General features: G+C 42.0%; 1 protein-coding gene, 1 non-coding gene and 2 pseudogenes across 4 annotated transcripts; 3 read left to right on the top strand and 1 right to left on the bottom strand.

Annotated features, from left to right (window-relative positions):
* The first annotated feature begins 13,410 nt into the window (after positions 1-13,410).
* On the top strand, positions 13,411-20,835 carry LOC103304362 (DNA damage-regulated autophagy modulator protein 2-like; annotated as a pseudogene).
* On the top strand, positions 14,162-14,268 carry LOC114229561 (U6 spliceosomal RNA). Its single transcript, XR_003615578.1, has one exon. It is a non-coding gene; the product is annotated as a U6 spliceosomal RNA (small nuclear RNA).
* Positions 20,836-30,614: 9,779 nt separating the features above from the next.
* Positions 30,615-173,998, top strand: SNX12 (sorting nexin 12). Of its 3 annotated transcripts, XM_054717434.1 has the most exons (6): positions 30,615-30,892; positions 46,844-46,939; positions 47,771-47,895; positions 48,299-48,389; positions 94,115-94,153; positions 173,723-173,998. In XM_054717434.1, the coding sequence occupies exons 1-6, from the start codon at positions 30,728-30,730 to the stop codon at positions 173,759-173,761; spliced, it is 555 nt and encodes a 184-aa protein (XP_054573409.1). In that variant the 5' UTR covers positions 30,615-30,727; the 3' UTR covers positions 173,762-173,998. The 3 variants fall into 3 exon arrangements, with proteins under 3 accessions (XP_054573409.1, XP_054573474.1, XP_054573440.1); XM_054717499.1 differs by lacking the exon at positions 94,115-94,153; XM_054717465.1 differs by lacking the exon at positions 94,115-94,153 and having other exon boundaries at positions 173,720-173,998.
* Positions 86,783-87,281, bottom strand: LOC114227889 (WD repeat-containing protein 53-like; annotated as a pseudogene).
* Positions 173,999-235,741: the final 61,743 nt, after the last annotated feature.

Raw genomic sequence — 235,741 nt, 5'->3', positions numbered from 1 at the left:
GTTGGGAAACCGAGTTCTTCAGTCGTGCCACCCTGCACTGACTTGAGGACTGCATTTCCCGTCCTGCCTCGCGGCCAGGAGCCGATAAGGGTGGCAGTAGAGCGGCGTAGCAGGATAGCTGGAAGTGGGACCTTATGGAAGGTGGTTGCGGACTTTTTCTTTTCTAGAAAAAAAATTCCTTTTTTTACCCCCTTTCCACCCCTTTCCTTGTGATTCGAGGTCACCTAGGTGGCCATGTTGAGAGATGTTAGACTTTTCCTTCTTTCAGTTAAGAAAGGGCAAAAGGAAAAAATGCTAAGAAAGAGGCAGAAAACCGAGAAGCAAGAAGCTAAGAACGGACTAGGAAACAGATGTTAACGCCTGTTGGGGAATTGGGTGACGGGCTTAACCAAAAGGTTAGCTTATGATAATGTCTCCCCTATCCCTCCTAATCCCCCTTACTCACTTCACACTGACAGTATGGTCGCTGACCAGTTTTCTCCATTGGCTCTTCTGGCCTCCCCGTTAAATGTTGATATCCTCCAGGTTCCCATTTTTGGCGGCTTCACTTCTCATCCAACAGGTCCCAAAATGAACTCATTTATCTGTTTCTGCACCTACACTCCTATACCCTGGTACCCTTTATCTGTAAATCTGGTTAATGGGTATCGTCATAGTAGAAAAATATTTGTGTGAAACTTAGTGTGATAAACACCTGTGTGATGTTTTGAACATTTCTGGAAAAACATTGTGAAGTAACTTAGAAGAGTGTACCCCATAGATAAGGACTTGGTTTGAACTTAATTTGGTCGAAAACATGTTTTTAAGTGCATACCTGTGGCACATTGATAGAAACTTGTTTTGCACCCTAATTGATAAGCACCTGGACTGCTGTGGGTAAACAACCTGGCTATATAACAGGGACCCAAACCAGAGACGATGGATCGATGAATCGACTGACGATCTGCACTCGCTCTGCATCCTGTTCCATGCCAAACCACGGCTAATATCCCAGATCGAGCCACGATTTAACTCCCTGACCTGTCGAGTCAGGAAAGAATCAGGGAGATCTCCAGTGGTAAAAGCCGGGGAAACCCGTTCCTGACCTGATTTTTGCCAGCCACCAGATGGCGCTGCAGCTACCTTCAGAGGAAGCCACGCTTTGGGGACCCCCATTAGGCCTGTACCCACGGCACCAGGAATTTGTGTGAGCAATAAAATGCTGTGTGATTTGCAACTGCATATATTTGTTTGTCGTAATTCCTCCGGCAGTCTTAACTATCCTATCTAATAAAGAGAGAATATGCTAATTGACCCTCATGCTGTTACAAAGATGGTGGTGCCCACAGCCAATAAGGAGGGAATATGTTAATTGACTGCCCCACCCTCAAAGGTGGCAGCACCCACAGCCACAAGATGGCGGCACCCAGTCCCCTCAGCCCTGCAGCTGCCCAGGGCTGGCCTGAGGCACAGGCAAGCCTTGGATGGCGGCTGCCCAGCTGCCCAGGGCCGCCCGAAGCTCAGGTAACCAGGGCAGGCCAAGGCTTGTGCTGCTGGCAGTGGCAGCAGCAGAGGTGTGATGGGGGTGTCGCCTTCCCCTGATCGCCGGGTTGCCTCCTGCCCCTGAGGGCTCTCAGACTGTGAAAGGGGGCAGTCCAGGCTGAGGGACCCCCCTCCTCCAGTGCATGAATTTTCATGCACCTGGCCTCTAGTATTAATATAAGGTCAGCCTTAACCAGTTTGGCTCAGTGGATGGAGCGTCAGCCTGGGGACTGGGGGGGTCCCAGGTTCGGTTCCGGTCAGGGGCATGTGCCTTGGTTGTGGGCGCGTCCCCAGTGGGGGGTGTGCGGGAGGCAGCTGGTGGATGTTTCTCTTTCGTTGATGTTTCTGGCTCTCTGTCCCTCTCCCTTCCTCTCTGAGAGAAATCAATAAAATATATTTAAAATATATATATATATGGTCAAATGATAGTGCCTACACTTTGTCCTGCTTGTTTAGAGTAGTCTCTTCACTAGCAACTACTTAATGTCCAAACACCTGCATGGTTAAAGTTTATCTCAAGGGATGCCTTGGATAACGCCCCATATACTCTACTCGGACAGTTATCCTGATCTGCCCAGTCTCCCAAGCTAAACTTACCCCTCACCTTTTCACCTTCCTAGCTTCCCACATCCAAATTGCCTTTCAAGACCTTATCACTGGATTAAATTGCAATGTCATCTTAATAGGACCTTTTGACATCATCATTAGAGTGTATGTTTGGTGCTGCCAATGAAGTTATCTTTCTAAGAAACTTTCCTGGTAATAATAGCTAAAATGTATGGAGCTCTTATTATGTACCAGGTGCTGTGCTGATTGCTTTACATACACATTAGCTCATTTACTCCTCAAATCAACCCTGTGAGATAGGTACCACTATTATCCTCACTTTGTAAATGAAGACACTAATGTTAAGAGATTTAGTGACTTGCCCGAAGACACACAGCTAGGAGGGAGAACTTGGACCATATCACTTAAAATGTTCTTTGATTTTTCCCATTGTGTACGTGATAAAGTTCAAACTCCCTAACAAGGCATACAGTTTTCTTCAAAGCCAGGCCACTTCTCACCTTTTTTGATTCATCTTTCACTGGGCTAAGTCACAACCAGTCAGAATTTTACACTATTTCCTGGGAAACCCCTCTCCCCCTTTCTACCTTTCCTTTCCAGCTTGGGGTCACATAGTAGACATTCAGTAAGTGTTGTTAGAGTGAATGCGATCAGGAGTTGAATGACATTGCACTTGTACATTTGACTACTTTTTATTTTTTTTAATTTTAATTTTTTAAATATTTTTTTATTGATTTCAGAGAGGAAGGAAGAGGGAGAGAGAGAGATAGAAACATCAATGATGAGAATCATTGATCGGCTGCCTCCTGCACGCCCCCACAGGGGATCGAGCCCGCAACCTGGGCATGTGCCCTTGACCGAAATCAAACCTGGGACCTTTCAGTCCGCAGGCCAACGCTCTGTACACTGAGCCAAACCAGCTAGGGCTTGACTACTTTTATTATTTTTTTTTTATTTTTTATTATTTTTTAAAATTTCTTTATTGATTAAGGTGTCACATATTTGTCCTCATCCCCCCCATTCCCATCCCACACCCCTCCCCACGGATGCCCCAACCCCCTGTTGAACTTAACCACTGGATAGGCTCATATGCATGCACACAAGTCCTTTGGTTGATATCTCCCCCCTCCCCCCAACCTCCCCTATCCTCCCTCTGAGGCCCGATAGTCCGATCGATGCCTCCTTGTTTCTGGTTCTGTTCTTGTTCATCAGTCCATGTTGTTCATCATTTCCCCTAGATGAGCGAGATCATGTGTCACTAGAGATATACTTATAAGAACTGAATGTGAGACGAGCAATAATAGTTATGCTGACAGGCAAATGAATCAGTCTGTAGTGAGTTTCTTTCTGGACCAACAGTTCTTTAGAGACCCAATTTCAATGTCCACCAGTTCCTTATGTGTACATGTTAGCACTGACCCCTCAGCTCTGGATGGTGGACAAATGGTGGTAATGGAGGTCCGACTCCTTCTGGTTTGGTCTCGGCCGGACCCAGGGGCACAGCTTCACCCGGACTCAGGGGCACGTGGCCTCACCCAGACCCAGGGGCGCGTGGCCTCTCCCAGACCCAGGGGCGCGTGGCCTCACCCGGACCTAGGTGCGAGAGACCTCACCCGGATCCAGGGACACATGGCCTCACCTGGACCCGGGGGCACGTGGCCTCTCCCAGACCCAGGGGCGCGTGGCCTCACCCGGAGCTAGGTGCGCGCAGCCTCACCCGGACCCGGGACCCAGCCTCACCCGGATCCAGGGACACATGGCCTCACCTGGACCCGGGGGCGCGTGGCCTCTCCCAGACCCAGGGGCGCGTGGCCTCACCCGAACCTAGGTGCGCGAGGCCTCACCCGGATCCAGGGACACATGGCCTCACCCGGACCCAGGGGCGCGTGGCCTCTCCCAGACCCAGGGGCGCGTGGCCTCACCCAGACCCGGGACCCAGCCTCACCCGGATCCAGGGACACATGGCCTCACCCGGACCCGGGGGCGCGTGGCCTCTCCCAGACCCAGGGGCACGTGGCCTCACCCGGAGCTAGGTGCGCGAGGCCTCACCTGGACCCGGGACCCAGCCTCCCACGGATCCAGGGACACATGGCCTCACCTGGACCCGGGGGCGCGTGGCCTCTCCCAGACCCAGGGGCGCGTGGCCTCACCCGGACCTAGGTGCACGAGGCCTCACCCGGATCCAGGGACACATGGCCTCACCCGGACCCAGGGGCGTGTGGCCTCTCCCAGACCCAGGGGCGCGTGGCCTCACCCGGTCCTAGGTGCGCGAGGCCTCACCCGGATCCAGGGACACATGGCCTCACCCCAGAGCCAGGCTGCAGCCTCACCCAGACCCAGGGGTGCATGGCCTCACCCGGACCCAGGGGCACATGGCCTCCCCCGGGCCTGGGACCCAGCCTCACCCGGATCCAGGGGCACACGGCCTCACCCGGACCCGGGATCTAGCTTCACCTAGACCCAGGGGCACGTGGCCTCACCCGGACCCAGGGGCGCGTGACCTCTCCCAGACCCCTGGTCGCGTGGTCTCACCCGGATCCAGGTGCGCACGGCCTCACCCGGACCCGGGACCCAGCCTTACCCGGATCCAGGGGCACACGGCCTCACCTGGACCCAGGATTCAGCTTCACCCGGACCCAGGGGTGCGTGGCCTCACCCAGACCCAGGGGCGTGAGGCCTCACCTAGACCCAAGGGCGTATGACCACACCTGAGCCCAGAGGCTCGCAGCCTCGCCTGGACCCGGGTCTCAGCAGGGTTTCGTGTTCTTGATCCCAATTCCTGTTGGTCAATTCCCTCTCAGCAATTCCTTCAGCCATTTTCTCAGAGCTCCAGGGCGGCTGCCGCAGAACTCGTTGGGCGGCGGGCTCGGCGAAGCTCCGGTGTGCCCGGTGCGCGGTGGTGGGCTGGTCCTGTGTCGCTGCGTCGGCCCTTGGGTCTGCAGCGGTGGCCAGTCGCCGAGCGTGCGCACCTGGCCGCTTCCGGGGCGTTGAGATTCTTGAAGGACTCGGAGGTCAACAAGCGCAGAGTCTCCCACCCCATGTCTCCCAGGGGCTTGTCTGTCCATGCTCGGCAGCGAGTGGAGCCGTCCCCTCAGCCGGAGACTGCCGGGGGAACTGCGCCGAGCACATTCCAGGCCGCCATTGTGTCGCCTGAGCCGTAGTTCTTAAAGTGTGGACTTTGAGTCACCGGCATCAGCATCATCCCACGTACCCCTCTCTTTTATTCTAGTTGTAGAGCATCTGCTCAGCCAGTCCTCCAGTGGTTCTGGATGTTGTCTGCTCTGCTCTCCCGTCGTAGTCTCAAAATTGTTGTGGTAGGCAACGATCAGGCTTCCGCCCTATGCCTCCATCTTGGTCCTCCTTTTTTGACTACTTTTATTATTATTTTTTTTTTGTAATATGAGACTGACTTTTCCTTTCTTTTTTTTTTAAATTTTAATTCTTTATTGTTTAAAGTATTACATAAGTCTCCTTCTCCCCCTCCCCCCCACCATTGATCTCTCCCTGGACACTCCCTCCCCCGCTCCAGCACATGCCTTCACCCCCCTACTGTCTGTATCCATTGTTTATGCTCATATGCATGCATACAAGTCCTTTGGTTGATGTTCCCCCCGCCACCCGCCTTCCCTCTTAGGTTGGACGGTCTGTTCAGTGCTTGGACTAGTATCTCTGGCTCTATTTTTGTTCATCAGTTTATGTTATTCATTATATTCCACAAATGAGTGAGATCATGTGATATTTATCTTTCTCCGATTGGCTTATTTCATTTAGCGTAATGCTCTCCAGGTCCATCCATGCCATTGCAAATGGTAAGAGTTCCTTCTTTTTTACAGCAACGTAGTATTCCATTGTGTAGATGTACCACAGTTTTCTGATCCAGTCATCTGCTGATAAGAACTTAAGCTGTTTCCAAATCTTAGCTATTGTAAATTGTGCTGCTATGAACATAGGAGTGCATATATCCTTTCTGACTGGTGTTTCTGATTTCTTGGAATATATTCCTAGAAGTGGGATTACTGGATCAGATGTGAGTTCCATTTTTAATTTTTTGAGGAAACTCCATACTGTTTTCCACAGTGGCTGCACCAGTCTGCATTCCCACCAGCAGTGCACGAGGGTTCCTTTTCTACACTTGACTGCTTTTTAATAAGTGCATCAAAAATGTATCATACATATGTTCTGCTTGTCCAAGCCCCAATTTTCCTGTTAGCAAGCTCCTAGGGGTAGGGTCTGTAAATTCAACTTGTGTGTACAGTGCCTGGCGTTATACCATTTGCAGTGTTTCTTAGCATATGCTGCTCTGTGGTGACCGGGCTTTCCTCCTGTCAGGAAGGATTTCCATACAACCCAGGATTTTTCAGAGGTGGCAGCACATTGAGCCTTCACGTGATATTAGTCTCCTCATGGTAACATAACCAACTTGGTTCTACATATTCCTGCTTCCCTCTGCTCCATGGTGGGGAACATCCCTATAAGGCCTGCAAAATCATTTGGTCTAGCCCCGCCAAGGCCTTAGGGGTGAGTTAATTAAATGTTTGACCAAACATAGCAGGCTAATTTTCAAGTTGATAATTTCGTATGGTCCACAAGTGATGTTATAAGTATCCAAATGGCCCTTGGCAGAGAAAAGGTTCCCCACCCCTGCTCTACTCCAACATGCATTTGTTTTCCCTCTGCCATGGAGAGGATAAAGAAAAGATCATGTATTACTACCTGAGGTCCAAACTGAAGATATGGGACATAGTTGTTCACAATGCCTGGCAAACATTTCCTGTCTATGCCTCTTCCTTCTGCCTGGAGTCACTTGGTAAGTGCTGCATGAGTGGTGAATTTGATAGAGGGGAGGGCCTGGTGGGCACTAGGTCACAAGGAGCTCTCTGGTAACTGAAACAGGTGTGGTGGCAGATCATGCAGAGCTGCTGAGACAGGGAAATGGCAGGGTGGGTTGAGCACCTGTCCTGGCTTCAGTTATATCTTGCATTGTCTCCCTTTGTGCATTTGTTTGAAAAGGTACACCTTTCCACCAACTCATGTCCATCACCTACTTAAATTTCCAATTCAAAGCTCAAAACTTACGTGCTCTTGGAAACTTTCCCCGACTAGTCCAACCTGACAGATCACTTACCTACTTTGCACCTCCTAAACCTCTATGAACTCAGTTTTTATTCTTTAATTTTGTGCTTTTGGTTACATAGCTTTCCATTTTATGAGGGCATATTGTTTCCTCAACTAGATTATAAACTCTGGAATCAATGAACAAATGGTTATTGAGCTTTTACTGTTAAGATGAGAATATACCTTGAAACTCTGGACAGATAAAAATTACCGTAAACCATAGGACCAGATGATTTAGGAGGGTGAGCTAAAGGACTGGTGGAACACTACGACATGAAAGCATGCATCTAGAGAGGTCAGGGTTATTCATCTTATTACTGTGGGAGTGTTAGAACATACATTAGTTGAAAGAAAGAGTTAGCAAGCTGGCCTTAGAAAATAGAAGAGCCCTAGCCTGTTTGGATAAATGGATAGATCATTGGCCTGTAGACTGAGGGGTCCTGGGTTCAATTCTGGTTGAGGGCACATGCCTGGGTTGTGGGCTTGATCCCCAGTAGGGGGCTGTGCAGGAGGCAGCTGGTCAATGATTCTCTCTCATCATTGATGTTTCTATCTCTCTCTCCCTCTCCCTTCCTCTTTGAAATCAATAAAAATATATTTAAAAAGAAAATAGAAGAGACACTAGTAGTAAAGAGGACTAACAGGAGGCCCCCTCCAAGCCACTGTCATAAATTATGAACAGATATGGCAGAACATGGGCAGAAGGGAGAACACAGGCCTTTTTTCCCAGTTTTAATCCCAGAGTTTATGATCTCAACTGCCTCCTTGTTCACCATGTTTTTTTTCCCCCCTCTTGAAGGGTATAGGACTTTGGCTTTCTTGCCTCTTTTACTGCCACTGCCCACTCTTCTACCTGGTGCCACCCCCCAAGCCTGCTGCCAAACCGGCTTTATTAAATTGAATTGAGATAGATATTTCTCTACTTCTTTCTTACCCTGCCCAACTCTGAAAAAATACACAGCCCCCACCTAGGGTTTGTATAGGATTTTCACTAGTGACTACAGGGAAAGATGCAAAAGTTAACAAAAATAGCAATGAGAAAGTTCAAGGAATCTCAGAAAGAACAACCTCTGTTTGTTCCTGGTCTTCACAGACATGTATGAAACATACGTATTTTTAGTAACCTTCTTTCCTAAGTCCTTTTTTATGTGTCTCTATGAAAGCTTTCTAGTTCTTCTATTAGAAGCCAGTACCACCCTCACAACCCTATTGATGTTTTTTAAAAATACCTTTTCAGTTAGTAAATATTTCTTAGGAGCCTACTATTTTCTAGACACTAGGCTAGGTGCTTTTATTTATACTGCACTGACGTGGACTGAAATCCTCAGGTTTAGCTCACGGTTGATTTTCTTTGGCACCACTGCTATGTTCAAGACAATGTTCAGTCCTTTCTGGACCCTGGAAGTCAGTCTGATGCAGTGAAAAGAGCACTAGATTGAGTCAAGTGATCTGAGTCCTTGTCATAGGTCTGTCACTGATTAGTTGAATAATGATAAAATTACACTACTATTAATAAGTAACATTTATTGAGTTTTTAGTTTGTATTGGGCACTGTGCTAAGTGCTTTACATGAATCATCTGATTTAATCCACACAATAAGCATGTAAATTAAATGCTATCACTATTTTCCTTTCGCACAGGAAAATGAAACTTGAGAGGGTAAATGCATCTACTTAAAGTCCAGAGTTCCTAAAGCAGAGTTACAAATCCAGGCAAGCCAACTCCAGAGCCCCCACAAGTCAATTCACCTCTTCTGGCTTTGCTTGTTTCAGTTGTAAAATGAGAATATTGTATTAGATATCTCTAAAGTCTCTCCTAGTTCTAAAATCCTATCTCCTGTGATCTTCCTTCTGGGTACATGACACTAGATTGCCCTTTTGGCCTTAGGCTGCCCTGAGCTTTCACTTCTCACCCACACAAATTTGGTCCTGACCCCCTGTCTGAATAAGGTCCATAAAGCTTCTTCTCTCAGGTTTTTACCTTCTCTGAATTGACCTTTTATCTTCCCCTTTAACCCTTCCTGTAGTCTTCTATGGTTCTAATGTTTGAAAGTTGTACTGGCATAACATTTACCAGAGTTATTAACAAAAAAGTTTCCAATAGATGAAAGCATGCTTAGATTTTAAAATTACACGAAAAGAGCATATGTTTCCCTGGCAAGATAGCTCAGTTAGAGTATTATCCCCTCGTCAGGACATGAATCAACCAATGAATGCAAAAATAAGTGGAATAACAAATCAATGTTTCTCTCTCTCTTTCTCATCTTCTCTAAAATCCATAAATAAACTTAAAAATTGTAAATAAGAGCATATGCTATTTATCTTGTTTAAGTATGGAACAGACTGATGAATCTGAGAGGGAAGGGGGAGTGGAAAGAGATTACCCAAATAATTTATATGCATATATGCATAGCCCATAGCCACAAACAATAGTGTGGTAAAGGCCTGGGCAGGGGAGCAGGAGCCAGGTGGAGGTGGGCAAGGAGGGACTTAAAGGGGGGACATCTGTAATATTTTCAACAATAAAGATAAATTTAAAAAAATACATTCAGAAAAGATAGGAGAAATGCCAAAAAGTGTTAACAATGGTTATCTTTTTTCTTTTAACTTTCTTATAGTTTTCCAATTTACTGTGGCTGTGTATAACTTTTAAACTGAAAAGAAAAAGCTTTATATTTTGCCTCTTTCTGTAAGGAATTTGAGGCACTTTACAAAAAAAAAGAGTACAAATGTCATGAGATTATAGAAATAGAACATCAGAGGCGTGGAAAAGAAGAGGGAGCTAATGTGTCATGACTGAACATTAAATTCAGCTTTTGAGGCAGCCAGGGGAAAGGGTGAACACAGTAAAATACAGAATTCTTGTTATCAGAAAGAAAAATACATAGCAATTCCTCAAGAGAGACAGATATTCCTGTCACTAAATTATTTTTTCCCCACATTGAAAAGACTGGGTTTCAGCAAACAAAAAATTTTTGAAAGAACAAAACATTTCTAATTCCATTGCCCTCATACAATCTTTATCCCTGCCTATCAGCTTTCAGTTCTTGTCCACAGACACAAATAATTTAACATGGCTACAATTAGAGTCTACATGCCATTTTGTGTTCTGTTGTTTTTTCCAATGAATATAAAACAGATTTTCATATTTAGTATTCCAGAATTATAATTTTTAACAGCTACATAATGGTCCATAGCTGGCACTAAATTCCATAAGAAATTCCTCATGTGGGATTAACATAAGGGACAATGTCCTCAGTAACAGTTTCATAACACACACAGAAGAGATTTTCATATTACTTTCTTGTAACAACCCTGGCTAAAAGCCAAGGGTGTAACATTAAAGCCTTTCTGCAGGGGCGGAGCTAATATGGCTCAGGCATGTAACTTTCTGGTGCTCTAACTTGATCTGAGGACACAACTTAAAATGCCACCTAAAGGAGTGGATGGATTGAATGTCCCTTACAATATATTCCATAAATATTCTCACAGCCAGGCTTTTGATAGTACCTCAGAGGCTGACTACACTTATTCTCTGGTGAAGGCTAGAAATGTTGGTATGCTCTGTTGTTGACTGAGGCAGGATCCATATGTTTTGGAAGCCAGATGAACAGGTGGTTGGGTGACAGGATTTACATTCTGTCTTGAAAGTTGAGAAGCCTGACCAGTGTTGTTGCCTGCATGGAAGTTTACCCCACATTCCCACGAAGGTAAGGTGCAGGTGAAGCCAGGTTTTTCCTAGGAAGCAGCTTTTGGATCTGAGTTCCACACAAAGTGGAGGGATGTTTAATCTGAACAATTTTCAAAACCCATAACCAGTCAGGTGGCCTGAACATAAGAAGGGAAGTCTCATAAATATTCTGATGGAACCTCTGGTTTTAGGAACTATGTGGTCCCAGTGTGCCTGCCAGTATGAAGTAGCTGCAGAATGGGGTCTTATGTTGAAAAACTGGATTTTGGAGACTGTCACCAAGGATAATTAAAAATGTTTATAGAAATGATGTTGAGCTATTACTTCTGGCACTAATGATACCACAGACAATTGCCTCTTTTTTTTAAAAAAATATATATTTTATTGATTTTTTACAGAGAGGAAGAGAGAGGGATAGAGAGTTAGAAACATCGATGAGAGAGAAACATCGATCAGCTGCCTCTTACACACCCCCTACTGGGGATGTGCCCACAACCAAGGTACATGCCCTTGACCGGAATCGAACCTGGGACCCTTGAGTCTGCAGGCCGATGCTCTATCCACTGAGTCAAACCGGTTTCGGCAATTGCCTCTTTTTAAAAAAAATATTTCTATTGATTTCAGAGAGGAAGGGAGAGAGATAGACACATCAATGATGAGAGAGAATCATTGATCACCTACCTCCTGTACGCCCCCTACTGGGAACTGAGCCCGCAACCCAGGCATGTGCCCTTGACCTGAATCGAACCCGGGACCCTTCAGTCCGCAGGCCGACACTCTATCCATTGAGCCAAACCAGCCAGGGCGCCAATTGCCTCTTAATACTATACCTTATACGTGATAATACTATGTCAGCAGCAGAAAGGCAGACAAAAAGTTAAATAAAATTTTATTTAAAAATTTTTATTCTATTAACATTATAGCCACAAAACAAAAACTTTTTTAAAAATAGGAAAATGTAAGAAAATTCTCCACAATCTTAATACAACTATCTTTAAGGTTTTGTGTACTTCCCTTATTTTTCTCACCACCATATATTTACATATTTATATATAAATTTGAGTCCTGTTTTAAAATTGTAATTACACAAGAAGTATGTGAATATATTTTCCTTTAAAACTTTAGACTATTACAGAAAAAGCTAAAAGTCATGTTGGTCCCTTATCCCACTTACTTTTCCCCCTCCTTGAAGTTACCATGGTCATGAGTTTGGTATGTATTCTTCTAGACCGTTTTAAGAAATAGTCTTTCATGGGAAAAATGTGGTATTGTTTTGTGTTCAATAAATTATTATATTCAGCAACTTTTTCTCACAAAAATGTTTTTGAGATCTATCCTTATTGATACATCTAGTTTATTCCCTTTAACTGCTGTACTGTATTACATTTAATGAATATACCATATTTGCCATTCCTTAAAGAACTCTGATATGCATGTGTGGCAAAGGGCTAATAAGTCTGTTAAACTGCTTCAGCTTCCCCGGGGGTCACTCTGAACACATTAATGCTAAGGGACAACACGAAGTAAGAAAAAAAAATCAGTCACTTTAGATGCAAATGCAGGGATGCCTGCTCACAAATAACTATTTCATGAGTCCAGATTTATAGTGCTATCCAAAAGAACTTTCCGTGATGATGGAAATGTTCTACATCTGCACTGTCCAATGTGGCAGCCACTAGCTACACATGCCTAATGAACATTTGAAGTGTGGCCAGACAACTGAGGAGCTAAAGTTTTAATTTAATTCAAATTTGGTCACATGTGGCTGGTGGCTACTGTATTGGGCAGTGCATGCCTCTAGCACAGAGTAGCCACAATCGAAGCCACAATCTTTTATATTACAGACTAGATCATCAGGAACTCTAAGACAATTATGCCCACCCTATAAAGGTCAATGGATGATGCAAAGATCTTGTATTGGTCCTTTTACATGTCCTTCTTTTAAGGTTCAGTCTCTTTGTTCCTGGTTTCCAGATGGGTTAAAGGATGGATTATCATATGGAAAAAACAAAACAAAACAAGGTTGCTAGAAAGCCTGTCTTTCCGGGAAATGATGGTACTCAAACCAAGCCATGTTGAAATTAATTTCTAATCCCAACATCCTCACTTGACATTTAATAAATTAAAATCCCCTATCAGTCACCCCACTAGCCCAGTACAAGCTTCAAGGATGACAGAAGTAGTACACAAAGTCAACAGAATTGTATAAACATCTTATGAAAATGGTCTTGGCTATGAGCCAGCATTGTTCAGTTAGTTGAGTTGTTTGTCATAAATGAGGTTTAGGCCCAAAGAAAACTTATCTACTTTCTTGTTTACCATAAATGCCTCTGGGACACCCTAAATCCCTATCCAGATCCCCTTTATCACTCAGAAGGTTCCTGACTGTGCCACATAGCCTGCTAAATCTATAACTCACATAGATAGGCATGTGGTTATGCAATTTTCTTCAAGAGTAGGCTCCAGAATGTCCAGCTCTAGTGTCCTGTTGATCTTCCCTGGCAGCATCAGGCCGATATGACAGCATATGTGAGTCGAAGAAATAACAGCTGGCCCCTGGGAGAAACAGTGAGACATGAAGCACAAATATACACTTAATACAGATAATAATAAAGTAACATGAAAAATATGCTAGTTATGCCTGTTATAAAAACCCATGACTAGCTCCTCTTTTTCATATGGGCGCCAATGTGTGGAAGTATACATACCTATTCTCTTGTCTTTCCTTCCTCCACCTATTTCCTGTTCTTTCATGTTTACTTTCTCTGGTCTCTGCTTAGTCTTGCCTTCTGCCTCTGGCAGTCTCCACTGATGATCCCCTTCTTTCCCTGAGGTCATTCTTATTAGCATCCTTTCACAAAGCCATGCATTCAGTTAATCGACAAATGGTATCAGGCCATTAGTATATAAATTAAAGTGAAAGGACAATGGTAAGATATGTACACATATAATACCTTAATAAAAAAATTGGGAAAAAAATAAAAATAAAGTGAAAGGAGGTTTAAACACAGTCCTATTTACTTGTAATTGTGGTCTGATATACCAGGTGACTTTCACCTATCTTTTCATTCATTACTGGGGTATTTTTCTCTCCTCATTGAGCATCATCATCTCAGGGTTGGCCTCCATTAATTGACTTTTCTCTTGAGAATGGGTCATCTTTTCTCAATTCTTTATCTATTGAGTGATTTTAGAGGGTTTCCTGGACATTGCGAATGCTGTTATAGAAACTCTTGATTCTGTTATATTCCTCAAGAGTGTGGATATAGTGCTGTCTTTGGCAGCATATATACTAAAATTGGAACGATACAGAGAAGATTAGCGTGGCCCCTGTGCAAGGATGACATGCAAATTCGTGAAGTGTTCCATATTTTTGAAAAAGATAACAACAACAAAAAAAGACACACACACAAGAAAAGAGTGTGGACATAGGCACCCTGGCCAGGCCTGGCTGCTCAGGTGTGCACCCCCAGGCCCACCCCATCTCCGTGCTGCCTGCAGGCTCTGGACCCTGTGGCCAGCCCTGGTCAGCTCACCCTAGCAAGGATCTACAAAAGGGGGGGGGGCAATCTGTTTGGGCAGATTTGAAGAGTGGTACTAAAACAGGAGCTGAAAATATTTTTTTTTTTTTTTATTTTTTATTTTTTATTTTTTTTTTTTTAAATTTCTTTATTGATTAAGGTGTCACATATTTGTCCTCATCCCCCCCTTCCCATCCCCCCCCTCTCCCCACGCATGCCCCAATCCCCTGTTGAACTTAACCGTTGGATAGGCTTATATGCATGCATACAGGTCCTTTGGTTGAACTCTCCCCCTCCCCCCACCCTCCCCCTACCCTCCCCTATCCTCCCTCTGAGGCCCGATAGTCCGATCGATGCCTCCTTGCTTCTGGTTCTGTTCTTGTTCCTCAGTATATGTTGTTCATCATTTCCCCTAGATGAGCGAAGGAGCTGAAAATATAATGGTGAACAAAACAGTTGGTTCCTGCTCTCACAGAACTTAAAGTTTAATGAGCAAGTAACAGATAAGTGTTAAAACCAGTTTGAGATATGGTGCTTTTAGCAAGGCCTCAGTTTCCTTCCCTCAGCCCTTGTCTTTTGGAATGCTGCTGCTTTCATATTTTCATACATTTAGCATTTGGGGCAATGCTAAATTTCACCACAGTTTTATGTGTTGCTGCCATTTATGTTTGTTATAAGCAAGTTCATGCTCTGAATCTGAAGCGAAATATATTACCAGGTTAAACAAGGCTGGCCTCATACTCTGATTGCTGAGTTGTTTAGGACTTTCTTTTTGTGGAAAACTTCCAGAAAACAACCTTTTTGCTATACATATATGTGGAGCTGTGCTAACTTTTGGTATAGGCTCATTGTATATGTTTGTTCAGATAGTCCTTACCTACTAAATGTAGCCCCAAATTCATGGCAAACAAATCTTCTGGATCAGACTACTGCTGGTCATTTGATGTGCAGTAAGCACATTTGGCATGCTTACTTGCTCCTCATCCCTGTAGAGTGGCAGTATTGACTCAGATGTAGTACAGAAACTCCACTGGAACCCCTAGGACAAAGGCCATGTGCTTCCTAAGATCACTACTGCAGAAGAATGGCCTATGTCATATTTTTTCCTTTGTTTTTTTTCCCCCTGACTTTTTCCATGATTTTCAGAAAATTTCTTTGCAGGTGGAAGCCAATTTACATGGATTAACCCTCTATGACAGTGATGGGCAACCTTTTGAGCTTGGTGTGTCAAACTTTGCCAAAAAACTGAGCATAACTCGGGTAGTTTGTCACTTTGAGGAAAAAACATTATTTCACGATATTTATAGTTTAAATAACATAAATGTATAATTGTTATATATAATTGTATTTAATAAACCAAAAACTAAATATTTAACTTACCTGCTTAGTGACTTCTTTGTTCATCCATCAGTCGGTTTCTTTTGTTGGTCTTGATATTATTTAGCTTGTGTGGGGTGCCGTGAACTAAGATAAGTGAGGGGGAGGGGGAATTCTTTAACTAACCTGCCTATTAGTGACTTTTTTGTTGCTGAATTTCATTGGCTAAATCTTCAATTGAAAGTTGGTATTTTGTACACTTCAGGCCCAAGCAAGCGCTACTAACTTCATCTGTCAATCTGTTTCTTTTGTTGGTTTTGATATTATTTAACGCTGAGAATAAGGCCTCACAAAAGTATGTAGAGGAAAAATTGTGAGTAAAGCCATTGCTATATTTTTCAGGGTGCTAAAAGTGTCTGGTAGTCGGTTCCAGGCACTCCAAATTTCCTGTTCGTAGTGGCACTCCTCTTGATTCTCCAAGTGGCACCTTTCCAGATTCTCAAGCTTTGACCTCAAGTCGACAAACACCTGAGCCCAGATACTGTCTTGAAATTCTGCAAGTTGCATCTCCAAATCATCAATTTGCATCCATTGGAAACCATTTAATTCCAAACTACTATAGACTACTACATCAGGATACTTAATTATTTTCATGGTCTGTTCTAGACTTCTAAATTGACTAAATCTATCACTAAACTGGTCAAGTAACGAGTCTAAAACATGCTGGTACTTCATATGCAAGAGTTCCATTTCATTTTGTACAGCTGTACTGGCCTTCTCAAAATACTTTGTTACTCGAGAAAATTCTTATAAGTTTTAGTTTCTACATCTCGCTTGAAAATTTTAACTTTACTTTCAAAAGCTTTTATGTATCAAAACATAACGTCAATACTTTTGCCCAAACCTTGTAACTTTAAGTTCAGTTCATTAATATGAACAGAGAGATCTGTAAAAAACATCAGGGTGTTGACCCACTTATCATCATTAAGCTGAGGAAAGTTTCCCAGATCCTTATCATCAAGAAATACCTTAATTTCTTCAAAGCACTCCACAAAGCGCTCAAGAACTTTGCCTCGGCTCAGCCATCTTACATTATTGTACATCAGCAGTCCACTGTAGGTGGAATCAACCTCCAGTAAAAGTGCCGAAAATTCTCGCTTGTGAAGGGGACGAGCAGCTATTAAATTAACTATTTTTGTAACAACTGACATTAAGTCGTTTAAGTCGGTGAATCCTGCCTTGGCACATAAAGCCTCCTGATGGATAATACAATGAAAAGGCACAATCGGATGTCCAATAGCTTCTGTAAACAATTTGACAAATCTGACTTTTCCCCCCACCATATTTGGTGCCCCATCTGTCGTCACTGACACAACTTTAGAGATATCAATGCTTAGGTCACGAAATGTTTGTATAACAACCTTACATATTTCGCTTCCTGATTTACTTGTTGACACTGATACTAACTTTATCAACTCTTCTCTCATTGTGAGACCATCAGAATATCGACCAATAATGGCCAACTGAGCATGTGATGTGACATCAGTAGTTTCATCAAGAGAGATCGAAAAATATTTACACTTCCTTATGTCTCTCTTTAATTGATGTTGTACGTTTGTGTTCAGTCTCATTATTCGCTCTTTTATGATATTTCTACTGAGTGGTAACTCAGATATTCTCTTAATAATTGCATCTTTATTCTGCATATAGTGAAATAGAACTGGTGCACATCTTAGGAGAGTTTCTTTAATAAATTCTCCCTCACTGAGTGCTTTTCCATGCTGAGCTATAGAGTGAGCAATGCTCAAACTTGCAGGTGTTAAATTTGTAGAGCCTTTCATAAATTTAAGGATGGAATTAGATTGGCTCTTATAAAGGTGTAGCTGCCTGGAAATGTATTCCTTTCTTTCATCCTCACTTTTTTCCAAGAGCTGGGAATGATTAGTTTCAAAATGTCTATTTATTTTTTAAAAATATATTTTATTGATTTTTTACAGAGAGGAAGAGAGAGGGATAGAGAGTTAGTTAGAAACATCGATCAGCTGCCTCTTGCACATCCCCTACTGGGGATGTGCCTGCAACCAAGGTACATGCCCTTGACCGGAATCGAACCCGGGACCCTTGAGTCCGCAGGCCGACGCTCTACCCACTGAGCCAAACCGGCTTCGGCTCAAAATGTCTATTTATATTCCACGTTCTGCTTACTACCATTTCAGTACATAGAACACAAAATGATCTGCCATTTTATTCTATAAAGCCGTACATCTCGGTCCATGTCTCTTGAAAGGGTCGGCCACTGCTACTTCCACTTCCTTTACTTAACCTTAGTTTTTTATTTTTTGGGTTCTCCATCAGGGGGGCAGTGACAGAAGATAGAATTATAGATAGCTTGTTAGGACTGCAGGCAATTAGGGGTTAACTAGCCTAACCACAAAATGGTGCATATAACTGTCTTTCAGGAAAGGGCAGGGTTAATAAGCAGAAATAGGGGTTAATAAGGATGCACAACAGTAATAGTGGTGAAATGGAGTCTGCACTATGGAGCAAGATGGTGTTCCTTATGTGAATTAAAATGGCTGCCGCTATTTCTAATGGCGGGAAACGGCACCCATAGCACGCCACAAACCCTCGCCTCTCCCAGCCTCCCCCTCACTTATCTCAGTAATGATGGATTAGAAATCCATGACACCCCAGAACAGTAGATAATAGTTGCTGTGGTTAACTGTTATTTGGTTACTGGTAATGGCAGGGCCCCCAGAGATGCGTCCCCCGCTGCGTTCTGCTGCTCCCTGCTCTGCCGGCAGAAGTGAGGGCAAAGATCCCGGCTTAACTGGAAGTCCCAGAACTAGACGCTCTGTGCTGGACTTCTGTTGTTTTGGCCTACAGACCTCCGGCACAGAGTGTCTAATAGGGGAGGATGAAACATTTGCGACTAGAGTCTTGGAGTTAGAGTGTAACTCCAAGACTCTAGTCGCAAATGTTTCATCCTCAGCATGTGGCCGCCTCAGCAGCCGCGTGTCATCAGAAATGGCTACGCATGTCAGTGCTGACACGCGTGTCATAGGTTCGCCATCACTGCTCTATGACATTGCTCCTTGTCCTATTAACAGTAAGTGAACACACCTACTTTCCAGAGATTTATGATTAAAAGATAAAATATTTCTGTGATGATTATGATTCTCAGGGATTGGGAAAACATTCATAAGTTACTTCTTCTGCTCTGAAATTTCCCATCACTTAATCAAGGCTGACAGTGACATTGATGGGTCCTGATAACCAAGAGACATGAAGTAAGCCATTTTATAAATTATTTTAAAGGATAGCTTAAAGAGGATCATGTAAAACCATTTATGCCTATACTTTTTTATTAATCCCAGAAAATAAAAACAAAGGACTATATCTACACTAATAAAAGAAAAAGATGCAAATTGACTGTACCTTTGTGACGCCCACCAGCCAATCAGGAGTGAGTATGCAAATTAACCCAACAAAGATGGTGGGTTAATTTGCATACGCAGGCACAGAGCAGCTGGGGGTGGGACACTTGATGTCGTCGCCATGGCAATGACGCAGGTGTTCTGCACTGCCCCAGCCTCTCTGGGCCTCTGGGCAGCATGGGAAGGTCGGAAAGGTGGCTCCGGTCCGGAGCAAGCAAAGGCAGAAAGGTGGCTACGGCTGGAGCAAAGGCAATGCCTGCAGCCAGGGGAAGGAAGGCCCATTCTTACACAAATCTTCGTGCATCGGGCCTCTAGTATATTAATAAAAGAATGTGGCCTTAGCTGGTTTGGCTCAGTGGATAGAGAGTCGGCCTGTATATTGGAGGGTCCTGGGTTCGATTCCAGTCAAGGGCACATGCTTGGGTTGTGGGTTTGATCCCCAGTAGGGGGCATGCAGGAGGCAGCCCATCAATGATTCTCTCTCATCATTGATGTTTCTATCTCTATCTTCCTCTCCCTTTCTCTCTGAAATCAATAAAAATATTTTTAAAAATGTGGATGTATTTGTTTCAGCTGGCAATTCACTTGGTTAGGTTAAAACAGAAAACTTTGCCTTTCCTATGTTGGTGACAGCTAGCTCAAATCTCAGTTCCATTCTTTTAGTCTTAGATGGAAACTGCTTTGAGTCTGCCCTATGCATGTGTGATTCATAGATTTTTGGGGAGAATCTATGGAAATAATTTAGGGCTCCTTCCTCAGGATCTCTTTCTGAGCTACCCCTCACTTTCTAGAGATCATGGTTGTCCCAGGCCCTGTCCTCTGGCTCTTCAGGCTAAAAAGATGAGGATTTCATAATATAGTTTTAGTGACTGCAGCATACCTTTAGGCTAAAGCCATAAAAATGGGAAACTGCTCCATACTGTTCGCTTATTCTAAGTTCCAACTTCCCTCCAATATTTGCCTGCTTTCGATTACTCTCTATCACTCTCTGGAGATTTCAGGGTGTGTGTGTGCGCGCGCGCACACATGCGAGTTGTTACCTATTGAGAGTTTACTCCATTAAACTGAGAATAGAGCCTGTGATACATTCTCAGATGAACTTCATGTTTTTTGGGGAAAATCATAACCCTTACCTTTTCTCTTTTTCACCTTAACATTTCTCTATTATCATTGATATTTCCCTCTTGCTTTAGAGGGGATAAAAAGGCTACTTTGTTTACTCTTTCCCTCTTTTCCCATCACCTCCTTTTTGGGGGCAGAAACTATTATTCATCCACCCATTCACTCAATTATTCAACAAAGATGTATGAGCTAGTCATTGGGGGTAAGTAAAGATGAGACACTACTTCACTGAGACTGTCCTCTCCATGGTTATCAAAGGACTGGCTTCTTATTCACCAGATCAAATAACTTTTTCTCATTCTATGCTCTCTAACTTCATCACTCCATCATCCATTGACTCTGACCAGCCTCTCCTTAAAACTCTCTTCTTTGTCTTCCAGTTCTCTGACCTCATTGATTTCTCCTCTCATTTTCCAAGTGGAAAAATTCTCAGAGACTCTGCCCTTGAATTCTGTCTTCTCTTGTCCTTGGCAGTATTACTCAATCTTAGTGTTTCAACTACCACTTCCACGCCAAGACTCCCAAGTCTTTATCTTCAGCCTTGACCTCTCTCCTGAGATTGGGACTTGAATTTCAGTTGTTTGTCTACACCTGGTTGTGTAACAATCACGTTAAACTGCATGTAGTCAAAATTCAACTCATTATCTAGCCCCTGAACCTACTCTTCCTCCTGTGTTTCCTATTTGGGTTAATTCCTGATACTGGAAGCATATCCTTCCTATATAATAAAGAGGTAATATGCAAATTAACCCTCACACCATCACAAGATGGCTGTGCCCACAGTGGAGGCAGGGTTCCCATAACACAAGATGGCTGTGGGGGGCCTGAGGCTGCACCCTCTGCCCGGTGGGGCTTGACAGGGGACCTCAGGCTATGCCCCCCACCTGGTGTGCACTGGAGGATCTGAGGCTGCACCCCCTGCCCAGCGGGGCTTGATGGGGGACCAGAGGCTGCGTCCCCCACCTGGCAGGGCTTGATGGGGGACCTGAGGCTGCGCCCCCCCGACTGGCACTGGGCCGGGGGACCTGAGGTTGCACCCCCCTCCCTGGTGGGGCTTGACAGGGTTGGGGCCAGCTGGGTCTGGGTCTCGCAAGATTTCAAGGCGAGCACGGGTGGGTGGGGACTTGACTCTGGGTCCCGTGGCACACCCCAGACTCTGACAGGAGGAAGATTTTCATGTACATTTTATTAATTTTCTTTCATCTCTGACACTTCTATTATAGAGAAAGGGCAAATAGCAATATTAAATTATTTCCTCTAATTAATTCCCTTTTAATGTGCATGAATTTTGTGCAACGGGCCATTAGTAATTAAATAAAAGGGAAATTTGTTTGGGTGGGAAGTCTAACAATAGAGAAAGCTCTACAGACCATTCCAATTCTGTGATTAAATTATGTTCCCAGCCCTAACTGGTTTGGCTCAGTGGAGAGAGCATTGGCCTGCAGACTGAAAGGTCCCAGGTTTGATTCTGGTCAAGGGCATGCACCTTGGTTGCGGGCACATCCCCAGTAGGAGGTGTGCAGGAGGCAGCTGATCCATGTTTCTCTCTCATCAATGTTTCTACGTCTCTATCACTCTCCCTTCCTCTCTGTAAAAAATCAATAAAATATGTTTTTAAAAAATTATGTTCCCAGCACAGTGCTAGCATTTTCTTTCAGGGAGATCACAATCACATTGGGGGAGAAAACAATGGAGTGATAACTAGTCCTGACTTTAAATACAGCAGTAACTCAGAGAAAAGAGTGTACATTGATGTAGTAAGAGGCTAAGTTAAGCTCTTCAAAAGGTAAAAGTGGTGTCTTCTGTTTCATGTCTATCCCAACAGCACCATTGTCTACACACTGTAGAAACTCCATAGACTTTTTAAATGATTTTGTAATAATTATTAATGTTTATTGAGTACATAATGTGGGGGTTAACCAAAATTTGATGCAGTTTTTGACCTTTTTCAATCAATCAGCCAACCAACAAATATTTACTGAGTGCCTATTATTTGCAATACACTGTGCTAGGCATTATGGGGGATGTAAGATACAAGAGAAATAGGTCTTAATCTCTTTCCTTAGGGAATTTATAGTGTTGTTGGTAAGATGAGACATAAATGCACACAAAGCTAATTATGAATGTGCATCAGAGCCAAATGAACATTACAGACAATAAATCTGTAAAAAAATTTTAGAGTACAGATAACTGTAAACTGGATGGATGTGGAAGCTTTGTGATGGAGGTAGGACCTGTGCTGGACTTTGAAGGATGGGCAGAAATTAAATAGGCTTGAAGTTCTCATAGTTATTAAGAAGATATACTTCAACAATACCATTTGAGGCTAAAGACCAAACAGATGAAGAACATATAGGCAGGAGTAGGAGTCTTACACTAGAATGTTACTGAGTAGTTGTTAGTGACATTCTACCCATTCCTACCTTATGCACTTTTTTTTGGAGGGGGGGCTTCCTTACTCTCCTTTTTCCTTTTCTGATATTGTTTCCATCTTACTTCCTTTGTGGTGGCATACAGGGCTAAAAGAATCTTCTGTGAGAGACAAATTAAAAACTTGGCCTCCAAAACCAAACTGTCTGGGTTCAAATCCTGACTTTGCCACTTACTACCTGTGTGATTTTTGGGCAAGTTGCTTAATGTGCCTATGCCTTATCAATAAAATGTAGATATAAAAATAGCACCAATGTCATAGGATCATTTTGAGGATTAACTGAGTTAAAATATATAGAGTGCTTGCTTAAAAGAATGTCTGGTACAGCCCTGGCCAGTGTGGCTCAGTTGGTTGGGCATCACCCTGGGCACAAAAAGGTTGCCACTTCCATTCTTGGTCAGGGCACATGCTGGTGTTGTAGGTTTGATCCCTGGTGGGGGACATACAGGAGGTAGCCGATCTATCAATATTTCTCTCTCTCTCCCTCTCCCTTCCTTTCTCTGAAACCAGTAAAAACATATTTTTTTTAAAAGAGTTAGGTCTTTAGCAACCCCTGGTAAGTGTGCATAGACACTGACACACTTAGGTCACACCACTTTTTCCAAGATTGCCCTCAACCCTAGGCAATCCAGAGATACTTTAGTAAAATAAATACAATCACTAACCTAAGTAGATAAGTTGAGTATTTAAAGGACATTTCATCAACAAAGAGAGGGAACTGACAATTTTCAGAAGGGATTTAGTTTAGAGCAGAGACTATCCCAAGGGAGGTGCCAAGTGAAATTAGGGTTTAAATGAACTTCAAGAAGGGTAGAAGTCACGAATGGTAGTAGGCAGCTGAATGGGTGTGTATGGAAAGAGAGTGTCCTCCACAGAAAGGCTGCTCAACTCTGGGTCCACATTCCCTAGAGTACAGACTGTGTATTATGGGTGCTGCTCTCTGGTTTTTCTAACGTTTTTCACACTCGGTCCCACCTCCTGCTGCTTCCCTGCAGTTCCAGGCCTCTGTTCCCAAGAACACAAAACACCCCAGATTATAGGGGCTTTATGATTTACTATTTCCTCAGGATGCCTGAATACAGATTAAAAGTTATTTTCAGTATAGTTGCATAACATTGAGTCTGAGGTTGTGCAACCTCCTTTGGAAAAAATGTAAGGGCAGGAAGATGGATAGGTGTCTGTTTGATTAAGGCACAGTATTGCCTCTGGGCAGGAGGATGAACTAATGAGATTCTTTCCATTTTAAAGATACTAAATCTCTATCTCATTTTTTTCACTCTGGACTCATTTTGGCAAAGAATGAACCTGGAAAAGGAAACCCAGAGAGGAAAATGGGCATTGCTCACATCAAGTTCTTTTTTTAAAATATATTTTTATTGATTTCAGAGAGGAAGGGAGAGGGAGAGATAGAAACATCAATGATGAGAAAGAATCATTGACCGGCTGCCTTCTGCACTCCCCCTACTGGGGATCAAGCCTGCAATCTAGGCATGTGCCCTTGACTGGAATTGAACCCGGGACCTTTCAGTCCCCCTTTCAGTCCGAAGGCCTGTGCTCTATCCACTGAGCCAAATCAGCTAGGGCACTCACATCAAGTTCTGATATTACCTGTTTGCCAAGAAATTTGACTCAGCTACCTTTTTTTTTTTTTTGTTAATCCTCATCCGAGGATATTTTTCCTTTGATTTTTAGAGAGAGTGGAAGGTAGGGGGATAGACAGAAAGAGAGAGAGACACATGTATTGGTTGCCTCCCTCATGGCCCCTACCAGGGCCAGGGATCGAGTCTGCAACAGAGGTACATGCCCCTGACTGGAATCAAACCCATGACTCTAGTTCATGGGTCAATGCTAATCCACTGGGCCAAACCAGCTAGGGCTCAGCTATGTGTGTGTGTGTGTGTGTGTGTGTGTGTGTGTGTGTGTGTGTGTGTGTGATAATTGCGGTACAGAGGATAACTGTGCCTTGTCCACTTGTCCAACATCACTTGGTAACTCTGAAGCCCTGTGCTTCTTGTGAAAAGCAAAAAGTGGCGCATAACAGCTGGTAACAACTGATTTGGATTTAATTAGCCCAGTACCTTTTACTCTCCTCTCTCCACCCTATGAAATTTTTCTCTTAAAAAAAAAAAAGCCAGATATTTACACCTTATTGTGAATTTAACTTGCACAATTCTAGGGCTATTTGATTTTAAGCCTTACTCCTTTACTTACTTTTATATTCAACTTCTCACTTTCTATGAAACTCCCCCGCCCCCAGCTATTAAACACAGTTAAATCTCTTCCCTCATTAACAAACCTTTGACAATGCATTGCCACCTAGCATTCCTCTTTTAGGCAAGTTTCTCAAACGAATGGTCATGGTCAAATGGTCGCTACTAGTTGTTTTCACTTCTCACCCCTGATTTAGTTCTTTTTTTCCCCAATTTTTTTATTGGTTAAGGTATTACATGTGTCCATATCTCCCCATTGCCCCCCCACCCCACTCCCATACATGCCCTCACCTCCCAGTGTCTTTCGTCCATTGGTCATGTTTATATGCATGCATACAAGTCCTTCAGTTGATCTCTTACCTCCCCGCGCCCCCCAGCCTTTCCACTGTAACTTGACAGTATGTTCGATGCTTCTTTGCCTCTGTATCTATCTTTTTGTTCATCAGGTTATAATGTTCTTTATACATACCAGAGAAAGAATTCAGAGTAATGGTTATAAGGATGCTCAAACGGCTGGATGACAAATACACACAACTCAATGACAAATACACACACTCAATGAGAATTATAAGGAGCTGAATGAGAATGTCACCAACATGAAAAGGAACTAAGAGGAGATGAAGAATGACATACCTGCAATAAAGAACACAATGGAAGGCTTAAACAGTAGACTATTTTAGTTCTTAATTCACCACCATCTGGGTTCTACCGCCAGTGCTCTACTGAAATTGCTCTCATTTAGGTAATTGTTAAATCTAATGGAGTCACGCAGACCTTATCTTATTTGACCGTTCTACTATATTAAACACTGTTAACCACTGACTTGCTGCTCTTGGAAAAATTTAAACAATTTTTAATTTATTGATTGCTGAGAAAGAGAGATCAATTTGTTGTTCTACTCATTTATGCATTTATTGGTTGATTCTTATATGTGCCCAGACTGAGGTTTGAACCTGCAACTTAGGCGTATAGGAAAACACTCTAACCAACTGAGCTCCATGGCCACAGCAGAAACATTTTTTTTATCCCTTCCCTTCAGCTCATTAACTCTTGTCTCCTTGCCTTCTCTTTCTAACTCTGACCACTCCTTCCTGGTTTTCACAAGCATCTCTTCCCGGGGCCTGCCTGCCCTTTAATTTTTTTCTCAAAGGAAAATAGTAATATATATATTTTTCTGATTAAAAAAATAACATATGCTTACAGTTTTAAAAATTATAAATAAAAACATAAAATCCAACTGAGATCCCACTACACAGAGGTAACCACTGACAACATTTTGATTTATATCTTTCTAATCTTTAAAAATTATAATATTCAGTAATACAAATACTATCATATTACAATACTTTTACCAGCTTTTTTCACTTTTTCATGAGCATCACTTCATACCAACGAGCATAGAACATTATTTGAAATGGATACATAGGAGAATCCCGAATTTGGCCACTTACACAAGAGACTGAGTTTTATTTATTTATTTTTAAAATTTTATTTTATTGCCCAGCTGGAGTGGCTCAGTGGTTGAGCATCGACCTATGAACCAGGAGGTCACAGGTTCTATTCCGGGTCGGGGCACATGCCCGGATTGCAGGCTCCATCCCACTGTAGGAGGCGTGTAGGAGGCAGCCAATCAATGATTCTCTCTCAGCATTGATGTTTCTATCTCTCCCTTTCCCTTCCTCTCTGAAATCAATTAAAATATAGTTTTTAAAACAAGATTATAAAAACTAAAATTTAATTTTATTGTTGACAGTATTACAGATGTCTCCCATTTTCTCCCTTTTTGCCCCCTCCATCCAACCCCCACCACACCCCAGACCTTCCCATGCTATTGCCTGTGTCCATGGTTTATGCATATATGTATATATGTTCTTTGATTAATCTCTTCCTGTCCTCCCCCCACCCCCACTGAGATCTGTTATTCTTTCATGCCTCCATACCTCTGGACATATTTTTTGGGGGGTTTTCATATATATGTATTTTAAAATTTATCTTTATTGTTGAAAGTATTACATATACTTTTTCCCCCCTTTGAGGCCCTCCACCCTGCTCCCCCGCAGGCCTTCACCTCATTATTGTCTGTGTCCATGAGTTATGCATATAAGTTTTTTGGTTAATCTCTTCCCATTCCCTCCTTCCCCCTTCCCTCTGAGATTCGTCAGTCTGTTATTTTGCTTAGCATAATACTCTCCAGGTCCATCCATGCTGTATCAAAGAGTAAGAGCTCCTTGTTTTTTTTTAAAAAATATATTTTATTGATTTTCTACAGAGAGGAAGGAAGAGGGATAGACAGTTAGAAACATCGATGAGAGAGAAACATCGATCAGCAGCCTCCTGCACACCCCGCACTGGGGATGCACAACCAAGGTACATGCCCTTGACCGGAATCGAACCTGGGACCCTTCAGTCCGCAGGCCGATGCTCCATCCACTGAGCCAAACCGGTCTTGGCTGAGCTCCTTGTTTTTTGTAGCCACATAGTATTTCATGGAGTAAATCTTTTTTATCCACTCATCTACTGATGGGCACTTGAGCTGTTTCCAGATCTTAGCTATTGTAAATAAAGCTGCTATGAACATAGGGGTGCATATATTCTTTCTGATTGGTGTTTTAGGATTCCTAGGGTATATTCTCAGAAGTGGGATCACCAGGTCAAAGGGCAGATACATTTAAATTTTTTGAAGAATCTCCATACTGTTTTCCATAGTGGCTGTACCAGTCTGCATTCCCACCAGCAGTGTACTAGGGTTCCCTTTTCTCCACATCCTCACCAGCACTTGTTGTTCAAGAGACTGAGTTTTATGACAAAGTGACTGAGATACAAAATCTGTAAAATATAGAACCCACTACTCCTTTGTAAGACCTGTCATATAAACAATTCACAAATTAGAAAAAATGGCTTTTAAATATTACATTGTATAAAATGAACAATTATTTATTTGTAAAGACAAGATTGGTATTCTGGTATCTTTGTGTGATTATCTGATTATTTTCTCAGGATAAATTATTATTATTTTTAAAAATTTTATCTTTATTGTTGAAAGTATTACAGATGTCCCCTCTTTACCCCATCAGGATAAATTATTGAAAGTAAAAATTTTGAGTCAAAAGCTTTCATAAATAACATTAAAATATTTTTAAAATACAAAAATACTTAAACATAAGTGAGAAGAAAATGAAAAACAATTCTCCCTGCTATCTGTCTCCTGTTCTCTAGTTGTGCTCTCCAGAGGCAACCAGTATTACAAGTTTCTTGAGGTCAAAGGATTTAAAAAATACATACTGCCAATTTGCCTCCCAGAAAGATTGTACAGATTTACGCTCTTATCAACTCTGCATGCCTTCGCCAATTTTAAATCCTGTCCTTGCCTCTTCACATTTTTCCTTCAATACCCTACCCAGTGGTCGGCAAACTCATTAATCAACAGAGCCAAATATCAACAGTACAACGATTGAAATTTCTTTTGAGAGCCAAATTTTTTAAACTTAAACTTCTTCTAACGCCACTTCTTCAAAACAGATTTGCCCAGGCCGAGGTATTTTGTGGAAGAGCCACACTCAAGGGGCCAAAGAGCAGCATGTGCTTTCGAGCCGCAGTTTGCCGACCACGGCCCTATGCTGACTCCCAAATCTCTATCTAATCCTAATCACACCCAGTATTTCCAGCTGCCTGCTGACAATCTCCACCTGGATATCATATAGACACCTCAGATTTATCTAAACTGAGCTCATTGTCTCCCCTCTCAAACGTACTTTCTCTAATTCCAATGTTCAGTGTTCCTTGGTGGTGCCAGCATCCACCTAGTTACCTAAATCAGAAACCTAGGAGTCATTTTCAATTTCCTTCTCCCCTCAATAATAGCTAATAGTTACTGAACATTTGCACACATTTTATTTTATTGAATTCTCATAAAAGCTCCAGAAGTAGCTTTTATTTTTATAATTTCCATTTTACAGATGAGGAAAACTGCTTGGATAACTTGCTCAATGTTATACAGCTAGGAAACAGGGCTTTAAACCCACATAACCTAAGTCCATAGCTCATATTCTTAAGCGCTATACTACGTCTACTCAGATACAAGTCCTATCTATTTTATTTCTTCCATCTCAGTGCTATCTCTTCCCTTTTCTCCATTCCCGAAGTCACCACCTATTCCAAGTGTTATTGGCGATGCTCTCATAATTAGTCACATTTGATTCAAATGTATCTTCCATGTTGCCTGAAAAATAATCCTTGTAAAACACAAATCTGATCATGTCTTTTTCCTGTGAAGATACTTCAGTGTCTCCCTATCACCTACATCATAAAGCCAGAGATACTTTGCTTAATAAAGAAGGATCACTCTCATCTGCCCATCCCTAGCCAGCCTACTTCTCTAAGAACTTCCATAACATCCTTTGAATTGATAATTGCTTAAAAATAATCATGCTGTAGCTTATCAGATGACTTTGCATGTTACTCCCTCTGCAGAAAATTATCTTTCCCTATTTCCACTCTGATTTATCCTTTATGTGTTTTCATGTGTGTCAAACTCAGATGTTTCCTCCTCCTGGAAGCCTTCCCTAATTCCTCCAATTATTCATGTCCTATGTGCTGCTTTGAACATTCACTTATTTTGTATTTGTCACATTATATTAGTTTTATTTACTTCTCTCCTTTTCTAGAATGCTAACTCTTTGAGGGCAGTGACTCTCTTATTCAACTCTAGGTTTTTAGTGTTTAGCATGGTGCCTGGCACATAGTAGTTGCTTAATAGATATTGGTTAAATTGAATTAAATAACTTGTGACATTATAGGGCCTTGTACTCTGTTGAAAGAATTTCAGCCATCAGTGATACAAGACATTTTTTTTCTGAGCAGAAGAAGGCAGGTGCAGGGAGGGAAAAAGAATGACCTAAAATCACCACCCTTAATGTGGGGCACTACTCCTTCATGTGGATCATATGTAAGTTAGTCATATATTCATGTTTCTATAGACATTCTCACGTAGACATGTATTCTATCTCCATTATGGGCTGCAAGTAACCTCATAGTGCAAAGTATGGGGTTCTGCAGAGTAGAGATAGAAAGTATGAAATAAATGCCCTCAATTTGCTGAGAAACGTATCTGAATACAGCTTGGGTTCACTTTTATGTGGCCACAAGTTGAGAATGAATATATGCCCAAATTTTCCTGAAAAGTGAGAATAAGAAATCATCTTTCTTCACCCCATCCTCGCTGCTTCCCTGGTACCAAAGATAGCGCTCAACTGCCCATGGCAGGAACTGAAACTATCAGTGGCACGAGAAGCAGGGCTGCGTTTTAGGTTCTCACTACTGTTGTTGGGACCCCACCCTCTGGAGACCACCCTTCTACTTTCACACAAAACCCTGACCTATTCAGGTCACGGGGTTTCGGCTTATCACTGTAGGACCCTAGCGTGCAGGGCAGTGCCCACTGCTGATTGATACATGCCCAGTCTAAGACAATCTCTTGGGTTGAGGAGCAGTAGTACCTCCCAGGATACTGAGTGGCGCCTTCTGGGCCACAAACACCGCCTGGAAGACTGAATGAAGTCTCCGCAGTACAGGACTCCCAGCCTTCAGCAAGGCTGCTAGTCAGTGTCGGCCCTGGGGCCGGGCGACGTGCGCGCGCGTACGTGGGTACGTAGTGCGTGGGCGCGCGCGTGCGCGTGCGCGGTGCCGCAGTCTGTGGGTTGGCTGGTTATTTTGCAAGCGGGAGGGGCCTTGCGCGCTCCTGCCTCCGGCCTGTGTCCCCCACCCCCCTTCCGTGGTCCGGGTCTCTTCTTCGGGAAGATGTCGGACACTGCCGTAGCTGACACTCGGCGCCTTAACTCGAAGCCACAGGACCTGACCGACGCTTATGGGCCGCCAAGTAACTTCCTGGAGATCGACATCTTTAATCCACAGACGGTGGGTGTGGGCCGCGCGCGCTTCACCACCTATGAGGTTCGCATGCGGGTGAGTCACGGGGTGAGGGAGACAGCTGAGGGGAGGACCGGCCAGCTGGGCGGGGAGGGCGGGGGGGGGGGGAGACTGCCGCGGGGGCTCCTAACGGTGCAGAAGACGCTTGAAGGGGTCTTTGGGGGCTCGGGGCTGAATAGGTTTGGAGGGAGGTCTGCATATTCGGTTGTGATCCGAGGTTACAGAAAACCTGAGGGGATATCAGACCGGGGTGAGGGAAAACAAGTACCCATGAGCAAGAAGTGAAGCATGGTCAGACACGGTGGGGTGGATGGAGTAGCTTGAGTGAGCAATGTAAGGAAATAGGAATCGTGACTGTAGCAACAGAGGAGGGAAGGAAACGTGGAAGAGGGATGGGGGATAGAAAGCCAAGGTGCGATATCGCTGGGACCCCTAACTAAATTAGGTTGTGGGAAGTTAGTCTGAAGAGGGAGGACAGGAAGGCCCGGCTTCTTCCTAATGAGGTCTTCCTGAGCTGATAAAGTTAAGCAAAGCTTGGATTAAAGGGAAGATAAGATTCCAGGAAAGACAGTGGGCTTTGTGGAGTAGGAATAATAAAGGGAGTCTCCTTGAGACTGAGTGCTTCCCAGACTTGTGTAGAATTAGCATCTGAAGGAGAAGTGTTTTCAGTTTAAGTTTTCTCAGGTACCACATGCTGTTTCTCAGTGTGAAACCTGCCCTTGCACTGGGATTGGTGGATTGTCAGTCGCTGCTCTCATGCTGTGCTTCACCTTTAGATTTGAAGTATACAGAATGTTCATTTCAGTATTTATTGGCTTTCAATTGTTGGTTTTTGTGTGTGTATATGAATGGCCATTTGCCCTTTCTGTCCTAGATTAACCTTTGGATTCAGACCCTGGTCTGTAGTTACTTTATGACATTTCAGGACTGCCCCAGTAGTGGCTTCTTCCAGTGTACTTTATTCTCCAGTTCTTAGTCCACAATGCAAGGATGGAATGTGCAGGTAGTAGAGTACATGGTTTGCAGGTTCTTTGCCAGTTGAAGTGGTTATAGGCAAAAGAGTTTGAGAATCCTTTTCTAATTCTCCTTATGTTTTCTTCTCAGACTAGAGGGCCAGAATATTCTCTGTGGACAGTATGCTGCTCAAACAGCATTTGAAGACCTAAAAGAGTGTATGTGTTTTCATTTTTGAATGAATGAATTGAAAGAGAGCATTTGCTCTCCTACCTGGCCATTGAAATCTAATTGAGAAATGATGATCTCCAAATTCCAAGTTCGGTAAAGTTCAAACTGAAGAAAGAAAAACGAATAGCAAAAAAAAAAGACAACTCATCTATACAAGAACTATTTGAAACCATCTTTTTGGGGAAGAATGGAACTTAGATCCCTCAAAATATGGTAAAAGCTAGTAAGCCTGGGTATAACTTGTTCAGCTATGGAATTTTGGATGAACCAGCTCTCTACCTCAGGCATTATAATAACAACAGGGACTGTTCATCTAATGCAGTGGTTCTCAACCTTTCTAATGCAGCAACCCTTTAATACAGTTCCTCATGTTGTGGTGACCCCCAACCATAAAATTATTTTCGTTGCTACTTCCTAACTGTAATTTTGCTACTGTTATGAATCGTAATTAAATATCTGTGTTTTCGACCCACAGGTTGAGAACCGCTGCTGTAGAGCCTAAGACCATCGGAAAACACAAGATGTAATTTTGCTACTGTTATGAATCGTAATGTAAATATCTGTGTTTTCGACCCACAGGTTGAGAACCGCTGCTGTAGAGCCTAAGACCATCGGAAAACACAAGATATTTACATTACGATTCATAACAGTAGCAAAATTACAGTTAGGAAGTAGCAACGAAAATAATTTTATGGTTGGGGGTCACCACAACATGAGGAACTGTATTAAAGGGTCACGACATTAGAAAGGTTGAGAACCACAGATCTAATGCCTACTATGTGCCCGGCACTGAATTAGGTTTTAGTTTCCAAATCTTTACAAAAAAACATTTTACACATGGGAAACTGAGGAGGAATGCAGCTTAAGTAACTTGCCCAAGTACACATAGCTAATAAGTAGCAGGGCTGGGATATGAACCAAGTTCTGTCTGACTCTAAAGCCCATCATACTCTTTCCACTACTTTGTAGTTTCTTTGGCAATGCTTAGTCGCAAAACTTTAGTGTGCAGAGTTTTTCTACCAACTAAGCTTTTTATCATTCCTTTCCACAATTTCTAATTATATGGCGATAATAGGGTTGGTGGCAGTTCCTAGTTCTGTGGGTTTGAGTTAATTTGTGTTGTTTATGTGAGTATGTATAGCTATAGAGCAAGCATGTCAAACTCAAAGGCTAACACGGGCCAAATAAGGTTCAAGTTTATGTGGGCCACAAAAAAACCCAAAAGCTTCAATTTTCATAGAAACGTAGGTTTATTTCAATAGACATGCTGAATACAAAGGGCTAAAATAAATGAGTAATCATTGACATAAAATAATAGAATATTTTAATAAAAATTATTATTTTTTCTTGAACATTAACTTACCAGACACTGAATAACTGCACAAATTAATAAGCGTAACGCAAATAAACTTATTTTTCTTGTTCTCTGAAAGTGAAATATTTCCTGTTGCGCACACCAAACAATTCAGTACAAGACTAATGATGTGGCAATCGGCTGCTAAAATATTCGCTGCTAGTATTAGTGGAGAGAAATGGTGCACCTATGTATAAGGCACTTAAGGGAAATGAATGCAACATGATTATAGTAATCAGTCATTAGCAAACGATGTAGTTTGTTATTACTAATTATGTATAACAGGATATTGTAAAAATTAAGTTAGAGATTTTTATTAAAATGTTTCTTACATACCGTTATGTTGTTTGGGCCCCAAAAATATTCATTGTGGGCCGTGAGTTTGACATGCTTGCTATAGAGGCTTTTAATGTTTTGAATTTTGTTTTGGGGAGAAGTTGCTAAAATAATTTGGTTTTAAATTGCTATTTTAAATGATTGATCATGGTAGGCATTATAGAGTGCATGAGATTCAGAGAGTAGGACTTTGGGAGTTAGGCATTGTGAATGGATGAAGCAGATGGCACTGACTTTTTTTCTTTGTATAAAAGCTGTTCTCTTTCATTTTGCTCCGTAAAGAATTCTTTCCCTCCCATTCCCCCAAAGAAGTGAAGAGTCTGGAGAGGTGTCCTGGTGACTTGACATGATGTGTATGGAAATTTTCAAATGTTGTTTGTCCTGCAGACTTGAACTTTTCATCTTCTCTCCTATCTGTTGACTGTGTTGATCAGAGCCAAAGGACTCTATAACCTATACTACACAATCCTGTCATGATTTGTAGGTTGGAGCTGGGAAACTGTCCTCCTATATAATAAAAGCCTAATATGCAAATTCTCCCGTTGGGCGGTCATTCGACCAGAAGTTTCATTGGGAGTTCAACCTCTCGCTATGATGTGTGCTGACCACCAGGGGGCAGCGTGGAACATGGCGGGCGTCAGCGATGTGGCGCTGGCAGTGGGCAGCAGTGGAGGCGCTGCTGGCCCCAATGGGCCCTGACGAGAATGGGACCACAGCGGGATGGTAGAGCAGGTGAGCGGGCGGTGCCAGGTCAAGGTGGGTGCGAGCGGTTGGGGGGGGCGGGGCCGCTGCCTGGCTCCCAGGTGCTGAGGGAGCCGGGCGGGGCGGCCCCAGCCCCGATCGCCCAGCAGGTGAGGGGGTGGTGGCAGGCCAAGGCGGGGTGCCAGGCAGGGCTGTGGGGCTGCGAGGCTGGGGTGCAAGCTGGGGCCTGATTTCTGCAGGCCACCCTGAGGGACCCTACCCATGCATGAATTCATGCACCAGGCCTCTAGTCCTAGAACAGCCCCTTCCTTAGACAGCTAGGTGCTGAGATGAAAGGCATTATTGTCACCATCCTGTGGAGGGTAGGGAAAGAACAGCATTTTTGTGAGTCAAAGGAGGACGTTTACAGAATGGTAGTGGGTGGTTTGGTTGTCTGGGAAGAATCTTGGTCCTTTTTAAAAAATATATTTTTATTGATTTTAGAGAAGAAGAGAGAGTAGAAACATCAATGATGAGACTCATTGATCAGCTGCCTCCTGCACGACCCCCACTGGGGATCGAACTGTGACCTCCTGGTTCATAGGTCCATGCTCAACCACTGAGCAACACTGGCCAAGCTAGCTTTCTTTTCTTGTAGGATTATTTCACCCCCCTCCAGTTTTATTGAGATATAATTGACCTTGTATAAACTTAACTTTTATAATGTGATGATTTGATACATATATATTTTTCTTGCAGGATTCTGAGAATGTTTTCTATAATGATTTATCTTGAATAGTTAATACAGGCACATAGTACAAAAATGAAAAGATATAAAAAAGATATGCTATAAAAATTAAGCCTTCTTCTGTCCTCCAAAGGTTCTTCTTTTTGAAGAAACTACTGTTTCCAGTGTCTTATTTATTCTTCTAAAGGACAGTTTAGATAATAAAATACTACTTTATATGTATCCACTCTACTTTAACTCATTGACATTCATTCCTTGGGTAGACTTGTAACTTATGTATATTGGCCAGTTATTTGGCTTTTGATGACTTATACCTAGACCTGGATCCTGAAAAGGTAATTTCCAGGCTTAAGGATTACAAAGCATGATGTAGTGAGGACTGTATGAAGCTCTAGCATAGCTCCAAGATGCTCTATTCCTGATCTGAGGCCATTGTGGAGAAAGATAAATTAGTTCCTTTTATTTCCATCTGCTGATCTGAATTGGCTGGTAGGAAATATAGTGAGCATTAATACATGTGGTTGGCCATTTCCATTTGGAACTTCTAGACAAGAGTTAGAATCAGGGCTTTTTGTTTGTTGAGGATCTGTGTTGCCATTAGAGTCTTAGGAAAATTCTCAATGATTAAGATGTGGGAATAAGCTGATTTATATCAGGGAGTAAGCTATGCTTAGCTAACTTAATGTAATTGCTATTTCTGCTGCACTGTCTAGATGAGGAGAGGATAAACATATATACGGCCTCTATTAATCAATTGAATACTTATTGAATACCTTGTATAGCTGTATTTAAGGGGATGCAGAGTAATCATGGCTTTTGATTTCAATGAAATTATAGTTAGGTAGCAAGGTGAGCATCCTCCTATATAATAAAGAGGTAATATGCAAATTGACCATCACTCCAACACACAATATGGCTGCCCCCATGTGGATACAAGATGGCCGCCACAAGATGGCTGCCACAAGATGACCAGCAGGGGAGGGAAGTTGTGGGCAATCAGGCCAGCAGGGGAGGGCAGTTGGGGGGCGATGAGGCCTGCAGGGGAAGGCAGTTGGGGGCCATCAGGCTGGCAGGGGAGGGTAGTTAGGGGCAACCAGGCCAGCAGGGGAGGGCAGTTGGGAGGGACCAGGCCTGCAGGGGAGGGCAGTTGGGAGGGACCGGGTCGGCAGGGGAGGACAGTTGGGACCCAGGCCTGCAGGGGAGGGTAGCTGTGGGGGGGGGACCAGGCCAGCAGGGGAGGGCAGTTGGGGGCGACCAGGCCAGCAGGGGAGGGCAGTTAGGGGAAATCGGGCCAACAGGGGAGGGCAGTTAGGGGTGACCAGGCTGGCAAGGGAGAGAAGTTAGGGGTGACTGGGCCAGCAGGGGAGGGCAGTTGGGGGTGACAATACCTGCAGGGGAGGGCAATTAGGGGTGACCAGGTCTGCAGGGGAGGGCAGTTAGGAGCAATTGGGCCGGCAGGGGAGCAGTTAGGCATCGATCAGGCTGGCAGGGGAGTGGTTAGGGGGTGATCAGGCTGGCAGGCAGAAGCGAGCGGTTAGGGGCAATCAGGCAGGCAGGTGAGCAGTTGGGAGCCAGCAGTCCTGGATTGTGAGAGGGATGTCCGACTGCCTGTTTAGGTGGGATCAGGCCTAATTGGGCAGTCGGACATCTCTCAAGAGGTCCCAGATTGGAGAGAGTGTAGGCTGGGCTGAGGGACACCGCCCCCCCATGCACGAATTTCGTGCACCGGGCCTCTAGTGATACATAAAACTAGAGTACTTAATACTAAAGTATAATGGTAAAAATGATTAAAAAATAAAGTACTAGTATAATTGTCATAGGAATTCATAGGAAAATGAAGGCCAATAAATTAAGCTGGTATTGACAGGAAAGATTTCCCAGATAAAGTGGACTTGAGCTGGAATTTGTAGAATGGAGAAGATTTGGACAGGAAAATCAGAGGAAGACATACCTTTGAGGTGCTTATCTCATGTTCCTTACAGGGAACTTAAATTCACTTTTCAATTGAAAATGTAATACATGCGATATTTGGATTATGCAAATTAGGGAGGAACCAAGATGGCGGCATAGTTAAACAACTAATCTGCTGCCTCACACAACAATTTCAAAAATACAACTAAAAGACAAAACATCTACCACCCAGAACCACGGGAAAGCTGGCTGAGTGGAAGATTTACAACTGAGAAAGGAGCACAAATGCTGAAAAGCTGAGGTACGGAGGCACGTGAATCGGGCTGGCAGCGGGCGGCTGGGTGCGCGGTTTTTCTTCAACCTGCAGGGAGACAAGCTCCCGATCACTCTGAAATCCAGTTTCTGGGGACACTCGGGGGACCCAGACACCTACGGGGAGAAGCTGGACTCTCGGCCATCGGGTCGGAAAGTGAGAGTGACTTTTTTGCAGTGGTGCGCCCAGCAATCATTGTTTTACTGCGCTGGAGTGCGGGGCGCAGGGACTTGGAAACGGGAAAGGCAGAGACGGCTGACGACAGCCATCGCCGTTGGCCACGCCCCAGCCTAGTGAAGCCCTGAGACCCCGCCCCGCCCTGAGACCCCGCCCCGCACATTCTACAAACCCGCCCAGGCTCCACACAGCGGCTTTTGCATATAAATGGCCTGTTCTGTGGCAGCTCAACCAAATTAACTGCAACTCCAGTCAGACTGCTCCAAATCTGTCCAAGCAAAGGAGGAGAAAACTAGTTCTTGCTGTAGCTCCTGCTGGGGGACACACAGTACACAAGGGTACACCAAGAGTGTCCACCTCAAGTAACTGGGAGGCTGACCCGTTGAACCAATAGGACACCTAGTACACAAAGCTACCCTACCAATTCAGGGAAGCAGTGAAAATGAGGAAGCAAGGAAACAGATCACAAACCAAAGAAATGGAGGAGAACAAGCGACTGGACATAGAGTTCAAAACCACGGTTATAAGGTTTTCAAGAATTTCATGGAAAAGGCCGATAAATTCAATGAGACCCTTGAGGATATGAAAAAGGACCAACTAGAAATTAAACATACACTGACTGAGATAAAAAATATTATACAGAGACCCAAAAGCAGACTAGAGGATTGCAAGAATCAACTCAAAGATTTGGAATACAAAGAGGCCAAAGACACTCCTCCAGAGAAGCATGAAGAGAAGAGAATTCAGAAAGTTGAAGATAGTGTAAGAAGCCTCTGGGACAACTTCAAGCGTACCAACATCAGAATTATGGGGGTACCAGAAGAAGAGAGAGAGCAAGATGCTGAAAACCTATTTGAAGAAATAATGAATGAAAACTTCCCCCACCTGATGAAAGAAATAGACTTACAAGTCCAGGAAGCGCACAGAACCCCAAACAAAAGGAATCCAAAGAGGACCACACCAAGACACATCATAATTAAAATGCCAAGAGCAAAAGACAAAGAGAGAATCTTACAAGCAGCAAGAGAAAAACAGTTAGTTACCTACAAGGGAGCTCCCATACGATTATCAGCTAATTTCTCAACAGAAACCATGCAGGCCAGACGGGAGTGGCAAGAAATATTCAAAGTGATGAATAGCAGGAACCTACAACCAAGACTACTCTACCCAGCAAAGTTATCATTCAGAATTGAAGGGCAGATAAAGAGCTTCACAGATAAGAAAAAGCTAAAGGAGTTCATCACCACCAAACCAGCATTATATGAAATGCTGAAAGGTATTCTTTAAAAAGAGGAAAAAGAAGAAGAAAGATAAAAATTATGAACAACAAATACATATCTATCAACAAGTGAATCTAAAAGTCAAGTGAATTAAAAATCTGAGGAACAGAATAAACTGGTGAACTTAATAGAATCAGAGGCATAGAATGGGAGTGGATTGATAATTCTCAGGGGGAAAGGGGTGTCTGTGTGGGGAGTATGGGAAGAGACTGGACAAAAATCATACACCTATGGATAAGGACAGTGGGGGGGGGAGATAAGGGCAGAGGGGGGTGGGAACTGGGTGGTGGGGAGATATGTGGGGAAAAAGGAGAAACAATTGTAATCTGAACAATAAAGATTCATTAAAAAAAAAAGAAAATGTAATACATGCACATGATAAATTCAAATTGTACAATGAAAAATGTGACCCACCCATTTCAATTGTCTAATCCAGTGGTCGGCAAACTCATTACTCAGCAGAGCCAAATATCAACAGTACAATGATTGAAATTTCTTTTGAGAGCCGAAAACCGACTTCTGCACATGGGCCACGAAGTTTCAGTCGCACTATACGTGCGCACCCGCACGTGGCATTTTGTGGAAGAGCCACACTCAAGGGGCCAAAGAGTCGCATGTGGCTCGCGAGCCGCAGTTTTCCGACCACTGGTCTAATATTATTATTCACAGTCACTCACTATTAGCAGTATCTTTTCATAAATATTTTTATTCATAATTATAAATGTATGCATATATACAAATCCCTTATTTTATTTATTTTTTAAAAATCCTCACAGAAGGATTTTTTTCCATTGCTTTTTACAGAGAAAGTGGAAGGGATGGAGGGAAGGAGAGAGAGAGAAATATCGATATGACTGGGTATCAAACCTGCAACCCAGGTATGTGGGTTGATTGGGAATGGAACCAGAGACCCTTTGGTGCATGGGCCGATGCTCTAACCACTGAACCCACTGGCCAGGTTATTTTAAAAAAAAATTTATTGGGGTGACATTGGTTAATAAGCTCACATGTTTCAGGTGTACATTTCTATGATACAGGATCTGTATATTGCATGTGTGCCCACCACCCAAAGACTTCCATCACCATATATTTGGCTTCTCTAACCCTTTACTAACCTCTCTCCCATCCTTTTCCCTCTGGTAATCACCATACTGTTGTCTGTGCCCATGAGTTTGTTTTACATCCCACATATGAGTGAAATCATATGGTTGTTTCTTAGCTTTTTCTGACTGACTTACTCCGCTTAGCATAATATTCTCAAGGTCTACCCATGTTGTCCCAAATGGCAGTATTTCATGAACACTTTGGTTGTTTCCCTGTCTTGGCCACTGTGAATAGTGCTGCAATGAACATAGGTGTGTGTATATCTTTGTCAATAAATAAAAACTTTGCCAAGTTTTTTTTGGGTAGATAATCAGAAGAGGGATTGCTGGGTCATATGTTAACTGTATTTTTAATTTTTTGAGGAACTGTCATACTGTTTTCCACAATGGTTATACCAGTTTACATTCCAACCAGAAATGAATGAGAGTTCCTTTTTCTTTACAACCTCTCCAACATTGTCATTAGTAGTCTTGTTGACAAGTGAGAGGTGGTATCTCATTGTAATTTTGATTTGCATTTCCCTAGTGGCTAGTGAAGTTGAGCATCTTTTCATAATCTGTTGGCCATTTGTATGTCTTCTTTGAAGAAGTGTCTGTTCAGGTCCTCTGCCCATTATTTTTTAATTGGATTGTTTGGTGTTGAGTTGTTTGAGTTCCTCATATATTTTGGACTAGAGGCCCGGTGCATGAAATTCATGCACTGGGGGGGGAGGGGGGTCCCTCAGCCCAGCCTGCCCCCTCTCACGGTCTGAGAGCCCTCAGGGGATGTCCTACTGATGGCCTAGGGGAGTGGGGAGCGGGCCCAAGCCATAGTCTGGCCTCCCTCTGTGGGAGGTGACCGGCGGGCCGATCGGGATGGCGTGGGCAGCAAGTGGCTGGCCCCCACCCCCAATTGTGCCATGGCCACTGGTGGCCTCCCTCTGCGGGAGGCAACCCCAGCAGGCCTATCTGGGGATGGTGCTGGGGCGGCCCTGCCCCGAATCGCCCCGCTGCTGCTGCCTCCTGTGGCCTCCCTCTGCAGGAGGCAACCAGGTGGGCAATCAGGGGATGGTGCCAGCCCCAATTGCCCTGCGGCCGCTGGTTGCCACCCCCCCCCACCCCATCGCCGTCCCCTCCCTCTGCCTACTGGCATGCGCCTTGACTGGCCTGGTGACACCTGCTTGCTGGCCCTGCCCTCCCCACTGACTGCTTGTTCCGCTGTTCGGTTGATTTGCATATTACACTTTTATTATATAGGATTGCTTTGCTTGGAGGGAGATTTATCCATCATAATGAGCTCTAGAAGGAGTGTTTTTCAAGGTGTGATCCTACATTTTAACAGGCAACCCAGATGAGTGTTATGCATTGTATTATTTGAGAGGATCTCTTTTGAAGTGTGACACTTCAGTAAAGAAACATTGGCTCATTAAAATTATGCCTCTGGCATGACCACATTCAGTATCTGATTTTTATTGTTAAAAATTGAGCACCCAAAATCTCTTTATCAATCTATATCGGCTCATAATGTTTCCACATCTTGAAAGTCCCCATACTCACAGAGCATTGAATGACTTCGATAAGTATTTTTAAGGGATCATGCAGGAAAGCTAATTTAGGTGATAGGAATGTGTATTAGATAGATAATATCCTAGATTAGGAGAAAAGATGGCACATTAGCCTTACATGGTGGTGGCTGAAGGCAGAAAAACAAATGTTGCAGCAAAGAAAGAGCACTAAGTCTGTCTTCTGTCCTAATTGTTTGGCTATTGCTGAACTAAGCAAGCTCCCTTACACTGTTCCTTTTCCTCGATACCTTCTCCCAGCTATTAGAATCACCCATTCAATGAAGTTGCCCCAACTGGAAAACCTGGGCTAATACCATTTGCTTTGTTTGCTTTTATCCCTGTGTAATAAGCCAAATAGCTCATAAATATGTTTTAATGGGAGAGTCTCCTGGTACATGCCCTTGACTGGAATGGAACCTGCAACCCTTCAGTTCGTCTGAAGGCTGACACTGTTATCCCTGTGTAATCAGCCAAATAGCTCATAAATATGTTTCTTTTTTTTTTTTTTTTTTAAAATAGTCCTTGGCACCTCCTGAGTGCTATTTTTATTTTTTTATTTTATTTTATTTTTTTTATTTTTTTATTTTTTTATTTTTTTTAAATTACTTTATTGATTAAGGTATCACATATTTGTCCTCAACCCCCTCCCCCCGTTCCCTTCCCAGTCCCCCCCACACACAAGCCCCCCTCCCCCTGTTGTCCGTGATCATTGGTTAGGCTCATATGCAAGCACACAAGTCCTTTGGTTGATCTATCTCCCTTGTCCCCACCCTCCCCTACTTTCCCTCTGAGGTCTGACAGTCTGATGGATGCTGTTCTTGTTCTTCAGTCTATGTTGTTCATCTTTTCCCCTAGATGAGTGAGCTCATGTGATACTAGGAATACACTTATAGGAACTGAAAATGAGACAAGCAATAATGGTTATGCTGAGAGGCAAATGAATCAGTCTGTAGTGAGTTTCTTTCTGGGCCAACAGTTCTTTTGAGTCCCGGTTTCTATGTCCAACAGTTGTTAATGTGTTCATAACAGCAATGATACTTCAGTTCTGGATGGTGGACAAACGGCGGTATTGCAGGTCCAACCCTCTCCGGTTTGGTCCTGGGCAATCTGCAGTGACGCACATCTGCTGACTGCTAGTATGGCAAGGCATCGTCAGTGTCTTCCATCTCTGGACTGTCTCTCCCCTGACTTCATGGCTGGAGCACTCCTGTCAATTCCCCTCTATCGCAGGAATCCACATGTCTCGGAGCTGTTCTCTGAAAACATACAAACACACTCTCGACCAAAAGTTAATAAAGGAACATTTTCTATGAATTTGATTTGCGATCCTTTTTCATTTTTTTGCCCAAATGATTTTCCTTTGGCTTGTTTTGACACCATGTATGTTTTACCTGGGTGACTTGCTGTTAGCATTATAAATGAAAGTTAATTTTCTAAAGTAAAAATTTTCTAGATGTAATTTATTTGCAGGATATTTTTCCTTACATGATATTCTTCTACTATCCCCCCTTTTTTGGTTTAAATATTGGGAGGCTTTTGGAAATTTTATGCTGTAATCTTGATAGCTTTTAAATTTTACTTTTTTGCACTAAAATGTGACTGCTTTAGGTTCATTATATGTTATGCAATTTTACCATGAGATGAACTACCAATAAAAATTTTAGTTAACACTTTAGTAACAGCTTTTTTGTCCAGTACAATTGATTTTTCTAGAGTATTTGCTTATTTTGGTTGGCCATTTTAAATTAGTCTGAAAACTTGACTACTATTTTACTGTCAAATTTAATATTCTAATAACCATCTTGTTTTACCCTGTAATTATTAGTGGAGAGGATTATTTGCCTTCTTGAGTAGGCCCTGAGCATTCCTGGTGCTAGGCTGGATTTAGATATCCTAGACCCCAGTTCCCCGGATCATGGGTGCAAGACATCTCCATCAAGTCTTGTTGCGGTGAGAGGGCATCTGCTGTCGGCCAAGTCTCTGTTACCTGGGTCCCGATTTGAGCTGGGCATGTGAAGCTGAGCAGCCATGGGGGCAGGAGATCTCCTTCAGCAGGGGTGAGGGTTCAGGCCCCTGCAAACTTGGGGGGGTGAAGGTCTGTGCCCCACCTCTGTTGACCCCCAAGTTCTCTCCTGATGGCCCCTGTGCGACTGTGCCTGTCTTAGGTTGTTCCTTCCCTGAGGAATCTTACCCGTCTCTGGCTAACCAGCCATCCTCCGGGGCCAAGCAGGGTGATGTGAGGTTTAGTTCTGTCTCCTTGGTCGCCTACGCCCCCATGGCCTCCACGCCCAGCACCTGCCTTGGGATCCCCTCGCCTATAAATATGTTTCTGATCCACTGCCTCTATCTAGTCCTAGTTCCCAACACCAGTCTCTCTTTTTCTTGGGCCTAAAAACACTGCAGCTGTCTAAATTGATCCTACCTACAGCCACCAGAATGTTTCACTTAAAATGAAAGCAAGACCAGGATGCTCCCATGCTTGACATTCTTCACTTTTCCTCCTTCTGTTGAATAAAATCTAAGCTCTCTGCTATGGTATATAAGACCCTCAGTGGTCTGTCCTCTGCTTACTTCTCAGGCCACCACGGACCCAGGCCTGACTGCTGCTGCGGGCGGCCGGGACCCGGGCCTGACTTTCGCAGTGCTGGCCGCCATGGACCTAGGCCTGACTTCTGCCCCAGGGCCCCCTGCCCCCTGCCTGTGTCCACTCTGGGGCTGCCCGAGCCGGCGTGGTGGCACGGCAGCTCAGGCAGGCCCCCCTGTCTCTGTCTCCGTCTCCGCTCTGGGCCTCACCTGCACGCACAGCCTCCTCCTGACCAGTTGTAACTGTTTCAGTGTCCCGGCCCAATTTGCATATTACCTCTTTTTATATATATATATATTTACCCTTTGTCAGAGCTCTGTTGTTTGCAAATATTATCTCCCATTTGGTTTACTTTTTTGTTTTGTTGGTGGTTTCTTTTGCAGTGCAGAAGCTTTTTAGTTTGATATTTGCCTTTACTTCTCTTGCCTTTGGGGTCAAACTTGTAAAATCTTCTCTAAGACCAAGATCCATGAATTTAGTACCTATTTTTTCTTTTATGTAATTTATTGTTTCAGATCTTCTATTTAGGTCTTTGATCCATTTTGAATTAATTTTTATACAAATCCCTTTTAAAACACAAATAGAGGAAAGTTATATATACTGTTCTGTACCTTGATTTTTAAAAAATATATTTTTGTTGATTTCAGAGAGGAAGGGAGAGGGAGAGAGATAGAAACATCAATGATGAGAATCATTGATCAGCTGCCTCCTGCATGCCCCCCACTGGGGACCGAGCCTGCAAACTGGGCATGTGCCCTGACCAGGAATCAAACCATGACCTCCTGATTCATAGGTCGATGTTCAACCATGGAGCCACGCCGGCTGGGCTGTACCTTGATTTTAATGTTTAATATCTCTCCATACTGGCACAGTATTTCACATCTTTAAAAAAATATATTTTATTGATTTTTTACAGAGAGGAAGAGAGAGGGATAGAGAGTTAGAAACATCGATGAGAGAGAAACATCGATCAGCTGCCTCTTGCACACCCCCTACTGGGGATGTGCCCGCAACCAAGGTACATGCCCTTGACCAGAATCGAACCTGGGACCCTTGAGTCCGCAGGCCGACGCTCTATCCACTGAGCCAAACCGGTTTCAGCCACATTTTTTAAATTGTTGTTGTTAATCCTCATCTAAGGGTTTTTTTTTCCCTTGATTTTTTTTTTAGAGAGAATGGAAGGGAGGGGGAGAGACACACAAAGAGAAACATCGATGTGAGAGAGACACATCGACTGGTTGCCTCCTGTACACACCCCAGGAGGCTGGGGATCAAGCCTGCAACCAAGGTACATGCCCTTGACTGGAATGGAACCTGCAACCCTTCAGTTCGTCTGAAGGCTGACACTGTAATCCCTGAGTCAAAGTGGCGAGGGCTTTCACATTCTTTTCATTGTTGTATAGTATTCCACTGTATAGGCATACCATATTTATTTAACCATCACGCAATGCCCTTACGTCATCACAAGATGGCTGCCACAATATGGCTGCCCTCATGTCACAAGATGGCCAGCAGGGGAGGGCAGTTGTGGGTGAACAGGCTGGCAGGGGAGGGCAGTTGGGGGCGACCAGGTCTGCAGGGGAGGGCAGTTGGGGGCAACCAGGCCTATAGGGGAGGGCAGTTAAGGGTGACCAGGTCGGCAGGGGAGGGCAGTTGGGGGGCGATGAGGCCTGCAGGGGAAGGCAGTTGGGGGCCATCAGGCTGGCAGGGGAGGGCAGTTAGGGGCAACCAGGCTGGCAGGGGAGGGCAGTTGGGGGCAATCGGGCCAGCAGGGGAGGGCAGTTGGGGATGATCAGGCTGTCAGGGGAGCGGTTAGGGGGTGATCACGTAGGCAGGCAGACAGGCAAGCGGTTAGGAGCCAGCAGTCCCGGATTGTGAGAGGGATGTCCGACTGCCGGTTTAGGTCCGCAGGGATTGTGCCTAAACCAGCAGTTGGAAATCCCCTGAGGGGTCCCAGATTGAAGAGGGTGCAGAACGGGCTGAGGGCCAACCCTCCCCTCCCCTGTGCACAAATTTCATGCACCAGTCCTCTAGTGTATATAATAAAAGCCTGAGCGACTATTACGGGGGAACAACCGGAATGACCATTCACTATGATGTGCACTGACCACCAGGGGCAGACGCTCAATGCAGGAGCTGCCCCCTGGTGGTCATTGCACTCCCACAGGGGGAGCGCCCTCAGCCAGAAGCCAGGCTCATGGCTGGTGAGCGCAGCGGCGGTGGCAGGAGACTCTCCCAAGAGCGCACAGGCCGGGCTGAGGAAACCCCCCCTCTACCCTCCAGTGCATGAATTTCATGCACTGGGCCTCTAGTCTATAATAATAAAAGGGTAATATGATAATTAGACCAGACGCACTTCCGGATGACCTTCCAGACGAAGCCGGGGCTGTGATGGAAGCCCGTGTCCTGAGTGCCTGCCAGCGGCCAGAGGGAAGCCCAGGTCCCAGGTGCCAGAGGGAAGCCAGTGCCGGCAGCCGGGGGAAGGGAGGCCTACTCTTGCACGAATTTCGTGCATTAGGCCTCTGGTTTACATATAACTTCAAGTCTGTTGGAAAAATTCTAAGCAGCAAAGGACTTTTAATCACCAACTGTGACAAGCCTGGATGTGGTAAGGATTGATATTCATCTGGTGCTGTTTTGAAAGGGTTATAGGAGCATGGTCCATAGGAGTTACTTCTTCATTAGGACCTGTACATGTGGCTCTGACATGTGGCCACCACAAGCTGAACATTACTTACCATCTTTCTTGTTTCATTCTTCCTTCCCTGTAGACAAACCTACCTATCTTCAAGCTGAAGGAGTCCTGTGTACGGCGGCGCTACAGTGACTTTGAATGGCTAAAAAATGAGCTGGAACGAGATAGTAAGGTATGGCCCTGTTCCCTGTGTGGCACCCTTGGAGGACAAGATCTCTATAGGCTGATAAGGGCTTAAGATCAGAGTCTATAAAATCTTGAAGGCAATGGAGAGGGTGAACACACTCTGGCTACCAAGTCCCAATAATTTGGATCTGGGTGATAATCTGTGAAACTTGAAAGTGGTAATTTCAGGACAAATCTTAAAAAGAAAGTATTACTTCACTTAGTGGCTAGTAAAGTCATACAAATTAACTCCTATAGATGCAAAAAATTGAAAGTATATTGGCAGGAAAGGCCTAGCTAGATTCTTGGATGATAGTGAATTGTTAAAGAAAGTGAGGAGTATTTGGAGTTTATTTCCTTTCTTTTGAGATGGTAAACCTGTCCTCCCACCCAAACAGTTTAATTTTTTGTTTGTTTGTTAATCCTCACCCAAGGATATTTTTCCATTGATTTTTTTTACAGAGAGTAGAAGGGAGAGAGAGAGACAAAGAGAGAGAAACATCGATGTGAGAGAGACATATTGATTGGTTGCCTCCCGCACATGCCCTGATGAGGGCCAGGGATTGAGCCTATAGCCTAGGTATGTGCCCTTGACCATAATTGAACCCAGGATCCTTCAGTCTGCAGGCTAACTTTCTATCCACTGAGCCAAACCGGCTAGGGATGGATTAATTTTGGACCTGAGCCATCCTGACTGTTCTCATGATTAGTTCTGGCAAGTTGCTGGCTGTGGGATAGGATGGACCCTCTGCCTTAGGAAATGTGGTATACAGTGCATTGCCATTCCATTCCCTCTCTGAGTTCTCCCATGTGGCTGATATTTTGCATCTCCCTGCAGATTGTAGTACCACCACTGCCTGGGAAAGCCTTAAAGCGGCAGCTCCCTTTTCGAGGAGATGAAGGGATCTTTGAGGAGTCCTTCATTGAAGAAAGGAGGCAGGGCCTCGAACAGTTTATTAACAAGTAAGCCAAAGTTCCTGGGGGCTCCTCTAGCTACTTTTTCCATCTTGGTCTTTCTGTGTGTTTAGTCTATCTCCTCTTGTAATGGGTAATATGATGTAGTGCCTATTGTGTGGTGGGGTGACTGGACAGTAAAACTCCATTCATTTGAGCAGAATTCTGATCCTGTATCTCATGGCCTGAGAAAGAACTGCATGTTGATGTGTGTAGGGATTTTCCCCTACCTTACCCCTCTATCTCTCTTCCTCTCTACAGAACTAGGGTTGAAGTGCTGTCCTGTTGCTGTCTGCTGCTTGCTCGAACCTCAGGGCTGACCTTGTCCTTCCTCCCCTGTCCACACCCCCATCCATCTGAAAATTCTCTCCCATCTCAAATACTACTGATAACCACCTTGATCTCTTTATAGAATTGCCGGGCACCCACTGGCTCAGAACGAACGCTGCCTACATATGTTCCTGCAGGAGGAGGCAATTGACAGGAATTACGTCCCCGGGAAGGTGCGCCAGTAGGAGCCCCTTTCACCACTTGCCCTCTATTTTCCTGCTGAAATGACATTGGTTTTTACACTAAGCCTCTCTATCTTTCTTTGATCTGAAGTTGGCTGCCCATCCCCTGGCCTGATAGACTGTCTGGCATTGTGTTCCTTGGTACCTCACTACACCGTGGGCACTCTGCTAGAACCTCTTCTCTGAGGAGAGGTGGGAAACCACAGGCAGATGCCCTTTGCTTGGGGTTGGAGGTGGGTGGGAGGATTGGACTGGAAGGCAATTTCTTGGGCATTTACCCATGCCAGAGGCTAATCTCGGGGGCGGGGGTCTTGTGCTGGAGAGGCATTTGGCTACATACTGATGCTGCAAGTCCAGGGGATTTTTCTTACTTTAGGTTTAACCAGAAATGATGAGCAGGGAAAAACCCTGCTTTTCCTACATGCATGAATTTTTTCCTTTTTGGGAAGGTGGTAGAGATCCAAAAGCTGTTCTTTTTTTCTTTAGGCCTGCTCCCAGTTCCCCCCCCCCACAGTTTCTTTTGTTACTTTCTCTCCCCCTTGTTGCTTTTCATGGCAGTAATCCTCCTAGAATTTAAGCAGTTAGTTGTGTGGAGCAAGGTGTGTGGATTTTCTGGGCTCATTATAATGGCTGCTTCAGAGTTAGAAAAAAGCCACAGAGCAGTAGGGGAGCCCCTGTTGTTTAGCCCCTCTCTTTTGTGGTTCCCTACTCTGGCTACCTGTTATTGCCAATCGGCAGGCGAGTCATTATGGGCCAGAGTCTCCCTTCCCAAGCCCCGCTACTTTATGGGTTAAGCTTTGAAATTTTGGTGGCTTGAGAGGTGGGGGCAACTCACCACTATCAGGTAACTCCCTGAAGGTAGGAATGAATAATTTTCTAGGTATTTCCTGGTGGTAAGGAAGAGCATCACCACTCTCTTCCTTCCATTCTCTCCCCCACCCCCATCTCATTTAATGCTGCCACAGGGCAGAAGCACATGAACAAATCACTCATTCTCTGACTTCTCCTAAGCACTTTGAGCTGTTGAATGAGGCTCAGGGAACGAGTTGTTGCTGCCCTCCGCAGCTTGGTCACAGGGTTATTGAACTGCCTGCACTTACTTCCCATAGAACTCCAAAGTTCTTCCCAGAAGCTGAGCTGGGGATAGCAGTTGGGTATGGATTCCCAAATCTGAGAGTCTGACACACCTTCTCGAGACTGGCAACTTTCCTGGTCTTCTGTCCAGGAGATAGTGGTTTGTTTGCTGAGGCCTGTTATCTATCCCAAGGGGTAAGGATGGGAGCAAGTTAACTCTGGTGTCAGGTCAAAAGTGGAGGCTCATTGCTTAGACTCCCTATCATGGAAGGATTGGAGTTCTCCATACAGTCTTGGGAAAAGGATTACTGAATCTGACAAGATTATAATCAGAGAGATTAGGATTGGATTTTGACATGGGATTTGGAGTCCATCTAAATGTTGAAGTTCCCTGTGATAGATCAGCTCTCAGCTGCTGAGCCTGTGCCAGGGCTGTGCAGCCCCTACCGAGAGGCTCTGCTCCCTTTCCCACCTCTCCATTATTGGTGTTGTTGCTGCCTTTTCATTTATATCCTCTGTTATTGATTTTAAAAAAAGATTTCTTCTTTCATCGTGCACAAGTGCTGAGAGCCTGAGGCCCCATTTCTGCTGTGTATATATCCTGACTCGGGGCTTTTATCCAGCAAACTGTTCATTCTTCTGTCAATGTCATATTCAACTCTGTTCATATTAAACCACTGTGAAGCAAACCTCTGTTGTCCAATTTTTTTAATTGTCTAGGATATTTTTGAGTATTATGCAGAAATCATACAACATGGTGAATTTCCTGAGGTAATAAGTTTTTCATTTACATTAAAAAAAAAAAGCGGAATTCTAGCTGCCCATAGTGATATTTAACGATCCTTGCAACTAGCAGTTGACTTTGTCACAGAGGTAATGAATGCATGTTTGCAGAAAGTAGCTATAGGGTTCAGTACCTATGATTTGCATCAGATTTAAGAGTTGGTTTTAAGCTTGTGGGTTTGTGCTAATTTGGGCAGAATATATTTTGTGTGTGTGTGTGTGTGTGTGTGTGTGTGTGTGTTCATGTGCTATATGTTACATAAACACATGTGTATTTCTTTTTTTAAAATAAATCTTTATTGTTCAGATTACTACAATTGTTCCTCTTTTTTCCCCCCATAGCTCCCCTCCACCTGGTTCCCATCCCACCCTCTGCCCTTACCCCCCACCACTGTCCTCATCCATAGGTGTACTATTTTTGTCCAGTCTCTTCCCGCACCCCCCACACCCCTTTCCCCCCGAGAATTGTCAGTCCACTCCCTTTCTATGCCCCTGATTCTATTATATTCACCAGTTTATTCTGTTCATCAGATTTTTTATTCACTTGATTTTTAGATTTACTTATTGATAGATATGTATTTGTTGTTCATAATTTTTATCTTTACCTTTTTTTTTCTTCTTCCTCTTCTTAAAGAATACCTTTCAGCATTTCATATAATACTGGTTTGGCGGTGATGAACTCCTTTAGCTTTTTCTTATCTGTGAAGCTCTTTAGCTGCCCTTCAATTCTGAATGATAGCTTTGCTCGGTAAAGTAATCTTAGTTGTAGGTACTTGCTATTCATCACTTGGAATATTTCTTGCCACTCCCGTCTGGCCTGCATAGTTTCTGTTCAAAAATCAGCTGACAGCCCTAACCGGTTTGGCTCAGAGGATAAAGCATCGGCCTGTGGACTCAAGGGTCCCAGGTTCGATTCCGGTCAAGGGCATGTACCTTGTTTGTGGGCACATCCCTAGGGGGGGGTGTGCAGGAGGCGGCTGATCGATGTTTCTCTCTCATTGATGTTTCTGACTCTCTATCCCTCTCTCTTCCTCTCTGTATAAAGTCAATAAAATATATTAAAAAAAAATCAGCTGACAATCATATGGGTGCTCCCTTGTAGGTAACTAACTTTTTCTCTTGCTGCTTTTAATATTCTTTGTCTTTTGCTCTTGGCATTTTAATTATGATGAGTCTTGGTGTGGTCCTCTTTGGATTCCTTTTGTTTGGGGTTCTCTGTGCTTCCTGGACTTGTAAGTCTATTTCTTTCACCAGGTGGGGGAAGTTTTCAGTCATTATTTCTTCAAATAGGTTTTCAGTATCTTGCTCTCTCTCTTCTTCTGGCACCCCCATAATTCTGATGTTGGTACGCTTGAAGTTGTCCCAGAGGCTCCTTACACTATTTTCATATTTTTGGATTCTTTATTCTTTTTGCTTTTCCAGTTGGGTGTTTTTGCTTCTCTGTATTTCAAATCTTTGACTTGAATCTTGCGATCCTCTAGTCTGCTGTTGGATCTTTGTATATTATTTTTTATTTCAGTCAGTGTATGCTTAATTTCTAGTTGCTCCTTTTCATATCCTCGAGGGTCTCACTAAATTTATTGGCCTTTTCTAGAAAATTCTTGAAAAACCTTATAACTGTGGTTTTGAACTCTATATCCAGTCATTTGCTTTTCTCCATTTCTTTCATTTGTGACCTGTTTCTTTGTCTCCACATTTTGGCTGCTTTCCTGAGTTGATAGAGTGGCTTTGTGTGCTACATGTCCTATAGGGCCCAGTGGCTCAGCCTCCCCAGTTACCTGAGTGGACACTCTTAGTGCACCCCTTTGTGGGCTGTGTGCACAGTCTTGTTGTAGTTAAACCTTGATTGTTATTGGTATCACTGGGAGGGATTGACTTCCAGGCCAACTGGCTGTGAGGATCAGCTGTGTCTATGCTGGGAGAACTTCTGTGCTGGAGACACCCTTATGAGACACAACTTGCTTCAGTGGGGCTTTGGTGCTTACTGAGTCTGCCCCCTGAGTGTGTCCCTTATGGATTTGAGGGGTTATAATCTGGATGGTCCCACTCTGATCCCTGGGTGCACTGGCTTTTGGATCTCCAAAGAGGTGCTAATTTAGCCTCTGCTTGAGGCCACCCAGCAGGAGCTACAGAGAGATCTGCAGATTCCTCTTATTTGGGTTTTGGAGGTGCCCAGATGAGGCCCAGTTGTGAAGCAATGCAAGCTGCTGTGGGGCCTTGGGCCTTCTTTTGGATGTTCTGGGTCTCACTCAGCTGCAGTTTGTTAAGTTTAGAATTCAAAGGACCATGCCAGTCATATGCAAAAGCATCTGCGCTCAGCTTGGATGGGGTGGAGTCTCAGGGCAGAGCAGACAGCAATGCCTTTGTGGGGCGGGATCTCGGCGGAGCAAACCGTGTTGGCTTCCCGTCAGCCCTGCCCTAAGAGGCCCCTGGGTCTCAGTGTCCCGCGGTAACCTCTGCAAGCACCTCTGAGAGAAAGCCGCCCTTGAGTTTCACCCGCTGCCAGACAGTCCAGTTTCTCCCTGTATGAGTCTGGGTCCCCAGAGTCTTGCCCGGAATCGGAGTTCCGAGCAGTCTGGGGCTTTTGTCTCCCTCCCGATTGAGGAAGCCAGCCGAGTACTCAGTTGGCAGCCCTCTCCGCGCGTGCGCCTCCGTACATCTGCCTTCTGCAGCTCCTATGAGTCTCAGTGTGCCTTTCTCTTTCCTTCTAGTTGTAGAATTTCCATTCAGCCAGCCTTTCTGTGGTTCTGGATGATGTTCGTTTTGTCTTTTAGTTGTAGTTTTAAAATTGTTGTGCGAGGCAGCAGTTTAGGTGTTTACTTATGCTGCCATCTTGGTTTCTCTCCACATGTGTATTTCTTTTATCCTCTAAGACACCCACACGTACCACCTACAAATACTATTTCTTTTTTTTTAAACTTAATAAGTCTTTATTGTTCAGATTATACAGTTGTTCCTCCTTTTTCCCCCCATAGCTCCCCTTTACCTGTTTCCCATCCCACCCTCTTCCCTTACCTTCCCCCCACTGTCCTCATCCATAGGTGTACAATTTTTGTCCAGTCTCTTCCCGCACCCCTCACAACCCTTTACCCCTGAGAGTTGTCAGTCAACTCCCTTTCTATGCCCCTGATTCTATTATATTCACCACTTTATTCTGTACATCATATTTTTAATTCACTTGGTTTTTATTTATTTATTATTATTTATTTTATTTTATTTCTTTAAATATTTCTTTATTGATTACGGTATCACATATTTGTCCTCATCCCCCCATTCCCAGCCCACACCCCTCCCCACACATTCCCCTACTCCCCTGTTGTCCTTAACCGCTGGTTAGGCTCATATGCTTGCACACAAGTCCTTTGGTTGATCTGTCCCCTTTACCCCCACCCTCCCCTACCCTCCCTCTGAGGCCCGACAGTCTGATCCATGCCTCCTTGTTTCTGGGTCTGTTCTTGTTTATCAGTGTATGTTGTTCATTATTTCCCCTAGATGAGTGAGATCATGTGCTATTAGAAATATACTTATAAGAACCGAAAATGAGAGAAGCAATAATGGTTATGCTGACAGGCAAATGAATCAGTCTGTAGTGAGTTTCTTTCTGGGCCAACAGTTCTTTTGAGACCCAATTTCAATGTCACACAGTTCCTTATGTGTACATGTCAGCCATGACATTTCAGTTCTGGATGGTGGACAAATGGTGGTAATGCTGGTCTGACTCTCTCTGGTTTGGTCCTGGGCAACCTGTAGTGACGCACAGCTGTTAACTGCTAGTATGGCAAGGCGACGTCAGCATCTTCCATCTCTGGACTGCTTCTCTTCTATCTTGATGGCTGGAGTAGTCCTGTCGATTCCTCTCTGTTGCTGGAATCCACATGGTCTCGGAGTTGTTTTCTGAAAATATACAAATATATTCTCGACCAAAAGTTAATAAAGGAATATTTTCTATAAATTTGACTTGGTATCCTATTTCATTTTTTGCCCAAATGGTTTTCCTCTGGCTTGTTTTGACACCTTGTGTGTTTTTCATGGGTGTCTTGCTTTTAGCCTTACAATTAATTTTCTAAAGTATTAATTTTCTAGATGTAATTTACTTACAGGATATTTTTTCTTACATGATATTCTTCTACTACACCCCCCCTTTTTGATTTAAATATTAGGATGCTTTTGAAAATTTTATAATGTAGTTTTGATGGCTTTTAAATTTTAATTTTTAGCACTATAATATTACTGTTTTAGGTTCATTATGTGGTACGCATTTTTATCATGCGATGAACTACCAATAAAAATTTTAGTTAACTGTTTAGGAACACCTTTTTGTCCAGTACAATTAATTTTTCTAGAATATTCGCTTGTTTCAACTAGCCAATTTAAATTTGCCTGAAAACTTGACTACTATTTTACTGTCAAATTTATTACTCTGACAACAATCTTATTTTACCCTGTAAATATTAGTGAAAAGGATTATTTGCCTTCTTGAGTAGGTCCTGAGCATTCCTGGTGGTAGGCTGGATTTAGATATCATAAACCCACTTCCCCACACCATGGGTACAAGACAACTCAAACAATTCTTGTTGTAGTGAGAGGGCATCTGCTGTCGGCCAAGTCTCTGTCGGTCACCTGGGTCCTGATCTGAGCTGGGCATGGGAAGCATGAAGCAGCCATGGGGACAGGAGACCTCCCTCAGAAGGGGCTAGGGTTCAGGCCCCTGCAATGTTGGGGGGGTGAGGGTCTGTGCCCCACCTCTGTTGATCCCCAAATTCTCTCCTGATGGCCCCTCTGCGACTTTGCCTGTCTTAGGTTGTTCCTCCCTTGAGGAATCTTACCCATCTCTGGCTAACCAGCCATCCTCTGGGGCCAAGCAGGGTTATAATTCACTTGGTTTTTAGATTCACTTGTTGAAAGATATGTATTTGTTGTTCATAATTTTTATCTTTACCTTTTTCATCTTCTTCCTCTTCTTAGAGAATACCTTTCAGCATTTCATATAATACTGGTTTGGCGGTGATGAACTCCTTTAGCTTTTTCTTATCTGTGAAGCTTTTAAGCTGCCCTTCAATTCTGAATGTCAGCTTGGCTGGGTAGAGTACTCTTGGTTGTAGGTTCTTGGTATTCATCACTTTGACTATTTCTTGCCACTCCCTTCTGGCCTGCATAGTTTCTGTTGAGAAATCAGCTGACAGTTGTATGGATGCTCCCTTGTAGGTAATTAACTGTTTTTATCTTGCTGCTTTTAATATTCTCTCTTTGTCTTTTGCTCTTGGCATTTTTATGTGTCTTGGTGTGGTCCTCTTTGGATTCCTCTTGTTTGGGGTTCTGTGTGCTTCCTGGACTTGTAAGTCTATTTCTTTCACCAGGTGGGGAAGTTTTCAGTCATTATTTCTTCAAATAGGTTTTCAGTATCTTGCTCTCTCTCTTCTTCTGGCACCCCCATAATTCGGATGTTGGTACGCTTGAAGTTGTCCCAGAGGCTCCTTACACTATCTTCAAATTTTTGGATTATTTTTTTTTCTTTTAGCTTTTCCAGTTGAGTGATTTTTGCTTCTTTGTATTTCAAATCTTTGACTTGATTCTTGTGTTCCTCTGGTTTGCTGTTGGGTGTCTGTATAATATTTTTTATTTCAGTCAGTGTATGTTTAATTTCTAGTTGGTCCTTTTCCATATCCTCGAGGGTCTCTCGCATATCCTCGAGTGTCTCGCTAAATTTATCGGCCTTTTCTAGGAAATTCTTGAAAAACCTTATAACCGTGTTTTTGAACTCTATGTCCAGTCGTTTGTTTTCCTCCATTTTTTTCGTTTGTGATCTGTTTCTTTGTCTCCCCATTTTTGCTGCTTCCCTGAGTTGGTAGGGTAGCTTTGTGTGCTAGTTGTCCTATATAGGCCAGTGGCTTGGCCTCCCCGGTTACCTGAGGTGGACACTCTTGGTGCACCCCTTTTTGGACTGTGTGTACAGCCGTGTTGTAGTTAAGTCTTGATTGTTGTTGGTATCAGTGGGAGGAGTTGACCTCCAGGCAATTGGCTGTGAGGATCAGCTGTGTCTACGCCAGGAGACAGCCTTAATGGACTAGACTTGCAAAATTGGAAAAGCCTCCGTGCTCAGTTTAGGTGGGGCGGAGTTTCAGGGTGGAGCTTCAGGGTGGAGCCTACAGCCTTGGCTTCCCGTCGGCCCCACCCTATGAGGTTCCTGGGTCTCAGTGTCCCTCGGTACTCGCTGCAAGCACCTCTGAGAGAAAGGCGCCCTCGAGTTTCGCCCGCTGCCAAACAGTCTAGTCTCTCCCCCAATGAATCTGGATTCCCAGATTCTTGCCCGGAACTGGGGTTCAGTGCAGTCGGAACTGGGGTTTAGCGCAGTCCAGAGCTTTTGTCTCCTTCCTGCTAGAGCAATCCTGCAGCACACTCAACAGTCCGTCCTCTGTGCACTTCAGGTGCGCGCCTCCGGAGCTCTGCCTTTTGCTGCTCCCCTGAGTTTCCGCCTTACAGCCCAGATTCCCCCAGTATGAGCCTGGGTCCCCAGGGTCTCGCCCGGTGCTGGGGTTCAGTGCAGTCTGGAGCTTTTATCTCCTTCCTGCTAGAGAACACCAGCCAGGCACTCAGCCACCCGTCCTCTCTGGCTCCGTCCTTTTCGCACGCGCATGCCCGTGTCTCCGTACCTCAGTCTTTTACAGCTCCTCTGATTTTCCTTATGGTTTTCCTCTTTCCTTCTAGTTGTAGGATTTCCAGTCAGCCACCTGTCCTGTGGTTCTGGATGATGTCCGTTTTGTCTTTTAGTTGTATTTTTGAAATTGTTGTGTTAGGCTGCAGATTAGGTGTTTACCTATGCCGCCATCTTGGTTTCTCCCGATACTATTTCTTTTATAGGCTTTGTTCCTCAATTGAACTCTGTTTTTGAAATAGATTTGATGCAGGCAGAAGGGTGAGAACAGTTGATTGGTAGATATTTTCAATGTGTTTTGAAATGGCTTCCTACACAAAGTGGGTTTTGGGAAAAGGTTTGGAATACTGGGATGTAGGGGTCGTGTAATTTGGGACGTCAAAACTACTTTTTTTTTTTTTTTTAAAGAAGATTCCATTCTCTTTTAAAATTTAATTGATTGCAGAGAGGAAGGGAGTTGGAGATAGAAACATCAAGGATGAGAAAGAATCACTGATAGGCTGCCTCCTGCATGCCCCCCCACTGGGGACCGAATCTGCAACTCAAGCATGTGTCTGTGAACAGAATCAAAGCCGGGACTCCTCAGTCTGCAGGCTGACGCTCTATCCACTGAGCCAAACCAGCTAGGGCTAGTTTTTTGTTTTTTAAATATATTTTTTATTCATTTCAGAGAGAGAGGGAGAGGGAGAGAGAGATAGAAATATCAATGATGAGAGAGAATCATTGATTGGCTGCCTTTATTCAGTAGTTTTTTGGTGGAGTCTTTAGGGTTTTCTATGTACAATACGTCATCTGCAAATAATGAGAGTTTTACTTCCTTCTTTCCAATTTGGATGCCTTTTCATGTTTACTTTTAAAATATAAGCACTTTGTGCCTGGCCAGTGTGACTCAATGGTTGAGTGTCGACCTTTGAACCAGGAGGTCAGGGTTCGATTCCCAGTCAGGGCACATGCCCGGGTTGTGGGCTGGATCCCCAGCGTGGGGCGTGCAGCAGCCAGTCAATGATTCTCATCATTGATGTTTCTATCTCTCCCTTTCCCTAACTCTCTGAAATCAATAAATATATATTTTAAAAGATATTAATAATATACAAACACTGTGACTAATTTAGCTTGTGGTTCTCTGCCACTCCCTTCCCCAACACATACCACCCCTAATTCTTAGATCTGTTTTTGCCTTGCTTATACAAAAAATTATTCCCTATTTTAATTTTATTTTCTTTCCTTGTTCTGTGTATTGTGATCTGTCTCCCCATTTTTGCTGCTTTTATAATAAATAAATATATTTATTATCTATCTATGCTTTTGAGAACAGACAACTCATTCCTTACAAAACACACAAAAGTAATTATTTACAATACAAAATATTTTTTTTTTGTTTAAAAAATATCTTTATCGATTTCAGAGAGGAAGGGAGAGGGGGAGAGAGAAACATCAATGATGAGAGAGAATCATTGATCCGCTGCTTCCTGCACGCCCTCTACTGGGGATCGAGCCTGCAACCCTGGGCATGTGCCCTTGACTAGAATTGAACCCTGGACCCTTCAGTCCACAGGCCGATGCTCTATCCACTGAGTCAAACCAGCTAGGGCATAAAAGGTTTCTTTAAATCACAGCAGGCTTCCTTTAAATGGGTACTTCCTGTGGTGATTTTAAGTGTTTATATATAGGTCATTAACTACTTGATATAGTGAAAATGAAGGTAAAGGATTAAGAGAGGCATTGCCAATTGAAGATCAATCAGAAATTGGATAAAAACAGTTCTTAAGTGAAAAATAAAATATACTTATATTCACAGAAATATGTTTTTTTTAAAAAAATGGTATATTATTATACCAACTAGTGACCCAGTGTGCGAAATCATGCGAGACCCAGACCCGCAGGAAATTGTGCGAGACCCGGGACCCCAGACCCTGCCGTGCTGCGCGACTCCCCCGAGTCCTGCTGCAGGACCCAGAGTCAAGTCCCCGCCCAACCATGTGCACCTCACCGCGCACGCAGCCTCCTGGTGACTGGCATTTGGTTGTTATGGTGTTATGACGACTGGGTTTTTATTGTATAGACTAGAGGCCCAGTGCATGAAATTCATGCATGGGGGAGGGGTTCCCTCAGCCTGGCCTGCACCCTCTCCAATTTGGGACCCGTTGGGGGATGTCAGACTGCTGGCTCCAAACTGTTCGCCTGCCTGCCTGCCTAATTGCCCCAAACCGCTCTGCCTGGCGGCCTGATCGGCCCCTAACCGCTTCCCTGCCGGCCTGATTGATGCCTAACTGCTCCCCTACTGGCCTGATTGACCCCCAACTGCCCACCCCTACCGGCCTGGTCACCCCCAACTGCCCTCCCCAGCGGCCATCTTGTGGTGGCCACCTTGTGGCGGCCATCTTGTGATGATGTCATGCAAGGGCTTGGTGCCACCTAGGTTTTTATTATATAGGATAATGTTTTTTGTCCAATATAGTCAACTTTTGACCATCTGTGCTAATGGGGGATATACATTTTTATTTTATTATGCATTTTTATTTTATTATGCATGATTGGTGTTTCTAGTTTCTTCGGATATATTCCCAGGAGTGGGATTAATGAGTCAAATGGGAGTTCCATTTTCAGTTTTTTGAGGAAACTCCATACTATTCTCCACAGTGGCTGCACCAGTCTGCATTCCCACCAGCAGTGCACGAGGGTTCCTTTTTCTCCGCGTCCTCGCCAGCACTTGTCGTTTGTTGATTTGTTGATGATAGCCATTCTGACAGGTGTGAGATGGTACTGCATGGTTGTATTGATTTGCATCTCTTGGATGATTAGTGACTTTGAGCATGTTTTCATGTGTCTCTTGGCCTTCCTTCTGTCTTCTTTCGAAAAGTATCTATTTAGGTCAGTTGCCCATTTTTTGATTGGGATGTTTAACTTCCCTTTATTAAGTTGTATGAGTTCCCTGTAAATGTTGAAGATTAAACCCTTATCGTTGATATCATTTGCAAATATGTTCTCCCATACAGTGGGGCTTTCTTGTTGTTTTGTTGATGGTTTCTTTTGCTGTGTAAAAGCTGCTTATTTTGATGTAGTCCCATTTGTTTATTTTCTCTTTAGTTTCCATTGCCCTAGGACAGTGATGGCGAACCTATGACACGCGTGTCATCACTGACACGTGTAGCCATTTCTGATGACCCGTGGCCTATGAAGCGGCCGCATGCTGAGGATGAAACATTTGCGAAATAATGTTATTTCCTCAAAGTGACACACTACCCGAGTTATGCTCAGTTTTTTGGCGAAGTTTGACACCAAGCTCAAAAGGTTGCCCAAAAGTGCCCTAGGAGCAGTATCAGTGAAGAAATTGCTTCGGCATATGTCTGAGATTTCGCTGCCTGTGGATACCTCTAATATTTTTATGGTTTCCCGTCATGTTTAAGTCCTTTATCCATTTTGATATTATTTTTGTGTATGGTGTAAGTTGGTGGTCTAGTTTCACTTTTTTGCATGTATATGTCCAATTTTCCCAACACCATTTATTGAAGAGACTGTCTTGACTCCATTGTATGTTCATGTCTCCTTTGTCAAATATTAATTGAGCATAGTGGTTTGGGTCGATTTCTGGGTTCTCTATTCTATTCCATTGATCTATATGTCTGTTCTTGTGCCAGTACCAGGCAGTTTTGAGAACAGTGGCTTTGTAATACTGCTTGATATCTGGTATTGAGATCCCACCTACTTTATTCTTCTTTCTCAGGATTGCTGCAGCTATTCAGGGTCTTTTTTTTATTCCAGATGAATTTTTGGAAAGTTCGTTCCAGATCTGTGAAATATGCCTTTGGTATTTTAATGGGAAGTGCATTGAATTTATAGATTGCTTTGGGTAGTATGGACATTTTGATGATGTTGATTCTACCAGTGCATGAAGATGGTATGTTCTTCCATCTGTTTACGTCTTCCTCTATCTCTTTTTTCAGTGTCCTGTAGTTTTCCGCGTATAGGTCTTTTACCTCCTTAGTTAAGTTTATTCCTAGGTATCTAAATTTTTTTGGTGTGATGGTAAATGGGATAGCTTTTTTAGTCTAAACAGCTCATCAGTTTACTATTGGTGTATAGAAATGCCATAGATTTCTTGGTGTTAATTTTGTATCCTGCTACATTGCTGAATTCATTTATTAAGTCTAATAATTTTTTGATGGAGTCTTTAGGGTTTTCCATGTACAGTATCATGTCATCTGCAGATAAGGACAGCTTTACTTCTTTTCCAATTTGGATGTCTTTTCTTTCTTCTTGTCTGGTAGCAATGGCTAGTACTTCCAGCACTATGTTGAAAGGAGTGGTAAGAGTGGGTATCCCTATCTTGTTCCTGTTCTTAGGGGAAATGGTTTTAGTTTTTGCCCATTGAGTATGATGTTGGCTGTGGGTTTGTAATATATGGCTTTTATTATGTTGAGGTATGATCCTTCTATTCCCACCTTGCTGAGAGTTTTTATCAAAAATGGGTGTTGGATTTAGTCGAGTGCTTTTTCTGAGTCAATTGATATGACTATGTGGTTTTTATCTCTCAATTTGTTTATGTGATGTATCACGTTTATTGATTTGTGAATATTGTACCATCCTTGCATCCCCTGGATAAATCCTACTTGGTCGTGGTGTATGATCTTTCTGTTGTACTGCTGGAGTCGATTTGCTAGAATTTTGTTGAGGATTTTGGCATCTATGTTCATGAGGTATATTGGCCTGTAATTCTCTTTCATTGTGTTGTCTTTATCTGGTTTTGGTATTAGGGTGATGCTGGTTTCATAGAATGAGCTTGGAAGTGTTCCTTCCTCTTAAATTTTTTGGAATAGTCTGAGGAGGATAGGTTTTAGTTCTTCCTTGAATGTTTGGTAAAACTCCCCTGTGAAGCTGTCTGGCCCTGGGCTTTTGTTTGCTGGAAGCTTTTTGATGACTGCTTCAATTTCTTCCATAGTTACTGGCCTGATGAGCTGTTTAGATTCTTCCTGATTGAGTTTTGGAAGTTATATTTTTCTAGGAATGTGTCCATTTCCTCCTGGTTGTGTAGTTTGTTAGAATAGAGTTGTTTATAGTATTTTTAACAATCCTTTGTATTTCTGTGGGGTCTGTTATTATTTTACCTCTTTTGTTTCTGATTTTGCTTATTTGTGTCCTCTCTCTTTGCTTCTTGGTGAGCCTGGCTAGAGGTTCATCAATCTTGTTTATCCTTTCAAAGAACCAGCTCTTGGTTTCACTGATCTTTTGTATTGTTTTTTTGGTCTCTATGTCATTCATTTCTGCTCTGATCTTTATTATTTCCTTCCTTCTGCTCATTGTGGACTTTTCTTGTTGCTCTCTTTCTAATTCTTAGAGTTGTAGAGTTAGATGACTTATTACCATTTTTTTCTTGTTTTTTGAGGTAGACCTGTAGAGCTATAAACTTCCCTCTCAGGACTGTTTTCATTGTGTCCCATAGCATTTGCATTGTTGTGTTTTTATTGTCATTAGTCTCCAGGATGTTTTTAATTTTTTCTTTGATCTCATTGATAACCCAGTCAGTGTTTAATAGCATGCTATTCAGCTTCCAAGTGTTTGAATTTTTGGAATGTTTTTATTGTAGTTTATTTCTAATATTATGCCACTGTGGTCTGAGAAAATGCTTGATATGATTTCAATCTACTTGAATTTGGGGACTTTGCTTGTGACCCAATATGTGGTCTATTTTTGAATATGTACCATGTGCACTTGAGAAGAACATATATTCCGTGGCTTTGGGGTGAAATGCTCTGAAGATGTCACTTAGGTCCATCTGATCTAGTGAGTCATTTAGAATTGTTGTTTCTTTCCTGATTTTTTCTCTAGAGGATTCATCCAGTGATGTCAGTGGTGTATTAAAATCCCCTACTATGATTGTACTATTGTTGATCTCTCCCTTGATATTTTCCAGGAGTTTTTTTTTTTAATGTATTTGGGTGCTCCTGCATCTGGTGCATATATGTTTACCAGGGTTATAACGTCTTGTTGTATCGATCCCTTTATTATTATGATGTGTCCTTCCTTATCTCTTCTTATGGCCTTTACTCTGAGGTCTATTTTGTCAGATATAAGTACTACTACCCCGTTTTTTTTTTTTTTTTTCATTTCCATTTGCCTGAAAGATATGTTTCCATCCCTTCACTTTCAGTCTGTGTGAGTCCCTTTTTCTGAGGTGGGTCTGTTGTAGACAGCATATATTTGGGTCTTGTTTTTTTTTATCCATTCAGCCCCTTGATGTCTTTTGATTGGAGCATTTAGTCCATTTATGTTTAAAGTTATTATTGAAAGGTACTTGTTTATAGCCATTTTTTTTGTGTGTCTGTGTTCCTTCTTACCTTTTTTTTTTTTTTTAATATTTTTATTGAGGTATTATATGTGTACATATCTTACTATTACCCCCCCCACCCCACACCCACACATGCCCTCCCCCCCCAGAGTTTTGCGTCCATTGTTTATGCTTATATGCATGCATACAAGTCCTTCGTTTGATTTCATAACTCCCCCACCTTTCCCAAACTTTCCCCCTGTACTTTGAAAGTCTGTTTGATGCTTTACTGTCTCTGTATCTATCTTTTTGTTCACCACTTTATAATGTTCTTTACTATCCCTAAATGAGTGAGATCATGTGGTATTTTTCTTTCATTGACTGGCTTATTTCACTTAGCATAATGTTCTCCATTTCCATCCAGGTTGCTGCAAATGATGAGAATTCCTTCTTTTTTATGGCAGCATAGTATTCCATTGTGTAGATGTACCACAGTTTTCCGATCCAGTCATCTGCTGATGGGCACCTAGGCTGTTTCCAAATCTTAGCTATTGTAAATTGTGCTGCTATGAACATAGTGGTGCATATATCCTTTCTGATTGGTGTTTCTAGTTTCTTCGGATATATTCCCAGGAGTGGGATTACTGGGTCAAATGGGAGTTCCATTTTCAGTTTTTTGAGGAAACTCCATACTGTTCTCCACAGTGGCTGCACCAGTCTGCATTCCCACCAGCAGTGCACGAGGGTTCCTTTTTCTCCGCATCCTCGCCAACACTTGTTGTTTGTTGATTTGTTGATGATAGCCATTCTGACAGGTGTGAGATGGTACCTCATTGTTGTTTTGATTTGCATCTCTCGGATAATAAGTGACTTTGAACATGTTTTCATGTGTCTCTTGGCCTTCCTTCTGTCTTCTTTTGAAAATATTCTGTTTAGGTCTGTTGCCCATTTTTTTATTGGATCATTTATCTTCCTCTTATTGAGTTGCATAAGCTGCCTGTAGATGTTGGAGATTAAACCTTTATCAGTGATAGCATTTGCAAATATGTTTTCCCATGCAGTGGGCTTTCTTGTTGTTTTGTTGATGGTTTCTTTTGCTGTAAAAAAGCTTTTTATTTTGATGTAGTCCCATTTGTTAATTTTCTCTTTAGCTTCCATTGCCCTAGGGGCAGTGTCAGTGAAGAAGTTCTTGTGGCATATGTCTGAGATTTTGTTGCCTGTGGATTCCTCTAGTATTTTTATGGTTTCCCGTCTTATGTTTAAGTCCTGTATCCATTTTGAGTTTATTTTTGTGTATGGTGTAAGTTGGTGATCTAGTTTCATTTTTTTGCATGTATCTGTCCAGTTTTCCCAACACCATTTATTGAAGAGACTGTCTTGACTCCATTGTATGTTCATGCCTCCTTTGTCAAATATTAATTGAGCATAGTGGTTTGGGTCGATATCTGGGTTCTCTATTCTGTTCCATTGATCAATATGTCTGTTCTTGTGCCAGTACCAGGCTGTTTTGAGAACAGTGGCTTTGTAATACAGCTTGAAATCTGGTATTGAGATCCCACCTACTTTATTCTTCTTTCTGAGGATTGCTGAGGCTAGTCGGGGTCTTTTTTTATTCCAGATGAATTTTTGGAGAGTTCTTTCTAGGTCTGTGAAATATGCTGTTGGTATTTTGATGGGGAGTGCATTGAATCTGTAGATTGCTTTGGGTAGTATGGACATTTTAATGATGTTGATTCTACCAATCCAGGAACATGGTATGTTCTTCCATCTGTTTACTTCTTCCTCTATCTCTTTTTTCAGTATCCTGTAGTTTTCTGCGTATAGGTCTTTTACCTCCTTAGTTAAGTTTATTCCTAGGTATCTTAATTTTTTTGGTGCGATGGTAAATGGGATTGCTTTTTTAGTCTCTCTTTCTGTAAGTTCATTATTGGTGTATAGAAAAGCCATAGATTTCTTGGCGTTAATTTTGTATCCCGCTACATTGCCGAATTCATTTATTAAGTCTATTAGTTTTTTGATGGAATCTTTTGGGTTTTTTATGTACAATATCATGTCATCTGCAAATAAGGACAGCTTCACTTCTTCTTTTCCAATTTGGATGCCTCTTATTTCTTCTTCTTGCCTAATTGCGATAGCTAATACTTCCAGTACTATGTCAAACAGGAGTGGTGAGAGTGGGCATCCCTGTCTTGTTCCTGTTCTTAGGGGAAATGGTTTTAGTTTTTGCCCATTGAGTATGATGTTTGCTGTGGGTTTATCATAAATAGCTTTTATTATGTTGAGGTATGAGCCTTCTATTCCCACCTTGTTGAGAGTTTTTATCAAGAAAGGGTGTTGGATTTTGTCAAATGCTTTTTCTGCATCTATTGATATGACTATGTGATTTTTATCTCTCAATTTGTTTATGTGATGTATCACGTTTATTGATTTGCGGATATTGTACCATCCTTGCATTCCTGGAATAAATCCTACTTGGTCATGGTGTATGATCTTTCTGATGTACTGCTGGAGCCGATTTGCTAGAATTTTGTTGAGGATTTTGGCATCAATGTTCATGAGGGATATTGGCCTGTAATTCTCTTTCATTGAGTTGTCTTTATCTGGTTTTGGTATTAGGGTGATGCTGGCTTCATAGAAGGAGCCTGGAAGTGTTCCTTCCTCTTGAATTTTTTGGAATAGTCTGAGGAGGATAGGTTTTAGTTCTTCCTTGAAAGTTTGATAAAACTCTCCTGTGAAGCCATCTGGCCCCGGGCTTTTGTTTGCCGGAAGCTTTTTGATGACTGCTTCAATTTCTTCCATAGTTACTGGCATGTTGAGCTGTTTAGAATCTTCCTGATTGAGTTTTGGAAGGTTGTATTTTTCTAGGAATATGTCGATTTCCTCTAGGTTGTCCAGTTTGTTGGAATAGAGTTGTTCGTAGTATTTTGTAACAATCCTTTGTATTTCGTCGGGGTCTGTTGTTATTTCACCTCTTTCATTTCTGATTTTGTTTATTTGGGTCCTCTCTCTTTGCTTCTTGGTGAGCCTGGCTAGAGGTCCATCAATCTTGTTTATCCTTTCAAAGAACCAGCTCTTGGTTTTGTTGATCTTTTGTATTGTTTCTTTGGTCTCTATGTTGTTTATCTCCGCTCTGATCTTTATTATTTCTTTCCTTCTGCTTACACTGGGCTTTTCTTGTTGCTCTCCCTCTAACTCTTTGAGTTGTTGGGTTAGGTAATTTATTACCATTGTTTCTTGTTTTTTGCAGTAGGCTTGTAGAGCTATGAACTTCCCTCTCAGGACTGCTTTCGCTGTGTCCCATAGATTTTGGATTGTTGTGTTTTCATTGTCGTTTGTTGCCATGATGTTTTTTATTTCTTCCTTGATGTCTTCGGTAACCCAGTCATGGTTTAATAGCATGCTGTTTAGTCTCCAAGTGTTTGATTTCTTTGGGTTGTTTTTATTGTAGTTGATTTCCAGTTTTATGCCACTGTGATCTGAGAAGATACTTGATATGATTTCTATCTTCTTGAATTTGGAGAGACTTTGCCTATGTCCTAATATATGGTCTATCTTTGAAAATGACCCATGTGCACTTGAGAAGAATGTATATTCTGTGGCTTTGGGGTGAAATGTTCTGAAGATGTCGATTAATTCCATCTGTTCTAGTGAGTCATTTAGGATTGATGTTTCTTTGCTGATTTTTTGTTTAGAGGATTTGTCCAATGGTGATAGTGGGGTATTGAAGTCTCCTACTATGATTGTATTACTGTCAATCTCTCCTTTGATATCTTCCAGGAGTTTTTTAATGTATCTTGGTGCTCCTGTATTGGGTGCATATATGTTTACCAGAGTTATTTCTTCTTGTTGGATTTCTCCCTTTAGTATTATGAAGTGGCCTTCATTATCTCTTGTTATGTCCTTCACTTTGAGATCTAATTTGTCAGATATAAGTATTGCAACCCCAGCTTTTTTTTCATTTCCATTTGCCTGGAAAACCTTTTTCCATCCCTTTACTCTCAGTCTGTATGCATCCTTTTTTTTGAGGTGGGTTTCCTGTAGACAGCAGATATCTGGGTTTTGTTTTCTTATCCAGTCTGTTACCCTGTGTCTTTTGATTGGGGCATTCAATCCATTTACATTTAAAGTTATTATTGATAGGTACTTATTTGACGCCATTTTTATTCTATACCCCTGTGTACCTTCTTTGCTTCCTATTTCTTTCTTTCTTTTTTTTTTTTACAGCAGACCCTTTAGCATTTCTTTCATTGCTGGTTTGGTGGTGATAAACTCCCTTAGTCCTTTTTTGTCTGTGAAGCTCCTGATTTCACCTTCAATTTTGATTGATAGCCTTGCTGGGTACAGTATTCTTGGATTTAGACCCTTCCTTTGCATGACTTGGTATATTTCATTCCATTCCCTTCTGGCCTGATGAGTTTCTGTTGAGAAATCAGTTGCTAGTCTGATGGGGGTTCCTTTGTATGTAACTGTCTGTCTCTCTCTGGCCGCTTGTAAGATTCTTACTTTGTCGTTGGTGTTTGCCAACTTAACTATAATGTGCCTTGGCGTCGGTCTTTTGGGGTTCATTTTGCTTGGAACTCTGTGAGCTTCTTGGATTTGTGTGGGTTTTTTCTTCCCTATATCAGGGAAGTTTTCTGTTATTATTTCTTCAAACAGGTTTTCTATTCCTTGCTCAGTTTCCTTTCCTTCTGGCACCCCTATTATCCTGATGTTGTTTTGTTTTGTATTGTCCCGAAGTTCCCTTACGCTCTCCTCAATCTTTCTAATTTTTGTTTCTAGAAGCTGTTGTAATTGGGTATTTTTTTCCATCTTGTCTTCTAGCTCACTTATGCGGTCCTCTGCTTCATCTAGTCTACTCTTGATGCTTTCTATTGAGTTCTTTACAGCAGCGATGTCATTTTTCATTTCTTCTTGGTTCTTCTTCATTTCTTCTTGGTTCTTACTCATATTGTCGAATTTGTCTTCCATCCTTTTCAGCCACTTTATGACCATTTCTCTGAATTCTTTCTCTGATAGGTTGTTTGCCTCTAAATCGTTTACTTCCTTTTCTGGTGATGCCTGCTTCTCTTTCCTGTTTGGGCTGTTTCTTTGTCTCCCCATGGTCTCTCTTCTCCGGATGTCTGGTTATATAGATTTCTCTCTCTGGCGTTGATTTAAAGGTATAAAATACAACACAACCAGGCACAACAGACAAGGCACTGAACAGAATTGTATTCACGATATTAATAACCTCCAATAAAGGTAACCACCAGAGAAAGACAAATTAGGGAATAGGAGTGGAAGAGGGAGAGTAAAAAGAAAGAACAACAACGAAGAAAAAAAAAAAAAAAAGAAAAAACAAAGAGTGTGAATCTGAACTTGGGAAAAGAGCAGAAAGAAAGAAATGAAAAAACAGAAAAGAAAAAGAAAAGAAAAAAAAGTAAGAGAGACAAGAATGATACTAAGAGAGAAAAGGGGAACAAACTATATATATGGGGAGTAAACTCCACTAGAACAACCACTATTCCCAGCAAATTCCAGCAACACGAGCTTGGAGATTAATACAAACTGCAACAGCAGCTAATATCAAGTGAGGCAAGGGAAAACAAAAGTAAAAAACAAACAAAAACAAAGCAAACAAAAGAACCAACCAAACCAACAAAAAGAATAATCAAAACAATCTCACAAAAAAGCATAAAAATTCAATCTAATCAACATTCAAGCAAACAACAACAAAAGGCCCGAGAGAAAAGTAATTTTTAAAGGTAGCGTAGAGAGAGGTTTGTATGGATTTGGAGCAGGGGGTTGGGAATTAGATATATAAGTAGGGTGAAGTTTTAGCAGGGAGTAAACTGAAAAAGTAGGGAAAATCTAAAGCCAGAAAGGGTTAAGATAAACTGGGGACCAAAAGGGGAAAGGTTAGGAGGAGAGTGATGGCATAATTTTAGCTTTGAGATAGGGTAAAGCGATTGTAAGGGAAAGATGCAAATCGAATGTAGGACACTAATCCAAAAATAAAAGAAAGGGAAAATCTAATGACATTAAAAAAAAAAAAAGTAAAATAATAGTAATAATAGTGCTGATTGAAAATAAAAATGTAATAATTAAAAAGGTGAAAATCAAGTGAGGAAAAAGAAAAAAATATTAGTTTCTTAAGTAAAAGATGCAAAAAATGAAAATAAAAAAATATGAGAATAAAAAAATTGAAAAAATTGAAAAAAGAATTGAAAATTAAAAAATAGGAAGACTAAAATGTGCAGTAGCGGCTGTCATTCACTTCCTCTATTATTCTGTTTGGTACGCCTTTTTCCCAGTCTGGGCGGTATTTCAGTTCAGCTTTATTCCAGGGCTCCTCAGTGTTGGAAGCCAGTCCTGCTTTTTAAGCCAGCCCTGTCTTAATTTCTCGTATTTATTTTTGATTACACCAGAGACAATTAGCGTTTCAGCCCCTGGGTGGCAGTGTTTCTGAATTGACTTCAGGGCCTCTCTAGCTCTTTTTTCTTTTTTTTTTTTTCCCCCTTCTATGGCACTCACTACCAGTTTGTGGAGGTGTGAGCCTCAGAGCTGCCTCTCAGATGGTCACACGCAGCTCTGGCCCCAGGTTCCGAAAAAACACCTTCCCCCTGCAGTCTTTTTCCACCTGGGTTTACTTCTGTATTGGGCTTAGCAATCAGAGTCGGAAAGAGCCCAGGTGTGCGGACCGTGGGTCTGTGCCCCAGACTAAGGAGCCTGCACTCCTTTGAAAATTCTTAGTCTGACCCTCCTCGTCAGATTAAAATGAGTTGCTTTCAAGAGGTCACTTCTGTTAGCAGCTCAGAAGACCCCCCTCCTCATTCACGGATCACGGCAGTTCCAACTGCCGCTGATTTTTCTAGGCACAGACCTCCCGGCTCCTGCCGGTCCTGCGGCTGCCGCACTTCCCTCACCCAGCGCTTCCCTCACCCACCGCGGGGATTAGAAACCGCAGCTTATTTCAGACAAAATCTGACCTTTCCGTGGTCCAGTGAAGAGTTTCTTTGAATCCGAATGTTTGCGCTGATAGGGGACCGGTGGTCTGGTGCTCCCAGCAGTTCAGTGTTTGCAGTTGTCGCGGAAAGTCAGGTTTCCACTAAAATCCTCCTTTCCTTGCAAGATAGCGAGGCGCCCGGCGAGCCCGCAGCTCCGGGAGGGGACCCAGCCCCTGTGGGTGCTGCGCGGTCAGAGGAACACTGCCCAGCACTCCCCCGCCTTCTCCTGGAGTTTAGCTGTCCCTTGGCTTGCCCACATACACTCCCTCTGCGCGCCTCTGCTGCTCCGACTCTCCGCCCCAGGAACAGACTCCAAACCCGACTCTATTCCGTCGCCATTTTTTTCTGATTCCCTTCTTACCTTTTTATTTCTTCTTTTTACACCAGTCCCTTTAGCATTTCTTGCATTGCTGGTTTGGTAGTGATAAACTCCCTTAGCCTTTTTTTTGTCTGTGAAGCTCCTTATTTCCTCTTCCATTTTGATTTCTAGTCTTGCTGGGTAGAGTATTCTTGGATTCAGTCCCTTGGTTTGCATCACTTTTTAAATTTCCTTCCATTCTTTTCTGGCCTTTTGTGTTTCTGTTCAGAAATCATTTGATAATCTAATGGGAGCTCCCTTGTGTGTAAACTTTCTGTTGCTCTCTTGTAGCCTTTACGATTCTCTCTTTGTCCTGAATATTTGCCATAGTAATTAGGCTGTGTCTTGGTGTGGGTCTTTTCAGGTTCATCCTGTTCGTGACTCTCTGTGCTTGTGTGACTTTTTTCTTCACCACATCAGGGAAGTTTTCTGACATTATTTCTTCAAATAGGTTTTCTAACCCTTGTTCCTCTTCCTGTTGTTCTGGCACCCTTATTATTCGTATGTTGCTTAGTTTCATGTTGTCCCACAGCTCCCTTAGGCTCTCCTGTCTTTTAATTTTTTTTTTCTCCAATTGCAATTCAGTTTGGCTGTGTTTTGCTTTCCTGTCTTCTAATTCGCTAATTCTGTCCTCCACTTCTCCTTGTCCACTGTTGAAACTTTCCATGGTGTTTTTTATTGCAGCTATATCACTCTTCATTTCTTCGTGATTCTTACAAAAGTTGATTTTTTTCATCCATTTCTTCTTGATTCTTACATAAGGTGTTGATTTTTTTCTTCCACCTGGTTATGAACTCTGTGACCCTTATTCTGAATTCTTTTTCTGATATATTGCATGCCTCTGTTTCACTTAGCTGCTTTTCTGGTGATTCCTCCTTTTCTTTCCTTTGGGTTTTTTTTTTTTTTTTGTCTACCCATTTTTGGTCTCACTGACTGATCTAGTTCTTGAGTCATGTAGGGGCTGTTCCTTGGGTAGCAGTGGCTTCTTGGGCTGCATTCACTCCTTGGGCGATTATGGTAGCAGCTGATTCTCAGTTGGCAGCGGCTCCCCTGGTGGGTGCTGTTCGCAGCAGTGGTGTCTCTTCTGGCTGGTGGGGGAGGCTGCTCGCACAGCTGCTGTTCCTTGGATCGCGGTGGGCTGATTATGAGGCTGCTGCTCCTCGGACGTGGGCGGTCTGCTTGTGTGGCGGCTGCTCCTTGGATGGGGGCAGGCTACTCGTATGGCTGCTGCTCCTTGGATGGGGGCAGGCTACTCGTATGGCTGCTGCTCCTCAGAAAGGGGTGAGCTGCTCACACAGCTGCTGCTCCTCAGATGGGGGCGTGCTGCTCACACTGCTGCTGCTCCCCGGATGGGAGCACACGGTTCGTGCGGCTGCTGATCCTCGGAAGGGGGCCGTCTCTCACTGCATCTGCTCCTCGGATGGGGGTGGGCTGCTCACACAGCTGCTGCTCCTTGGAAGGGGGCTGGGTGCTCTTGTGGCTGCTTGCGTGGCTGCTACTCCTTGGATGGGGGCACACAGCTGCTGCTCTTCAGACAGGTGCAGGGTGTGGGCTGCGTGCAGCTGCTGCTCCTCAGACAGGGGACGGCTGTGTGGGGCTGCCACTCCTCAGTCGTGGGTGGGCTGCTCGAGTGGCTGCTGCTCCTCGGATGGGGTGAGCTGTTCGTGTGGTTGTTGCTCCTCAGATGGGGGAGCTGGCTGCTCACACAGCTGCTGCTCCTTGGACAGGGACAAGCCACATGAAGCTGCTGCTCTTAGGCCTGGGGTGAGTTACTCGAGGGGCTGCTGCTCCTTGGACAGGAGCGGGCTGCTCACGTGTCTGCTGTTCACATGGTTGCAGTGCCCTGGGCAAAAGCGTTGGGCCGGTCAGAGGGGAGCTTGCTTCAGAACTCACAGGAGCCTGTGTCCGGGGTGGCTGGAGCCCCGTTGACCGGATCACAGCCTAGGTAGCAGGTCCCTCACAGGGGTGGCTGTAGAGTCCCAGGTGTTATCTGAGGGCACTCTGGGTGGAGTTGAGGCTGGGCACCCAGTTACAGCAGCTCTCCCCTTCAAAAAGGCTAGGCCTCTGAGGACAAGCTGGCCTCCCAGTACTGTTTGCAATGGTAGCAGAAGCTGCCTAGGTAGACGAGCCCGATTAGCCTGCCCCTGAAGGTCCTGTGGGATCTAACTGTGCCACACACACACACACACACACACACACACACACACCACCTGACCACACTCTCCTCTTTTACTCCCTCACTCACTCATGCAATCTCCCTCACTGCTGCATTCTTCCTGCCTCTGTAGTTGGGTCTGGGGTGTTATTGACCCTTTTGTGGGTGGAGTTTCCTCTCCAGGTGTCTGGTTGTGTGGCTTGCTCTCAAGCCCCTTGGCCAGACAGGATAAAATTCACCTCAACAAGACACAACACAAAGGGAACTAAGCACAAATATTCTCATGACACCAATAACCCCAATATAAGTGACCGCCTGAGAAAAGAGAATTAGGGGAGAGAAAAGGGAGCACAAATGATATCGAAGAGAGAGAAAAAGATAAGAGATAAAAGACAAAGGAATAAAAAGGAGAATATATATATATGGGGGTAAGATACCAGAGAACCAATAGATAAACCAAAAAAACAAAAACAAAAACAAACAAACAACAAACAAAAAACTAACAAACACCAAACACCCAGCAAAGAGGGTTGGGGCAGAATCTGTAGAGGCTGAGCTTATATACTGAAAATAAGATTAAGAATTGGATGAATATGGGGAGGACCTCAATTTAGTATTGAGGAATTAGAAAGGCAATAAGTGGATAAGAAGAAAGAGAATGAGAAGAAAATAATAATAAATTTACAAAAAATTGATTTCAAAAATGGTATAAAAATTAAAAATAGCAAATAAAAATAAAATATAGTGATGTAAAAATAATGTGAAAAGAAATGGAAAATAAAGCAACAAACAAAAACAGGAAAAACCAAGAAAAAGAAGGAAAACAAAACAAAAAGGGATGACAAAATAATAAAAAAATAAAAATAAAAGCGAAAAAAATGAAGTGTCGTTCCTTCGGCTGGCTTATGATCCCAGTCATCTGTACTGTACTGTTTCTCAGTTTCCCATTGCTGGGGCTGTAGATTTCTTTTTAGGCCAGTTCCTGTGACCTCTCAGGGAGTATTTAGATTCCTTTGTGTCATTCAAGGTGGGATCTGGGTGTGGCTATATTGGTTGCCTGGAGACTGGAGGGAGCGGCTATCTCTCAGGAGAAAATGGTGACCGGGGCTCAGGTATGACTCAGCACCAGACTCGCTACCACCTCTCCTGGACCGCCGCCCACTCTCCCCAGATTCCACAAGTCCACACCTTCTCCCGCACCTCAGCCATGGGTAAGTGTCTGTATCCAAAAGGTCCTACGAACTAGGATCAGTGAAGAAAGGCACAGGCCCCAGAGCGAGGAGGGACTGAGTCCCTGCAAGCTCCTCTCTTGCCAGCACTGCGCGGTCCGGCCAGCCCTTCAGGGCTGCCTCTGAGCTCAGATCCAAAATCCAGAATCCAAGGTCCAAAATCCCCTACCTCCTGCAGTCCCGTGGACCCGTTTCTCAGGGACGTGGCTTGGCGCCGTGTGGTTTCTCCCTGACTCTTTGGGCACAGAGGTCCGGCAGATTCTCCTGCCTAGATCCTTGATTTTACCTTTATCCAGGGGACCTCTGCCCTTTCCGGCTGCAAACTGTCTCACCAGCTGCATCTTCTTTGCCAATTCGGGCTGAATTCCACTCGTTTCGGCCGCTCACTCTATTTGCTCCGGGACAAGGCTCAGTACATGTCCGCCTATTCTGCTGCCATTTTGTCTCTAACCTCTAGGTGAAAATTTTAAATGAAATAGTCACCTCATACATATAAAGATTTCTTCTTTTAAAAAAATATATTTTTATTGATTTCAGAGAGGAAGGGAGAGGGAGAGAGAGATAAAAACATCAATGATGAGAGAGAATCATTGATCAGCTACTCCTGCATGCCCCCTAATGGGGATTGAGCCCACAACCCAGGCATGTGTCCTTGACTGGAATCGAGCCTGGGACCCTTCAGAACCAAACCAGCTAGGGCAGAAATTATTCTTATTTGCAATATATAAAGTATAACTTTGTTGATTATTCTGATTACCAAAGTGCCTATTTTGTTTAAAAAATTGTCATGGAGGGACCTGGAGAGTATCATGCTAAGTGAAATAAGTCAGTCAGAGAAAGACAAGCATCACATAATCTCACTTATATGTGGAATCTAAGTAACAAAATAAATTGATGAACGAAGTGGGTCCAGAGGCATGGAAGCATGGAACGAAGTGTGGAATCTCAGAGGGAAGGCGGGGGAGGGTGGGTGGATGGTAGGTTGACCTTGTATGCATATATGCATGGCCCATGGACACAGACAATGGGGCGGGCAGTGAGGACCTGGGGGAGGGAGGGATGTCTGGAGAGAGTGAATGGGGGAAAAAAGGGGACATATGTAATACTTTAAACAATAAAGAATTTTTTTTAAAAGTAATTAATGCTAGTTGAAAAATTCAAACAAAACATAAATGTCTAAAGTGAAAGATTGCTTGGCTGATGTTGCTCAGTGGTTGAGCATCAACCCATGAACCAGGAGGTTGCCATTAGATTCCTGGTCGGGGCACATCCGGGTTGTGGGCTCGGTTCACGTCCCAGGTGTGGGGTGTGTGGGAGGCAGCCAATCAATAGTTCTCATCATTGATGTTTCTGTCTCCCTCCCTCTCTGAAATCAATAAAAAATATGTATTTTTAAAGTGAAAGATTTCCCATTTTCATTCTCCAAGAATAACTTAATTTGCAAAGACCTCTTTCTATGCATAAAATATGTATATGATATAAGTATATGTAAAGATGTATATGCATATATTCACACACTATACATTAGGGGTCCTCAAGCTTTTCAAACAGGGGGCCAGTTCACTGTCCCTCAGACCGTTGGAGGGCCGGACTATAGTTTAAAAAAAAAAAACTATGAACAAATCCCTATGCATACTGCTAAGTTGGCTGCTAAGCAGGACAGGTAGCGGCGGCAAAAACACCCGGCAGGCCCGATAAATGTCCTCGGCAGGCGGCATGTGGCCTGCGGGCCGTAGTTTGAGGACCCCTGCTATACATGTATGGAAACCCACACACTTGTATATATTTTTTTTTAAATTTCTTTATTGATGAAGGTATCACATATTTGTCCTCGTCCCCCCATTCCCAGCCTACACTCCTCCTCACACATGTCCCCACACCCCTGTTGTCCTTAACCGCTGGTTAGGCTCATATGCTTGCACACAAGTCCTTTGGTTGATCTGTCCCCTTTACCCTCACCCTTCCCTACCCTCCCTCTGAGGCCCGACAGTCTGATCCATGCCTCCTTGTTTCTGGGTCTGTTCTTGTTTATCAGTGTATGTTGTTCATTATTTCCCCTAGAAGAGTGAGATCATGTGCTATTAGAAATACACTTATAGGAACCGAAAATGAGAGAAGCAATAATGGTTATGCTGACAGGCAAATGAATCAGTCTGTAGTGAGTTTCTTTCTGGGCCAACAGTTCTTTTGAGACCCAATTTCAATGTCACACAGTTCCTTATGTGTACATGTCAGCCATGACATTTCAGTTCTGGATGGTGGACAAATGGTGGTAATGCTGGTCTGACCCTTTCTGGTTTGGTCCTGGGCAACCTGTAGTGACGCACAGCTGTTAACTGCTAGTATGGCAAGGCGACGTCAGCGTCTTCCATCTCTGGACTGCTTCTCTTCTGTCTTGATGGCTGGAGTAGTCCTGTCGATTCCTCTCTGTTGCTGGAATCCACATGGTCTCGGAGTTGTTTTTGCTTTCAGCGGCACACTTTTGGAGGTGGAGGTCTCAGGATTCGTGTGTCTGCAGCTGGGGTGGCAGGTCTTGTACCAGAGTGGCTGTAGTGTCCAGGTTTGCTTCCTAGACCAGACTGGGTGGTGGTGAGGTTAGGATTCTAGTCTCTAGCAGTTCTGTTCTTAAAGATGGCGGGGTCTCTGTGCCACTGGTGTCCTCCCCGGAGTGTTTGCAGTGGCCGCGAGGTTTTGCCAACCAAGACTGCCTGGATTGGAAGCCCCCTGGAAGAACTGCAGGGTCTAACTGTCCCTATTTCACTCACACACACACCCACACACGTCCACACACACCTCTATCACTCCTTCACTTGATCACACACTCTCCCTCCCTACCTTCCTGTCGGTCGCCCTCTTCCCTCTCTGCAGCAAATCCCTTGTATATTTTTTTAAAGTAGGCCATATGTACTATTTCGCAACTTAATTTTTTCACTTTGCAATGTATTGTGGAGTTCTCACATTAGTATATGGAAATTTACCTCATTTTAAAAAATGGCAGCATAATATTTCGTATAGTCGTATTACAATTTTTTAAGTAAATTTTTTTTTTTTTTTTTAGAGAGAAGTGGGCAGAGGGAGAAAAACATCCATGTGAGTGAGATACATGGATCGGTTGCCTCTCTTACGTGCCCCAACCAGGGATATAACCCACAACCTAGGCATGTGCCCTGACCCAGAATGAACCCTGAGACCTTCTGTTGCACTGGATGATGTTCCAACCAACTGAGCCACACTAGCCAGAGCTTACAATTTTTCCTTTTTTTGGGGGGAGGGAGGTTATATAACAATTTAATGATTCACTTATTGATGGAAATTTGTCTCCAATCATTCATTCTTACAAGAAATACTACTACATATATAAACTTGCTCATGTATTTATGTAGGATAGATTTTTAAAGAAGGAATTGCTGGGTCAAAGGATGTGTACATTTTACATTTTGATAGGTACTACTAAGTTGCCTTCCTAAAGAGTGCACTTTAGGCTCCCACTTAACAACAAATGAGAATTTCTCTTTTCTTATCAAAAATGGAGAGATTCCTGTTTCCTCACAAAGAGTTTCTTTGTCCAAAGTGGCAAAATATTAAATAATTGATAATTATCCAAATTATTTGGTGAAAATGGCGTTTCTTAGTTTTAACTTGTATTTTCTGGTACATTTAGTTGTAATAATACCACTGTCATGTTTTTTAAAAAATTTCCCTGCACATTTTGGTTGTTTTAAAGCATTTATTGCTGGTAATTGAGAATCCCTACTGCTCCTCACTGTAGATAAACCAACACTTAATTAAAGGCCCTGAATGTGTCTAGGCTTCTTCACACCTGACTTGGGGTGGGGGGGTGGGGGGAAAGGAGTGAAGCAATTAGCCTGTAGGCAAAGCAACATTATCTGAGGCGCACTCAGGACCAATACTTTTCTCAGGCTGGCACTTGAGGCCAAGCCCAGAGCAGCATTAACAGCTTAACTACAAATTCATCTGACCTCAGGGCCAACCTCCTAGGAAACTCCGGGATATACTACTTTGCCTCTTGGGCCACCATCCCTCCAGCTTGGACCCCTCGGTTATTTCTCCCAGATCCAAACCGTGGATTAACACTGATGGGTAGACCAAGACCGTGATGGTGAATGAAACCAGATCTCAGCTCTTCCAGTTGGCTGTCCATGTCAGTCATAAATGATCAAGTTTTGGGTTGGTCCTACGAAATAGGAAGAACATACCCTCTTCTGATTGGTCTCTTAATACAACGGGTGGGCCACAGGGAGACCTGCTGGTTGGCTGGAATGGAAGACCACTGGGGACACCGGGGCACTGCTTTCTTGAAAGCAGTCTGTCTAGAGGTGTCTGGAAGAGTGTGAGGGTTGCCTCTGAGCTCCTGTGGCTTAGTTGGTAACTGCCACCCCCCCCCACCCCACCCCCCGTCCCCATTTTAGAGTGTCTTCCCATGTGCCGCAGCGCCTCAGTCTGTAGTCTCCCAGACTGGCGCTTAGGGAGGCCCTGCCTTAGCCTGCAGGTCTCCTTCCATCACCTGATCACCATCAGCCCAGAGCTCTGCCTCTGATGTATCAGCTGAGGTCCTGGGTCGGGCCGGGGAGTGGGCATCAGGGACCAGGAATGCGGAAGGAGTTTGTAGGCATCAGGGTGAGTGTCAAGGCAGGGGAAGTGGGAGAGTCTGAGCTCTGTGACACTGAAGGCCTTCCTTGTATTAAGTCCCAGGAAGGGAGCAGGAGGTGTCTGACCCAGAAAGTTCTGCCATCCAAGTGGCCACCATTTCAGCCAGGCATCCCCTCTATCACCTGATTTCATCCTTAGTGGTTACTTTCAAGACTTATCAACTCCTAAGCCACTACAGCAAATACATTGGCCCTCTCTGCCTACACTCAGAATGCATTTCCTTTCTTTCTCTTATCAGTGGGCTTGACCTCATTTGTTGCTTTCTTTCTTCTTCCTAATTATTTTTAGTTACACTAGCGCACTCCTTGTAAGAAACAAATTCAACATTAGACATAGGTGGGGTTAAGGTACACTTTGGCCCATACCCACAATCCTACTCCTCTTTTCCCCTTCCCAGAGGTAGCTACTGTTAACAGGTAGGTAGGTAACCTGGTAGCCTTCGAGTAGTTTTTAAAAATTATTTTTCAATTACAGTTGATATACAATATTTTATTAGTTTTAGGCATACAACATAGTGATTAGACATTCATATAACTTACAAAGTGAGCACCCTGATAAGTCTAGTACCCATCTGACACCATACATAGTTATTACAGTATTATTGACTACATCCTCCATGCTGTATTTTATATTCCTGTGATTTTTTGTAAATGGCAGTTTGCACATCTGAATCCCTTCCCGTTTTCCACCCATCACCCCCAACCACCTCCCATCTGGCAAACATCAAAATGTTCTCTGTATCTCTGACTTTGTTCCTGTTTTGTTTGTGTTTTTTAAAAAATATATATTTTTATTGATTTCAGAGAGGAAGAAAGAGGGAGAAAGAGAGAGAAACATCAATGATGAGAGAGAATTATTGATCAGCTGCCTCCTGCACACCCCACACTGGGGATCGAGCCTGCAACCCGGGCATGTGCCCTGACCAGGAATAGGGAATCGAATTTTTATTTAATTTTGTTTTGTTTTCAGATTCCACACATAAGTGAAATCACATGGCACTTGTCTTTCTCTGTCTGACCCATTTCACTAAGCATAACCCCCTCTAGGTCCATCCATGTTGTTGTAGATGACAAGATTACATTCTTTTTTATGGTTAAGTAATATTTCATTGTATATGTGTGGATCTGGTTTTCTTATCTATTCAGCCACCCGATATCTTTTCAATGGCTCATTTAATCCATTTACACTTAAAGTAATTATTGATAGGTATATAGTTATAGCCATTTTATTATTTATATTTTTAATCTATTTTTTCTTCTTAAAGAAGTTCCTTTAACATTTCTTCTAATATTGGCTTGGTGATGATGAACTCTAGCTTTTTCTTTTCTGGGAAGGTTTGCTATTTTTGTTTTAAAAGATACATTGTGGTATATTTTTATTTCTACAGAAAGTATACCATGCTATATATATTCTGCAAGTTTTTTTCATTTGATGTTTTAGAAACACTTTTATTTTGTTACATCTAGATTTCCTTCATATATTTTAATCCTCACCCGAGGATATTAGGTCCGTGCCCTTGACCAGGAATTGAACCTGAGACCCTTTGGTCTGCAGGATGATGCACTAACCGCTGAGCAAACGGCCAGGGCAAGATCTAATTCATTTTTTAAAATGGGACAAAAATATAGCCTGCTAATGTCTATACCATGGTTTATTTAACCATTCCTTATTGATAGACTACTAGATTTCCCCCAATTTTCTGCTTTTATAGGTATTACAGGCATACATCAGATATATTGCTGTTTCGGTTCTAGACCACAGTAATAAAGTGAGCATTGCAATAAAGTGAGTCATATCTTTTGGCTGGTGGAGGGTCTTGCCTTCACTTTGTAAAAAACACAATACCTATGGAAGAAATTAAAGCAGTCACCAAAAAGCTTCCAGCAAACAAAACCCCGGAGCCAGATGGCTTCACAGGGGAGTTTTACCCAACATTCAAGGAAGAACTTAAACCTATCCTCCTCAGACTATTCCAAAAAATTTAAGAGGAAGGAACACTTCCAAGCTCATTCTATGAAGCCAGCATCACCCTAATACCAAAACCAGATAAAAACAGCACAATGAAAGAGAATTATAGGCCAATATCCCTCATGAACATAGATGCCAAAATCCTCAACAAAATTCTAGCAAATCAGATCCAGCAGTACATCAGAAAGATCATACACCATGACCAAGAAGTATTTATCCCAGGGATACAAGGATGGTACAATATCCGCAAATCAATAAACGTGATACATCACATAAACAAATTGAGAGATAAAAACCACATGGTCATATCAATTGATGCAGAAAAAGCATTTGACAAAATCCAACACCCTTTCTTGATAAAAACTCTCAGCAAGGTGGGAAAAGAAGGATCATACCTCAACATAATAAAAGCCATATATGACAAACCTACAGCCAACATCATACTCAATGGGCAAAAACTAAAACCATTTCCCCTAAGAACAGGAACAAGACAGGGATGCCCGCTCTCACCACTCCTGTTCGACATAGTACTGGAAGTATTAGCCATTGCAATTAGACAAGAAGAAGAAATAAAAGGCATCCAAATTGGAAAAGAAGTAAAACTCTCCTTATTCGCAGATGACATGAAATTGTACATAAAAAACCCTAAAGACTCCATCAAAAAACTATTAGACTTAATAAATGAATTCGGCAATGTAGCAGGATACAAAATTAACGCCAAGAAATCTGTGGCAGCCGAAACCGGTTTGGCTCAGTGGATAGAGCTTCGGCCTGCGGACTCAGGGGTCCCGGGTTCGATTCCAGTCAGGGGCATGTACCTTGGTTGCGGGCACATCCCCAGTAGGGGGTGTGCAGGAGGCAGCTGATCGATGTTTCTCTGTCATCGATGTTTCTAATTCTCTATCCCTCTCTCTTCCTCTCTGTAAAAAAATCAATAAAATATATTAAAAAAAAAAGAAATCTGTGGCATTTCTATATACCAATAGTGAACTTACAGAAAGAGAGACTAAAAAAGCAATCACATTTACCATCGCACCAAAAAAATTAAGATACCTAGGAATAAACTTAACTAAGGAGGTAAAAGACCTATATGCGGAAAACTACAGGACACTGATAAAAGAGATAGAGTAAGATATAAACAGATGGAAGAACATACCATGTTCATGGATTGGTAGAATCAACATCATTAAAATGTCCATACTACCCAAAGCAATCTATAGATTCAATGCAATCCCCATTAAAATACCAAAGGCATATTTCACAGACCTAGAAAGAACTCTCCAAAAATTCATCTGGAATAAAAAAAGACCCCGAATAGCCACAGCAATCCTGAGAAAGAAGAACAAAGTAGGTGGGGTCTCAATACTAGATTTCAAACTGTCTTACAAAGCCATTGTTCTCAAAACAGCGTGGGACTGGCACAAGAACAGACATATAGACCAATGGAATAGAATAGAGAACCTAGATATTGATCCAAACCAATATGCTCAATTAATATTTGACAAAGGAGGCATGAACATACAATGGAGTCAAGAGAGTCTCTTCAATAAGTGGTGTTGGGAAAATTGGACAGATACATGCAAAAAAATGAAACTGGACCACCAACTTACACCATACACAAAAATAAACTCAAAATGGATAAAGGACTTAAATATAAGACGGGAAATCATAAAAATACTAGAGGAACCCACAGGCAGAGAAATCTCAGAAATATGTCGAAGCAATTTCTTCACTGATACTGCTCCTAGGGCAATGGAAACTAAAGAGAAAATAAACAAATGGGACTATGTCAAAATAAAAAGCTTTTGCACAGCAAAAGAAACCATCAACAAAACAACAAGAAAGCCCACTGTATGGGAGAACATATTTGCAAATGTTATCACTGATAAAGGTTTAATCTCCAACATTTTCAGGGAACTCATACAACTTAATAAAAGGAAAATAAATGATCCAATAAAAAAATGGGCAACGAAAAAAAAAAAAAAAAGGGCAATGGACCTAAATAGAAACTTTTTGAAAGAAGGCCTAGAGAAACATGAAAACATGCTCAAAGTCACTAATTATCCAAGAGATGCAAATCAAAACAACAATGTGGTACAATCTCACACCTGTCAGAATGGCTATCATAAACAAATCAAACGACAAGTGCTGGCGAGGATGCGGAGAAAAAGGAACCCTCCTGCACTGCTGGTAGGAATGCAGACTGTTGCAGCCACTGTAGAGAACAGTATGGAGTTTCCTCAAAAAACTAAAAATGGAACTCCCATTTGACCCAGTGATCCCACTTCTAGGAATATATCTTTAGAAACTAGAAACAAATCAGAAGGGATATATGCACCCTTATGTTCATAGCAGCACAATTCACCATAGCTAAGATTTGGAAACAGCCTAAGTTCCCATCAGCAGATGAGTGGATTAGATGACTATTGTACATCTACACAATGGAATACTACGCTGTTATAAAAAAGAAGGAACTTTTACCATTTGCAGAAGCATGGATGGAACTGGAGGGCATTATGCTAAGTGAAATAAGCCAGGCAATGAAAGAAAAATACCACATGATCTCACTCATTTATGTAAAATAAAGAACATTATAACCTGATGAACAAAAAGATACATACAGAGGCAGTAAAGCACCGAACAGACTGTCAAATTACAGTGGTAAGGTAGGGGAATGTTGGGGAGGGGGGAAAGAGATCAACCAAAGGACTTGTATGCATGCATATAAGCACACCAATGGACACAAGACACTGGAGGTGGGGGTGGGATGAGGGCATGCGACAGGGTCAGGGGACCTGGGGAAAGGTCAATGGGGGGGGGGGGAGGAAATATATGTACTAATATATGTAATATTTTAAACAATAAAAAAATGAAAACATTTAAGAAAATAAACTTCCCACAAATGCTTTTTTTGGCATGAACTTTGACATTTTTAAGTGTAAAAATATCTATGATGTTAACACCTTCAGAAAATTTGACATGTGAAGATTTGAAGCTTGCTGTCAATATAACAAAATAGCATACATATCAGATCACATATATATCAACATGTGTGTAGCTCCATCAATTGAAAAAAGTCCACATTATTAACTGGTACACCTGGTATATATCTTTGTTTTATATATATCAAATATTTTCTCTTCATTGATCTCTTGCCTTTTAACTTTGTTTATGGGATCTGTTATTGAATAGAAGTTTTAAATTTTGCGGTCAAAGTTATCAATCTATTCTTTTTTTACTTTTCATTTTTGTGTTTTGTTTAATGAGATCTTCCATATGCCAAGGTCATAAACATTCTTCTGTGTTTTTTAATACTTATATGGTGATTTCTTTTAAAAAATATGTATTCATTTATTGATTTTAGAGAGGAATGGAGAGAGAGGGGGAAACCTCAATGATGAGAATCATTGATTGGGGGCCTCTTGTACACCCCCTGCAGGGATGGAGCCTGCAACCTGGGCATGAGCCCTGACCAGGAATTGAACTGTGCCCTCCTGGTTCACAGGTCAATGCTCAACCACTGAGCCACACCAGCTGGGCAATGCACTCCAGAATTTTAAAGTAAACAACAGATCCAGCCTTTTTAAACAAAAACAAAACAACAGATCCAGTCCCTCCAACTTTTCTTTTAAATAACAGAGTTTGTAGAAAGTAAGTGATGAATGCTGCCTTCAGCATGCCCCTTTATTTATTTATTTATTTATTTATTTTTAAAAATAAATCTTTATTGTTCAGATTATTACAATTGTTTCTCCTTTTTCCCCGCCATATCTCCCCACCACCCGGTTCCCATCCCCCCCCCCTGTGTCCTTACCTCCCCCTGCTGTCCTTATCCATAGGTGTATGATTTTTGTCCAGTCTCTTCCTGTACCCCCCACACAGACACCCCTTTCCCCCTGAGAATTATCAGTCCACTCCCATTCTATGCCTCTGATTCTATTCCTCAGATTTTTAATTCACTTGACTTTTAGATTCACTTGTTGATAGATATGTATTTGTTGTTCATAATTTTTATCTTTACTTTCTTCTTCTTTTTCCCCTTTTTAAAGAATACCTTTCAGCATTTCATATAATACTGGTTTGGTGGTGATGAACTCCTTTAGCTTTTTCTTATCTGTGAAGCTCTTTAGCTGCCCTTCAATTCTGAATGAAATTGGATAACTTTGCTGGGTAGAGTAGTCTTGGTTGTAGGTTCTTGCTATTCATCACTTGGAATATTTCTTGCCACTCCCGTCTGGCCTGTATAGTTTCTGTTGAGAAATCAGCTGATAATCGTATGGGTGCTCCCTTGTAGGTAACTAACTGTTTTTCTCTTGCTGCTTGTAAGATTCTCTCTTTGTCTTTTGCCCTTGGCATTTTAATTATGATGTGTCTTGGTGTGGTCCTCTTTGGATTCCTTTTGTTTGGGGTTCTGTGTGCTTCCTAGACTTGTAAGTCTATTTCTTTCACCAGTTGGGGGAAGTTTTCAGTCATTATTTTTTCAAATAGGTTTTCAGCGTCTTTCTCTCTCTCTTCTTCTGGCACCCCCATAATTATGATGTTGGTACGCTTGAAGTTGTCCCAGAGGCTTCTTACACTATCTTCAACTTTCTGAATTCTCTTCTCTTCTTGCTTCTCTGGAGGAGTGTCCTTTGCCTCTTTGTATTCCAAATCTTTGAGTTGATTCTTGCGTTCCTCTAGTCTGCTGTTGGGTCTCTGTATAATATTTTTTATTTCAGTCAGTGTATGTTTAATTTCTAGTTGGTCTTTTTTGATATCCTCAAGGATCTCATTAAATTTATTGGCCTTTTCCATGAAATTCTTGAAAAACCTTATAACCGTGGTTTTGAACACTATGTCCATTCGTTTGTTCTCCTCCATTTCTTTGGTTTGGGATCTGTTTCCTTGCCTCCTCATTTTTGCTGCTTTCCTGAGTTGGTTAGGGTAGCTTTGTGTATTAGGTGTCCTATTGGTTCAACGGGTCAGTCTCCCAGTTACCTGGGGTGGACACTCTTGGTGTACCCCTTTGTGGACTGTGTGTACAGCCTTGTTGTAGTTAAGTCTTGATTGTTGTTGGTGTCACTGGGAGGAATTGACCTCCAGGCCAATTGGCTGTGAGGACCTGCTGTGTCTATAACAGAAGAATTGCTGTGCTGGAGACACGTTTATGGGGCAGGACTTGTTCCAGTGGGGCTTTGTTGCTAACTGAGTCTGCCTCTTGAATGTGTCCCTTATGAGAGTGGTTGAAATCTGGTGTCATCTCACACCGACCACTAGATACACTAGTGTCTGGATCTCCAATGGGATGCAGGTCAGCTACTGTCTGAGGCCCCCCAGCAGGAGCTACAGCAAGAACTACAGTTTTCTCCTCTTTGCTTGGGCGGTTTTGGAGCAGTCTGACTGGAGCTGCAGTTTATTTGGTTAAGCTGCCACAGAACAGGCTATTTATATGCAAAAGCCGCTGTGTGGAGCCTGGGCGGGTTTGTAGAATGTGTGGGGCAGGGTCGCAGGGCGTCATTAGGCTAGGGCATGGCAAACGGCAATGGCTGCCATCAGCCGTCTCTGCCTTTCTGCGTTTCCAAGTCCTTGCGTCCCGCGCTCCAGTGCAGTAAACAATGATTGCTGGGCACACCTCTGCAAAAAAGTCACTCTCACTTTCCTACCCGATGGCCGAAAGTCCAGCTTCTCCCCGTAGGCATCTGGGTCCCCCGAGTGTCCCCAGAAACTGGATTTCAGAGTGATCGGGAGCTTGTCTCCCATTGGGTTGAAGAAAAGCTGTGCACCCAGTCGCCCGCCACCAGCCTGATTTGCGCGCCTCCGTACTTCAGCTTTTCAGCATTTGTGCTCCTTTCTCTTCTTAGTTGTAAATCTTCCACTCAGCCAGCTTTCCCGTGGTTTTGGGTGGTAGACATTTTGTCTTTTAGTTGTAGTTTTGAAATTGTTGTGTAAGGCGGCAGTTTAGTTGTTTAACTTTTCCGCCATCTTGGTTCCTCCCAGGCATGCCCCTTTGTTTAAACAAATGTTTAGAATCAAATATTTGAGTTCTCAGATTTTAGGAATGTATTAAAGCACAGAGAAAAGAAGACTAAATGATTAATGATTACTTTATGAATAAAATCTAACAGGCTTTATCAAGTTAGCATAAAACATGCATTGGAAGTAAAGTTTATGGCTCGTGTTAGTAGATAATAAAAAATTCAAAGATATATTTAGTCTGATCAATTTGATTCTGCTAACAAATCCCATTTAGAAATTACCCAAGTATTATTTGGAAAGCATCACCTGCATATCCAGTCCACATGACACCAGGCTCTGAGACCTTTGAGGCCGAAAAGCCACAGAAGAACAGATGTTAGAATGTCTCTTCAGCGATCTGCTAACTTTGTTATTTTCCAAGTCTAGGATTTTGATTGCCCCAGAGTCATCAGCAGAAGCCAGCAGGTTTTCAGTTTCGTTCAATGAAAGGCAATTGATTTCTTCTTCATTCACATGGAAATGGTCCAGGGAACCTTTGAGGGATCTGACATCCAGTATGCTAATAGTTTCTCCATGCGAGGTATAGAGCTTGGTGAGGCAGGAGGGAGAGAATAAGACACATGTAATGTCGTTGGCCCCTTTAAAGTGTGTGTGTCCCAATGGACTCCCATCTTCACCCCAAGCCAATGAGATCTCTACTCTCTGCTCCAGAAGCGACTAGCCCTTCTGAACTAGCATTCAGGCAGAGAATAGGAGAAGAATGTCCACGAATCCACTTGACAGCCATAACAGCTCAGAAGACTGCTCTTCCTGCTTCCTTCCACGGCACTTCTTCATGACCTCTTATATGGTGATATCAATCTTTATTAGTAATCCAGCTAGGATTTATTTTTGTGGATGGTGTGAGAAACCTATATTTTGTTGTTTGTTTCCAAAGAACTTTCTGTCTTGGAACATAGCAGAGAGTAGCAGGATATTAGAATTGTAAATCTCCAGTACTCCTCAATTGAACTCTTGTCCATGATGTGCTCTGACCTTAGCAGTTGGTTGTATTCAATGGGACATACTTGATGGGGGGTGGGTGGCATTTCCTATAAAGAAGGATCCCATTCAGAACCCAACATTCCCACACCCAGCTCTCCTCCACTAATCAGTGAGAACTTCCTATATGGCACTGGTCCTTTCCTGGCCTACATTCTAATGCTGGGAAGAGGTGGCATATGGATGAGCTTAACATCTTCCTAGAGAAATCCTTATCTTGGTTTCTTTCTCCCTACTCCCCCCTCATTTGGGTCGACCAAAGGGAAGGAAAGAAGCAGATCTAGTTCCAGGTATCTTCTGGAGGGTGGAAGTGGAAGAGTCATCTAGCCCATTCAGACAAACAGCTCTTAAGGCAAGATAGCAGAAAAATCACTAGGTGCTCTCTCTGCACTTACTCTGGAGAAGAGGTTCTTTGAGACTTTTCTTGTCTTAATGGGTAGTCCTAAGGGTTTTGTTGGGGCCAACCATCTTTTCTTTAGGATCCAGTTTGTTCCTCCATTTTTTCCTTTTAAAATGGGTTTGTCAATTTCCTGTTGTTGCTGTAACAAATTACTACAAACTCAGTGGCAAAACAGCACAGATTTATTATCTTACAGCTTTGGAGGTCAGAAGTCCAAAAATAGGTCTTATGGGACTAAAATCAATGTGTTTCTAAGGCTGTGTTCCTTCTAGAGCAGTGGTTCTCAACCTTTCTAATGCCGTGACCCTTTAATACAGTTCCTCATGTTGTGGTGACCCCCAACCATAAAATTATTTTCGTTGCTAATTCATAACTGTAATTTTGCTACTGTTCGCGGCCCACAGGTTGAGAACCGCTAGCAGGGTTGCCTAAGACCATTGGAAAACACAGATATTTACATTACGATTCATAACAGTACCAAATTACAGTTATGAAGTAGCAACGAAAATAATTTTATGGTTGGGGGCCACCACAACATGAGGAACTGTATTAAAGGGTTGCAGCATTAGAAAGGTTGAGAGCCACTGCTCTAGAGGCTCGCTGCATTCCTTGGCTCATAGTACCCTTCCATCTTCAAAGCCAGCAGTCTCCACTCCAACTTCTACTTCTGTTTTCACATCTCCTTTTCTGACTCACCTGCCTTCCTCTTTCACTTATAAGGACCCTTGTGATTATGTTGAGGCCACCAAGATAATCTCCCTATCTCAAAGTCTTTAACCTAATAATATCTTCAAAATATTTTTTTTCTCTGCAAAGTCTCTTTTGCCATATAAGGTAAAATATTCACAGGTTCTGGGAATTAGGACATGGACGCTTTTTGTTCTTTAGCTACCACAGTGGGTTACGTTATTTCAGCAGAAGACTATACTTATTCATTAGATATTGATTTATAATAGGGAGAATAATACCTTTGTTTTAGGCTTTCAGGATTATCTGTAACAGAATTTGTAACACTTTCATAATAATTTTCCAATCATATTCTGTCTGCCTTTGGTTGGATATAGAGGCATTATGTGGTAGAAGAGGAGAAGCTCACAAAGGAAGCTGGGGAATGGAAGAGATGTAGGAGGAAAACCAAGTGGATAAGGTATCATGAAAGCCAAGGGAACAGAGTATTAATAGAAGGAAGGAAGGAAGGAAGGAAGGAAGGAAGGAAGGAAGGAAGGAAGGAAGGAAGGAGTACATTTAATACTGTATTAAATGATTCTGAGAGACCAAAGTAAGATGAAGACTGAAAGACATTTAGTTAGCTGTGCAATAGCTATTTTTGTGGATTTGTGGGAAATGGGAAGAACACTGAGTACATAGCTCATCCAAGAATTTTTAAAATTTTATTTTATTAACCAATGTCACACAATAAATTCAATAAAAAATAAAAAGAATTTTCAATTTTTTATTTATTGATGAGCGAGAGAGAGAAACATCAATTTATTGTTCTACTTATTTATGAATTCATTGGTTGATTCTTTTTTAAAAAAAATCCTCACCAGAGGATATTTTTCCATTGCTTTTAGATAGAATGGAAGGGAGGGAGGGAGGGAGGAGGAGGGTGAGAGAGAGAGAAAGAAATATCGAAGTGAGAGACACATCGATTGGTTGCCTCCCACACATGACCTGATGGGGTCAAGAACAAACCTGCAACTCAGGTATGTGCTCTTGACTGGGAATCAAACCCAGGACCCTTCGGTGTGTGGGTCAATGCTCTAACCCCGTGGTCAGCAAACTGCGGCTCGTGAGCCACATGCGGCTCTTTGGCCCCTTGAGTGTGGCTCTTCCACAAAATACCACGGCCTGGGCGAGTCTATTTTGAAGAAGTGGCGTTAGAAGAAGTTTAAGTTTAAAAAATTTGGCTCTCATAAGAAATTTCAATCGTTGTACTGTTGATATTTGGCTCTGTTAACTAATGAGTTTGCTGACCACTAGCATATCAGCCAGGGCACATATACATCCATTTTTTAAAAAATTATTGATATTGATTGATTCTTGTATGTGTTCTAACTTTGGATCGAACTTGCAACCTTGTTGTATAGGGATGATGTTCTTAACCAACTGAGCTACCTGGCCAGGGCTCAAAATTTTTCTCTGAAGGAATAGAGAATGGCAGGATACAGTTGAGAAAGGATTTTTTCCCCTTAAAATTGAGAGAGATGTGCCCCGCCAGTGTATCTCAGTGGTTAAGCATCAACCTATGAACCAAGAGATCACCAGATGGATTACAGTCAGGGCACATGCCCGGGTTACGAGCTTGTTCCCCAGTAGGGGGTGTGCAGGAAGCCACCCATCCATATTTCTCTCTCATTGATGTTTCTATCTTTCTATCCCACTCCATTCCTCTCTCTCTAAAATCAATAAAAACATATTTTGGAAAAACGTTAGAGAGACTTGAGTCTATATAAATGATGATGGAAAGGAGCCAGTTGAGCGGGTGAGGTTTATGATACAGAAGAAACTTTGAATTCTCATGGGTTCAGTAATCTGATTCCTATATGTGTGGTTCTAATCAGAGCTCTCTCCCAAATCCCAGACCTGTATAATCCAATTCTCTGTTGAACACATCCTCTTGAAAATCCTTCTCAAACTTAAAATGTCCAATATTAAACAAGTTTCTGAACTGATGGTCGCCAGATGGGAGGCAGGTTCAGGGTCTGGGTGAAAAAGGTGAAGGGATTAAGTATAAATTGGTAATTACAAAATAGTAACAAGGATGTAAAGTACAGAATAGGGAATATAGACAATAATATTGTAATAACTATGTATGGTGCCAGGTGGGTACTAGACTTATTGGAAAGATCATTTAGCAAGTTATATAAAGGTCTAACCACTATGATATACACCTCAAACTAATATTATATTGAGTGTCAACTGTAATTGAAAAAAAATTTTAATTTTAGAAAAATCCTCTGTTGTTCCTTGCCTGCCCCCTTTTATTATCTCTCTTCTAGATTACTAAAGCAGCTTTCAAAGTGGCCTTTTTATGTCTGTAACTGCTGACCAATCAATTTTCTGCACAGCAGCTAGAGTGATCTTTCTAAAACTTATAGGTGACTTCTCTAAGCTTTAAAAATTCCGTATTGTTTTTACTGTAAAAGCCAAATCCTCTTCTTATCTTTATGGATTCTGTGCTTCAAACCTGGTGAATGATTACCAGTTCCCAGAGAGAGCTATGTTCTCTCATATGTCCATGCTTTCATATATACAATTGCCTCTGCCTATAATACCCTCTTCAACTTTTTGTTCCCACTCACATTTTTCTTGGCTAATTTCTACTTGTCTTTCAAAACTCATTTTAGGCTTTCCTTTCTATTTCCTCTGGAAGCCTTCCTTGTTTTTCCCAGGCTGGGATTAGGTACCCCTCTGTACGTTCGTAGCACCTATGCTTTCTGGTATGCCTTTATATCCCCACAGCACCTGTTCCTTCTTTACTTACCATACTTTCTGTAGATGACCCATTCATTTTTTTCAACTAAAATTTACATACAATATTATTCTATATTAATATCAGGTGCAAAGCATCATAATTAGACAATATTATACTTTAAAAAAGTGTTCCCTCTGATATTTCCAGTACATACCTGGCACCAGTCATAGTTATTACAATATCATTGATTATATTCTTTATGCTGTACTTTACATCCTCGTGACTATTTTGTAACTACCAATTTGTATTTCTTAATTCCTTCACCTTTTTCACCCAGTCCCCCAAATCCCCTCCCATCTGTCAACCATCAGTCTTTATCTATGAGTCTGTTTCTATTTTGTTTGTTTGTTTATTTTGTTCTTTAGATTCCACATATAAATGAAAGCATGTGGTATTTGTCTTTCTCTGACTGACTGATTTCACTTAGCACAATACCCTCTAGTTCCATCTGTTCTGTCACAAAAGGTAATATTTCATTCCTTTTTATGGTGAGTAGTATTCCTTTGTGTAGTTGACCCATTCTTTTAAGTTTTTATAAAAATAACTAGTGGCCCGGTGCACAAAATTCATGCATGGGGGCGGGGGTCCCTCAGCCTGGCCTGCACCCTCTCCAATCTCTGACTGCTGGTTTAGGCCCCATCCCTGTTTAGGATCCAGTTTAGGATCACTCTCGCAATCCGGGACCACTGGCTCCTAACCACTCACCTACCTGCCTGCCTGATTGCCCCTAACCACTCTGCCTGCTGGCCTGATCACCCCCAACTGCCCCCCTGCCAGCCTGTTTGCCCCCAAGTGCCCCCCTGCTGGCCTGCTTGCCCCCAACTGCCCCCCTGTTGGCCTTCTTGCCCCCCACTGCCCTCCCTGCCGGCCTGTTCACCCCCAACTGACCCCCTGCCATCCTGCTTGCCCCCAACTGCCCCCCCTGCCAGCCTGCTCACCCCAACTGCCCCACCCTGCTGGCCTGCTCGCCCCAACTGCCCCACCCTGCTGGCCTGCTCACCCCCAACTGCCCCCCCTGCCAGCCTGCTTGCCCTCCACTGTCCCCCCCAGCTGGCCTGCTCACCCCAACTGCCCCCCCTGCTGTCCTGCTCGTCCCCAACTGCCCCACCCTGCTGGCCTGCTCACCCTCAACTGCCCCCCCCTGCAGGCCTGATTGTCCCCAACTGCCCTTACCACTGACCTGCTCACCCCCAACTGCCTCCCCCCTGCTGGCCTGCTTGCCCCTAACCACCTCTGCCTTGGCCCCGCCACCATAGCTTCGTCCGGAAGGAAGTCCGGAAGGTCTCCCGGTCTAATTAGCACATTTCCCTTTTATTAGTATAGATTTTAATTCTATAAGTAATACAATGAATACATTTTTGTTGCTTAAGCCAAATATTATACTAGTAGATAGTTCTCCTTTCCAACCCCCTGATGCAGTTCCATATCCTAAAGGAAACTAATATTATCAGGTTGGTATTTGTTCTTCCAGATTATTTTCTGCATATTTAAAAATAGAATCATAGTTTTTATTTTTTCCTATATAAATGATATCGTATTCTATATTATTGTTCAGCTTGCTTTTTACTTAGTAATATGCCTAAGAGAGTGAGATAGACCCGTGGTTCTGACATGGAACACACTGCAGTATATTCTGTAGTATACATGCACTGTTTTCAGTTTCCCTTTTTAAAATTGTGGTAAAATAAGCATAACATTAAATTTGCCATTTTAACCATTTTTAAAATGTTATTTTAAATTGATTTTAAAATTATTTTTATTGATTTCAGAAAGAAAGGGAGAGGGAGAGAGCGATAGAAATATAAATGAGAGAGAATCATTGATTGGATGCCTCCTGAAGGTCCTACACTGGGGATAGAGCTCCAACCAGGGCATGTGTCCTGACTGGGAATTGAACTGTGACCTCCTAGTTCATAGTTCAACACTCAACCACCAAGCTACGCTCCGGCTGAGCTTAAATTGATTTTTGGCGAGAGAGGAAGGGAGAGGGATAGAGAGATAGAAACATTGATGAGCGAGAAACATGCTTATTACTGGGGATTGAGCTCACAGCCTGGGCATGTGCCCTGACCAGGAATCCAAACAGCAACCTCTTGGTTCAATCACTGAGCCACACTGACCAGGCTAGACATTTTTATGTATATAGTTCAGTGGCATTAAGTATAGTCACATTGTTTTGCAACCATCACCACCATCCATCTTCAGAATTCTTCTCGTTTTCCCAAACTGCAATTCCATACCCATTAAACAATAACTTCCCATTCCCCCTTCCCCCAGCCCCTGGCAACCACCATTCTACTTTCTGTCTCTGTGAATTTGACTATTCTAGGGACCTCATATTAGTGGAATCATACAGATTTTTTTGGTAACTGCCCTATTTCACTTAGCATAACATCTTCAAGTTTCATCTATGTTGTAGCATTTGTCAAATTTTCCTTCCTTTTTAAGGTTAAAAAATATTCCGTTGTATGTCTGTACCACATTTTGTTTATCCATCTATCCATCAATGAGTACTTGGGTTGCATCCCCCTTTGGCTATTGTGAACAATGCTGCTGTGATCATAGGTAGACAAATGTCTGTTCAAGCTCTTCTAGTTCTTTTGGTTGTATACTAAGAAATTGAATTGCTGGATCCTATGGGAATTCCTGTATCCCTTTTGATGGACACTTAAATCAGTGCTACTTGAACTGTATTCCACAGACTGGTGCCAGTCATGAACTATCATTCATCCTCAATGAGGTAAGTACAGAAGTTGAGAATAAACATTTAAAACCTTTTGTAGCAAATTGATGTGGCCAAACTCATGAGCACTTTTCTAGTCATCCCTTTTTCTCTACAATGGTAATGGATTGGAAATTGAAAAAAAGAGAAAGAAACAAAACTGATCATTTACCACATATAGTTTGAGAATCACTGATAGTTTCTAATTTAAAAAAAATATATATTTTTGGAATAGTTATTTTTAAAGAATCTTTATTATTCAAAGTATTATGTATGTCCCCTTTTTTTCTCCCATTGACCCCTTATAGCCTGCCCCCACCCCAGGCCTTCACCACCCTATGTCTGTGGCCATGGGTTATGCATATATGCATACAACTTCTTTGGTTGATCTCTTCCCACCCACCCATCCACCCCTGCCTTCTCTCTGAGATTTGACAGTCTGTTCCATGCTTCTATGTCTCTGGATCTATTTTGTTCAACAGTTTATTTTGTTCATTAGATTCCACATATGAGTGAGATAATTGATACTTGTCTTTCTCTGAATGGCTTATTTCACTTAGCATAATACTCTGCAGGCCCCTCCATGCTGTCTCAAAGGGTAAGAGATCCTTCTTTTTTACTGCTGAATAGTATTCCATGGTATAAATGTACCACAGCTTTTTAAATCCACTCATCTACTGATGGACACTTGGGCTGTTTCCAGATCTTAGCTATTGTAAATTGTGCTGCTATGAACATAGGGGTGCATACATTCTTTCTGATTGGTGTTGCAGGTTTCTTAGGATATATTCCTAGAAGTGGGATCACTGGGTCAAATTGCAGTTCCATATTTAATTTTTTTGAGGAACCTCCATACTGTTTTCCACAATGGCTGCACCAGTCTGCCTTCCCCTCAGCAGTGTACTAGGGTTCCCTTTTCTCCACATCCTCGCCAGCACTTGTCATTTGTTGATTTGTTGATGGTAGTCATTCTGACATGTGTGAGGTGATACCTCATTGTCATTTTAATTTTCTCTGATGATCAGTGACTTTGAGCATTTTTTCATATGTCTCTTGGCCTTCTGTATGTCCACTTTGGAAAAGTGTCTATTTAGGTCCTTTGCCCATAAAATATATTGTTATTGCTTTTAGCGAGGAAGGGAGAGGGATAGAGAGAGATAAAAACATCAATGATGAGAGAAAAATCATTGATCAGTTGCCTGGGAATGGAGCCTGCAACCCCGGCATGTGCCCTGACTGAGAAACGAATTGGCAACCTTTTGGTGCACAGGACGACGCCCAACCAACTGAGCCACACCAGGAATCAAACATGGCCTCCTGGTTCATAGGTTGATGCTCAACCATTGAGTCACACCAGCTGGGCTCTAGTTTTGTTTTTGTTTTTTCTAGTCAACTCTTTTTTGTGGACATAGGCAAGTATTTCTCTAGGGTAGGTAATGAGAAATATAATTATTGGGTTGAAGGGTATGCACATTTTATATTTTAATAGATAGTACAAAGTTTCTCACCAAAAGGCTGAATGAATACTTCTAACAACAGTATGTGAGCACATCTATTTTCCTATAGCCCTGCTAACACTTGATATCAATCTTTTTTAAACTTTTGTTGATCTATTATGCAAAAAAAAAAGTCTTGTTTTAATTTATAGTTCTTTGATTACTAGTCAGGTTTTATATCCTTCTTTTGTAAGTTTATTAATATTGGCATTTCCTTTTATATTAGTTGCTTGTTAATCTTTTGTTCATGTTTCTTTTAGGTTGTTTGTATTTTCTTATTGATTCATAGAAGAGGTTTTTATTATTTTTTAAAAATATATTTTATTGATTTTTTACAGAGAGGAGGAGAGAGGGATAGAGAGTTAGAAACATGGATGAGAGAGAAACATCCATCAGCTGCCTCTTGCACACCCCCTACTGGGGGTGTGCCTGCAACCAAGGTACATGCCCTTGACCAGAATCGAACCTGGGACCCTTGGGTCCACAGGCCGACGCTCTATCCACTGAGCCAAACTGGTTTCGGCAAGAGGTTTTTATATTTTGGATATTAATTATCTATTGTCTATATCAGGCGTCCTCAAACTACGGCCTGCGGGCCACATGCGGGTGTTTTTGCTGTTTTGTTTTTTTTTTACTTCAAAATAAGATATGTGCAGTGTGCATAGGAATTTGTTCATAGTTTTTTTTAAACTATAGTTTGGCCCTCCAATGGTCTGAGGAACAGTGAACTGGCCCCCTGTTTAAAAAGTTTGAGGACCTCTGGTCTATATATTACAAACTAGAGGCCCAGTGCACGAATTCATGCACCAGTGGGGTCCCTTGGCCTGGCCTGCGAGATCAGGCTGAAACTGGCTCTCTGACATCCCCCAAGGGGTCCTGGATTGCGAGAGGGTGCAGGGACCCCACCAGTGCATGATCAGGGCTGGGGAGGGACCACAGGAGGGCTCCAGGGTGTGTCCGGCCCCCTCTTGCCCAGTCCTGGCTGGCCAGACCCCATCAGCAAGCTAACCTACTGGTCGGAGCGTCTGCACCCTTGATGGTCAGTGCACATCATAGCGAGTGGTTGAGCAGCCTTAGCATATCATTAGCATATTATGATTTGATTGGTTGAACGGCTGACTGGACAAACAGACATTTAGCATATTAGGCTTTTATTATATAGTGCATTTTCTCCTAATCTGCCCTTCTTTTGTATTTATTTACAATGTCTTTAAGATAGAAACTTTAAATTTTGATGTAGTCAAATATAGGTATACCTTGCGGATATTGTGGGTTGGGTTCCAGACCATCACAAGAAAGCAAATATCACAAAAAAGGGAGTTATATGAATTTTTTGGTTTTCTAGTGCATATAAATGTTTACACTATACTGTAATCTGTTAAGTGTGCAATAACATTATGTCTAAAAATCTGTATATACCTTAATTTAAAATACTTTATTGCTATAAAATGCTAATCATCATCTGAGCTTACAGCTAATTGTAATGTTTTGACTGGTGAAGGGAATTGCCTTGCTGTTGTTGAAAACGTGGTGTCTGTGAAGCTCAATAAAACGAGGTATACCTGTTTATCATTCCTTTTTCCTTTTTTTTTTCTTTTATGGACCTTGAGAGCTTGTTTAGAGGCTCTAGCAGGGGATTGCAGCTACTAGTATACCCTTGATCAGAGAATGGTCCTCTCCTCTATCTGGGAAGATCCTCTTCAACAGAGCTTGCAGTTTTGGGAGGGACACACATGGAGCAGTGATGGAGGAAGGGGATATCCGCCTAGCCAGCCAGATCAGCCAAATCAACCCTGGCGATTAATGGGGTGACAGATGTTGCAGCCAGATCACCCTCACATCCTATATATCATTCTTTTCCTTTATGGCTTTTGTTTTTGCTTTTTTTGGTCTTATTTAAGAAAGATGTCCCTACTCCAAAGTTTTAAACATACTCAGTTACATTTTCTTCTCTTAACTTTCTTCTTAATTTTTAACAGCTTTATTGAGGTATAATTGATGTACAATAGACTGCACATATGGATATGATTTGATGAGTTTTGATGTATGTACATACCCCATAAAGCTATAACTACAATCAAGAGAATTAACAGGTCCATCATCCCCAAAAGTTTCATTGTGTCCCTTTGCTCCCATATATTTGTAAATTTATATGTGTGTGTATGTACGTATATGCTAGAAATTTTTTATTCATTTTTTAATTAAGGCATAATTTACATATAGTAAAATTATTAATCTTAGAGAGAGAGGAAGGGAGAGAGAGAGAAACATCAATGTGAGTGAAACATTGATCCATTGCCTCCCATACACACACTGACCAGGGATCAAACCCACAACTTGGATATGTGCCCTGACCAGGAATCAAACCCACCACCTTTGGTATATGGAACAATGCTGAGCCACACCGGCCAGGGAAAATTCATCCTTCTTAGTGTATCTTTCTTCAAGTTTTGACAAATGCACAGTCATGTAAGAACCATTGCCATCAACATGTAGAATAGTTCCATCACTTCAAAAAAATTTCCCAATTTCCCTTTATAGTCAACTCCTTTCCCCTATCTCCTAGTACTCACTATCTCTTTGCTGTCATTATAGTTATGCCTTTTCAAAAATGTAACATAAATGAAATAATATAGAATATAGCCTTTGGAGATTGGGTTCTTTCAATTCATATACTGTCTTTTTATTATTATTATTTTAAAATATATTTTTATTGATTTCATACAGGAAGGGAGACTGAGAGATAGAAACATCAATGATGAGAGAGAATCACTGATCAGCTGCCTTCTGCACACCCCCTACTGGGGATTGAACCAGCAACCTGGGCTGACCGGGAATCGAACCATGATCTCCTGGTTCATAGGTTCATGTTCAACCACTAAGCCACACTGGCTGGGTTGTATACTGCCTTTAAAATGTATCCATGTTCTTGCTTGTGTTGGTAGTTTGTTCCTTTTTATTGCTGAGCAGATTCCAATGTATGCATATACCACAGTTTGCTTTTCCATTTCCCAGTTGAGGGACACTTGTTTCTGTGTTTGGTGATTACAAACACAGTCACTGTAAACATCAGTGTCAGGTTTCCTTGTGAACACAAGTATTCATTTTACTTGGGTGAATGCCAAGGTGTAGGATTTCTGGGTTGTACAGTGAATGTATGTTTAACTTTATAATAAACTGCCAAACTATTTTCCAAAGGGGCTGTACAACTTGGCATTTCTTTCAGCAATATATGAGAATTCCAGTTACTTCTAGTTCCCCAGCATTGGTAGTGTCAGTTTTTGTAAGGATATTCTAGTAAGCATGTAATACTATCTCATTGTGATTTTAATTTGTAATTTCCTAATGACTAATGGTTGTTGAGCATCCTTAGTATAGTGTCTCTTCAAATATTTTGCCAATTTAAAAACATTGGGATCCAGAAGAGAAATCAAGATGGCGGCATAGGTAAAAACCTAATCTGCAGCCTCGCACAACAATTTCAAAAATACAACTAAAAGTCAAAACGGACATCATCCAGAACCAAAGGAAAGCTGGCTGACTGAAACACCCACAACTAGAAGGAAAGAGAAAACCACAAGGAAAATCAGAGGAGCCATAAAAGCCTGAGGTACAGAGACACGGGCGGAGACAAGGGTGTGCGCTTGTGCGGGGAGGATGGAGCCGGAGAGGACAGGGTGGCTGAGTGCCTGGCCGGCGTTCTCTAGCGGGAAGGAGATAAAAGCTCCAGATTGTGCTGAACCCCAGCTACGACTGTACTGAACCCCAGTTCCGGGCGAGACCCTGGGAAGCCAGGCTCATACTGGGGGAAGCTGGACTCTAAGGCGGAAACTCAGGGGAGGGGCGAAAGGCAGAGCTCCGGAGGCGCGCACATGAATGCACACAGAGGACGGACTGTTGACTGTGCCGCTGAATTGCCCTAGTGGGAAGGAGACAAAAGCTCTGGACTGCACTGAACCCCAGCTCCGACTGCACTGAACCCCAGTTCCGGGCAAGACCCTGGGGACCCAGGCTCATACTGGGGGAATCTGGGCTGTAAGGCGGAAACTCAAGGGAGCGGCGAAAGGCAGAGCTCCGGAGGCGCGCACGTGAATGCGCGCAGAGGATGGACTGTTGACTGTGCCGCTAAATTGTTTAGCAGGAAGGAGACAAAAGCTCCAGACTGTGCTGAGCCCCAGTTCCGACTGCACTGAAACCCAGTTCCGGGCGAGAATCTGGGAATCCAGATTCATTGGGGGAGAGACTAGATTGTTTGGCAGTGAGCGAAACTCCAGGGTGCCTTTCTCTCAGAGATGCTTGCAGGGAGTACAGAGGGACACTGAGGGACACTGAGACCCAGGAACCTCATAGGGCGGGGCTGACGGGAAGCCAAGGCTGTAGGCTCCACTCTGAAACTCTGCCCCATCCAAGCTGAGCACAGAGGCTTTTACAATTTTGCAAGTCTAGTTGAATAAGGCTGTCTCCCGGCGTAGACACAGCTGATCCTCACAGCCAATTGGACTGGAGATCAAATCCTCCCAGTGTACCAACAGCAATCAAGGCTTAACAACACCAAGACTTTGCACTCAGCCCACAAAGGGGGGTAACAAGAGCGACCACCTAGGGAGATTGGGGAAGCTGAGCTACCGGCCCCTATAGGTCACTGACCACACAAAGCCACTCCATCAACACAGGGAAGCAGCCAAAATGTGGAGACACCGAATCAGGTCACGAATAGAAGAGATGGAGGAAAGTAAACTAATGGATGACACAGTGTTCAGAACCACATTTATAAGATTACTCAAGAATCTTCTAAAAACCACTGATAAACTTGAAGAGACCTTCAAGGACCTTAATGAGAATACCAAAAAAATGGAAAAGGACCAGTCAGAAATTATGCATACACTGTCTGAAATAAAGAATATACAGAAACTCAACTGTAGATCATCGTACCCCAAGAGTCAAACCAAAGATCTGGAACATGAGGAAGCAAAAAACACCCAACCAGAGAGGCGGAAAGTAAGAAGAATCCAAAAGTGTGAGGATAGCGTAAGGAGCCTCTGGGATGGCTTTAAGCATACCAACATCTGAATTTTTGGGGTGCTAGAAGAAGAGAGAGAACAAGATACTGAAAACCTATTTGAAGAAATAATGACAGAAAACTTCCCCCACCTGATGAAAGAAATAGACTTACAAGTCCAGGAAGTGCACAGAACCCCAAACAAGAGGAATCGAAAGAGGACCACACCAAGACACATCATAATTAAAATGCCAAGGGCAAAAGACAAAGAGAGAATACTAAAAGCAGCAAGAAAAAAACAGTTAGTTACCTACAAGGGAGTACCCATACGACTGTCAGCTGATTTCTCAACAGAAACTATGCAGGCCAGACGGGAGTGGCAAGAAATATTCAAAGTGATGAACAGCAAGAACCTACAACCAAGATTACTCTACCCAGCAAAGCTATCATTCAGAATTGAAGGTCAGACGAAGAGCTTCACAGACAAGAAAAAGCTAAAGGAGTTCATCACCACCAAACCAGCATTATATGAAATGCTGAAGGGTATTCTTTAAGAAGAGGAAGAAGAAAAAAAAGGTAAAAGTAAAAATTATGAACAACAAAAAGACATCAAATACATACCTACCAACAAGTGAATCTAAAATCAAGTGAATAAAAAAATTTGAAGAACAGAATGGACTGGTGAATATAATAGAATCAGGGACATAGAAAGGGAGGCAACAGACAATTCTCAAGGGGAAGGGGGTCTGAGGGGTGCAGGAAGAGTTTGGACAAAAATATTACACCTATGGATGAAGACAGTGGTGGGGAGGGGTAAGGGTATGGGGTGGGGTAGGGAATCAGGTGGAGGGGAGCTATGGGGGGATAAAAAGAGGAACACCTCTAATAATCTGAACAATAAAGATTTATAAAAAATAATAATAATAATAATAATAATAATAATAATAGTATCCAAGTCTTAAAAAAACCCAAAACATTGGATTATTTGTTTTGTTATTATTGCTCTTTTTAATTTAAGAAATAAATTTTACTGTGTCTTACATACACAAAAGCTGATTAACAATGGTTAAAAAGACACTACTGAGCACTGTTTATACCTGGTTTTCACTAAAGCTGGGATGGCAGCCAAGCACCTCCTCTCTGAAGAATGTAGGGTTGCTATTAATCACATGGCATCTTATGAGCTGCTTATCAGTGATGCTTATTTATCTATGGCCTGTTATTACATTGAAGGTCCAGGAGAACTTTCTTTTGCGGCATTCTTTGAAGACCAAGCTAAGGTGAAGAGGGAACATGGAAAGCAATTCCTAACATATCTAAGAGGATGTGAGAGTAAAATCTGCCTTCCAGTGATTAAGGTCTTATGCTTCATGGGAAAGTACCTGGATGAACAGAAGAGTAACACAAACTACCTGCAACGCCAGCGTGTATATCATAAAGAATTAGAAAATCAGGCCCAGGAGGCGGAAGACCCATTTAAAAAGCCCACTGAAGTGTTAGGTCAATAAATCTAACATCTTAAGGCAACAAAGCAAGTCTTCTCATGGTAGTTGATGCCAAAATCAGCTAATTAAGAAACTTAATCTTCATTTGTCAGAAGACTGCTTTTCTTCACTGGTGTGTGAAAAAAAAAAGACACTACTTCAATTTTACACAGGTGTACTAAAGGAAACATGATAGAATTACATTCAACAATAAAGCTTAAAGTTCACTCTAGGTAATAGTTGCATTAACAACCACATACACAAGCACAGAGTAAATATATTTCAGGAGTCTGATAATAGCATGCAGCATACATATGGGAGATGGATCTCAGGTAACATCATAGGTGTTAGCAAGATTAGCAATTCAGATAAAAGATAAATGAAACCAAAGAGAAAGTGTAGGCTAGCACACCAAGAAAAATCACAGAATTAAAGGATTGCAAAGTCTGTTCACTGTGTGTATAAAAAAAATAATACTTTTCTTCAATTTCTGAGTCTTGATGTAGTTGGCTAGAAAAGGTTGTGTATTCAAAGTGCACATAATTGTTTCTGAGAAATGAGACAGAGGAGGCATAGCAGATCTACCTAATACATATTTGCAAACCCAAACAGGCAGTTAAAATGAGGAGACAAAGAAATAATCCCCAAATGAAAGAACAAGAGAATTCTCCAAAAGAAGACATAAATGAAATGGAGATAAGAAATTTTTTCTGATACAGAGTTCAAAATAATGATGGTGAAGATGCTCAACAGCATGAGAAAAGTTATAGTAACTATGAAAACAGAAATAAAGAATGACATAGCACAAATAAAGAACACATTAGAAGGAATACACAGCAGATTAGGGGAAGCAGAGGATCGGATCAGTGAATTAGAAGACAGGGTTGAAAATATCATTCAATCAGAGAACCAAAAAGAAAAAAAAATTAAAAAACAGGAGGACAGCTTAAGAGAGCTGTGGGACAATGTGAAATGTAACAATATTCGAATAGCAGGTGTGCCAGAAGAGGCAGAAAGGGAGAAAGGAATGGAGAACGTGTTTGGAGGAATAATGGCAGAAAACTTCCCTAACCTGGTGAAGGAAAAAGTCACACAAGTTCAGGAGGCACAGAGAACTCCAAGCAAGAAGAACCCAAATAGGCCCACACCCAAACATGTTATAATTAAAATGCCAAAATTTTAAAGACAAAGAGAGAATCTTAAAGGCAGCAAGAGAAAAGCAAACTCTTACCTGCAAAGGAGCTCCCATAAGCCTGTCATCTGATTTCTCATCAGAAACTCTACAGGCCAGAAGGGAATGGCATGAAGTACTCAAGGTAATGAAAAGCAAGGATCTGAAACCAAGATTACTATATCCAGCAAGGGTATCATTCAAAATAGGTGGTCAAATGAAGGGCTTCCCTAACAAAAAAGGGCTAAAGGAGTTCATCACCACCAAGCCAGCATTATAAGAAATACTAAAAGAACTGCTGTAATGAGAAGAAATAGAGAGAGAAACATAGGCATACAGAATTAAAATGCCAATAAATAAGTACCTATCTATAATAATAAAAGCATAATGTTCTAATTAGACTGGACAGCTGAACGACCTTCCAGACATCCTTCCAGATGAAGCCAGTCCTCGAGGGCCAAGGCTTAAATGTAAATGGATTAAATGCTCCAATCAAAAGACATAGTGTAGCTAAATGGTTACAAAAACATGACACACCTATATGGTGTCTATAAGAGACCCACCTTAGAACAAAAGACACACACAGGATGAGAGTGAAGGGCTGGAAAAATGTTTCCAAGCAAATGGAAAAGAAAAAAAGCTGGAGTAGCAATACTCATATCCAACAAAATAGACTTAAAAATGAAGGCCATCACAGGAGACAACAAAGGTCACTACATAATACTAAGGAGATTGATCCAACAAGAGGATATAACCCTGGTAAACATATATGCATTAAATATAGGAGCACATAAATATATATAAAAAAAACTTCTAGAGGACTTTTAAGAGAGAGATCAACAACAATACAGCCATAGTAGGGGACTTTAACACCTCTCTGACTTCACTGGATAGATCTTCCAGACAAAAACTTAACAAGGAAACAATGACTGTAGAGGACACACTGGATCAGATAGACTTATTTGACATTTAGAGAACATTTTACCCCAAAGCTGCAGAATATACATTCTTCTCAAATGCACATGGGTCATTCACAATGATAGACCACATGTTAGGACATAAAACAAGTCTCTACAAGTTCAAGAAGATTGAAATAATATCAAGCATATTCTCAGATCACAGTGGAATGAAATTAGAAATCAACTACAGTAAAAACACCCAAAACATTCAAACACATGGAGGTTAAATAGCATGTTATTAAACAATGACTGGGTTGCCAATGAGATCAAGAAAGAAATAAATACTTCCTGGAAACAAATGAAAATGAGCACACAACAACTCCAAATCTCTGGGACAAAAGCAAAAGCATACTGAGAGGGAAGTTCATATCACTACAGGCCCACCTCAAAAAGCAAGGAAAAAAAATGAAACTAGATCACCAACTTACACCATACACAAAAATAAACTCAAACTAGATAAAGGACTTAAACATAAGACGGGAAACCATAAACATACTAGAGGAATCCACAGGCAGCAAAATCTCAGACATATGCCGAAAGAACTTCTTCACTGATACTGCTCCTAGGGCAATGGAAACTAAAGAGAAAATAAACAAATGGGACTACATAAAAATAACAAGCTTTTTCACAGCAAAAGAAACCATCAACAAAACAACAAGAAAGCCCACTGTATGGGAGAACATATTTGCAAATGTTGTCACTGATAAAGGTTTAATCTCCAACATCTACAGGCAGCTTATACAACCTAATAAAAAGCAGGTAAATGATCCAATAAAAAAATGTGCAACGGACCTAAATAGAATCTTTTCGAAAGAAGACAGAAGGAAGACCAAAAGACACATGAAAACATGCTCAAAGTCACTAATCATCCAAGAGATGCAAATCAAAATGACAATGTGGTACCATCTCACACCTGTCAGAATGGCTATCATCAACAAAATCAACAAACGACAAGTGTTGGCGAGGATGCGGAGAAAAACGAACCCTCATGCATTGCTGGTGGGAATGCAGACTGGTGCAACCACTGTGGAGAACAGTATGGAGTTTCCTCAAAAAACTAAAAATGGAACTCCCATTTGACCCAGTAATCCCACTCCTAGGAATATATCCCAAGAAATCAGAAATACCAATCAGAAAGGATATATGCACCCCTATGTTCATAGCAGCACAATTTACAATAGCTAAGATATGGAAACAGCCTAGGTGCCCGTCAGCAGATAACTGGATCAGAAAACTATGGTACATCTACACAATGGAATACTATGCTGCCATAAAAAAGAAGGAATTCTTACCATTTGCAGCAACCTGGATGGAACCGGAGAACATTATGCTAAGTGAAATAATCCAGTCAATGAAAAAAAAAATTCCACATGATCTCACTCATTTGTGGATAATAAAGAACATTATAAACTGATGAACAAAAAGATAGATACAGAGGCAGTAAAGCATCAAACAGACTGTCAAATTACAGCGGGAAGGTTAGCAAGAGGTGGGGGAGATTAGAGATCAACCGAAGGATTGTATGCATTCATATAAGCATAAACAATGGATGCAAAACACTGGGGGGTGAGGGCATGTATGGGAATGGGGTGGGGGGGCAATTATAAGATATGTACACATATAATACCTTAATAATAAAAAGGAAGAAAAATTAATAATAAACTATTTAACCTTAAAACTTAAAGAATTAAAAAGAGAACAATAAGAAAAGCTCAGAGTAAGTAGAAGGAAGGAAATAATAAAGATTTGAGCAGAAATAAATGAAATAGAGACTAAAAAAATATTAATAAAAGAAGATTTAAAAAAAGAAAAGAGACAGAGAAAGATCCTTTTATTTGGTAATTAATACATGCAAGAGGCAGCCCCAGCGTGACCTGAACGAGTAAAGCTGTGATTGGCAGGTGGCCAGTATTATACAAATGTTTCAGATAATTCCCTTAAAACACTTCTGTAACCGCAATGATCATTTAAATGGCTGTAGACTGATTTCACTTTTGAAGAGAGTTTAGGGAATTTTCATCATAGTTTCCCTTAAAGATTTATAGTTACAGATTTTCTATTTTAAATAAATCTAACAGCATAAAGTGAGGTATTGGGGTTTTCTTTTGCTCTTGCATACGTGCTTTGTTATTATTGAGTTTTAAGAGTTCTTATATATTCAAGTCCTTTATTAGATATACTAGAGGCTTGGTGCACAAAATTCATGCACGGGTAGGGTCCCTAGGCCTGGCTGGTGATCAGGGTTGATCGGGGGCCTTCTGGCTGCCTGCTGGGGCCTCCCTTCATTCCACGCTGTCCCCTAGTGGTCAGTGCACATCATAGCAAGCGATCAAACTCCTGGTCTCCTAGTCAAACACCCGAGGAGACACTTTGCATATTAGCCTTTTATATATCTAGATAATTTGCAAACATTTCCTCTCAGTCTATAGCTTGTCTCTTCATTCTCTTACCAGCATCTTTTTGAAGAGCAGAAGTTCTTAATTTTGATGAAGGTAAATTTGTCAATATTTCCTTTTTAAAAAATATATTTTTCTTGCCAGGATATTATCCAGAAGAGTGTGCTGATGCTTCTGCTAGGTGCTGTTGATGATGGGGAGCACTCTCAGAATGAGAAAATCAACAGGTGGAACTGCTTGTGCCCAGAATATATAAGAACTATTAAAACTCAATAATAACAAAGCACATATGCAAGAGCAAAAGAAAACCCCAATACCTCGCTTTATGCTGTTAGATTTATTTAAAATAGAAAATCTGTAACTAAGAAGGATCCAAATTGTTTGCTGTCTTTTCCCTAGAGGTGGCTCAGCTGCATGAATAATGGCAGGAACCTCCCAGCTTAGATCTGACCTGCTAGCACCCTGGACAGGAAAGGAATCTCAATATCCAGAGAATTTTGGTTCAGAAAATAATGTTTTTTTCTCCAATTTAAAATATCTTTGGACATTTGGACCAATAAGTATAGACATTGGGAATGGTCTAATGTCCCTTGGCAAGCCTTTCTAAAGTCACAGCTTCCTTCACCAACCTGATTTCCCCAAGTTCAGCTGCAGTAGCCCAGGACTGGACCTCCCCTCACAATGATTGGCGTAGTTACTCTAGCTTGCTTTCTAGATCCAGAAGTACTCATGACACATAATCATTCCATGCAGTGATTGTCAGTACTCAACCCACCCTTGCTTGTACTACATCTTCCTTGTATCCACACTAATAAAAGAGAAAGATGCAAATTGACCATACCTTCGCAACACCCACCAGCCAATCAGGAGTGAGCTTGCAAATTAACCCAACAAAGATGGCGGGTTAATTTGCATATGCAGGCGCCAAGCGGTGGGGTCGTTCCGCACCACCCCAGCTGTTCTGGGCCTCTGGGCAGCGTGGGAAGGCAGAAAGGTGGCTCCAGGCTGGAGCCAAGGTGGTGCTGGCAGCCAGGGGAAGGAAGGCCCATTCTTGCATGAATCTTCATGCATCGGGCCTCTAGTCTTATTAATAAAAACCTTGGTCTCCAACACTGGAAAAAAATATATTTAATTACATATGTAATACATTAAACAATTTAAAAAAAGAGTGAAAATTAAAATGTAAAAAAATATATTTTTAAAATTGATTTCAGAGAGGAAGTGAGAGGGAGAGATAGAAACATCATTGATGAGAATAATTGATTTGTTGCCTCCTTCATGCTCCCCCATTGGGGATTGCGCCCACAACCCAGGCATGTGCCCTGAACCGGAATTGAACCTGGGACACTACAGTCCTTATGCTGATTCTCTACGCACTGACCCAAACCGGCTATGGTTTTTCAATATTTTCTTTTTTTAAAAAATTTTATTTTATTATTTAAAGTATTACACATAATAGTACATATATCTCCTTTTTTTCCCCATTGACCTTCCCCCAACCCCCCTTACCCACTGTTGCATGCCCTCATCCCCCGCCCCAGTGTCTTGTGTCCATTGGTTGTGCTTATATGCATGCATACAAGTCCTTTGGTTGATCTCTTTCCCCCACTCCCCAACACGCCCCAGCCTTTCCACTGTAATTTGACAGTCTGTTCAATGCTTTATTGCCTCTGTATCTCTCTTTTTATTCATCAGGTTATAATGTTATTTATTTTCCCTAAATGAGTGAGATCATGTATTTTTCTTTCATTGCCTGGATTATTTCACTTAGCATAATGCTCTCCAGTTCCATCCATGCTGTTGCAAATGGTAAGAATTCCTTCTTTTTTATAGCAACGTAGTATTCTGTTGTGTAGATGTACCATAGTTTTCTAATCAACTCATCTGCTGATGGGCATATAGGCTGTTTCCAAATCTTAGCTACAATGAATTGTGCTGTTATGAACATAGGGGCACATATATCCTTTCTGATTGGTGTTTCTAGTTTCTTGGGATATATTCCTAGAAGTGGGATTACTGGGTCAAATGGGAGTCCCATTTTTAGTGTTTTGAAGAAACTCCATACTGTTCTCCACAATGGCTGCACCAGTCTGCATTCCCACCAGCAGTGCACAAGGGTTCCTTTTTCTCTGCATCCTCACCAGGACTTATCGTTTGTTGATTTGTTGATAATTGCCATTCTGACAGGTGTGAGATTGTACTGCATTGTCTTTTTGATTTGCATCTCTCAGATAATTAGTGACTTTGAGCATGTTTTCATGTGTCTCTTGGCCTTCCTTCTGTCTTCTTTTGAAAAGTATCTATTTAGGTCTGTTGCCCAATTTTTTTTGATCATTTATTTTCCTTTTATTGAGTTGTATGAGTTCCCTATAAATGTTGGAGATTAAACCTTTATCAGTGATAACATTTGCAAATATGTTCTCCCATACAGTGGGCTTTCTTTTTGTTTTGTTGATGGTTTCTTTTGCTGTGCAAAAGCTTTTTATTTTGACTTAGTCCCATTTGTTTATTTTCTCTTTAGTTTCCATTGCCCTAGGAGCGGTATCGGTGAAGAAATTGCATCAGCATATGTCTGAGATTTCGTTGCCTATGGATTCCTCTAGTATTTTTATGGTTTCCTGTCTTATGTTTAAGTCCTTTATCCATTTTGAGTTTATTTTTGTGTATGGTGTAAGATGGTCTAGTTTCATTTTTTTTGCATGTATCTGTCCAATTTTCCCAACACCATTTATTGAAGAGTCTGTCTTGACTTCATTGTATGCTCTTGCCTCCTTTGTCAAATATTAATTGAGCATAGTGGTTTGGGTCGATTTCTGGGTTCTCTGTTCTATTCCATTGGTCTATATGTCTGTTCTTGTGCCAGTCCCACGCTGTTTTGAGAACAGTGGCTTTGTAGTACAGCGTGAAATCTGGTATTGAGATCCCACCTACTTTGTTCTTCTTTCTCAGGATTGCTGTGGCTATTTGGGGTCTTTTTATTTTATTTTATTCCAGATGAATTTTTGTAGAGTTCTTTCTAGGTCTGTGCAATACGCCGTTGGTATTTTAATGGGGAGTGCATTGAATTTATAGATTGCTTTGGTTAGTATGGACATTTTAATGATGTTGATTCTACCAATCCATGAACATGGTATGTTCTTCCATCTGTTTATGTCTTCCTCTATCTCTTTTTTCAGTGTCCTGTAGTTTTCCGTGTATAGGTCTTTTACCTCCTTAGTTAAGTTTATTCCTAGGTATCTTAATTTTTTTGGTGCAATGGTAAATGTGATTGCTTTTTTAGTCTCTCTTTCTGTAAGTTCACTATTGGTGTATAGAAATGCCATAGATTTCTTGGTGTTAATTTTGTATCCTGCTACATTGCCGAATTCATTTATTAAGTCTAATAGTTTTTTGATGGAGCCTTTAGGGTTTTTTATGTACAATAACATGTCATCTGCAAATAGGGACAGTTTTACTTCTTTTCCAATTTGGATACCTTTTTATTTATTCTTCTTGTCTAATAGCAATGGCTAATACTTCCAGTACTATGTTGAACAGGAGTGGTGAGAGTGGGTATTCCTGTCTTGTTCCTGTTCTTAGGGGAAATGTTTTTAGTTTTTGCCCATTGAGTATGATGTTGGCTGTGGATTTGTCATATATGGCAAATTATGACATTATGTTGAGGTATGATCCTTTTGTTCCCACCTTGCTCACAGTTTTTATCAGAAATGGGTGTTGGATTTTTTCAAATGCTTTTTCTGCGTCAATTGATATGACTATGTGATTTCTATCTCTCAATTTGTTTATGTGATATATCACGTTTATTGACTTGCATTTATTGTACCATCCTTGCATCCCTGGGATAAATCCTACTTGGTCCTGATGTATGATCTTTCTGATATACTGCAGGATCTGATTTGCTAGAATTTTGTTGAGGATTTTGGTATCTATGTTCATGAGGGATATTGGCCTGTAATTCTCTTTCATTGTGTTGTCTTTATCTGGTTTTGGTATTAGGGTGATGCTGGCTTCATAGAATGAGCGTGGAAATGTTCCTTCCTCTTGAAATTTTTGGAATAGTCTGAGGAGGATAGGTTTTAGTTCTTCCTTGAATGTTTGGTAAAACTCCCCTGTGAAGCCATCTGGCCCCGGGCTTTTGTTTGCTGGAAGTTTTTTGATGACTGCTTCAATTTCTTCCATAGTTATTGGCCTATTGAGATTTTTAGATTCTTCCTGATTGAGATTTAGAAGGTTGTATTTTTCTAGGAATATGTCCATTTCCTCCAGGTTATCCAGTTTGTTTGAATAGAGTTGTTCATAGTATTTTTTAACATTCCTTTGTATTTCTGTGGGGTCTGTTGTTATTTCTCCTCTTTCATTTCTGATTTTTTAATTTGGGTCCTCTCTATTTGCTTCTTGGAGGTTCATCAATCTTCTTTATCCCTTCAAAGAACCAGCTCTTGGTTTTGTTGATCTTTTGTATTTCTTATTTTGGTCTCTATGTCGTTTATCTCTCTAACTCTTTGAGTTGTAGGGTTAGATAATTATTGCCATAGTTTCTTTTTCTTTTAATGAATCTTTATTGTTCAGATTACAATTGTTTCTCCTTTTTCCCCACATATCTCCCCACCACCCAGTTTCTACCCCCCCCCTCTTCCCTTACCTCCCCCCCCCGCTGTCCTTATCCATAGGTGTATGATTTTTGTCCAGTCTCTTCCCATACTCCCCACACAGACACCCCTTTCCCCCTGAGAATTATCAATCCACTCCCATTCTATGCCTCTGATTCTATTAAGTTCACCAGTTTATTCTGTTCCTCAGATTTTTAATTCACTTGACTTTTAGATTCACTTGTTGATAGATATGTATTTGTTGTTCATAATTTTTATCTTTCTTCTTCTTTTTCCTCTTTTTAAAGAATACCTTTCAGCATTTCATATAATGCTGGTTTGGTGGTGATGAACTCCTTTAGCTTTTTCTTATCTGTGAAGCTCTTTATCTGCCCTTCAATTCTGAATGATAACTTTGCTGGGTAGAGTAGTCTTGGTTGTAGGTTCCTGCTATTCATCACTTTGAATATTTCTTGCCACTCCCGTCTGGCCTGCATGGTTTCTGTTGAGAAATTAGCTGATAATCGTATGGGAGCTCCCTTGTAGGTAACTAACTGTTTTTCTCTTGCTGCTTGTAAGATTCTCTCTTTGTCTTTTGCTCTTGGCATTTTAATTATGATGTGTCTTGGTGTGGTCCTCTTTGGATTCCTTTTGTTTGGGGTTCTGTGCGCTTCCTGGACTTGTAAGTCTATTTCTTTCATCAGGTGGGGGAAGTTTTCGTTCATTATTTCTTCAAATAGGTTTTCAGCATCTTGCTCTCTCTCTTCTTCTGGTACCCCCATAATTCTGATGTTGGTACGCTTGAAGTTGTCCCAGAGGCTTCTTACACTATCTTCAACTTTCTGAATTCTCTTCTCTTCATGCTTCTCTGGAGGAGTATCCTTGGCCTCTTTGTATTCCAAATCTTTGAGTTGATTCTTGCAATCCTCTAGTCTGCTTTTGGGTCTCTGTATAATATTTTTTATCTCAGTCAGTGTATGTTTAATTTCTAGTTGGTCCTCATGGAATTTATCAGCCTTTTCCATGAAATTCTTGAAAAACCTTATAACCGTGGTTTTGAACTCTATGTCCAGTCGCTTGTTCTCCTCCATTTCTTTGGTTTGTGATCTGTTTCCTTGCCTTCTCATATTCTCTGCTTCCCTAAGTTGGTAGGGTAGTTTTGTGTACTAGGTGTCCTATTGGTTCAACGGGTCAGCCTCCCAGTTACTTGAGGTGGACACTCTTGGTGTACCCTTGTGTACTGTGTGTCCCCTAGCAGGGAGCTACAGCAAGAACTAGTTTTCTCCTCCTTTGCTTGGGCGGTTTTGGAGCAGTCTGACTGAAGCTGCAGTTGGTTAAGCTGCTCCAGAACAGGCCATTTATATGCAAAAGCCGCTGTGTGGAGCCGGGGCGGGTTTGTAGAATGTGCAGGGCAGGGCCTCAGGGCGGGGCCTCAGGGCTGGGTGGGGTCTCAGGACGTCACTAGGCTGGGGCGTGGCCAACGGCGATGGCTGCCGTCAGCCATCTCTGCCTTTCCACGTTTCCAAGTCCCTGCGCCCCGCGCTCCAGCGCAGTAAACAATGATTGCTGGGCGCACCACTGCAAAAAAGTCACTCTCTCTTTCCGACCCGATGGCCAAGAGTCCAGCTTCTCCCCGTAGGTGTCTGGGTTCCCCGAGTGTCCCCAGAAACTGGATTTCAGAGTGATCGGGAGCTTGTCTCCCTGCGGGTTGAAGAAAAGCCGTGCACCCAGCCACCCGCCGCCAGCCCGATTCGAGTGCCTCCGTACCTCAGCTTTTCAGCGATTGTGCTTCTTTCTCTTCTTAGTTGTAAATCTTCCACTCAGCCAGCTTTCCCGTGGTTCTGGGTGGTAGACGTTTTTGTCTTTTAGTTGTATTTTTGAAATTGTTGTGTGAGGCAGCAGATTAGTTGTTTAACTATGCCGCCATCTTGGTTCCTCTCTAGACCCCATAGTTTCTTGTTTTTTTTTTTTTTTGTTTGTTTGTTTGTTTTTGCGATAGGCTTGTAGAGCTATGAACTTCCCTCTCAAGACTGCTTTCATTGTGTCCCATCGATTTTGGATTGTTGTGTTTTCATTATCATTTGTTGCCATGATTTTTTTGTTATTTATTCTTTTATCTCTGGTAACCCAGTCATTGTTTAATAGCATGCTATTTAGTCTCCAGGTGTTTGATTTTTTGGGGTTGTTTTTATTATAGCTGATTTCCAATTTTATGCCATTGTGATATGAGAAGATGCTTGATATGATTTCTATCTTCTTAAATTTGAAGAGACTTTGCCTGTGACCAAATATATGGTCTATCTTTGAAAATGACCCATGTGCACTTGAGAAGAATGTATATTCTGTGTCTTTGGGGTGAAATGTTCTGAAGATGTCAATTAATTCCATCTGATCTAGTGAGTTATTTAGGATTGATGTTTCTTTGCTAATTTTTTGTTTAGAGGATTTGTCCAATGGGGATAGTGGGGTACTAAAGTCCCCTACTATGATTATATTGCTGTCAATCTCTCCCTTGATATCCTCCAGAAGTTTTTTTTTTTTTTAATGTATTTGCGTGCACCTGTATTGGGTGCGTATATGTTTACCAGAGTTATTTCTTCTTGTTGAATTGCTCCCTTTAGTATTATGAAATGGCCTTCCTTATCTCTTTTTATGTCCTTCACTTTGAGATCTAATTTGTGAGATATAAGTATTGCTACCCCAGCTTTTTTTTTCATTTCCATTCACCTAAAAAACCTTTTTCCATCCATTCCCCATCAGCCTGTGTGCGTCTTTTTTTCTGAGGTGGGTTTCTTGTAGACAGCAGATATATGAGTCATGTTTTCTTATCCACTCAGTTACCCTATGTCTTTTGATTGGGGCATTTAATCCATTTCCATTTAAAGTTATTATTGATAGGTACTTGTTTGTTGCCATTTTTATTCTTTATCCCTGTGTTCCTTCTTTGCTTCCCATTTCTTCTTTTTACAGCAGACCCTTTTTGCATTTCTTGCATCGCTGGTTTGGTGGTAATAAACTCCCTTAGTCCTTTTTTGTCTGTGAAGCTCCTGATTTCACCCTCAATTTTGATTGATAGCCTTGTTGGTACAGTATTCTTGGATTCAGACCCTTCCTTTGCATGACTTTGTATATTTCATTCCATTCCCTCTGGTCCGATGTTTTTCTGTTGAGAAATCAGTCACTAGTCTGATGGGGGATCTTTTGTAGGTAACTTTCTGTCTGTCTCTGGCTGCTTTTAAGATTCTTACTTTGTCGTTGGTGTTTGCCAATTTAATTGTAATATGTCTTGGCATCGGTCTTTTGGGGTTCATTTTGTTTGGGACTCTGTTAGCTTCTTGGATTTGTGTGAGTTTTTTTCCCGTATATCAGGGAAATTTTTTGTCATTATTTCTTCAAACAGGTTTTCTATTCCTTGCTCAGTTTCTTCTCCTTCTGGCACCCTTATTATGTGGATGTCGTTTTGTTTACTGTTGTGCCAAAGTTCTCTTAGGCTCTCCTCCTGCTTTTTCAATTTTTTTTTTTTTAGAAGCTGCTCTGCTTGGTATTTTTTCCTTTCTTGTCTTCTAGCTCACTGATGCAGTCCTCCACTTCTTCTAGTCTACTGTTGATGCTTTCTATTGAGTTCTTTGTAGCAGCCATGTCATTTTTCATTTCTTCTTGGTTCTTCTTCATGTCCTCTTGGTTCTTACATATATTGTTGAATTTGTCTTCCATTCTTTTCATCCACCTTATGACCATTTCTCTAAATTCTTTTTCTGACAGGTTGCTTGCCTCCATTTTGTTTACCTCCTTTTCTGGTGATGCCTGCTTTTCTTTCATATGTGGGCTGTTTCTTTGTCGCCCCATGATCTCTCTTTTCCGGGTGTCTGGTTATATAGTTCTCTCTCTCCTGCGTTAATTTAAAGGCACAAACTACAACACAACAAGGCACAATGCACAAGGCACTGAACACAAATATATTCATGATACTAATAACCCCTAATAAAGGTAACCACTAGAGAAAAGAGAATTAGGGAATAAGAAAGAAAGAAGAAGAGAAGAAAAAACTAAAAGAGAGAGAGAAAAAAAAAAGGAGTGCAAAAATATAATTGGGAAAAGGAAGTAAAAGTAAGAGAGAAAAGAAAGAGAATAAAAAAGGAGATGGGGAAAAACTATTTATATGGGGAGAAAACTCCAATAGAACAGCCACTAATCCCAAGAAATGCCAGCAACAAAAACCTAGAAATGAATGCAAACTACAAATAACAACTAATATCAAGCAAGGCGAGGGAAAACAGAAGCTAAACACAAACAAAAACAAAACAAAAAAACAAAAAGCAAAAGCAAAACAATCTCACAAACAAGCATAAAAGAACCAATATAATCAACAATCAAGCAAACAACAACAAAAGGACACAGAGAAAAAAAATTTGGATAGTGAAGAAAGAGAGGAGAGAGGTGTGTATGGACTTAGTGCAGGGGATTGGAAGTTAGATATATAAGTAGGGTGAAATTTTAACAGGGGGTAAATAGAAGGAATAGGGAAAATCTAAAGCAGGAATAGGGTAAGAGAAACAGTACAACAAAAGGGGAAAAGAGTGTTGGCATAAAGGTAAAGTTGAGATAGAATAAAATGATGCTAAAGGAAAGATGAAATAGAATGTAGAACACTAATCCCAAAATAAAATAAAGAGAAAATAAAATGACACTTAAAAAAAGTTAAAATAGTAATAGTAATAATACTGATTAAAAATAAAAATGTAATAATTAAAAAGGTAAAATCAAGTGAGGAAAAAAATTTTTAAAAATTAGCTTCTTAAATAAAAGATGAAAAAAAATGTTCAGTAGTGAAGGTCATTCACTTCCTCTACTGTTCTGTTTGGCACGCCTGTTTCCTAGTCAGTGGATCGCAGGGACAGTATTGAAGTTCCCTGCGTTCCACTGCTCCTCAGTGTTGTAGGCCACAATCCTTATTTTCAAGCTGGCAGTACTTCTCTGTTTCTTATACTCCTTTATTTGTGTTTACACAAGAGTTAATTTGTGATTCTACCCCTGGGTGGCAGTGTTTCTGGATTGACCTCTGGGTCTATAGGTCCTCTCTAGCTAGTGTTTAGATATTGTTTTCCCTGTGGCACTTAATACTGGTTTGGGGGAATGGGCTTCTCCAGAGCTGTTTCTCTGATCATGATTCCCTTCTCTGATCCCCAGGTTCCATAAAAACAACTTTCCCCTGCAGTCTCTTAGAGTGTCCCCAGTTGGTTGATCCTATGTATTGGGCTTAGTAATCAAAAGCACAGATTTAAAGAGGAAAAAAAAAAAGAGAGAGAAAGAAGAGCCAGAGTAAGTGCGCGAACTCCAGTGCTGCAGTGCAAGTCTGTGCAGTCTTTTTTCCCCTTGGGTCTAAGCAGCCAGCACATTGTTAAAATTTTTTTTTAGGCTGCCCGTTTGCACCCAGTTCAGCTATGGGTTGCTTTTTAGAGTTCCCTTCTGTTAGCAGCCCTGTGGATCCCCTTCCATATTCACTGATCATGCCAGTTCCAACAGCTGCGGCCTTTTCTGGGCACAGACTTCCCCGGATCTTCCAGCTCCTTCATGTGTGTTTCTCTCTCCTGCCCGGACCACAGACCTCACCTTATCCCAGGCGAAATCTGACCTTTCCGTGAGGAGGTACAGAGCTCCTCCGAATCCACGTGCTCGAGCCACTTGGGGACCAGTGTTCCCGGGTTCACAGCTGTTCACTGGGTGCCGTTGTTGTTGAGTCCCGGGATTTTCAGGTTTCCGACAACATCCACTCTTCCCTTCAAGATGTCGTGGTCTCCATGTCAGAGCCGGGTCACTCAAGGAGGGATCCCAGCAACAGTGGAGGGTGCCCAGTCAGGGGAACCCTTTCCGGCAACCCCCACAGTGCCCTGGAGTATAGCTGTCCCTCAATTCATAAACAAACACTCTCTGTGTGACCACACACTCGCCCTTTGTTTTCTCACTCACGCACTATCTTGCAGTCTGCCTTCTCGTTGGCAGCCATCTTCCTTCTCCCCCCTCAATATTTTCTTTTATGACTCATGCTTCGAGCTTCATATCTAAGAAATCTTTCCAATACAGGTTGTTTCTGAGTTGCTTTTTTAGGTCTTATTCTTTAAACTGCCTAGGATTTATTTTTGTGAATGGTCTGAGATATTGCTGTAACTTTTTTTTCAAATAGATAGCTAACTGTTGCCACATTATTTTTCCAATGATTTGAAATGCCACTTTCATCATATACCAAATTCCCTTGTACACGTGAGCCTGTTTCTGGACCATCTCTTTTGTTTCACTGATATATTTGCTTGTTCTTATGCAAATATCAATACTAATATCAACACCAATATTAAAATTACTACTATGGTTTTATCATAAATTTTGATACCTGATATAGTTTTTTTTTGTATTTAAATCATTACTTGGCTACACTAGCTCATTTCTTGCCTTCCACAAGAATTTTTAGAATCAGTCAATAAATTCCATAAAATATTTATTGAATTTCAGTTGAGATTACGTTGGATTTTCTTTTTTTCAAGAAAAAAATAGATTTTAAATATAATAATATCACCCAAACTGTACTAACAAAGTGTAATATCACAAAAGTTATAGGAAATATTTAAAATCTGCAAATAACAGGATTACTTCTATTCTAAAATTTTTTCTTCTCTGGCTCTATTTTTGTTCATCAGTTTATGTTGTTCATTATATTCCACAAACGAGTGAAATCATGTGATATTTATCTTTCTCTGACTGGCTTATTTTGCTTAGAATAGTGCTCTCCAGGTCCATCCATGCTGTTGCAAATGGTAAGAGTTCCTTTTTTTTATAGCAGCGTAGTATTCCATTGTGTAGATGTACCACAAATTTTTAATCCACTCATCTGCTGATGGGCACTTAGGCTGTTTCCAATTCTTAGCTATTGTAAATTGTACTGCTATGAACATAGGGGTGCATATGTCCTTTCTGATTGGTATTTCTGATTTCTTGGGATATATTCCTAGAAGTGGGATTATTGGTTCAAATGGGAGTTCCATTTTTAATTTTTTGAGGAAACTTTATACTGTTTTCCACAGTGGCTGCACCAGTCTTCATTCCCACCAGCAGTGCGCTAGGGTTCCTTTTTCTCCACATCCTCACCAGCACTTGTTTGTCGATTTGTTGATGGTAGCCATATTGACAGGTGTGAGATGGTACCTCATTGTCGTTTGATTTTCATCTCTCAGATGATTAGTGAGTTTGAGCATGTTTTCATATGTCTCTTGGCCTTCTTTAGGTCCTTTTTTTGAAAAGTGTCTATTTAGGTCCTTTGCCCATTTTTTGATTGGATTGTTTATCTTCTTTTTGTTAAATTGTATGAGTTCCCTGTAAAATTTGGAGATTACACCCTTATCGGAGATAACATTGGCAAATATGTTCTCCCATGCCGTGGGCTTTCTTTTTGTTTTGTTGATGGTTTCTTTTGCTGTGCAGAAGCTTTATATTTTGATGTAGTCCCATTTGTTTATTTTCTCCTTAGTTTCGATTGTCCTAGGAGCTGTATTGGTAAATATATTGCTAGGACAAATGTCTGCTATTTTGCTGCCTATGAATTCTTCTAAGATTTTTATGGTTTTCCATCTTACATTTAAGTCTTTTATTCATTTTGAGTTTATTTTTGTGTATGGTGTAAGTTGGTGGTGTAGTTTCATTTTTTTGCATGTATTTGTCCAATTTCCCCAATACCATTTATTGTAGAGACTGTCTTGATTCCATTGTATGCTCTTGCCTCCTTTGTCAAATATTAATTGAGGGTAATGGCTTGGGTCAATTTCTGAATTCCCTGTTCTGTTCCATTGATCTATATGTCTGTTCTTGTGCCAGTACCAGGCAGTTTTGAGAACAGTGGCTTTGTAATATAGCTTGATATTTGGTATTGTGATACTTCCAACTTTGTTCTTTCTCAGGATTACTGTGGCTATTTGAGGTCTTTTTCTATTCCATATTAATTTTTGGAGAATTTGTTATAGTTCTGTGAAATATGCCATTAGTATCTTAATGGGAATTGCATTGAATCTGTAGATCGCTTTGGGTAGCATGGAAATTTTAATGATGTTCATTCTACCAATCCTTGGTATATTCTTCCATTTGTTTATGTCTTCCTCTATATCTTTTTCAACATCCTGTAGTTTTCTGAGTATAAGTCTTTTACCTCCTTATTTAACTTTATGCTTAGGTATCTTAATTTTTTTTGGTGCAATGGTAAATGAGATTTATTTTGGTTTCTCTTTCTGTGAGCTCATTATTGGTGTGTAAAAAAGCCTTAGATTTCTGAATGTTAATTTTGTATCCTGCTACATTGCCAAATTCCTTTATTAAATCTAGTAGTTTTTTATGGAGTCTTTAGGTTATTTTATGTACAATATCATGTCATCTGCGAATAATGACAGTTTTACTTCTTCTTTTCCAATTTTGATGCATTTTATTTCTTTGTCTTGCCTGATTACTATGGCTAGTACTTCCAGTACTGTGTCGAACAGGGGTGGTGAAAGTGGGCATCTCTGTCTTGTTTCTGTTCTTAGGGGAAATGGTTTTAGTTTTTACCCATTGAATATAATGTTTGCTGTAGGTTTGTCATATATGGCCTTAATCACGTTGAGATGTGCTCCCTCTATTCCCACTTTGCTGAGAATTTTTATAAAAAATGGGTGTTGGATTTTGTCGAATGCTTTCTCTGCGTCTATTGATACAATCATGTGATTTTTGTCTTTCAATTTGTTTATGTGATGTACCACGTTTATTGATTTGCGAATGTTGTACCAGCCTTGCATCCCTGGAATGAATCTGAATTGGTCATGGTGTATGATCTTTTTAACATATTGGTGGATCTGATTTGCTAATATTTTGTTGAGGATTTTAGCATCTATGTTCATCAGGGATATTAGCCTGTAATTCTCTTTCTTTGTAGTGTCTTTATCTGGTTTTGAAATTAGGATAATGCTGGCCTCATACAAAGGGTTTGGAAGTGTTCCTTCCTCTTGGATTTGCTGAAATAGGGGAGCATAGGTGTTAGTTCTTTAAATGTTTGGTAAAACTCCCCTGTGGAGCAGTCTGGACCTGGGTTTTTGTTTGGTGGGAGTTTTATTTAATTATTATTATTACAGCTTCTATTTCATCAGTTGTTATTGGCCTATTCTGGTTTTCTGATTCCTCCTGATTCAATTTTGGGAGATTATATTTTTCTAGGAATTTGCCTATTTAACCCACATTGTCCAGCTTGTTGGCATATAGTTGTTCATAGTATTTTCTTACAATCCTGTGTATTTCTGTTGTGTCAGTGGTTATTTCTCCACTTCATTTCTGATTTTATTTATTTGGGTCCTCTCTCTTTGTTTCTTGATGAGTCTGGCTAACTGTTTATCAATTTTGTTTATCCTCTCAAAGAATCAGCTCTTGGTATCATTGATTTATTTTTTATTTTTAATTTTTATTCTCTATGTCATTTCTTTCTTTCTTTTTTTTCAAATATATTTTTATTGATTTTTTACAGAGAGGAAGGGAGAGGGATAGAGAGTTAGAAACATTGATCAGCTGCCTCCTGCACACCCCTTATTGGGATGTGCCCGCAACCAAGGTACATGCCCTTGACCAGAATCAAACCTGGGACCCTTCAGTCTGCAGGCCGACGCTCTATCCACTGAGCCAAACCAGTTAAGGCTCTATGTCATTTATTTCTGCTCTAATCTTTATTATTTTCTTCCTTCTCCTTACTATGGGCTTTTCTTGTTGTTCTCTTTCTAGTTCTTTAAGGTGTAGGGTTAAATAGTTTATTCTGATTGTTCTTGTTTTTTGAGGTAGGTCTGTAGTGCTATGAACTTCCCTCTCATGACTGCTTTTGCTGTGTCCCAGAGATTTGGGTTTGTTGTGTCATTTGTTTCCAGGAATTTTCTGATTTCTTTGTTGATCTCATTGGTAATGTATTCATTGTTTAATAACATGCTATTTAGCCTCCATGTGTTTGAGTGTTTTGGGGTGTTTTTACTGTAGTTGATTTCTAATTTCATTCCACTGTGATCTGAGAAGATGCTTGATATTATTTCAATCTTCTTGAACTTGTAGAGACTTGTTTTGTGTCCTAACATGTGGTCTATCTTTGTGAATGATCCATGTGCATTTGAGAAGAATGTATATTCTGCAGCTTTGGGGTGATATGTTCTATAAATGTCAATTAAATCCATCTGATCTAGTGTGTCATTTAGAGTCACTGTTTCCTTGTTAAGTTTTTGTCTGGAAGATCTAACCAGTGAAGTCAGCAGGGGTGTTAAAATCCCCTGCTATGACTGTATTATTGTTGATCTCTCCATTAAAGTCCTCTAGAAGTTTTTTATAAATATATTTAGGTGCTCCTATATTGGGTGCATATATGTTTACCAGGGCTATATCCTCTTGTTGGATCAATCTCCTTAGTATTATGTAGTGACCTTTGTTGTCTCTTGTGTTGGCTTTCATTTTTAAGTCTATTTTGTTGGATATGAGTATTGCCACTCCAGCTTTTATTCTTTTCCATTTGCTTGGAAAATATTTTTCCATCTCTTCACTCTCATCATCTGTGTGTCTTTTGTTTTGAGGGAGGTCTCTTGTAGACAGCATACAGTTGGGTCATGTTTTTGTATCCATTCTACTGTTATAGAAGACTGGAGAAAAACCAAGCAATGCTTAGAGAAATGGAGTTACACAGCTTTATTATGCCAGCGGACTCAGAGGAGGTTGCCTCTCAAATTCTGAGCAAACCAATATGGTGGAAGCCTCTCTTTTATCCCCTTTTGGTGTCTTTGTCCCCCTAAATATGGATTATACTTCCAGACCTTTTGCAGGCTTTGCAAAAAGCCCCAGGTGTTGGGGGCCTTGAGACCATACCTAAGGGCCTGGCCTGGTGCCAGTGCTGACAACCCCCCTCCAGGGGCTGTATCATGGTTTATGGCCTCTGTAAAAATGTGAGCATTTAGATAACAGGTCTTGCAAGACCAGTTTGTGTAGAAAGGGGCAATGACTTAATTATAGGTTATTAAGAATGTACACTGGGCTTGCTGGCACAGATTCAAATTGATAGCCCCCTCCCCCGCAAATATCAGAGTTACATTGGAATTAGCCTTTTAGCCTTCTCATCCTTCCCCCTTGCCCCACAAGCTTTTCTTAGCCTTGTGGTACAACAACTACGGGATGCTACGATGAACAGGGACAATGATTGCTCTTAGCTGCTTCCTGCTGATAAGGGGCAATGACCAAGAGGTTAGCATCCCGTTTCTTCCTCTCAGAGGGGTTTGTAGGGAATTCTTCAGGTTTGTAGGACCATCTGAAGTTTAAAGGCATTTAGGCGAGATGAGATAAAGTGGGTTAAGAAATTTAGAAGACATGGTCCTAATGTTATGGCTATGAGTAGCATTAACAGTGGTGCTGCCAATAGGAGAAGCCATTTCCAGACCCCCTTTCCCCCCAAACAGCCCAGGACTTGGATAGCTCCTGTCTTTTTTTTGTTGCTCGTTCGATTAGATCCTTTGCCTTATCCCTGACAATGCCTTACTGATTGGCGTAAAAGCAGCACTCTTCTCCTAAGAAGAGGCAGATTCCACCTTTCTCTGCCATTAGTAAGTCTAATCCCCTTCTATTCTGTAGTACTACTGTGGCTAAGGAATCAACTTGATCCTGTAAGGCAATTAGAGTCTCAGCTACTCTCTCTATGACTTCTGAAAATTCTTGAGTCAAAACTTGATAAGAGAGACAGAGTGAGCTATTCCCCCTATCCCGGCATCTATGCTACCCGCAATTCCAAGCACTATTAGAAGGGGGATTACTTTCAGAGTCCTCTTATATCTAGCTACTGCTTTAAGGGGGGTCTCAAGGGATTGGTTGTTGGGTATAATACATATTTCTGGGGTTAGATAGGCAGGAGTGCACACTCCCGTCCAGTTTGCAGGCACGCAGAGGTAAGCAGTGGTCCCACACACATAGAATGTTCCTGCAGGGGGGCACCAGGGGTTGGTGGTGTTTTTAGCCTTGAGAGTGGAGTTGCATAGATCATCTGGGAGGTGACTTGTTGAATGTTGGCCCTGGGTACTGCTGAAACAAATAGGAGCAACATTAGTTAGCTGCACATTGGCCATGACAGGTCATATTATTTCTTTCGCTAAGTTCCCTGGTTTAGCTATGCTTACCAGGGTAGCCATTAATAGGAGTGGTCCTGGGGGAAGACATAACCAGCAATCCCTAGCCAAATTAGGGTTAGTAATATTGAGGAGGTGGTGGGTTGAATCAAGGAGCTGATAGAATCGGGAGTCCAAGTCATATTGCCTCTGTGGCCGAGTTCTTAGTCTGGGTACTGGTACCTTGGATGCTTCCTGTCGTTGCTTGATTGTTTCTAGTCCAATGACTTCCCTGGCTCGGGTTTGGTCAACAGAACTTTGGTCCCCCCTATTGGCCCAACAAACATATGTACTGCTTGAGGATCCCTGACAATGGTTGCGGAGCTTACCTGTCCAGTAGACCTGTCTTTTCCATATACAGAGCTTTATTCCAGTGTAGCAGTAGCTCCCCTGATAAGAGGAAAGACAATAGTGTCATCCTGGGTACTGGTTAAGCTGGAGCAGGATGAATATGTAGTTGCAAGGGAGAGTGGGAACATACAGGCTATGATTAAGGGAAGTATGTTATTTCCCCTGTTCCTGTTCAATGGGGGTCCACAGCAGTGAACCACTAGAACAAAGAGTAGTATTATGAGTATTCCTGTAAGGCAGATGTAGCCAAGGATGGCATGACTAGAAGTGGTCCAGAAATTCATGATGGGCCTTCGTTTCCTTGCTGAGGCACAGCCGAAGGGGATTTTCAAGATCTGAGGTCACCTTCCACTTGGACTGATCGCTGCTTGGCTGATGAATTGCCTTCACACGCGAGTGATGGATCCAGGTGCTCAATCCTGCAACCTTGAGAGCTGAGGATGTGGTTAATATGACTGGATAGGGTCCCTTCCAGGTAGGCTTGAGGGATTCCTTCTTCCAGTCTTTTACCCAAACCTTGTCTCCAAGTTTATAAGGATGTACAGCTGTTCCTAGAGAGATGGGTAACCAATCAGTAACCCATCTATGGACCTCAAAGACAGCTTTTCCAAGTCCTTGCTTCTGGTTTTCTAAGTTCCCTATTTCCTCCAAATCTCCCTTTGGCCAATATAAGGGAGGGGATCTGCCATATAGAATTTCAAAGGGAAAGAAACCTACCCTGACCCTCGGGGCACAGCATACCCGCAGGTGTACAAGAGGCAAGATATCTGTCCAGGGTAAGGTTGTCTCTTGGCATAGCTTAGCCATAGCCTGCTTTAGAGTCTGGTTCATGCACTCCATTTTCCCTGAACTCTGAGGCCTGTAGGCTGTATGTAGGTTCCATTTAATTCCTAAAGCCTTAGCTACCTGTTGTACTATTTCTGCCACAAAGACTGGGCCATTATCAGACCCTATGGTCAGAGGCATGCCATATCTCAGAATTATGTCCTTCAGCAATGCCTTAGTGACTTCTCTTGCCTTTTCCGTACGAGTGGGATATGCTCGACCCAGCCTGAAAAGGTGCAAACAAAGACTAGTAGGTATTTATTTCCTCTGCTAGGCCCTATTTCTGTAAAATCTGCTTGTAAGTCCTCAAAGGGAGCTTGCCCACCGCGCTGAACTCCTATTGGTCCCACAGGACCCTGTTTGGCATTGTTCTGCATTCAGAGGAGGCAACGCTGAGAGACTGAGGCACACAAGGAGGGAAGACGGGCAATTAGGTAGTAGCTGTCTAACAAAGCTTCTAGGGTAGTCTTCTCTAAATGACTAAGTTCATGCTTATGGGCTAAGTGTTCTGGGACATAGACCCTATAATCTGGGAGCATCCACCAGCCTTCCTTCGTTCTCTTGCCCCCTTCTTGCTGGGCCCATTCCTCTTCCTGAGGAGTGTATTTTGGAGGTTCAGGTAATTTGGGGACCAACATGATCCGTGCCGGTGCTGCTTGTTTTTTAGCAGCCAGCTTGGCTGCGGCGTCAGCATGCTGGTTTCCTTCTGATACTGAGTCTTTCCCTTTCTGGTGACCTTTGCAATGGATGATGGCTATTTCCTTAGGCTCCCAGACTGCTTCTAGTAACTTTAAAGTCTCATTCTGATTATTGATTCCTTTTTCTCTGGTCATCAGGAGCCCCCTTTCCTTGTATATAGCCCATGGATATGCAGGGTAGCGAAGGCATAGCACGAATCAGTGTAGATGTTGGCACACTTATTTTTACTGAGTTCTAGGGCTCTTACTAGGGCCCAAAGTTCTGCCCTCTGTGCTGACCATCCTTCAGGCAGGGTCTGTGCCTCAATTGTCTCAAAGTTTAATACCACAGCATATCCGGCTCATCTTTTTCCTTCATCTAAGAAGCTGCTGCCGTCTGTGAAAAATACTAAGTCCAGGTTCTGTAGGGGCTTGTCTGTTAGATCTGGCTGGCTAGGTCTTCTAGGCAATCATGCTCAGGGGCTCCCTCAGCAACAGGTAAAAAGGTGGCAGGATTAAAAGTTCTCACTGCTTCTAATCGTACCCATGGATTTTCACATAGGAGCCCCTGATAACTGGGTCATGTGAGATTGAGTCAGCCAGTGCTGCCCCCTAGCTTCCATTAGGGTAACCATGGAATGAGGTACTTTTATATTTAAGTTTTATCCCAGGTTAAGCTTATCTGCTTCTTTGACTAATAATGCCCTGGCTGCAAGGGCCCTGAGGCACTGGGGCCACTCGGAGGCAATTGGGTCAATCTGCTTGGAGAGATAGGCTACTGGTCTTTGCCAGGGTCCAAACTCATGGGTTAGAACTCCTAGTGCTACCCTGCTGTTGTGAACAAAGAGGTTAAAGTCCCATGTCACATCTGGTAGCCCTAGTGCTGGGGCCTCAGTGAGCTTTGCCTTTATGCTGATGAAGGCTTTCTCCTGCTTGGGACCCCAGTCGATGGGTGCCTTCTCTTCCTCTTTTAAAGCTTCATAGAGAGGCCTAGCCAGGTTTGAAAACCCTGGGATCCATATTTGACAGGACCCTGCTGCTCCCAGGAATTTCCGAATCTGCTGCCGGGTACTAGGGACTGGGATGGCATATACTGCCTGCTTTCTTTCAGTCCCTGGCTTTCTTTTCCCTTGGGTGATTCACAAGCCTAGATACTTGACCTCTTTCTGACAGATTTGTGCCTTTTTCTTAGACACCCGATAACCTGTTTCAGTTAACAGTCTCAGAAGGGCTCGTGTTCCCTCCCAGCACTGAGCTTGTGAGGAGCTGGCCAGTAGGAGGTCGTCTACATATTGGAGTAGAACGCACCCCAAGTCCTGTCCTGGGAAGTTAGACAGATCAGATGCTAGTGCTCCACTAAAAAGAGCCGGGGAGTTCTTGAACCCTTGTGGCAGTCTGGTCCAGGTGAATTGCTCCTTGGTCCCCGTAGTTGGGTTTTCCCACTCAAAGAAGTACAGAGGCTGACTGGAGGGTCCAACTGAAGACAGAAAAAGGCATCTTTCAGACCTAGTCATGTAAACCCTTCCACCTCTGATGGAATGAGCCCCAGAAGTGTGTAGGGGTTCGGCAGTGCTGAATGCAGGGTTATAACAGCCTCTTTAACAGCCCGCAGGTCCTGTACCGGGCGGTAGTCATTAGTCCCAGACTTTTTGACAGGCAAGAGAGGAGTATCCCATGGTGACTGGCATCATTTAAGAAATCCCCACTGGAGCAGCTGGTCTAAGTAGACCTGGATTCCTAGGCGTGCTTCCCTTGGAATTGGATATTGGTGGCTTTTAACAGGCTGCGCTCCAGGCTTTAAGTTGATTAGCACTGGGGAGTGGTCCTTAGCCAGGCCTGGAGGATTCCCTTCCGCCCAGACCAGTGAGAATTCTTTCTTTAATTCAGGTTCTAATGTGAGGCCTTTGTCCGAGGGGTATAAAGTCTCCATTCTTCCTCCCTCAGCACTGCTAAGGACAGGATCATTGGAGAGGTCTCCTCACCTAGGCGAAGCTGTGCTGAGCCATCTGGGGCAAAAGTGATCTCTGCCCTCATCTTGGCTAAAAGGTCTCTACCTATCAGAGGTACTGGACAATCTGGCAAGTTTGTCAGATTTACTTGGTGGCCGCCAAGTTGGCATTGGCGAGGCTGGCAGAATGGTCTATGGGTCTGGTCCCCAGTAGCTCCAATAATGGTGACCTCCTTTCCTGAGAGAGTCACTACTTTCCGAGTGACTACTGAGTGCTCAGCTCCTGTATCAACCATAAAGTCCACAGTTTGGCCCCCTATTTTCATTCTGACCATGGGCTCTTGGGGGCCCAGCTGAAAAGAGCCCAGTCTGTCGTAGTCGTTGGAATCAGCCATTGCTAGCCCAATGAGATCTGCTTTGAGTGGCTCTGGTTGATAGCGACTTGGCGGAAAAGGGGTCCCTGTTTTCTTACTTTGCCATTTGGAACATTCCTTCTTCCAGTGTCCTGTTTCCTTACAATAGTCACTCTGGTCTCGTCTCAGGCTCGCTCTTTTTTTCCACCCTGATCTGTCTTCTTGCTTCCCTTTCTGACCTGTCTGGGAGCCCGAACCTCTAGAAGCCACTGCTATTATATTGGCCCTTCTTTGTATTCTCTTTTCTTCCTCCTTTCTTGCTGCCCTGTCTCAGTTGATGAAAACCTTGTTTGCTATCTCTAGCAGCTCAGTAGCATTTTTTTCTGAAAATCCTTCCAGCTTCTGTAATTTTCTCCTTATATCAGCCTGGGCTTGTCCTACCAAAGCTGCATTTACCATAGTTTGATTTTCCAGGGCCTTAGGGTTAAACCTTTGCACTCGCTTGCTTTTTTCTCGATTCCTTTATTCTAATGCTAACCGTGTTGAGTCACACTCGACATCCAAGTGCAAAAGGTTAAAGGGGGTGTAGATCCGGTATGCTTCACATAGTCTCTCATAGAAAGCTGCTGGACTTTCATCAGGCTTCTGGAAAACCTCAGAGATTTTAGCCATATTGGTGGGCTTCTTGGCTCCGGCCCTGACCCCCTGGAGGAAAGCCAGGTGATATCTTTCTAGCCCGGCCCTTCTGTCTTCTGAGTTCAGGGTCCAATCGGGTTCCTCATCTGGGAAGGCCTTCCTGGCCCATCTGTCTGTATCTAATATTCCTGCTGGGGCCTGTGTTTGGAGCCACTTCTGAGCCTCTGTTACTACTCTCATGCGCTCCTCAGTGTTAAAGAACGTGAAAAGGAGCTGCTTGCTATCCACCCAGGTGGGCTTCTGGGTCTGGAAGATCGTTTCTAGGAGGTCTACCATGGCCTGAGGTTTTTCAGAATAAGTTGGGGTGTGATGTTTCCAATTCAAGATGTCAGTGGTGGTAAAGGGCTGATAATAATAGACTGGCCCTCCCTCCTGCAAGGTCCCATCTTTGCCAAGCACCTGGGCACCCTGAATCTCCCTGAGAGGCATCTGATGTGCCGGTTGTGGTTTGGGCCCTTGGTTGGCTGAACGCAAGCACCCCCAACTGGCTCTGGAGAGCCTGGTTGGGGAGAGGCAGAGGGAGGTAGTGTTTCTAGCCTTCTGGACCTTCCAGACCAGCGTGGGGAGCACTTGGTGCTGCCTGTGGCACATATGGAGGTGGTAAAACTGGTGGGGCTTCCTCAGGGGGTCCTTGCAGAACAGGGGGTTGGGTTCCCTTCTGAGGGACCTGTTTCTTTTCTCCTGCCTGCTTCTTTTCTGCCTGCTCCTGTCCTGCCTGCTTCTTTTCTCCTGCTACTAAAACCTTACTCTGTCCCTTCTTACACACGCAGAACTGGACCCAAAGCGGCAAGGTTTGAGCAATTTTTAACCAGTTGTCTATGTAGGGAAACTGATCTGGGTGTTCGGGGTCTGTCGTGACTATATTCCAGACCACCCTGACCATTCCTTCATCTAAAAAGCCATCCAAGGGCCAGCTGACCCCGAATGCTGGCCATTCTAATTCACAGAATTTACTCAGTGTTTTGGGATCCATTTTAATACCATAATCTCCACTGAAACCCTTTTTAAAAATTTCCAACATGCAATTGAGGACAGTGGGTTTACTTTGTCCCAGCCCCATGATGAACAGTGGCGAGAGACAGATAAGGGAAAGGGTGACCTGTTTTCACAGATCCTCACTCAGATGCCCGCCTGGCCATGTCCCTTGGGAGCTTAGATTCGTCTTAGCTAAGGTCCACCCATATAAATCCCGGGCCTGGTCACCTCCGAGTGGGGGTGGGTCACCGTTATGCCTTAAGATGAATCATGGAACCGCAGGTAAGGGCCCACTCGGACTCCATAACCGAGGTCGTGGGGCCATAAAATGGATAGGAGAGCGCAAGCCCTCTCCTTCCGCACTCACACACTTTCACCAGACATTCACTCAGAGTTTAAACAGTCCACCTGATTCCTGACTAATTTACCTGATGAAGTCGTATGACTTCCTTGGAGGTGATCAAGCTCCCCTTCCACTCTCTCGGAGTGGGCTTAACTGAGTGGGGCCCCTACCTTACCATTTCTGTTGACAGGTCCAGAGGTGTCCATCCCCTTTCTCGAGATGACGGCCAGGTCCTAGGTTAAGGTCCAGGAGTGCCCGGATTCCCCCAGTTCAATTCTGCTAAAATCAGCAGGGTGCGCCTCCCACGTACCTGGGCCCCAAACCCGGTCCACTCAATGAAGGCCAAAAAGACCAGTGTGGTTGGGCTTCTCAGGTCAGGGAACCAGATGTTATAGAAGACCAGAGAAAAACCAAGCAACGCTTAGAGAAATGGAGTTACACAGCTTTATTATGCCGGCGGACTCAGAGAAGGTTGCCTCTCAAATTCTGAGCAAACCAATATGGTGGAAGCCTCTCTTTTATCCCCTTTTGGTGTCTTTGTCCCCAAATATGGATTATACTTCCAGACCTTTTGCAGGCTTTGCAAAAAGCCCCAGGTGTTGGGGGTCTTGAGACCATACCTAAGGGCCTGGCCTGGTGCCAGTGCTGACAATCCCCCTCCGGGGGCTGTGCCATGGTTTATGGCCTCTGTAAAATGTGAGCATTTAGATAACAGGTCTTGCAAGACCAGTTTGTGTAGAAAGGGGCAATGACTTAATTATAGGTTATTAAGAATGTACACTGGGCTTGTTGGCATAGATTCAGATTGCTAGGCTCCCCCCCCCCCCCAAATATCAGGGTTGCATTGGAATTAGCCTTTTAGCCTTCTCACAACGATTCTATGCCTTTTTATTGGAGCATTTAATCCATTTACATTTAGTGTTATTATTGATAGGTACTTATTTATTGGCATTTTAATTCTGTATGGTTAGGTTTCTTTCTCTGATTCTTATTTTCATTACAGCAGTCTCTTTAGCATTTCTTGTAATGCTGGCTTGGTGGTGATGTACTCTTTTAGCCTTTTGTTTGTTTGAATGTTTTGTTTGGGAAGCTCTTTATTTGACCATCTAGTTTGAATGATAACCTTTCTGGATATAGTAATCTTGGTTTCAGATCCTTGCTTTTCATTACCTTGAGTACTTCATGCCATTCCCTTCTGGTCTGTAGAGTTTCTGATGAGAAATCATGTATCAGCCTTATGGGAAGTCCTTTGTAGATAACAGTTTACTTTTCTCTTGCTGCCTTTAAGATTCTTTCTTTGTCTTTAATTTTTGGCATTTTAATTGTAACATGTTTGGGTGTGGGCCTGTTTGGATTCTTCTTGCTTGGGGTTCTCCGTGCCTCCTGAACTTGTGTGACTTTTTTCTTTACCAGGTTAGGGAAATTTTCTGCCATTATTTCTCTAAACACGTTCTCTATTCCTTTCTCCCTTTCTGCCTTTTCTGGCACATCTGCTATTCAAATATTGTTACATTTCACGTTATCCCACAGCTCCATTAAGCTGTCCTCCTGTTTTTTAAATTATTTTTTTCTTGTTGGTTCTCTGATTGAATGATATTTTCAACCCTGTCTTCTAATTCATGGATCCGATCCTCAGCTTCCCCTAATCTGCTGTGTATTCTTTCCAATGTGTTCTTTATTTGTGTTATGTCATTCTTTATCACAGACTGATATTTTTTCATAGTTACTATATCTTTTTTCATGCTGTTGAGCATTATTATCATCATTACTCTGAGCTCTGTTTCAGATAAATATTTTATCTCTGCTTCATTTATGTCTTCTTCTGGAGAATTCTCTAGTTCTTTCATTTGGAGTTTATTTATTTATTTTTTTGTCTCCTCATTTTGGCTGTCTGTTTGGGTTTGTGACTATGTATTTGGTAGATCCTCTACATCTCTCAATCTCTAGAGCAGGACAGTGTTAAAGGCTGTTTCTGACTAATTAGATCAGGCAAAGACTCAAAGCCTCCAGAGTCCACCTCTGCTTACAGACTGATAGGATTCCAACTTAATTGTCCCCCAGGCAATTGACTTCAGGTGTGCCAAAAATGTTTTCCCCCCCATAGGGTGGGGCAGTTGCTTCTGCCTGTAGGTTAATTCTTATTTTTAATCTCTTATGTGGCCTCAGGTCAAGGTGTTTTCCAATAGGGTGTGTCAACTATCTTCCCCCAAGGCAAGGCAAATATCTATGTGGGAAAGATGTCCTCTGCTGTGTGAGGGAATGACTCAGCACAGGAAACTTGGGGTGTCTGCCTTCTGAGCTCTATCCTCCAAGTACCCAGTCCTGGCTTCTGCTCTCACAGCTCCAGTACACTTCACCCTACCTCTGCTGGAACACAAGGTGGGTGGCTCCACAGGGAATTTTGTGCATTGGCCCTTTAAGAGGGTGCCTGAATTTTCAGCTGCCACTCCCTGGCAGAGAGCACCCTGCTGTTTTTCATAGCCAGATGTAATGCGGGTACCCTTCTCAGTTATGGTGATCTCTGCTGGGGGGCCCAGATTGGGGATTAGATCCCAAAGTTCTCAGTGGCAACCCTCCACAGCTGAGATATCGCTGGGATTTCAGTTGCTGTCTGTGGGAGCCCAGCCAGCCCTTTCATTCTTCTGTCCCTCCTACCAGTCTCTATGTGGTCTCCACTTTTTATCCTAGGTTATCAGGGTTCTCTCAAGCAAGTCTTCTGTTGATTATTCAGGAAGTGTTTCTGTATTTTAGTTATAATTCCACTTTGTTCCTGGGAGCATGTCCTTGCAGCATCCACTTACTCTGCCACCATTTTAAATTCTTTTTCCATTGAATTTTCAGCTTAATTTGGGGAGAGTTGATATCTTTACATTACTGAGTTTTCCTTACCAGGAGCATGGTATATCTCACCATTTATTTAAGTCTTCATTAATGGTAAGTTTCTCTTTTTATTTAGGCTTTTTAATTTTTTTGTACTATTTTATACTCTTTTGTTTACTTCTCTTTCTCATTGTAAACTTTTTGAGTTCAGGAACCTTTTTTAAAAAATTAAAAATATTAATGTTGACATAATTGCAGGTGTCCCCGTTTTCTCCACCCTTTGCCCACCTCCACCCACCCTCACCTCCGCCTCCCTTGGCCTTCACCAAGGTATTGTCTGTGTCTGTGGGTATGCATATACAGTATGTTCTTTAGCTAATCACTTCACCTTCTTTATCCAATCATCCCACCACTATCCCCTTAGCACCTACCAGTCTGTTCCATGTATCCATGCCTCTGGTTCTATTTTGTTCATCAGTTTATTTTGTTCATTAGATTCCACATAGTAATGAGATCATATGGCATTTGTTTTTCTCTGACTGACTTATTTCACTTAGCATAATAATTGGCTATAAAAGAAACTCTTAACTCTTTGTAACAGGATAGATCTAGAGTTCAGGATCTTTTTTGTCTCCATTGCTATAAGCTTTGGTTTTAGAATTTGGTTCCTGCTGACAGTCTTGTTAGAAGTTTACATAACATTTAATATAGTTTCCCCCCTTTTAAATCATTCCAAGCTTTAAAAAGCTTATTACTTTGAAATAGTTCAAGAGAGCTTCCATATACTCTTTACTCAGTTTCATAAATTTTTAAGCTGTTACCATATTTGCTTTCTTATTCTATCTCTCTATCTATATACCTTTTTGAAAATATAATCACTTACTGGTAGAGTAATTTACAGACATAAATTTCCTATACTCCTAAATATTCTCTTCTAGGAATGGGAACATTCTCTTACAAAACCACAGTATAATGATCAAAATCGGGAAAATTAACATTGATACAATACTATTACAATTCATATTCAGTTTTACCTCATCCCAATAATATCCTTTATAGCGATTTTTTCCCCCTGTCCAGAATACTTTTCAGGATTATACATTGAATTAATTTGTCATGTCACTTTAGTCTATTTTCATCTAGTATAATTTCTCAGTCTTTTTTCTTTCATGATGTTGGCAGTTTTGAAGCATACAGGCCAGTTATTTTGTAGAATGTCTTAGTTTGGGTTTTTCTGATGTTTCCTTATGATTAGCCTCAGATTATGCTTTTTTTGTGGTAGGAATACCATAGAAGTGATATGTTCTCAGTGCAGTACAATAGAAGGTGCATAATATTAGTTTGTCCCACAATCAGTGATGTTAACTTTGACTATTTGGTTAAAATGGAGTTCACCAGGTTTCTCCATTGTAAGTTTACTATTTTTGCTTTTGTAATTAATACACAAATTGTGGGGGATACTTTCAGACTACATAAATGTCTTGTGCCTTATCAAACTTTTACTCAATAGTTTTTAAAAAATGGGTTAGTAAAATTATATAGGTTTCAAAAGTACAATTCTATAATACATTTTTGGTATATTGCATATGCGTTTACCACCCAAAGTCAAATCTCCTTCTGTCACCCTATATTTGACCCCCTTTCCCCTTAACTATCCTCATCCCCTTTCCTCTGGTAACCACCATACTCTTGTCTGTGTCTATGAGTTTTTGTTTGTTAGTTTGTTTTATTTGTTCTTTTGTTGCTTTCAGTTCTGTATCCCACATATGAGTTTAATTCATATGGTTTTTTACTTTCTCCATCTCACTTATTTTGCTTAGCATGATATCCTCAAGGTCCATTCATTTTGTTGCAAATGGCAGTATTTAATCTTTTCCCATGGCTGAATGGTATTACGTTGTACATATGTACCACATCTTCTTTATGCAATCATCCATTGAAGACCACTTTGGTTGTTTCTATGTGTTGGCCACCATGAATAATGCTGCAATAAACATAGGGGTACATATATCTTTGTGAATAAATGCTTTCAAAGTTTTCCAGTATATACCCATAAGAGGGGTTGCTGTGTCATGTGGTTGCTCTATTCTTATTTTTTAAAGGAACTTCCATACTGTTTTCCATAGTGGCTGTACCAATTTACATTCCCACCAGCAGTGAATGAGGGTTCCTTTTTCTCCACAACCTCTCCAACACTGTTATTACTAGTCTTGTTGACAGGTGTGAGGTGGTATCTCATTGTAGTTTTGATTAGCATTTTCCTAATAGCCAGTGAAGTTGAGTATATTTTCATAATCTGTTGGCCATTTATATGTCTTCTTGGGAAAAGTGTCTGTTCAGGTTCTCTGCCCATTTTTTAATTAGATTTTTTTGTTGTTAAGTTTTATGGGTTCTTTATATATTTGGGATATTAACCCCTTATTGAAGGTGTTTTTTGCAAATATCTTTTCCTATTCAGTTGGTTGCTTTTAGTTTTGTTGATGATTTCTTTTGATGTGCAGAAGCTTTTTAGTTTGCTATAGATCCATTCATTTTATTTTTGTTTTCATTTCCCTTGTTTCTGAGGTCAAATCCTTTCTAAGATCAATGTCCATAGTTTGGCACCTATGTATTTTTTATGTAATTTATTATTTCAGGTCTTATATTTAGGCCTTTAGTCCATTTGGAGTTAATTTTTATGTATTCACCCAATAGTTTTAAACATTCATTGATGATTCTTGCCTTAATCAGTTATTACTATGATGTTTGAAAACTGGTGATTTTCTAAATACATTTCTACTTTTACATTCATTAGCTGGCATTCTACTGTAATTGAGGAGCTTTCCCTTTATCCATGTATTGATTGATTGACTGATTACCAATGGACACATGGATCCTTATTTACTGCATGAGTTATACTATTTTACTGTCATTATTCAGTTGAATGCTTAAATTGGCCCAGATTTGGACAGTGGGAGCTCCTTCAAGCTGATTTCTGTGTCCATTGACATGTCTCCACCATTTTAAGCACTTCCATATTTTCTTGGCCAATAAGAATATTTTAAGGTTATCTTGTATTTTCCCTGCCCCAGCTCTGGAATCAACTATTTCTCCAAGGAACACTGGCTCCCTTAAGTGAGGAATGGTATTTAGAAAACAAGGTCTGGGTGCTAGGTATACTTATTGCTACTGGAGTGTCATAGCTTTTGGACTTTTCAAGCAGAGAGACCTAGGATTATCCAAGGCTTTTGAATCTCTCTCAATATCCCCACCAAGTGACAATCTAGGTCTGTGCTTGAACACTTTATTATTTGAGAAAATTTCTCCAAAGACAATTTCTTCCATTGTTGGGCAGCTCTGATACTTGACAACCCTTTATACTTGAAAACAGTAGTCACTGATTTCTTCCCCTAAATTTTGTCTTCTCTGTCATATACATCTGCAGTTCCTTTATTGCCATTATTCTTATGGCAGAGTTTTAAGATCTCATCATTCTGGTTATTGTGTTCTGTTCATTAATATCTTTGTAAAGATTAGCATTTAGAATGAAATGTATCATTCCAGGTACATGTTCTGATCAGTACAGGGGAGTGGGTCAATGACTTTCTTTGTTCTAGACCCCATGCTACTATTCATGCGGGTCAAGATTAATTTAACTTTTTTTTTGATAGCCATATCAATCACTCTATTGACTTATGTTGAGTCTATAGAAAGTTGAAATCCCTAAATCTTTAAAAATATATGTTTTTATTGATTTTTAGAGAGAGAGGAAAGAAGAGGGATAGAGAGATATAAACATCAATGAGAGAGAAACATTGATAGATTGCCTCCTGCACACCCCCCACTGGGGATCGAGCCTACAATCTGGGCATGTGCTCTGACCGGGTACCGAAATGGTGACCTCTTAGTTAATGGGTCGACACTCAACCACTGAGTCACACCAGCCAGGCAAAATCCCTAAGTCTTTAACTCTGCTGCTGTGTTAATTCATATGGTATTTGCACAGTTGTGTCATAAGACATAGTACAAGTCATTAAGTTGATCTCTTTCTTTTTAGCTTGTTAAATTTAGCCTATTTTTCTTGCTTGTCAAGCTTATTTTGAATTTTGAATGTCATCCAATTGTACTAGCTATCATTTCCAACATATTATCTGCAAACTTGATCTGTATGCCATTAGTTTCATCAGATAAGTAACGATTTAAAAATATCAAGAAGGGTAAGGTGGAGCTCAAATCTTTTCAACCTAACTAGAGACTTTCTCTTATGTTGAAATCAGTCCATCAAATAAGGGCTGCTGTTGTTCATCTGCCTTTAGCTGCTGTTGTATACAGGATCTGAGCCAATAGACCTGTTACAATACACAAACCAGGTCCAATTTCTAGTTTTCTCATAGGGTCAGTGCTTCAAAGTCATTAGGAGGCCTGATTATTGTAAAATGGCAATCTTTTACACAGTCCAAACTTATTCTTGAGTGAAAATTGGCCTGATATGGATCAATCTTTGTCCTCCTTGGTACCAGAGGGCAAAGAGAAATATTTCAGGGAGCCAAGGCATTCCTACCTAAATCATTAAATCTAAGAAACTTTAGGGGTCATCTAGTTCAAGCTTTAAAAATCTGACAAAAAAAATCTGACTGACAAAATGTCCTATTAATATACCCTTCTTTATAATCTGCTATATCAGTCAACAAGTACTTATACACCTTATTAAAAAGGAGGAAAGGTGCCTTGATGAAGGGTATTCTCAGAATGGCAAATAAGGATGGGGAAAGGTCATTGTCTTAAAATGAAGTAAAATTAAATATAATGGATAAAAGCAGCTGTCTGAAAGCATATATCTATAGAATTAACCTACCTTAAGTGAGAGTGTCTAAGCTTTCTTTTGATGAGACTAGGCTAATTTTCAAGTTTCAATGAAAGACCAAAGTGTAGTCCCTGGAAGAAGAGAATGAAATGCAAAGAAATCCTTACTTACTCAACTGCCTTATAACTCAGCCACCTGAAATAATGACCTGTGAATAAAAGGATGAAGAGTAGTTATCTGCAAGGAGCCTGGAAAGGGGAAGAATGATAATTTGTTTCTTTTGCCTTTTCTGGGGCTTCTTTTTGTTGTTTATTTTTAATTATTTAGATAATATGTGAATACTTCCTCTTGTAAAAATATTAAAACATTATAGGTAAGAATAAGTTTCTTTTCACCAGTTCTCTTGCCCCCAGTTCTGGTTAAGTAGGCTTTCAAAAATTTTTATTAAATGTATTGGGGTGACATTGGTTAATAAAATTATATGTTTCATATGTACAATTTTATAATACACCATCTGTATATTGCATGATGTGTTTTCCACCCAAAGTCAAATCTCTTTCTGTCACCATATATTTGACCCCTTTACCTTTACTACCTCCCCCTAATTCTCCCCCACTGGTAACCACCATATTGTTGTCTGTGTCTATGAGTTTTTGTTTGTTCATTCGTTGTTTTCAGTTTTGTTTCCACATATGAGTGAAATAATATGGTTCTTAACTTTTTCTGTTTGATTTATTTTGCTTAGCATGATATTCTCAAGATCCATCCATGTCACAAATGGCAGTATTTCATCCTTTCTTATGGCTGAGTAGTATTCCATTGTATATATTTACTAAATTTTTATTCAGTCATCTATCAAGGGACATGTTGATTGTTTCCATGTCTTGGACATCACAAATAATGCTGCAGTGAACATAGGGTTACATATACCTTTATAAATAAATGTTTTCAAATTTTTGGGGTAGATTAGGTAGGCTTTTAATAGAAACATCTTGAATGGAGAAAGATAGTTTTATCAGGTCATATAATTTGTTTTAAAAATGTGCTCACATCCCTAGCCAGTTTGGTTCAGAGGTTAGAGCATTGGCTTGCAGACTGAAGGGTCACAGGTTCGAGTGCAGTCAAGGGCACATACCTGGGTTGCGGGCTTGATCCCCGGCCCTGGGTGTGAGAGGCAACCAATTGACGTGTCTCTCTCACATTGATGTTTCTCCCCCTTCTTTCCACTCTCTCGATGGACAAAATATTGTTGGGTAAGGATTAACATAAAAAAGTGTGCTCACAAATTCACCTTTTAATATACACTGAGTGGCCAGATTATCAGTACTTCGTTGGGCCACCTTTTGCCTTCAATACTGCAGCGATACTTCTTGGTGTTGACTCCAGGAGATGTTGAAAGGTGATGCAAGGAATCTGACACCATGCCTGATGAATAGCACTGTCCAGTTCTGTGAGATTTGATGGTTTGTGGAACCAGCTGCCTGATGACTCTTTTAACTTCGTCCCACAAATGCTCAATTGGATTGAGATATGGTGATTGTGGGGGCCACCTAAGCAAGGTAAAGTCTCCCTCATGTTCTTGAAACCACTCCTGCACATTATGAGCACCATGGCATGGCGCATTGTTGGAAGAAGCCATCTCCATTGGGATACGCCATTTATTTATAAAGGTATATGTAACCCTATGTTCACTGCAGCATTATTCGTGATGTCCAAGACATGGAAACAATCAACATGTCCCTTGATAGATGACTGAATAAAAATTTAGTAAATATATACAATGGAATACTACTCAGCCATAAGAAAGGATGAAATACTGCCATTTGTGACATGGATGGATCTTGAGAATATCATGCTAAGCAAAATAAATCAAACAGAAAAAGTTAAGAACCATATTATTTCACTCATATGTGGAAACATGATAGGATGAACTTGATCAGCAACGTTGTGCTATTCAGACGTTGTTCCACATGAATTAAAGGGCCCAAATCATGCCAGAAAAACATGCCCCAAACCATAACACTGCCCCCACCACCTTGAAGGGTTGTATTCACGCATGTGGGATGCATGCTTTCATGCTGTTTCCGCGAAATTCTCATTCTGCCATCTGCATGATGCAACTGGAAACGTGATTCATCGGATCACATGACTTTTTTCCAAAGTTCGACTGTCCAATCCTTGTGTTCCTGTGCGAATTAGAGACGTTTTATCTTGGTAACTGCAGACAGCAAAGGTGTTGAAACAGGCCTTCGGCTTCCATATCCCATACGATGCAGTGTACAGCTAATTTGCCTACAAACGTCAGGTGGTCATAATAATCTGGCCACTCAGTGTATAGTCTGGCTTGCTGAATATGCTTGCTCCCCTAGCAAAACTGCCTTGTACTAGGTCCTAGTTCTTGAGATAAATCTGTTTTCCCTTTGTGAATCAATACATTGGCATATAATCCAGCTAGCTGTGGGATTGGCTAGTTTGGCTTGCTGAGCGGCATACCCTTGACCACTGTGATGCCACAATGATATTGCCTACCTAGGAAGTTGTTCTTCTGTAGTTAGCAACTAAGCCTTCTGATCTTAAACAGCTCTTTGACTCTGTGTGTATTGTGGGAAATAGAAAGGGAAAAAAGCTCCATAAGAGCTTATAGTTTTACTGGGTAGACTAGACATGTGTGTGAGGCATTTCTTGAGGAAGACAATACTACGTATACTATATAATAAAAGGCTAATAAGCAAATCAAGCCAACAGTGGACCGACTGGTCACTATGGTGTGCACTGACCACCAGGGGGCAGATGCTCAACGCAGGAGCTGCCCCCTGGTGGTCAGTGCGCTCCCACGGGGGAGCGCTGCTCAGCCAGAAGCAGGGCTCACGGCTGGCGAGCACATTGGTGGTGGCGGAGCGGGCCTAAGCTATCATCAGTTGGACATCCCCGAGGGTTCCTGGACTGCAAGAGGGAACAGGCCTGGCTGAGGGACCCTCACCCCCCACCCACCACCCCCAGTGCACGAAATTCGTGCACTGGGCCTATAGCATATTATAACATAGGACATGGATAAGTAAAGGGTTAATTGGACAGCATGAGTGATATACAAATTCATATTCCTCAGTTCCTCTCATCTGTCCTCTTCCCCTTCATTCACCTTTTATTTTCTCACCTCCTACTCTTCAATTCACTGATCTGCCTTCTCTTCTGCCATTAGTCTGGAATTGTGAGGGGTGGGAAATATGGGCCTGTGGGAACATATCTGTTTTTTTGTTAGGATCATGTTATCCATTCTCATGGCTTCAACTCTTTTTTTTATTGAATTATTTTATTTCATTGTTTAAAGTATTATAGATAGTAGTTACATATGTCTCCTTTTTCCCCCCATTGACCTTCCCCCAGCCTCCCCTACCCCTCCAGCACATGCCCTCACCGCCCCCCAGTGTCTTGTGTCCATTGGTTATGCTTATATGCATGCATACAAGTCCTTCAGTTGATCTCTTACCCCCCGCCAACACTCTCCAGCCTTCCCGCTGTAATTTGACAGTCTGTTCGATGCTTCTCTGCCTTTTTGTTCATCAGGTTTTAATGTTCTTTTTTTAAAAATATATTTTATTGATTTTTTACAGAGAGGAAGGGAGAGGGATAGAGAGCTAGAAACATCGATGAGAGAGAAACATCGACCAGCTGCCTCCTGCTATAATGTTCTTTATTATCCATAAATGCGTGAGATCATGTGGTATTTTTCTTTCACTGCCTGGCTTATTTCACTTAGCATAATGCTCTCCAGTTCCATCCATGCTGCTGCAAATGTTAAGAATTCCTTCTTTTTTTAAAGCAGTGTAGTATTCCATTGTGTAGCTGTACCACAGTTTTCTAATCCACTCATCTGCTGATGGACATTTAGGCTGTTTCCAAATCTCAGCTACTGTAAATTGTTCTGCTATGAACATAGGGGTGTATATATTCTTTCTGATTGGCATTTCTGCTTTCTTGGGATATATTTCTAGAAGTGGGATTACTGGGTCAAATGACAGTTCCATTTTTAAATTTTTGAGGAAACTCCATAATGTTCTCCACAGTGGCTGCACCAGTCTGCATTCCCACCAACAGTGAAGGAGGGTTCCTTTTTCTCCGCATCCTCTCCAGCACTTGTCATTTGTTGATTTGTTGATGATAGCCATTCTGACAGGTGTGAGATGATACCTCATTGTTATTTTGATTTGCATCTCTTGGATGATTAGTGACTTTGAGCATGTTTTTATGTGTCTCTTGGCTTTCTGAATGTCCTCTTTTTAAAAGTGTCTATTTAGGTCCTTTGCCCATTTTTTGATTGGGTTGTTTATCTTCCTTTTGTTAAGTTGTATGAGTTCCCAGTAAATGTTGGAGATTAAACCCTTATCTAAGATAACATTGGCAAATATGTTCTCCCATGCAGTGGGCTTTCTTGTTTTGTTGATGTTTTCTTTTGCTGTGCAGAAGCTTTATATTTTGATGTAGTCCCATTTGTTTATTTTCTCCTTAGTATCTCTTGCCCTAGGATCTGTGTCTGTAAAGATATTGCTACAACATATGTCTGCAATTTTGCTGCCTTTGGAGTCTTGTAGGATTTTTATGGTTTCCCGTCTTACATTCAAGTCCTTTAGACATTTTGAGTTTGTTTTTATGTATGTTGTAAGTTGGTGATCTAGTTTCATTTTTTTTGCATGTATCTGACCAAATTTCCCAGCACCATTTATTAAAGAGGCTGTTTTGACTCCATTGTATGCTTTTGCCTCCTTTGTCAAATATTAATTGAGTATAATGGCTTGGGTCAATTTATGGGTCCTCTATTCTGTTCCATTGGTCTATATGTCTGTTCTTTTGCCAGTACCAGACAGTTTTGAGAACCATGGCTTGGTAATATATTTTGATATCTGGTATTGTGATCCCTCCAACTTTGTTCTTCTTTCTCAGGACAGCTGTGGCTATTCGGGGTCTTTTTTTATTCCAGAGGAATTTTTGGAGAGTTTGTTCTAGATCTTTGAAATATGCCATTGGTATTATAATAGGTATTGAATTGAATTTATAGATTGCTTTAGGTAGTATGGACATTTTGATGATGTTGATTCTACCAATCTATGAACATGGTATGTTCTTCCATTTGTTTATGTCTTACTCTATCTCTTTTTTCAATGTCCTGTAGTTTTCTGAGTACAGGTCTTTTACATCCTTGGTTAAGTTTATTCATAGGTATCTTAAGTTTTTTGGTGCAATGGTAAATGGGATTGTTTTTTTCATTTCTCTTTCTTTGAGTTCATTATTGGTGTATAAATAGGCCATAGATTACTGGGTGTTAATTTTGTATCCTGCAACATTGCCAAATTCATTTATTAGGTCTAGTAGTTTTTTGATGGAGTCTTTGGGGTTTTTATGCATAGTATTATGTCATTTGCAAATAAGGACAGTTTTACTTCTTTTCCAATTTAGATGCCTTTTATTTCTTCTTCTTGTCTGATCGCTATGGCTAGTACTTCTAGTACTATGTCAAACAGGAGTGGTGAAAGTGGGCATCCTTGTCTTGTTCCTGGTCTTAGGGAAAATGGGTTTAGATTTTGCCCATTGAGTATGATGTTGCCTGTAGGTTTGTCATATAAGGTTTTTATTATGTTGAGGTATAATCCCTTTATTCCTACTTTGCTGAGCGTTTTTATCAGAAAAGGGTGTTGTATTTTGTCAAATGCTTTTTCTGAATCAATTGATATGATTATGTGATTTTTGTCTCTCACTTTGTTTATGTGATGTATCACATTTATTGATTTGTGAATATTGTACCATCCTTGCATCCCTGGAATAAATCCCACTTGGTCATGGTATATGATCTTTCTAATGTATTGCTGAATCCGATTTGGTAGAATTTTGTTGAGGATTTTAGCACCTATGTTCATCAAGCAATTGGCCTGTAGTTCTCTTTTTTTGTGGTATCTTTATCTGGTTTTGGGATTAGGGTAATGCTGGCTTCATAGAAAGAGCTTGGAAGTGTGCCTTCCTCTTGAATATTTTGGAATAGTCTGAGGAGGATAGGTTTTAGTTCTTCTTTGAATGCTTGGTAGACCTCCCCTGTAAAGCCATCCGGACCAGGGTTTTTGTTTGCTGAAATATTTTTGATCGCTGTTTCAATTTCTTTGGTATTTATTGTTCTATTCAGGTTTTTTTAATCTTCCTGATTGAGTTTTAGAAGGTTGTATTTTTCTAGGAATATGTCCATTTCCTCCAGGTTGTCCAGTTTGTTGGGATAGAGTTGTTCATAATATTTTTTTAACAATCCTTTGTATTTCTGTGGGATCAGTTGTTATTTCACCTCTTCCATTTCTGATTTTGTTTATTTGGGTCCTCTCTCTTTGCTTCTTTGTGAGCCTGGCTAGAGGTTCATCAATCTTGTTTATCCTTTCAAAGAACCAGCTCTTGGTTTTGATGCTCTTTTGTATTGTTTTTTTTGGTCTCTATTTCATTTATCTCTGCTCTGATCTTTACTATTTCCTTCCTTCTGCTTATGCTGGGCTTTTCTTGTTGCTCTCTTTCTAACTCTTTGAGTTGTAAGGTTAGGTAATTTACTAACATTGTTTCTTGTATTTTGCGGTAAGCTTGTAGAGCTATGAACTTCCCTCTCAAGACTGCTTTCATTGTGTCCCATAGATTTTGGATTGTTGTGTTTTCATTGTCGTTTATTGCCATGATGCTTTTTATTTCTTCTTTGATCTGTCTGGTAACCCATTCATTGTTTTATAGCATGTTATTTAGCCTCCAGGTATTTGATTGTTTTTATTGTAGTTGATTTCTAGTTTTATGCCGTTGTGATCTGAGAAGATGCTTGATATGATTTCTATCTTCTTGAATTTGAAGAGGCTTTGCCTGTGACCCAATATATGGTCTATCTTTGAAAATGACCCATGTGCACTTGAGAAGAATGTATATTCTGTGGCTTTGGGGTGAAATTTTCTGAAGATGTCAATTAATTCCATCTGATCTAGTGAGTCATTTAGGATTGATGTTTCTTTTCTGATTTTTTGTTTACAGGATTTGTCCAATGGGGATAGTGGGGTATTAAAGTCCCCTACTATGACTGTATTGGTGTCAGTCTCTCCCTTGATAGCCTCCAGAAGTTTTTTTTTATGTATTTGGGTGCTCCTGTATTGGTTGCATATATGTTTACCAGAGTTATTTCTTCTTGTTGGATTGTTCCCTTTAGTATTATGAAGTGGCCTTCCTTATCTCTTGTTATGTCTTTCACTTTGAGATATAATTTGTGAGATATAAGTATTGCTACCCCAGCTTTTTTTTCATTTCCACTCGCCTGAAAAACCTTTTTCTAGCCTTTCACCATCAGTCTGTGTGAGTCATTTTTTCTGAGATGGGTTTCGTGTAGACAGCAGATATATGGTTCATGTTTTCTTATCCACTCAGCTACCCTATGTCTTTTTATTGAGGCATTTAATCCATTTCCATTTAAAGTTATTATTGATATGTACTTGTTTTTCACCATTTTTATTTTTTATGCCTGTGTTTCTTCTTCGCTTCCTATTTCTCCTTTTTACAGCAGACCCTTTTAGCATTTCTTGCATTGCTGGTTTGGTGGTAATAAATGCCCTTAGTCCTTTTTTGTCTGTGAAGCTCCTGATTTCACCCTCAATTTTGATTGATAGCCTTGCTGGGTACAGTATTCTTGGATTCAGACCCTTCCTTTGCATGACTTTGTATATTTCATTCCATTTCCTTCTGGCCTGATGTTTTTCTGTTGAGAAATCAGTCGCTAGTCTGATGGGGGATCCTTTGTGGGTAACTTTCTGTCTCTCTCTGGCTGCTTTTAAGATTCTTACTTTGTCATTGGTGTTTGCCAATTTAATTATAATATGCCTTGGCGTCGATCTTTTGGGGTTCATTTTGTTTGGGATCTCTGAGCTTCTTGGATTTGTGTGAGTTTTTTCTTACCTATATCAGGGAAGTTTTCTGACAATATTTCTTCAAACAAGCTTTCTATTCCTTGCTCAGTTTCCTCTCCTTCTGGCACCCCTATTATATGGATGTTGTTTCATTTCGTGTTGTCCCACAGTTCCCTTAGGCTCTCCTGTTTTTTAAGTTTTTTTTTTCTAGATGCTGCTCTGCTTGGGTATTTTTTTCTATGTTGTTTTCTAGCTCACTGATGCAGTCCTCTGCTTCTTCTAGTCTACTCTTGATGCTTTCTATTGAGTTCTTTTTTGCAGCGATGCCATTTTTCATTTCTTATTGGGTCTTCATTTTCTCTTGGTTCTTACACACATTGTTGAATTTGTCTTCCATTCTTTTCAGTGACCTTATGACCATTTCGCTGAATTCTTTCTCTGACAAGTGTCTTGCCTCCATTTCGTTTACTTCCTTTTCTGGTGATGCCTGCTTTTCTTTCATATGTGGGCTGTTTCTTTGTCTCTCCATGATCTCTCTTCTCCGGGTGTCTGGTTATATAGCTCTCTCTCTCCTGCGTTGATTTAAAGGCACAAAATACAACACAACAAGGCACAACGCACAAGGCACTGAACACAAATGTATTAACAATACTAATAACCCCAAATAAAAGTGACCACCAGAAGAAAGAGAATCAGGGGATAAAAAAAAAAAGAGTGCAAAAATTATATTGAGAAAAGGAAAAAAAGTAAGAGAGAAAAGAAAGAGAATAAAAAGGAAAGGGGAAAAACTATTTATATGAGGAGAAAACTCCGATGGAACAACCACTTATCCCAAGAAATGCAAACAACAAACACCCAGAGATGAATGCAAACTACAAACAACAATGAATAACAAGTGAGGAAAGGAAAAACAGAAGCATAAAACAAACAAAACAAAAAAAAAGAGAAACAATCTCACAAACAATTACAAAAACCCCAGTCTAATCTACAACCAAGCAAACAACAACAATAGGACAGAGAGAAAGCAAGGCAAAACAAGCAAAAAAACCCCCAAAACAACAACAACAACAACAACAACAACAACAAACCAAACCAAACAATCAAAAGGGCAGAGAGAAAAAAATTTGGATAGTGAAGAAAGAGAGAAGAGAGGTGTGTATGGACTTAGAGCAGGGGTCAGAAATTAGATATATAACTAGGGTGAATTTTTAACAGGAGGTAAAAAGAAGGAATAGGGAAAATCTAAAGTAGGAATAGGGTAAGAGAAACAGGACAACAAAAGGGGAAAAGTGAGGAAGAGAGTGTTGGCATACAGGTAAAGTTGAAATAGAGTAAAATGATGCTAAAGGAAAAATGAAAATAGAATGTAGGACACTAATCCCAAAATAAAATAAAATAAAGAGAAAATAAAATGACACTTTTAAAAAAATGTAAAATAGTAGTAGTAATAATACTGATTAAAAATAAAAATGCAATAATTAAAAAGGTAAAATCAAGTGAGGAAAAATGAAAAAAAAAAATTAGTTTCTTAAGTAAAAGATGAAAAATATAAAAATGTGCAGTAGTGAAGGTTATTCACTTCCTCTACTGTTCTGTTTGGCACGCCTGTTTCCTGTCTGGTAGTCAGGACAGTATTGAATTTCCCTGCATTCCACTGCTCCTCTGTGTTGTAAGCCACAGTCCTGATTTTCCAGCAGGCAGTATTTCTTTGTTTCTTAGACTCCTTTATTTGTGTTTACACAAGATTAAATTTGTGATTCAACCCCTGGGTGGCAGTGTTTCTGGATTGACCTCTGGGGCTATAAGTCCTCTCTAGCCAGTATTTAGATTTTGTTTTCCCTGTCGCACTTAATACTGGTTTGGGAGAATGGACTGCCCCAGAGGTGTTTCTCTGATCATTACTCCCTGCTCTGATCCCCAGTTTCCATAAAAACAACTTTCCCCTGCAGTCTCTTAGAGTGTCCCCAATTGGGTGATCCTATGTACTGGACTTAGTAATCAAAAGCAAGGATTTAAAGAGAAAAAAGAGCCAGAGTAAGTGCGCAAACTTGTGACTTTTACCCTCTGGCACTGCACACAACTCTGTGAACGTCTCTGTGTGTGTCTCCCCGCCCCCCCACCCCGGCACTAAGCAGCCACACACTGTTAAAATTTCAGGCTGCCTTTGTGCTCCCAGTCCAGCTATGGGTTGATTTTTAGAGTTCCCTTCTGATAGCATCCCTGCAGATCCCCTTCCGCATTCGTGGATCACGCTAGCCCCAACGGCCACAGATTTTGTGGGGCACAGACTTCCCCCGAACCTCTAGATACCATTGTGCACATTTCTCTCTCCACCCTGGATCGAAGACCTCACCTTTTCCTAGGCAAAATCTGACCTTTCCATGAGAAGGTACAAAGCTCATCCAAGTCCGTATATTTGTGCTGCTTGAGATCCAGTGTTCCTGGGCTAGCAGCTGTTCCGTGGGTGTTGTGGTTGTAGAGTCCCGGGATGTATAGGCTTCCGATAACAGCCACTCTCCCCTTCCATGGCTTCAACTCTTTACTATACACTCACTTCACAACAAATGTATGTAGAAACCAGACCTTGTTCTTGAGCTTCAGACCACTTGTATCCATCTGCTTATGCGAATAGGCATCTCCAATTCACCATTTCCTGTACTCTGTCTAAACCTGTTTCCCCTCTTTTGTTCCTTATCTCAGTGAAGGCACCACCATCAACTCAGGTGCCCAAGCCTGAAACTTTCATATCATACTCCCTCTATTTATTCTACCACCAAATCCTTTCAGGTCCATTTGTTAAATATTCATTGTAGCCATATACTTATTTCTATTCCTACTGCCACAACCCTGGTCCAGGCCACCATCACCTCTCAACTGAACTATTACAACTTTCTCCTAATTATCTACCTGCCCCCACTCTTTCTTACCCCCAAATCATTCTCCACTTTACAGCCAGAGAACACTTTCTTTTTTAAAACAAAAATGTATTTTATTGAGTTCAGAGTGGAAAGGAGAGGGAGAGAGAGATAGAAACATCAATGGTGAGAGAGAACAATTGATTGACTGCCTCCTGCACATCCCACACTAGGGATTGAGTCCGCAACCCTGACATGTGCCCTGACCGGGAATGAAACTGACCTCCTGGTTCATAGGTTGATGCTCAACCACTGAACCACACTGGCAGGTCCAAAGAACACTTTCTAAAACACAACCCTTCAGTGACTTTCTAGTCCCCTGAAGAGAAAATCCAAAATTCTTTGAGTAGCTTACAAGGCCCTACATCTTGCTCCTGCATCAGCTTCACTTATCAAAACTCCCCATCTCAGACTCTATATTTCAGTCATTCTGAATCCTATTTTCCATTCTTAAAGAATCATGCTGTCTTCCTCTGGAATCCAAACCTTCAGACATGCTATTCCAGTGTCTGGTTGTTCCACTTTTAGTGATGCTGTGATTAAGCAGTGAGTGCAGATTGGTGACAGCTTGATCCTTGCATTGTAAAATTTCTCATTTGTCTTTCTCCTATTGCTTTTAGCATCCACTGATGATCATTATGTGAATTAGTCATTTCCTAAGGGGTTTCAAACTGGTGATTTTTTTCTAGTTCTGTCATTCATTCTACATGTATTAGCTGGAATTCTTTTGTAAAGAATTTCCCCTTACCCACTAGGTCTATTTGGTATTCTAAAATACAGATTGTACATGATTGGCAAGTTAAATGATTAAATCTTTTGTGATTGTATTTTTTTAAAAGTTTATTTAGCCCTAGCTGATTTTGCTTAATGGATAGAGCCTTGGTGCACAGACTGATGGTTCCTGAGTTCCATTCGGTCAAAGGCATGTACCTTGGTTGCAGAAGCCCTGGTCGGGGCATGTGTGGGAGGCAACCAATCAATGTGTCTCTCTCATATCGATGTTTCTCTTTCTGTGTCTCTCCCCATCCCTTCCACTCACTCTGAAAATCAATGGAAAATATCCTCGGATGAGAATTAACAACAACAACAAGAAAGTTTATTTAAATTAGTGATTTGGAGTTTGGGATAATTTTATCAGAGAAAACATTTATAAGTAATGGATATGTTTTCAGACTAGCAGATAAAAGCCTACTTAATCTACAATGTAAGTTAAACATTACACATAAAAATGAAAAATAGAAAATATTTTTGTAATATTAGTTGTTAAACAAAGAAAATTGAATGAGTTTTTAAAGTTTAACTTGAGTGCTAGTACTTGAGAGAAAGGCAGTCTTAATTAGAGGAAGAAAAGGTAGATGGATACTTATGGTGATTTGAAGGGATATCCTGAGACTTTCAAGAGCTTTTACAATTTGTTGGCACTGGATCTTAGGTTTAATTTTACTAAGGATTTAAGCAATTTCCATTTCTGTGACCGGTGTAATACCAACACTGCTCTTATACTCAGCAACCAGGACCCATGATCAGGGCAAATTTTCAGCACATCTTTCTTCTTCTTTTTTCTTAGATTTATCTTTTTTTTTGTTGAAAGTATTACATATGTCTTTTTTTTTTGTTTAAATTTCTTTATTGATTAAGGTATCACATATTTGTCCTCATCCCCCCATTCCCATCCCAAACCCCTCCCCACGCATACCCCCACCCCCCTGTTGTCCTTGATCACTGGTTAGGCTCATATGTATGCACACAAGTCCTTTGGTTGATGTCTTTTTTTAAGGCACATCTTTCAATATGCCAAGCATTAGAGGGGAATTAAAGAATTTGATGTGAGTGAAACTGAGTTGAGAGTGGTAAAAGATAATAGGAAGGACTTTAATGTTAGCAGTTTGAAATCTGAGGAGGGACCAGGGCCAAGTCTAGGGTGAGGTCAGAGAAGTGTGGGGTGAAGTGTGATAATATAATGAACCCTCATATCCCCATTAGCTATATGCAATTCACAACAAATGAGGTGCCTGTAGTGCTGAATCTACACTTGCTTGACCCTGAGAGTGAGTGCCTCCTTAAATGTTATGGCCTGGGACAGTGACTGAGGTCTGTCCGTGGGAAACAGAGCAGTGAGAGCCTTGGAACGAATAGATATTAAGGCTCTAAGAATCCTAGTATCAGAGGTCCTGGGTAAAGGAGTTTTAACCTAAGCAAAGACTCTAAGGCTGAGAACTCATATTATATGACAGGCGAATACAGTTCAAAAACAAAGTAGACTGAATATGAGAAGTTAAGGCTTCACAGAGGAGATCTGTGTTATAATCAGAAAATGCTTCTCAGGTCAGAAAAATATGGAGTGAAGTGTGATAACAAAGACAGAGGAAACAGCAGATGCAGAGGCATGGAGGTGTGATAATTTTAGTGGCTGAAATTTAGGGAGCAGTAAGAAATGAGTTTGGGGACTATGTTTTGGAGGGCTTTATACACCATGGGGTAGATTTGAACTTTATCTCCATGGACCTTGGGGAACCATTGAAGGTATTTTATGCTTGGAAGTTACATGAATTTAAATTTAGATTTGTGAATTTAAGTTTTTAAAAACTTTTTAAAGTTGATTTCAGAGAGGAAGGGAGAGGGAGAGAGAGATAGAAGCATCAATGATGAGAGAGAATCATTGATCGGCTGTCTCCCACACACCCCCTACTGGGGATCAAGCCCGCAACCCAGGCATGTGCCCTTGACCAGAATCGAATCCGGGACTCTTCAGTCTGCGGGCTGATGCTCTATCCACTGAGCCAAACCGGCTAAGGCTGAATTTATACTCATAAGTAAAGAGAATAATATAATGAACCCTCATATCCCCATTAACCATATTCAATAATTATCAAGATTTTTCCAGTCTTGTTTCAGTTATCTTTCTCTTTCCATTCTTTAAAAAAAAATTCTTTATTGTTGAAGTATTATATATGTCCCCCTTCCGTATTGATCCCCTCCAACCTACCCCCACCCTCTGCCCCAGGCCCTCACCAACCTGTTGTCTGTGTCCATGGGCATTGCATATATGCATACAAGGTCCTTGGTTATTTACCTCCCATCCACTCTCCCTCCCCCAGCTTCCCTCTGAGATTCCACACTCTGTTCCATGCTTCTATGTCTCTGGCTCCACTCCAGATCATGCGATATTTGTCTTCCTCTGACTGACTTATTTCACTTAGCATGATACTCTCCAGGTCCCTCCATGCTGTCTCAGAGGGTAAGAGATCCTTCTTTTTTACTACTGTATAGTATTCCATGCTATAAATGTACCACAACGTTTTTATCCACTCATCTACCAATGGGCACTTGGGCTGTTTCCAGATCTTAGCTGTTGTAAATTGTGCTGCTATGAACATAGGGGTGCATACAGTCTTTCTGATTGGTGTTGCAGGTTTCTTAGGATATATTTCCTAGAAGTGGGATCACTGGGTCAAATGGCAGTTCCATATTTAATTTTTTGAGGAAATTCCATAATGTTTTCCATAATGGCTGCATAATATGCATACCCACCAGCAGTGTACTAGGGTTCCCTTTTCTCCATATCCTCACCAGCACTTGCCATTTGTTGATTTGTTGATGGTAGTCATTCTGACATGTGTGTGGTGATACCTCATTGTCATTTTAATTTGCATGTCTCTGATGATCAGTGACTGAGCAGTTTTTCATATGTCTCTTGGACATCTCTATGTCCACTTTGGAGAAATGTCTATTTAGGTCCTTTGCCCATTTTTTAATTGGATTGTTTTTTTTTTTAATGAATCTTTATTGTTCAGATTAAAATTGTTTATCCTTTTTCCCCCACATATCTCCCCACCACCCAGTTCGCACCCCCACTCTGCCCTTACCTCCCCCCCCCATTGTCCTTATCCATAGGTGTATGATTTTTGTCCAGTCTCTTCCCATACTCCCCACACAGACACCCCTTTCCCCCTGAGAATTATCAATCCACTCCCATTCTATGCCTCTGATTCTATTAAGTTCACCAGTTTATTCTGTTCCTCAGATTTTTAATTCACTTGACTTTTAGATTCACTTGTTGATAGATATGTATTTGTTGTTCATAATTTTTATCTTTCTTCTTCTTTTTCCTCTTTTTAAAGAATACCTTTCAGTATTTCATATAATGCTGGTTTGGTGGTGATGAACTCCTTTAGCTTTTTCTTATCTGTGAAGCTCTTTATCTGCCCTTCAATTCTGAATGATAACTTTGCTGGGTAGAGTAGTCTTGGTTGTAGGTTCCTGCTATTCATCACTTTGAATATTTCTTGCCACTCCCGTCTGGCCTGCATGGTTTCTGTTGAGAAATTAGCTGATAATCGTATGGGAGCTCCCTTGTAGGTAACTAACTGTTTTTCTCTTGCTGCTTGTAAGATTCTCTCTTTGTCTTTTGCTCTTGGCATTTTAATTATGATGTGTCTTGGTGTGGTCCTCTTTGGATTCCTTTTGTTTGGGGTTCTGTGCGCTTCCTGGACTTGTAAGTCTATTTCTTTCATCAGGTGGGGGAAGTTTTCGTTCATTATTTCTTCAAATAGGTTTTCAGCATCTTGCTGTCTCTCTTCTTCTGGTACCCCCATAATTCTGATATTGGTTCGCTTGAAGTTGTCCCAGAGGCTTCTTACACTATCTTCAACTTTCTGAATTTTCTTCTCTTCATGCTTCTCTGGAAGAGTGTCCTTGGCCTCTTTGTATTCCAAATCTTTGAGTTGATTCTTGCAATCCTCTAGTCTGCTTTTGGGTATCTGTATAATATTTTTTATCTCAGTCAGTGTATGTTTAATTTCTAGTTGGTCCTCATTGAATTTATCGGCCTTTTCAGGAAGAGTGTCCTTGGCCTCTTTGTATTCCAAATCTTTGAGTTGATTCTTGCAATCCTCTAGTCTGCTTTTGGGTCTCTGTATAATATTTTTTTTATCTCAGTCAGTGTATGTTTAATTTCTAGTTGGTCCTCATGGAATTTATCGGCCTTTTCCATGAAATTCTTGAAAAACCTTATAACCGTGGTTTTGAACTCTATGTCCAGTCGCTTGTTCTCCTCCATTTCTTTGGTTTGTGATCTGTTTCCTTGCCTTCTCATATTCTCTGCTTCCCTAAGTTGGTAGGGTAGTTTTGTGTACTAGGTGTCCTATTGGTTCAACGGGTCAGCCTCCCAGTTACTTGAGGTGGACACTCTTGGTGTACCCTTGTGTACTGTGTGTCCCCCAGCAGGAGCTACAGCAAGGGCTAGTTTTCTCCTCCTTTGCTTGGGCGGTTTTGGAGCAGTCTGACTGGAGCTGCAGTTAATTTGGTTGAGCTGCTCCAGAACAGGCCATTTATATGCAAAAGCCGCTGTGTGGAGCCGGGGCGGGTTTGTAGAATGTGCAGGGGCGGGGCCTCAGGGCTGGGCGGGGTCTCAGGGCGTCACTAGGCTGGGGCGTGGCCAACGGCGATGGCTGCCGTCAGCCATCTCTGCCTTTCCACGTTTCCAAGTCCCTGCGCCCTGCGCTCCAGCGCAGTAAACAATGATAGCTGGGCGCACCACTGCAAAAGTCACTCTCACTTTCCGACCCGATGGCCGAGAGTCCAGCTTCTCCCCGTAAGTGCCTGGGTCCCCCGAGTGTCCCCAGAAACTGGATTTCAGAGTTATCGGGAGCTTGTCTCCCTGCGGGTTGAAGAAAAGCCGCGCACCCAGCCACCCGCCGCCGGCCCAATTCGCGTGCCTCCGTACCTCAGCTTTTCAGCGATTGTGCTTCTTTCTCTTCTTAGTTGTAAATCTTCCACTCAGCCAGCTTTCCCGTGGTTCTGGGTGGTAGACGTTTTTGTCTTTTAGTTGTATTTTTGAAATTGTTGTGTGAGGCAGCAGATTAGTTGTTTAACTATGTCGCCATCTTGGTTCCTCCCCCCACCGAGAGAGCTAATTGGATTGTTTATCTTCCTTTTATTAAGTTGTATGAGTTCTTTATATATTTTGGAGATTAACCCTTTATCAGATGTATCATTGCCAAATATGTTCTCCCATACAGTGGGCTCCCTTTTGGTTTTGTTGATGGTTTCTTTTAGTGCAGAAGCTTTTAATTTTGATGTAGTCCCACTTGTTTATTTTCTCCTTAGTTTCCTTTGCCCTAGGAGATGTATCCATAAACTTATTGCTATGAGAGATGTCTGAGATTTTGCTGCCTATGGTTTCTTCTTGGATTTTTATGGTTTCATGACTTACATTTAAGTCTTTTATCCATTTCAAGTTTATTTTTGTGTATAGATTAAGTTGGTGGTCCAGTTTCATTTTTTTGCATGTATCTGTCAAATTTTCCTAACACCATTTATTGTAGAGACTGTCTTGACTCCATTGTATGCTCTTGCCTCCTTTGTCAGATATTAATTGAGGGTAATGGCTTGGGTCAATTTCTGGGATCTTTGTTCTGTTCCATTGATTGAATGCCCATTCTTATGCCAGTACCAGGCTGTTTTGATTACAATGGCTTTGTAGCATAACTTGAAGTCTGGTATTGTGGTTCCTCCAACTTTGTTTTTCTTTTTCAAGATTGCTTCAGCTATTCGGGTTTTTTTTTTTTTTTCATATAAATTTTGGAAGTATTTGTTCTAGATCTGTGAAATATGCTATTGGTATTTTAATAGGGATTGCATTGAATCTGTAGATCGTCTTGGGTAGTATGGATATTTTATTTTATTTTTTTTATTTTTTTATTTTTATTTTTATTATTATTTTTTTTCTTTATTGATTAAGGTGTCACATATTTGTCCTCATCCCCCCATTCCCATTCCACACCCCTCCCCACGGATGCCCCAACCCCCTGTTGAACTTAACCACTGGATAGGCTCATATGCATGCACACAAGTCCTTTGGTTGATCTCTCCCCCCTCCCCCCAACCTCCCCTATCCTCCCTCTGAGGCCCGATAGTCTGATCGATGCCTCCTTGTTTCTGGTTCTGTTCATCAGTCTATGTTGTTCATCATTTCCCCTAGATGAGCGAGATCATGTATCACTAGAGATATACTTATAAGAACTGAATGTGAGACGAGCAATAATAGTTATGCTGACAGGCAAATGAATCAGTCTGTAGTGAGTTTCTTTCTGGACCAACAGTTCTTTTGAGACCCAATTTCAATGTCCACCAGTTCCTTATGTGTACATGTCAGCACTGACCCCTCAGCTCTGGATGGTGGACAAATGGTGGTAACGGAGGTCCGATTCCCTCTGGTTTGGTCTCGGCCGGACCCAGGGGCACGTGGCCTCACCCGGGCCCGGGACCCAGCCTCACCCGGATCCAGGGGCACATGGCCTCACCCGGACCCGGGATCCGGCTTCACCCGGAGCCAGAGGAGCGTGGCCTCACCCGGACCCAGGGGCGCGTGGCCTCACCCGGGCCCAGGGACCCAGCCTCATCCGGGTCCAGGGGCACATGGCCTCACCCGGACCTAGGTGCGCGAGGCCTCACCCGGATCCAGGGACACATGGCCTCACATGGACCCGGGGGCGCGTGGCCTCACCCGAACCCGGAATACGGAATCCGGCTTCACTTGGACCCAGGGGCGCGTGGCCTCACCCAGACCCAGGGGCGTGAGGCCTCACCTAGACCCAAGGGCGTGTGACCACACCCGAGCCCAGAGGCTCGCAGCCTCGCCCGGACCCGGGTCTCAGCGTGGTTTCGTCTTCTTGATCCCAATTCCTGTTGGTCAATTCCCTCTCAGCAATTCCTTCAGCCATTTTCTCAGAGCTCCTGGGCGGCTGCCGCAGAACTCGTTGGGCGGCCCGCTCAGCGAAGCTCCGGTGTGCCCGGTGCACGGCGGTGGGCTGGTCCGGTGTTGCTGCGTCGGCCCTTGGGTCTGCAGCGGTGGCCGGTCGCCAAGCGTGTGCACCTGGCCGCTTCCGGGGCGTTGAGATTCTTGAAGGACTCGGAGGTCAGCAAGCGCGGAGTCTCCCACCCCATGTCTCCCAGGGGCTCGTCTGTCCGTGCTCGGCAGCGAGTGGAGCCGTCCCCTCAGCCGGAGACCACCGGGGGAACTGCGCCGAGCACGTTCCAGGCCGCCTTTGTGTCGCCTGAGCCGTAGTTCTTAAAGTGTGGACTTTGGGTCACCGGCATCAACATCATCCCGCGTACCCCTCTCTTTTATTCTAGTTGTAGAACATCTGCTCAGCCAGTCCTCCGGTGGTTCTGGCTGGTGTCTGCTCTGTTCTCCCGTCGTAAGTCTCAAAATTGTTGTGGTAGGCAACAATCAGGCTTCCGCCCTATGCCTCCATCTTGGTCCTCCTTTGTATAGTTAAGTCTTGATTGTTGTTGGTGTCACTGGGAGGAATTGTCCTCCAGGCCAATTGGCCGTGAGGACCCTCTTTGTCTATATAGGAAGAGTTGCTGTGCAGGAGACATGTTTATGGGCCGGGTCTTGGTGCAGCAATGCTTTGGCGCTCACTGAGTCTGCCTCTTGAATGTATCCCTTATGCGAGTGGTTGAAATCTGGTGTCATCTCACACCGACCACTAGATGCCCTCGTTTCTGGGTTTCCAATGTAGTGTAGGTCAGCTACTGCCTGAGGCACTCAGCAGGGAAATGCCTCTGTGCTCAGCTTGGATGGGGCGGAGTTACAGGGTGGAGCCTACAACCTTGGCTTCCTGTCAGCCCCGCCCTATGAGGTTCCTGTGTCTGTGTCCCTCTGTACTCCTTGCAAACACCTCTGAGAGAAACGCGCCCTGGAGTTTCGCCCACTGCCAAACAGTCTAGTCTCTCCCCTAATGAATCTGGATGCCCAGATTCTCGCCTGGAACTGGGGTTCAGTGTAGTCGGAACTGGGGCTCATTGCAGTCTGGCACTTCTCCTTCCCACCAGGGCAATTCAGCGGCACAGGCAACCTTCCCTCCTCTGCGCACCTTCCTGTGCGCGCCTCTGGAGCTCTGCCTTCCGCCGCTCCTCTGTGCCTGCGCCCCACAGCCCAGATTCAGTCCCCCAGCATGCGCCTGGCTTCCCAGGGTTTCGCCCGGAACTGGGGTTCAGTGCAGTCGGAGCTGGTGTTCAGCGCAATCTGGAGCTTTTATCTCCTTCCTGCTAGTGAACGCCGGCCAGGCCGTCAGCCGCCCCTTCCTCTCCGGCTCCGTCCTCCCCGCACGCGCGCATGCTCGTGTCTCCGCCCGTGTCTCCATACCTCAGGCTTTTACGGCTCCTCTGATTATCCTTGTGGTTTTCTCTTTCCTTCTAGTTGTGGGCATTTCAGTCCGCCAGCTTTCCTGTGGTTCTGGATGATGTCCGTTTTGACTTTTAGTTGTATTTTTGAAATTGTTGTGCCTGGCTGTAGGTTAGGTGTTTAACCTATGCCGCCATCTTGGTTTCCAGTATGGATATTTTAATGAGTTGATTCTACCAATCCATGAACACGATATATTTTTCCACTCGTTTATATCCTCCTCTATATATTTTTTCAACGTCCTATAGTTTTCCAAGTATAGGTCTTTTACCTCCTTGGTTAATTTTATTCCTAAGTATCTTAATATTTTGTTGCAATGGTAAATGAGATTGTTTGTTTAACTTCTCTTTCTGAGAATTCATTATTGTTGTATAAAGAAAGCCATTGATATTTGGGTGTTGATTTTATATCCTGCTACATTGCCAAATTCATTTATTAAATCTAGGTTGTTGTTTTTTTTGTGTGTGTGTGTGTGTAGTCTTTAGGGTTTTCTATGTACAATATCATGTCATCTGCGAATAATGAGAATTTTACTTTCTCTTTTCCAATTTGGATGCCTTTTATTTATTCTTCTTGTCTGATCGCTGTGGCTAGGACTTTCAGTACTATGTTGAATAAGAGTGGTGAAAGCGAACATCCCTGTCTTATTCCTGTCCTTAGGGGAAATGGTTTTAGTTTTTGCCCATTGAATATGATGTTCACTGTAGGTTTTTCATATATGGCCTTTATCATGATGAGATATGTTCCCTCTATTCCCACTTTGCTGAGAGTTTTTATCAAAAATGGATGTTGGATTTTGTCAAATGCTTTTTCTGTGTCTATTGATATGATCATGTGATTTTTTTAAATGAATCTTTTTTGTTCAGATTACAATTGTTTCTCCTTTTTCCCCACATATCTCCCCACCACCCAGTTCCCACCCCCCCTCTGCCCTTACCTCCCCCCCGCTGTCCTTATCCATAGGTGTATGATTTTTGTCCAGTCTCTTCCCATACTCCCCACACAGACACCCCTTTCCCCCTGAGAATTATCAATCCACTCCCATTCTATGCCTCTGATTCTATTAAGTTCACCAGTTTATTCTGTTCCTCAGATTTTTAATTCACTTGACTTTTAGATTCACTTGTTGATAGATATGTATTTGTTGTTCATAATTTTTATCTTTCTTCTTCTTTTTCCTCTTTTTAAAGAATACCTTTCAGCATTTTATATAATGCTGGTTTGGTGGTGATGAACTCCTTTAGCTTTTTCTTATCTGTGAAGCTCTTTTTCTGCCCTTCAATTCTGAATGATAACTTTGCTGGGTAGAGTAGTCTTGGTTGTAGGTTCCTGCTATTCATCACTTTGAATATTTCTTGCCACTCCCGTCTGGCCTGCATGGTTTCTGTTGAGAAATTAGCTGATAATCGTATGGGAGCTCCCTTGTAGGTAACTAACTGTTTTTCTCTTGCTGCTTGTAAGATTCTCTCTTTGTCTTTTGCTCTTGGCATTTTAATTATGATGTGTCTTGGTGTGGTCCTCTTTGGATTCCTTTTGTTTGGGGTTCTGTGTGCTTCCTGGACTTGTAAGTCTATTTCTTTCATCAGGTGGGGGAAGTTTTCGTTCATTATTTCTTCAAATAGGTTTTCAGCATCTTGCTCTCTCTCTTCTTCTGGTACCCCCATAATTCTGATGTTGGTACGCTTGAAGTTGTCCCAGAGGCTTCTTACACTATCTTCAACTTTCTGAACTCTCTTCTCTTCATGCTTCTCTGGAGGAGTGTCCTTGGCCTCTTTGTATTCCAAATCTTTGAGTTGATTCTTGCAATCCTCTAGTCTGCTTTTGGGTATCTGTATAATATTTTTTATCTCAGTCAGTGTATGTTTAATTTCTAGTTGGTCCTTTTTCATATCCTCAAGGGTCTCATTGAATTTATCGGCCTTTTCCATGAAATTCTTGAAAAACCTTATAACCGTGGTTTTGAACTCTATGTCCAGTCACTTGTTCTCCTCCATTTCTTTGGTTTGTGATCTGTTTCCTTGCCTTCTCATATTCTCTGCTTCCCTAAGTTGGTAGGGTAGTTTTGTGTACTAGGTGTCCTATTGTTTCAACGGGTCAGCCTCCCAGTTACTTGAGGTGGACACTCTTGGTGTACCCTTGTGTACTGTGTGTCCCCCAGCAGGAGCTACAGCAAGGGCTAGTTTTCTCCTCCTTTGCTTGGGCGGTTTTGGAGCAGTCTGACTGGAGCTGCAGTTAATTTGGTTGAGCTGCTCCAGAACAGGCCATTTATATGCAAAAGCCGCTGTGTGGAGCCTGGGCGGGTTTGTAGAATGTGCGGGGCGGGGTCTCAGGGCTGGGCGGGGTCTCAGGGCGTCACTAGGCTGGGGCGTGGCCAACGGCGATGGCTGCCGTCAGCCATCTCTGCCTTTCCACGTTTCCAAGTCCCTGCGCCCTGCGCTCCAGCGCAGTAAACAATGATTGCTGGGCGCACCACTGCAAAAGTCACTCTCACTTTCCGACCCGATGGCCGAGAGTCCAGCTTCTCCCCGTAAGTGCTTGTGTCCCCGAGTGTCCCCAGAAACTGGATTTCAGAGTGATCGGGAGCTTGTCTCCCTGCAGGTTGAAGAAAAGCCGCGCACCCAGCCGCCCGCCGCCGGCCCGATTCGCGTGCCTCCGTACCTCAGCTTTTCAGCGATTGTGCTCCTTTCTCTTCTTAGTTGTAAATCTTCCACTCAGACAGCTTTCCCGTGGTTCTGGGTGGTAGACATTTTTGTCTTTTAGTTGTGTTTTTGAAATTGTTGTGTGAGGCAGCAGATTAATTGTTTAACTATGCCGCCATCTTGGTTCCTCCGGCTGATCATGTGATTTTTGTCTTTCAATTTGTTTATGTGATGTACCACGTTTAGTGATTTGCAAATATTGTACCAGTCTTGCATCCCTGGAATAAATCCCAATTATCATGGTGTATGATCTTTTTAATATATTAGAGATTTGATTTGCTAATATTTTATTGAGGATTTTAACATCTATGTTCATCAGGGATATTGGCCTGTAATTCTCTTTCTTTGTAGTGTCTTTATCCTGTTTTGGAATTACGTTAATACTGCCCTCATAAAAAGAGCTTGGAAGTGTTCCTCCCTCTTGGATTTTTGGGAATAGTTTGAGGAGTATAGGTGTTAGTTCTTTGAATGTTTGGTAAAACTCCCTTATGAAGCTGTTGGGACCCAGGCTTTTGTTTTTTGATTACTGCTTCTATTTCCTCAATTGTTATTGGCCTATTCAAGTTTTCTGATTCTTCCTGATTCAGTTTTGGTAGATTGCATTTTTCTAGGAATTGGTCCATTTCATCCACATTGTCCAGCTTGTTGGAATATAGTTGCTCATAGTATTTCCTTACAATCCTTTGTATTTCTGTGGTGTCAGTGATTACTTCTCCACTTTAATTTCTGACTTCATTTATTTGGGTCCTCTCTCTTTGTTTCTTGATGAGTCTGCCTAATGGTTCATAAATCTTGTTTATCCTTTCAAAGACTCAGCTCTTGGTTTCATTGATTTTTTTGTATATATTTTTTAGTCTCTCTGTCATTTATTTCTGCTCTAATCTTTATTATTTCCTTCCTTCTACTTACTCTGTGCTTTTCTTGTTCTCTTTCTAGTTCTTTTTTTTCTCAGTGAACAGTAGTTTATTCACAGGGGAAAATGTTACCAACATAATTAGCATGTTAGAGTTAGAGCATAGTGCTAGTGATTTAGAGCAGTGGTTCTCACACTTTTTGGTCTTAAAGACCCTTGATATTTTCAAAAATTATAGAAGACCCCAAAAGAGTTTTTGTTTACATGGATTATAGCTATTGAAATTTAGCATATTTGTAATTAATATTCATTAATTCATTAAAAATAAATTCATTATATGTTAATATAAAAACATTATTTGAATAAAAAGAACTATATTTTCCAAACAGAATTAGTGGGAAGGGTGGCACTGCTTTATTTTTTTCCATCTGTTAATTTTTTCTTATCAGGTATTTTTTAAAATTTCGTTATTGATTAAGGTATTACATATGTGTCCTTATCCCCCCATTACCCTCCCATCCCCCCCCTCATACCCTCACCCCCCCCCCCGTTGTCTGTGTCCATTGGTTAGGCTTATATGCATGCATACAAGTCCTTCGGTTGATCTCTTACCTCCTCGCCCCCTCCCCAGCCTTCCCACTGTAATTTGACAGTCTGTTCGATGCTTCTCTGCCTCTGTATCTATCTTTTTGTTCATCAGGTTATAATGTTCTTTTTTATCCATAAATGAGTGAGATCATGTGGTATTTTTCTTTCATTACGTGGCTTATTTCACGTAACATAATGGTCTCCAGTTCCATCCATGCTGTTGAAAATGGTAAGAATTCCTTCTTTTTTTTTAAAAAATATATTTTATTGATTTTTTACAGAGAGGAAGAGAGAGGGACAGAGAGTCAGAAATATCGATGAGAGAGAAACATCGATCAGCTGCCTCCTGCACAATCCCCACTGGGAATGTGCCCGCAACCAAGGTACATGCCCTTGACCGGAATCGAACCTGGGACCTTTCAGTCTGAAGGCTAACGCTCTATCCACTGAGCCAAACCAGTTTCGGCAATTCCTTCTTTTCTTAAAGCAGCATAGTATTCCATTGTGTAGATGTACCATAGTTTTCTAATCCAGTTATCTTCTGATGGGCACCTAGGCTGTTTCCAAATCTTAGCTATGGTGAATTGTGCTGCTATGAACATAGGGGTGCATATATCCTTTGTGATTGGTGTTTCTAGTTACTTGGGATATATTCCTAGAAGTGGGGTCACTGGGTCAAATGGGAGTTCCATTTTTAGTTTTTTGAGGAAACTCCATACTGTTCTCCACAGTGGCTGCACCAGTCTGCATTCCCACCAGCAGTGCACGAGGGTTCCTTTTTCTCTGCATCCTCACCAGTATTTGTTTGTTGATTTGTTGATGATAGCCATTCTGACAGGTGTGAGATGGTACCACATTGCAGTTTTGATTTTTATCTCTTGGATGATTAGTCACTTTGAGCATGTTTTCATATGCCTCTGGGCTTCCCTTATGTGCTCTATCAAAAAGTATCTATTGGGGTCCGTTGCCCATTTTTTGATTGGGTTGTTTATCTTCCTTTTGTTAAGTTGTATGAGTTCCCTGTAAATGTTGGAGATTAAACCCTTATTGGAGATAACTTTGGCAAATATATTCTCTCATGCAGTGGGCTTTCTTGTTGTTTTGTTGATGGTTTCTTTTTCTATGCAGAAGCTTTTTATTTTGATGTAGTCCCATTTGTTTATTTTCTCTTTAGTTTCTATTGCCCTAGGAGCTGTACCAGTGAAGATATTGCTTTGGCAAAGGTCTGAGAGTGTGCTGCCTGTGTATTCCTCTAGTATTTTTATGGTTTCCCGTCTTACATTTAAGTCCTTTATCCATTTTGAGTTTGTTTTTGTGTATGGTGTAAGTTGGTGGTCTAGTTTCATTTTTTGCATGTATATGTCCAATTTTCCCAACATCATTTATTGAAGAGACTGTCTTGACTTCATTGTATGTTCATGCCTCCTTTGTCAAATATTAACTGAGCATAGTGTTTTGGGTCGATTTCTGGGTTCTCTATTCTATTCCATTGGTCTATATGTCTGTTCTTATGCCAGTACCAGGCAGTTTTGAGAACAGTGGCTTTGTAATACAGATTTATATCTGGTATTGAGATCCAACCTATGTTGCTCTTCTTTCTCAGGATTGCTGCAGCTATTCGAGGTCTTTTTTTTATTCCAGATGAATTTTTGAAGAGTTCATTCTAAGTCTGTAAAATATGCTGTTGGTATTTTAATGGGGAGTGCATTGAATCTATAGAATGCATTGGGTAGTATGGACATTTTAATGATGTTGATCCTACCAATCCATGAACACAGTATGCTCTTCCATCTATTTATGTCTTCCTCTATCTCTTTTTTCAATGTCCTATAGTTTTCTGAGTAGAGTTGTTTTACCTCCTTAAATTTATTCTTAGGTATCTTAATTTTTTTGGTGTGATGGTAAATGGGATGGTTTTCTTAGTCTCTCTTTCTGTAAGATCACTATTGGTGTATAGAAATGCCATAGATTTCTTGGCGTTAATTTTGTATTCTGCTACATTTCCAAATTCATTTATTAAGTCTAATAATTTTTTATGGAGTCTATAGGGTTTTCTATGTACAGTATCATGTCATCTGTGAATAAGGACAGCTTTACTTCTTCTTTTCCAATTTGGATGCCCTTTATTTCTTCTTCTTGTCTGATTGCTGTGGCTAGCACTTCCAGTACTATGTTGAACAAGACTGGTGAAAGCGGGCATCCCTGTCTTGTTCCTGTTCTTAGGGGAAATGGTTTTAGTTTTTGCCCATTGAGTATGATGTAGGCTGTAGGTTTGTCATATAAGGCTTTTTTTATGTTGAGGTATGATCCCTCTATTCTCACTTTGCTGAGCATTTTTATCAAAAAAGGGTGTTGGATTTTGTCAAATGCTTTTTCTGCATCAATTGATATGATTATGTGATTTTTGTCTCTCACTTCGTTAATGTGATGTATCACATTTATTGATTTGTGGATATTGTACCAGCCTTGCATTCCTGGAACAAATCCCACTTTGTCATGATGTATGATCTTTCTAATGTACTGCTGGATCCAGTTTGCTAGAATTTTATTGAGGATTTTAGCATCTATGTTCATGAGGGATATTGGCCTATAATTCTCTTCCTTTGTGGTGTCTTTATCTGGTTTTGGGATTAGGGTAATTATGGCTTCATAGAAAGAGTTTGGAAGTGTGCCTTCCTCTTGAATTTTTTGGAATAGTCTGAGAAGGGGGGGGGAACAGTGCATCCCTGTTTATCCAAGATCACACCCAGTGAGAGCTCACAGTAGCTCCCACGAGTGCCCTGTGGATAGATGGGCTCAGGTGTCTTCCTGTTGGAAATGCGCAACTGTGGAGGTGTGTTTGCTGGCGCAGAGTTCTGATGCACTCTGAGGGGCCCTGGCACTGAGGTTGAGCAGCTGGGGTAACTGTGGGCAGTTATTCAGGAAGTGGGAATTCAGAATTTCTACTGCGGGGCAGCACACCCTTGTCTGTGTAGAATCACACCCAGCAGAGTCTCACAGCTGCTCCCCAGAGCAACCTGTGGATAGATGGGCTCAGGGGGCCTGCTCACCCTTATCTATGCAGAATCACACCCAGCAGAGTCTCACAGCTGCTCCCTAGAGCGCCCTGTGGATAGATGGGCTCAGGGGGCTTGCTCATTGGAAATGTGCGACTGTGGAGGTACATTTGCCTGAGCAGAGCTCTGAGGCAATCTGAGGGGCCCTGGCACTGAAGTTGCACACCTGGGGTGTCTGTGGGCAGTTATTCAGGAAGAGAGAGTTCAGAATTTCTACTGCAGGGCAGCGTGCCCTTGTCTGTACAAAATCACACCCAGCGGGGGTTCCCAGTGGCTCCCAGGTGCTGCCCATGGAGTGGTGTGCCCAGGATGCCTATGCACTGGAAATGCATGAATATGGAGTCTGGAGTTCTGCCGCTGGGGCGTGGGGAGGTTGCACTTACTGCTTCCAGAGTGGTGTGCCTTTGGAGGTGGAAGTCCCAGGGTCAGTGGGTCTGCCGGTGGGGCAGCAGGATTTTGGCTGGAGTGGCTGCTGGGTCATGGGCAGTTCCACGGCCTGTGTGCTTGGTGGTGCTGATGAGTTCCTAGAAAAGGCCGTTCTCCCATTCAAGATGGCGTGGGTTTCGTGCCCAAGTCCTGCAGTCCAGAAAATGCCCACAGCTGTGGTAGTCTCTCCCTGTCCAAGAGAGCCAGGTCTGCCAGCCCCTGCTGCTCCTGCGAGTATTTAACTGTCCCTCATTCACTCACACACTCACCACAAACATCCACACACTCTTCTTTCAATCCCTCATTCACTCACTTCCTCTCCCTCACCTCCATCCTGCCAGCCGCCATCTTCAAGTTCCACTGCACTGTCAATGCTTTTTATTTTGATGTAGTCCCATTTGTTTATTTTCTCTTTAGTTTCCATTGCCCTAGGAGCAGTATCAGTGAAGAAATTGCTTTGGCATATGTGTGAGATTTTGCTGCCTGTGGATTCCTCTAGTATTTTTATGGTTTCCCATCTTATGTTTAAGTCCTTTATCCATTTTGAGTTTATTTTTGTGTATGGTGTAAGTTGGTGGTCTGGTTTTATTTTTTTGCATGTATCTGTCCAATTTTCCCAACACCGTTTATTGAAGAGACTGTCTTGACTCCATTGTATGTTCATGCCTCATTTGTCAAATATTAACTGAGCATAGTGGCTTGGGTCAATTTCTGTGTTCTCTATTCTATTCCATTGACCTATACAGTATGTCTGTTCTTGTGCCAGTACCAGGCTGTTTTGAGAACAGTGGCTTTGTAATACAGCTTGATATCTGGTATTGAGATCCTACCTACTTTGTTCTTCTTTCTCAGGATTGATGCAGCTATTCAGGGTCTTTTTTTATTCCAGATGAATTTTTGGAAAGTTCGTTCTAGGTCTGTGAATATGCCATTGGTATTTTAATGGGAAGTGCATTGAATCTATATATTGCTTTGAGTAGAATGGACATTTTGATGATGTTGATTCTACCAATCCATGAACATAGTATGTTCTTCCATCTGTTTATATCTTCCTCTATCTCTTTTTTCAGTGTCCTGTAGTTTTCCATGTGTAGGTCTTTTACCTCCTTAGTTAAGTTTATTCCCAGGTATCTTAATTTTTTTGGTGCCATGGTAAGTGGGATTGCTTTTTTAGTCTCTTTCTGTAAGTTCATTATTGCTATATAGAAATGCCATAGATTTCTTGGCATTAATTTCGTATCCTGCTACATTGCCAAATTCATTTATTAAGTTTAATAATTTTTTGATGGAGTTTTTAGGGTTTTCTACGTACAGTATCATGTCATTTGCGAATAAGGACATTTTACTTCTTCTTTTCCAATTTGGATGTCTTTTATTTCTTCTTCTTGTCTGATTGCAATAGCTAGTACTTCGAACACTATGTCGAACAGGAGTGGTAAGAGTGGGAATCTCTGTCTTGTTCCTGTTCTTAGAGGAAATGGTTTTAGTTTTTGTCCATTGAGTATGATGTTGGCTGTGGATTTGTCATATATGGCTTTTATTATTTTGAGGTATGATCCTTCTATTCCCACCTTGCTCAGAGTTTTTATCAGAAATGGGTGTTGGATTTTGTCAAATGCTTTTTCTGCGTCAATTGATATGACTATGTGATATTTATCTCTCAATTTGTTTATGTGATGTATCACGTTTATTGATTTGCAGATATTGTACCATCCTTGAATCCTCGGGATAAATCCTACTTGGTCATGGTGTATGTTCTTTCTGATGTACTGCTGGATCCGATTTGCTAGAATATTGTTGAGGATTTTGGCATCTATGTTCATGAGGGATATTGGCCTGTAATTCTCTTTCATTGTGTTGTCTTTATCTGGTTTTGGTATTAGGGTGATGCTGGTTTCATAGAATGAGCTTGGAAGTGTTCCTTCCTCTTGAAATTTTTGGAATAGTTTGAGGAGGATAGGTTTTAGTTCTTCCTTGAATGTTTGGTAAAACTCCCCTGTGAAGCCTTCTGTCCCTGGGCTTTTGTTTGCTGGAAGCTTTTTGATGACTGCTTCAATTTCTTCCATAGTTATCAGCCTCTTGAGATTTTTAGAATCTTCCTGATTGAGTTTTGGAAGGTTGTATTTTTTCTAGGAATATGTCCATTTCCTCCAGGTTGTCTAGTTTGTTAGAATAGAGTTGTTCATAGTATTTTTTTTAAACAATCCTTACATTTCTGTGGGGTCTGTTGTTATTTTGCCTCTTTCATTTCTGATTTTGTTTATTTGGGTCCTCTATTTTTTTCTTGGTGATCCTGGCTAGAGGTTCATCAATCTTGTTTATCCTTTCAAAGAACCAGCTCTTGGTTTCATTGATCTTTTTTTATTTTTATTTTTTTGTCTCTGTCATTTATTTCTGCACTGATCTTTATTATCTCTTTCCTTCTGCTCACTCTGTGCTTACTTGTTGCTCTTTTTTTAATTCTTTGATTTGTGGAGTTGGATGATTCATTACCATTTTTTGTTGTTTTTTTTTGAGGTAGGCCTGTAGAGGTATAAACTTCCTGCTCAGGACTGCTTTCATTGTGTCCCATAGATTTTGGATTGTTGTGTTTTTATTGTCATTAGTTTCCATAATGTTTTTAATTTCTTCTTTGATCTCTTTGGTAAACCAATCACTGTTTAATAGCATGCTATTCAGCTTCCAAGTGTTTTAATTTTGGGGGTTGTTTTTATTGTAGTTTATTTCTAATATTATGCCGTTGTGGTCTGAGAAAATGCTTGATATGATTTCAATACTCTTGTATTTGGGGAGACTTTGCTTGTGACCCAATATGTGGTCTATTTTTGAAAATATCCCATGTGCACTTGAGAAGAATGTATATTCCATAGCTTTGGGGTGAAATGTTCTGAAGATGTCAATTAAGTCCATCTGATCCAGTGAGTCATTTAGGATTGCTGTTTCTTTGCTGATTTTTTGTCTAGAGGATTTATCCAGTGATGTCAGTGGTGTATTAAAGTACCCAACTATGATTGTATTGCTGTTGATCTCTCCCTTGACATCTTCCAGGAGGTTTTTTTTAAATGTTTTTGGGTGCTCCTGCATTGGGTGCATATATGTTTTTCAGGGTTATATCCTCTTGTTGTATCAATTTTTTATGATGTGTCTTGGTGTGGGTCTTTTCTGGTTCATTGTGTTTGGGTCTCTGTGCTTGTGTGACTTTTTTCTTCCCCACTTCAGGGAAGTTTTCTGACATTATTTCTTCTAATAGGTTTTCTAACCCTTGTTCCTCTTCCTGTTGTTCTGGCATCCGTATTATTTGTATGTTGCTTCGTTTCATGTTGTCCCATAGCTCCCTTAGGCTCTCCTCCTGTCTTTTAATTTTTTCTCAATTGCAGTTCAGTTTGGGTGTGTTTTGCTTTCCTGTCTTCTAATTTGCTAATTCGTTCCTCCACTTCTCCTAGTCTACTGTTGAAACTTTCCATCATGTTTTTTATTGCAGTTATACCATCTTCATTTCTTCTTGATTCTTACATAAGTTATTGATTTTTTCATCCCTTTCTTCTTGATTCTTACATAAGTTGTTAATTTTTTCATCCATCTGGTTTATGAACTGTATGACCTTTAGTCTGAATTCTTTTTCTAACATATTGCATGACTCTGTTTCACTTAGCTGCTTTTCTGGTGATTCCTCCTTTTCTTTCCTTTGGGGGTAACTTTGTCTACCCATTTTTGGTCTCACCAACTGATCTAGATGTCGAGTTGTGCCGGGGCTGCTCCTTGGGTGGCAGTGGCTCCTCGGGCTGCGGTTGTTCCTTGGGTAGTCACAGAAGCCGTTGCTTCTCAGTTGGCAGCAGCTCTTCTGGTGGGTGCTGTTTGTTGCAGTGGTGTCTGCTCTGGCTGGTGTGGGAGGCTCCTCACACAGCTGCTGTTCCTTGGACAGGGATGGGCTGATCACGTGGCTGCTGCTCCTTGGATTGGGGCTGGCTGCACGCTGCTGCTGTTCCTCAGATGGGGCAGGCTGCTTGTGAGGCTGCTGGTTCTTGGACAGGGGCAGGTTGCTTGCAGCGCTGGTGTTCCTCGTATGGGTGTGGGCTGCTCACGCAGCTGCTGCTCCTTGGATGGGTGACGGGCTGTTTGCATGGCTGTTGCTCCTTGGGTGGGAGTGAGCTGCATTGCGGCTGCTGCTCCTCGTACAGGGAGGGGGGGGGCGCGGCTCACCCAGCTGCTGTTCGTCATACAGGTACAGGCTGAGTGTGGCTGCTGCCCTTCAGACCAGTGCGGGCTGCGCAGGGCTGCCGCTCCTCAGATGTGGGCGGTCTGCTTGTATGGCAGCTGCTCCTCGGACTGGTGCAGGCTGCTTGGGCAGCTGCTGCTCCTTGGGCAGGAATGAGCTGCATGTGCAGCTGCTGCTCCTCATACAAGGGCAGTCTGCTCGTGCAGCTGCTGCTCCTCAGATGGGGGATGGGCTGCTTGCGCGGCTGCTGCTCCTCAGGCGGGAGTGAGCTGTATGTGCAGCTGCTGCTCCTCAGACGGGGGCGGGCCACTCACCCACCTGCTGCTTGTTGGATAGGTGCAGGCTGCGTGTGGCTGTTGCTCTTTGGACCAGTGCAGGCTGCTCAGGGCTGCTGTTCCTCGGATGTGGGCAGTCACATGAGCAGACTGCTGCTCCTCAGTCTGGGGTGGGCTGCTCAGATGACTGCTGCTCTTTGAATGGGGGCCAGCTGCTCATGGCGCTGCTGTTCCTTGTATGGGGGCGGGCTGCTTAAACAGCTGCTGCTCCTCAGATGGGGGCAGGCTGCTCTTGCAGCTGCTGCTCCTTGGACAGGTGCAGGGTGTGGGCTGATCGCAGCTGCTGCTCCTTGGATGGGGGCGGGCTGCACGGGGCTGCCGCTCCTCAATTGTGGGCGGGCTGCTCTTGCAGCTGTTGCTCCTTGGATGGGGCGGGCTGCTCACGTGGTTGCTGCTCCTTGGATGGGGGAGTGGGCCACTTATATAGCTGCTGCTCCTTGGACAGGGGCATGCCATGTGAGGCTGCTGCTCTTAGGCCTGGGCGGGCTTCTCACAGAGCTGCTGCTCCTTGGACAGGAGTTGACTGCTCACGTGTCTGCTGCTCATGTGGTTGCAGTGCCCTGGGCTAAAGCATTGGCTGGTCAGAGGGGAGCAAGCTTAAGAACTCAGAGGAGCCTGCGCCTGGGGTGGCTGGAGACTTGTTGACCGTAGGACCACAGCCAAGGTAGCAGGCCCCTGGCAGGGGTGGCTGTAGAGTCCCAGATGTTATCTGAGGGCACCTTGGTTGCAGGTGAGGCTGGGCTCCAAGTTACAGCAGCTCTCCCCTTCAAAAAGGCTAAGCCTCTGAGGATGAGCCGGCCTTCCGGTACTGTTTGCAATGATAGCACAGGCTGCCTAGTTAGTCGAGCCTGGTTAGCCTGCCCCCAAAGGTCCTGCGGGATCTAACTGTGACACACACACACACACACACACACACACACACACACACACACACACCACATGACCACACACTCCTCTTTTGCTCCCTCCCTCACTTATGCTCTCTCCCTCACTGCTGCCTTCTTCCTGCCTCTGTAGTTGGGTCTGGGGTGTTATTGACCCTTTTGTGGGTGGAGTTTCCTCTCCAGGTGTCTGGTTAATGTGGCTTGCTCTCTAGCACCTGGCAAGACAGGATAAAATTCACCTCGACAAGACACAGCACAAAGGGAACAAAGCACAAATGTACTCATGACATCAATAACCCCACTATAAGTAACCACCTGAGAAAAGAGAATTAGGGGATAGAAAAGAGAGCACAAATGATATCAAAGAGAGAGAAAAAGATAAGAGAGAAAAGAAAAAGGGAGGGACCCCATTTATTAACACTAGTGGACTCTGGGAATAATTTCCAAATCAGAGTGAAGAGACATGCAGAGGGCTTCACTTTTTATAACCTTCTGGGGTCTTTGTCTTGCAGATATGGTTCCTCCTCCTTTCGTGGGCTTACAGGAAGGCCCCCAGGTGTTGGGGGTCCCCAGGCCATATCTGATTATCTGTCCTGGGGCCAGCGATAACGACCTTCCCCCACCCCAAGGCAATGCATTGTTCACAGTTTTTATGGCCTGATACGCCTTTGCAAGACCAGTTTCCTCCTCAAGATGGTTTGCAGCCAGGAAGGGCAGAGGATCCCTGAAGAAAGGTAAAATCAAGGATCTGGGCAGGAGAGTCTGCCAGACCCCTGAGCCCAGAGGGTCAGATGGAATCCACACAGCACCAAGCTGTGTCCCTGGGGACAGGCACAGCATTTGACTGTGGAAAGAAGGTCCATAGGACTGCTGGACCACAGGGGATTCTAGATCTGGGTGTACAGTCACAAAAGGCTCAACCCAGAGGGGGCAGCCTGAAGGGCTGGCCAGACCACCGGCAGGAGAGGAGCACGCAGAGGCCCAGTCTTTCCCCTCTCTGTGGCCTAAGCCTTTCTTCACTGAACCTAGTTCATAGGACCTTTTGGATACAGACACTTACCCATGGCTGAGGTGAGGGAGAAGGTGTGGACTTATGGAATCTGGGGAGAGGAAGGGTTCCAGGAGAAGTGGCAGCGAGTCTGGCGTTGAGTCATACCTGAGCCCAGGACCTGGGCAGCCATTTTGTCCTGAAGAGATAGCCCCTCCCTCCAATTTCCAGACAACCAATTCAGCCTCACCCAGATTCCACCCTGAATGGTACAAAGGATTTTAAAAAACCTAATTAGTCCCTGAGAGTCCAAAGGGACTGGCCTAAAAAGAGACCTTCAGTCCCAGCAACAGGTATCTGAGAAACAGTACAGTACAGAAGACTGGGATCTTAAGCCAGCCAAAGGAACGATACCTCACTTTTCTAGGAAGCGTGCTTGGTATTTCTTTGGTCTTCTGCAACATTTGGTTCCCTGACTGAGAAGCTAACCGCATTTGGCTCTTTCCTCTGGTGAGTGGACGGTGTTTGGGGCCCGAGGGTGAGGGACAGGCCTTCAGAAGGCATGCACTACTGATTTTAGCAGAATTGAACTGGGGGGGGAGGGGCGAGGCGGGACTCCAGGCGCTCCCGGACCTCAGCCCAGGACCCGACCGGTATCTGGAGAAAGTGGACAGACACCTCTGGACCTGTCAACAGAATCAGTAAGGTAGGGGCCCCAGTCAGTCAGGCCCACTCCAAGTGAATGGAAGGGGAAGCTTGATCACCTCCCGGGAAGTCATAGGACTTCGTCAGGTAAATCAGGAATCAGGACTTCGGAGGTGAATGAATTCAGATTTGATTAAGGAATTATGGGTTCACTCTTCTGTTTGTTTGTGTGTGGGACTAGCCAATTTGCTACCGAGAAGGGGGGCTGGACACAGTCTTAACTCCTCTGGTAGGTTCTCACTGAGACATCGGTCGAGAATTCTGTTCTGGAGTGTGGGTGCTGGGAGTGCCACCATGCCTATTTGGGGAGTTGGGCATTATCTGCTCAGCTCCAGTCTGGGCTAGTCTACTGAGAGAGTGTGAGTATGGATGTTTGTCTGTCTTGGCATAATTATCTGCTGATTAACTGGTCTGTGTGAAAGCGAAAGCTACTTTGATTTTCTGTTTGCTCATCTGGTTAAAACGTTTGATTTACTGAAGGCTGAATCCGTGATGGTCTGCAAAAGTCTCAAGCAGCGCTGTTGAGTTAGTTTTCTCAGAGACGTTTGCTCTCTATCTGCGGGTATGCTGTGCCCCAAGGGCCAGGGAAGGTTTCTCTCCCTTTGAAATTCTATATGGTAGACCCCCTCTCTTAATTCGGCCAAAGGGAGATTTGGGGGAAATAGGGAACTTAGAAATCCAGAAACAACTACATGGACTTGGAAAAACTGTCTTTGAGGTCCACAGGTGGGTTATCGACCGACTACCCATCTCTTGCAGTGACGGCGAACCTATGACACACGTGTCAGCACTGACACGCGTAGCCATTTCTGATGACACGCGGCCACTGAGGCGGCCGCATACCGAGGATGAAACATTTGCTGCTCCTGAGGATGAAACGTTTCCAAAATAATGTTTTTTCCTCAAAGTGACTACCCGAGTTATGCTCAGTTTTTTGGCGAAGTTTGACACACCAAGCTCAAAAGGTTGCCCATCACTGCTCTAGGAACAGCTGTACATTCTTATAAACCTGGAGACCAGGTTTGGGTCAAGGATTGGAAAAAGGAGCCCCTGAAGCCTACCAGGAAGGGACCCTATCGAGTCATATTAGCCAGCCCCACGGCTCTTAAGGTTGCAGGACTAAACACCTGGATCCACCACTCCCGGGTGAAAGCAGCCCACCAGCCGAGTGACATCCAGTCTGAGTGGAAGGTGACCTCTGACCAGAAACACCCCCTGCAGATCACCCTCAAGAAGACAGCAGACCTGGCCGAGCAACCTGCTCCAAGGAATTCAGATAACACCCTGCTGCATTCTCCCTAACACTAATTTTTCTTTCTTATCTCCTCCTAACGTAACATGCTCTAGTATTTTTGGATAATCACTGGTTTTATCTAATAATTCATATTTTGTCTTTTTATGAGTGCCAGCGGAATCCGAGACTAGTACCAGGAGGAGAACTCATCTGCTCTTGCTGGGACACAGGAGCACCATAAAATTACTGCTCCCCACACAGCAAGGAAACAAAGGCCTTATCATAAATTGTTGGATTACACCTTATCATGCCATCCTTTGCTCCTTGCTTAGAAACTCGCTATCCAAATATGCTAGACTGGGTAGTCCACGAGAAAACTCAATCAAGCCAGATTTTTGTTAGCTATACTTATCAGCCTGCTGCATGTTACGACTCTACTACCAAATGCACGTGGTGGGAGGGTGGGGGGATTGTATTGGATGGAAAAAAAAATAATCGGACCTGTCATGGCCAATGTGCAGCTAACAAATGTTGCTCCTATTTGTTTCAGCAGTACGCAGGGCCAACATCCAACAGGTCATCTCCCAGATGAAAATGCAACTCTACCCTCAAGGCTGAAAACACCACCTACCCCTGGTGCCCCCTGCAGGAACATTCTACGCATGTGGGGCCACTGCTTACCTCTGCCTGCCTGCAAACTGGACGGAATGCCTTTAAACTTCATATGGTCCTACAAACCAGAACTCCCTACAAACCCATCTGAGAGGAAGAAACGGGATGCTAACCCCTTGGTCATCCATCGTCCCTTTCCAACAGGAAGTAGCTAAGAGTGGTCATCATTGCTCCACAAAGCTAAAAGAAGCTTGTGGGCCTGGGGGAGGGGGGGGGCGGGGGATGAGGAGAAAACTGGTCTTGCAAGGCGTGTCAAGCCATAAAAACTGTGAACAATGCACTGCCCTGGGGGTGGGGGGTCATTTCTTGTAAGGCCACAAAAGGGGTGAAACCATATATGCAAGACAAAGACCCCAGAAGGTTATAAAAAGTGAAGCCCTCTGCGTGTCTCTTCACTCTGATTTGGAAATTATTCCCAGAGTCCACTAGTGTTAATAAATGGGGTCCCTCCCTTTCTCTAGGAACCTTGCTTGGTATTTCTTTGGTCTTCTGCAACAATCTCACCAGCTGAGAGTCTCCTTCGCCAATTCAGTTTGGATGTTATTCGTTTCAGATGCTCATTCTATTTGCTCTGGGACAAGGCTCGGGATATGTCCATCTATTCCGCTACCATTTTGTCTCCGGCACTCTCTTTCTAGTTCTTTAAGTTGTAGGGTTAAATCGTTTATTGTTACTTTTTCTTTCTTTTTCTTTCTTTCTTTCTTTCTTTCTTTCTTTCTTTCTTTCTTTCTTTCTTGCTTTCTTGCTTTCTTGCTTTCTTGCTTTCTTGCTTTCTTGCTTTCTTGCTTTCTTGCTTTCTTGCTTTCTTGCTTTCTTGCTTTCTCTCTTTCTTCTTTTTTTTTTTTTGACCCAGGCCTGTAAGCTATGAATGGCCCTCTCAGGACTGCTTTTGCTGTGTCCCAGAGATTTTGGATTGTTGTGTGTTCATTTTCATTTGTTTCCAGGAAGTGTTTGATTTGTTTCTTGAGCTCATTGGTAACCCAGTCATCCTACCTAATAAAAGACAAATATGCAAATTGACCGTACCTTCACTATGCCCACGATTGGCCAGGAGGCATGGGGGGGGCGGGACTCGGGGTGGGCGGGGTGGCCGATTGGGCCGGCGGGATGCTGAGCTCGCGTCACCAGCGGCGGCTCTAGCTCAGCATCTGCGCCATGGCTGTGCTACGGCACAGAAGGGGCCTCTGGGGCAGCGAGCTCACGTCCCACCGCAGACCATCAAAAGCGGGGGAGCTGGGTGCCTGTCAGCTCAGGCACCAGGCCTTTCAGAAGCCTCCGCCGTGCTGGAGGCTTCTGAAAGGCCTGGTGCACCAGCGGACAGGCAACCAGCTCCCCCGTGATCGAAAGCGAAAGCATGTAGGGGACCCTACACGTGCATGATTCAATCATGCACTGGGCCTCTAGTTGTTTAATAACATGCTATTTAGCCTCCATGTATTTGAATGTTTTGGGGTGTTTTTACTGTAGTTGATTTCTAATTTCATTGCACTGTGATCTGAGAAGATGCTTGATATTATTTCAATCTCCTTGAACTTGTAAACACTTGTTTTGTGTCCAAACATGTGGTCTATCTTTGTGAGTGATCCATGTGCACTTGAGGAGAATTCTGCAGCTTTGGGGTGAAATGCTCTTAAATGTCAATTAATTCCATCTGATCCAATGTGTCCTTTAGAGTCACTGTTTCCTTGTTAATATTTTGTCTGGAAGATCTATCCAGTGAAGTCAATGAGGTGTTAAAGTCCCCTACTGTTACTGTATTGTTTTCAATCTCTCCCTTAAAGTCCTCTAGAATTTAAAAAAATATATATATTTAGGTGCTCCTATATTGGGTGCATAAATGTGTACCAGAGTTATATCCTCTTGTTGGATCGATCCCTTTATTATTATGTAGTGGCCTTTGTTGTCCCTTGTGATGGCCTTCATTTTTAAGTCTATTTTGTTGGATATGATTATTGCTACTCCAGCTTTTTTTTCTTTTCCATTTGCATGGAAAAAATTTATCCATCCCTTCATTCTCATCCTGTGTGTGTCTCTTGTTCTAACATGGTCTCTTGTAGACAGCATATAGTTGGGTCATGTTTTTGTATCCATTCAGCTACCCTATGTCTTTTGATTGGACACATTTACATTTAAGGTTAGTATTGATAGGTACTTATTTATTGCCATTTTAATTCTGTATGCCTACATTTCTCTCTCTATTTCTTCTTCTCATTACAGCAGCCCCTTTAGCATTTCTTGTAATGCTGGCTTGGTGGTGATGAACTCCTTTAGCCTTATTTTTGTCTGGGAAGTTCTTTATTTGACCATCTATTTTGAATGAAAGCCTTGGTTTCCGATCCTTGCTTTTCATTACCTTGAATATTCCATGCTGTTCCCTTCTGGTGTGTAGAGGTTCTGATGCGAAATCAGATGTCAGCCTTGTGGGAGCTCCTTTGCAGGTAAGAGTTTTCTCTTGCTGCCTTTAAGATTCTCTCTTTGTTTTCAAATTTTGGCATTTTAATTATGATGTGTCTGGGTGTGGGCTTGTTTGGGTTCTTCTTGCTTGGGACTCTCTGTGCCTCCTAAACTTGTCTGACTTTTTCCTTTACCAGATTAGGGAAGTTTTCTGCCATTATTTCTTTAAACATGTTCTATATTCCTTTCCCCTTTTCTGCATCTTCTGGCACACCTGCTACTCAAATATTGTTACATTGCACATTGTCCCACAGCTCCCTTAAGCTGTCCTCCATTTTTTTTATTAGTTTTTTCTTTTTTGGTTTTCTGATTCAGTGATTTTTTCAATCCTGTCTTCTAATTCACTGATTTGATCCTCAGCTTCTCCCGATCTGCTGTGTATTCCTTCCAATGTTTTCCTTATCTGTGCTATATCATTCTTTATTTCTTTTTTCATAGTTACTATATCTTTTCTCATGCTGTTGAGCATCTTTACCATCATTATTCTGAACTCTACATCTGAAAAATTTCTTATCTCCATTTCATTTATCTGTTCTTCTGGAGAATTCTTTTGTTCTTTCATTTTGGGGTTGTTTCTTTGTCTCCTCATTTAGGTTGCCTGTTTTGGTTTGTGACTATGTATTAGGTAGATCTGCTATGCCTCTCAATCTCTAGTGCAGGACAATGTCATATGTTGTTTCTGACTAATTAGATCAGGCAAAGATTCAAAGCTTCCAGAGACCACCTCTGTGTGCAGACTGATAGGATTCCATCTTGAATTGCCGTCAGGCAATTGTCTACAGGTGTGGCAAGAGTTTTTTTTCAACCAGGTGGGCAATTGTTTCTGCCTGTCAACTAATTGTTATTCTCAGTCTCTTAATGGACCTCAGTAAGTCCACACCCTGAGGCAAGCTGGTTTCCTATAGGGTGGGTCAGCTGTCTTCCCTCCAGGCAAGCCACCTGTATAAAAAATGCCTGCATGAGAAAGATGAGCTCCGCAGCTTGTGGGATTGATTCAGCTCAGGAAACTGGGGTGTCTGCCTTCTGAGCTCTAACCCCAGAGACCCTGATTCTGGATTCTGCTCACACAGCTCCAGTCCACTCTGCCTTCCCTCTGCCGGAGCACAGGGTGGGTAGTTCCACAAGGAATTTTGTGGGTTGGCCCTTTAAGAGGGTGCCTGAATTTCCAGCCACCTCTCCCTGGCAGACAGCAACCCTGCTACTTTTCACAGCCAGATGTTATGGGGGTACCCTTCTCAGTTCTGGTGCTCTCTGCTGTGGGCCCAGCTTGAGGATTAGACCTCAAAGTTCTCACTGGCAACCCCCCACAGCTAAGATATCTCTCTGGAACTTCAGGTGCTGTCTGTGAGAGCCCAGCCAGCCCTTTTGTGTCTCTTCCCCTCCTACCAGTCTCTATGTGGTCTCCACTTTCTGTCCTTGGTTATCAAGGTTCTTTGCAGCGAGTATTCCATTGATTATTCAGAAAGTTTTTCTGTATTTTAGTTGTAATTCCAGTTTGGTCCTGGGAGCATGTCTGTGCCTCTTTCCATTCTTTTAAAGAATTTGTTGAGGTATTTGAAAGCCAATCACAGATATGTTATTTCACCCCTTTATATTCAGTCTAAAAAGTACAGAAACTTTCTTATATTACCATGTTGTCATTGTGTTATCTTACAATAATAATTCCTTAATAGCATATAATACCCAGCCCATTATAACATTTCTCAGGTTATCTCAAATAATTGTTAAATAGTTGCTTTGTTCATATAAGGATCCAAACAAGGTCTATTTATTACATTTGGTTATCTATTTTTCCCCAGCTTTATTGAGGTTGCTATATGCTAAATGTTTGTTCCCCCTTCCCCACCCCCAAATTAATATCTTGAAACCTAACCCCCAATGTGATGGTATTTGGAGGTGGGGCCTTTGGGAGGGGATTAGTTCATGAAGATAGTGCTCTCATGAATGGGATTTGTGTCATTATAAAAGAGACCCCAGAGGAATCCTTTCCATTCCACAATGTGAGGACACAGTGAAAAGAGAGTAGGCTATGAACCATTAAGCAGGCTCTCACCAGACACTTAATCTGTCAGTGCCTGGATCTTGGACTTTCCTGCCTCGAGAATTGTTAGAAATAAATTTCTGTTTATAAGCTATGTGGTGTACAGTATTTTTTAAAGCATCCCAGGCAGACTACGACAAGGTATAATTGACAATTAAACATTGTGTACAATTTAATTATTTGATATAAGTATACTTTGTTAAATATTCACCACAATGAAGTGGGAAGGGGGTAATGAAAATATTGGTGAAGGGGTATAAAGTTTCAGTTATTCAGAATGGTTGTTATTTCTAAATCTCTCTTAATCTAGAACAGTCTGTGCCTCACTCTTTCTCAAGCCATTGACTTCTTATAGAAAGTGGGTCACTTGTCCTATAGAAAAAATGCCACATTTTGGATTTGTCTGTTTTCTTTATTGTGCTGTTATTTACTTTGGTCCTTTATACCCCAACCCCATATTTTTCTATAATGAAAGCTAGCTTTAGAGGCTCAATGATATTCAGGTTCAATGTTTGTGTGTGTGTGTGTGTGTGTGTGTGTGTGTGTGTGTGTGTGTGTGTGTGTAGAATATTCCACAGGGGTTTCTGTGTAATTCACTTTGAATCACATTTCAAAGCACATGTCTACTGCACCTTTAATGAATAGGTGACAGCCTTATTCAACTTTTCATCTAATGATATAATACTTTTGTTTTTCTTTTTCCTTTTTTGTTAATCCTCACCCAAGGATATTTTTCCAATGATTTTTTTTTAGAGAGATTGGGAAGGAGAGGGAAAGAAAGAGAGAGAAACATTGATGTGAGAGAAACACATTGATTGGTTACCTCCTGCAAGAACCCTGACCAGGGCCAGGAATCAAGCATGCAACCGAGACACATGCCCTTGACTGGAATCAAACCTGGGACCCTTCAGTCTGCAGGCCAGACTCTATCCACTGAGCCAAACCAGCCAGAGATAATGGTATAATACTTTGATGATCATTGGCAGAATTATTTTACTAGGACTTTCAAAATGGTGATTTTCTAATTTTATCTTCTATATTAATTAGCTGGAATTCTTCTGAAAGTAAATTTTCCTTAATCAACTAGGGGCTATTGGGCTACCTGTAAAGGGAAGGCAGGAGAGATGCTTAATTCTTTTTTTTTTTTTAAGAGTTTTAAATTTAATTTTATTTATTTTTTTAAATTTAATCTTTATTTTTCAGATTATTACAATTGTTTCTCTTTTTCCCCCCATAGCTCCCCTCCACCCAGTTCCCATCCCACCCTCTGCCCTTACCTCGCCCCCCCCACTGTCCTCATCCATAGGTGTACAATTTTTGTCCAGTCTCTTCCCACACCCCCCACACCCCTTTCCCCCTGAGAATTTTCAGTCCACTCCCTTTCTATGTCCCTGATTCTATTATATTCACCAGTTTATTCTGTTCATCAGGTTTTTAATTCACTTGATTTTTAGATTCACTTGTTGATAGATATGTATTTGTTGTTCATAATTTTATCTTTACCTTTTTCTTCTTCTTTTTAAAGAATACCTTTCAGCATCCTACCTAATAATAGACAAATATGCAAATTGACCATACCTCCGACACACCCACAAGCCACGCCCACCATCCAATCAGAGCAAGCATGCAAATTAACCCAAACCAAGATGGCTACAGCCACAGAGAGCAAGCTTTCCTAGGTAACAGAGGAAGCCAAGGTTTCCGCCTGCCCTTGCTAGGCCTAAGCCTCCACTCAAGCTACAAAGTTTCAATTATAGAAGGTAAACAAATTCAAACAAATGGTGGCAGAATGGAGCTTGAGAGAGCAGGCCAGGGTTGCCGCCGGCAACAGGGGAAGCAAAGCTTTCCACACACCCTGGCCAGGCCCACCTGCTTAAGGCAACAAAGTTTCAATTATAACCCCAACAGAAATGGCTGCCGGCCTGCAGGGAGCCACAGGCTTGGCTCCGCTCTAGGCTACAAAGTTTCAATTGTAGAAGGAAAATAAATTCCAGATACCAGCGCCTCTGCTTGGGTTGCCAGGGGGCGTGGCCAGCCTGCAAACCACCACTGGCCCCTCGCTCAGGCCGCCCCACGCCCAAAGGGAACCCCCACCTGATCCAGGACCCCCTTCAAGGCAAACCAGCTGTCCCCCACCCCTGTGCCAGGCCTCTATCCTATCTAATAAAAGAGTAATATACAGATTGATCATCACTGCAACACACAATATAGCTGCCCCCATGTGGTCAAAGATCCGGCCCCCATGTGGACACAAGATGGCCACCACAAGATGGCCAGCAGGAGAGGGCAGTTGAGAGGCACCCAGCCTGCAAGGGAGGGCAGTTGGAGGTGATCAACCCTGCAGGAGAGGGCAGTTAGGGGTGACCAGGCCGGCAGAGGAGGGAAGTTGGGGGCAAACAGGCTGGCAGCAGAGTGGTTAGGGGGTGATCAGGCTGGCAGGCAGAAGTGGTTAGGGGCAATCAGGAAGGCAGGCAGGCAAGCAGTTGGGAGCCAGAAGTCCTGGATTGTGAGAGGGATATCTGACTGCCCGTTTAGGATCGGGCCTAAACGGGCAGTCGGACATCCCTTGAGGGGTCCCATATTGGAGAGGGTACAGGCTGGGCTGAGGGACAACCCCCCTCTGTGCACGAATTTTGTGCACCAGGCCTCTAGTTTCATATAATACTGGTTTGATGTTGATGAACTCCTTTAGCTTTTTCTTATCTGTGAAGCTCTTTATCTGACCTTCAATTCTGAATGATAGCTTTGCTGGGTAGAGTAATCTTGGTTGTAGGTTCTTGCTGTTCATCACTTTCAATATTTCTTGCCACTCCCGTCTGGCCTGCATAGTTTCTGTTGAGAAATCAGCTGACAATCGTATGGGTACTCCCTTGTAGGTAATTAACTGTTTTTCTCTTGCTGCTTTTAATATTCTCTCTTGGCATTTTAATTATGATGTATCTTGGTGTGGTCCTCTTTGGATTCCTTTTGTTTGGGGTTCTGTGCGCTTCCTGGACTTGTAAGTCTATTTCTTTCACCAGGTGGGGAAGTTTTCAGTCATTATTTCTTCAAATAGGTTTTCAGTATCTTGGTCTCTCTTCTTCTGGCACCCCCATTATTCTGATGTTAGTATGCTTGAAGTTGTCCCAGAGGCTTCTTACACTATCTTCAAATTTTTTAATTCTTTTTTCTTTTTGCTTTCCCAGTTGAGTGTTTTTTGCTTCTTTGTATTTCAAATCTTTGACTTGATTCTTGCGTTCCTCTAGTCTGCTGTTGGGTCTCTGTATAACATTTTTTATTTCAGTCAGTGTATGTTTAATTTCTAGTTTGTCCTTTTTCATATCTTCGAGGGTCTTGCTAAATTTATCAGCCTTTTCTAGGAAATTCTTGAAAAACCTTATAACCGTGGTTTTTGAACTCTATATCCAGTCATTTGTTTCCCTCCATTTCTTTAGTTTGTGATGTTTCTTTGTCTCCGCATTTTTGCTGCTTCCCTGAGTTGGTAGGGTAGCTTTGTGTGCTAGGTGTCCTATATGGCCCAGTGGCTCGGCTTCCTCAGTTACTTGAGGTGGATACTCTTGGTGGACTGTGTGTACAGCCTTGTTGTAGTTAAGTCTTGATTGTTGTTAGTATCACTGGGAGGGATTGACTTCCAGGCCAATTGGCTGTGAGGATCAGCTGTGTCTATGCCAGGAGAATTTCTGTGCTGGAGACAGCCTTATGAGACAAGACTTGCAAAATTGCAAAAGCCTCTGTGCTCAGCTTGGATGGGGCGGAGTCTTAGGGCTGAGCAGACAGTCTTGGCTTCCCGTCAGCCCTGCCCTATGAGGCCCCTGGGTATCAGGGTCCCTCGATAATCACTGCAAGCACCTCTAAGAGTAAGCCGCCCTCGAGTTTCGCCCACTGCCAGACAGTCCAGTTTCTCCCCCAATGAATCTGGATTCCTAGATTCTCGCCCGGAACTGGAGTTCAGCGCACTGTGGAGCTTCCATTTCCCACCTGCTAGATAAAGCCAGAGGTGCAGTCAGCCGTCAGTTCTCTCTTCATGCACTTGCGCATGCACCTCCAGACCTCTGCATTTCGCGGCTCCCCTGAGTTTCTGCCTGACAGTCCAGATTTCCCCCATATAAGCCTGTGTCCCCAGGGTCTCGCCTGGAATGGGTTCAATGCGGTCAGAACTGGGGTTCAGCACAGTCGGGAGCTTTTGTCTCCTTCCCACTAAAGAAAGTCAGCCAGGCACTCAGCCGCCCGCGTGTGTATCTCCGTACCTCAGCCTTTTGCAGCTCCCCTGATTCTCCATGTGCTTTCCTCTTTCCTTCTAGTTGTAGAATTTCCACTCAGCCAGCTTTCCTGTGGTTCTGGATGATGTTCATTTTGTCTTTTAGTTGTAGTTTTAAAATTGTTGTGCGAGGCAGCAGTTTAGGTGTTTACCTATGCCGCCATCTTGGTTTCTCCGAGATGCTTAATTCTTGATCTTGGACTTGATGATCAATTATCAGAATAAAGAGTTACTTTATTCTGTACTCTAGTTACTTACTTTCAGTGATATCCAATAAGTTGTATGTGTTTGTTCTTTTGCTATCATGAAATCATGTTTTAAAAAATGTATTCAATGGGTTTCAGTTGATTGCATTCATTATTCTTATTAATGCTCAAATTATCCTATTCTTTTCCAAAGTGTTGCCTCCCATATCCTTCTGACACTACTCATGAGGGTTCCATAGCTTAATTAATTTCTGACATAAAGCTTATCATGTATATTTTCTGCCCAGACCTGCCATTTCTCTAAGGTTCCCTAGAGTGGACCCTACATACAGCCTACAGGTTCCTGTAGACAGTAGGCTGTATGTAGGTCAATGCTATTTATATTTTCTTTTTTTTAACAATAATTTTATTGAGGTGTAATTTATACCATATAAAATTCACCTATTTAAAGTATACAATTTAATAATTTTTAGTAAATTTATATAATTGTGCAACCATGACCACAATCTGATTTTAAAACATTTCCATAAGACTATAAGATCTCTTGTACCCTTTTCAGTCAATCCCCTTTCCCACCCCTAGCTCCAAACAACCACTAATCTGCTTTTGATCTATATAGATTTGCCTTTTCTAGAGATTTCATATAAATGGAATAAAACACTATATAGACTTTGCATGTGGCTGCTTTCAATTAGCATTGGTTTTTAAATTTTAATTGAGATGTAATTCACATACCATAAAATTCACCATTTTAAAGTATATAACTCGTGAGCGTTATCTCAATTCGTTGAGGTTCTGCTTCCTGGCATATGTCGACAGTTTGGCTCAAATAAACTCACAGAAATTCTTTACAGGTTTCAATGTTGTTGTTTTTTACGTTAACATTACTTGGCGTAGTCGTGGCAGGATTCCAAAAAAACTCACCCAGGACCATCCCTTGGACTTGGACTCGGTGCTAAGATCCAGCAAAGGGCCCATTGAGCCCGCCGGTTCTCCGCCCATTGGGTGAACGTGGGTGAGTTGTCTCTTGGATCCAGGACCTTCCCTTGCTTTGGTAGAGGGTCTGACTTTATTTGAGCTGTGTTTTAAAATCCTCGAGGTGGAACCAGGGTTGACAGAACCCCAGGTTAAGGGTTGACAGAACCCAGCCTAAGGCAGGACTGAAGGAAAAAATGGGTGGCTGGTTTTGATTTTGGCTTTTCAATTGGAATTGCTGAGAGTCTGAGCAAAAATAACCTTTGCCGTATAAATGAGCTGAACTCATTCAGCTCCAAATATAAAGGGGCAACATTTTTTTTTTTTAAGAATAGTCTGATTCTGGGGTGTTCTTAGGTGACTAAGAATCTTTGTGGAGGTGTCAGAAATGCAGGAGCCCCATAGGGAAGTCCCAAAACAACTGTAATTAACTAAAGGGCTCATCTAGGGGGCCACCATAAGGCTTGGTCTGCCCAGGCCCCGAACCTTTCCTATGGTTTTAGACAGCCGGGAGAGAAACTGAGGCCACATTTGACCTACTGCATAACATGTCTAGAAAGTTTGCTCAAACTACAGATATCCAAAAAAATAAAAAATAAAAATAAATTAACATGGGAAATTGTGCCTCCAAGGCCAGAAGCTCCCAAGACCCCAGCCCTCATTTAATACTCCTGATAAGAAGCCTTTACTTGCAAGTACTTTACAGAAATGGGAAGATTTAACTAGAAAATATTAACTTAGAAATGGCCAAAAATGCAGTTTGTTTTAAAATATTAAAAATGTTAATATTTTGCATGCAGAAATTAGAAAGTTCTGGCTCTGAAATTAAACTGAATGACTATATGGGAAGCAAAGCTTGATTTGGAAATTAGAAGCTTCTAAGAAAAAGCATAGAAAAAAAATTCTTCCAAAAAGATGGAAATTAATAAGAAATTTTAGAGACTGTCTCAGAACTATTCTGAAGTTAATAAATGTCTATACCTCGTTTTTCCCCATAGGAAGCATGCCTCTGATTTATCCTCATAGAAGATTCCCCCAGACAAAGGGAGGTAGAGGCAACTAGAAAAGACCCCAACCCATTTTTTTTAATAGTCCATTGGGAATATACTGAAATTCTAGAGAGGGGCAGTTCCCAAACCAGGGACAAAAGACATTGCTTTGGTAATTTTAATGCTGGACATTCTCTGGTGTAAACTTTTAGTGTGTTCTGCATGCCTGTATAAGAGTGTTGATGTTTTTGTGTCTCTTTGTTGTTGTTTAATTTATTTAAAGAAGAGGCAAGTCCCACTTTGGGGAAGCCTAGTTATGTGTGGTGGGGTTGAAAGCTTGAGAGATATTGCAAGAATGTCCCAGCAGCTGCTGAGAATTCTTAATCTTGGGAGCTCTTCTTGCTCTCCCTCTCAGGATTCAGCCACCAGAAACAGCTAATGAGATTTCTCTTTGTCTGCAATATGATTTTGGCTGTCTATCTTTTAGGGATTTTGGTTTGCTCTTCCCTTGTTTATTGTGAGAATAAATAATCTTTTCTGTCAAAGAACAGTTTAGACAGCCACCATTTTGGACTATGTGACTTGGCAGCCCCCATATAGCTTGCTGCTCCCCTGGGGGCTGCCATCTTGAAACAGCAAAGGCCAACCCCTCCCTTTGAACTAGCCAATCGGGAAAGACCATGCGCCTAAGCTCCAATCAAGAGCAAGGGACAGGTCACGTGCGTTGTTAAGGCACTCTGCTTCAGAAAGAAACTTGCAAAGATTCAGAGCCAAGTTCAAACAGGAAACTTTCAGGGGGATAGCATGTGTCTAGTCAGGGGCACCGTGCAAGCAAGAGTATCGATTCCCTGTGGGGGCGTCTGCCAGTGATACTCTGGGTATTTGCGTTTCACATATTGGGAGTTTACGAATTATTTTCAATGCTCACTACACTGCTTGCGATAAGCCATGTGCCTCATTTTAAAATCTTACATATTATTCTTTATATGCTGAAATTATAATTGAATCTAAAGGTATACAAATTTTATATTATTCTATATGTCATTTTACAGGGATTATTACTTACCAATAAATTGTTGTCTTGGAATGTTATATTTTATAGAAAAGCAAAGTTTTTTTTATCATATCTATAACCATGCCACTTTTAAATTTTGTCATTCATGGACAGCTTTATTCTGATGCATTTGTAGGTGTATTATATGTTTAGAAAAATCCATGAAAAGGACTCTGACTTACTCTAAATTGGGCTTCTAAGCAGGTCATATTTTTTAACTGGATGAAGATTTATAAAACTTCAAGGAATAACTGAATTCAAAAACTATTGTCAAATAATCAGGATAAACAAAAATAACTATGGGACTAAATAAATTGAGGGTAATTATTCTTATGACTCTGTTTAAAATATTGTTGACTTTCCTTTTTATATAGACAAGGTCTTAGTTACATTTTCTGCACCTCTACCGGGGGCAAGTAGTGATAGTAGTGACACCCTTTCTTTGGTGTCTACACAAGCCAGAAACCTCTCTTTAATTGTACACACAAAGGGGCATTGTTTTGATTTCGTGTCATACAAAAGGGAAGCTAGGTGGAGACCCCTGTGTATTTAAGGGAGAGATCAACCAAAGGACTTGTGTGCCAGCATATAAACCTAACCAGCAGTTAAGGACAACAGGGGGGTGGGGGCATGTGTGGGGAGGAGTGTGGGCTGGGAAAGGGGGGATGAGGACAAATATGTGATACCTTAATCAATAAAGAAATTAAAAAAATAAAAATAAAATATTGTTGACTTTTAAATCTTTTGTTTCCCAAATATAAGGAAAAGTAAAGAGCAGACATTCTGCATTGTAGGAACTAACAAATTGGTAACAGACTCATTTCACAGTGCGCTCCCGGGAGACGAAGATTTCAAAGATCATGGCTTACAACCAGGAGATTTGGTGTATTGGAAAAGACACCAAATAAAAGACTTCAACCTTGTTGGAGGGGACCTTACCAGGTATTACTAACTAACCCATGTGCAGCTAAACTTAAAGGAGTTAGCTCATGGATTCACATTTCTCATTTAAAAAAGGCACCTGACTGTGAATGGAGGTGTACTCCCATCTCTGACACCCATCTCCATCTGCAACGGAGATCAAAGACTTTTCAAGGACGAGAAATAGCTGAGACTTTTTGAGGATGAGAAGTCGCTGACCACGGAGGCAGACAGCTATCCCAAGACGATGTCAACAAGGCCTATATGCTCACAAACTGATATTGCTTGAACCTTGTTTTTATATCATCTGATTGGTATTGATTGAATGTACATAAAATTATTTTCATATTATTATTATCTCCTTAGGTTTTCCCAGTGGAAACAATATCTGCCTCCCCAGACCTCCTCCTTATTAGATATGAAAAATTTAACTTGGATACCTGCTAATATTTCCCACCTACTATACAATGATGTTCTGATTATCAGGTATGATAGTAAAATTAATGCTCTGTTAGCCACACATTGATCTTCTCCTACTATCAATATAAGCTTTGTTGTGTATGTATGTGGTTATTTTTTTGTTTGTTTGTTTCTTTTCGGGCTATTCTATCCAGCAAGGCTATCATTCAAAATTGAAGGGGAAATAAGGAGCTTCACTAACAAAAAAAGGCTAAGAGAATTTATCACTACCAAGCCAGCAATGCAAGAAATGCTAAAGGGACTGGTGTAAAAAGAAGAAATAAAAAGGTAAGAAAGAACACAGGCACAAAAAATAAAAATGGCTACAAACAATTACCTTTCAATAATAACTTTAAATGTAAATAGACTAAATGCTCCAATCAAAAGACATTGAGTGAGTGAATGGATAAAAAAAAACATGACCCATATATATGCTGTCTACAAGAGACCTACCTCAGAAAAAGGGACTCACACAGACTGAAAGTGAAGGATGGAAAAATATCTTTCAGGCAAAAGGAAATGAAAAAAAAGCTGGGGTAGCAGTACTTATATCTGACAAAATAGACCTCAAAGTGAAGGCCATAACAAGAGATATGGAAGGCCATTTCATAATACTAAAGGGATTGATACAACAAGAGGATATAACCCTGATAAACATATGCACCCAATGCAGGAGCACCCAAAAACATTTAAAAAAAAACCTCCTAGAAGAAATCAAGGGAGAGATCAACAACAATACAATCATAGTAGGGGACTTTAATACACCACTGACATCACTGGATAAATCCTATAGACAAAAAATCAGCAAAGACACAGCAATCCTAAACGACTCACTAGATCAGATGGACTTAATTGACATCTTCAGAACATTTCACCCCAAAGCCACAGAATATACGTTCTTCTCAAGTGCACATGGGACATTTTCAAAAATAGACCACATATTGGGTCACAAGCAAAGTCTCCCCAAATTCAAGAAGATTGAAATCATATCAAGCATCTTCTTAGACCACAATGGCATAATATTAGGAATAAACTACAATAAAAACAACCTCAAAATTAAAACACTTGGAAGCTGAATAGCATGCTATTAAACAGTAATTGGGTTATCAAAGAGATCAAAGAAGAAATTAAAAACATCCTGGAAACTAATGACAATAAAAACACAACAATCTAAAATCTATGGGTCACAATGAAAGCAGTCCTGAGAGGGAAGTTTATAGCTCTACAGGCCTACCTCAATAAACAAGAAAAAATGGTAATAAATCATCTAACTTTACAGTTCAAAGAATTAGAGAGCAACAAGAAAAGCCCAGAGTGAGCAGAAGGAAGGAGATAATAAAGATCAGAGCAGAAATAAATGACATAGAGACCAAACAAACAAACAAACAACAAACCAAAAAACACACAATACAAAAGATCAATGAAACCAAGAGCTAGTTCTTTGAAAGGATAAACAAGATTGATGAACCTCTAGCCAGGCTCACCAAGAAGCAAAGAGAGAGGACCTGAATAAAAAAAATCAGAAATGAAAGAGGCAAAATAACAACAGACACCACCAAAATACAAAGGATTGTTAAAAAATACTACGAACAACTCTATTCCAATAAACTGGGCAACCTGGAGGAAATGGACATATTTCTAGAAAAGTACAACCTTCCAAAACCCAATCAGGAAGAATCTAAATAGCTCATTAGGCCAATAACTATGGAAGAAATTGAAGTGTTCATCAAAAAGCTTCCAGCAAACAAAAGCCCAGGGCCAGACAGCTTCACAGGGGAGTTTTACCAAACATTCAAGGAAGAACTTAAACCTATACTCCTCAGACTATTCCAAAAAATTCAAGAGGAAGGAACACTTCCAAGCTCATTCTATGAAACCAGCATCACCCTAATACCAAAACCAGATAAAGACAACACAATGAAAGATAATTACAGGCCAATATCCCTCATGAACATAGATGCCAAAATCCTCAACAAAATTCTAGCAAATCGGATCCAGCAGTACATCAGAAAGATCAAACACCATGACCAAGTAGGATTTATCCCAGGAATGCAAGGATGGCACAATATCTGCAAATCAATAAACGTGATACATCACATAAACAAATTGAGAGATAAATATCACATAGTCATATCAATTGATGCAGAAAAAGCATTTGACAAAATCCAACACCCTTTCTTGATAAAAACTCTCAGCAAGGTGGGAATAGAAGGATCATACCTCAACATAATAAAAGCCATATATGACAAACCCACAGCCAACATCATACTCAATGGCCAAAAACTAAAACCATTTCCCCTAAGAGCAGGAACAAGACAGGGATGCCCACTCTCATCACTCCTGTTCGACATAGTACTGGAAGTATTAGCCATTGCTATCAGACAAGAAGAAGAAATAAAAGGCATCCAAATTGGAAAGGAAGTAAAACTGTCCTTATTTGCAGGTGACATGATACTGTACATAGAAAACCCTAAAGACTCCATCCAAAATTTATTACACTTAATGAATTCGGCAATGTAGCAGGATATAAAATTACTGCCAAGAAATCTATGGCATTTCTATACAGCAATAATGAACTTACAGTAACAGAGACTAAAAAAGCAATCCCATTTACCAACTTACCAAAAAAATTAAGCTACCTGGGAATAAACTTAACTAAGGAGGTAAAAGACCTATATGTGGAAAACTACAGGACACTGAAAAAAAGAGATAGAGGAAGACAAACAGATGGAAGAACATACCGTGTTCATGGATTGGTAGAATCCACATCATTAAAATGTCCATACTAACCAAAGCAATCTATAGATTCAATGCATTCCCCATTAAAATACCAATGGCTTATTTCGCAGACCTACAAAGAACATTCCAAAAATTCATCTGGAATAAAAATAGACCCTGTATAACCACAGCAATCCTGAGAAAGAAGAACAAAGTAGGTGGGATTTCAATACCAGATTTCACGCTGTATTACAAATCCACTGTTCTCAAAACAGCCTGGTACTGGCACAAGAACAGACATATAGATCAATAGAATAGAATAGAGAACCCAGAAATCCACCCAAGCCACTATGCTCAATTAATATTCGACAAAGGAGGCATGAACATACAATGGAGTCAAGACAGTCTCTTCAATTAATGGTGTTGGGAAAATTGGACAGATACACGCAAAAATATCACCAACTTACACAATACACAAAAAAAACTCAAAATGGATAAAGGACTTAAACATAAGACAGGAAACCATAAAAATACTAGAGGAATCCATAGACAGCAAAATCTCAGACATATGCCGAAGCAGTTTCTTCACTGATACTGCTCCTTGGGCAATGGAAACTAAAGAGAAAATAAACAAATGGGACTATATCAAAATAAAAAGCTTTTGTACAGCAAAGGAAACCATCAACAAAACAACAAGAAAGCCCTTGGCATCACAGAACATATTTGCCAATGTTATCACCGATAAGGGCTTAATCTCCAACATTTACAGGGAACTCATACAAATTAACAAAAGGAAGATAAACAACCCAATCAAAAAATGGGCAACAGATCTAAATAGATACTTTTCGAAAGAAGACAGAAGGAAGGTCAAGAGACATATGAAAACATACTCAAAGTCACTAATTATCAGAGAGATGCAAATCAAAACGACAATGCGGTACCATCTCACACATGTCAGAATGGCTATCATCAACAAAGCAACAATTTGACCCAGTAATCCCACTCCTAGGAATATATCCTAAGAAACTGGGAACACCAATCAGAAAGGATATATGCACCCCTATGTTCATAGCAGCACAATTCACCATATCTAAGATCTGGAAACAGCCTAGGTGCCCATCAGCTGATGACTGGATTAGAAAAGTATGGTACATCTACACATATATGCTGCCATAAAAAAAGAAGGAATTCTTACCATTTGCAGCAACCTGGTTGGAATTGGAGAACATTATGCTGAGTGAAATAAGCCAGTCAATGAAAGAAAAATACCACATGATCTCACTCATTTATAGATAATAAATAACATTATAAACTGTTGAACAAAAAGGTAGATACAGAGGCAGTAAAGCATCAAACAGTCTGTCAAATTACAGCAGGAAGATTAGGGAGAGGTGGGGAAGATAAGAGATCAACTGAAGGACTTGTATGCATGCATATAAGCATAACCAATGGACGCAAAACTCTGGGGGTTGAGGGCATATATGGGAGTGGGGTGGGGGGGCAATGGTAAGATATGTACACATATAATACCTTAATAATAATAATAAAAAAAGCAACAAATGACAAGTGCTGGTGAGGATGCAGAGAAAATGGAACCCTCGTGCACTGCTGGCGGGAATGCAGACAGGTGCAGCCACTGTGGAGAACAGTATGGAGTTTCCTCAAAAAACTAAAAATGGAACTCCCATTTGACCCAGTGATCCCACTTCTAGGAATATATCCCAAGAAACTGGAAACAAACAATTAGAAAGGACATATGTACCCCTATGTTCATAGCAGCACAATTTACAATAGCTATGATTGGAAACAGCCTATGTGCCCATCAGCAGATGAGTGGATTAAAAAACTGGTACATCTACACCAGGCGTCCTCAAACTACGGCCCACAGGCCACATGCAGGTGTTTTTGCAGTTTTGTTTTTTTACTTCAAAATAAGATATGTGCAGTGTGCATAGCAATTTGTTCATAGTTTTTTTTAAACTCTAGTCCAGCCCTCCAACGGTCTGAGGGACAGTGAACTGGCCCCCTGTTTAAAAAGTTTGAGGACCCCTGATCTACACAATGGAATACTACACTGCAGTAAAAAAGGAGTTCTTACCATTTGCAACAGCATGAATGGAACTGGAGAGCATTATGCTAAATGAAATAAGCCAGGTAGAGAAAGATAAATATCACATGATCTCACTCATTTATGGAATATAATGAACAACATAAACCGATGAACAAAAAGAGATCCAGAGACAGAGAAACATCGATCAGACCATTAAACCTCAGAGGGAAGGTAGGGGAGGGTGGGGGTAAGGAGGAGAGATCAACCAAAGTACTTGTATGCATGCATATAAGCCCAACCAATGGACACAGACAACAGGGGGGTGAGGGCATCAGGGAGGGTAGAGGGGTAATGGGGAAATAAGGACACATATGTAACACTGTAATCAATAAAGAAATTACAAAAATAAATGAAGTATATAACTCAATGGTTTGTAGTATATTCATAAAGTTGTTTAACCATCACCACTATATGATTCCAGAATACTTTCTTTTTCTTTTTTTATTGATTTTAGAGAGAATAATAGTAGTAATAATAATAATAATTATAATAATAATGGGGGAGAGAGAGAGAGAGAAGGATGGGGAGAGAGAGAGAAAGAGAGAGAGAGAGAGAGAGAGAGAGAGAGAGAGAGAGAGAGAGAGAAGAAACATCGATCAGTTGCCTTCCATACCCACCCCCACCAGGGATGGAACCCACAACATGAGTATGTGTCCTGACCAGGAATTGAACCCACAACATTTTGGAGTATAGGACAATGTTCCAACCAACTGAGCCACACTGGCTAAGATCAGAATATTTTCATCACACCAAAAACAAAGTCTACTGGCTAGCAGTCACTTCTCATCTCCCCCACCCAGCCCCTGGCAACCAATGATCTACCTTCTTTCTCTATGGATTTGCCCATCCTGGAGATTCATTTAAATGAAATCATACAGTATGTGGCCTTTTGGTCTGGTTTCTTTCATTTAGCATAGTGTTTTCAAGGTTCATCCATGTAATAGAATGTATCAGTACTTAGTTCATTTCTTTTTTAAAAATATTTTTAAATTTATTTTGAGAGAGAGAGAGAAACATCGATGTGAAAGTGACGCATCAATCTGCTCTCTCCTACATGTCACTACCAGGGATCAAGCCCACAACCTGGGCATGTGCTCTGACTGGGAATCAAACTGGCAAACTTTCTATGCACAGGATGACACCCAACCAACTGAGCCACACCAGCAAGGGCTAGTTCATTCCTTTTTATGTCTGAGTAGTATTCCATTGTATGAATATAGCATATTTAGTTTATCCATCATCAGCTGATGGACATTTTGGGTTACTTCCACTTTTTGGATAATGTCAATATATGAAAGGTCCAAACTTTTAGAGAATTTTTATGAGTTTATTTGAGTTAAACTGATGACATGCCAAGAAGCAAGATCTCAAATGTTCCAAAGAATGACAGTTTTGTAGTTCCTTTTATACCTTTGGAATTAAGGAAGGACCTTAAGAAAGATTTCATGAACATGGGATTACAGGATAGTTAACAAGATTATGTGCTTTTTTGAGGGTGGTTATGCTTCCATGGGGTCTGAAAAAGAGGCATTTCAAAGGTGTGTTAACTTAGTGCCGTGGTTGGCAAACTGCAGCTCACGAGCCACATGCGGCTCTTCAGCCCCTTGAGTGTGGCTCTTCCACAAAATACCACGGCCTGGGCGAGTCTATTTTGAAGAAGTGGCATTAGAAGAAGTTTAAGTTTAAAAAATCTGGCTCTCAAAAGAAATTTCAATCATTGTACTGTTAATATTTGGCTCTGTTGACTAATGAGTTTGCCGACGACTGACCTAGTGCACAAAAACAATGGATAGGGCTTGTTTAAATCAAAGATAAAACTTTTATATGCTTGAAGCATGACTACCCACCATGACCTGCCCAGTTAAGAATTTATGATCAGGTCACCCTGTGAGGTTACTTTTGGTTAGATTTATTATTGAACCCCTTTTTAGTTTATAGAACTATGGTAGTTTTATGTTCAACCTTTTGAGAAACTCACACTGTCTTCCAAAGCAGCCTCACCATTTTACATTTCCACCAGCAATGGATGAGAGTTACAATTTTCTCCACATTCTTGCCAACATTTGTTTACTGTCCATTTAAAAGAAAAATCATAGCCATCTTAGTGGGTGTCTCCACTTTGGAAGTCAGTAGTTCCTCAAAAGGTTCAGCTCAGGTTCTGATCCCTACCCCCTTACCCATCCCCACAGATTGTGGTGGTTTTGTTTCTTTTAACATTTGTTTATTAGTTTGTCTGGACTAATTCTGTAGAGTCTTCTCCTCTTTAGTGTGTAGCTCATTGATGTTTCTGCTCTGTTTTTTAAAAATTATTTTTATTTCTAAACCTGGCTTCCTAGGTGTCATACCTGGGTCAGGATAGGTTAGTGAACAGTCAATTCATTTGTTAGAGGTTGTCCTTAAATACCTTGGGCCAGTATTGTCTTTCACCCTTTGTTGATGGAAGTGTGTGTGTGTGTGTGTGTGTGTGTGTGTGTGTGTGTGTGTGTGTTTTGGGAAGCATATTCAAAGTTCAGGGAGTTTAAAAGCCTCCCCTGATTTTTACTTTCTGCTAGGCCTTCCCATGTCTCCTCTGTATCTGTGCAAGTCTTTATATTCAGCCAGGAAAATGTAGATGGCTAGGGCCCTCTCCAGTACCCTGAGCTTGAGTACAGCTTTACATGTACCCACAGCCTTCTGGATCACCAAGGATATGGAGGAAGCTTATCAAGTCCCATTAGGGCTGTCTTGTTTTCTTAATCTCTCTGCTAAACAGGCCTGCTGTTCTGTTGCTTGCCTCCACCATTATTGTGACCCCAGGTAACTGTGATGTTGGTTTTCCCTGATCTAAGGGATTTGCTATTGTTTTCAACACCCCTGGCCATAGGACTTTTTGTGCTCATTCCTAAACAAGTAATTCCACTCCAGCAGCCAAGTTGTTGGTTTTTAGGGCTTTGTCCTGCCCTGCCCTTGTAAAATCAGCTCTAGTGGAGCTGAGAGAGGGAGACATGAATAGTCTCAAGCTAAAACACCATAGATTCCCACTGTTCTTCCCCAAGGTTCAGTAGGTTTTCTTAAACACTTCTTAATTTATTGTTTAATTTTGGTCAATTTCCATAGTCCTGAAATGGTTGTTTCTGACAGTGTTGTACAGTTATATCATTGTGGGTTTTATTTTGGAGGGAGAAAATTTGCTGAGCCCCCTCACTCTGCCATTCTTAAAGTCCTGCTTAATTTATGTTTAAAAGATCATTCTGGTAGCAGTCAGTGGACAAGAAGTTGGGTGGAGGGGAAGCTGATGGTCAGTAGTTTAGGGTTTTACTCAGTAGTACTTTGTAATTTATAAACAGAATAGAAAAATATAAATAGTTGGGTTGATTTGTGGGTGAGGATTAACAGAATAGATATGATGGAAAATCAAGGGGATAGGAGAATTAAGAGTTCTGGCTACTATAATTGAAGTCCCACTGTCCATGGAATCTTTCCTAGGTAGAGAAGGAAGTGAAGTCCACATGGGCATGGTGCCCTTGGAAAATAGGTAAGAGGCTTGATAAGTTAAAGGCCTAAAGAAGTTGGAGAGTAAATTCAAGGAGTATAAGGTATAAGGGAGGTAGAAAATCTAGTAGTTCAGACTGGAGAATGGATTCTGTGTTTGGTTTTGGAGGTAAAGCCATTACAAGTTGTCACTACAGAAATGGACAATTGAAATGGAGTTGAGATTAAATTGGAATAAGATTTGTCCAGGAGCTGTGAGGTTTGGGTCTTAGATCATCAAGGGGGATGATGAAGGCTTTCAGGATGAAAAGGGAAAAAGGGAAAGTCTTGGTCCCAAAGTCTTCAGTGAAGGTAGGGGGAAGACCTGGAAGTTGATATTTAACATTGATTGAGAGGGTGATAAAATTGAGTAGTATGAACTTTGAAGAAAGACAGGCTGTTGAGAGAAGATGGTAAAATAATACTTTGAGGATCCAGTGAAGAATATGCTAACCTGATCTTGATATATGGGGAGAGGTGAGTAAAGGAAACAAGCAGCCTTCAATTAATGGCTCTGCAAAGGAAACAGTAGAATTTGGGACACGCAAAGTTAAGGAGAAGAGATGGAGGCTGAAGAGATGAGCAAGACCAAAAGCAGGAAAGTTTTAGGAAAAGGTGGATAGTTTTTTATTTTATTTTACTTTATTTTATTTATTTATTTATTTATTTATTTATTTATTTATTTATTTATTTTTGCTTAAGCAAGGGATGCAATTATGGGTATAATAGACCATTGGAGTCTATGTGGCTCGTTTGAAACTAGAATACAGCTAGAGCCATTATTGTTAAAAATATTAGTTAGACGATATGCTAAAGAAACCAAACTTACTTATTTTGTTTAGATATTAGGGAAATTTTGGAACTGGTATTGGTAGCTGAGAAGCTGTTTGACAGTTTTGAAATACTTTGACTATGACAAATGTGAAACTAGTATATAATTAGTACATTTTTAATTACACCATTGGAATTGAAATTGACTATAGATCATAATTTTGATAAGAATGTGTTCAGTAGATAGTGGTAAGTTTTGGTCTTTCTGTAATTAGAAAATTAGAGCTTTAAAAATGTATTGTAATAACTTCTTAAAATAACCTTATTCTATTCTTTTTCAGAACCATCCACAACCACAATTTATAGAGGACTGTATAGGATCTGCTTCAGTGTGAGGGTTTTGATCTCAATTGCCCTGACTCTATTTCATGATTGTGTATATGTATAAGTAAGATATGTAGCTAGAATGAAAGGAAAAGAGAAAATGTAAAGCAAAAATGATACTGAATTGGAGATGTAGAGCTCCAGTTTTGGAAACCTTAAGAAGATTAACTGCCATGATGGTAATTTGGCACATTTTCAGTTCTAGCTATCATTTGTTATGAACTGAAACAGCATTGAAATACTTGGATACAGAGGTACATAATTGCTGGCAATGGGATGGAGGTAGGGAGTTGGTTAGCTGGCAAGGAGCCTTAGAACTAGCTGTTGTTTTTTTATATATATAATACAAGTTATCTTTTTAAACTATAGGTTTTTAGACCTATACAAGACAGTGTAATTTTTTAAAACATATTTTTATTGATTTCAGAGAGGAAGGAGAGGGATGGAGATATAGAAACATCAATGATGAGAGAGAATCATTGATCGACTGCCCACTCCATACCCCACACTGGGGATTGAGCCCAGAATCCGGGCATGTGCCCTGACCAGGAATCCAACTGTGACTTTCTTGTTCATAGGTGGACACTCAACCAGAGCCATGCCAGCTGGGAAATCTATCCATTCTTGATAGTGGGGTACTGAAGTCCTCCACTATTATTATATTGTTGTTTATTTCTCCTTTTATATCTGATATATATATATATATATATATATATATATATATGCTTTAATATTGTGTGCATATGTATTTATGATTGTTGTATCTTCTTTTTTAAATTATATTTTTATTGATTTCAGAGAGGAAGGGAGAGGGAGAGATAAAAACATCAATGAAGAGAGAGAATCATTGATTAGCTACCTCCTGCATGCCCCTTACCTTGGATTGAGCCTGCAACCTGGGTATGTACCCTTGACTGGAATCTAACCTGGGGCTCTTCAGTCCACAGGCTCTACCCACTGAGCCAAACTGGCTAGGGCTATTTTATATTCTTAATATATTGACCCCTTATCATTATATAATGACCATATTTGTCTACTGTTACTGTTTTTGGCTTAAAGTCTATTTGTTTTTGTTGTTGTTAATCCTCACCTGAGGATTTTTTCCATTGATTTTTAGAGAGAGTATAAGGGAGGGGGAGAGACAGAAAGAAACATCTATGTGTGAGAGAGACATCTATTGGTTGCTCCCCACATGTGCTTCAACCAGGGCCAGGGATTGAGCCTGCACCTGAGGTACGTGACCTTGACCAGAATCAAACCTAGGACCCTTCAGTCCACAGGCCAACACTATTCACTGAGCCAAAGCGGCTAGGACTTAAAGTCTGTTTTCTGACATAAATATTACTTTACTTGTTCTTTTTTGGTTTCCACTTGCACGGTATATCTTTCTCCATTTCTTCACTATGAGTCTATGTGTATCCAAAAAGCTGAAGTGAGTCTCTTTTAGGTAGCTCTAGTTGGGTTTTATTTTTATCCATCCAGCCACTCTGTATCCTTTGATTGGACAATTCAATCCATTTACATTTAGAGTAATTAGTAATAGGTAAGGACTTACTAATGCCACTTTATTTATTGTTTTCTGGTTCTTTTGTAGTTGCCTTGTCTCTTTCTTCTACTTCTGCCTTCCTTTGTGAAAATACTTTTCCATAGCAGTATGCTTTGATTCCCTTTTCTTTATTTTTGGGAATCTAGGTTTTTGTTTTGTGGTTACCATGGCTCTTACATAAAACTATATATATTCTATCTTATGCTGATAACAAAAACTTTGATTACATAAAAAACTCATAATTTTCTTCCACCATTTTATGTTTAGGATGTCACCATGTACATCTTTTTTTCTTTAATTTATTTTTATTGTTGAAAGTATTACAGATGTCCCCTTCCCTCCCCCATTGACCCTCTCTTCCCTCCCGCCCCCTCCCCAGGCCTTCACCACACTATTGTTTGTGTCTATGGGTTTTGCATATATGCATATAAGCTTTTTGGTTGATCTCTTCCTGGCCTGGGCTCCACTCCCTCTGAGATTCATCAGTCTGTTGCATGCTCCCATGTCTCTGGACCTATTTTGTTTTCAGCTTATTTCACTCATTAGATTCCACATATGAGATCACATGATACTTGTCTTTCTGTGGCTTGTTTCACTTAGCATAATAATCTCCAGGTCCCTCTATGTTGTCTCAAAGGGTAATAGATACTTATTTTTTACAGCTGCACAGTATTCCATTGTGTAAATGTACCACAGCTTTAAAAAAAATGTTTATATTGATTTCAGAGAGAGGAAGGGAGGGAGAGAGCAAGTTAGAAACGTCAATGATGAGAGAGAATCATTAGTCGGCTGCCTCCTGCACACCCCCTACTGAGGATCGAGTCCACAATCCGGGCTTGTGCCCTGACCAGGAATCCAATCAAGATCTCCTGATTCATGGGTCAACACTCAACCACTGAGCCAAACCAGCTGGGCTGTACCACAGCTTTTTATTCGTTCATCTATTGATGGGCATTTGAGCTGTTTCCAGATCTTAGTTATGGCAAATAATGTTGCTATGAACATAGGGGTGCATATATTCTTTCGATTGGTTTTAGGCTTTTTATGATATATTCCTAGAAATGGGATCACTGGGTCAAATGGCAGAATTGAAAAGGTACATGCAAAAAATAAAAAGAAACTAGGTCACCAACTTCCACCATACACAAGAATAAACTCAAAATGGATGAAAGACTCAAATGTAAGTCATTAAACTATAAAAATCCTAGAAGAAAACGTAGGCAGCAAAATATCAGACATCTCATGGAGCAGAATGTTCACCAATACATCGCCTGGGACAAGAGAAACAAAGGAAAAAATAAACAATAAGACTACATAAAAACAAAAAGCTTCTGCATAGCAAAAGAAACTGGAATCAAAATGAAAAGGGAACCCACTGTATGGGAGACAATATTTGCCAATGATACATCCAAAATATATAAAGTACTCAAACAACTCAACAAAAGGAAGACAAACAATCTAATTAAAAAATGGGCAGAGGACTCAAATAGACACTTCTCCAAAGAGGACATATAGGTGACCAAGAGACATCTGAAAAAATGCTTAATCACTAATATCAGGAAGATGCAAATTAAAACAACAAAACAGCAAAAGGGAACCACCTGCCAGAATGGCTACTATCAGTAAATAAATAAGCAACAAGTGCTGTCCAGGATGTGAAGAAAAGGGAACCCTTGTTCACTGTTGGTGGGCATGCAGACTGATGTAATCACTGTGGAAAATAGTATGGAGTTATCTCAAAAAATTAAATGTGAAACTGCCATTTGACCCAGCGATCCCACTGCTGGGAATATATGTGAGGAAACCTGAAACACTAGTTTAAAAGAATATATGCATCCCTATGTTCATAGCAATGTTATTTACAATAGCCAAGGTCTGGAAATAGCCCAAGTGCCCATTCTATATAATAAAAGGCTAATATGCAAATCGACTGAATGGTGGAAGAACCAGTCGCTATGACGTGCACTGACCACCAGGGGGCAGACGCTCAACACAGGAGCTGCCCCCTGGTGGTCAGTATGCTCCCACAGGGGGAGCGCCACTCAGCCAGAAGCTGGGCTTACGGCTGGCGAGTGCAGCCCACCTCCACAGCAGCACTAAGGATGTCTGACTGCCAGCTTAGGCCCACTCCCCTCATGGGAGCGGACCTGAGCTGTCAGTTGGACATCCCCCGAGGGCTCTCAGACTGTGAGAGGGCTCAGGCCGGGCTGAGCCCCTCCCCTGCCCGAGTGCACAATTTTTGTGCACCGGGCCTCTAGTCAGTAGATAAGTGGATAAAAAAGCTCTGGTACATTTACACAATGGAATCCTACCCGGCTTTAAAAAAGAAGGATCTCTTGCCCTTTGCCACAGCATGGATGGCCCTGAAAATTATTATGCTAAGTGAAATAAGCCAGAGGAAGAAAATACCATATGATCTCACTTGTATGTGGAAACTAATCAACAAAATAATTGTACAAACAAAATAGAAACAGAAGCCTAGATACATAGAATAGACTGACAACTGTTAGAGGGGAGGAGGGTTGCGGGGCTGGGTGAAAAAAGGTGAAAGGGTTAAGAAAAATTTTATAAAAAAATATATATCACACATAGACACAGACAACAGTATGGTGCTAGCCAGAGGGGAAAGGAAATGAAAGGTGGAAATAGGCAAAGGGAATAAATGGTGATGGAAAGGGAATTGACTTTGGGTGGTGAGCATACAATTCAGTATGCATATGCTGTTTTATTGAGTTGTGCACTTGAAACTTGTTTGATTTTATTGACCAGTGTCACCCCAATAAATTCAATAAAAATTCTCTATTTTTCTTGATTTTAGATAATTTTATTATGATTCTTGGAGTTAATCATTTTAGATTGAAATTTTAGGATGACTAATTAACTTCATGAACCTGGATGTCCAAATCTCTCCTGAAGTTTGGGAAATTCTTAGCCACTATTTCTTTTATTTGTTTGGTTTTTTTGTTTTTGTTTGTGTGTGTTTTTGTTAATCCTCGCCAGAGGATATTTGTCCATTGATTTTTTTTTTAGGGAGAGTGGAAGAGAGAGGGAAAGATAGAGAAAAACATTGATGTGAGAGAAACATTGATTGGTTGCCTCCTGCCCGAGCCCTGACCAGGGCCTGGGCCAAGGAGGAACCTGCAACCAAGGTATGTGCCCTTAACTGAAATTGAACCTGTGACCCTTTGGTCCACAGGCCGACGCCTTATCCACTGAGCAAAACCAGCATGGGCCAGCCACTATTTCTTTAAATAAGCTTTCTACCCCTTTTCCCCTCTCTTCTCCTTATGGAACTCCAATTATGTATACATAATTTCTCTTGGTGATATTCCATAAATCCTGCAGGCTTTCTCATACTTTTTTCTTTTTACTTTTCTGATTGGATAATTTGAATTTGTCTCTCCTATATCTCACGGATTCTTCTTTTTTCCTGTTTTTAATTTGTTTTATTGTTTTAAGTATTACATATATCTCCTTTTTCACCCCATTGACCTTCCCCCAGCCTTCCCTACCCCCGGTCGCATGCCCTTATCCCACGGCCCCAGTGTCTTGTGTCCATTGGTTATGCTTATATGCATGCATACAAGTCCTTTGGTTGATCTCTTTCCCCGCTCCCCAACACTCCCCTGCCTTAGCGCTGTAATTTGACAGTCTGTTTGGTGCTTTACTGCCTCTGTATCTATCCTTTTGTTCATCAGGTTATAATGTTCTTTATTTTCCATAAATGAGTAAGATCATGTGGTATTTTTCATTCATTGCCTGGCTTATTTCACTTAACATAATGCTCTCCAGGTCCATCCATGCTGCTGCAAATGGTAAAAGTTCCTTCTTTTTTTATAGCACCATAGTATTCCATTGTGTAGATGTACCATAGTTTTCTAATCCAGTCATCTGCTGATGGGCATTTAGGCTGTTTCCAAATCTTAGCTATGGTGAATTGTGCTGCTATGAACATAGAGGGGTGCATATATTCTTTGTGATTGGTGTTTCTAGTTTCTTGGGATATATTCCTAGAAGTGGGATCACTGGGTCAAGTGGGAATTCCAGTTTTAGTTTTTTGAGGAAACTCCATACTGTTCTCCACAGTGGCTGCACCAGTCTGCATTCCCACCAGCAGTGCACGAGGGTTCCTTTACTGCCTCTGTATCTATCCTTTTGTTCATCAGGTTATAATGTTCTTTATTTTCCATAAATGAGTAAGCTTCCTCGCCAGCACTTGTTGTTTGTTGATTTTTTGATGGTTGCCATTCTGACAGGTGTGAGATGGTACCGCATTGTCTTTTGATTTGCATCTCCCGGATAATTAGTGACTTTGAGCAAGTTTTCATATGTCTCTTGGCCTTCCTTCTGTCTTCTTTTGAAAAGATTCTATTTAGGTCCGTTGCCCATTTTCTTATTGGATCATTTATCTTCCTTTTATTAAGTTGTATAAGTTCCCTGTAGATGTTGGAGATTATACCTTTATCAGTGATAACATTTGCAAATATGTTCTCCCATACAGTGGGCATTCTTGTTTTGTTGATGGTTTCTTTTGCTGTGCAAAAGCTTTTTATTTTTATGTAGTCCCAATTTGTTTATTTTCTCTTTAGTCTCCATTGCCCTAGGAGTGGTATCAGGAAAGAAATTGCTTCGGCATATATCTGAGGTTTCTCTGCCTGTAGATTACTCTAGTATTTTTATGGTTTCCCATCTTATGTTTAAGTCCTTTATCCATTTTGAGTTTATTTTTGTATATGGTGTAAGTTGGTGGTCTAGTTTCATTTTTTTGCATATATCTGTCCAATTTTCCCAACACTATTTATTGAAGAAACTATCTTGACTCCATTGTATGTTCATGCCTCCTTTGTCAAATATTAATTGAGCATAGTGGTTTGGTTCGATATCTGGATTATCTATTCTATTCCATTGGTCTATATGTCTGTTGTTGTGACAGTACCAGGCTGTTTTGAGAACAGTGGATTTGTAATACAGTTTGAAATCTGGTATTGAGATCCCACCTACTTTATTCTTCTTTCTCAGGATTGCTGTGGCTATTCGGGGTCTTTTTTTATTCCAGATGAATTTTTGGAGAATTCTTTCTAGGTCTGTGAAATATGCTCTTGGTATTTTAATGGGGAGTGCATTGAATCTATAGATTGCTTTGGTTAGTATGGACATTTTAATGATGTTGATTCTACCAATCCATGAAGACGGTATGGTCTTCCATCTGTTTATGTCTTCCTCTATCTCTTTTTTTTCAGTGTCCTTTAGTTTTCCGCGTATAGGTCTTTTACCTCCCTAGGTATCTTAATTTTTTTGGTGAGATGTTAAATGGGATTGCTATTTTAGTCTCTCTTTCTGTAAGCTCACTGTTGGTGTATAGAAATGCCATAGATTTCTTGGCGTTAATTTTGTATCCTGATACAATGCCGAATTCATTTAAGTATAATAGTTTTTTTGATGGCATCTTTCAGGTTTTTTATGTACAATATCATGTCATCTGCAAATAAGGACAGCTTTACTTCTTCTTTTCCAATTTGGATGCTGTTTATTTCTTCTTCTTGTCTTATTGCAATGGCTAATACTTCCAGTACTATGTTGAACAGGAGTGGTAAGAGTGAGCATCCCTGTCTTGTTCCTGTTCTTAGGGAAAATGATTTTAGTTTATGCCCATTGAGTATGATGTTGGCTGTGAGTTTATCATATATGGCTTTTATTATGTTGAGGTATGATCCTTCTATTCCCACCTTGCTGAGAGTTTTTATCAAGAAAGGGTGTTGGATTTTGTCAAATGTTTTTCTGCATCAATTGATATGACTGTGATTTTTATCTCTCAATTTGTTTATGTGATGTATCACGTTTATTGATTTGCAGATATTGTGCCATCCTTGCATCCCTGGGACAAATCCTACTTGGTCATGGTATATGATCTTTCTGATGTACTGCTGGATCCGATTTGCTAGAGTTTTGTTGAGGATTTTGGCATCTATATTCATGAGGGATATTGGCCTGTAATTCTCTTTCATTGTGTTGTCTTTATCTGGTTTTGGTATTAGGGTGATGCTGGCTTCATAGAATGAGCGTGGAAGTGTTCCTTCCTCTTGAACTTTTTGGAATAGTCTGAGGAAGATAGGTTTTAGTTCTTCCTTGAATGTTTGGTAAAACTCCCCTGTGAAGTCGTCTGGCCCTGGGCTTTTGTTTGCTGGAAGCTTTTTGATGACTGCTTCAATTTCTTCCATAGTTATTGGCCTATTGAGGTGTTTAGTTTCTTCCTGATTGAGTTTTGGGAGGTTGTATTTTTCTAGGAATATGTCCATTTCCTCCAGGTTGTCCAGTTTGTTGGAATAGAGTTGTTCATAGTATTTTTTTAACAATCATTTGTATTTCGGTGGGGTCTGTTGTTATTTCTCCTCTTTCATTTCAGATTTTGTTTATTCCGGTGCTCTCTCTTTGCTTCTTGGTGAGCCTGGTTAGAGGTTCATCAATCTTGTTTATCCTTTCAAAGAACCAGCTCTTGGTTTTGTTGATCTTCAGTATTGTCTTTTTGGTCTCTATGTCATTTATTTCTGCTCTGATCTTTATTATTTCCTTCCTTCTGCTTACACTGAGCTTTTCTTATTTCTCTCTTTCTAACTCTTTGAGTTGTAGGGTTAGGTAATTTATTACCATTGTTTCTTGTTTTTTGCAGGAGGGTTGTAGAGCTATGAACTTCCCTCTCAAGACTGCGTTAGCTGTGTCCCCATAGATTTTTGATTGTTGTGTTTTTATTGTTGTGTGTTGCCATGATGTATTTTATTTCTTCTTTGATCTCTCTGGTAACCCAGTCATTGTTTAATAGCATGCTATTTCGTCTGCATGTGTTTGATTTTTTGGATTGTTTTTATTGTAGTTGATTTCCAGTTCTATGCCACTGTGATCTGGGAATTTGCTTGATATGATTTCTATCTTCTTCTATTTGAAGAGACTTTGCCTATGACCCAATATATGGTCTATCTTTGAAAATGACCCATGTGCACTTGAGATAATGTATATTCTGTGGCTTTGGGGTGAAATGTTCTGAAGATGTCAATTAATTCCATCTGGTCTAGTGAGTCATTTAGGATTGATGTTTCTTTGCTAATTTTTTGTTTAGAGGATTTGTCCAATGGTGATAGTGAGGTATTAAAGTCTACTACTATGATTGTATTGCTGTCAATCCCTCCCTTGATATCCTTCAGGAGTTTGTTTATGTATTTGGGTGCTCCTGTATTGGGTGCGTATATGTTTACCAGAGTTATTTCTTCTTGTTGGATTGGTCTCTTTAGTATTATGATGTGGCCTTCCTTATCTCTTTTTATGTCCTTCATTTTGAGATCTAATTTGTCAGAAATAAGTATTGCTACCCCAGTTGTTTTTTTTTTCATTTCCATTCGCGTGAAAAATCTGTTTCCATGCCTTCACCCTCAGTCTGTGTGCATCTTTTTTTCTGAGGTGGGTTTCTTGTAGACAGCAGATATATGGGTCATGTTTTCATTTCCAATCTGTTGCCCTATGTCTTTTGATTGGCACATTTAATCCATTTATATTTAAAGTTATTATTGACTAGAGGCCCAGTGCAGGAAATTCATGCACGGGGAGGGGGGGTCCCTCAGCGCAGCCTGCACCCTCTCCAATCTGGGACCCCTCAAGTGATGTCCGACTGCTTGGGCAGGATCTTTGACCACATGGGGGCAGCAATCTTGTGTGTTGGAGTGATGATCAATCTGCATATTACTCTTTTATTAAATAGGATAGAGGCCTGGTGCATGGGTGGGGGCCAGCTGGTTTGCCCTGAAGGGTGTCCTGGATTAGGGTGGGGGTTCCCTTGGGGTGTGGGGTGGCCTGGGCAAGGAGCCTGTAGTGGATTGCAGGCCGGCCATGCCCCCTGGCAACCCAAGTGGAGGCCCTGGTTTCTGAGGTTTATTTATCTTCTGCAATTGAAACTTTGTAGCCTGGAGTGGAGCCAAGCCTTCTGCTTGCTCCGTGGCAACAGCCATTTCTATTGGGGTTTATGTATCTTCTATAATTGAAACTTTGTAGCCTTAAGTGGAGGCCTGGGCAGGCCAGGGTTTGTGAAAAGCTTGGCTTACCCCATTGCTGGGGGCAAACCTAGCCTCCCGCTCTTTCCAGCACCGTGGCTGCAGCCATTTCTGTTTGGATTTGTTTACCTTCTATAATTGAAACTTTGTAGTCTTGAGTGGAGGCCTAGGCTGGCAAGGGCAGGCGGAAAGTTTGGCTTCCTCCATTGCCTGGGAAACCCAAGACTCCCTCCTGTTTTCTGTGGCTGTAGCCATCTTGGTTGGGTTTATTTGCATATTCATTCCTGATTGGCTGGTGGGTGTGGCTTATGGGCATGGCTTATGGGTGTAGCAGAGTGATGTTTAATTTGCATATTACTCTTTCATTATATAGGATGGGTACTAGAGACCTGGTACACAAAATTCTTGCATGGGAGGAGGGGGTCCCTCAGCCCGGCCTGCACCCTCTCCAATCCGGGACCCCTTGATAGGTACTTGTTTGTCGCCATTTTTATTCTTTACCCCTGTGTTCCTTCTTTGCTTCCTATTTCTGTGTTTTTTTTTTTTCAGCAGACCCTTTAGCATTTCTTTTTTTTTTAATTTATTGATTAAGGTGTCACATATTTGTCCTCATCCCCCCATTCCCATCCCACACCCCTCCCCACGGATGCCCCAACCCCCTGTTGAACTTAACCGTTGGATAGGCTCATATGCATGCACACAAGTCCTTTGGTTGATCTCTCCCCCCTCCCCCCAACCTCCCCTATCCTCCCTCTGAGGCCCGATAGTCCGATCGATGCCTCCTTGTTTCTGGTTCTGTTCTTGTTCATCAGTCTATGTTGTTCATCATTTCCCCTAGATGAGTGAGATCATGTGTTACTAGAAAAATACTTATAAGAACTGAATGTGAGACGAGCAATAATAGTTATGCTGACAGGCAAATGAATCAGTGTGTAGTGAGTTTCTTTCTGGACCAACAGTTCTTTTGAGACCCAATTTCAATGTCCACCAGTTCCTTATGTGTACATGTCAGCACTGACCCCTCAGCTCTGGATGGTGGACAAATGGTGGTAACGGAGGTCTGACTCCCTCTGGTTTGGTCTCGGCCGGACCCAGGGGCACGGCTTCACCCGGACTAAGGGGCATGTGGCCTCACCCATACCCAAGGGGCGCGTGGTCTCACCCGGGCCTGGGACCCAGCCTCACCCGGATGGATCCAGGGGCGCACGGCCTCACCCGGACCCAGGATCTGGCTTCACCCGTACCCAGGGACGCTTGGCCTCTCCCAGACCCAGGGGCACGTGGCCTCACCCGGGCCTAGGTGCCCGAGGCCTCATCCAGATCCAGGGACGCATGGTCTCACCCGGACCCAGGGACGCTTGGCCTCTCCCAGACCCAGGGCCACTTGGGCTCACCCGGGCCTAGGTGCACGAGGCCTCACCCGGATCCAGGGACGCATGGTCTCACCCGGACCCAGGGACGCTTGGCCTCTCCCAGACCCAGGGCCACTTGGGCTCACCCGGGCCTAGGTGCACAAGGCCTCACCCGGATCCAGGGACACATGGTCTCACCCGGACCCAGGGACGCTTGGCCTCTCCCAGACCCAGGGCCACTTGGGCTCACCCGGGCCTAGGTGCACGAGGCCTCATCCGGATCCAGGGACGCATGGTCTCGCCCGGACCCAGGGACGCTTGGCCTCTCCCAGACCCAGGGGTACGTGGCCTCACCCGGGCCTAGGTGCACGAGGCCTCACCCGGATCCAGGGATACATGGTCTCACCCGGACCCAGGGACGCTTGGCCTCTCCCAGACCCAGGGCCACTTGGGCTCACCCGGGCCTAGGTGCACGCGGCCTCACCCGGATCCAGGGACACATGGTCTCGCCTGGACCCAGGGGTGTGTGGGCTCTCCCAGACCCAGGGGCGCTTGGCCTCGCCCGGGCACGGGATCCAGCGTCATCCGGGTCCAGGGGCACTTGGCCTCACCCGGACCCGGAGTCCGGCCTCACCTGGACCCAGGGGCATGTGGCCTCACCTAGACCCAGGGACTTGAGGCCTCACTTATACCCAGAGGCGTGTGACCACACCCAAGCCCAGAGGCGCGCAACCCCGCCCGCACCCGGGTCTCAGCGGGGCCCCGTCTTCCCGATCCCAATTCCTGCCGGTCAATCCCCCCTCAGCAATTCCCCTGGCCATCCTTCCAGAGCTCCAGTATGGCTGCTGCAGAACTCGTCGGGCGGCGGCTCGGCGAAGCTCCGGTGCACCCGGTGCATGGCGGTGGGCCAGTCTGGCGTCGCTGCGTCGGCCCTTGGGTCTGCATAGGTGGCCGGTCGCCGAGCATGCGCACCTGGCCGCTTCCGGGGCGTTGAGATTCTTGACGGACTCAGAGGTCAGCAAGCGCGGAGTCTCCCACCCCATGTCTCATAGGGGCTCGTCTGTCCGTGCTTGGCTGCCAGTGGAGCCGTCCCCTCAGCCGGAGACCACCGGGGGAACTGCGCCGAGCACGTTCCAGGCCGCTGTTGTATCGCCTGAGCCATAGTTCTTTTGTGTCACCTGAGCCATAGTTCTTAAAGTGTGGTCTTTGGGTCACCGGCATCAGCATCATCCCACATACCCCTCTTTTATTCTAGTTGTAGAGCATCTACTCAGCCAGCCCTATGGTGGTCTTGGATGGTGTCTGCTCTGCTCTCTTGTCGTAGTCTCAAAGTTGTTGTGGTAGGCAACAATCAGGCTTCCGCCCTATGCCTCCATCTTGGTCCTCCTTTGTATAGTTAAGTCTTGATTGTTGTTGGTGTCACTGGGGGGGCTCTCTTTGTCTCAGGCTTTTACGGCTTCCCCGACTGTCCCCGTGGCCTTCTCCTTCCCCCCAGCTGTGGGCATTTCAGTCCACCAACTTTCCTGTGGTTCTGGACGATGTCCGTTCTGACCTCTAGTTGTATTTTTGAAATTGTTGTGCCCGGCTGCAGGTTAGGTGTTTAACCTATGCCGCCATCTTGGTTTCTCCTATAGTTAAGTCTTGATTGTTGTTGGTATCACTGGGAGGAATTGTCCTCCAGGCCAATTGGCCGTGAGGGCCCTCTTTGTCTATAAAGGAAGAGTTTCTGTGCAGGAGACACGTTTATGGGCCGGGTCTTGGTGCAGCAAGGCTTTGGCGCTCACTGAATCTGCCTCTTGAATGTGTCCCTTATGCGCGTGGTTGAAATCTGGTGTCATCTCACACAGACCACTAGATACCCTCGTTTCTGGGTCTCCAATGGAGTGTAGGTCAGCTACTGCCTGAGGCACTCAGCAGGGATTACAGCAAAAACTGTAGTTTCCCCCTCCTGTCTGAGTGGCCCTGGAGCAGTCCGACTAGAACCGCAGTTCATCTGGTCAAGCTGCCACAGGGCAGGCCACCCACATGCACAAGCCGTTGCTTGGAGTGCAGGTGCGCCTGCAAGACTTGTGGGGCAGGTCTTCAAAACGTGCGGGGCGGGTCCCAGGGCGGGTCGGGTCTCAGGGCGGGGCGGGGTCTCAGGGCGCCAACAGGCCATGGCGTGGCAAACCGCAATGGCTGCAAGTCTGCTTTTTCTGCTTTCCACGTTTCTAAGCCCCCTCATTCCGCACTCCAGCGCAGCAAACACTGATTGCTGGGCGCACCTCCTCAAGAGTCCCGCCTCTCCCCGCAGGCGTCTGGGTCTCCCGCGTGTCCCCAGAAGCTGGATTTCAGGGTGATGGGGAGCTAATCTCCCCTAGGGTTGGAACAAAAGCTGCGCGTCCCTTCCCCCGCCACCAGCCCGACCCACGCGCCTCCGCACCTCATCCCCTCCGATTTCGCTGGTTTCCTCTTCCCTCTTAGCTGTAAATCTACCATTCAGCCACCTCTCCTGTGGATCTGGGTGGCAGACGCTCTGTCCTCCAGTTGTGTTTTTGAAATTGCTGTGCGCGGCGCAGTTCGTAGTTCATTTGTTTAACTTTGCCGCCTTCTTGGTTCTCCTCTGTCAAAATGGCTAAAGGACTTGAATGTAAGATGGGAAATCCTAAGAATCCTCCAAATCGGTGTTGGCGGCCTCCGGGGCCCCGAGGATCTCTCTGGGCAGCTCAGCCAGGTCGGTGGTGTGGATGAGCCCCTCCTGCAGAAAGATGGTCTCTTCCTTCACCGAGAGCCGCTGCGCCGAGTCCGGGGCCGCCGCCACAGCAGCTGCCGCGGCGCCCACGAGCCCATGGTCCCGGCTGCGGTGCTGACTGAGAGGAGTAGCCGCCCGGTCTGGGGAGACGCGAGCAGCAGTCGCCGCCCTCACCAGTCCATGTTTTAGTTGTATTTCCGAAACTGCCATGCGAGGCAATAGATCAGCCTTTCACCTCCGCCGCCATCTTCCCCTTTAGCATTTCTTGTATTGCTGGTTTGGTGGTAATAAACTCCCTTAGTCCTTTCTTGTCTGTGAAGCTCCTGATTTCACCTTCAATTTTGATTGATAACCTTGCTGGGTTCAGTATTCTTAGATTCAGACCCTTCCTTTGCATGACTTTGTATATTTCATTCCATTCCCTTCTGGCCTGATGTGTTTCTGTTGAGAAATCAGTCGCTAGGTTGATGGGGGATCCTTTGTAGGTAACTTTCTGTCTCTCTCTGGCCGCTTTTAATTTTCTTACTTTGTCGTTGGTGTTTGCCAACTTAATTATAATGTGCCTTGATGTCGGTCTTTTGGTGTTTATTTTGCTTGGGACTCTGAGCTTCTTGGATTTGTGTGGGTATTTTCTTCCCTATATCACGTAAGTTTTCTGTCATTATTTCTTCAAACAGGTTTTCTATTCCTTGCTCAGTTTCCTCTCCTTCTGGCACCCCTATTATGCGGATGTTGTTTTGTTTCATGTTGTCCCAAAGTTCCCTTAGGTTCTCCTCCTGCTTTTTAATTTTTTTTCTAGAAGCTGCTCTACTTGGGTATTTTTTTCTACCTTGTCTTCTAGCTCACTGATGCAGTCCTCTGCTTCTTCTAGTCTATTCTTGCTACTTTCTATTGAGTTCTTTAAAGCAGCAATGTCATTTTTCATTTCTTCTTGGTTCTTCGTCATTTCCTATTGGTTCTTACACATATTATTGAATTTGTCTTCCATTCTTTTTATCCAGTTTATGACCATTTCTCTGAATTCTTTCTCTGACAGGTGGCTTGCCTACATTTCATTTACTTCCTTTTCTGGTGATGCCTGCTTTTTCATATGCGGGTTGTTTCTTTGTCTCCCCATGATCTCTCTTTTCCGGGTGTCTGGTTATGTAGTTCTCTCTCCTGCATTGATTTAAAGGCATAAAATACAACACAACAAGGTACAACGCACAAGGCACTGAACACAAATGTATTCACGATATTAATAACCCCAGATAAAGGTGACCACCAGAGAAAGGTGAATTAGAGGATAAGAAAGAAAGAAGAAAAAAGAGGGGCATCTTTAATAATCTCAACAATAAAGAATAAAAAAAAATCAATGTATCTGACTGCACAAATTTTTTAGAAAAGGAAAGAAAGAAAGAAGAAGAGAAAAAAAGAAAAAAAGGAGTGCAAAAATGAAATTGGGAAAAGAAAAAAAAAAGTAGGAGAGAAAAGAGAGAGAATAAGAAAGAAGAGGGGCCGAAACCGGTTTGGCTCAGTGGATAGAGCATCGGCCTGCGGACTCAAGGGTCCCGGGTTCGATTCCGGTCAAGGGCATGTACCTTGGTTGCGGGCACATCCCCAGTAGGGGGTGTGCAAGAGGCAGCTGATGGATGTTTCTCTCTCATCGATGTTTCTAACTCTCTATCCCTCTCTCTTCCTCTCTGTAAAAAATCAATAAAATATATTTAAAAAAAAGAAAGAAGAGGGGAAAAACTATACATATGGGGAGAAAACTCCAATAGAACAGGCACTAATCCCAACAAATGCCAGCAACAAGTACCTGGATGTGAATGCAAACTACAAACAACAACTAATATCAAGCAAGGCGAGGGTAAACAGGAGCAAAAAACAAACAAACACACACACAACAAAATAAAAACAATTTCACAAACAAGCATAAAAAATCGATATAATCAATAATCAAGCAAACAAAAACAAAAGGACAGAGAGAAAAAATATTTTGGATAGTGAAGAAAGAGAGGAGAGAGGTGTGTATGGACTTAGTGTAGGGGATTGGAAGTTAGATATATAAGTAGGGTGAAATTTTAACAGGGGGTAAAAAGAAGGAATAGGGAAATCTAAAGCAGGAATAGGGTAAGAGAAACAGGACAACAAAAGGGGTAAAGTGAGGAATAGAGTGTTGGCATAAAGGTAAAGTTGAGATAGAGTAAAATGATGCTAAAAGAAAGATGAAAATAGAATGTAGAACACTAATCCCAAAGTAAAATCAAGAGTGACACTTTTAAAATGACACTTAAAAAAAAAAGGTAAAATAGTAGTAATAATACTTATTGAAAATAAAAATGTAATAATTAAAAAGGTAAAATCAAGTGAGGAAAAAAGAAAAAAATTTAGTTTCTTAAGTAAAAGATGAAATAAATAAAAATAAAAATGTGCAGTAGTGAAGGTCATTCACTTCCTCTACTGTTCTGTTTGGCACACCTGTTTCCTAGTCAGGACAGTTTTGAAGTTCCCTGCCTTCCACTGCTCCTCAGTGTTGTAAGCCAGTCCTGATTTTTAAGTAGGCAGTGTGTCTCTATTTCATATATTTTTTTTTATTTGTGTTTACACAAGAGTCAATTTGTGATTCAACCCCTGGCTGGCAGTTTTTCTGGATTGACCTCCGGGTGTATAGGTCCTCTCTAGCTGGTGTTTAGATTTGTTTTCCCTGTGGCACTTAATACCAGTTTGGTGGAGTGGGTTGCCCCAGAGCTGGTTCTCTGATGGTTATTCCCCACTCTGATCCCCAGGTTCCAGAAAAACAACCCTCCCCTGCAGTCTCTTAGAACAACCCCAATTGAGTGATCCTATGTATTGGGCTTAGTAATCAGAAGCAAGGATTTAAAGAGGAAAAGAAAAAATAAAAGAGCCAGCGTAAGTGTGCGAACTCCAGGGCTGCGCACAAGTCTGTGCAATATTTTCCCCCCTTGGGTCTAAGCAGCCAGCACACTTTTAAAATTTTTAGGCTGTCCTTTTGCGCCCAGATCAAAATAGGTTGCTTTTTAGAGTTCCCTTCTGTTAGCAGCTCTGTGGACCCCCTTCCACATTCACCGATCATGCCAGCCCCAACAGCCACTGATTTTCCTAGGTGCAGACTTCCCCAGGTCTCCAGCTCCCGCCTTGCTTGCCTTTCTCTCCCCTGCTGGGACCAGAGACCTCACCTTATCCCAGGTGAAATCTGACCTTTCTGTGGTGGAGTGTAGAGCTCCTCTGAATCTTGGGTTCACAGTTGTTTGGTGGGTGCCGTAGTTGTAGATTTTCAGGCGTCCGATAACATCCACTATCCCCTTCAAGATGGCGTGGTCTCTGTGTTAGATCCGGTTGCTCTGGGAGGGAACCCAGCAGTACAGGGGGCTGCCTGTTCAGGGGAGCCCCATCCAGTAGTCCCAGACTGTCTCCTGGAGTATAGCTGTCCCTCAACTCACCAACAAACACTCCCCATGTGACCACACACTCTCCCTTTGTTTTCTCACTCACACACTATCTTGCAGTCTGCCTTCCCGTTGGCAGCCATCTTCTATCTGCTCTCTGATTCTTCTTCTTTTTTATTTTTAAAAATTGATTTTTAAGGAGAGGAGAGAGAGAGAGAGAGAGAGAGAGAGAGAGAGAGAGTGAGAGAGAGAGAGAGAAACATTTGACTGCCTCCTGAACATACCCCCACCAGGGATCAAGCCTGCAACCCAGCATGTGCCCCAACTGGGAATTGAACCAGTGACCTTCTGGTGCATGGGATGACACCCAATCAACTGAGCCACACTAGCAAGGCCTCACTGATTCTTTCTTCTGCCTGCTCAAGTCTGCATTTTAAGCTCTCTATTGAATTCTTTAGTTCAGTTATTGTGTTCTTCTGCTTCAAAATTTCCATTTGGTTCTTTATGTTTTCTGCCTCTTTGTTGAATTTCTCACTTTGTTCTTGTATTTTTAAATGTCATTAAATTGTTTATCTGTGTTATATTGTAGCTCTCTGAGCAGCTGTAGAACAATTATTTTGTTGAACAATTCCTGGATCTCTGTTTCTTTGAGGCCAGTTACTGGAGGTTTTCTGTATTCCCTTGGTAGAATCATGCTTCCCTGATTATTTTTTGTGATCCCTGTAGCCTTGTGCAGCTACCTGCACATTTGAAGAAGCAGTCATCTCTTCCCGACTATGTATTGTATTTGATAAGGGAAGCCTTTCACCTGCAGGTGGGGGCTCACTTGAGCATGCTGTGATGATAAGTCTAGTGGTATGGGGTGCCAAGTACTAAGGCATGTGATGGCAGGGATGTGTGATGACTCAGGCTGCATCAAGAACTCTGTGATCCTTCATGGTCACTACAGGGGTGCACAGTAGCTGCAGGGGCTTTTGGGGTTCTATTATTGTGGCTAGGGACCAAGGTATGTAGCAGTGGTGATGAGAGCCAGGGGTTGCACACACTTAGCTAAGGGGTCAGCTGTAGATAACTTACTAGTAGTAGTGGCAGGGGCCAGATGCAGATGTACACATAGAGACAGGGGCCAGGGTACGCAACAAAGGTCAGCTCAAACTATAGGCTAACTGGAAGCTGCAGAGACCTTGGCTGTTAGCATGCTCTTTCATGGATTCACAGTCTCTCCTAGGGCATGCTCACTGCAGTGGAGACCAGCACTGTGCAAGTGCACAGCTGGAGGGGCTCGCCTGGAACACATACACCACAGTCAGGTTACCTGTGGAGATCTAGTCTGGTGACTCTGGAGTAGCCACAGAGGCATGGGATGGCTGCTGGTGAGGTTCCTGTGCTCCTGTGGGGAAGGACTTTGGGGAGGGACTGAGGTGGTTGGTGTCAGTGAATGTAAATACCTATGAGGGTAAAGATGAAATTTGTAAGGGGTCCACTGTGGCTGTTAGCTGTTAGTTTATTTAGTGGCCAAATCTGTTTCTCTGCACAGCACGTCACTGTTAATCATGATTGCTTCCACTATGTGACTGCATTGATAGCCCCTGATTTTTTTCTTGCTCCTAGCCATCTCTATACATCTTGCTGGTCTGGGTGGGGTGAAACTGAAGTGGGACCTTCATATGGTGGCCTGAAAGCTGGGGAGGCTGATCACTTACCCCATCTTCCTTTCCTGTGAGAGGAACTCTTTCTAGCTGGGAAGTTCCCTCTTGGTATTGAGCAATGCTGGGGGGATGGGATGATGCAGGCAAAATGAAGACATCTTCTTTTTATTCTTGTAAGGTTATTCTCAGGTTTTTTTTCCCACTATGTTGCTAATATTTCTTAAATAGACTTCAGAGCTCTCTTAGAGCCGTTTTTATTCATTGATAGTTGTCTAATTATTGATCTTTGTGGAGGGATGGAGGCTGGGCTCTCCTATATCACCATTTTGGTGATGTCCTAGGTCAGTGGTTGGCAAACTCATTAGTCAACAGAGCCAAATATCAACAGTACAACCATTGAAATTTCTTTTGAGACCCACATTTTTTAAACTTAAACTTCTTCTAATGCCACTTCTTCAAAATAGACTCGCGCAGGCCGTGGTATTTTGTGGAAGAGCCACACTCAAGGGGCCAACGAGCCGCATGTGGCTCGTGAGCCAGTTTGCCGACCACGGTCCTAGATGAATTTTGTCTGGATTTTTCCTATTACAGTAGCTCTTTAAAAATTTTTTTATTGTTTAAAGTATGACATGTAGTAGTACATATATCTACTTTTTTACCCCCATTGACCTTCCCCCAGCCTCCCCTACTCCCTGTCGTATGCCCTCACCCCAACCCCCCACCCCCATGTCTTGTGTCCATTGTTGTGCTTATATGCAGGCATACAAGTCCTTTGATTGATCTCTTTCCCCCCTCCCCAACACTCCCCTGCCTTAGCGCTGTAATTTGACAGTCTGTTCTGTGCTTTACTGCCTCTGTATCTATCTTTTGGTTCATCAGGTTATAATGTTCTTTATTTACCATAAATGAGTGAGATCATGTGGTATTTTTCTTTCATTGACTGGCTTATTTCACTTAACATAATGCTCTCCAGGTCCATCCATGCTGCTGCAAATGGTAAAGACCGCATTGTCTTTTGATTTGCATCTCTCGGATAATTAGTGACTTTTTTTTTTTTTGTCTTTACAAGATACATCTTTTATTTTTCTTTGCCAAATTTTGCCTCTTTAAACGTTTTGTTTTTTGTTTTTTTTTTCATTTTTTTATTAAGGTATTATATGTGTACATATATTACCAATGCCCCCCTACTCCCATACATGCCCTCACCCCCCGGTGTTTTGTGTCCATTGGTTATGCTTATATGCATGCATACAATCCTTCGGTTGATCTCTTATCTCCCCCACCTCTCCCTAACCTTCCCGCTGTAATATGACAGTCTGTTTGATGCTTTACTGCCTCTGTATCTCTTTTTGTTCATCAGTTTGTAATGTTCTTTATTATTCACAAATGAGTGAGATCATGTGGAATTTTTCTTTCATTGTCTGGCTTATTTCACTTAGCATAATGTTCTCCAGTTCCATTCAGGTTGCTGCAAATGGTAAGAATTCCTTAATTTTTATGCCAGCATAGTATTCCATTGTATAGATGTACCATAGTTTTCTAACCCACTCATCTGCTGACGGGCACCTAGGCTGTTCCCAAATCTTAGCTATTGTAAATTGTGCTGCTATGAACATAGGGGTGCATATATCCTTTGTGATTGGTGTTTCTAGTTTCTTGGGATATATTCCTAGGAGAGGGATTACTGGTTCAAATGGGAGTTCCATTTTTAGTTTTTTGAGGAAACTCCATACTGTTCTCCACAGTGGCTGCACCAGTCTGCATTCCCACCAGCAGTGCACGAGGGGTCCTTTTTCTCCACATCCTCGCCAACACTTGTCGTTTGTTGATTTGTTGATGATAGCCATTCTGACAGGTGTGAGATTGTACCGCATTGTCTTTTGATTTGCATCTCTCGGATAATTAGTGACTTTGAACATGTTTTCATGTGTCTCTTGGCCTTCCTTCTGTCTTCTTTCAAAAAGATTCTATTTGGGCCTGTTGCCCATTTTTTTATTGGATCATTTATCTTCCTTTTATTAAGTTGTATAAGCTGCCTGTAGATGTTGGAGATTAAACCTTTATCAGTGATAACATTTGCAAATATGTTCTCCCATACAGTGGGCTTTCTTGTTGTTTTGTTGATGGTTTCTTTTGCTGTGAAAAAGCTTTTTATTTTGATGTAGTCCCATTTGTTTATTTTCTCTTTAGCTTCCATTGCCCTAGGAGCAGTATCGTGAAGAAGTTCTTTCGGCATATGTCTGAGATTTCGCTGCCTGTGGATTCCTCTAGTATGTTTATGGTTTCCCGTCTTATGTTTAAGTCCTTTATCCATTTTGAGTTTATTTTTGTGTGTGGTGTAAGTTGGTGGTCTAGTTTCATTTTTTTGCATGTATCTGTCCAATTTTTCCAACACCATTTATTGAAGAGACTGTCTTGACTCCATTGTATGTTCATGCTTCCTTTGTCAAATATTAATTGAGCATAGTGATTTGGTTCGATATCTGGATTATCTATTCTATTCCATTGGTCTATATGTCTTTTGTTGTGACAGTACCAGGCTGTTTTGAGAATAGTGGCTTTGTAATACAGTTTGAAATCTGGTATTGAGATCTCATCTACTTTATTCTTCTTTCTCAGGATTGCTGTGGCTATTCGGGGTCTTTTTTTATTCCAGATGAATTTTTGGAGAGTTCCTTCTAGATCTGAGAAATATGCCATTGGTATTTTAATGGGGAGTGCATTGAATCTATAGATTGCTTTGGGTAGTACGGACATTTTAATGATGTTGATTCTACCAATCCATGAACATGGTATGCTCTTCCATCTGTTTACATCTTCCTCTACCTCTTTTTTTCAGTGTCCTGTAGTTTTCCTTTTTTTTAATTTAATTTAACTTAATTTTTTATTTTTTTATTAAGGTATTATATGTGTACATATCTTACCATTGCCCCCCCAACTTCCATACATGCCCTCACCCCCCAATGTTTTGCATCCATTGGTTATGCTTATATGCATGCATACAATCCTTCGGTTGATCTCTTACCTCCCCCACCTCTCCCTAATATTCCCGCTGTAATTTGACAGTCTGTTTGATGCTTTACTGCCTCTGCATCTATCTTTTTGTTCATCAGTTTGTAATGTTCTTTATTATTCACAAATGAGTGAGATCATGTGGAATTTTTCTTTCATTGACTGGCTTATTTCACTTAGCATAATGTTCTCCAGTTCCATCCAGGTTGCTGCAAATGGTAAGAATTCCTTATTTTTTATGCCAGCATAGTATTCCATTGTGTAGATGTACCATAGTTTTCTAATCCACTCATCTGCTGACGGGCACCTAGGCTGTTTCCAAATCTTAGCTATTGTAAATTGTGCTGCTATGAACATAGGGGTGCATATATCCTTTCTGTTTTGTGTTTCTAGTTTCTTAGGATATATTCCTAGGAGTGAGATTACTGGTTCAAATGGGAGTTCCATTTTTAGTTTTTTGAGGAAACTCCATACTGTTCTCCACAGTGGCTGCACCAGTCTGCATTCCCACCAGCAGTACACGAGGGTTCCTTTTTCTCCGCATCCTCGCCAACACTTGTTGTTTATTGATTTGTTGGTTTGCTTGCCTCCATTTCATTTTACTTCCTTTTCTGGTGATGCCTGCTTTTCTTTCATATGTGGGCTGTTTTTTTGTCTCCCCATGATCTCTCTTCTCTGGGTGTCTGGTTATGTAGTTCTCTCTCTCCTTATCCCAGGCAAAATCTGACCTTTCTGTGAGGGAGTGTAGAACTACTCTGAATCCGCGTGCTTGCCCCAATTGGGGACTGGTGTTCTCGGGTTCACAGCTGTTTGCTGGGTGCAGTAGTTGTATATTCCCTGGGCTTTTCATTCGTCTGATAACATCCACTTTCCTCTTCAAGATGGCATGGTCTCTGTGTCCCAGCCGGTCACTCTGGGAGGGAACCCAGCAGTAGTGGGGGCTGCCTGGTTAGGGGAGCCCCGTTCAGCAGTCCCCCATAGTCTCCTGGAGTATAGCTGTCCCTCAACTCACCAACAAACACTCCCCGTGCAACCACACACTCTCTCTTTGTTTTCTCACTCACACACTATCTTGCAGTCTGCCTTCCTGTTGGCAGCCATCTTCTCAACTCCCTATTACAGTAGTTATCATGTTGTTGTTTTTTTAATTTTCAGTTACACTTGACATTGAATACTATTTTATATTAGTTTCAGATGTACAACATAGTGGTTAGACATTTATATAATTTATGAAGTGATCCCCCTAATAATTCTAGTACCCACATGGCACCATACACAGTTATTATAATACTAGAGGCCTGGTGCATGAAATGCATGCACTGGGGGGGGGGGTGTACCTCAGAGGCGGCTTGCACCCTCTCCAATCTGGGACCCCCTTGGGGGACATCCCTCTTGCAATCCAGGACCACTGGTTCCTAACCACTCACCTGCCTGCCTGCCTAATGCCCCCAACTGCACTCCCCTGCTGGCCTGGTAACCCCCAGTGGCCCTGCCTTGCTGACCTGGTTGCTCCCAATTGCCCTCTTCTACTGGCCTGGTTGCCCCCAACTGCCCTCCCCTGCTTGCCAGTTTGCCCCCAACTGCCCTCCCCTCCTGGCCTGGTTTCCCCCAACTGCCCTCCCCTGCTGGCCTGATCTTACTCCTAACTGCTCTCCCCTGCCGGCCTGATCACCCCTAACTGCCTCTGCCTCAGCCCCCACCACCATGGCTTTGTCCAGAAGGAAGTCAGGCTTCCAGAAGATGGCTGGTCAACCCAGTCTAATTAGCATATTACCCTTTTATTAGTATAGATAGATTATATAGGATAGGATTGCTTAAATGGGGGGAAAGCTTTTTCAGCAGGAGGAGATGCTCTTGGCAGACAAAAATACATAACCCCTATATCTGGACTGGTAGCCAGCCATATGCACTATACTGCCAAACTGGTCATTAAAAAATTGAACCACTTTCTTACACCTTACACCAAAGAGCTGTTGCCCTTAAAACCCCTCCTCAGCCCCCACCTTAGGTTCTGCCTTCACAGTTCACCCAGATTTGGTTCTGATTGGTTGGTTTCTATGTCAGTCAGCATCAAAAGCTCCGCCTCCTAGGCAGCCATTGGCTCCTCTGGGAAATCCAGAACGGCCCCACTTTCACATCGGCGCTAGCCCTTTAGTCATGCCCCAGTCTGCTACTGGGTGTATCTCTGGCTGCTCTGAGAAGCAGCACCTCAGGTCTGTGCTGGTGGCAATTTTGAATTCTCATCCCTGACCTAACCTTCTTACAGTGCGAGCTCTGTGAAGGCAAGCATTTGTCTTGTTCATTCTTAGTTCACTCATAGACTTTAACTGTGTCTATGCATCTATGCTAGCACTGCATGTTGACCAGTCAAAGGTCGTTTCAGTCGTCATGGTCACTGCCTTTATATATATACTAGAAGCCCAGTGCACGAAATTCGTGCACGGTGGGGGGTTGTCCCTCAGCCCAGCCTGTACCCTCTCCAATCTGGAACTCCTGGAGGGATGTCCGACTGCCCGTTTAGGCCCGATCTGGTGGGATCGGGCCTAAACGGGCAGTCGGACATCCCTCTCACAATCCAGGACTGCTGGCTCCCAACTGCTTGCCTGCCTGCCTTCCTAATTGCCCCTAACCGCTTCTGCCTGCCAGCCTGATCACCCCCTAACCACTCCGCTGCCAGCCTGGTTGATGCTTAACTGCTCCCCTGCCAGCCTGTTTGCCCCCAACTTCCCTCCTCTGCTGGCCTAGTCACCCCTAACTGCCCTCCCCTGCAGAGTTGATCACCTCCAACTGCCCTCCCTTGCAAGCCTGGTCCCTCTCAACTGCCCTCCCTTGCAGGCCGGGTGCCTCCCAACTGCCCTCTCCTGCTGGCCATCTTGTGGTGGCCATCTTGTGTTCACATGGGGGCAGGATCTTTGACCACATGGGGGCAGCTATATTGTGTGTTGCAGTGATGATCAATCTGCATATTACTCTTTTATTAGATAGGATAGAGGCCTGGTACAGGGGTGGGGGCCAGCTGGTTTGCCCTGAAGGGTGTCACAGATAAGGGTGGGGGTTCCCTTGGGGTGTGGGCCGGCCTGAGCGAGGGGCCTGTGGTGGTTTGCAGGCCAGCCACGCCCCCTGGCAACTCAAGGGGAGGCCCTGGTATCTGGGATTTATTTTCCTTCTACAATTGAAACTTTGTAGCCTGGAGCAGAGCCAAGCCTGCTGCTCCCTCTGGGAGGCAGCCATTTCTGTGGCAGTTAATTCACCTTCTAAAATTGAAACTTTGTAGCCTTAAGCGGGTGAGCCCGGCCAGGGTGTGCGGAAAGCTTTGCTTCCCCTGTTGTCGCCGGCAACCCTGGCCTGCTCTCTCAAGCTCCATTCTGCTGCCATTTGTTTGAATTTGTTTACCTTCTATAATTGAAACTTTGTAGCTTGAGTGGAGGCTTAGGCCTGCAACGGCTATGGAAAGCTTGGCTTACTCTGTTACCTGGGAAACCTTGCTCTCTGTGGCTGTAGCCATCTTGGATTGGGGTTAATTTGCATACTCGCCCTGATTGGCTGGTGGGCGTGGCTTGGCTGGTGGGCGTGGTTTATGTAGTGGATTGATGGTTAATTTGCATATTACCATTTTATTAGAGAGGATGACTGTATTCCATATGCTGTACTTTACATCCCTGTGAATATTTTGTAACTGCTATCACGTTTAATTAAGAAATTTTAGATAATACACATAAACAAAATAAAAGAATAATAGTAACCCTGCTCCCCAAAGGTAATAATCAATATTAACGTTTTGATATATGTTCTAATATTTTTTCTATATGGAATAGCTGTGCATATAGCCAACCCCATCTAATCACTTTCACAAGGCTTCCTTCTGTGAGATTCCAAGTGGTTGCATTAATATTTATACAGTACTTACCTGATAAGTCACAGAGTATATTGATTATATTAATGTTATTTCCTCTGGGTATCACCAGGGACTCACATTTTAATTTTGCATATACTCTAGATTTGAAAGCATATAGCTAACCTTTTTTTTTCAGAGATTCTAATTTTTCTTTCTTGCTACTGGACATGAATGTCTTACAATTCTCACTGAGAAGTGATCAATGAATAGATATTGTCAGGTAAAATGATTAGTGCTATAATGAATAATGTTGGAAGTGAGTAACTTGGAGAAAAGATTACTCCTAGAAATTGTAATAAGAAATACCAACTAGCCCTGGATGATGTGGCTCATCATTTGGTTGGAGCATCATCCCATACACCAAAAGGTCACAGGTTCAATTCCAGCCAGGGCACATACCCAGGTTGCAGGTTTGATCTCCGGTTGGGGCACGTGCGGACAACTTATCAATGTTTCTCACATAGATGTTTCCCTCTCTCTCCCTCTAAAAATCAATAAAAAATCATGTCCTGGGGTGGGGATTTTAAATATTTTTTTTTAAAAAAGAACTGTCATCTAAAATATGAGTTTACCCAGCTGTAGTTTACAAGTGTGAAACTAACAGAAGCATAGAAAACAATCAAATTAATCAAGGTACAACTTTAGAACTGGGAGGTAACTAAAGAAAGTATTTTTGCAAACATTTTTATAGGCTTTTAAGATTACTACAGTTTTTCTACATCTTTTAGTTGTTGTTGTTGTTTTTTTGTTTTTTTTGTTTTGTTTTTACAACAGAAAGTACATACAAGTATTTCCATGTCCATATATACAGATCTGTCTCATTTTTTTTTTCATTTTATATTGTGGTAAAATGTACATAGCCTAAAGTTTATCATCTTAACCATTTTTTCTGTGTAAAGTTCAGTGGCATTAATTACATGTATGTTGATGTACAACCATCACTTCTATCTACCTCCAGAACATTTTTATCAACTAAAACGGAAACTCTGTACCCATTAAACAACAACTCCCTATTCCTCTCTCAGCCTCTGGAAACTACTATTCTAATTTCTGTCCCTATGAATTTGACAACTCTAGGTATTTCGTATAAGTGGAATCATACAATATTCGTCCTTTTGTGTCTGGTTTATTTCACTTAGTAGTATGTCTTCTAGGTTCATTTATGTTGTATAATGTATTAGAAATTCCTTTTCTAAGGCTGAATAATATTCCATTGTGTGTATATACCACATTTTATTTATCCATTCATCTGTCTATGATCCTTTATGTTTCCACATTTTTACTATTGGGAATAGTGCTGCTACGAACATGAGTGTACAAATATCTGTTCCTATTTAAAATTCTTTGGGTAATTCTATATTTAATTTTCTGTAGAACTGACATACTGCACCATTTTACATTTCCATCAGCAATGCATACAGGTTTTAATTTCTCCACATCCTTGCTAACAATTATCTTTTGTTTTTGTAAAATAATAGGCATCCTACTATACTAATGGGTATGAAGTGGTATCTTGTTGTGGTTTTGATTTGCTTTCAATCATCATTAGTGATATTGAACATATTTTCATGTGCCTGTGGCCATTTCTATATCTTCTTTGGAAAAATGTCTATTCAAATTTTTTGCCTATTTTTAAATCAGGTTGTTTTTGTTGTTGATCTTCACTTTTCAAGGATAATTTGCCTGGATACAAAATTCCAGTATATGGGAGTTTTTTTCACACTTTACCTATTTTACCACACTCTCTTCTTGCTTGCGTAGTTTCTGATGTAATTCTTATCTTTGTTCCTCTGTAGGTAAGGTGTCTTTTAACCCTGACTTCTTTTTTTTTTTTAAGTTATTTGTCTCTCCCTCCTTTTTAAAAAATATGTTTTTATTGATTTTAGAGAGAGAGAGGAAGGGGAAGGGTGAGGGACATCGATGCAATATCCATTGTTTGCCTCCTGCATGCTCCCTGCTGGGGATTGAGCCTGCAATCTGGGAATGTGCCCTGATGCAGAATCGAACCAGTGACTTCTTGATGCATAGGTCGATGCTCAGCCACTGAGCCACACTGGCCGGGCTAACTCTGACTTCTTTAAATATCTTGACTTAATCTTTGATTTTTCTGTAATTTGAATATGATATACTTAGATTTTTGATATGATATAAATATTTTAAAGATTTTTAAAATATTTATCCTGATTGGAGTTCACCAAGTTTCCTGGATCTATGGTTTGTTGGGAAATTCTCAGCCATTATTAATTCAAATATTTCCTCTGTTCCTTTATTTCTTTCTTCTCTTTCTGGTATTTCCATTATGCATATATTACACCTTTTGTAATTGTCCTATGATTGTTGGATATTATGTTCCATCTTTTTCATCCTTTGCATTCCAGTTTTGGAAGTTTCTATTTACATATATTCAAACTCACTGATTCTTTTCTCATTTATGTACCATCTACTGATGAATCCATAAAAGGCATTCTTCATTTCTATTATGATGGGTTTTTTTATTTTTAGCATTTTCTTTTGATTCTTAGAGTTTCAAGCTCTCTGCTTACATGACTCATCTGTTCTCATATGTTGTCCATTTTTTCCAATAGATCCCTGAGCATATAGTTATTTTTATTTTTTATTTTATTAATCATCTCCCATGGATATTTTTCCATTGATTTTGAGAGAGAGAGAGAGAGAGAGAGAGAGAGGGAGAGAGAGAGAGAGAGAGAGAGAGAGAGAGAGAGAGAGAGAGAGAGAGAGAGAGAGAAGCATCGATGTGAGAGAGACACATTGATTGGTTGCCTCCTGCATGTGTTCCGACGGGGCCAGGGATCGAACCTGCAATCCAGGTTTGTGCCCTTGACCAGGAATCGACCCTTTGGCCTTTCAGTCCTTGTCATTCTAACTACTGAGCAACATAGGCCAGGGCATATATAGTTATTTTAAATTCCTATTATTGTCTGATCAGTCCAAAATCTCTGCCATATCTGAGTATGGTTCTGATGCTTTCTCTGTCTCTTTATACTGTGCTGTTGTTGGGTTTTTTGTTTGTTTGTTTGTTTTGTTTTGCCATTTAGTATACCTTGCAATTTCTTGTTGAAAGCCGGATGTGATGTACAGGCATACCTCACTTTATTGCACTCTGATTTATTGTTTTTTTCATAGATGTATTTATAAATTGAAGGCAAGATGCTCCACTAGCAAAAAAAGCATGACTCACTTTATTGCTGTGGTCCAGAACTGAACCTGCAATATCTCCAAGGTATGGCTGTACTCTATAAAGAAAACTTGGGCTAATTGGCATTTAGTGTGAAAATTTGTTTATCTGGCTAAAAGTTAGGCTGGGTTTACTGTTTACTCTAGCTGTGTCAGAAGTAAAATTTCCTCTATTATCCTTGTTTTTATCTCCCCTTTTTGCTATGGATTTCCTTGGAGAGTTCTTTTTATTTTGCTTATTTTTACATTTTTAATTGAATTTATTGGGGTGATAACAGTTATTAAATTATAGAAATTTCATATGTGTAATTCTGTAGCGTGTATGTGTACTCACCATCCCAAGTCAAGACTCCTTTTATCACCATTTATCCCCCTTTTAGCCTCTTCTACTTCCCTCCACCCCCCTTTTCCTCTGGTAATCACCATATGGTTGTCCTAGGCAGGGGTCTTCAAACTTTTTAAACAGGGGGCCAGTTCACTGTCCCTCAGACCGTTGGAGGGCCGGACTATAGTTTAGAAAAAAACTATGAACAAATTCCTATGCACACTGCACATATCTTATTTTGAAGTAAAAAAACAAAACGGCAAAAACACCCGCATGTGGCCCGTGGGCCGTAGTTTGAGGATGCCTGTGAGAGTTCTTTTTAAATAAGGTCTGAGACATGCAGTTCTCCATTGTAATCCCCTGTTATTATACAGGAGCCTTGCTGATATGGTGGTAAGGTGTCAGAGGTAGGGAAGGATTCTATAATCCTATGATTAGGTCTCAATCTTTCAGTGAGCCTGTGAACTTTACAAGTGCTTTTCATCACACACACACACACACACACACACACACACACACACACACACACGTGAGACAGGAAGACTAGAAGGGGGCTGGAGTTGGGTATTTCCATTGCAACAAATTGACCAGGTGCTGGTAAAACCCAAGGTGGTTTGGCTCTGGTAAAATAGATTACCTTTAGTGTAGACTTTTGTTAAGGAGAACAGAATACTCTAGACATACACTGAGTGGCCAGATTATTATGATCTCTGAATGCATAATAATCTGGCCACTCAGTGTGTGTGTGTGTGTGTGTGTGTGTGTGTGTGTATTAGAGGCCTGGTGCATGAATTCGTGCATGGGTGGGATCCGGCCAGCCTGGCCAGGGGGAGGGGACATGGGCGGTTGGCCGGCCTGCCTGCTGGCCAAACTCCTGGTCAAGGGGACAATTTGCATATTAACCTTTTATTATATAGGATATACACTGAGTGGCCATATTATTATGCATTCAGAGATCATAATAATCTGGCCACTCAGTGTATTTTAAATTGGTGATTCCCGCCCCACCCATCAAAATATGAGGGAATTTTTCTCTAATATTTACATTGAGAACCTAGAGGCACTCATATATGTAAAGCTCATGAAAGTATGGGGACCTCCCTGAGATTGGTCTCCCACCCTGGATTTTTTTAACTCTCACCCTTGTCCACATAGAGCTTCCAGCAACTGGTCAATTAAAGTTGAAGTTTTCCTATCCTAAATACTAGCTCCAGTGCTAGGCTTCTGCTCTTGAAAGCTGTGATTATCTATATTCACCTATCTCTCCACTTTTGGGAGCAGTGTTTTGCCCTGTGACCTCAATTCTTGGATGAACCTAAGAATAGTTGTTGACTTTCCATTTGTTCTGCTTTTTTCTTGTTGTGAGGATAGGAGTGATGATTTCTGAGCACTTTACATGTGGAACCTGACATTTTTTTCAAACATGTTTGTTTATATATATATATTTTTTTACTGTAGTGAAGATTAGGATGACATCTAAGGTTCTTTTCAATACTAAGATTGTTTTTACATGATAAAAGATTTCAATCAGCAGTTATCAATGCAGAGTTACACTTTTGCATTCCTGTATCTTAAATGGTTAGATCCACTATACTTTTATTTTCCAAGCTGTGACATAATGAAACCTAAATCTCATTTATAGGGTGTTATTTCTAATGCTTTCCTGCACCCTCTTATCTGAATTTTTCTCTTTTCTTTTTTTGTGTGTGGTAAAAAATATATATCATGAAATTTACTGTTTTAACTGTTTTAAATTTTTTTTCTGTTAATCCTCACCCAAGGATATATTTTCCATTGCTTTTCAGAGAGAGAGAGAGAGAGAGAGAGAGAGAGAGAGAGAGAGAGTAGAAGAGAGGGAAGGAGGGAGGGAGGGAGAGAGAGAGAAACATCAAAGTGAGAGAGACACATTGACTGGTTGCCTCCCACCCACGCCCCAACTGGTGGGTGGGGGGGCGGGGAAGAAAACCTTCAACTTAGGTATGTGCCCTTGACCAGAAATCAAACCCTCGACCTTGTGCACTGAGCAACACAGGCCAGGGCTTAATTGTTTTTAAATGTACAATTCAGTGATATTAGTATATTAATTATATTGTGCAATCATCATCTCTAACTTTTTAATCACTCCAAATGGAAACCCTGCACCCATTAATCCATCACTCCCCATTTCTCCCTGTCCTCAGCCTCTGGCAACCACTCATCTGCTTTTTTTTCTCGATGGATTTACTTAGTCTGGATATTTCATATAAATGGAATCATATAATATGAGATCTTTTTGTGTCTGACTACTTTCACTTAGCATGATGTTTTCTCTCCCCATCCCACCCCCAGTGCTTGACAAATATTGTCTATATTTAAGGCACTCAATGTGATATTTTGATATATGTTTATATGATATTGTATATATTTTGAAGTGATTAGCATGATGTTTTTAAGACTCATCTACACTGTAACATATATTAATACTTCATTCCTTCTTATGGCTGAATAATATTCCATTGTATGGTTACACCACATTTTGTTTATCCATTCATCCATTGAGGGATACTTGGGTTGTTTCCACCTTTGGCTACTGTAAATAGTGCTGCTAAAAACATATGTGTCAAGATTTTATTGAACCTGTAGGCTTTTTTTATAGATTTTTTTTTTCAGAGAGAGGAAAAGAGAAGGAGAGGGAGAGAAATATCAATGATGAGAGAGAAGCATTGATCGGCTGCTTCCTGCACACCCCCCTACTGGGAATCAAGCCCACAACCCGGTCATGTTTCCTGACTGGGAATCAAACCTTAACCTCCTGGTCCATGGGTCGATGCTCAACCACTGAGCTACACCGCCTGGGCTGAACACCTGCTTTTAATTCTTTTAGGTATATATGTAGGAGTGGAATTGCTTGATCATATACTAATTATATGTTTAACTTGTTGAAGAATTGTCAAATTGTTTTCCACACCATTTTACATTCTCACTGGCAATATATAGGGGTTCCAAATTCTCCACATGCTTACTAACACTTGTTATTATCTGTTGTTTTGATCATAGTCATCCTTGTGGGTATGAAGTGGTTTTCATTTGCATTTCCCTAATGATTAATGATGGTGAACATCTTTTCATGTGCATGTTGGCCATCTGTATATACTATTTGGAGAAATGTCTATTGAAAGTTCTGCCCTTTTAAAAATTGAGTTATCTTTTTATTTTTGAGTTGTCAGAGTTCTTTATATATTCTGGAGATATAGATACATATATCAAATATATGATTTGCAAATATTTTATCCCATTCTGAGGGTTACGTCTTCATTCTCTTGATGTCTTGTTAAAATAACGGCTTTAGCCCAGCTGGCATGGCTCAGTGGTTGAGTGTCGATCTATAAACCATTAGATCACAGTTCGATTCCTGGTTGGGGCACATGCATGGGTTGTGGGCTTAATCCTCAATGTGGGGCGTGCAGGAGGCAGCCAATCAATGAATCTCTCTCATCATTAATGTTTCTATCTTTCTCATTCTCCCTTCCTCTCTGAAATCAATAAAAAAAATAACAGCTTTATTGAGACATAATTCACATATACACAATTCACCCATTTAAGATAGACAATTTTAGTGTATTAACAGAGTTGTACCACTATCTACACAATCAATTTTCAAACATTTTATCTCTCCAAAAATAAACCCCATACCCATTTGCAGTTTCTACCCCATTGTGTTTTTCTTCAAAGAAAATATACTTTATGACCAATCGGAGAAACCCAGATGGCGGCATAGGTAAACACGTAAACTGCAGCCTCGCACAACAATTTCAAAAATGCAACTAAAAGTCAAAACGGACATCATCCAGAACCACAGGAAAGCTGGCTGACTGAAACACCCACAACTAGAAGGAAAGAGAAAACCACAAGGAAAATCAGAGGAGCCGTAAAAGCCTGAGGTACGGAGACACGGGCGGAGACACGAGCGCACGCATGCGTGCGCGCGTGCAGAGAGGATGGAGCCAGAGAGGACGGGGCGGCTGAGTGCCTGGCCAGCGTTCTCTAGCAGGAAGGAGATAAAAGTTCCAGATTGTGCTGAACCCCAGCTCCGACTGCACTGAACCCCAGTTCTGGGAGAGACCCTGGGAAGCCAGGCTCATACTGGGGGAATCTGGGCTGTAAGGCGGAAACTCAGGGGAGTGGCGAAAGGCAGAGCTCTGGAGGCGCGCGCGTGAATGCACACAGAGGACGGACTGTTGACTGTGCCGCTGAATTGCCTTAGCGGGAAGGAGACAAAAGCTCCAGACTGTGCTGAGCCCCAGTTCCGACTGCACTGAAACCCAGTTCCGGGCGAGAATCTGGGAATCCAGATTCATTGGGGGAGAGACTAGACTGTTTGGCAGCGGGCAAAACTCCAGGGAGCCTTTCTCTCAGAGGTGCTTGCAGGGAGTACAGAGGGACACTGAGGGACACTGAGACCCAGGAACCTCATAGGGCGGGGCTGACGGGAAGCCAAGGCTGTAGGCTCCACCCTGAAATTCCGCCCCATCCAAGCTGAGCACAGAGGCTTTTACAATTTTGCAAGTCTAGTTGAATAAGGCTGTCTCCTGGCGTAGACACAGCTGATCCTCACAGCCAATTGGACTGGAGGTCAAATCCTCCCAGTGTACCAACAGCAATCAAGGCTTAACAACACCAAGACTTTGCACTCAGCCCACAAAGGGGGGTACCAAGAGCGACCACCTAGGGAGATTGGGGAAGCTGAGCTACCGGCCTCTATAGGTCACTGACCACACAAAGCCACTCCATCAACACAGGGAGGCAGACAAAATGTGGAGACACCAAAGCAGGTCACGATTAGAAGAGATGGAGGAAAGTAAACTAATGGATGACACAGTGTTCAGAACCACATTTATAAGATTACTCAAGAATCTTCTAAAAACTGCTGAGAAACTTGAAGAGACCTTCAAGGACCTTAATGAGAATACCCAAAAAATGGAAAAGGACCAGTCAGAAATTATGCATACACTGTCTGAAATAAATAATATACAGAAACTCAACTGTAGATCACCGTACCCAAAGAGTCAAACCAAAGATCTGGAACATGAGGAAGAAAAAAACACCCAACCAGAGAGGCGGAAAGTAAGAAGAATCCAAAAGTGTGAGGATAACGTAAGGAGCCTCTGGGACAGCTTTAAGCGTACCAACATCCAAATTTTTGGGGTGCCAGAAGAAGAGAGAGAGCAAGATACTGAAAACCTATTTGAAGAAATAATGACAGAAAACTTCCCCCACCTGATGAAAGAAATAGACTTACAAGTCCAGGAAGTGCACAGAACCCCAAACAAGAGGAATCTAAAGAGGACCACACCAAGATACATCATAATTAAAATGCCAAGGGCAAAAGACAAAGAGAGAATCTTAAAAGCAGCAAGAAAAAAACAGTTAGTTACCTACAAGGGAGTACCCATACGACTGTCAGCTGATTTCTCAACAGAAACTATGCAGGCCAGACGGGAGTGGCAAGAAATATTCAAAGTGATGAACAGCAAGAATCTACAACCAAGATTACTCTACCCAGCAAAGCTATCATTCAGAATTGAAGGTCAGACGAAGAGCTTCACAGACAAGAAAAAGCTAAAGGAGTTCATCACCACCAAACCAGGATTACATGAAATGCTGAAGGGTATTCTTTAAGAAGAGGAAGAAGAAAAAAAAGGTAAAGGTAAAAATTATGAACAACAAAAAGACATCGAATACATACCTACCAATAAGTGAATCTAAAAATCAAGTGAATAAAAAAATCTGAAGAACAGAATGGACTGGTGAATATAATAGAATCAGGGACATAGAAAGGGAGGCGACAGACAATTCTCAGGGGGAAGGGGGTCTGAGGGGTGCAGGAAGAGATTGGACAAAAATCTTACACCTATGGATGAAGACAGTGGCGGAGGGGGGGGGGGTAAGGGTATGAGGTGGGGTGGGGAATCAGGTGGAGGGGACCTCTGGGGGGGGAAGAGGAACACCTATAATAATCATCTGAACAATAAAGATTTATAAATAATAAAATAAAATAAAAGGGTAAAAAAAAAAAAGAAAATATACTTTATGTCTTTGTACTTGACCTTACAGTGATGGGCAACCTTTTGACCTTGGTGTGTCAAACTTCGCCAAAAAACTGAGCATAACTCGGATAGTGTGTCACTTTGAGGAAAAAACATTATTTCGCAAATGTTTCATCCTCAGGAGCAGCAAATGTTTCATCCTCGGCATGCGGCCGCCTCAGTGGCCACGTGTCATCAGAAATGGCTATGTGTGTCACATGCGTGTCATAGGTTCACCATCACTGCAAGAGCTGCTAAGCTCTATAATCAGCCTGAGATGCAAGCTTATGATAAGGTTTCCTACTCTGTAATATAGAGAAGGTAGGTTCCTGGTATAAATAGGTTCAGAATGTTTGGAAATTATCCCATGAAATATTACTCTATAAAGACAACCACCACATTGTAATTATATTTCTTAAGGGGTCCATACCCTGATTAATGCCATTGGAGACCAAATATCTACACACTAAAATCACTTTCAGAAAGCTCATTCATTTCAGTTGGATTGTGTTCTAAGGATTATACTTATTGACTTCTAATGCTTCTTCCAACTCTGAAATTCAGGAAGTAATGAAGAGAAATGAGAGAGAGTATTCCTTATTTCTAGATTTTGTATTCACTATTACTAAAGTTGGAGTTACCAACATTGCACCTTAGAGAGAGATCAGAAAGGAGTCAGCTGGCTGCTTTAGACTGAGCCTTAAAATTGCCATTATTTTCATGGCATTTGCAAGATCAAAGTTTGATCTGTTGTTTTGTAGGTCCAGAAACCTAGTTTTGTCATTCAAAGATGATCAGATTCAGAATTAACTTGAATTCTGTGTCCAATAGATCAGAAATACCACTGTACTAATTTTTCTTAAATGTGTATAATATTTTTATTTTTCCTTTTTAATAATGTTTTTCTAATTAAAAGTAACACATTTGAAGAAAAAAGAGTTGAGAAACAAAATATAAAATGTGACTAAAAATACAAAAATAACTCAACTGCATTTCTGGGTATATACCTAAAAGAATTGAAAGCAGGCTCTTGACAACATATTTACATACTCATGTTTATAGTAGCACTATTCACAATAGCCAAAAGATGTAAGTAACCCAAGCATCTATCAATGAATAAATGGATGAAGAAAATGTGGTTTATACATAAAATGGAATATTACTCAGCCTTAAAATGAAGGAAATTCTTAAAATGAAGGATACATACTACAGCATGGATGAACTTGGAAGATGTACTAAGTGAGATAAGCTAGCCACATAAGGACAAATACTATATGATTCCACTCATATGAGGTCCCTAGAGTAGTGAAATGCACAGACACAGAAAGTAGAATGGTAATTTCCAGGGACTAGGGGAGAAGGAATGGGGAGTTACTGTTCAATCGGTATAGAGTTTCAGTTGAGGAAGATGAAAAAACATGAATGTATTTAATGCCACTGAAGTGAATACTTTAAAATGGTAAATTATGTTATGTATATTTTACTACAACAAAAAGGCATTCACCTATATAAACATGATTAAGTTCTAGTATCATACCACTGAAATAAATAGCAATGCTTTAGAAACAAAACAAACATACAAACAAAACAGCATGATGTGCCTAGCTCTGCTAAAGGGATATGTATGTCACATGGTCCACCATACATGTGGTTAATAATAGTACCTATATCTTAAGTTATGTGAAGTAAACTAAATCATCCATATCAAATATATAGTTTAATCTTTGGAGCATAAGCAACTTCAGTAAATCTTAGCTATTAGTACTTGTATCTCAACCAGGTTCCCCCTCCATGCACTGGAGACACACTGACATAGTCTCTTCTTGCTCCATTTTTTGCTTAGATGGTATGTAGACCACTTTCTTCCTATGAATACATCATTTTCCCCAGATAGATTACATTACACTCCATTAGATAATAGCATCCTTCAGTTACATGGTATTAACTCATTCTAAATCTAGTACAAATTGATATAAAACTATTAAGTTCCCAATACTTGAATGGCCATATATTTTATGAATGTATTGTATACTTCTTTCTCTAATAGTCAGGGAATTCAGGCAAATGTTCTCTACCATATTTTCCTTCAGAGTAGATGCTTATCACCCTACCCTCTACCTCCTAGGCTAAACTATTGGTTCTGGATTTGTATCCCTATAATACTGTATACATACTTCTAGTATAGCATATATCCTGTTTTATTACAGTGCCCAGCCTGGAAACATCTCAAAGACAAGAATTTTTTTAAATTCACCTTTCTATCCCAGGTCTTTAGCATATTTTCAAGTACATAGTAAGAAATTACTATTCACTGAACGACTAATGACTTCAGTTTTGAACATGTTGAGTTTAGGGTGCTGGCAAAGTAGTTATAAACTTGGTTTTGAAACTCAGGGAGGTTGATGGTAGATATAAAAACTTAGTAGTCTTTAGCAATCTTATCCATTGATGTAATTGCAACATTCTGCAATTACATCAATGGATAAGATTGTTAAAGGAAGGCAAGATGGAATAAGAATTATTGGTCCATGTACTGAGAATGAGGCTCTATCCTTAGGGTCATGTTCTCAAAGTGTGGACCCTCTGCATTAGCTGGTATGCTTATTTAAAATACAGATTCCCAGATCTATGTAATAAATGTTTTGGGTTAGAATCTAGGAATCTGCATTGTAACATCTTCTATGTTACATTCATTTAAGCTTCCCATGTTATTATATACATTAATGTTTGAGAGAGCCTGCTTTAAAGATTGAATATAGACAGAATCTCCTAGAAGACTTCATTTCCCATATTTTTATAGTAAACATGTATCATTTTAAATTGAAAACATCTTTTAAAATATTAGACATTAGATATTGATGTTTAGTAAGCTCAGATTCATAGTTCCTATAGTATACCATATACCTTCACATTTGCCTTTTCTGTATGAGCCATCTTGCTCCCCACTGCCGTGCCCCTGTATCTGCCTAATCCTATCTGGCTTTCAGAATCAAGTAGCTTGATAATGGGACTTCAGGTCTCTTTTTATCTACTATTTCTTTTTTAATATATTTTTAATATTGTTGATAGAATTACAGATATCTCCCATCCCCCCACTGCTTCTTCATTGGCACCGTTTCCATTCCCCAAACAATAACTAAAAATCCAAAAACTAATTTTATATAACAGTTTCATGGCAGATCAATGCCATATTGCATATTCATGGATTATGGGGGCTGTAGCCATGGGTTTCCCAAGATATGGAGCCCCTAGTAAGCTGGAAACATTCAACCCTTATGCACTTATTCTTTTGTCAAGGTGTGTAATCAAAGACCACACATAGATAGTACACCATAAGGGTTGCATTTAGTGTGAAGACAAGAATGGCATATGGAGGGATTGCTTCAAGTCTTTCACGTAAGGGACCAGCAACATTTTCCCAGTTATCTTTGCCTGTCCAGTCAGCATTCCTAAAGAAAGTGGACTATCATCAGGGTTGACCTTAAGCCAAAGTGTTTAAATGTTTTTCGTGTAAGATTTGTATGATGATAGACAATCTAGTTCTCCCTCTCTCCCCTCACCTACATCTCTTCCCCCCAACACCACGAACAACCTTTCACAACTACTGTGCCTTATCTATAAGTGAAATAGCAATCTACAGAGCTCCAAACTTCAACACAGAAATGAAATCTCAGCAGGGCAATGTCCATTCTGCTGCCTCATGTCCAGGGCACTTTTGCTGATCCCAGAAGTAGGCTGAAGCCATAATTCTTGAGTTTACTCACCCCTGAAAGTCAGAAACCAGATAGACAGGGAAGATGGAAAGACTTGATCCACAGACTGAAGTGGTTGGGCAGAATAGTCAGTGCTGGT

The sequence above is a fragment of the Eptesicus fuscus genome, chromosome 1 (assembly GCF_027574615.1).
Source record: "Eptesicus fuscus isolate TK198812 chromosome 1, DD_ASM_mEF_20220401, whole genome shotgun sequence".
In the NCBI taxonomy this organism is placed as follows: Eukaryota; Metazoa; Chordata; class Mammalia; order Chiroptera; family Vespertilionidae; genus Eptesicus; species Eptesicus fuscus.
Note: the sequence above shows the minus strand (reverse complement) of the source record. Positions and strands in the feature narration are given on the sequence as shown.

Bases quoted from the DNA above. Each gene is read 5' to 3' on its own strand.
- SNX12 (XM_054717434.1), top strand. From the start codon at position 30,728: ATGTCGGACACTGCCGTAGCTGACACTCGGCGCCTTAACTCGAAGCCA. The intron at 30,893-46,843 runs GTGAGTCACGGG...CCTTCCCTGTAG, and splicing joins CCTATGAGGTTCGCATGCGG to ACAAACCTACCTATCTTCAA. The intron at 48,390-94,114 runs GTGCGCCAGTAG...TGTATTCCACAG, and splicing joins GGAATTACGTCCCCGGGAAG to ACTGGTGCCAGTCATGAACT.